General features: G+C 40.4%; 1 protein-coding gene across 1 annotated transcript; it reads left to right on the top strand.

Moving 5' to 3' along the window:
- The first annotated feature begins 13,295 nt into the window (after positions 1 to 13,295).
- On the top strand, positions 13,296 to 229,345 carry LOC132828374 (MAP kinase-activated protein kinase 2). Its single transcript, XM_060845421.1, has 10 exons — positions 13,296 to 13,781; positions 162,363 to 162,502; positions 198,214 to 198,278; positions 198,955 to 199,034; positions 201,207 to 201,333; positions 207,557 to 207,632; positions 215,755 to 215,879; positions 220,006 to 220,091; positions 220,837 to 220,917; positions 222,935 to 229,345. Exons 1-10 carry the CDS (start codon positions 13,536 to 13,538, stop codon positions 223,073 to 223,075), a joined length of 1,167 nt encoding a protein of 388 aa, XP_060701404.1. The 5' UTR covers positions 13,296 to 13,535; the 3' UTR covers positions 223,076 to 229,345.
- The last annotated feature ends 59,013 nt before the right edge of the window (positions 229,346 to 288,358 follow it).

Below are 288,358 nucleotides of genomic sequence, written 5' to 3' on the forward strand. Positions count from 1 at the left end.
ATCTGATTGTTTTGGAGAGAGTCAGTACACCTGCATGAAAGGGAATTCGTTCCTGACTAATTTATTTTCAGTTTTCTCATTAAGTCTCTACCAGAGTGGATAGAGGGGAACCAATAAGTGCACTGTATTTGAACTTTTCTAAGGTGTTTGACAAGCTACCTCCCACAGGTTAAGTCATAAGTGCTGGAGGTCGTATTTTGGCATGGATAGAGAATTGGCTCACAGGCAGGAAACTACAAATGGGAATAAAGGGCTCATTCTCAGGTTGGTGACCCGTGACAAGTGGGGTTCTACAGGGATCAGTGCTGGCACTGCATTTTCTTACAACATAGATTACTGATATGATGGAAGAAAATAAATGCACTGTAGCCACATCTGCAGACTATACAAAAATAATTGGAAAGGCAGGTTGTGAGAGGGATATCAACATTTTACTGAGAGATAGCGATAGGTTAAGGAAGTGAGCAAAAAGTAAGCAAATAGAGTAAAATGTGGGAAAATGTGAAACTGTTCATTTTGAAAGGGAGAACAGAACAGAGTATCGTTCAAATAGAAGAAAATTGCAGAAAGGTGCAACACAAAGCATTTGGGTGTTACTTGCACACAAAGTGCAGAAAGCTAACACACAGGTGCAGCAGGGATCAGGATGGCTAATGGAATGTTGGCCTTTATTTCAAGATGGTTGGAGCACAACAGTCGGGAAGTCTTATTGCAACTATACAAGATGCTAGTGAGACCACAGCTGGAGTACCATGACCAGTTCTGGTCTCTTATTTAAGGAAAGATAATTTTATTAGAGGTAGTTCAGAGAAGATTCACTAGGATGATGCCTAGTATGAGGTGACTGTCTTATGTTCAAATGCTAAACAGTAGAATGAGAGATGATCCCATTGAAAAGTATGGGATTCTTTTTTTTAGATATGTTTATTGAAAAAGATCTTTTATGGAATCATGGAGTCATACAAAATGTACAGCACGGAAACTGACCCTTCAGTCCAACTCATCCATGCAGATCAGATATCCCAACCCAATCTAGTCCCACCTGCCAGCACCAGGCCCATATCCCTCCAAACCCTTCATGTTCATATACCCAGATACTTTTTAAGTGTTGCAATTGTACTAGCCTCCATCACTTCTTCTGGCACCCATTCCACACACGTACCACCCTTTGCATGAAAAGCCCCTCAGGTCTCTTTTATATCTTTCCCTTCTCACTCTAAACCTATGCCCTCTAGTTCTGGACTCCCCCACCCCAGGGAAAAGACCTTGTCTATTTACCATATCCATGCCCCTCATGATTTTATAAACCTCTATAAGGTCACCCCTCAGCCTCCGACGCTCCAGGGAAAACAACCCCAGCCTATCCAGCCTCTCCCTATAGCTCAAATCCTCCAAGCCTGGCAACATCCTTCTAAATCTTTTCTGAACCCGTCCAAATTTCACAACATCCTTCCGATAAGAAGGAGACCAGAACGACAAGCAATATTCCAAAAGTAGTTGAACTAATGTCCAGTACAGCCGAAACATGACCTCCCAACTCCTGTACTCAATATTCTGAACAAAAAAGGAAAGCATATTAAACACCTCTTTCATATTCCTATCTATGCGATTCTACTTTCAAGGATCTATGAATCTGCACTCCAAGGTCTCTTTGTTCAGCAACACTCTCTAGGACCTTACCATTAAGTGTATAAGTCCTGATCTGATTTGCTTTCCCAAAATGCAGCACCTTGCATTTATCTAAATTAAACTCCATCTACCAGTTCTCAGCTGGGTAATCCAAGATGGAGGAGAGGACAAATTTCTGGCTGTAACAGGCTGCTCCTTTTTTGAGTTATTTTAGGTGTTGGAGGTGATTTCCTCGAATTCCAGTAGCAGCAATTACTGTTTTATATGCTGTTATAAAATTATAATAAACGAACAACATCATTCCTCAATAAAGAGGGAAAAAAATGGAACAATACAAGCAGAACAACACTTACACCTGTGCATATACATTTGAAACAACAAAATAAACAAACAAGTAGAAATAATAAATAAATAATTCCAACAGCTCAGCATAATAAAACAATAGCTCTCGACCTTCGAGAGCATTAAATATTACACACTGATTTATTTGAAATATTTCCTCTCAGGGTACCAGATTTGCGAAATCAAATTGTCATGGCGATATAAAAGCCCTAATTAGAGCCTGCATCCAGGTAATCAAAGAATGGCTGCCATGTCTTATAAAAATTTTCAGTTTTTTGGCGCACCATATTTGTGAGAAAATCTAGAGGGATATGCTCCATGACTTGCTTACACCAACCCGACAGACTCGGAGGGTTCTCAGACACCCAATACATTCAGAATGTTTTTCTTCGCACAGAAAGTAAGGATATTAAAAAGCTTTTTCCCATGTGCATTCAAAGAATGTAAATTGGACCTGCCCAGGAGAAGAGAGACCGGATCCATCTTAATTTTGGTCCCCAAGACCCTCTCTATTAGTCCTGCTGCAGCACTCCAGCATACATGAAGCCTGTGGCAGGACCACAAACCAAGAGGGAAAGTACCCATACTTATTTTACACTTGGGCTGAAACTGTGTTGCTGGAAAAGCGCAGCAGGTCAGGCAGCATCCAAGGAACAGGAAATTCGACGTTTCAGGCATAAGCCCTTCATCATGAATGAGGAAAGTGTGTCCAGCAGGCTAAGATAAAAGGTACGGAGGACGGACTTGGGGGAGGGGCGATGGAGATGTGATAGGTGGAAGGAGGTCAAGGTGAGGGTGATATGTCGGAATGGGGTGGGGCGGAGAGGTCAGGAAGAAGATTGCAGGTTAGGAGGGCGGTGCTGAGTTCGAGGGATTCGACTGAGACAAGGTGGGGGGAGGGGAAATGAGGAAACTGGAGAAATCTGAGTTCATCCCTTGTGGTTGGAGGGTTCCCAGGCGGAAGATGAGGCGCTCTTCCTCCAACCGTCGTGTTGTTATGGTCTGGCGATGGAGGAGTCCAAGGACCTGCATGTCCTTGGTGGAGTGGGAGGGGGAGTTAAAGTGTTGAGCCATGGGGTGGTTGGGTTGGTGGGTCCGGGTGTCCCAGAGGTATTCTCTGAAACGTTCCGCAAGTAGGCAGCCTGTCTCCCCAATATAGAGGAGGCCACATCCGGTGCACTTGGCTTATTTTACACTTGGCTCATGTTAAGGATACTCCAGCCTTAGATTTTGAGAGGCAATGTGGAACCATTCTTTAACGTCTTGACATGGCTCCTATTATAGATCGAAATCTCTCTCGCATTTTCACAAATGTCTTCCCATGTTTTAGAGGAGATCACAATCCCCAACTCTCTCTCTCAGACCTCATCCAAGGGGCCACTCCCCAACAAATGATAAAGAGGGCTAATGGAGAGAGTGCTTTTAAAATAAAGCACCCACTTTTCCATGTCGGATCTGTGTCAGTTAAACGTTTAGTTCCTTTTTGAATAAAACCCCTAATCTGAAAAAAACAGAAAAGGTCTCTATTAGGTAATCCACACTTACAAGTTATTTGATCAAAGGACATCATTATTTCCCCCTGAAGTAAGTCACCCAAACAAGAAACGCCCCTAGCTGCCCAGAATTTAAACCCAGCATCCATTACCTCTGGCTTAAAACCTGACATACCAGTATAGGGGTGGGAAAAGATGTTTTGGATAGATTGCCCTCACTCTGCACATTGTTCTCCTTACTTTTACAGTATTAATAATGATTGGATTATGACAATATTCCATAACTGTTCTCATTTTGTCGAAGAACAGCAAACTAATAAGGGGGCATTTTGACTGAGAAGCCTCAATATCTAACCACAATGATGCTGGGTCCTCACAGACTGAGCCACTCACCAAGGTAAAAGAGATCTTAGTCGTATCTTTTTATGTCCAGGCGGTCCACTCCCTCCGCAAGCTAGGAGGAGGTTGCAGTTTGGATAGCTTGATAAGGGGTTGGCTGTGATGCCAGATAAAAAAAGCTAAACCAGCCATTACTCTCCAGAATATTTGCCTTGGAAAAATCAAAGGAAGCATTTGCATAGAGTACAACAAACAAGGACACTCATTTTAATAAGGACTACTTGGCCTCACCAAGCTATTGGAAGTGCCTCCAATATCAGAAGGTAAATGGTCTGTTACAAAATCAGACTTGTATCCAACTCCAAGATTGGAGGACTGTATCGAGAAAATTGGACAAACCAGTTACATCACCAAGTTGGACTTACTGTGTGGTTACTGACAGGTACCTTTATCAGAGACGATGAAATAAATTTTTGCGGTTGTAACCCCAAATGATCTATATCAATTTAAAGTGATGCCCTTTGGAATGAAGAACACACCTGTCGCATTCCAAAAACTCAGGAACTATATTATGGCTGGGTTAAACAAACTGTGCAGTCTATCTGGACAACATGGTGATCTTTAGTAAGTCCTGGAAAGATCAAATGGTACAGGTGGCAGAGCTCTTTGAATGAACACGAGAGGCAAAACTGGTAATAAACTTGAAAAACATTGAATTCACAAAATCAGAGGTGATGTTCTTGGGACATAACATCGGTCATGGAAGGCTGACCCCACAAAACTTAAAGATGAAGGCCATTGAGGAATTTCCATGACCAACCTCAAAGAAAGAGGTACTTCAATTCGTAGGACTCAACGGATTCTAATGGAAGTTTGTTCCAAACTACAGCAGTGTTGTGGTATTGTTAACTGATTTGATGAAGAAGAACACAAAGTTTCAGTGGACAGAACCATGCCAGGAGGCATTCAACCATTTGAATGCAATATTAACCACCAAACCAGCTTTAGCTATACCAAACTTTTCAAAACTTTTTAAAGTTGCCATCGATGTTAGTGACATAAGGGTTGGAACTGTACTCCTACAAGAAAATGAGGATGGGATTGAACTGCCAGCTGGGTACTTTGTGAAGAAACTCAACATTCACCAAAGGAAATACTCCACAACTGAAAAAGAACTACCGAGTTTAATACTGGCCTTAAAGCATTTTAATGTGTATGTCATGAACAATGTGTCAGAGATTATTGTGTACACTGACCACAGTCCGATTACATTCTTAGGATGTTTTAAAAATAAGAATATGAGACCATTTCATTGGAGTCTTATGTTACAGACTTTTAATTTAAAAATTGTACATGTTGCGAGTTGTAAGAATGTAATCGCAGATGTGTTATCGTGGATTTAATGGATTGGTTTAGATGAGATTTTCATTTATTCAATGTTGTATCTATGGGAAGAAGTTAAGGTGAACTTACAGTAAAGATATCTGTATGTTATGGTAATGTGTTTAAAGAATAGAATTTTTAAAAAGCCATCTTTTATGATGTCTGTCTTTTTCTTAAGGGGGGAGGTATTGTAAAAGTGTAAGGGATACTTTACATTTAAGAGAGCTGAAAGCTAGGAAGGACTTAGAGAGGCACAGAGAGTCCGTAACAACATAATAATGTTATGCTTGGTCAGAACAACTGGCACTGGCTGGGTTACTATGAGACAAAAACAAATTAAAATTCGGCCAATCTGTTTCGATTATGCCCCAAGATAGCAAACTCCAATCAAGTTTAAATTTTGACAATAATAAAACCAATGAAATGATCCAATGTTCTGGTGTATAAAATCTGAAAAAAATTAAACAGTTGAGAAAGAACTGCCAGAAGACCAACATTTATAGGCTGCTCAAAGAACTCTCTGAGAGGTACCTGTCTGGAGGAGGAGTTTGCACAGAAGAAAAACATTGAGCAAACATACAGAGGAAATACCTCGATAAGATTCAACAGCTGGCTGGTTTTGAAATTTGAGTTTTTCTGTAAATTTTAATTGGTGGGTTTTATCTGAGCAGTATTGTAGGGGGAAGGCAAAAGATAGGTTTCGATAAATGAGTTGCAAATAGTTGTTTGTTAATTATTCTGTAAATTATTCTATAAATTTGTTAATTTTTACTTTAAGTATTAACTTTTGGGATAGGTCTTTTCCTCTTGAATTTTCACACATAACAGCATGGGGTAAATCTTTTCAGTGTTTCTGGTTTGAATTAGCAGGGGGGGGGGGGGGGTTATCCATGACATAACAACAAAAATATAAAAACGTTGTCCACATACAATGTGATCTTATATTAGTTTAATCCCACTTCTGGGGCAACTATGTTGGGATCCCTATGGATAGCCTCTGCCAGCAGCTCAATCACCAATGTAATTAGCAATAGTGAAAGGGGACAGCCTTGTCGACTGTCCCTACAAATATTCAAATGGATGGATCTCATACCATTGGTGAGAATCATAGTCAAAGGATTGCTATAAAGGACCCTTACCCATCTCATTAAAGTTTCACCTTGCCAAACCATTCCAGAGTATATAAAAAAAGCCACTCAACCTGATCAGATGCCTTCTTTGCACCTGGGGAGATCACTAAACCCTGCACAGATTGTTGCTGACACGCTTGGAACAGGCCCTTCAGCCCAACAAGTCCACACTGACTCTCCAAAGAGTAACCCACCCTGACCCATTTCCCTCTGACTAATGCACCTAACACTATGGGCAATTTAGCATGGCCAATTCACCTGACCTGCAAATCTTTGGACTTTGGGAGGAAACTGGAGAACCCAGAGGAAACCAATGCAGACATGAGGAGAATGTGCAAACTCCACACACAGTCACCCAAGGCTGGAATCAAACCTGGGTTCCCAGCGCTATGAGGCAGCAGTACTAACCACTGAGCCACCATGCCACCTGACATTGTTGGAGGATCTGCGGCCCTTTATAAAACCAGTCTGGTCTTCCGTAACCATGGAGTGCAAAACAGTTTCCAATCTTAGTGCCAGATTTTTGGACTAGATTTTAAAATCAGAATTTAAAAGTGAGATGGGCCTGTAGGAAGCACAATCTTCCCTTTCTTAAGGATAAGAGAGATTTTAGCCTCTCTTAAGGATGGCAGAAGGTGGTCATGACTGTAATTGTACATGGTAAGCATCGGTTCCAACAATATATTTCTAAATTCTTTGGAGAATTCACTAGGAAAACTATCAGAGCTGGCCACCTTTCCACTCTGAAGCTGCTTCACACCCTCCTGTACCTGGTGCACTGTTGAAGGAGCATTAAGGAAGGATGTATCACCTAGAAGATCCATACTCTTAAAAAAAACTCCATCTTTGCCCGCTCATCCTCACAACATTCAGACTGATATAATTCAGAGTAAACTCTCGGAAATGCAGCATTGATATTTTAAGAATTGTAGTTAAGAATCCCAGTTCCTTTCCTGATTGAGGTAATGGATTGGGGGTGTTTTTGTTCCTGGCAAAATATGCTAGATACCTGCCCGGCGTATCACTGTGCTCAAACAACCTTTGTTTCGCAAAAGCAAGTTCCTTCCTAGCTGTCTGTGCGAGCATGGTATTCAAGATAGGCTGAAGCGCAGTGACCCGCTGTAGATTAGCTACTGATGGTCGATCAAAATATACCTTCTCAGCTGCCTTCAGCCAGGCCTCTAGCAAGCATTGCTGCTCTCTCTTCTGTCGCTTCTGACCGGCAGAGTATGAAATAATTATCCCCCTAGCATAAGTTTTAGCAGTTTCCCAGCAAATAGATGTGTTACGGGCCGTATCTGAATTAATGTCTAAGAAAGCTTTAAATTAATTAGAGAAGTACTCAGTGAACTTACTGTCCTTAAGAATAAAGGGATCCATTTGCCAGTGCCGCAAACCTGTTATATTTACCCTTTATCTTAACCACTAAGTATACTGCTGCGTGATCAGAAATGGTAATATTTCCGATTTTGCAGGGTGTCACCGAATCCAAGAATGCCTCGAGGGTTAGGAAGAGATCAATCCAAGTATGACACTTGTGTGGATTAGAAAAGAACATAAAGTCCCTACCTGTGGGGTGAAGCTGCCTCCAGACATCAATCGCCCTAATTCCACACATACATCAACTAGTTGCTTAGATTGCAATGAAGGTATTGTAGGAGCTGTGGGCATTCTATCCACCGTGGGATCCATAAGACAGTTAAAATCTGCCCCATAATAGTGTGCTGCAATGCAAAGATACTCAGCTTGGAAAATGCATCTACCAGGAATTTAAGGTGGTGCTGGATTTAGGTTTGCCCGCTGAGCTGGAAGGTTCGTTATCATATCTTCAGTGGGCCTCTGGATGAAGCACTGGTGGTATAGTCCACTTTCTATTTATATGTTGGGTTTGCTTGGGTTGGTGATGTCATTTTCCGTGGTGATGCCATTTCCTATGGTGATGTCATTTTCTGTTCTTTTTTTCTCAGGGGGGCAGTAAATGGGATCCAAATCAATGTGCTTGTCGATAGAGTTCCGGTTGGAATGCCATGCTTCTAGGAATTCTTGTGCATGTCTCTGTTTGGCTTGTCCTAGGATAGATGTGTTGTCCCAGTTGAAGTGGTGTCCTTCCTCATCCGTATGTAAGGATACTAGTGAGAGTGGGTCATGTCTTTTTGTGGCTATTTGATGTTCATGTATCCTGGTAGCTAGTTTTCTGCCTGTTTGTCCAATGTAGTGTTTATTACAGTTCTTGCAAGGTATGAGCTTTGCTTGTTGTCTGTATGGGGTCTTTCAAGTTCATTAGCAGCTGTTTATGTGTGTTGGTGGGTTTGTGGGCTACCATGATGCCAAGGGGTCTGAGTAGTCTGGCAGTCATTTCTGGTGGTGTGCCGGGGGACAATAAATATTCAAAATACCATACTCTTTCCATGGCTTTAAGGATTACGAATCAGCTGAACTCATCTTGAATATAATCTAGTAGTTTAAATGGGGGGAGGGGGGAGGGGGTGTTCTTCCTAACAGATTTGGCCACTTCATTACTGCTAGTATTAAAAGACGTGAAATACACCCAATCAACCCCACCCTGTTGCAATTTCAAATGTTCCTTATCATTAAGGTGCGTCTCCTGTGATAGGGTCCACCCTCTCCGTTTTAAGGCTAGAAAGTACCTTTTTCCTCTTAATTGTCAAATGAATCCCCTTAAAGTTCCAGGTACACCATTTAACCACACCACGAGCCATAACCTTCTGCAACAACATTTGAACGCCTGAGAGGAAAAACTTGACTTACAAATCGCTGAGCATCAACAAAAATGGACTCATAGACTCTAAACAACTACAAAAGCTAAAACTACTACAACAAACAAATTTACAAAAGATTTAGGAACTATATACCCCCCCAAAAAACCAAAAGAAAACAAAACAAAATATAAAGTACCAAAGGCACTCAATGAGGGAATTTACCCCTTGCCCACTGGGCCCTTTACACATCCCACAACCACCTTCATAACCTCTTCCAGCTTGAGCCGCACCACAACTCAAGCCAAAAAAAAGCAACATTACCAAAGAAGTTAGAAGTAAGTATTCCACCCCTTCCCAACTATATATTAACGCTGATTAATATCAGAAAATATCCAACAACACTTCCTTTCAGACAAGGAATAAAAATATTATTGTCAATTCACATTAAACCATCCAGCCTAATTTAAAGCGTCCAGAAAGGTTTTCACTTTCTCTGAGGAGTCAAATGAGTGTGCAGACAAAAGCCTGGTAAGTAATTGGGTCCGACGAACTAACAGATGGGGTTGCGGGTGTACTCGATGTCTCCGGCTGGTGTCTGATGTGTTTGAACTTACTCAGACCTTTTCCATGTTTTGTCAATTGACAAAACGGGATTAGTAAAGGTTCGAACACTGTTTTAATGTCAAATTTTACTGAAATGGCTTAAGTGGGGAGGGTTGAAGTACCACTTTGCTTGAGTTGTGATGCAGAGCTCAGCAAAGCAGATCTTTCAGATCGCCACCATCTTGGATTGCCCTGAAACATACAGGATGCTGAGGGGATAGTTCCCCTTATGTGACAGTCTAGGACCAGAGGGCACAGTCTCAAAATAAAGGATCAGTAGGGGAATCAAAGAGTTTAGGGAAAGGCAGGAAAGGAAACATGAGGAGTGTCAGATCAGCCATGATTCTATTGAATGACAGAATACATTCAAGGGACTGAACAACCTACTTCTGTTCCAGTTCTTATGGTCCTGTGGTCCTTCAAGGAAGGAAATCAGTCATCCTTACCTCGCGTTGCATATGTGTAAGTCTGGGTCCATACGAATGTGATTGATTTTTAATTGCAATCCATTCAGTTTAAGAACAACAATATTGGCTTTGCCAGCAAATTCTATGTCAGATCAAAGAATAAACGAAAATAAAATGTTGCTATCAGTTTTAACTTTTCATTATACATACTGTGTCTTCCCAAACATTGTTAGTATCTGTGTCTGACTAGGCAATAAAACTGGAGAACAGTCTGATTGCTCTGGCATTGATTATGAATTTGGAGACACTCAAGTCCTGTCCTACCTCCAATCCATTGATTGACACAGAGGCATCAACAGAACTAAGACAACATGAAGCTTTATTGCTGATATTTGATCTCAAAATACCTTCAAAAGAACACATTGCAGATAATAACCATTGTACTGTCATGCGATTAGGAAGTTTTCTCTATTAGAAGCTATTCACTCTGATAAACAATAATTATTTAGTTCTTACGTACCTGCATTGAATTTTGAAAACAGTTCTGGGAATTTGTCTTCAAAGATTGCCAAAATGCGAGATTTGACCCAAAAAGCAACTGTGGAATATGTAATTTAAGGATTTGCACAGGATCTGATTAAAGCTCGAGTTGGGAAATGTGCCAGAAACAGCAGCATAGATTTTTCTTGCTGTTTTTCCCCTTCAGTGCATCTCAGGAAAACATGTCAATCTCATTATCACAAGCTTATGAAAAAAAATCGAATGGTGATACCTGCTGAGAATCGAGGTCCTCCTCAGAATTTCAGATTTTCATCTACAAATGTTTGTATCAGAGGCTCAGCAGCAAATGTTGTCTTCTGTCGAGATGCCACACAGCAAGCCTGGCACTGGACAGTCAGGTTTGCCAGGATTGGCGCAGAGTCAACCCCAGAACAAAATCAAACAAAAATGCTGTAATTGCTGAAGAAATAAATTCAGAAAATGATGGTGATACACCACAATTCTAACCATAATCTGAAAAGAGAATAGATAGGTTATCCTTTTGGATTGTGTTCTCTTGCACAGAACTCAGAACACATTTCCAAGGAATCTTTACAGCAAAAGAATAGGAGACAAAAATATGATTGTGACATCCTTGTTAGGCAGACTGTTATGAGACAAAAACGCAGGAAAGTGAAAATGAGAAGTGAATGAAAAAGAAAGCAGCAAGAGATAATGGCAGAATAATGATAAAGACGGTTAGCAAGAGAAAATGCTTATGCTTTATTGAACATATAATTCAAAAAGGAACCTCTTTTATTCATAGGGTGTGAGTGTCACTGGCTAGGTTGGCAATTCTTGTCCGTGCCGAGCTTCTTCTGAGAAGGTGGAGGTGACCCACCTTCTTGAAAAGTTCATGAGTGCACATCCTGTGTGTTTTCACAGTTGTGTTAAGTTCTGATATTGAGGAATGCAGAGCTCCATGCTCAGTCTTGCATGGAGCAACACATTTTGAAGCAACTTCCAACTAGCAACAACAAATGTAATTATTGGTGAGATTTATCCAGTCATTCAGGCGTGTTTAGTTAAAAGTTTCCATTAACTTTCACAATGTAGTTTTCTTCTGCGACTGACTGCATTGGATTAATTCCTGCTGGGTGAACTCACAACTTCCACATCATTTCTTAGCAGTGATGATAAAAAAAAAGGTCCAATTGGGTGAGACTCAGTCACAAGTCAGTGACTGAGGACTATAAGACAGTGGTAATAGTAGATTAGTAATAGCGCCAGTTTGCTTTTTATAATATACTCTTATAGAGTCATAGAGATCTACAGCACAAAGGCTCTTTGGCCCATCACAGCTGCACCAGTTAAAACAACCCCTTAACTATTCTAATCTAATTTCCAGCACTTGGCCCATCGGCTTATAAGCTTTGACATCACAAGTGCACATCTCAATACTTCTTAAATATAATGTGGGTTTCTGCCTCTACTACCCTGACAGGCAGTGTGTTCTAGATTCCCAGCATCCTCTGGATGAAAATATTCTCCCTCACATCTCTTCTAAACCTTCTGCCCTTTATCTGAAATCGAGTCCCCTTGTCATTGATTCCTCTATCAAGGAGAAATGTTAATTCTTGTCTGCCCTGTCTATGCGTCCAATAATTTTACACACATCAATCAAGCCACTTCTCAATCTCCTCAACTATAAGGAAAACAAGGTAAAAACAATGACTGCAGATGCTGGAAACCAGAGTCTAGATTAGAGTGGTGCTGGAAAAGCACAACAGTTCAGGCAGTATCCAAGGAGCAGGAAACTCGACGTTTCGGGCAAAAGCCCTTCATCAGGAATACAGGCAGAGTGCCTGAAGGGTAGAGAGATAAATGAGGAAAATAACCCTAGTCTGTCCAATTTCTCTTCATAAATGAAATTCTTCACCACAAAGGCTAAATCTTCTATGCACCCTCTTCACTGCTATCACATCTCTACTATAATTTGAATTCTTGAACTAACACAACACTCCAGCTATGGCTTAACTAATGTTTGATATAGTTCTAACTAACCCCCCTGCTCTTAAACTCTATGCCTCAGCTAATGGAGGCAAGAATCCTCTATGACTTCTGAACACTTTATCAACCTGCCCAACTACCTTAAAGGACGATGCTGTCTGTCTTCTACCTTATACAACTCCAAAGTCTCTTTGGTCCTATGCTTCCAGGGTCCTACTGTTCATCATATGTTTCCTCACGTTGTTTATCCTGTCCAAGTGAATCACCTCACATTTACCTGGATTGAATGCAATCTGTTTTGTTAAGGGAGTTTTTGTGGAGCATTACGAAAGTCCCTATTTCTGAGTCTGATAAAGCCTGGGTTCAAATTTGACCTGCTCCAGAGGTGTATCGTGACTTCTCGAAAGAGATTGTCTTTACAATTTCTATGCTATTGTTAAGACTGGGCAGCAGGCTGGTGGCTGGACTGGACTCATGAGTGAAAATCTGGGCCCAAGGGGCAAGTCCTCTTTTGTTGCCTCCTGTCTTTTGGTTTTATCTTGGGCGTAATGACATTTCTGAACCCAATAGCATTTCTGACAAGCACGATCAAAATGGCTGCGATTTCACGACAGAAATTCCGCCACAATCCTCCAGGAAGGGCGAAGTAGACATTGCCTTTAAGCGTCCTTTGTCCCGACCACCTTTAAGACAAGACCGTCATGACTCTCCCCGTCTGGTAGTGAGGCTTTGACGTCAGCACGTCTGTTTCCACTGAAACTCAATTGGAAGTGAAGTGCTGTGAAACTGACCAAGTGGGATCTTGAGCTCGGCTTTGATTAAGAGGGAAGAAAAAAGGAGATTTGGATTTTGATCGTTACTTCCTGACAAGGGTCCAGCGGCTTTGTTGGGAGTCTAGTTACTTCTGCTCGTCTCTGGTGGCAAGTCTGTAACTTTGTCTGATAGGAGCCGGGGGGGGGGTTTGCTCTGGGTTACAAAGTATCGAGCTCCGATGTAACAATGTTGTCGAACGTTGCGACAGCCCGGGATCCGCAACAAGGTAACCAGATCCCAGAGCCGCCGCCTCCGGCTTCCCTCTACCCTCCTCCACAAGCCCCTTTCCAGCTACAGAGAGCCGGCGCTCAGACCAAGAAAAACGCCATCACTGACGACTACAAGGTCACGGCGCAGGTTCTGGGACTGGGCATCAATGGCAAAGTTTTGGAATGTTTCAGCAAGAAAACCCAGGAGAAATTTGCCCTGAAGGTAAGTTCCAGCGTCCAAGTTTGACAGCGGCGAGACTCACGCTCGATCGACCTTCCGCGAATATAGTTTGAAGTAAACTCCCGAAAGATCCCGGGAAGTCAGGCAGACTACTAGAATGTAGAGTTTAGAATGTTTCCAAAGGATTTTGTTCAGTAGGAATGAATTTGTCTCCCACTGCAGCTTTCTCACGCGGGCGTGGAGCACCTTCTGAAGTATCTGAGAGAATTAAAGGGTTAGAAAGATTATCTCTCTCCGGGTTGGGCCTAAAAGGCTCCCTAAAACTGGGAAGAGACGCGAAATGGAGACATTTAGGTGGAGGTTGAGAACGTGTACGGCAGGTGGATTTCCTCCCGGACCCCTACTATGGAAATTGACTCGCTTTTACTTGTTTGTATTGCTTTGTCACAGTGAAACCTCTCCCATCTCCGATACAAACAAAAAGCGAGAGGGAGTGCATGCTTTGAGGACAATACAGATCCTCTCTCTCTCTGACACACCAGGATACGGAGAGTATTGGCTCTGTTTATCAGCAAGTGAAGTTGCCCATCTGCCATTCCCGGCTCTCCTGCCGTTTTGGAATCATCTTGGGCGGGGGAAATTGTTCAGTTTACAACGTTCACCTCGAGCATCGACAGACAGATGAGCTTTCTTTCGAGGCTTCCCTGTTTCGGGAGTGTAATAAGTTTTGTAATTTCAGTAACACGTATTGTTTGGTGTTGTTGCTGGAGTGGTGTGTGTAGAGATGGAGGTGAGGGCGGATAATGAGCATTTCTTCGGGGTCTTGGAATCGCCCCGCTTGGTAGAGAGATTTTCCCTCACAAAATCTCGTGGTTTATGTCCTATCATATGGCGGAGCTTGGGGAATAATTCGCCATCGCCGGAAGAAGAATATTCACCTCTCGATATCACTCAGTTATTGTGAAAAAGATTTAAAACACAACTTCTCAACCTGCTATTAGTACATATTTGAAGTTTACACGGATTTGACCAACTGTTAATGTTTCCTTCATGAGGTAAAACAGCATGTCTTTGGCCAAATTTCCGATGGAAAAGTGCTGTCATATCTGTGTATTATTTTGACTATTCAGGAGGCGAGTTGAACGCAGCTTCTAGCCAGGTTTTGGTGTGCCAGATAATCTTGCATAATGTCTTTAACGTGGATTTGTGATAGTTCTCCGATTAACCTCAAATATCCTGGACTGCTGGCACAGAACTAGAAAGGACCTTAGGGACATAACCTTGTTCATCTCTCCTGAGAGGCATAACTTACTCAGAGGAAACTTGAGCATTGCCAGCAGCACTGATGTTATTTTATGGAATTATTGTACATTGTATTGAGTTTAAGGTTATTTAGCTGAGTTTTGTGGGCCAGATATTATTCTTAGCTGCTTGTCTTTTAAGTGTGCTTAAGTTCAGTAATTGGCCTATATTTGTGTCTTTTAACTATGCTTATTGTTAATTAATATTGTTATCAATGTAATTTTGACACTCTGTCCAATTGACAAATGTGTTGATGCCCCTCCGTGTCTTAACTTTTCTTAATCGAACCACTTATAATATGTTTATATTTTAGACAAGGCAGTTCTGAAGCATTTTCTATGTATCTTCATATTCATATCTGAAAAATAAAACACAGCCTGTTTAAAATGTTCTGACAGGCTTGGCAGAATCCATCACTGGATTTCGACTGTCCAACCGAGAGAGCATTTTTGGACCATTTATAAAGTTCTTACAGTGAAACTTGGTGACAAAAATATTGTACTTGATTTGCCATCATCTGCTGCTTTAGAAGTGACTGACCAAGGTGAAAGGATAAGAATAATGGCACAGGATACCAGGCAGATTGAAAAGGATAAAGAACAGATTATGCTAGATACACTCAGTGGCTCAGGTGGCATTTATAGAGAGGGAAAAATTGAATAAATAAACACTTCAAGTTAATGATCTTTCAACGCCCACTGAGCTGGGAGAAGTTTGTAAAGCAGACACTGAGGTAAATGAAAAAGCAATGATTCAGTGACTTTAATCAGATGCTTGAAGATATTCAGAGGGGAATATCTTCTGAAGGGGATGGGGTTTGCAGATTGAATTCTTGGTGAAAAGTGAGTAAGACCAGAAGACAGTGCAATATTTCTGGATTTGTTTAGGAGAGGGGATCATAGTAACATGCTTGGGGCTTAGACTGAACAAGAGAGGCAATCTTAAAAATAAAATTTGCAGCTGTAGGAAAAGCCACAAAACATAACTACTTGTGTATAACTGGTACTCTGCTTTGACTTTCTGTAGCATGTTGCAAGCTGACTTAATTCATTAGCATTTTTGATCTTAAAGTGGTGTGAAGCAGTGTTAACAATTATTTTCTTTTAGAGTGTAGATTGCTTTCTATAGTGGAAGTTGTTTGTTGGATTAAATTGAAGGAATACATTAAATTTATTTTAACTTGAGTTTTATCCATGCAGAACTATTAATTCTCTTCCTCTATTTGTTATTGACATAGAAAGTGATTTGAGATTCAGCGTGGATCAATGCATTTGCATTTTTGTTCAGGCCCACATGCAGCATGGAAACAGACCCTTTGGTTCAACCATTCCATTCAACTATACAAAACGCTAGTGCGGCCGCAGTTGGAATATTGTGTACATTTCTGGTTGCCCCATTACAGGAAGGATGTGGAATCATTGGAAAAGGTGAAGAGGAGATTTACAGGATGTTGCCTGGTCTGGAGGGAAGGTCTTATGAGGAAAGGCTGAGAGACTTGGGTCTGTTCTCATTGGAAAGAAGAAGGCGAAGAGGGGATTTGATAGAGACGTACAAGCTGTTCAGAGGATTAGATAGACAGGGTAGACAGTGAAATTCTTTTCCCTAGGATGATGATGATGCCAGATTGTACGAGGGGACATAGCTTTAAGATGGATGTCAGAGGCAGGTTCTTTACTCAAAGTGGTAAGGGCATGGAATGCCCCACCTGCCAATGCAGTTAACTCAGCCACTTTAGGGAAATTTAAACAATCCTTGGATAAGCACATGGATGATGATGGGATAGTGTAGGGGGATGAGCTTAGATGAGTTCACAGGTCAGCGCAACATCGAGGGCCGAAGGGCCTGTTCTGCGTTGTTATGTTTTATGAACATAATCCCAAACTCAATTACTCCCACCTGCCTGCTCCTGGCCTATATTCCTCCAAACCTTTCCTATTCAGCTGTCTGTCCAAATGTCTTTTAAACATTTGTAATTGTATCCACATCCACCACTTTCTCAGGAAGTTCATTCCATATGTGATCCATCCTCTGTGTATAAACAAAATTGTCTCTTAGATTTTTAAGAAAGACATATCTCTTTACACCTTAAAAATATGCCCCCTAGTCCTGAAATCCCCACATCCTAGGGAAACGACAACTACTATCAACTCCATCTGTACCTATCTTACTTTGTGGACTTCTATCAGTTCGCATCTCAATCTCCTACAATCCAGTGACAAAAGTCCCAGCCGATCCAGCCTTTCTTGATAACTTAAACCTTCCATGGCAACATTCTGGTAAATCTCTGCTGAACTCTCTCCAGCTTGATAATATCCTTCCTATAACTGGGCAACCGGAACTGGACACAGTATTCTAGAAGAGGCCTCACCAATATCCTGTACAACCTCAACATGACATCCCAACTCCTATACTCAGAGGACAGAGCAATGAAGGCAAATGTGCCAAACATCTTTTCAACCATCCTGTCTATATGTGACGCAAACTTAAAATAATTAACTTGTACTATTAGTGTAAGAGTTGACACTTGCATTTTCATGAGCTATAGTTGCACCAGATCTGAATGAATTCTGCTTTCTGTTTAGATGTTCCAAAACACAACTCTTCCAATAAGTGACATTTTGAGTGTGTGTAGAACAAAGTGTAGTGTTTTAGAAAATATCAGAGAAATCAAGGATGCACCCACAAATTTTAATATGATATCTTTAATGTTATAGAGGACAGCGACTTCAACATAAAATGTCTTGTATTTTTATCCTTTTTAAGACAAAATTGTTATTCTACTAAAACGTGTGGAGCAGCAAAATGATGCAAATAACCCTGGTAGCAGTAATGCATTTCTAAAATCAAAATAGTGTGACTGCTGGAAATCTGAAATGAAAAAATGCTGAAAACACTCTTCAAGTTCAGCAGCATCCATGGAGAGAGAAAAACAATTTACATTTCAGATCAATAACTTTCAATTAGAACTCGCAGGTGAATGGGGCAGACTAGGTGCCATAGATTTATAGTAAGGGTCACCTCTTAAGACAGGACAAATACTGTAAGCATGGTTTCAGTTACCTGTGGTTTATCGTGGCCTGAACATATTACGTGAAACATGCCGGGACCAAGGGGCTGCCAGGGAGGCAAGTTTTCCATTTTAAATGAGTGGATTCACTACTATCTGCTGTTTTGGGCATTTGCAGTAGGCCTTGGAACATATCCCCCATGGGTACAGGGGGATTACTGTAGTTCATCAAGACTTTAGAATTAGCCCAGGATGGTACTGTGTAGGGAAGTACTGAAAATGCCAGAAATTTGAAATAAAAAAAACAGAAAATGCTGGAAATACTTAGATCAGTCAGTGTCTGTGGAGAGAAACAGCATTAACACTTTGTGTTGATTCTTCAGTTTTAATGAAGGGTCACTGATGTTAATCACCAATTTTGTTTTTCTCCAAATATACTTCTGAATATTTCTAGCATTTTTGTAATGACCAATGTATGTCTTCCTGTGCAGACTTGATGTTCAGTGTAGCTTTGTGTGTAATGTAACACATTTATTTAGCAAAGATTAGTTTATAATTCTGAACTTTAGAAACAGGCCAATAATCATCACGCAGATTTGCAGGCAATCAAGGATAAGTAACCCTGGTTTTATTTTTACCAAAAGGAAAGACATTCAAATCCCTTTCTTCTCAATTCCTTTAAGTGCAGCAGCCATAGAATGGCACAATCTCTTTTGAGGTTTGCTTGGAACTTAAGTGAAAAGACCTCCAAAAGAGAAAGTTTAGGCCAGTCAGGGAAAGCCGTGTCAGGGAGAGCAAAGCGAGGGGGAGAAATGACAAGAAATTATATTGATGGTGATGTGTGCAATAAAATAATTGAAGCCATACAGTATACTTTTGGATGATGCGAGCATCTTTTTCCTTTCAGTTATTCCATCTGTACTTCAAAGAATTCAGTGCATGAACATTAGCATCTGATTCAAAAGATTATTGCATTTTTATAGCATCAGTAAAACCCATGACAGATACTCGTGTTTGAAATAGTGATTTTTGTTTTATAGAAAGAAAATACACAACTGCAATTAGTTCTGAAACATAGCATCTTGACCTTTCCAGTTTTGTAAATCGTACTGTTGATTAGGTGAAGTGATTCACTTCTAGTTTGAAAATGTGTTAGTATTTTTTAAGAAACTTGAATTTTTCTTCCAGGCAATAGTGCAATATGTTATGACAAGGAGATAGCAAGCCAAACCAAATCAGTCTTTCTGTCTCTATATTCACAACGCAGTAAAACTAAAACCTTCAAAGACTCTCAAAATTAACCCCAATGGCTCCCAACCAGAATTTTGAACAGCCAATCTCAGACTCTGCAAGTAATCAATTCCAGACACTGGTCGTATCTTAAAGACTTAGCAATTTATTAACAATATAACAACTTTAGAGCAAAATGAAACAACTAAGTAACCTGTTATTGGTCTATGTTTATAAACCACAGAACCTTTATTTCAGCCCTAATGTCTACAAAAAGCAGACAAACTCAATTAAAGGGAAAGTAACAAACTTAGCCAGACCACTTGGATAGTTTTCAAGATGTGCTGTTTCGCAGGCATAGAAAGTTTCTTGTTTGGTTTTCTGAAGATGTTGATCAAGGTCACATTTGCAATTTGCTCTGAAAAAGCAGTAATACTTAAGCTTTCTATTCTGAGCTTCCACAAGCTGCTCACAGGAGGTTATCCAGGGAGCTTGCAAATCTTCAAGCCATAGCATCAACAGCTAGATTCATTTTGTTTTCCAGAAAACAGTCCAAAATGCGATTCAAACTCTGACCACTCCCTGGCAGACTGATCATCTCCTTTATGAGATCCCCTCAACCATTCAACATCTGCCAACTCCTTGAGCATAAAATCTTTCCCAAACTGACTGCAACTAATTCCCAACTACTGATCTTGTTAATAGCTGACTTCTGCTATCTAGTTAAACATAATGCTATTCTTGGTGATCAAAGTGTCTGCCGAATTTTGATCAGTAACCAACGTGCAATTATTTTCCAGGCCTGGCCTCACAAGTAAGCAAAAGGTTGGTCTGTTTTCATGTTACACTCACTCAAAGTCATCTGTCACTCTCCGTTCCCAACTCATAGTTCTGAACCAAAATTGATATAAAAATAATGAAAAATCGGCAAGAGCTCTAACAATTGGATGAGCAAAAACCAATCTTATCATGAGAAGAGTTTCTCTATTATATCTAAATGCATGGCAAACCGTGATATGTGAAAGTTGATTAAATTTGACAAAGTTCTGCTGTGATTCAATGTATTAGCTAAGTTCCCCAAACTCCTTTGAACAGCCTCAGTTGTAACAAAGCATCAGTTGGCATGATATATTGAAAAGGTTAAGATGGAACATATCAGGGTAGCAGAGCTGTGAAGATTTAATTGTCTCTTGGTGCCTGATGTTCAACTGGTTAGATTTACAAGCTTGACTTTGAAGAAGAAAGACATCTGGAATACTTGAGAATTGAATTAGAACCTGTAAGTGAATTTGTGGACTGATCATGAAATCATTTGTGTCACTTCTGAAGCTTTTTCAAAAAAAAAATCAGCCCCTGATAGTATACAATTATATTAGTATTTAAACACTTCTATCCAAAACCTGTGGGTGAGGTGACTCACTGGTCCAAGCACTGACAAATCTGCCTGCTGTGTTTTACCACAGCTGACTGATCGCTGCATCAAAAGATTTGCCCTTGACTGCACAATTAGTTTGCATTAAAGTTTAGGAGAGGTCAAAGGTGAATCACCTATAATTGTTTAGTGTTATTATGGCCTTGTTTATGCATCTTTTTAATATATAAAAAACTGCTAAAGAAGCAGTTACCTCACATTAAGTTTGCATTTATATTCATCTCCCTCCTGCCATCGTGTGCTCTCTCATATTTGGGTGTGTGTGCATGTGTATGCATTTGCCTGCTCATTTTATCACCCGGAAGTGACAAATTTAGTCAATGTGATACAAGTTTTCATAGATATTAAATTCCCAAAATCTGGTCTCATTGCTGAATATTTCCTTGTGACAAAAGGATCAATTTAGTTTCTTCTACAGTATCCAGATGAGTCATTCTGACTGTGTATGAACAGGCATCTGAAAGTGTGTGTGGTGTTCTTAAGTGAAAACATTTTGTCAAATCTAGTTGAACAATCTAATTTTTTTTTAAACATTTCAAAGTATCTTTCTCAATTGCACTACAAGTGACAGAATTAAAAATCTTAATATAGTCAGGGAGGTCCAGATGGCCTGGAGGGACAATTTGAATTCACCATGCTGATTTTGTTATATAGTAACTTAATCCGTTCCGGGACCCGGTTTGTAAACCGAAAAGTTCGTGAACTGAATCAATTTTCCCATTGTTCGGATAGTGTAAGAATGCTTGGACGGCTGTTCACAGCACACGCGCCAAAGACGAACTGAATAAGATCACATGGGACCTGAGAGCTTTTGCATTCAACAAGCGAGTAGCAAAGCAGAACAATGAAACACGTGGTCGCACACAGGCTTTTTGCGTTCATACCTTCGTTCGTACCTTGAATTTCGTATGTACATTGAAGCAAAATTTAACATTCAATCCTGTTCGTAAACCGATTTGTTCATGAACGGGGTCGTTCATATGTCGAGGCGCTACTGTATCTGTAATCTGAAGCTCTTAATTGCATTACTGCTGTGTAAATCCTTCCTGTTGGTTGTTTGCTGATCATCTGCTCACGTTCTCAATGGTATTGCCTCAAAGGTAATATTTGCGCCATAGTTCCCTCAGGACATTGTCTGAACTCCTCTTTAACCTGGAAAAATGTTCTCCAGCTTGTCCAACTTTGGATGTACATGAGGTTCTGGCAAAATTCTAGCATCTGAATTTTGCTACTGTTTGTATTTTTTCCAAGTTGTAATTCATGTTGTTAAGGTATTACTGACGTTAGCAAGGCTGTATTTATTGCTCTTGTCCAGTTACTCTAAGAATACACCTTCATTTATATATATTTTTTAAACAGCTTAAAAGGGCAATAAGATCAACATGTATTCTGAGCATGGAGTTATATGTAGGATTGGCAGGACATTAATGAACCAGTTGGAGTTTTATTATTGCTAAAGTCCCACTACCATACCTCAGACTTAAAGCATGACCTGAACAATGCAAGGGGTACTTTGCCATCTGATCTCAGTATCATAGGTTTTGTTCTCAAGTGTTTTGTACATCTTATGTATATGTCAGACCTTTCATGTATTCCCCACTATTTGCTATTTTACACACCATGTTTTAGTTTGCATTAAACAAAGGAAGACTTGTGTTTATATAGCACCTTGCGTGGCCACCTGCAGTGAAGCAGTTTGGAATCCAATGAAGTAATCATTATTATAATGTAGGAAATGAGTCAGCCAGTGTGCCCATTGCAAGCTTCCACAACAGCAATGTAATAATGACTAGATATTCTGTTTAGTGATGTTGATTGGGGAATACGTTTTGGTGGCCAGAACACCAGGATTAACACTTACGCTGTTTTTTTGAAATAATGTTGTGGGATCTTCAAACTTTGAGTGGGTGGACTTCAGTTTAAACTCTTATCAAGAAAACTCATTCAACAGTAGAGCGTTCTCTCAGTTCCATACTGAAATGCCAGTTTTGATTTTACCACTCAAGTTCTGAAGTAGGACTTTGAACTCACAGCCTTTCTTCTTAGAGTCAAGGTTGTTACCAAGTGAGTGACTGCTAACATTTGTGACTTTAGAAAAGATCTGAATCTGTACTTCATTTCTTCCTCTCCCTCCATCCCAAAGTTTTTTTTGGAATTTTCCTCTGTCTTCCTGATGTTATACAACAGAAAAATATTTTTACTGCCATTAAAATACATGGTTTGTTGAAAGTACACAGTTATAAACATTGTATGTTTGATGTAGTGATATCATAATATGTCAGTTGAGTTAGAATTATGAAAGCTACTCTATTTTTCAAAGTAGTTTGAGTTCTTAGTATTTAAGTAATGCTTCAAAAGGAACCTCAGTGTGCAGAAGGCTGGACATTTTTTATGACTTTCTCATTGGGGACTGACTAAAATAATGATTTTCATTTGGCATCTAGATAAAGCGTTCAAATTTGCTCAGATAGGTAAAGTTAAAACGGATGTGTTTACTGTACATCAAATAAGTGTAAGGCAGGTATAGCATGAGTTGAAAGTATTTTGCATTACCTCATTGTGTTTATAACCCTGGTCTTAATTGACCAATTCCAAAAACACACATGCAACAATTCTCCTTCAAAAACATGCTATCCATAATATTACTCACTGTGTTTTAGATTAGATTACCTACAGTGTGAAAACAGGCCCTTCAGCCCAACAAGTCCACACTGACCCTCCAAAGAGCAACCCAGCCAGACCCAGTCCCCTACACCTAACCCTATATGGGCAATTTAGCACGACCAGTTCACCTAACCTGCCCATTTTTGGTCTGTGGAAGGAAACTGGAGTACCCGGAGGAAACCCACGCGGACACTGGGAGAATGTGTAAACTCCACACAGACAATTCCCGAGGTGGGAATTGAACCCGGGTCTCTGGCGCTATGAGGCAGCATGTGAACCACATTGTTTGGCATCATGCAGAAGACTTGTATTGGAGCTATCTTTTCCTAGGTCTGTATTGATTTTGTCCCCAGTGCAGATGCACAAAAGTGTTGGAAAGCACTGTAGCACCTTCGTCCTTCCAGTGATGTAACTCCAATGAATTGTTTGTTTTTAATGGTTTTTGCCCAGACATCAACTGCTATGCTTGTGTCTTTTTAATTCCATAAAATAATGGTGCTGGTAGTTTTAATTCAATTGTTGCTGTGGGTTTTGTAGTTGTTAATATGAAGATGACTTGTATCCAAATAGTGGTAAACTGTGCGTAAAACATAAGAACAAATCTTGATGTAGTTTTTAAGGTGCACAGTATACATGGAGGAAAGCATATTGCAGTTTTTTCACTTGATGCAATGTTTTGACACTGATGTCATGTCATATCATGTCTTTATAAAATACCAATTGTCCTGGCTTCTCAAAACAAAAACATTTGGCAAAGAGGGCACCCCATTTAATAAAGTAAATTTCAGAGTAATAAGGAGGACTTCTCAGTAGAGTACAGAAAACTCATCCATGTGGATGAGATCACTTCATTTCCTTTAATTGGAGGTTTTCTCTTGTCTTTTTTGAATCTGTAAATCCAGTTGCTCACTTCGGGGAAAAATGTTATTACTGAACTAAATGCAGTATTTTTGTTGTGCCATTATTTTCAAAGTGATGTGAATAGCTATTGGAATTATTGGCACTTTGGGGAAAACTGTTCCATTGAAATCCATTTCCAGGGATATATGTAATCTGTTTAATACTGTTCTGATTTAATGTTCACCAATCAATTTGTTGAATGACATTAGCAGTGTATGTTATGGAGTATTGAGGTGCTAACTATTGACAGTGAAATTAGCTTGTGTGCTGATGGTATTCTGATGATTGGTAGGTTTGTTTGAAATTGTTCAAGTGAAAATGCAAATTTATCCATTTTAAGCAAGTTTGTATTTTGGTTTAGAATGATAGAAAACAATGTTTCAATGTCTTAAGCATTTGTACAAAATATGTGCAGCATAATTTGAAAACTACTAGGTCTTGTGAGAGTTATTAATTTTTTTTGTAATGGTCCCCCATATTTCATCCAATAGTGTGTATTAGGGGCTTTGGTTTTGGAGAGTTCAGTATCTATGGAGAGACTTGACTGTTGAGGAATCTATGATAGCTGAGATCATTGTGTGAAAATCTGCTCTGGATCTGACAAGGCTGAATTGAAATTAATGTAGAAATTGAATTGAAATTAATATTTAATTGTGGGGAAACGAATAAGTAGACAAATACTGAAAGCTGTAACTCTGATGCAAGAAGTAATTATAAAGACTTATGGAATTTTGGCTTTTCTTTCATAGAGGTTCAGTCCTTTCGAGCCTTAGATTCCCACTGGAAAACTGCTGTCCATTTTGGACATGCTACCTCATGAAATGGACACCCTCAATGCTCATTATCTGTTGATTTCCGACCTGGCGATCTGCATATTTGAAAAGTTAGCCCCAGTCCCCAGGTTTTTTTTTCCTGATTGCAAACTGATTGTGGTCCTTCTGGGACATAAGAAAGATACACGTGGGGCATATCCATGCTTATTTGTTCTACGTACCCCTACCGCTTGGAGGTAATGAGGACTGAATGTATCAACCTTGAAACCTGTACAGTATCAGTTTGCAATAATAATGTAACTCCTTAAAGAGTTGAAACATGAGGACAGTTTGCTCAAGCTTGGCCTATATTCCCTTGAACTTATGCACTTCAATTTGATCACCTCTCAGCCTAAGATATTTTGATATTACTGGAAAAAGATACATTTTGATGGAAGCATTTTGTCCTCACCAGGACAATTTGCAAGAAATGCTACTAAAGGAATAACTTATTTATATTGAATGAGAAGAGAGTACTGATTGACAGTAGTATTGCCATAGTTAGTTCATCAGTTAGATGATGAATGACAGTAAACGACCAAACTTTGTTTAATTTTTAAAAGTTGACTCATTTTAGTCAAAGCATTGTTCTGTGAAATAAGCCCAGCAAATGTCAGGCACTTACTGTGAGTTGAAAATGGTGCAGGGTGTGTATGTGATCTTTGTCTGCAAGGAACAAGGCTGTGTGAGTTAATATTAGTATCTTTCAGATCGTGCAATACATTACAGTGTGAGCCTGAATGCTAGCCATAAATTGCCAGTGTTATTCTTCGTCTGCTCGAGTTTATTTAGCAAATTTCATTCTGTCGCAGAATAGCATCTAATATTGTATTCTCTTTGATCTTTGCAAGCAAGGGCAGTTTGGGTACAGTCATTACCTTGTACAGTATATTGTGAACAGTCAATGGGATATGCTCCTTGTTCGTGTCTGGTCTTTGGGATATATTGCATGAACTTGATTCCTCATTTGTGAGAAAAGCCGAATATCTTTTTGCCTTAGCATCATCCTATTAATGGAGAATGCTGCTTGTGTTGCTACTGTAAATCTGATTGGGGAGTATTACCCCATAAGATGGGTTTTGTTGTACCCTGCTTCAGCATCAAGGTTTCATGGTGAACAAATGGTTCTCCTCCTATTTACGAGGTTGCCAATCTAAAAGCGCATGGAATTGCTCAAATCTCAATGCATATATTGACAATCGATGGTAGGCTTCCAATAAGTGGTTGAGAATCCCATGGACAGTGTCTCAACTAAGACATCAAGAAGAGAGAGCTCATTTCTCCATTTAACCAATGATTTTGGGAATAGAATAGAGCCTATTAAGAGGTGCAATGAAATCTCTACATGCACCTGCAGATTTAATTATAGCAAACCTGTCAACTGTGCAAATTGGAAATATGCAAGGGGTAGGAGGTTAGGTGTCCTAAATGTGCAAAGCATCAAGCTGTCAAACACTTTAAGATTATCAGCCAGCTGTATGCATCTTGTGCATGCTGAAAGTTGCATATATTAATAGACGGGGTACTATTCTTTGTGGACAAAAAGAACGTATATACATGCACTGTTTCAAGTCAACAAAATAGGTGCTGACCATTCATTGCTTCAATTCTTGGGTAATGCCATGACCAGTTGAAGTCAACATGCTTGGTTCAATATTTTAAAGTTTCAGTAGTTTGCTGTCCGTCATCATCTAACTGGTACGTTGTCTACAATGATGATTTTACCAATCAGAGTCCACTTGCCCACCAATCAGCACTTTGCTGTCATGAAATAGAAATTTTATTTGGTACATTTGGGATTTCTTGTGAAGTGTCCTGATTAGTATAAGGCAAAAAATGTCAGCAGTATTCAAGTTCAGTACCACTAAATGACGAGGTATGATATGGTAGATAGACAGGAAGTATTTCAGATCAAGGGGGATGAATATTTAAAATTTGAATTCGGGTGTGAAATCACAGATCACTTTTATTTGTGTGAAGGAAGTGAACATCTGGAGTTTACACTACTAAAAGATGCTGGGTCACATGAAATTTTCAGGGCTGTTGTTTGTTTGGTTTGTTATTGGTATCAAGAGATGTGAAAAAATAGTGAGTTGAGGCGCAAATCAGTTGTGATCTGATTGAATGGTTGAACAGGCTCAAAGAACCTGCATCGGCGCTTATCAATCCATCATATGACAGGCTGTTCTGGATAAAGACATGAGCCATGATGTATTTTAGAAAGTCTGGAATTCTTGCTGAAAGTGTCACCAAAAGCCAGATGTTTCCAAACTCTCTTCATTCCAGTTTTTATACATGAAATAGACACTTTCTACTTTCTCTCCTTTTCTCTGTGGCCGATCCCTCTACTGCTTCTGATCAATGCTCTTCCTTACCTTGGCACATCAGAACTCCAGGGCACCAACTTATCCCCAAGATCTAAAGTATTACCTTGGAGATGGAGCAACATTTAAGAGTTTTGTGTTATGGGTTGGCTGGTCAGAGAGAAGACTAGAAAAGATGTTACTTTACCTAATACTTTGTACAAGATTTCTGACCCTTCTGCACTAGACCTCTCCAGGAGAATACAAGAGGACATCCTGATGTTGGTCATTTAAGCACTGTATTTGATTTCCAATGGTGATATACCACCCACTCGGACAGAATCTCTTTAGTTTTGTATCTTGGAAAACAAAAATAAATTGATAAGTTTTGGAATAGAGTGAGTGTGTACATTTGTGTTTCAGTTTTTGCATTGTTTAAAGATTAAGGGGGAAATGCAAACTCCCTTTGCGTAAGGTGACACAGTTTCAAATTTCCAAAGGATGTGGTAGTGTTTTGCACAGAATTGATTACTTGGATTTCCGGGGCAACTGGGGAGGTCTGGCAGGCACGTTGACATAAAAAAAAGCCCCACAAAGACCAAAATAATCAATTGATGTGTGTGTAACTGGCACCATTGGTTGATGATGTTTATGATAGCAAGAGAACTCTCTGGTTGTCTTTAACACTGGTCCATTATCACAAGATACTTGACAATATTCGATGGGCCTTTTGGAATCAGAATTAAATTTGGATTTAATGGCCCCGAAATTGCTGTGGTGGTGCATTTGGGGATATCAACTCTAAATAGACTGCAATATTGACTGCATAATATCACCTCCGGGATTCTCTGGAATGTCAGTCTGATAAAGGCACAATTGCTTCAATGTCTCATTTGAGGATCTCAAATATGTGCCGTGACATTTTTCCTGAAGGAAAGAAAAGAAGGAAGCCACAAGCCACAAACAAAAACAAAGTAGAAGACAGAGAAGGAAATTTAATTACAATCAGTTGAAATGTTGGGACATATAAATAAAGAAAGGGTAATTTAAAGAAGGAGGGGGAAAAAAAGCAGAAAGCATTCTAATTTAGTTAGAAATTTATATTTAAATTTCAAAGGTTTATTCATAACTTGCTTCATGGGCCTTCAAGAAGGGAGAGGCTGAATAGGCCCTGGCTGTTTTCCCTGGAGCGTTGGAGGCTGAGGGGTGACCTTTATAGAGGTTTATAAAATCATGAGGGGCATAGATAGTATGAATAGACAAGATCTTTAGTTTTGGACTCTCCCACCCCAGGAAAGAGGGTATAGGTTTAGGGTGAGAGGGGAAAGATATAAAAACGGCCTAAGGGATAACTTTTTCATACAGAGGGTGGCGAGTGTATGGAATGAGCTGCCAGAGGAAGTGCTGGAGGTTGGTACAATTACAACATTTTTATAAGGCAACTGGATGGGTATATGAATAGGAAGGGTTTAGAGGGATACGGGCCCACTGATGGCAAATGGGATGGGATGAGGTTAGGATATCTGGTGGGCATGGACGAGTTGGACCAAAGCTGTACACCTCCATGGCTGTAAGTGGCCAAATCAATGTGTAAATTTTCCAAACGTTCTTGACCCATAGTTTGAGCCTTCGGCCCTAATAAACATCACAATCAGCAACAGTAGTTGCAACACGACACTGCGTTCATGTGATCGTAGGAATTGTTAGATCAATAAAGAGCAAGGTTTGTCTAATCCAGTGGCTTCCATCCAGGAAATCCCTTGCTATGTTTAGAATGAAACTTTTCATTAATCCTAGCATCAACCCCTCACCTGGCTTATAGCAGACTCAGCCTCAATCAGAACCCCAAAGGTGAACAGCATCATGAACTGTAGATTCAAATTTAGTTTTATTCCTCTTAACCTTAGCCCACACTTACCACATACCATGTTTCATAAAAAATGAAATACATTATGCAATAATTTTCTGAAAGGGTCTACCTTATTTGCATTTGAATGAGTGATGTCTAAATGTACTGCTTTGTGTCCAGAGAACTATTACCTTCTGATACCAATGGACATATGGATAATAATAGGGCTAATACAAGGGTACTGCCAGGATATTTAAAAAGGTTCAAAAGGCACCAGGAGCAATTTGTGACCTAGGGTTGTAAATTCTGTGGGTTTGTTTGTTCTTTTGAGCTTCCGAGGCTGAATGTTGGCTCATGGCCATCAATCATATCGTTAACAGCGAATGACCTTAATTACCACTCCTAAATGTCTGGTAAAACTAAATTGCAATTATGTCACAAATCCACCAGTTTCTGAATGATCAAGTGCAAAGGGGAGTCCATTGATTGGAAGTAACGTTTTGTTCAACTTTATTGAGGCTAACGGCAGAGAAATGGAAATTGCCAAGAAACTGAGCTTGTGGCATATTTACAAGTTAATAATGACCATGGCTAGTAGTGTGGCATTCTAGTGTTATAGCTGTTCACCAGCTCCTGGCCCATTATATCCACAATGGGAAACCATTAAACAGTGCATTACCCTCTGTTCTAATATGCTTAGTTCCTGGAGTGTATGACATGAATGAATAACTTGCTTCCTCTGTAACTGACCCCAGCTGACATGGAGGAGAAGTTTTAGTTTTTCCTTATGTAAAAACAAAACTGCACAACCATTTATGTGAAGAATAAACACCTTCTGTCTTCCTCCTCCTTCTCACAGGAAGTGTGGTGTTATCATTCATTTACCACTGTACAAATTTCTAGAATTCTAGGGACATTTTGCTGACCGTTTCGAAAAAAAGTGTCCCATTCACGTCATTCACAACTGTTTGGTATAGCCACCCACCCACATTGTAATATCCACGAGCCTTGAACTAGTTTTAATTAAAATCAGCTTCCCTTGCTAAATACACAGATACTGTGCACGACAGAAGCAAAATCTGTTTTGATTGACCTTGTGTGAGATATCTGGGAATCCTGTGATGAGATGTTACTTGGATCAGCTCCTCCTTGCTTATTCTGAGTACCAGCTCCAATTACTGGCTGCAATCTTTCCAGTAACTGATTTGTTCTCGCAGCTATACTCTGCATTTTATACGGCCGGCAGTTTAATTAGCGTGAGGAAAGGATTTAAACTTTCCAATAGTTTACCTGCATCCCAATTTCCTCCCTTTACTTCTGTCTGAACAGTTGGTGGGGCAGAATGTATGAGGAAGGGAGCTTGAAACTCAAAAAAAAATGAGCCAGTACAAAAATCTGGATAGGCTGCACTGATGTCATTGTTGCTATGTATGTGTTTATGGAGCAGTCTGATTATGCCATCATGCTGGTAGGGGCTCACAAATCTGGGAAAAATCAGAGCGTTTGTTCATTTTGATGCTCATGCTGAATGTGAAAACCAAACTTCCAATTTATGAAAGAAACTCCACATGGCTATTATGAACAAAGTGTTGAATTACAGGTAGAAGCACGATTGCAGGCAAACATTTCCTGGCAATATACTTTTTCCCATCTTTAAGTTGCAGAACCAGTGAAGTTTTGTTATTGTTGACTTGGGGGTGGGTTGGGGTGGAGGGGAGTAATTCGGCTGAGTAAAATGGCATTTACATCAAACCCCGCCACAAAACAATCGAAGATAAATTAAATGTGCAACTGTTTGTCGTAGAGAGCTGATACAAGGCCAGTGCGCTGAGGACATTGAAGCTGTGTCCAAGATAATTGGATACTTATTGGGCTCCATTTTATGGGAATGCTAGAGGGAGTCTTATCAAGCTTCAAGCAACTGAAGACTAACCGCTAAGATGCTTCTGTTTTAAAGAATCACAACATTATTACAGTACAGAAGGAGGACCTTCATCTGTTGAGCTACATAGGTTCTATTTCCTAGACCCAATCTCCTGCCTTTTTTCCCATATCCCTGCACACCATTTCTATACAGATAATTGTCCAATGTCATCTTGAATCCCTCAATCAAATTTGCCTCCACCACATTTCCAAGCAGAAAAGGGTTTTCTTTCTCACGTCACCCTTGCTTCATTCTCACATTACTTTAAATCTATATCACCTCTTAGAAGCGGGAACAGCTTCTCCCTATCTAGTCAATCCAGCCTGCACGTGATTTTGAAATCCTCTAACAATCTTCTCTTAACTGCCTGGTCTCCAGGGAGAACAGTCTCAAATTCTTCAAGTTTCCCTCATAAATAAATTTTTCAACACTGGTACCATTCCTGTAAATTGTTTCTGCACTCTTTACAATGCATTCCCATACTTCCTATAATATGCTGCTAATAACTGGTTTTACCTCAGCTGGAGTATTGTGTACAGTGTCTTATGTGTTTAACATCACCTCTCTGATCTTGTACCTTGTGCAACCATTAATAAAGCTGTGGGCACAATATGCTTTATTAACTGCTCACTCCACCTTTACTTTACCTTCATTCTCCTTGCATGCCTCTAGTTATAAAATATTGCTGATGGGAAAAGGCTGTTTCACTGACAATTGACCAGTGTTGAGATTTTTTTGATTTGAACGCAATTCCGCTCAATTTGTTCAGGCGTGTTGTGGCCACTCTGAGGCAGGTGGACTTGAACCTGGATCTTCTGACTCAGAAGCAGGGACTTTGCCACTGTGCCTGGAGACCCTAAGCGATGAGGGTGTTGGCTGTCCAAGTAAAATTGGAAAGATGATGCACCATAAAGCATAGAGCTGGAGCAATTGGAAGCAAGTGGTGCCATTGACACTTGTGGCTGGACTGTTTATAATTTCTAAAGTGTATCAGAACTGTTTTTCACAATTTCGATGTAACTGACAACCAAACATCATTGTAGTCCTAATCTTCAAGTTATAACATCACACCCCCAAAATCCCTCTACTGGTATACTGACTACATTTAAACCCTTTATGACTAACTTGTGAGGTCCACGCTCCTCACCAACCCACCGTCCCCTTCCAGCACTTTCCTCTACCACTGCAAGAATTGCAAAACCTGTGCCCACACCAACCCCATCACCTCCGTCCAAGGCTCCAAGGGAGCCTTCCACATCTGTCAGAGATTTACCTGCACTTCCACATGTCATTTACAGTATCTGTTGCTCCCGATGCAGTCACCTCTACATTTGGGAGACAGGACGCCTACTTGCAGAACACTCCAGAGAACATCTCTGGGACACCCACACCAACCAACCCCACGCCCCATGGCCGAACACTTCAACTCCCCCTCCCACTCCGCAGGTCTTGGGGCCTCCTCCATCACTACTCCCTAACCACCTGACACCTGGAGGAAGAATGCCTCATCTTCTGCCTTGGCTTCCTCCGACCACATGGGATAAATGTGGATTTCACCAGTTTCCTCATTTCCCCCCCCCCCCCCCCCACCACCACCACCACCACCACCCCAACATTATCCCAGATCCAATCTTCCAACTTGGCACTGGCCTCATGTCCTGTCCATCTTTCTTCCTACCTATGTGCTCCAACCTTCTCCAATCTATTAGCATTATCCTCACCTTGATCTACATATCTACTTATTGCACTCTCATCTACTCCCTCCCACCCACCCCTCCCATTTATCTGTCCATCCCCTTGGTTCACAAGCCTCATTCCTGATGAAGGGCTTTTGCCCTAAACTTCAATTCTCCTGCTCCTCGGATGCTGCCTGACTTGCTGTGCTTTTCCAGCACCCCACTCTCGACTACATTATTAAATTGGCAATGTCTAGTCATCTTAACAGCAAAGCGTATATTGTTTTGCTTCATGAAGCAAGCATTTTAGTGACTGAAGTAAAGATTAATTGTGGTTAGTGCTCAAATAGTAGTCTTTTGATATCTGTGGTGCAGACTTTCACTTTTTTGTGATAGTTTAAAACTAGCACCACATTTTGAGAATCACAAGAAATGCAGTGACTGTAATAATTACAGGCAGCCTATCACGTTGAAGCATTCCCACAGACAGCCAATCAATTGGAAGCACAAATCCTTTTACTTTTCATTTGACATTTCCAGTAACAAAATATGAGGTTTGGATCGTAAAAGAAACTGAAATCAACATCAACATTAAAACTTCCACTTTTAAAATATTTTTAAATAAAAATGAAGGTGTTTGATGTTCCACCATCTTAGTTTTCCTCAGTAATGAGCATGTTTAGCAGTAACTAAAAACTTACAAGGGGTAAGTGAGATTAATAAATTAAAAGTGGACATTCTTTTCGGTTGATTTCGCTTGATTATAGTTTGGGGGGAAAGTTCCAATATTCTGGAATCACTGACAGCGCTGTTTTGGATTTGTTACCCTGCCCGTGTGTGGTCTCCAGGAGGTTGTTGTCAGTTTCAGTGGAGAGCAATGATGGTGAACAACTGTCTTACTGCCTATGGATTAATGAGTGACTGGTGTAGGACATGAACATAAACCCATGGTTCACTCCTATTTAGCAGCAAATTAGCTGGTGTTTTGGCAAAGTCTGTACAGATGCTGTGGGTGGTGATGAGCCCTCTGGAGAAGAGGGGCTGTGGTGTACTGGAGTTTGGGCAGGGGAGGTCAGCTAACGTTTTGTAGAGTACTCTTGAAGGAATTATTATTGAGTTCAGAGTTGATTTTGATTTACTTTCTGGGGGAATGAAGCTTGCACACAATTATTAACCAGTGGTTGAGAGAGAAGAATTGAATTAGTCACTGTGGTAAACTGCACTGGCATTGTGGTTATAACTTTGGCGCCCATTTGCTTGTCTGAACATGCTCTGTCCTGCAGGTGATTGATCAAAAATGATACAAAGTCCTTGAAAGGAGCGCTGTGGCAAAAAAAACCCACTAGGGCCTGGACTGAGGCTGTGAAAAACATCTAAGTAGGTCATGTCAAAAAAACATAAGCAGGTTTAGCAGGTTTTGTTTTGAAGGCCAGTTAAACCAAACTGAGTAACCTCAGGGATTATCCTGCTCTGAAAACAGCATTGTGAGCATGATGCACTTTCATCTGATTTACCCAGTGTGCTAGTGAGTCTCTGACACAATGCTGCATTTGAAGGGAGCATCTGGTATTTTTCACTGCATTATGAACTGGAATCACTGAGTATCTCTGCAGTGACACCCAGCTCCTCCTCTTAGAAACACTTAGACAAGATTAAACTATGAGCAAATGCCAAAAATGCAGTGGGCTGTCGAAGGCTGAGGTCATTAATTATATTCAAGGCTAAGGGAGATTTTTAGTGAGTAAGGGAATTGAGGGTTATGGGGAAAAGGCAGCAAAGTGGAGTTGAGAATGATCAGATCAGCCATGATGTCTTTGAATAGCAGAGCAGATTAGATGGACAGAATGACCTACTTTTGCTGCTATGTCTTATGGTCTTGCCACGAAAGTTTTCAAGAATAGACTTTAGGCCTGCAAAGTTAAAGTTGATAGGGAACTAGCATTGCCCTAGTTTGGAAGTGGAAGAGAATAGCCTCCCACTCCCTGCAGAATGTGTCATACCTAAAGTATGACGTGGGGAAGTGCTCCTCAAAGAATGAACTGCAAGCCTTGGAGGCAAAGACGAGCCGCGCATTATTTTGCCTGTGGTGAGATCATATGTCAGCGAAGCCAAAATAAGTTGACTTGATTTGTGTCCTTGTATCCTCATGAGCCATGCCAGTTTAAATCTCTTGGGATCACTATGAACACAGAATAAAATTGAACAGGTCCCCTTGGAGTATTATGCTTTAACTTGGAACACAAATTTATGATGAAACTGTTGCTTTATCATTTGTACTTGTTTGAGGCTCTGTCTTGTTTGTTCTAAGTAAAAGTGAGGTCAGCAGATGCTGGAATTTAGAGTCGAGATTAGACAGCTGGTCAGGCAGCATCCGAGGAGCATGAAAATCGACCTTTTGGGCAAAAAGCACTTCATCAGGACTTGCTCTAATGTTGTTTGTTCTAACCCCATTTCTTATCCGAATCTGAGATTTTCTAGTCTTGTTTTTCATCAAATGGATTGTTCGTTACAGAATTTAAAGTAATGGTAACCTGGAGGAGAAACATTTTCACTTTGGGACTTGCTCTTAGTTGTCCTCGGCAAAGGAATTCTAAATCTAATACTTGCCTTCCATGCAGCAGGCTTACCTAATGACTCCAGAATAAAGATGGAACATTTTATGAAGTGGAGTCAGGGTGTGGGTTTGGTGGAGAGTTAACTTGAATCATTCCTTCATGTATGAGTGAGATCTTTATCTTCTTGTAGCTTGGTATTATTGAGCAGCAACAATATGCCTCCCATTGAAAGTTATATTTAGCAGGACAACACTGCAGAAAAAGTCCTACACTTTGAAAGTAGAGCTGTCTAATTAGCCCCACAGTGCCACAATCCTTTTCCTGTAAAATATAACAAGTACCCTTTTTACACAATAGTGTTGGGACTGTTTCCACACCTTCAAATTAAATGTATTCCAGATTGTCTTGATTTGGGGGTGGACTGGGGTGTACAAAATTAAAAGTCACACAACACCAGGTTATAGTTCAACAGGTTTATTTGGAAGCACTAGCTTTCGGAGCACACTTCAACCTGATGAAGGAGAAGTGCTCCAAAGCTAGTGTTTCCAAATAAATCTGTTAGACTATAACCTGGTGCTGTGTGATTTTTAACTTTTATTCCGTATTGTTGCATTAAAAAAAACTTTGATTCTCTGATTTATCTTCAGTCAGTGCCGTCTAGTGTCCAACAAATAATTTCCTGTTTATTAATATTTTCAAAATATTTAATAATGAACACCTCGGTTAAATTGTCCCTTGGCCTCTTTGTTCAAAGCAGAAGAATACTAGTTTTTTTACTTAGTTATATCGTAAGTTTCTCATCCCGCTAATAAATTTCTTTACACCCACTTGATGGCCTTAACATCCTTTCTAAAGTGAGGTGCCCAGAATTGGTCGCAATCTTCCAGCTGTGGCTCAAGCAGTGATTTATAAACATTGAGAATAATTTCCTGCTTTTGTGCTCTATACCGCTATTTATAATAGCTCAGGAAGCCATATGCTTTTCTAAAAGCCTCATGTGTTTGAAATGATTTCTGCTTTTGTCAAGACGTTTTAAACATGCAGGGTGAATCGAGAGTCACGACATGACCTGGTTCCCTGGAGCAAATAATTTCTTTCGGGCTTCAGTTTGGAAAAGCATAGTGTAAATCAAGTTTTGTGTCAAACAAGGTTTGTGAATTGTGGGAAAAAGATATCTGGATCTGCCAAGCATCTGAATTTATGTTTTGTGTGCAGTGATTTCCCTCCTGATTTGCTTAAATATTTTTAAAATGATAACTGTTGCCTATTTCAAACTAACTGGTTGTTAGGAATGCTATTGAACTAGTCAAGTAGGAGCCTGGCAATGTAAACAAGGCTGTACCTAGCTGGAAGCTGAACTACATTTACCTGTTTGAGAATGATAGCTCTGGTGAAAAGGGCATTCTCCGAGGCGAGGATGGAATGTTAATGTTGAAATGTTTGGATTTACACGTGCTGATTTTGAATGAATTGTTTACAATTCAAAGTCTTTGGTTCCTAAACTTAGCAATTTTGCACTGTCTTCCCTGGAATGTGTGTAGAATTTAATTTTGCATTGCCTGAAGGGAGTATGTGAACTCAAGACTAGGAGACATTTGCATTGGCTACAGAATTCAAAATGCAGATTTCCAGTAATTTAATAGGCATGCTTTTCTTTTCCTGTCACGCTCACATTCTTTCACAATTACTCTTAGGTTTTGATGAGTGAAATTGTTGTGTCTTGATATGGCTGCAGTTAGCTATATGGGACCTTGTTATTTCTGAGATTTTATTGACTTTTTAATACCAGCCCTTGAACCTGTCCTTTTGTAGATGACTTACTCTCAACCTGCACTCTTTCTGCTTCTTTTACTCTAATGTGCCCATCATGCCCTCAGTTATGAAAATCTTGCATAATTGAATTCTTCCTATAAACCATATGCTCCTCTATCTTCCACGTTCTCTCTTTAAGACCTTCTTTAATCTGTTCCTGCAGGTTTATGATCCAAATTTGCTTTCTTTACTCCTTTTCCTATCTTAAAGGTGAAATGTGTGTGCACATTTTGCTCGCTTTCCCCCTCCTATGTTTTGTTTTAGTTTCTTATTTTTAAGGGTCAAGCATAAAATATACAATATATCACATGGTATTTGCAAAAAAATGTTGGTACCTTACAAAGTACACTGGAGTAGCTGGTACATAGTGCATGGACAAAGAACCTTTTTACAAATGGTCTGCTGCCCAGCAGCAGACCAATGTCCCTGGGACTTAGGGGGTTCAGAAAGTATGAGCATGTGTAATGATGGAATGTTGGGTTGAATCTATTGGAAGGGACTATATGGAAGGGTTTTGAGGGATATGGGTCAGGTGCTGGCAGATTGGACTAGATTAGGTTGGGAAATCTGGTTGGCATGGACAAGTTGGACTGAAGGGCCTGTTTCTGTGCTGTACATCTCTGATTCTATACTTCCTCTCCACCTCTTCTTCCTCTCCCACTTGAAAGCCAAGGTCCCATTCACAGCATAGTGATCTCAACCACAATTAGGACCAGGAGGCATGTCCAGAATCCACCCCAACTGGAACAAATTGAAACCCTGTGCTGTTAGCACCAGTTTGATTTACTCTGAATCAAGTGTACTGAGCCAGCTGATGAACCAAGGAGTCTGAGTTTCTGTGGTAATTAATACATTTTACATCCACGTTGTAACCTGGAGCTCTGGATCACGATGGTTTTAATTCGTTTCATCAAATAGTTGACCAGGAATCTCTCCTGCCCTTGCTGAGAATATGTATAGGGTATAAGCAAGTAGGGAAAGATTAAGTTCTGAGTTTTATGAAACAAGAAGTTCAGCTGAGCATGACCCAGATCAGATAAGAACTTATAGTTAACAATGGGGTGCTGGAGGGAAGGGTAATGGGTTAACAAGATGGAAAAGCAGTCATTGTGTACAGCCATTTAACAATATTAGAAGCATTCAGTATGCAAGGTCCTTTATCTAAAAATAAAGTGTTTGGTCTCTGCTGTTGACACTTGTTGATTGTAACAGTGACCCAATTAATATGTATGTTGCCTTACCTGGATGCTCCTCCCATTAAAATGACTATATAGTTCATTGAGAAACTGTTGTTCCAGGACTTTGCCAGTTGCCAATGACATATGCCAGAAGGAATTGTGTTGTCATTCAGCTTGCCTAGTCATGTTATGATGGCGGCTTCCTTGACCATGAAATTGTGGAGTGGACTTGAACCCAAAGCCTCCTGCCGAGAGGCAAAGGTGCTATCCACTGTACCGCAAGACCTCCAGGAAGGGACTGCACTTGTGTTAGAAAGGAATCTGTTTTCCCAGAGATGACAGCCAGGGCTGATGGAAGACAGAACCTGGCAAATGAAAGGTTAAATCTGGCAACAACTCGATTGATAAAAAGAGTTCTATTGGCAAACTGTGATAGGGATAAGGATTAGCCAGAGACTTTGCCCCAGGGCAGGATTGACTGGTATGAGAAGTCATAGTTTAAAGATATAAAGTTAGTTTAAAGAGGAAGGTATAAAGGATACATCAGAGGTAGGTTCTTTACACAGAGAGTTGCGAATGCATGGAATGCACTGGCAGCGGTGGTGGTGGAAGCAGAGTCATTGGGGACATTTAAGCGACTGCTGGACAAGCACATGGATAGCAGTGAGTTGAGGGGTGCATAGGTTTTATTTTTATATATATATTTTTTTACTATATATTTTATATATTTTTTTACTATATTTTACATTAGGATTAAGTCTCGGCACAACATCGTGGGCAAAAGGCCTGTTCTGTGCTGTACTTTTCTATGTTCTAGGTTGAATAGATAAAGCTGTGGCAACTAAGTGAAGTGTGAGGCCATTTCCTTTGGATTTAAGGAAGATGAATTAAAATATTTTGTTAATGATGAGAGGTGAGACACTCTTGCAGGGGAAAAAAGTGACTTCAATGGTCAGTTACACAAATCATTAAACAGTATAAAAAGTAATCAAGATAGAACATGGAATGTTTGCTTTGATTTCTAAGGAGCTTGGAATATAAAGAAGACAGTGATAAGTACCTGTTAGATCTCATCAGGAGTACCATGCTTGTTTTTGGACATTGTACCCAGAAAGTAATTAGATTTATGAGGTCATGTTGCACAAGCTTGGTTTACAGTCAATTGAATTTAGAAGGTTAATGAATGATCTAATTTGAGGCGTTTTAAAGTGATGAATGAATTCAATGAAGTAGATTTACACAAGCTGCTTCCTCTGAGGCAGTCCACAAAAAGGTACAACCTTTAAAATTTGAGCCAAACTCTTCATGCAAAAAGTGGTGAGTGTGTGGACCAAGCTATCACAGGGGGTGGTTGCAGCAAATAGTATATCTGCCGTGAAGGGAACTAGCCAAGCATATGAGGGGAAAATGAAGTGGATGGTTAATGTGGTACATTTAGATGAGCAAAATTGAGAGGAAGTTCAAATGGAGCATAAATGATGTGGATTGTTGAGCTGAATGGTCAGTTTGTGTTGTGCATTCAGTGTGATCCTACTTGAACAGTGGTATTTTTCCCATAAAGAATTTTCAAAAAGTAAGAGCAATATTGTGGCATGGGTTAAACCTGCCAACCCCCCCCACCCTATATAAATTTAAACTAGCAACCCCGTGCAGTAATCTAGTAAAATTTGAGAGGTCAAGAACCATCCAAAATGCCACTATTTAAAGTAAAAATTAACAATTTTTTATTTTTTAAAGTCAATAGAGAATAATTAACTAACAACTATTTACAACTCCTTTCTCTAACCTATCTTTTACTTTCCCTCTACAATACTGGTCTGAGTTAAACCCCTGATTAAGAATTACAGAATTTCAAATTTCAAAACCAGCCAGCTATCAAATCTTCTCTTGGCATCTTCCTCTGTAAATTTGCTCTCTAGGTCGGTGTTGATTGTGTTTTTTTTTCTGTGCAAACCGTCCTCTGGACAGGTACCTTTCAGAGTTCTGACTTGCAGCCTACATCAGTTGGTCTTTTGGCAGTTCTCCCCCAACTGTTCAATTTTATTTCGGTCTTATACCCCAAAGCATCAGATCGTTTCATTGGTGTTAATATTGTCAAAATACTAAATTCAAACTTGGTTGGAGTTTGGTGTTTTGGGGCATAATTTAAATGGGCCAAATTATTTTTTTTGTCTCATAGCAACCCAGGTACTCCCAGTTGCTGGACCAAAAGTTGCATTCTAAAATCTTCAGTACTCTGTGTGCCTCTCTAAGTCCTTCAACTCTCTTAAAGGTACAGTGCCCCTTACACCTTTATAACAACAGTATTGAAGTCTGACGGGATGGACCCTGGAGATTGCTTCATGGCCAGGTATCTATACACACAGGCACAGTCCCCAAATAAAGAGTCAATCATTTGGGATTGACAGGAGGAGAAACTGGAATTCTCCACACAGTGTGGATGCTCCATTATTTGAATATATTTGAAGCTGACACCAATAGATTTTTGGTCTCTCAAGGAGTTGAGAAATATTGGGAGTGCAGCTCAAAGTGGAGTTGAATATAACATCAGCCATGATTATAGTGGATAATGGAGTCTGATCACATTTGGTTTACTCCCATTCCTTATTTGTATGTTGTGATGAGGATTGTGGACCGAACGTAGTAAATGGGGTTGAGATGCAGATCAGTCATCTAACTGGAGGGGGGAGCAGGGGGAGGTGGAGGGTGGAAATCGGCTTAATGGGCTGAATGGCCCATTCTTGGTACCTCAGATGAGTTTTTGCAAGAATTGTACATATAAAAATGGTTGTCAGTTGGCTACCTGTGGTGTAATTGATTTCGTCTTTATTTAAGTGCAGTTTGTGTCTTGCATTAGCTTTTTGACCTGGAATTCCCAAGTGAACCACTCTGTTGCATATTTTCCTTTGTGTATTTGTTCTCATATGATGAGTAGCTTTGGCAAGGCAACATTCATTGCTTCTCTTTAGTTTGCAAGGACAAAGTGTTGGCCGCTATCACCTGAGATCTCCAGCAGTCTGTTTGGTGATTATCCTCATGGTCGTGTGAGGTAAGAATTTCCAGCGCTTGGAACCAGTGTTTGGTTCTGTGAAAGTCCTGGACCAGGCAGAACTCTTCAACAATCAGTTGCAAATACTTTGAGGATTAGGTTACACTGAGCCGCGCAGGAGTTGATTCTTTTAAAGTGTCTGACTCATACTGCAAACCCTTTCACTTGTGTCTACAGACAAAATGTTTAATTTATTGTCAGTTGATTGAATAGAAAGTGGTGCATTTGGGAGCGCATCAAGCAGTAGCTGAATGTTTGATCTACAGTAAAATGCTTATCACTCTTCTTGGCAGAGATGTCAGCCTTCCTGTACTGGGAAATGTTTTTGTTGGCCCTCGTACAAGTTGCCATGGATAATGTGATGAGTTGGCCAGTTTTCCCAGTGAATGGGTGGATGTTCCCAGCCAATGAAGTACCAGTTCTGTTCTTGATCTGTGTCTTTGTCTACATCAGAATTGAGAAGGCAACGGCCTAGTGGTATTATTGCTAGACTGTTAATCCAGAAACCCCAGTAATGTTCTGGGGATCTGGATTTGAATCCCACCAGGGCAGATGGTGTAATTAGAACTCAGTAAAACTGGAATTGAGAGTCTACGACTGTGAATCCATTGTCAATTGTTGGAAAAGCCCATCTGGTTCACTAATGTCCTTTAACCTGGTCTGGCCTACATGTGATTACAGACGTATAGCAATGTGATTAACTCTTAACTGCCATCTGGGATGGGCAAGAAATGCTGGCCTATCCAGCGCTGCCGTCATCCCATGAATGAATTTAAAATTGTTAACCATCTGCGCTTACGTTATCAAATAGCGCATGGAATTTTTAATCTGATGTAATTTGATTGACCTCCAAGTGATGATAAATGTCTCCTTGTTTTAAAAAAAACAGTCTGGGCTAAGCCGGTTTGTCCATTTTATCTCTGCCTTACTTTCTTCTGCTTCACAGAAGTTCCCACCCTAGTATGGTTAGGTTGGTACGATCTTTTTAAGGGATGGGAGGGAAAGGCTTCTTAAAACATAGTAGTGGATTTTGTTCCTTTGAAGCAGTACCGTTCAGGAAGTATGTTTAACTCTAGGGGACTCCACCCCCACCCTTCTTCACAATTCCAGACCCAAATTGTGCCTTTTTCTTGGCCCAGAGCCATGAGACATACAGTTCAGATGTAGGATGTTGGCATTTTGACAAGGCAAAGATGGGAATTTGGTAACAGGAGAGTGTCCCCTGGGATGGGAACAGGGCTTGAATTTTGAGGTTTACTTTTCTGCTGATAATACATTGAAAAACCCAAATAACCAATACCTGCACATCACAATGTCTAAACTTAATTAAATGAAGAATTCTATGGCCATTGGATATCACAAGTAGCAGAATCCCCTCTGCATCCCATCCCCTACATTCCTGTGCATCCTTTCGATGCATTAAAACATTTAAAACTTGGTAAAAATGGATGAAGACGTTTGCCAAAAGAATGTTTAAACAAACTGCATCAGTAAATGAAATTTTACCACCATATACCATGCTTAAGTTAAGCTGCTTAATTTGTCACATGCACTTGCACTCATTTAGACAAAAATAGCTTTGTTTTAAAAACAATGGCTGCCAACTATGCATGGATCCCAAACACACTGCTTGTGTGTACAAGTATTGCTGATTAAATGTTTTTAGTTGTATAATCAAATATGGAAAAATGCAAATACAAGAATAACAAAATGTCTTTTTGCCCTTTTTATGTGCACAGTTTCTCCCAAATGTTGGGCAAATGGGAAGTAGTTGAGATTATCAAAGTCTGACAAAAATGCCATATTTGGCTATTACCTTGGGTATATTGAAACATTTGCTATCTGATTTGTGTCTTAGATATTTCCAATGTGCTGCCCAAGACTCTTGCTAACTCTCTGTTATGCATGCATTTATTCCACCTTGGCATAAGTTGTTTTCTTTGTTGCCATACTGTTAATTTATTTTGGCACCATTTATTGCAGTGAGGGGAAACCCATCCGCGTGCCATGTACAATTAAATCCAGTGCAGTACTTGTACCAGGAAGACACACAAGGAAACAAAGAAATGGCATTCGCACAGACCTGCTCTAGTTTACTCAACCTGCTGTTCCAGGCCTCCTGTTTGAAGTCTTGTAAATTTAGCATGGTGATGATGCTGGATGGTAATCAGGTTTCCTTGCCCATGTATGACCACTTCATGCGGTCTAACGCCAATGTTGAGAACTCCCAGAGCAATTCTGAGCTGTGCGTATACCACTCTGTCGCCACCTCTGCTGGGTCTGCCCTATTGGTGGAGCTGGATGTAGCCAGGGGTGCTGATGGTGGTGTCTCAGATGTCGTAAAGTATTACAATGTCACAATGCTACTTGATTAGTCCATGGGAGACTAAGTTTGTCCCCATCATAAAGGAGGACTTTACAGCGCCCAGAGTGCTGGGTTTGTTGTTGCTTCAGGCCTGGATCAATGTCAGGTGATTTGTCCAGTTTCATTCCCTTAAATAGTTTTAATACAATAGATTGCTAGCTCATTTCAGAGGGCAGTTACAAGTCAACTTTCCTAAATGACAGCAGTGAACCAGATGGATTTTTCTGACAATTGACAATCAGTTGCCATTTAGAACAGCACTGTTTGTTTTAAATCCAAATTTTAATTGAATCTGAATTTCACCATCTGCCATGATGGGATTAAAAGCAATGTCCCCAAAAGATTAATCTGGAGCTCAACATCACTGATCCAGTGCACCTCTTTCTGCATGAATTGCCTGCATCTATTTCTCGTGTACAAACATCAAATGTACATCTTGCACAGACACCGTTTCAATGAAAAAAAAACACTTCTAATGTTTTAGAGAGAATAAATATTGCAGAGGAAAAGTGTTCATAAAATGTATGTGTAAAATGATTTCTCCACTGGGCTGCAAAGCCAGTTTACCAACTGTGTGCAGTGACTTTTGAGCAGCAAGGCATGAAAGAAATATTACCAGTATCAATTATAAATGTGGGTTAGAAAACGCTCTGTCCTGGCTGAAACTACCCCCATCTATACTGCTTGTGTTTATGCAAAATCATTGAATTGTGTGTAGTTCTCCCAGTCGTATTTCATATTGTGGAGATTCTTGATCTTTTTTCATTCGTACCTCCAGTAAAGGAAATTGCAACAAACAAACAACAATCCACCAGCTGTGGGTTTTAAAAGATTGGTTGGGAATTGGTGGGACAGCCACCTCCTTCAAGTCAACTTCCATTGATGTGTCCGATCTCAAATGGATTAACTCCAGGAAAACTTGCTCTTTTACTCTTGAGGTCTCCACCATCTCAGACTGTGGTTCTATTTAAACTGAATGAAAACCAGCAAAACAAGACTTTGCTGCAACATGCAGCCAATGTAATTTTTAAGAAGGCTTGTTCTGTGCAAAGAGTAGAGAATAACATTGAGGTAATAACCACACAGACGTGTGATTGAATGGGCTTTTTTATTTTGCTTAATGACCCAGGCAAGTCTTCTGACTGTCATTTTCCAGCTACCAAGTCACTGAATTTGATTCGTTCCTGAAGAAGGACTTATGCCCGAAACGTCGATTCTCGTGCTCTTGGATGCTGTCTGACCTGCTGCGCTTTTCCAGCAACACATTTTTCAGCTCTGATCTCCAGCATCTGCAGTCCTCACTTTCTCCTAACTGAATTATTCCATCAGGCAGAAAAAAATCCTGTTTAAAATGGAGAAGTGTACTTTTTTGTACACAGATTGCTTAATAATGGAGGTGGGAAGGAGAAAAGTGGCAAACAATCCTGAGTTATTTTAGTTTCACTTCTTAATTAAAGTCAGATTAACAAATGTCTGGATGTGTTAGCAGACAGTTGTTTAATCAAATGTCTAGGTAACATTATGAAGATATGGCTTGATATTGAGCTATTAATATTGGGAGCAGACATGTCAATGCTTTCTTTGAAATTCATTTGTCCTCCGATAGATTCATACTTTAATTAAAATAAAGATCAGTTGATGGTTTGTTAATATGCCCACATTGCTAACCCCAGGGATTAATTAGAGCTAGAATTTTTTTATTATTTTACAGGATATGGGTGTCACAGGCTAGACTAGTAGTTATTGCCCATCCCATTCTGAAAAACCCATCACAAGGGAAATTGGCTCCCTACGTTTACACTTATTTCCTGATGAAGTTTATCAAAATGTCACTTTTATAATTAATTACAGAAGGACTGGTATGTTGCTGGTCAGTCTGCTCAGTGTTTCAGAGTTGTATTTGATGTTGAATTAGCTTCCATTTTCTTCATGGGGCTTCGTTTGATTTTGACTCTTTACAATCCTGTCAGTGTGGGTATTAAGAATTGAAATCCACTGGTACAAACAGGTTATCCACTTGGGACAATTAATCATGCTCATGATGTCACATGTGCACTTAACTGATTTTAGGAGATTTCATATGTAGAAATCGGTAAATCTGACAATGATCACTCCTCTGTGATTTGTAACTACAAATGTTTTCCCCTCATTATTTTTCCACTTAAGTTCTATTGGTCTAGAAAGCACCTTAATTCTGAAGGCCATTCCAACAATGAAATTGGCAAATTCAACTTTTAATGACAAATTATTGTCACCTTAATTACCTTTCTTGACAAAAGACAGATGCTGGTTTATGAGATGTTCAGTATAAAATTATATTGATGATCCCTGAGAAGTTTGCAGTGTTAAGACCAGACCCCTGGTGATTATGGTTCCAGATGGCTACTCCAAATGGTCCAGCTCCTGGCTGAGGTAGGATGCACTTACTGCTGTTCATCCACCAGCTCCGCTGGTCACAAGATTAATTCACAAAGGGTCACTTCCTTTTGAGGGTACCTTTCTCCAAGATCATGTGAATTTAAGATTTTAAAAAAGGATCTAATTGAGCTTGGCTTTTATTGCTGAATGTGAGAAATAATAATGACAGACACATTTTCACATGCTCTCTCAGAATGTTGCACGACAGATGGCTCAGACTCTATGGGTTGTCCATGAAGCACAGAGAGTGGGAAGTTGATAGTTTTGTAGTTGATGTTTCAGATTTTTTGCTTTGATTGAAATTCTTTTGTCTTGCTTTTTTTTGACTGACGAGATTTCTGGATAGTAGGCTTCAAGCACTCAGAGCGAGGGAGTCCTTTTTATCTGCTGTGTAGGTGTAATTAGTTGATGTTTCATTGGCTGTGATCTTCACTGCCCACTCGTGTTTGAAAGCTGGCTAATGCGCACACGTACCTGACCAGTGCACACAAAATCAGGGTTGGACTGGCTTTTAACCCTTTCCTTGTGTGATTGTCTATCCCAAGCAGTCTAAACAATAGACATGTTACCTTTTTCGTCCATCGTGTCATAGTCTAAGGTAACTTCCTTGATACCTTGTTGGATATGTCTCATGTGACAGTTACTGAATTATCTTGGCTGTGTCAGTTCTCTTTTGGGGGAAAAAAAATCATGCTGAAATTAAAGGTTGATACATTCAAAGTGACCCAGGGTTATGATTGTGCTCATGACAAAAGGGAAATATTTGAAAGATATTACTAGATTTGACATTCTGAATTACAAATTCTTTAATTATATTTTTATTCCTTAACATATTCCAATTTTAATTCCAACAAATTCATGCAAGGCCCAGGAATATCTAATATGAAAATTGAAAAGGTTCAAAAAAGATTAGCAAGGATGTTGCCATGGTTGAAGGGTTTGAGCTATAAGGACAGGCTGGGGCTGTTTTCCCTGGGACGTCTGAGGCTGAGGGGTGACCTTACAGGAGTTTATAAAATCATGAGGGGCATAGATAGGGTGAATAGCTAAGGTCTTTTTCTCATGGTAGTGGATGCCAAAACTAGAGGGCACAGGTTTCAGGTGAGTGGGGAAAGATTTAATAGGGATCTAAGGGCGGCACAGTGACTTACTGGTTAAGACTGCTGCATCACAGCGCTAAGGACCTGGGTTCAATTCCTGCCTTGGGCGACAGTCTATGTGGAGTTTGCACATTCTCCCTGTGCCTGCGTGGATTTCCTCTGGGTGCTCTCAATCCTCCCATAATCCAAAGATGTGCAGGTCAGCCATGCTAAATTGCCCATAGTGTTAAGTGCGTTAGTCAGGGGTAAATATAGGATATTACTCTTCAGAGGGTCGGTGTGGACTTGTTGGGCCGAATGGCCTGTTTCCACACTGTAGGAAATCAAAGGGACAATTTTTTCATGCAGAGGGTGGTGCGTTTGTGGAATGAGCTGCCAGAGAAAGTGTTGGAGGCTGGTGCAATTACAACATATACCTATCCAGATGTCTTGTAAATGAATAGGAAGGATTTAGAGGGATAAGGTCAACTGCTGGCAAATGGGACTAGATTAATTTAGGATATCTAGTCTGAATGGATGCATTGGTCCTAAGGGTATGTTTCCATGCTGTATAGTTCTATAACTCTGTGCTGCAAATGGAAAACATTTATTTAGTAAGTAAGTATGTTAATTAAAAGAATGATTCGAGAAAATGGTTGTTTCATGTTTTTTGCACACTTGGAAATATTTAGAATTGGACAGAAGATGATCTTTACAATGCATTCCTCTTTTAAGTAGTTGTTTGAGTTCCAATTGTGTATGTTTGGAAGTAATTACCTGAACTTATCAGGGGTTTGCAAAAATATTTTTAAGAAATGTTGACTGCTCTTAAACAAAATCCGAGACTTCTCTGGTGATCACTTGAACATGCCAGCACGTTGTGCAGAAACACTGTACCGTATTTTGAACAGAAGTGGTCCCTTAATTACTTTAAAACTGTAACTGTTGAGTTTATTTATGGACGGAAGTTGCTTTATGCCACGTGTCAAGGGTCAGGAGTAGGCTGTTCTGCTACATGAGTGCTCACCATCTCCTACTCTGAAGAACATTCTGTTGGTATAAACCAGAGTTTCCCATGATGCTAAAGCTGCTGAAAGATAATGTGATTAGTGGTGGAGAAATTTTCCCAAGCATTAACGTTATTTTTGTCTGATGGGATCAGAAACATGACACCAGATTAGATTAAAATGGACAGACTGATTTTAGAAAGGCCTTCAAGTAACAAAAGGAAAAACAATTCCTCTATCGAATTGGATAGTGCGTAATTTGTTTTTAAGTTTTGTTTGTATAGCTGCATTCTGGTAAATGTTTATCTAGGCTCCATTGCATCAATTTTGAAGTAATTTAAGTTTATTAAAGACATTGCATCGTGAATAGCGACTGGAAAAAAATTGATATTTTCTGATACTCTGAACACAGTCATGAGAAAAATGTCCTCAACATTACAGTCACTTGTACCTTCTTCTAGATGCAGCAATAAATTTTTGTTTGACCCAGGATATTTTCAAAAAAAATTGCAACTATAATGAATGTTTTCACCTTGCATTTTGATACCAAAAGGCTACAGAAGAATTGCATTGAAGCTGATGCACTGTAGTGATGTTTGATAATTGTTGATCGAGCCTGAAATTGGCACTTTAACAAAGGCTAGCAGTGATAAATATGTAATTATTGTAACTTTTGTTTAGCACAAAATAATCTCGTTGTGCTGCTTGGTGGTATTTACCACGTGACCACGCTAAATGGTGTTATATCTAGATGTACCTTTTCGGGCATTCAAATCACTGAGCGAGTTCTACTATACCAAAGGGTTGCGCTCTCTCTCTCATTATACAGGGACGACTCACCTATGCCTCAGGTGAGAGAGGAAGTTGAGAAGGAGCGTCCTTGGCTGAACACACATACTGTTGGCATCACTCTGCATTGATCAGGTGCTGAGCTGATCCCTTTTAATGCTTACTGGTTCTGATTATATTTTCCCACTCAATGTTTTCCTTCTGGAAGTGTATCCTGCCCTGAAGTGTGACTACAAAATCTGGCAATTCATGAGAAAGCAAAGGGATAGTTTTGAACTACAGCCCTCTCTCCACTAAGGCCCAATGACAGCAGTGAGTACCAGTCACAGTTTGCATTGCAGACACTCAGCTAGGTTCATTTTTGACCGCACCATCGAGACCCGTGATCGTTATCAAGTGAAAGGATCGGGGTCACAGATACAAGTTCCCCTCTGAATCCCGCACCAATCTGACTTGGAACTATATCGTTGTTCCTTTATTGTTGCTGGGTCAAAATCCTGAAACTTTCCTCTTATCAGCAACTTGGCTGTACTGACAGCATGTGGATTATGACCATTCAGGAGGGTGGCTCAAGTTGTCATCTTAATTGGCAGTTAGGAATGGGGGTCAAATAACTGCCCTAGCCAGCAATGCTCTCATGCCATGAACAAGATAGATCAAGTCTACAGCAAGTATTGAGAAATGGAAATCGGGTAGAAATAATTTTACTTTTGGTCATTTCCTTTCATGGTGATGATGGTCTTCTCCCTAGTTTAGAGAAACTGAGATGTTTGGGGTTCCAAGGTCTTTTGGCCATTACTTATAGATAGTTGGAGGCCTCTGAAGATAATATCTGATGCCATAGGCCTTCTTTGGCACAGTGGTAACCTTCTTGCTCTTCTCTAACATCAGTTTCATATTTACTCTCGACACCTACATAAACACGACCACAACTGCTGCATTGTCAGGTGCCATTTTCAAATGCAACGCTAAACTGCAGGCCCATTTGCCCTTTTGTTTGGATATAAAGGATGCCACTTGATACTGTTTTGAAGAAGGGCAAGGGAAGTTTCCTTGGTGTCGGGGCCAATGTTCCTCACTACACTACACTAATTTTGATAGAGGTTATTGCTGGCACCTTGCTGTGTGCAAATAACTGTCCTTTTTTTTTCCATCTCCTCATAGTAATGGCTGCTCCCACTCCTCCTCCTTCAGTGTGGACTTTGCAGAAAAACATCGGGCCTAGGAAGGCTGAAGCCTAAAAGAGGTGGAATTTACTTCCTATAACTTCAAGAATTGAGGGCAGGGAGGGTGCTTTTAAGAATACCAGAGGCCAGCATTGCCTTTGGAAGAATTGAGCTCAGTTTTATTTGTACAAGTGTGACTGGCAGTAAGAGAACTGCATGTTGCCATAGGTAACAATTTCTCCTGTATGTGGCAAGTAAAGACAGCAGTTCTTCACTTACAGTAATTACATCTTGGAGTCACTATCTATTCACTTCCTCTCCAGAGGTTCCTGTAGAGAGATTTTAGTTATTATTCACCAGTGCTTTAGAACAGACTGATTGATTATGACTCAGCTTATTGCACAGCCTATTACCCTATTACCTTTCCCTTGCTCTCAGAACTAACAGTTTGAATGCAAAATAATTCAATGACAGGCTTTTGTTAAAGATGCACGTTGTGGATTCTTTCTGGGACTGAATATTTTCACGTATTGAGCACATGTTACATTACCACGTACACTCCACACAGTCTTCCAGGAATTGACTTCCTCACTGGCTGTCTCCCCAAAGACCCCAGCTGGGCTCCTGAGGCTGCAGCTCCATGGTCTCAGCCAGCAGTCCCCAACTGGTAGGGGCGGCCGCTGCTTAATCAGAGCATGAGGCTGCCTCGGAGTGGTGACTCCTTTGAGCACTCCTTTTAGCCTCCAAGGTTAAAGAGGCCCAAAGCTGAGCAGGCCGTCAGAGTGGTGGGAAGCCCACCTGGAAGATCTGTTTAGACTGAGCCTTCCATACCCATGGTGCACTCCATTTGGGCCCGGATGCGCTCATGGCTACTTCTGGATCTGACAGCAGGCATCTTGATGGAGCTTGTGGGCATCACACTCAATTGGAGCCCATTCTAGTGCCAGGAAGAGCCTGTTGGGTCCTCATTGCCTGCCTCACTCAATTGACAGTGATCTGCTACCTGCTGTGGCTGGGCAGGTAGTTACTGTTGACGTTCAACCTCCCCTCCAAGAATGATGGGAGGTGCCAACACCGTGTATCATTGTCCCAACCTCTTTTTTTTTTCTCTATCCGACTGTACTCCCACCTCTGCTCACAATCTCCCTGCGATGACGCTGTGAAGATGCCTTTCTGTGAGCTTTATTTGAGGAAGGAATATGTTGATTTGTTGTCTTTTTAAATTTCTGTTTGAATGTGGCTTTCAACAGGAAATGCTCCAGGCCATTGGAGCTTAAGTGTAACAAGAGTTTTTCCTGGCATTCATTATTTTGCTAGTTTTGCTATTCTTCTGTTCATGACATCAGAACTGGGGATGTTCAGTACTGTTGGTAATTCCTCACCTACTGAATTAATCTGTGCCAATAAGCAACATATTGGACCTGGGTAACATTCGGACCTTGGCTGATAAGTTGCCACCAATAGTCATGCCACAAGTGTTAGGCAGTGATCATTTTTTAGCAAGAATATAACAATCTCCCCATGTTGTTCAGTGGTAGTTTCATTACTGAATGTTCTGGGGATTACTGTTAATCAGAAACTGAACTGGATGAGCCATATAAAAGTAGTATCTACAAGATCAGGTCAGAGGCAAAGAATTCTGCAGTAAGTAACTGCACCTCCTAACCCCCTCTCAAAGTCAGAATATTCCACTTGTGTGCCTCTGACTAGGGAGAATCAATTTCTTGAACCCGACATACCTCTCATTGCATTAGAGCCAGTTTGAATTCCAGAAACTTCGCTGTTCGTGTTACATTCCTCTGAGAATCCATCACCCCCTACATTTTCCGAAACAGCATAATTGTTTGGAATGGGGATAGCCACATAAGACTCCTACACTACTTGCCTACCTTTTCTTGTAGTTAACCCATCCACGCGACTGTATCTGCAGTTTGTCTCCCTTCCTATAACTGCCATCCATCACATCCCCTTGCTGATATAAATTCCTCATTGCCTTTAACTGTCTATCCAACTGATCCATTCAATCTGATAGGATTCACAACCAATGGCACTTATTGCTGATATAATCCTCAGTAACACGTAAACTCTCTCTAAACTTCCAGATCGGACAAGAAGAGCATTTTGCTCTACTAAGGGCCATTTTGCTGCTTCCAATCTGCAGACCCATAAAATAGCACTGTGTTATTCCTCTACAAAACACTGCTCCAGGCTAACTTAATACTTGTGGCTTATATGCTTAAGTTTAATCAAGAGACATATTTCAATAAAACATATAATCAAGAAGGAACCCACTCTACTCTCTACTGCAGATTTACAGCAAGGCCACACTTAAAGCCATTCAACTTAACTGTTTCTGTGCTGTGACCTCTCCCAAATAGGTTCCTCCAAGATGAGTTGTGAATTTCACGGTTTGTTAATTTTCCTAGATGCAGTTTTATGTCCTGTAGTGCATGAATTCAACAGCAAAGGCAGTAATTGCGCAGATTCACTGCAGGATTTTAACTTTCCAAACATAGACCGGGACTGCCATAATGTTAATGGTTTAGATGGAGAGGAATTTAAGTATGTACAAGACAATCTTCTGATTCAGTATGGGGATGTACCTACGAGAGAAGTTGCAAAACTTGACCTCCTCTTGGGAAATACGGCAGGGCAGGTGATTGAGGTGTCAGTAAGGGAACACTTTGGGGCCAGTGACCATAATTCTATTTGTTTTAAAATAGTGATGGAAAAGGATAGACCAGATCCAAAAGTTGAAGTCCTACATTGAAAAAAAGGCTAATTTTGATGGTATCAGGCAAGGACTCTCAAAAGCTAATTGGGAGCAGATGTTCACCAGGTAAATAGGTGGCTGGAAATGGAGAACTTCAGAAATGAGATAAGGAGAGTCCAGAGACATTATATTCCTGTTTGTGTAAAAAGAAAGGCTGGTAAGTGTAGGGAATGCTGGATGATTAAAGAAATTTGAGGGTTTGGTTAAGAAAAAGAAGGAAACATATGTCAGATATAACAGGACCGACAGAGTGAATCCTTAGAGGAGTATAAAGGCATTATAGAGTCATAGAGATGTACAGTATGGAAACGGACCCTTCGGTCCAACCCGTCCATGCCGACCAGATGTCCCAACCCAATCTAGTCCCACCTGCCGGCACCTGGCCCATTTCCCTCCAAACCCTTCCTATTCATATACCCAGATGGAAATCAGGAGGATAAAAAGGAGACATGTGATAGCTTTGGCAAATAGGGTTAAGGAGAATCCAAATGGCTTTTACAAATACATTAAGGACAAAAGGGTCATTAGGGAGAGAATAGGACCCCTCAAGATCAGCAAGGCAGCCTTTGTGTGGAGCCACAGGAGATGGTGGGAGATACTAAACTAGTATTTTGCATTAGTATTTGCTATGGAAAAGGACATGGAATATATAGAATGTGGGGAAATAGATGGTGACATCTTGAAAAAATGTCCATATTATTAGAGGAGGAAGTGCTGGATGTCTTGAAATGCATAAAGGTGGATAAATCCCCAGGCAACATGTGCTGGGCCGGCCAGTGACACCCACATCCTAAGAAAGAATTTTTTAAAAAGGGAATTGGATTAAGTAGATTATAAAGGCACGGTGGGCCAAATGGCTGCCTTGCATGTTGTTTGTATCTTCCATTTTTACTATTTTGTTGCTGTTTAGCATTGACTGACTGTGTAGGGGGTGTTGGTCACTTAGCGTAGAATTTGGGTATGGAGCTGTATTCATTAAAGCAGTCCATTTACATTGGTGATGGTGTGTGACATCCACGATGGAAACATTTACAAGAGGGTGTTAATCTTGCATGTCAATTATTTGGCACTGGATTTTATGGTTTTGTTGCTAGCTGCATGAATGTATATATAGGTCATGAACCTACCTCGGAAGCATTGAAGCCAACCAACTCAAGTGCAAAACCTAACCTCCAATAGCAATAAGGTCCGAACCTCCCAGTGTGTTTTAAAACCCTTAATGGTTGTGTTTAAATGGAAATCGGATAATTACGTGGAGAGAAAATTGTAGGGAAAAGGGGTAGTGTGGGAGGAGGGCAATATCTGGTTTACTCTTCAAAGGAACTGCATGACCTTCTTTCTGGCTACTATTCTAGAGTGTAGTTCTTAACATTTGTGTTCTTCTGTGTAGACTTGCATTGAAGTTTCTTCCCACTGTCAGTGATTTTGCTCCTGGTTTAGTCATTCATGCATTCAGTATGTGTCAATTAATATAAGTGAAACTCTTTAATGAGCTTAGGCTTCTATTATGTTCCTCTAGTTCCTTCTAATTGAAATTGTGGATGTTGGGGCTCTGTGTGGACATTTTGTGATCTCTGGATAATTCTGGAGAAAAAAAAATAAATTGATGTTTATGGATTAAAGTAGAATTTCATTATTATTTGTTCATATCAGTAATCTCATGATTTCCTGTAATTTACAAAGGACAATCACAAATAACTATCAAAAGCAGAGGTATTGCAACTTATTTGAGCTTACATACAGGAGATAAGGGTCATTTGGACAGAGATTGTATATTTGATTGCATTAGAGATGTTTGTTCTTTTAACATGGATGGGTTGCTTAGCACAACACACTCCAGCCCTGATGCTTGGCATAGGTCAATTAGAGATGTACTTTTCACTATCTTACCGAAGGGATCTGGTTAAAGCAGAGATTGAGCTCAGTTCCCCTGCATTCTGCATAACTCCTTTTGCTTTTACAGTTACGAGTTTCACCATCCGGTTGACGCATGTTAATTAAACATCCAGAAACCAAAGTGGAAAGTTTCTATTGTGGTAATTTTTGTGGGTTTACTCAAACATTTACTCTTTTGATTTGCTTTTAGCTTTGAGAAACTAAAGTGGAGTGAAAATTGGATGAAACCCAATTTCTGTGAAAGGATCTTGCCACTTTAAACAGATGGAAACCCCCAACTTAAACAGCTGCAGCACTAGCTGTAGAGCACATAAACATTTTTGTCTGCACAATTTATTTCTACAGGCAGTCCTTTGGAAAACGTGTAGGGCAACTTTTTTTTTTGAAAGCAATTTTATAGTTATCACCTTTTGCGTCTAGTGCAAACCCATTTCAAATCTCACTGGTAAATTAAAGATGTTCCATTTTTTAAAAAGTGGATAGTACCAGGAGATTTGTTAACTTTTATAGATCTGAAAGTGCCCCAATCCCATTCCAGCTCCCATCTCTTTCCAACCCCCACCCCACCACCCTTCATGTGCTTGATCAAATGTTTTATTTGTAGCTCACCTTTGTATGAAGTTGAACTCCAATCAGAAATGTTTCTAAAAGTGAGTGCAGCATATGTACATTGTCACTCTGATGGGACGGTTCCCTTTTTCTCTGTTCACAGTTTCTGTTCTGATTATTCTGAGAACTCTGCATTCCCCCAATTCTAACATCTGTGATATCCTTTGGATACCCTTTTACAGCTGTGCAGCTTTGTAAACCACCTAAAGCTCCTGATCCCTGTTTTGATTCAAAATGCTTTCTCCTCAGGCCTGCATGAAGCACTTTGCACCACTCTTCGATGTTAAAGGTACTGTATGCCACAATTTATCCTGTTCTGCAAATTAGATTGAATTTAGAATGGGTGGGGTGACCTGATAAATATACTTCACTGAAACTTTGTAGTATTGTGCAAGCAATGCTGTGTGGGAAAAGACCAGTAGATTAGTTAATATTCTACACTCCCTCAATTTCCTCTGCCCTCCCTCTTACCCCACCCCACCCCAACCCAACTGGCAATTGTTTTCTTTATTTTCATTCATTCCTATCGTTTGCTAGGCCAGCATTTATTGGCCATCTCTAATTGCCCAGAGGGCAGTTATGAGTTATCTGCTGTGTTTCTGCAGTCATACATGGGCTGGACCAGGTGAAGCCCGTACTTTCCCTTCCCTTTAGGACCTTAGCAAACTAGATTCTCGAGGGGGAGGAGATATTGTCCATGTATACAGGGTGCCCTCACTTAAAGTTGGAGTTGTGCTTCTGAAAATCATGACTTTATGATATCATTATTTTTGAGGGCTTGCTGTGTGCAAATTGCCTTTTTTTTGTTATAATGGTCACTTGAAAAAGCTAGTTTTAAATGTGGTGCGGCATTGTGCACTTATGCCACAAACAACCTGTAAAATAAAAAGAAGGAGCACTTCAGTGAATAAATCAGGCTTCTTGCTTGTAAAGAAATATTTTTTTAAAAAGTTGATAGTATATTACAGGTACAGTGCAAGTTCCTCAACTTCTGTACCTGGGCAGGTGAAGTACTGAAGGGTACAATACAGCAGAAAGTTAAAGAAAACACTATGTCCACGACAGTTCCGCACAGCACTTGTATAAACAGCTGGGAATTCTTTTTCAATTTAAGTCAACATATATTTCAATATCTGACCACAAAACTGTTTAAGGGGGAAACAATGATCCTTGCTAGCAGGATCAAGATACTGTGGCACCAAGACTATCAGCACATTTAGGCATCTTGCTAATGATGCATCTCCTCCTGTGATGATCTGAGAGGTAGAAAGGTGTGAAATGCAACAGGCAGTAAAGGATGTTAAAAGTGAGAATGGGAAAAGGAGGCATAAAATGAACAATAAGTATAAGAAAAGCTTTAAAAGGGGAGATGTAAAACAAGAACTCCAGCTGTTTAGGTCTTCAGTAATTCAGTGCAATATTAATTATTGAATTGTATATTTGGAGACATTAAACAGAAGGCTTGTCATAATGGTCACTGAGCTTGAACATGTTCTTAATTAAATGTAAAGCACTTTGGAAAGGCCTGAGAGAGTGCCTTTTTAAAAGCAAATCTTTTTTAAATTTGTAGCTTGATATATTCAACTTCATTTTTTTTAGATTACGTACAGTGTGGAAACAGGCCCTTCGGCCCAACAAGTCCACACCGACCCACCGAAGTGCAACCCACCCATACCCCTACATTTTACCCCTTACCTAACACTACGGGCAATTTAGCATGGCCAATTCACCTGATCCGCACATCTTTGGACTGTGGGAGGAAACCGGAGCACCCGGAGGAAACCCACGCAGACACGGGGAGAATGTGCAAACTCCACACAGTCAGTCGCCTGAGTCGGGAATTGAACCTGGGTCTCAGGCGCTGTGAGGCAGCAGTGCTAACCACTGTGCCACCGTGCCGCTCATATCAAATATGAGCACTGTTACAGTATAGATGTGGAGGAGCCAGTGTTGGACTGGGGTGGATAAAGTCAAATCACACAACACCAGGTTATAGTCCAACAGGTTTATTTGGAAGCACTAGCTTTACAAGTGCTGCTCCTTTATCAGGTAGCTTCATCAGACAGCTACCTGATGGAGTGGCACTGTGAAAACTAGGGCTTCCAAACAAAGGTGTTGGACGATAACCTGGTGTAGTCGGGTTGAGGCATTTGGTGCCCTGTGTCTGGACTGACCCTCCAAAGAAGTCGCTCCAGTGGGTGCCATTCCTCCACTTTCCTCCCTCCAGCCTTCATTTTATGCTTTTCAGACAATGATCCAATTCCTTTTCTAAAGCTACAATGGACCTGGCTTCCAAGCAGTTTATTGCAGATCTCAAAGAAAAGATTATTCTTATGCCACTATTGCTTTTTTTTTTGCAAATTGCCAATTCCCTTAAATTGACATCCTCTGATTCGTCCTCCTCCTGTCAATGGGACCAATTTATCCCTATCTACTCTGTATGAATCTTCCATGATTTTGAACACTTCTAACAAATTTTGTCTAACCTTCTCTATAAAGAAATAAAATATCAGGTTGCCTTGGCTATTCTGATGCCATGGACTTAGCTCTGGCTGCACTCCCCAGAAGAACCACCTTTCATCATTATTTGGAACCGAATACTGTCTGGAGACTCCTGTGTGACCTGCCTATTTATTTATTTGACTGCCTGGTGGTTTCCTATCCCTTTCGACAGCTTAAAGAGTACAGAAGGTGGAATGTATATATCAGTAACTGTGCTGTCCTTGCACTGCTGTGCTGCCAGCTGCCACTCATGCTCTGTAACCTAGAGCTTGAGCTTAGTAGCTGCTCGTGCTTCTGAATGTACAGCTAATACGGATGCAGGAAATCTCTTATGAGTTCCCACAGGGAACAGGATGCTTACACCAGGGGCTGGAGCTGACATGCCATTGCTCTCTAATAGATAACAAGACTTACACTTCAAATCAATCCCGAATTTGTTTTTAAATTATAACAGCGGCCCTTGCTTTGCAAGAGTAGGTGTCAGTGTATGATGAATGCGAATATTGATTGAATTATTAATGATCTGTCTGCAGCATAAGAAATTAATGACATGTATCGAGCCTGTATTCACAGACACTGAATAACCAGGACCTCTGAGCTATTCTCTGATGGTTTGGAAAGCAAATGGAATGCAAGACTTGCAGTTTCATTGATTTTAATACATGTAAATTAGTCCAAACTCTGAAGTTGTACAGCATTTTCTGTCAACATTAGGCCATGTTGCAAATTCAGGATGGGATAGTACTGTAAGAGGAGATCTAGTCTTAAAAGAAAATTAATACGCTTCATTAAACATACCTGTATACAAGGAATGGTAAGCTTCAAAGTTTGTGCGAAGATTTGTAGCTCGGGTGCTCGTTGTTGTGGTTCTGTTCGCCGAGCTGGGAATTTGTGTTGCAGACGTTTTGTCCCCTGTCTAGGTGACATCCTCCGTGCTCGGGAGCCTCCTGTGAAGCGCTTCTGTGTCGTTTCCTCTGGCATTTATAGTGGTTTGCCTCTGCCGCTGCCGGTTGTCAGTTCCAGCTGTCTGCTACAGTGGCCGGTATGTTGGGTCCAAGTCGATGTGTTTGTTGATCGAATCTGTGGATGAGTGGCATGCCTCTAGGAATTCCCTGGCTATTCTCTGTTTGGCTTGCGCTATAATAGTAGTGTTGTCCCAGTCGAACTCATGTTGCTTGTCATCTGCGTGTGTGGCTACTAAGGATAGCTGGTCGTGTTGTTTCGTGGCTAGTTGGTGGTCATGGATACGGATCGTTAGCTGTCTTCCTGTTTGTCCTGTGTAGTGTTTTGTGCAGTCCTTGCATGGGATTTTGTATAGTACGTTGGTTTTGCTCATGCTGGGTATCGGGTCCTTTGTCCTGGTGAGTTGTTGTCTGAGAGTGGCTGTTGGTTTGTGTGCTGTTATGAGTCCTAGTGGTCACAGTAGTCTGGCTGTCAGTTCAGAAATGTTCTTGATGGTAGTGTGGCCAGTCCTTTTGGATTGTGGCATGTCCTCATTCCGTTGTCTTTCCCTTAGGCATCTGTTGATGGAAATTGCGGGGGTATCCGTTTTTTGGTGAATACATTGTAGAGGTGTTCTTCTTTCTCTTTTTGCAGTTCTGGTGTACTGCAGTGTGTTGTGGTCCTTTTGAACAGTGTCTTGATGCAACTTCTTTTGTGTGTGTTGGGGTGGTTGCTTTCGTAGTTCAGAACTTGGTCTGTGTGTGAGGCTTTCCTGTACAACTTTTGTGGTGAATTCTCCGTTTGGTGTTCTCTGTACCATCACGTCTAGGAATGGGAGTTGGTTGTCCTTTTCTTCCTCTCGAGTGAATCTGATTCCTGTGAGTGTGGCATTGATGATCCGGTGTGTGTTCTCTATTTCTGTGCTTTTACTGATTACAAAGGTGTCATCTACATATCTGACCCAGAGTTTGGGGTGAATTTGCAGTAAGACTGTTTGTTCTAATCTTTGCATTACAGCTTCAGCTATGAGTCCAGAGATGGGTGAGCCCATGGGTGTGCCATTGATTTGTTCATATATTTGGTTGTTGAATGTGAAGTGTGTTGTGAGGCACAGGTCCAGTAGTTTGAGTATGCAGTCTTTGATGATAGGTTCACCGTCTTGTTGTCTAGTTCTGTACGTCCAGCAGGTTGGCTATTGTTTCTCTTGCTAGGTTTTGTCGATAGAGGTGAACAGTGCCATTACATCGAATGAGACCATAGTTTCTTCCTTGTCTATGTGTATATTTCTGATGATGTCCAAGAATTCCTGTGTTGACTGTATAGAGTGTCAACACAAAGACAGCTAACGATCCGTATCAATGAACACTAACTAGCCACGAAACGACACGATCAGCTATCCTTAGTAGCCACACACGCAGATGACAAGCAACATGAGTTCGACTGGGACAACACTACTATTATAGGACAAGCCAAACAGAGAATAGCCAGGGAATTCCTAGAGGTATGCCACTCATCCACAGATTCTATCAACAAACACATCGACCTGGACCCAATATACTGGCCACTGCAGCAGACAGCTGGAACTGACAACCGGAAGCGGCAGAGACAAACCACTATAAATGCCGGAGGAAAGATCACAGAAGCGCTTCACAGGAGGCTCTGAAGCACGGAGGAAGTCGCCTAGACAGGGTTTGAAACGTCTGCAACACAAATTCCCAGCTCTGCGAACAGAACCACAACAATGGTAAGCGTCTTGACACTTCCAGACTTGGGATCTAGTTCCATGTGATCAGGTGTCCCAATAGTACAGCTCCATAAGCAGGTGCTCCATTGCTATTCTTAAAAGGTATAATTAATTGTTTACTCCACAGATACTCCACAGTACAAATATCAATCAAGTTATGTTACTTGCACTAGTTATGCAACACTTGATTGAACCTAACGTTTGGATTGCTTTTGCTTCATTTCTGTTGTTAAATAAAAGTACATTTCCCTTCTGTGATGATGTTAGAATGATATTCAAGGGAGGATGTAGAGTCATCCTAAAAGATAGGTACAAGTTGCTATTTGGTCACAAAAGGCCACTTGTGAATAGGACTTACTGGTAATGATTGGTAACAGTAATGGTTTGGTCTGATCAGAGATTAACCACTTTCTCAAAGATTGACATTCTAATTGAGCTGTGTAAATTCTTTAAGGTTTAAAGAGGTGCCAGGACATCTCACTTCTCCCTAATTAATTCAGTCAGTGCAGACTCGATGGACTGAATGATCTCCAAATAAGGATTCTGTTCCATCTGATTTTATAAAGTTCCAGAATCATGTCCGTTTAAGTGAATGCTATGAGCAAAATGTTAGAACTATAGCACGATTCCAGCATAGTAATTTTACAGCCCATTATATCTACATTGTGCCTTTCCTGATCAATCTGTGCTTTTCTAAGCAATAATATTCACATGTCTCAATGTTGTTTCTTGTAATTTGCCTATCACCAATGTAAGAGTGGCTGGTCTGTAATTATTTGGCCTATCTGTTGCACTTTTTTGGAATAATGGTAAAATGCTTGTAGACCTCCAATCCCCTGCTACTTTACCTGTATCTGGTGAGGATTAGAAAATTATCCCCCAAGCATCCGCTATTTCCTTGCTGGCTTCTTTCTACATTTTAGGTTGCAATTCATCCGCCTCTGGTAATTGCTCCATCTTCAAAGAAGTCTGTCCCTCCAGTGCTTCCCTTCTCTAATTCATATTTTGTCTAATATTTTGCAGTCCCTCACTTTTAACTAGAACGTCTGCATCCTTTTTGTGAAGACAGAAACTAAGTACTCGTTAAGAGCCTGTCCATATCTCGTGCCTCCATGTGCAATTTATCATCTATATCTCTGATGGGCTAATATGCTTTCCTTAGATACCCACTGACTTAACATCCTGATAAAACATCTTTGGACTTTCCTTGATTTTATCAGCCAATACTTTTGCTAATATTCTGTTTTCCTAATTTGCTTTTTCACTTCATCCTTGTACATTCTACAATCTTGTAATCTTCCTAAAGTATTACTTTTCTGAGATTGTCATAAGCTCCATTTTTCTGCTTTGTCTTCTCCTGTATGCTTCTGTTTAACTAGAGGATTCTAGATTTGGCAGGGCCACCCACTTTCTTTGTAGAGCCATGTTTACACAGGACACACAGAATGTCACATTTGCATGCCTCCCATTGATGTTCCATCAAGTAGTTTTACACATTCCACTTTTGCTAGATCATCTACGTTGTAAAATTTGCCTTCCCCAAACTTAAGAATTTTCACTCTTGTTCCTTTGTATGATGATGTTAAATCTAACTATAATGATCACTATTTCCAAAATGGGCACCCATTACTATTTCATCCACCAGTCTGCCTTCTTTTCCTAAGACTAACTCTTGAATTACACCCTCTCTCATTGGGCTTGTTACAAACTGGATCTCTTTGAATGCAGTTCAAGAATTTTGAGCCTTGTGTGTCATTCACAATGTTTTTACTCTATGTGGTATTTGATATTTAAAGTGTGCAATAATATCTTGGTACTCCAAAGTTTGGTGACCTATTTGAGCTTGCATCTTTCTCACTCTGTTTGAGGATTTCTACTGCATGCTCTTTCGTGTGGCTGTTTCTGAGCTCAACCAATTTGGCCTCACTTGATGCCTCATTTAGTACATCCTCCTTGCTCGCAGTTGTAATGGATTGCTATGCTCCCTATTTGATCCCCTTCTTTATCCTTCTCATATCAAGGGACGTTGAGTGTCATCATTGCCACACTTGATCCAAAGTTTCTGTTGTAGTAATGATATGCTGGCATGTCTGTTCCCTCAGCTAACTGACTTCACCTGCATTTACATGTTTACCTTTTACAGCCAGAGAAAAATCAAAAGAAGAGCCCAATTGTTTCTGCTCTGGCTGAATAAAACCCACCCCTTCCCCCACACCACAATCCTAATCCTACTTTTCAACATAATTTTGAGATGCCGGTGTTGGTCGGGGGTGTACAAAGTTAAAAAGCACACAACACCAGGTTATAGTCCAACAGGTTTAATTGGAAGCACTAGCTTTCAGAGCTATCACCTGATGAAGGAGCGGTGCTTCGAAAGTTAACGCTTCCAATTAAACCTGTTGGACTAGAACCTGGTGTTGTATGATTTTTGCTTTTCAACATGTAGCCTTACAAAGTGCAATTATTCATGCATTGATTCATGTTCCTTCTGTCTCAAGCACCAAACCAGGCACCCACTATCTTCTGGGTGAAAAAAACTTCACCTCCTGTCCTTTTGCATCCTTCTACCTTAAACCTGTAACTCCTGATCATTGATTACGTTTTAGGGGAAATATGGGAAATGCAGATTCACAGATGTTTTCCCTGTCCATTCTATTCAAATCACCAAGTATTTTGTACTCAATTAAATCACCCTACCCCTCCCAGCCTTCTCTGTTCTAAGGAAAACAGCTCTAATCTGTCCAATATTTCCTCATAGTGCAAATTCCTGCCAAGTTTCTTGTAAATCTCCTCTCTATACTGTCTTGAGAGTACTTATGTCCTTCCTGGAATGTGGTAATTAGAACTGTCCAAAGAAGCTGCAGCTGTGGCCTAACCAGTGTCTTCTGTAATTCCCACATTCTAACCTGCTCCCTACTACCAAATTCCTGTGCTACAAACTTTTAAACCTCTGTTCTCTGTCTTTCACTTGCTAAATTTCTACATCTTGTTCCCTGCTCTTAATTTTCTCTCTGGTTCCCATTTCCATGCTAGTTTAGTTTAAATCACATCTCAGCAGCGCGCTCAAACTTCCCTGCAAGAATATTTATTCTAGTCCTGATTTGGAGATGCCGGTGTTGGATTGGAGTGTACAAAGTTTAAAAAATCTCAACACCAGGTTGTAGTCCAAAAGAGTTATTCGGAAGCACTAGCTTTTGGACTTATACTCCACAACCACCTGATGAAGGGGCAGCGCTCCAAAAGCTAGAGCTTCCAAATAAACCTGTTGGACTATAACCTGGTGTTGTGATTTTTAACTTTATTCTGGTCCTGTTCAGGTGTAGACTAGGTATGTTGTACAGGTCTCATCTGCCCCAGAAAAACAGAAAAATCTGCTGTCTGTTCTACACCAGATTTTCAGCCTCTTGTTCACTTGATCAAATCTCCTATTGTATGCTTTCAAGACATGGGATTGGGATAATATTTGAGCAAAAGCCAGGAAAGAATGGAAATAAAGGTTAATATGATGGTGTTAGCTGAAGTTGTGTGTGTGGAAACTCATGTAGAGCTTTCAAATGGCACCATTGCCAGCAGAACTGAATGGCCTGTTTCTATGTTTTGTGAAAGATTTAGTGTGTTTTGAATATCTCTTAAAGTATATGTGACCAATATTATTTCCTTGTTTTGATTTACTGGATTTGTGATCCATTTCAGGAGCTTTTGAGGTAGATTATGCATTTCCATGCGTCTTTTGAATTTTATATTTGGGAAAAATATTTAAAATTGAATAAGATTAATTTCAGTTTGCTGTTGACATTTACCAGCTTTTTCTGGTGTAGGTGCTCCTGAAAAGATGTCTTGGCAGGTCTTAAACCTCACCCATATCTCTGTGTGTTGATCACATGAAAAGGTTAACTTGGTCACTGTTGCTAACAGCAAGATTAAACAATTTTTAAAAAATCTGTTCCTAACATAGATGAGTCAGAAGTTTAATTTACAAAAGCTAATATTTGTAAGAAAATCCTGTTGGTGGAAAAGTAAAGTGAGTGGGTGCCTGAAGTAATCCTTTTGATTTGAAGGGGAGCAGGTGGATCCTTTGTCAAACAGAAGCTGTACTACTCACCCTGCGTGCTTTTGGAGAGTAGCTTTTGTTCCTGTTTTTAAAAACTGAACACAAGCACATCTGTTGCGCGCAGGACACAGAATATTGAAGATTTATCCAAACAGGAGGCAGATTCTTTGTTGGCTGAGACTTAATTGATATTCAAAGCAGTAAAAATGAAGTTACTTTGCTCCAGTTTAGTCAAAGAAAGCAGCAGGGGAACCCAGACTGCAGCTGGCCTGCTCCTTCCCATTTTGGAACTGGCCAAAGTACTGTAAGCAGCTTGCTCAGTGCACTGCTGAAGAATGACACGTTTTAATTCATGTTTTTCGATTCAAAATCAAGTACAAACATTTTATCTGTCACTATAAAGAGTTAAGTTGAAAATGATGTGTGCAAAATTCTAATCGATTACATAAACTTTTGTTTTATGTTCCTTTTTGAAGTGTTTTTCTTTTGCCACTTTCAAAGTAGAAACCATAATAGTGTAGGTTGTAATAATGGGAGAAGTGAATTGTAATTCAGCCATTGCAGAATTTCCTTTCTTTTCACCATGCATAGAGACAAGGAAAGGGAAGTAACTGGAAAGACAGAGTGCAGTTTTCTCTGGATCCTAAGTGAGATAAAATATTTCTCTGGAGAAAATTGTTGGGGTTTTGACACAAGTTATTTTATCCCAGGTTTGTAACAGAATGCACAACAGAATACACTGAATCCTTTGCAAACTTTGCATTCATCTGTCCTTAATTCAGTACCTGAAATTGAAAGCTCCGATTGATCAATTAAGTTTAAATTAAAAGTAATTTACTTAGCAGTTTCCCCACTGCATTTTCTTGGTTGTTTTTTATTCCTGTCACCACACCCCTCACCTTTGTTCTTCGATGCTTAGTTTAATTTTTCATCTACCTGAAGCTTAGTATTGGTGCCTGAAACATGCTTGACACTTAATTGTATAATTTTTGGATCTGAAATTGAAATAAAAACTGTCTTGTCAAGAGAAGTCTTAAAATTCTGTTGCCTTATTTGAAGTGTTCCAATAGGCACAGATTTCAAAAGCAAAAAAAGGTTAAATCCTTCAAAAGCTGGGGGTAAATCTTATTTTTTTTGATGTTGTAGCCATCGCTGGGCACCACTTTTGTGAATGATTGATTTAAGGCAGGGCGCAGAGGGGATTTATTAGACTGATGCCAAAGTGAAAGATTTGAACTTTGTGGAAAGTTTAGAAAAACTGAGTTGTCCAGCTTAGAATTTAATTAGCTTTATTGTCACATGAGTACAGTGAAAAGTTTAAACATTGCCACTTACAGTACCATCTTAGGTACCTATGTACAATCCTTAGTTACAGAATAGAGAAATGAAGAAAAAAAGTTACATTATAGTGATACACAGTATGACCATAGGCCAGAAGAACAAGAAGAAAAATTAAAAACACAAACATCATAGTGAAGAGAAAAGGGAGATTTGATTGAGGTACTCAAAATCCTAAAGGGCTTTTGCTGATTTATTTATTTACTGAGGTATGGCAAAAAGAACAGGCAGGGTGAAATAGAAAACTGAGTTTCATGCTATGATCAGGAACATGCACTGCCTGAACAGAAGGTGGAAGCCTCTCCAGGAATGAGAATTGGATAAGTAGATTTGAAACACAGAAACTTGTGCAGGGCAGTGGCAAAATGGCAATGGCATGGGACTAATTGAGCTGACGCTGGCAAAATAGGCTGCTTTTGTGCTGTTTCATGCTAAGTTTCTAAATCCCGATGAAATGACTTGCCAGCTGTCTTTCTTTGGACTTGGATCAACAAACTGCAGTGACAGATCATTTACTGGCATCCCAAGGGACTATATATTCCACAGACTAAATAGTTTTAGGTCCAGATGGCACATTGACTGTGTAGTTTGTCTATGATTAATTAGCTCACGAAAGCAATAAAATAACTTATGACCACCACACAAACTCAATAAATAGGTACATTGGGCAACTTTGTGATAAAGCAGTATGGAAATGGGTATAAAATTGCCCCCTTGCCATTATCCTCATTCTGCTGTTTTCCACAGTAATTTTCTGGAAATACAAGTCGATGATGAGTGGCAAAGGCAAAAGGGCATCGAGTGATGAAGCATCTCCTTAATGAGTGAGATTTGAGCATTAAACGAAAGAGACAGGAACTCAGCAGAAGTTAGAAGAGCAGCATGATGGCTCTGTGGTTACCACTGCTGCCTCACACACCAGGGATTTGTGTTTGATTCCAGCCTCCGGTGACTGTCCGTCTGCATGGAGTTTGCACATTCCCCCTGTGTCTGCGTGAGTTTCCTCCGGATGCTCCGATTTCCTCCCACAGGCCAAAGATGTGCCGGTAAGGTGAATTGACCAAGCTAAATTGCCCATAGTGTTCAGGGATGAGTAGGTTAGGTGCATTAATCAGTGATAAATGTAGAGGAATAGGGTAGGGGAATGTGTCTGGGTGGGTTACTCTTTGGAGGGTTAGTGTACACTGTTTCCACACGAGGGATTCTATGATAGATGACTTGGAGCCGAATCAGATAAAAAGAAACATGAGGAAATACAGATTGGATTGAGGGGGAGAGTGGAGAGAGAGAGAAATCATAAAAATAAGTATATTAAAATAGAATGTTATAATCGTCAAGAAGGATTGACAAAATGCAGAAATGAGAATGAGTAGTTTATATTGCTCATCTGTGTAAGAGGGTGATGAGCAGCTTTATATCGCTCCATACAATCCCTTCTGCTGTAGAATATTATAATTTGCATTTGTAGATATTTTGAATTATCTTGTTCAGTCATGTTATGCTGTGTTTCTAAAGCAACTGGGACTTGAACTCAGAATCCTGGCCCAGACGTAGGGACACTACCATGGTGCTACAAGAACCACAATACCAATGAGTAGATATTATCTAATCAGTCTGTTCAGAGAGGTTATTATACACCTCTGGAGCTGGTGAGTCTTGAACCCAGGCATCTTGGTTCAGAGGCATGGACACTCCCACTGCACAACAAGAGCCAAGAAACTAATGGTGTTGTTAAAATAATGCATGTGTCTTAATTTTCAGCCCTAATTTTCTGTGATGAGCAATTAATAGGCAATTAATGTGCAGATCCTGTAATCTCTCATTCATAATAGGCCAAGGGTGAGTTGCTCCTACTTATGGAAATTTGCAACCCAAATGAATCCTTCCATTTTCTGGCCAGTGTGAGCATTAATAAACCACCTTTTTTCCCTACAAGATCCGGCCTACTGCCTTCATTTTGATACGGTTCATAAGTTGAATACTTTTGTGTTTTTTTTTAAATGAGAGGTTAGAGTGATTGGAGCTACACTTGCAGTAATTGTCAAGTTCAGTGCAAAACAGTAAAAGCTTTCTCATGCGCAAGGAATAGGCAAGTTGCTAAGGGAATAAAATATTTTCATTGTGCTTAAATCTCACTGGAGGCGGTGTGATTAAACTGTGAGCATCTGGGGACTTTAAATGCAAGGCCTGGTGGTGTTGGCACAAGAAGCCTTGGGGGAAGGGGAGGCTAGTTTACCTTCTGTGCAGAAGGCATTCATGAATTTTGTAGTAACCAAGATAGTGGCTTGCCAATTTTGCAATGGGTTTTTAGCAAACATTAAACTTTGGAATTTCCAAAGAGTTTGCTCAGGAGCAGTAATATGAGCCTTTGGATTGGGCAACTGTTCTGTTCCTCTGCTGGCACATAATGCATGGATTACAGAAACCTTAACAGACAATTAAAGTGTATTTCAAAGGAGGAAGGTATAACTGGAATAGGGGAATTTTTGGTTGTGCCCATTTTGGTCATTCTGACATTGATAATCTGATATAGACATAACCTCCCTCACTTGGTCGTATCAGAAACTGCATTACAGCTGTAATCAATGTCTCATAAAAAAACAATTTATCTCCCCGCTCAAACTACTGAATCATAAAACAAGTTGATAAAATATCATATCAGTTCACCTTTAATCCACTGCAGCCTTTAATCCACTGAGATTTCCCTGAATACAAGTCCTGTTTAGAATAAATAGTTTTATCACTTGGTTAGTTTGCTGTTTAGCTTGTGTTTTTTTTATTGAAAGCATATTTAATATATATGGATCCTTAAAGCCAAGATCTGTTTTAATTTGTTGACCAGTTAAACATGATATGAGAAGTGCCTCAAGGGGAAGTGACTGTTTAAAAATATACTCATTCAATACCTAAGAATAAATGGAGAAATATCCTGGCAGCATACCGCTGAATCACTCAATATGAAACATCCCGTTGTTAGAATCTTTAAAGACGAATGATAATTATTGTAAGACTCAATGATCAAAGATAACAAGCAGATTCTGATAATGGGTCCATTTTAACAATGTAACATGTTGGTTGTTTGTACAGATACTGGCAGATCTGAATGTTTACAGCATTTTCTGGTTTTGTATTTCCAGCCTTGGATGCTTGTATTTTTAAAAAAATTATTTGGCATAAGATGCTCTTTCTATTTTCGACTGGCAACTTTCCTTAAACGCTGTCTTGATATGACCCCTCAATTGCTGCTTATTGTGCAAGTGTATGCAATTATCTTTTGTTCTGTCCACTTCATTGGTCTTCTCTTTGAACTCGCTCAATCCTTTGCAAAAACTCCCCTTGACTTTAATAGAAAGAATTGTAATCTGTTTAGATTTCACACTGCGGTAGTACGTACACACTCCAGGAGTCAAATCAAGTTTGTGCAGCCATCGTAAAATTGATTCAAACTGAAAGCTTTGGAGGGGCTTCTACTCTTGTCTTGGTATTTAAGTTTGGATGCTAATGATTCTATTTTGTAGCAACACAGCTGATGCATAGTGCTTAGGGGAACTTTGAGAAAGCTGAAATGCTTCACTAAGCTGCAGACTTTTAAATGAACCTACTTTAATGTTAATGTTGATCTCTCTGTACACTTTCTTGGCAGCTGTAACATTGTACCCTGCGCTCTGTTCTGTTACCCTAATGCACTTGTATAGTACGACTTGCCTGTAAAGCATGTAAGATGACACTTTTCCTGTACCTCAGTACACATGACGATAATAAATCAAGTCAGATCAAAGTTGAAATCAGTAATCCGTTTTGAGCCTTGTCACAGTTGGCTCATAAAATATAGAGAAAATATTTGACATCAGTATTGTCTCAGAAGCTGGGAGAAGTTGTGTAGTCAGTTAAAATAAATAACTGAGATTGGTCGTGTACAATGGTTCCATGTAAATTCTGGACCTTATACTGTGGCCGTCCGTAGTACATTAAGTTAATGTTGAACTCTGTTGAAACTGCATTCGAGCATCCCATTTACAATGCAGATTTAATGGAGAGCAAAGAGAAAGTTAAGTGAACCTTGGTCTCAAAACTTTTTATTGTTTGGTTGTCAGGACCCCTTGCAAGTGTTTGATTTTAGTTTTCCCTTGCAGTCTGTTATAATGTCATAGTCATATAGCGCAGAAGCAGACCGTTTGGTCCAATTCAACCGTGTCGACCAAGTTTCCCAAAATAAACTAGCCCCATTTGCTTGTGTTTGGCCCATATCCCTCATGTACATCTCCAAATGTCTTTCATATGTTGTAAATGTAACTGCATTCACCATCTCATCTGGTAGTTCATTCCACATACAAACCACTCTCTTTATGAAAATATTGCTCCTCAAGTCCCTTTTAAATGTGTCTGTCTCTTCCCTTAAAAATGTACGCCCTAGTTTTGAACTCCCCCACTTGAGGGAAGAGACCTTTACTATTCAGCTTAGTTATGCCACTCATGATTTTATAAACATCTATAAGGTTGCCCTTCAACCTCTTACACTCCAATGAAAAAGATCCCAGCCTCTCCCTATAACTCAAACCCTCCAGTCCTGGCAACATCCTGGTAAATCTTTTCTAAACCCCCTCCAATTTAATAACCGGGTGACCAGAACTGTACATAGTACTCCGAAAGTAGCCTCACTAATGTCCTGTACAAACTCAACATGATGTCCCAACACACACTCTCTCAATGGTCTGAGCAATGAAGGCAAGTTTGCTAAACGCTGCCTTAACCACCTTGTCTTTCTGTGATCTTTCTACAACAAAGGTAGCAACTCATCATCTCCAGTTGGGTACAAGAAACAATTTTGTTGTTTACATCTTGGGTGACTTTAATCATTGCTGAATAGCCTTGGCCATTTTGTTTTTGCCTCCATCCCAAACTGATCTTCTAAGTCTTTAATGTGATGTGAAGGAAGTGTGGCTCATAGCAGTGTATTGCCTGCCAAATTGGTAAATGCTAAAAATATCAGCATAATCCTTTTTTTTTGCCTTCTACTGATACAGGGTCCAGCACCTGTTTGAGACCTGCACTATAATTTTGTCTTGCCTTGGTGGGACCAAATCAAAGCTGACTGTAACTGAGTGAGTGGTTCTTCAGTTGACTACCCATTAGGCCACCACTACAAAGTACCTTTTGTTTTTAAAAAATACTTATGCACCTGATTATGGAAACAATCTGGCACTAAACTCCAGCTCCCACTCTGAGATGATCAGGGTTGCTATTAGTTTGATAATATTGCTGCTGTTTCCCCATCAATTTCCCCACTTCAGCCTCCTTGCTCCACTTGCAAACTGCTGTAAACTCAATAACATCGCATTCTTCATTCACTCGTCACTTCCAAATAGTGTTATTGCTCTTTGTGTTGCTTTTCCAGGAGAAGGCTGGTATTTTTGTTGCACTGAGATGATGCTGGTTCCCATCTTGCCGAAAGTGGGTGCATGAGCATTTCTCGTTCCTAGCTTCAAATTAGCAGAAAAGAAGGATCTCTCCAGCAGTTGCAATATTGAATGTAAACCATGCTAGAGGTTCTTGCAAGTATTTAAAATATTCAAAAGATTTTCTCTCTCCTTGCCCTTCAGAAGGGCGGCATGGTGGTTCAGTCGTTAGGACTGCTGCCTCACAGCACCAGGGACCTGGGTTCGATTTCAGCCTTGGGCGATTGTCTTTGTGTAGTCTATACATTTCTCCGTGGGTTTCCTCCAGGTGCACTGGTTTCCTTCCACAGTCCAAAGATGTGCAGGTTAGGTGCGTTGGCCATACTAAGTTGCCCTTAGTGTTCAGGGATGTGTAGGCTAGGTGCATTAGTCAGGGGAAATGTAGATAATTTGTAGGGGAATGAGTTGGGTGGGACACTTTCTTTGGAGGGTGTGTGTGGACCTGTTGGGCCAAATGGCCTGTTTCACACTGTAGGGATTCTATGAACGAACTTATGTGGTGTGTAATTCCAGCCATTTCATTCTGTCTGCCTTGCCTAATCAAAATATGGTATATTACCATACTACAAAACAATATATCATACATTCTGTGTAAAAGTCAAGCTCATGATTTTGAGTGTTAAAAAAAGTATGTTTTCACATTGGACCTTATTTTTCATGGGCGAATATCCAAAAATTTCAGAACAAAGTATAGTCCTGGTGTTGCAAGTTATTTGATTTATTTGTCGATGTATATAAATGAGAGTGAGTGTTATACATAAATAAATATTAATTAATTGGAATTCATATATATGTAACTTTTACGATAAAATAAATGCATAATTAATATGAAATGTTTAGTGTTGTTTTTACTTTATTCTATTGTGTGGATTTTTTAATTTCACTTGGGTCCTAATCAAGTTTGCTCATGAAATCCTCAAATAACAGTATCTGGGTAAGAATTGTCCCTTTTGGTCTAAAAGATTGGTTTAAAAAAATCAACTTTTTTGAGTGTAAATGTTAATTTGTCAATAAAATGAGATTTTAAAATTTCTGGGATTAGATTTAAGTAAGAGGCCTATTAACAACTCAAGTTCTCATCTTCAACGTTTAGACAACAGAGATTCCATCCCTAACTGGATTTTCTTTAACTGCCAAATTCTACTCAAATTCACTGAGATTGGACTTTGCAAGTACTTTCAAGAAAGTTTAACATATCAATTTGGGTGTAACGTCACTGATCCTCATGATTGAAGATTGGACTGTTGCATCCAAATCCCACTAACAGGACGATACACCCTGAAAGCTTGCAAAGTGCAAGTTATATATCTCATAATGGGCAGGAGCCAGTGTTGGACTAGTGTGGCCAGTCACAACACCAGGTTATGGTCTAACAGGTTTATTTGGAAGTACAAGCTTTCAGAGCTCTGCTCCTTCAGGTAACTAGCACTCTGAAAGCTAATATTTCCAAATAAACCTGTTGGACTATAACTTGGTGTTGTGAGATATTCTATAGCACTGTGTCAGATGTTAAACATCAGAAAATCAAGAAACTGCTTTTGACAGACGTGAATAGGAAACATTGTACATGGTTCACCTGCCTTTGTTTCACTGCAACTTTGATTTGCAATGGAATTGGTTCAGATGAGGGTGAGATGCAAGAGAATTTCTCCCTTGTCTTTCTCTCCCTTCTCATGAAGTGGAGTCTGTCATGATTCAGTTGCTTGATGATTTGAGAAAAAAATGTTTAAAATATTGCAGTTATTAAAAGTTTTTAATGTTTTGAGTTCAGTAAGACAATTTCACTCACAATAGTAATAGTAAAATTCAGGATATTTGTTAACATCTGTTTACAATTAGATGAGGTGTCATTGACATATAGAGGGCTGTTGTAGGCTGTAGTGGGACATTGACAGGATGCAGAGATGGGCTGAGAGGTGGCAGATGGAGTTCAACCTGGATAAATGCGAGGTGATGCATTTTGGAATGTCGAATTTGAAAGCTGAGTAAAGGATTAAGGATAGGATTCTTGGCAGTGTGGAGGAACAGAGGGATCTTGGTATGCAGGTACATAGATCCCTTAAAGTGAACTGGATTGTTAAGAAATCCTATTGTGTTTTGGCTTTCATTAACAGGGGGATTGAGTTTGAGTCATGAGATCTTGTTGCAGCTCTATAAAACTTTGGTTAGACCGCAATTGGAATATGCTTTGGAGAGGGTTCAGAGGAGGTTTACCAGGATGCTGCCTGGGCTGGAGGGCTCATCTTATGAAGAGAGGTTGACTGAGCTCGGACTTTTTTCATGGGAGAAAAGGAGGAGGAGAGGGGACCTAATTGAGGTATACGAGATAATGAGAGGCATAGATAGAGTCAATAGCCAGAGACTATTTCCCATGACAGAAATGGCTAACACGAGGGGTCATAGTTTTAAGCTGGTTGGAGGAAAGTATAGAGGGGATGTCAGAGGTGGGTTCTTTACACAGAGTTGAGAGAGCATGGAATGCGTTGCCAGCAGCAGTTGTGGAAGCAAGGTCATTGGGGACATTTAAGAGACTGCTGGACATGCATATGGTCACAGAAATTTGAGGGTGCATACATGAGGATCAATGGTTGGCACAACATCGTGGGCTGAAGGGCCTGTTTTGTGCTGTACTGTTCGATGTCTTACGAACATAGTACCTAAAATTAAATATTCTGTTGAATGCATGCCAGTCTTTCTTCTTAATAAAATGTTTGCGAGGTCTGTATGAATTGCTTCACTTCTACAGGTGTGGTTTTCTCTACGTAGCCAAAATTACCTTGGTCAAATTTTAATTTGACGTATGTTAAAGATCAAAACACGTCTGCATTTGCTAACTATTGCCATTGTCTCAAAAATAAATCAGTTGCGCCTGAAGATCGTGGGTTCAAACCAAACATTAGAGGTTTGAGTAAGTGTTTAAAATCTGATTGAAGATTTGTAGCTCGGGTATCCGTTGTTGTGGTTCTGCTCGCCGAGCTGGAAGTTTTTGCTGCAAACGTTTCGTTCCCTGGCTAGGGAACATCATCAGTGCTGTTGGAGCCTCGTGTGAAGCGCTGCTTTGATGTTTCTTCTGGTATTTATATTGGTTTGTTCTTGCCGCTTCCGGGTGTCAGTTTCAGCTGCAGTGAAACTATACTATATAGGACTATACTATATAGTGTCACTATATAGGACAAACAGGAAGACAGCTAACAATCCGCATCCATGAACATCAGCTAGCCACAAAACGACACGACCAGCTATCTCTAGTAGCCATACACTCAGACAACCAGCAACATGAATTTGACTGGGAAAACACCACTATCATAGGACAAGCCAGACAGAGAACAGCCAGAGAATTCCTAGAAGCATGGCATTCATCCACAAACTCCATTAACAGACACATTGACCTGGACACCATATACAAACCACTACAGCTGAAACTGACACCCGGAAGCGGCAAGAACAAACCAATATAAATACCGGAAGAAACATCAAAGCAGCGCTTCACACGAGGCTCCAACAGCACTGATGATGTTCCCTAGCCAGGGAACGAAACGTTTGCAGCAAAAACTTCCAGCTCGGCGAGCAGAACCACAACGTTTGAATAAGTGACTCAGGTTGATGATATAGTGCACCACTGTTGAAGGGGTTGTGTTTTGGTGAGATGATAACACCAGAAAGTAGAGGATCTGATTTTGACAGATTTGTCCAAGCATCATAGCATACAGGTTACATGCTGGTGTTGAACTCCAAACCCCCACCATTACCATCATCGTATCTGTCCTGCGCACAACCTTGTCTTTTTGGTTATGAATCTTCTTGGGGACCATGTTATGCCCAACTTGGCTGATGAGCTTCCCAATGTCAGCTGCTATCGTGCAATGGTCACAATATTGGAACATAGTGAGGTCATGGAAGTTGCTCTATAAAGCAAGTAATTTCCTTGAACCTGATGGAAAACTTAGTTATTGAGGATAGCTATGAGCAGCCTGTTTTGATATCCAAGAAACCACTCTTGGGAGTGTAGGCAATGAAATTTTGAATTCATGATTGCCATGAAATTTGATAAGCAGAAGTTATTTTGCTTAATAAAGCTGGAGTTTCATTCATTTGCAATTTTAGAGGTTTACACCAGTTGCCCTCCTTCATTGAAAGAATGTTGTAAAAGAAGTTGAGGTTGATTTTTTGAATAGGCTTGAATGGCTCCACACCTTGGGTTTTCTGAGAATACAGCTGCCTGGTTGGAGTACCTGCCTCAGTATACACTTAATGTGACTAGGATTATGGTGGAAATTGCTGAAGTACAAAGTTCCTCCTGAAAGATCATCTAGCATGGCTTGGAAGTAGCAAAGGGGAAAGCCATGTAAAAACTTTGCCTGTATCTGACATAGTTTAAAATCTGTTGTGCATGAGCTGGCTGCATTACCAGATTACCTTCAAAATCTCTGCTAATGCAGCACTCTGCAGTTTGGCAAGGAGAATATCACTGGGCTCGGGAAAAATTCTTCTGTCCTTTTTTTTGTTTTTTTGGAAGTTGTTGTCTAGATATCTCTCCCAAAAGCTGAACTAGCACATTTAAAACGACTCTAAAAGAATTGTTGGTTTGCATGTGCACAATCTTATCCAGAATACTTAATCCCCATCACAATTCACAGACTCTAAACTACTCTAACATTAACTTAAAGTAGCTGAAAATTATTCCAAGAAGAACATTCAATTGCCAGGAAACTGTCAAATATGTCACATTTCTGTTGCCGTAACTTGATTTTTTTTTTCCCCCATGCAGGAACATCTGGCAAACCAGATGAATGTGGTATGATAGTTGTAACAACTTTCTACTGGTACTCTCTTTAACCCTTGTGAAAGGGTTCTGGGGAGGTATTGTAACGATAAAACTCTTACAACATTTAAGAGAAATTAAATTTTGTTTTCAGTATTTTTCACTGCTGTTTCTCTGATCAGAATACTCCATAAATTTGCATGTGAACCACTTCCTGTTTTCTTAGTCATGCTATTGGGGGAAGTGTAAAAAGTGCATTTGTTCATATCACGAGAGAAACTAAACACAAACGTGGTGGTGGTGATTGTATTCTGACGTTAGGAAATGAAATTTTCTACGCTTACTCAGTGCAGAACCCATTCTGCATCATCCCATTCAGTAAAAGCTGGATGTGCTCTTAAGCCTGGTGTGATATTTCTTTCCCCCCACCCTCTCCAACCCTGCATTGCTCCTTGGTCCTCCCACAGACTACCATTCATAAAATTGAACTCATCCAGAAGTCTCCAAGTCATGTTCCTTTATTATCCTTATGTTTTCAAGTCTGGCAGCATCTCAGTTTTCAATGTCCCATTCTTGAGTAGTCCATGTTCAAATGTAACAAAATCTGCACGGTATCCAGCCTTGGGCTGACAAATGGCAAGTAATATTTGTACCTCACAAATGCCAGGCAATGACCATCTCCAACAAGAGGTATGCTTAACCACCTCTACCCCATGACATGCAAAGATATTACCATCACTGAATCCCCTGGGGCTACTACTAACCAGAAACTCAACTCGCCATATAAACAATGTGGCCTCAGGAATAGGTCAGAGCTGAGGAATAGGGTGGCAAGTAAGTCTGCATTACATCTACGAGGCTCAAGTCAGGAGTGTGGTGGAATATTGGGGTTTAGATTAGAGTGGTGCTGGAAAAGCACAGCAGGTCAGGCAACATCTGAGGAGCAGGAAAATTGACGTTTTGGGCAAAAGCCCTTCCTCAGGGATAGAGGCAGGGAGCCTCCAGGTGGAGAGATTCCGGTGGAGAATATTCCCCACTTGCCTGAAAGGGTGCACCTCCAACAACACAAGAAGCTTGATACCATCCAGGATTCTGAAGCCAATTTGACTAGCACCACATACACAAAAATTCATTTCCTCTACCACTGATGGTCCATAGTAGCAGCGTGTATTATCTACAAGATGTGCTGCAGAACTTCACCAAAGGTCCTTAGATAGTACCTTCCACCCTCCCATCCACTTCTATCTAGAAGGACGAGGACAACAGATACTTGGGAATGTCACCACCAGCAAGTTCCCCTCCAAGCGACTGACCATCTTGACTTGGAAATATATCAACATTCCTTCATTGTCGCTGGACCAATACCCTGGTATTCCCTCCCTAATGGCATTGTGAGTCAACCTGGAGCATGTGGACAGCAGCGGTTCAAGAAGGCAGCTTATCACCATTTTCTCATGGGCAACTAGAGATGGGCAATAAATGCTGTCCAGTCAGTGCCCACATCCCATGAGTGAATAACAAAACAAAAACCTTCCCGGACCTTAGTCCCTCTCCTATGACCTCTGCAATACTCCCAACCATCCAGTATCAATCACATTCCTGCACATTCGGATTTCCTTTCCTGGACCAAAGGGTTGTACCTTTTTTGGTTGTTCAGACCTTCTGCTGAAAATTCCCTTCCTAAGCCTCTCTGTCTCCCTTTTGTTCTGTAATACATGCCACAATTTTTGTCATCTGACCTAATTGTCTCTTGTATAATGCAGTGTCCAATTTTATTTGATGATGCTCCAGTGAAGTTCCTCAAGACATTTAGTGTTATGTAAACGCATAATGCTGTTCTTTCAATATGTAGCTGATGCGTCGAGGGTATTTTTTTCTCCTTCATAAAGGAGCATTGACATTACCATGGCAGAATGAAGTAATTTCCCCACAAATCAAAGTTGTAATCTTGATGTGAATGTCACGTTATTCAGTAGTGAGGCCTTGACTAAACATTAGTTCATCTAGTATTCCTATAGTTAGCTATCAAATTTTGTTTGATAACACTCTTCTGAAGTATTTGGAGCTATTTTTGTGGAATAAAGTTACTATATCAATGTGAGTTTCTGTAGTTAGATGCTAAAGGGTTACTCTTTGTTAATTGAGAGATAATGCAAAGGTCATCAACATTGGCGCAGAATGTTGGCCTAAAGCCTCTCTTATTCTATTTTCATAAAAATATACACAGAGAAAACCAAAGCAGTTTGGTTCTTGACAGTAGCATATGGAGAAACAAACCAACATTGGAGTTTGACTTTATCCAACAAAGAAGCCAAAGGCTTTTTAAAAAAACTTGTATAAGATTTTATTTACGTACATTTGAGATGTGCGGGGTGGGAGGAGGTGGGGGAAGGAAACTGAATGGACTCCCATTTAATTTTGGCAGAAAGACCTCCGGCACTCTTTTCCCCACTGCGTCTTGGCAGCTGCCCCAAGTTCTGCCGGGACCTCTGAATGTGCCAGTCTGCAACACTCTGTCAAGGTCAACTCCTTGCTCTGGAAAACCAACAAGATCAAATAGTGTCTTTCGTAAGTTGTTGGTCCTCTAGGTGCAGTTAATTGTCTCAGTGTGCGCTCCAGGGAACAGGCCGTAGGAGTCCTGCAACACGGAGCTGTACAGGATAACCCTTGACAAAAGCATCTCTCTCCAGATATTTTGCAAAGGCACATTCCAGAAGGAGGTGTGTGACGGTCTCTATCTGCCCCACAGCCACTTTGAGGGCAGCACACCTGATGACCAAGTTTATACCTGCAATGGAGAGGGAGCAGTGCTCCCAAATGCCCAGTTGCTGCCCCATCTTGACGATACGTTTCTCCCAAGTTTTGGCACAAGTGTCGACCCTCCGACCCAAAGAATGTGGTCTCGCTCTTGCGTCAATTTACCTTGGCTCCTGAGACCAGTTCCAACTGGATGCAGCAGATGCTCATTAGTCTGTGCCTTGGTACTTGTTGGAAAGCTCTGATGAGGCATTCTGCCAAATGACATTGACAGTCTGCTCTGGGAACCAGGGAACAGGATCCACCCTCTCCTTTTCCCACAGGGTCTAAAGTATGCTGTATACTGACCACTTCCTGATAGACATGGACATGGATGCTATCGCCATCTTCTGCTTGACTCTTGTCAGTGCACAGACTAATGAGCATCTGCTGCATCCAGTTGGAACTGGTCTCAGGAGCCAAGGTAAATTGACGCAAGAGCGAGGCCACATTCTTTGGGAAATGGGCTGCCTGAACCTTAATCTGTTCTGGCGGTGAAGAGGATAATCTAAAGTTGCTGGGAATATGGGTCGGAGGGACGACACTTGTGCCAAAACTTGGGAGGAACGTATTATCAAGATGGGGCAGCAAATGGGCATTTGGGAGCACTGCTCCCTCTCCATTGCAGGTATAAACTTGGTCATCAGGTGTGAGGCAATTTCTGTACATGGCGCAGGTCCTGCCCATTCCCAGAACTTGTGCCTTGCAGTCATCTGAACCATCTTCCACTTCATCTGGAGGTCTAAGATGGGCCATGTCCACATGGACACCATATGCAAATCTTTACATGGCAGGGTGGAAGAGCGTACCCAATGCCAGCCTTACCCGAAATATATACTGTGGCCCTCAGTATATATACACCAATTGTCTGTACATGCTGAGGTTCTACCTGTCCCTAGTGTTGTGAAGAATGAAACTGGCCTTGTTGACTTCCAAGTACTTGGACTGTTCTATGTCACCTGTGTTTCGTGGAGAAATTTGCAAAGAGAAACACCTTTGACCTAAAGGCTTTATATCTTTAAAAAAGACAGTGTGCTGGTTTAGGACACAATTTCAAGATTGCCATGGTTTCAAGCTTCAGTGCGATCTTTCATTTCAAACGAATGTTAATCATTTTTGTCTACATTTTTCTGAAGAGCTAACTGATTATTCCTGAAGATGGGAGCAATACGGAAGGGTAATGGTTGTCGGATGGAATTGATTACCATGGTCCTATGTCCTTGCTGTTCTCGTTTATTGTAAAGGGAGGAAATGTGTGGGCATTTTTTTACAAAACCTTAACGCTATTTCATTTAGACTGGGAATGGAGAATAGCATGCCTGACTTGAGCTGAGCCAAGAAGAGGTTTATCAGGAATTTTTGTCATAGAACATTACAGCACTTTGGTTCCACAGGTTGGTGCAACATCAAGGACCAATCTGGAATATATCTATCCTACACTATTCCATTTTCATCCATATGTTTATCCAATAATAATTTAAATGCCCTTTTAAAGTTGTCATTCTGACTTTCCAAGCAGGCAAAAAGTTGATATGAAACCTTTTTAAAGCTGCATAAGATATCAGAACAGAAACCGGCCATTCAGCCCATCAAGTCTTCTCTGCTGTTTGATTGTCCCTCACATGTTTCTTGACCCCATTTTCCTGCTTTCTCCCCATAATCTTTGATGATCTTACTAATCAAGAGTCTACGTATCACCTGTGTGTTATATACACTCAATGACTTGGCCTCCAAGTCTATGATAATGAATTCCAAAGATTCACTGCCTCTGGCAGAAGAAATTCCTTCTTATCTCTGTGCTAAAAGGCCGTGCCTTCACTTTGAAGGTGTGCCCTCAGTCCTAGTCTCCCTACAAGTGGAAATGTCATCTCCACTTCCACTCTATCCAAGTCTCTCAGTTTACTCCAAGTTTTCATCAGATCCCCCTTTTATCTTTCTGAACTCCTATCAAGTACTGACTGAATTCTCAATCAGCCGTAATGACAACCTTCACCCCCAGGATTATTCTTGTGAACCACTTCTGGACCACCTTAAAGGCCAGCACATCCTTGATTAGATATGGGGCTCAAAACCTTGCTCAGTATTCCAAATGTGGGTCCAGACCCACATGACCAGACCCTTAAACAGCCTCAGCAGAACATCCCTGCTCATGTTGTACAACCGCCTCGAAATGAATATTAACATTGCATTACCTCTTTGACTGCCAACTAAACCTACATGTTAACTTGGAGAGTCCTTTGAGCCTCAAATTTCTGAAGCCCTTCCCCATTTAGAAAACAGTTTAGGCCTCGATACTTCCTACCAAAGTGCATAAAATCTCACTGTCCGACATTGTATTCCATCTGCCATTTGTTCCTGGCCTGATCAAGTCCTTATGCAGCCTCTTTGCTTCTTCAGCACTATGTGCCCTCCACCTACCTTTTTGTGTCATCTGAAAACCCAGCAACAATGCCCTCAATTCCTTCATCTAGATTGTTATTGTATAACCTGAATAGTTCCTCAGAGGAACTCCACCGATCACTGGCTGCCACTCTGCAGTACCATGCCAGTGGTTATCTTTCCTCTTCAATGTCGTGTTCCTATGTTAAAAACACCGAAACATGTGGAACAAACAGACAAGGCTAAAATTTGAAATTATTTGTGTAGATTGCTAAGAAGACTTCCCACTGATTTAACAGACTACTACAATAGGATTTGTTATCCAGAGTGAATAGCTGTGCCTAATTTACACAGCTCTCCTGGCACTGTGCATAATTATAGTATTTCTTCCAAGGCACCATTCCTTTCAGGCAGGAGCAGTATTCTGGCAGAGAAGCCTGTCTGATTGCAAAATGTGAAGCTCAGGACAGTTTACTGCTTTACAAAGCTGAACCTCAACAGTCACAGACGTTGTTTACATTCACTCTCTCCATTCAAGGGAAATTCTAAAGCCATTAGGGCCTGTTCTGTACATGTACTGCAAGAAATTGCTACACAAGGTTAAAATATTCCTGCAATGGGCTTTAAGGATCGCTGTCGTGTTGACATTCTGTGGTGCATTAACGGTTTTTGTCTGACTTGTCATATTGTGGATAATTAGTAAATTGACAGAATACCCATTTGTAGACTAGGCCTTGACAAAGTAAATGCATAAAATTTATTGAGTCATAGTTGTATAGCACAAAAACAAACCCTTCGGTCCAACTCATCCATGCCTACCAGACACCCTAAATAAATCTAGTTCCATTTGCCAGAATTTGGTCCATATCCCTCTAAACTCTTCTTATTTGTGTATTCATCCAGATGCCTTTTTAAATGCTGTAAATGTACCAGCCTTCACTTCCTTGGGCAGCTCATTCCATACTTGCATCACCCTCTGTGAAAAGGTTGACCGTCTGGTTATTGTCTTCCCTTAAACCTATGTCCTCTGGACTCCCCACCCTGGGGAAAAAAAGACCGTGGCTATTCATCCTATCCGTGATTTTGTAAACCACTATAAGGTCATCCCTCAGTCTCCAATACTCCACAGAGAATAACCCTTATTCACCCTCTCCCTATAACTCAACATGTCAAATATTGGCAACATTCTAGGAAGTCTTTTCTGAACTCTTTTCAAGGTTAGTAACATCTTTCCTATAGCAGGGAAACCAGAATTGAATGCAATACAGGTGTATTCCAAAAGTGGCCTCACCAATGTCCTGTACGGCCACAATGTGACAGCCCAAAACCAATACTTTAACGCATTGACCAATAAAGGCAAGTGTACCAAACGCCACCTTCACTATCCTCTCTATCTACGACTCCACTTTCAAGGAACTACGAACTGTGCCCCAAGGCCACACTCGTGGGACCTTACCATTAAATGGATAAGTCTTGCCCTGATTTGCCTTATCAAAATGCAACATTTCATATCTACTATTATCTACTCCTCAGCCCACTACCCCATCTGATCAAGGTCCTATTGTATTCTGAGATAACCTTGTTCATTGTCCACTACACTACCAATTTTGGAGTCCCCTGCAAACTTACTTACTATTCCTGCTATGTTCATATACTAATCATTAATATAAATGACAAAAAAAAGTGAACCCAGCATCAATCTTTGCAGCACACAGCTAGTCACAGGCCTCCAGTCCAAAAAGCAACCCTCCACCACCCTCTGTCTCCTACCTTCAAGCCAATTTTACACTGAAATAGCTAGCTCTCCCTGGATTCTGTGATCTAACTTTGCTAACTGTCTACTATGTGGAACCTTGTCGAATGCCTTACTGAAGTTCATATGAATAACATCCATGCTCTGCCTTCATCAATCTTTGTCACTTCTTCATTGGTAAATGATTAGAATATATATCTAAAGCGTGTTTTGAAATAGAGGTGTTAAGCAATGATCGAGGGAAGTCTCAAGAATAGCATCATTAAAATCCATTAATAAATGCAGGTGGCAATGTTGCCATAAACTTTTGGTTTAGCTTTTCTCTCTGTTTCAGTTCTTCAGCTGGTTCCCATGACTTTTTTTCTGAACACCTTTCCCCCTTTCCTGACTGGTATCCATAGTCAGTCGATGTTAGAAGTTGTTCTTGGTGAGTCCACAAAAGATACACTAAACTGTGACAGGGAATTGTGACTTTGAAGAATTGCCTCCTTTTACCCAAGGCTTTTAATACAGTAGTTTAAAGGAACACAGTTTTGACTATGCCAGTAATGACTGGTATACAAATTTCCAATTTTACTGAACCCCATCTCTTCGAATGATGGGTATCCAAGATTATTTTTGAATCAATCCAGGGAATTCCATCATATGTTGAAGCACATTAATACTCCCCTTTCCCACCCAGTCATTTTCACCTCTGAACTACCCATCCTCCTAATAATAAAAGGGTCCAGCTATCTAAACATTGCTTTGGACTTTTGCTGACTAGAATTCAGCAATTTAAAATAACTCCAGTGGATGTCAAAAGCATCTCAGTAATTGACGTAGATAAAAACAAGCTTTTAATGATATGAGTACTTGTTGTTTGAGTTTGTCAAGAGACAACTAAACTGTTTTCTCTCCAGTTGAGCACAAATATCCATGTAATCTGATCATATCCAATTATGGAGCGGAAACGATTGTGGCATTTTGGGTGTTAACTACATACCTGTGACATGCCGAAAAGGGCTGAGAGCAGTATCCCTCGCTCTGGGTCAGGATGTCTGGGTTGAAGTTCCCTCCTGCTCCAGAGGTGAGTCACAACATGTTTGAAGAAATTAATTTAAAAATATCTGCAACACACCCAATTCTCCTACACCTTTTATGTTTGCCATTGCAACCCTTCCCTCTGGAATGTATCACCACTACAAAAGTGGATAATTCCAGACTCCTCAAAAAGCTCATCTTTGCTTAAAGAGTCAATCCTTGCTCTGATTTTCAGGAGGAGAAGTGAGGGGTGATCTGATTTGAGGTGTATGACATTGGGGAGAATAGAGAAGGTAGATAGGGGATAAACTACACACAGGGGGCACAGGTTTAGGGTAAAGAGCAGAATTTGGAAAAGTTTTGAGGAAGAAGAATTTTCTCCTAGAGGTTTGTGGGTATCCAGAACCCATTTCCAAAAAGAGTAGTAGAGGCACGAGCCCTCAAGGAGTATTTAGATGAACATTTGAAACACCATAGAATACAAGGCTATGGGCCAAGTTCTGGAAAATAGTGTTCTAATAGATGGATGCTTGCCTGGTGCAGACACAATAGGCTTACACAATAGGCTTTATCCATGTTGTAAAAGCTGAGTCTAAGTTCATTTTCCTGATGTATTGGTTGCAATATTTTTGGAGTCTTTTCTGAATAAGGTCCTCCAATGCATTTGAGTTTCTTTCTGCATAGTTTTATCATGCCGTGTCAGTTATCTGAAAAATTCAGACAAAAACTTCCTGACTGCAGGTTTCCAAATATAACTTTGGGTAGTAAAGGGCTAAAAGAGTTCACACTTATAATTTAACACCCTGGGTGGGATTTTTCACTCCCTTGGGCAGTAAGGGTCTTGGTGTTTGAGGTGGGGAAAATAAGGTGAAATGGAGAAGTTGGACTTTCAAGAGAGAACTTGAGGAAAAATCTTAAAAATTTTATCCACAAGATTTAAATACTGACCTCTGAATCTGGCTAATGAGTGGTAATGACCTAATTTCCATGTACTTGCACCTCATTGTTGGCTATGCTCACCTTGTTTCTATGCAGCTCCTGATTCTGTCCTCCTTTCCCAAGAAACTAGATGGTTCCAATTCCTAACATGGGAAGTCTGTAGTTATCTGAGAAGACGCGCTTGCCACTTGCTTCTCTGGACTAGCACGTGATTCCATCCTCACCACTTTCTCTCGAACACCATCCTCTTCCGCCCTTCGTCCATGGGCGTGAGCATAACCAAACCACCAGCCTCATTGCATCACCATTGCTGCAGCACCTGTGCCACTTCAGTCCTTCAGGAATTTACTTTGGGCTCGGGGCCAGCTGATATATGCCAGATTTCTTTGCACTGGGATATATCCATGTCCTTAGTGTCTGTGCATGATGCATCTTATGACACTTCTTAGTGCTCATTCACTTTGTGCTTACTTGGATGATGCCACTAGCCTCTATAGCTTGCATGGCTCTTTAGCGCAGAGGTTGAGGCAGGCAGCTCGTCACAGTTCCGAGCACTGTGCGGTCAACTGGAGGAGATGGATGGCCCTCAGTACTGACAGCCCATAAGCCTTGATGTGCGGCATGTGCAGTTTGAGTGAATGCTGGCCCTGAGGGATAGCAGAGATAAAATGGTGGTACTTCCCCTTGTGGAGTACAGAAGCTAATTCACCGTCTTCCTGGACTACTATGCTTGACTGAGGTCACAGTGCTGACCTGGGCACTATCTCATTCCCAGCTGGCTGACGTTGATGACTTGGCCTCGTCTGCCAGTCCACAGGAAAAAGGATGACCATCCTCTCCAGCACCCTGTCCACCAGCAGTTCGAGATCCCTGTCAATGGAGAAGGCTGCAAGTGCCCCATTCTGGGCTGTGTCTTCAGTGATGTCAGGTGCAACACCAGAGTGTGCAGGGCACCACTGGCTTACAGCATCTGAAGTGCTATGGAGCCCGTGGTTTAAACATGGCACTAATGGCGTTAATGTCACAAAGTCCTGCGGCAGTAAGCGCGCCCACCTCTTCTACCACACAATTCCATGAGGTGGGTACCAAAGAGGTCAGGTACATAACCACTGAGCCAAAGAGTCTACGGTTGCATTAGAAAAGTTGAGAGACGCCAATGCTGGACTGGCTCCCATAATATCACAAAAACTGGCAACCTTCCAATGGCTATACTTTCCTCTCTTTTTGGCTTGATAATGTTGGTGTGGGCTAGGTTATTTAAGGTGATTGGTGTACATTTTGGACAAAAACTAAATACTGTGGATATTGGAAGTGTGGAATAAAAATAAACAATGTTGTGCATAAACAGCAGGTCCGACCGCATATGTGGAGAACAAAATGTGAATAATATTTCGGATCTGTGACCTTTCACCAGTGCCAAGTTTGAGCTAATTCTAATGAGATTGCAAGAATGTTTAAGTGTAATTTGACGTTAGTAAAATGGGCATGAAATTGATGCTGGTTTCATATCTAATATCTAGGTTGCACATTAGGAGGAAACTTAAGACCAGCATCTTCATGACTGTTCATAGAGGTAGTACAAACCAATTGTTCTTGATTGTTACAATGGCTGTGCATAATGCCATAAGGTACCATACAGAAAAACAGAGGTGACTTCAACTGTTGATAGTTCAGAGTACTTAAATAAATTTGTTCACATTTTAGTTTGTTTGTTTGAGTACTTGCTTGGATCAGACCGATGTTCATTCAGTCTCTGTGTGTTAGTGAACATAACAATTTCCACAAGATGGTCCCATAACATCCAGGGTTGAATGGACCTCTGACCTGCAGAGTTATTTAAAGGTCCTTTTCCTTTATCTGATGGGGCTATTTATGGTGAGTGTGGAATATCCAGGATAGCTTCAGTGACAACTGGCCAAATTACATCATCTGAATGAAAGTCTTGCAATGAACCACATGCTGCTACAGTTTGGGCCAGTAACATGAGCCATTTGTAGGCTAAGGGCCAAGACACAGCTTATTCTATGCTAAATATTTCAAGCTACACAGGGTGCGTTTGTGGTAAAAGCTCCTATGTTCTCCAATTTGTCATGTTAACAGGAACACAGTGTGCACACGAAATCCACAGTTAACAGTTTTACATCTGCTTCAGCAATATCATCTTGGGATATGGCTAAAAGGCATGACCAATGCATTGGAGTCACTTTGTCAGAGGAATGGAAATTGCCAGTAATGAATTGACACCCCCATTAAATTGTCATTTTCCTCCAATTCAACAAGGATTGTTTGATATTCCTTGTATTATACAGTTTACTGACAAGATGTGTTTTCTTTTAATTGGGGTTCGGGAAGCACCACCTATTTTCAGAAGAATAAAGTTAAATCGATTTGCTTCAGTCCAGGATTTAGAGTAGGCCTGATTTTTGGTTTGAATCTGTATAGAAACTGAATTGTTTATTGTTAATTTGAATGCAATGGGAAAGTGAAGCACCGATTCTCTTTGTTTGATGTACACTTGGGAGTATCTTACTGGGGTTTGGGTCATGTTTACAATGAAATGCACCAAGTCCAATTGATGCAATTCCTTAAAGGGAACTACAACACCCAAGGCTCTCCATTCTGGCGAAACTGAAAGAAGTGGGAATCTGTGGTCATGCCCCTGGAATCCGGCTGTTCTCATTTTCTTGGTGGATTGGATTTGATTTATTCCTAGTACAGTGAAAAGTCTTATCTGATGTGCTTTACTAGCAAGTCATACTATATACAATTGCATCAGGGTAACAAAATAGAGTGCAGGATACAATGTTGCAGCTGCCAAGAAGGTGCAGAGAGAGATCAGTATATACATTAAAGGGTCCTTTTCGAAGTCTGAAAACTGCGAGGAAGAAGCTGTTGTTGAGTCTGTTTGGTGTATTCAATCTCTTATGTTTTCTGACTGACAGAAGAGAGTGGGAGACAGTATAACCGGAATTCCTGAATGCTTGGTTCCTAGAGGCAGCTGGCCACTTATATATAAAACCTTTCAGGATACAATTTATTTTTTTTGTGGCATATAGGTGTTAGATCCTTTTGTAAAAACTTTAAAAGGCAAGAAAGTCAGAGTCCTTTCTGTAACTGTCTATTAAAATTGTCTCAGCATGCTGACCGAGAGATCCTGATAGGCTCATTAAGTGCTGGCTTTGCTTTGTGCGATTTTTAATCTGTCATCGCCAGCAAGCACTGCTCATCCTTAATTGCTCTTGAGAAAGTGGTGGTGAGGTGCTTTCTTGAACCACTGAGTCGATGTGCACTTATTTGATGTTTCAGTGGTTTCATATGACTGGGTAGCTTCCTTTGCAGTTTTAAAGTGCAATTAAGAGTCTGGAGTTGCATGTAGAATAGACCATTTAAGGACAGCAGATATCATTTCCTGAAAGATGTTGATGAACGAGATGGGCTTCGAAGATCATCTGCTGGTTTCATGGTCACCAGAACGAGTTTTAGTAGTTAATTCCATTTATGTTTGCCTCTCTACTGTGGTGGGATTTTAACCTGCCTCTGGAGCATTAGTCTGGGCATCTGGAATACTAGAACATGAAACATTATCACAATGCAACTGCCCCCTCTGGTATCCAGGCCAGAAGACTATGCTTTCAAGGTCTGCTGCAGGACTTGAGCACATAATCTAAACTGCTACGTTTAGTGAGGTTGAGGGATTGTTGGAGATGTCTTTCAGCTGAGATGTTAAGCCCAGGGTCTGTCCACCTGTTCATGTGGATGCTCAAGATTCTGTGGCCTTTTGCCAAGAAGAGAGAGAGAGGAACTCTACTAATGTCTGACTAATGTTTATCCTTTGGTATCACCCAAATAGAATAATTGGCTATTTATCTGATTACTATTTGTGGGTCGATGATGAGAGAACTTTGTGGGATGTGTTTGCCTATTTTAACGCTAGGGTTGCACTTTAAAACACAGAATCCATCAACATACCTTCTGTATTGTGGGCGGCACGGTGGCACAGTGGTTAGCACTGCTGCCTCACAGCGCCTGTAGACCCGGGTTCAATTCCCGACTCAGGCGACTGACTGTGTGGAGTTTGCACGTTCTCCCCGTGTCTGCGTGGGTTTCCTCCGGGTGCTCCGGTTTCCTCCCACAGTCCAAAGATGTGCGGGTCAGGTGAATTGGCCATGCTAAATTGTTAGGTGGGGGGTAAATGTGGGGGTATGGGTGGGTTGCGCTTCGGCGGGTCAGTGTGGACTTGTTGGGCCGAAGGGCCTGTTTCCACACTGTAAGTCTAATCTAAAAAAAAATTCTGATATTATGCAATGTAAGTCCTTTCATCCATAATTTTGTTGCATACAATTTCTACTCCATTTTAATAATGATGCTTTTAAAGCACCCTTATTTATAATTGAAAGTGCACTCTTTGGGGTTACCACTGCAAATTTAAATTTTCTTGTACACTTTAGCATGTATTCCTTATTCTTACATGGAGTAGTGTGTTCTAAAAATTATTACTTTTACATTATTCACCACACCAAACTGTGAAATACATTAATGTTGTTAAAGAAGACACAGAATTGCATAGTCTGTGTTTTACGCATTTATTGCTTATATAATATTTAAAATTGGTGGTAGCCATGACGTGGAGGAGCCGGTGTTGGACTGGGGTGGACAAAGTTAACAATCACAACACCAGGTTATAGCCCAACAGGTTTATTTCATCAGGTGTAGGAGCAGTGCTCTGAAAGTTAGTGCTTCTAAATAAACCTGTTGTGTGATTTTTAACTTAAAATTGATTTTAGGGTTTGGAGAGGGTGTATGAGGAGTTACTTACCTTAGTCAGCTGGATGGCTGGTTTGCAATGCAGAGTGATCTCTACAGTGTGTGTTCAATTCCACATCAGCTGAGGTTATGAATCTCTTTCCCCCCCCGTCTGAGTCATGGTAACCTTCAGGTTTGGCTCTAATGAAGAGAGCAACCCTATGGTCCCGTGGATGACTTTACTTCATGCTTCAGTTGTCTAAGGAGGGAAAATTATGTACTTAATATGGAATAACATATCATGACAGTTACAAAGGTGCGTTCTTTAAATAAATGAAGTTTGAAAATTCTGGCTGTTTACTGATCACAAGAGGCTACACAACTTGAGACTGCCAATTCTGTGTTATGAAATTTAATGAAATATCAATTGTCACTTTGGTCTGTTGCCCTGATATCATCTTGCTCTTGAGCAGGAAATTCAATGATGTTATTCCTCCAGTATATTAATCTCTCATCGTGACATTATTGGGGCATATGTGAGATGATGCAATTTCATCAAGTTCCTGCTGTTTGACAGCTCTGTTCAGATCAACACCTGGTTCTAGCTAAATATTTGCTATAAAAGAAAAATACTGCAGATGCTGGCAATCTGGGGGGGGAGGAAATGGGTGGAACAAAAAGGAAAAGAAAATTCGTAAATTTCATGTTTGGGACCACTGACCACATTTGCTGGAATATTTATTCAATGAGCTTTAGTGGTATCGCAGATTTGGCAAGTGTTAACAGTTGATCCTTCAATCCTAATGACATTTACTCTGAAAGTAAAGTTAATTTTGCAGACTGGGGTTTGAAAGTTTAGCTGGGCTGAATGGTTTCGAGAACCACTTTCAATATCTTGATTAAAGGAAGTGAACTTGTATTTCAGTTGGTGGGAAGGGAAGTTCCAGATGGAACTAAACCAAGGTTTGAGTTTGTCTTGGATTACTTGTGCCCTGAACAGCAGTCAGTATTTTTGACTGGTGTGTTAATCTGAGCAAGATGCATTCTGGAATGGTGAATAATTAATGGAAAGCCTAATTTAAACTTGGAACAGCCACTTTAATTTCAGCTTTTGTTATTTTATCCCAGGAGACACGTTAGAGGCTTTTACAATACTGTACTCTGATTCATTTACTCTCATCTCTAAACAGTTAGCAATGAAATGCTTCAAATTTTTCATGTGCCCCAGTTTGTCATTCCCAGTATTAATGAGTTTCTCTCTTCCTGCCATCTCTGAGCTTCTCTTCATGACACCCACATCCTCCTTGTTTGACCTCATTCGCACTAAAATGCTGACCATCCTTCCCTGGTTCCAAAACCAGCTGAGACTAAATGGCTCCTCCCTTACAAAGCTGCTGCTCCACCCTCCCTCAAAACTTTTACTCTCATCCCTCTCTCCTTGAAAGTCATCACCTCATCTCAAGCTTCCCTTTCTTCTCCCAAGTCCATGTTTGAGTCCCTACTGTTGGGTATCTACTCCTGAAACAGATTTTAAGCAAAGAGTTAAAGAACAATGTGACCACACCGATTCATACCTCTCCCTGGCCTTTGAAACATTTTCCGTCAACATGATCTCGGTTTGCCATTTCAGCAACACTTACCCTTTCCTGTCACACTTAGAGCATCTTCCTTAATATCTTCTCTTCCCATCCTGCATAGTTACTTCTGCAATCCCCCAAGAATCTGCACTTGGCTTCTCTGCTCCCTCATAGAACAAAGAACATTACAGCGCAGTACAGGCCCTTCGACCCTCGATGTTGCACCAATCTGAAGCCTATCTATCCTACACTATTGCATTTACATCCATGTGTTTATCTAATGACCATATAAATGCCCTTAAACTTGTTGAGTCTACCACTGTTGCAGGCAATGTGTTCTATGCCCCTACTATTCTGAGTAAAGGAAACTACCTCTGACATCTGACCTATATCTATCACCCCTCAATTTAAAGCTGGGTCCCCTGGTGCTAGCCATCACCATCCAAGGAAAAAGATTGTCACTGTACACCCTATCTAACCCTCTGATTATCTATGTCTCAATTAAGTCACATCTCAACCTCCTTCTCTCTAATGAAAATAGCCTCAAGTCCCTCAGCCTTTCCTTCTAACACCTCCCCTCCATACCAGGCAACATCCTAGTAATTCACCTCTGAACCCTTTCCAAAGCTTCCACGTCCTTCCTGTAACGCAGTGACCAGAACTATATGCAATACTCCACATGTGGCAGCACCAGAGTTTTGTACAGCTGCAGCATGATCTTATGGCTCCGAAACTGAATCCATCTACCGATAAAAGCTACCACACCGTATGCCTCCTTTAACCTGTGTGGCAACTTTCAGGTATCTATGTATATGGACACAGACATCTCTCTGCTCATCTATTCTCTATTCCTATTGCTCCTTCCAAAGTGAATCACCTCATACTTTTCTACATTAAACTCCATTTACCACCTCTCAGCCCAGCTATGCATCTTATCTATGTCCGTACGTAACCTGCAACATCCTTCAGCACTATCCACAATTCTACCAACCGTAGTGTCATCCGCAAACTTACTAACCCATTCTTCTACACTCTCATCCAGGTCATTTATAAAAATGACAAACAGCAACAGATCCAATACATCACTAGTGACTGAACTCTGGGATGAATATTTCCCATCAACCACCACCCACTGTCTTCTTTCAGCTAGCCAACTTCTGATCCAGACCACTAAAACACCCTCAATTCCATGCCTTTGTATTTTGTGTAATTGCTTACTGTGGGGAAACTTATCAAATGCTTTAATGAAATCCATGTACACCACATCAACCACTTTACCCTCATCCACCTGTTTGGTCACCTTCTCAAATAACTCAATAAGGTTTGCGAGGCATGACCTTCCCTTGACCAAACTGTATTGATTATCCCTAATCAACTTATTCCCTTCTAGACGATGATAAATCCTATCTCTTATAACCCCTTCCAACACTTTACCCACAACCAAAGTAAGGCTTACTGGTCTATAATTACCAGGATTGTCTCTATTCCCCTTGTTGAACAAGGGGACAGTACTTGCTATCCTCCAGTCTTCTGACACTATTCCTGTGGACAGTGACAACCTAAGGATCAAAGCCAAAGGCTCTGCAATCTCCTCACTGACTTCCCAGAGAATCCAAGGATAAATCCTATCTGGCCCAGGGGACTTGTCCATTTTCACACTTACCAGAATCGCTAACCCATCCTCCTTGGTGATTTTATCAACGTGCTAAGTGGACATGTTGGTTCTCCCTCCCTGACACCATTGGAGATTACCTCTCCATGGGCTGCATCTGTCCAGGAAGGTGGCTCACAGACAACTTGAAGAATTTGTGATAGGCCACAAATGCTGGCTTTACTAGTCGTGTCCACATGCTATGATTGAATTCAAAGAAAATGCTTCATGGGGGATGAAACTGGTTTGATGCCAGCAGTAAAGAAACAGGCTGGGAGCACCCTGGCAGCCTCTTCTAGACTGGGACAGTTCTTATTTTCCATTGACTTAGAAAATATTGCCACAACATTCAATTTCCCACCCAGAAAAGCTGAGGAAGCGAGTTTCCAAGAAAAAGCTGAATAAACATTTTGTGAACGTCAGCAAAAGAAAGATCGGGCAAAGTGAAGAATCATCGGCTGATTCACAAGTTTGATTTCACAGGGTGGACAGCTTCATCCTGCAGTGTTCTCTACTCCTTTGCACTCCCCTCTCGTTTCTGTATCGGTGGTTTGCTTCGTTGTCATCATGTCATGTCATTTCCCCTCTATTTTTACAGCTTACCTGGATTTCTTCAAAATCACTTTCTAGATGGACTGGCACAGAACTGGCAAGGAGATGTCAGTGAAATGTTGCCAGACTTGTGTTTTAGTGTCCATACTATTGTAGTTTTTGTTAAGTATTATTGGATTACCTGTATGTTCATTCAGGGTACCTTTTTTGCTTTTGAGACCTCAGAGCAGCAGCATTAAATTATCTATTCATAGGCCTTAGGGAATGGAGTCTTATCCTGTTAGCAGGAAGTGTAGAACAGCAGGGTGTGTCTGATCCTGCTGCCTATTTTGAGTTAACAAAATCAATTGTCAATGAGACCAGTTAATTTCCAGTTTGATGCTGGTCATTGATGGTAAATGCACAACCTTTGAACTAGATTAACCTTTATTTTAAAAAGAGAAGAAAGCATACTGAGCACAAGTTTCTACTACCATTAGCGCATCTTATTTGAATTGAACGAGATAATCACGAGCAAGCTATTCAAATTTCCAGCCATTGATTTCAGACACGCTGGTTTTTGTTTTGTTTACAAGTGTAGCACCCTCTGCTGCTCAAGGACAGCATCATTATTCACAATCAAAATAGTTTGGACTGAGATTCATCCAGAGTAAACAAAGATGTGGAAAGCTTCTAGTGAAGAGCACTTCAAGGTGGTGGGAAATGGAGATGGGTTCATTTCAGACTTGGGGTGTTTGCAATTTGCTCATTTACTTTTGCTGCAGACAGTAATCCTAGATCTGCAATACTTTAAACCACAATAGCCCTCTACCTGTATCATACAGTTTGATGTGAATATGTGCCCGGTGGTATCCAATCACTGTCCATCGTGGTTGGCTGACAAGCAGAGGGGAAGGTATAAGTTGTCAGAATGAATTTCTGATTAGAAACAGCATCCTGATAAAAGTGTGAGTGTGCTCTTACAAAGACTTGTGTAGGTTGCAGTCCTGGTGAGCTGTGCTGAATACTTGTTGGCTGATTTTGTAAATTATTGATCAAATAAATTCAAGTAGCAATAGATGCTGGTTCCAAGTTTGTTGCAAACTGAGACTGATGTGGAGGATTAAAATGATTCTTATTGAACTGAAATGAGTACAGTGATAAATGCACTGATCCTGCTTTACTGATGTTCTGAGCTCTCACTGAAGTCTGTTTAGTTGCACCATATCATTGGTGTCCTGCCGTTCAGTTGCAGATTCACTTCGGAGAACCAATCTGTTGGGATTTACACATTGTGAAGATGTCATCCTGCACTTTCATGTCTGGAGACAATCTGCTATGCCAGTGAGCTTTCCCAAGTGTCAAGTCCTCAAAGCAGATAACTAGAGCTAAATATATTGCTGGCTTTGATACTCCATGCAGCTTGGATATTATTGGTGTGTGCAAAACACACGTGCCACTGCGTTGTTTGACTCACTTTCTGAAATAGTTGATGGAACTCGTGCTTATTCATCTGTGCCTCCCCAAGGATCTGTACTCTGCTGTTGGAAGTCTGCTGTCTGCTTGATTGATTCAGTCGGTGGCCTTTTGTTGACTTCACCCCGCCTAACTGAGCATAGGCAAACTGGGGACGAAACCTATTTATTTTTTTGCCAGCTGATTTTACTATGTTGTGAGAGCCTTATGTAATAAGGTATTGGCAAAGGTGAGGACTGCAGATGCTGGAAACCAGAGTTTAGATCAGAGTGGTGCTGGAAAAGCACAGCAGGTCAGGCAGCATCCAAGGAGCAGGAAAATCGACATTTCGGGCAAAAAACCTTTCATCAGGAATAAGGTATTGGTTAAGCCCAGCTTGGATTCACTCAGTCACAATGCCAAATCCTGGTGTATGTAGCCTCACATGGTGCTGCAGATTTCCCTTGACCCAGGCAAGGCCACAAATCTCTGCATTCCGTCCTGCCAATCCCAGTTTAACTTCATGTAGATCTGCCACTCTGCTCGCCACCCTTTTGCCTTTTTAGGCATAGCTTTTTGGATCTTCTGTGGGATGCTGCTTCAAGCAAGCATGGTGTTTAGTGACTGGCTGGCTGTAGAATCCGAGCCAGAGGCATGTATGCCCCAAGTCTCCTTTATCCAGGACATATAAACACATACACTGTACAACCGCTCCCCTATATAGACACACACTATTGATTAAGCTTCTCTCACTAAATAAACCTATACTGACCTTTTGTTGAACTGTTACATTATTTCTTCTGATCAATAAAACGATTGCCAGTGATGTATTTATGGATATTGGTGTTGAAATGTCTGCAGACAGACACAGTGGTCAGATAATTTATTTGCAAGCCAAGCTGGTCAAAATAAACTGAATATAAATGAACTCCAAGTGGCTTTTTCAAAGAATCTATTCAGATGAAACTTGGTTATAGGCTCATCAAGCAAACTAGGATTTAGGCTGGAGGACACTTTGGCAGTTTCCTGTGGGAATGCATTGATAGCCACAAAAAAAACTGTTACATGACAACGTTTAATGTATCCCAACCTGAAAATGCTGCAAAAAAAAAGGAGTTTTTTCTGATAAAAGAATACAAATTTTGAGTGCTATTAGGATTTTATTGACTTGTGCATTATCATTTCAATTATGAAGACATACAGTTAAAATTCAGAATCTTTTCAAGTAAGGTTGGACAATTGTTTATTTGTTTGTTTGTCTATTGGAGTTGGGGTGGTGGCAGCATTTTTGGTGCCAACTTATTGTTGGCCAACCTGCCTGTAATTTGAGGTACTGCAGACATCAATCCTCTGAAGCCTTGAAAAATCCCTGCAAAGGTGGGGGTTGACTTGCACACTGCACATCAAAGTTTAGTTGTGGGTGTTCTGCATTTTTAACATGCTGTTGCCATGCAAGGTCTGCTCTGCATGGTTGTGTCATAATTGCCCATGAACACCGACTGTACCATCTGATCCCTTGCCCCAATTTATGAGGTATCTGTTAGTGAAGCATCCAGTTCTGGAGTTCTACATTAAGGACGACTGTGAAAGTGGATATGGCATACTGTGTCTGAAAAACGGCAATTACTTTTTACTCAATTCTGTGATGTTTTGGGGCAGAAGAATGTAGCCATCTTATACTCCCAATTGACTTATACACTGATTTATGAGCATCATTAAAACCTCTTTTAATACATTAAAGCCTCAAGCACTGGAATTCCCAACCTTAAGGTTTATCCCTCAAGCTCTTTTTCCTTTTAAGAAACTCCTTCAAATCCACCATTTTGTCAAACCTTTTGACTACCTGCCCTACCATAGCTCTCTGTCAATTTGTTTTTGCCTGATTAACATTTTGAGGGATACTGAACAACATTAGAGGCACTACATGAATGCACATTGATGCTATTGGAAGGTCCTTCGTGCAAGTGATGAGATTCTTGCTGCCAGCTCTCTAGCCAGTGAAAGCCCTGTGTTGCCTACATTGGGAAGGCCAGCTACATTACCCGCTTCTGGGACCCTGCCTGGCAAATTCCTCTGCCCCATGACTGACTAAGTACCAGTGGGCAACTCATTCCTTCATCAGCAGTGGGGAACAGGAAAGTATTCAGAGAGTCTTGCTGTCACCATCCATTCCCCCCACAACCGACCACTGTGAAAGGGAGTAAACAATGAGTACATCTTTAAATATTGGTGCCTGTTTGGATTAGATGAAATTAGATTACTTACAGTGTGGAAACAGGCCCTTCGGCCCAACAAGTCCACAGCGACCCATCGTAGCACAACCCACCCAGACCCACTCCCCTGCATTTCCCCCATCACCTAACACTATGGGCAATTTAGCATGGCCAATTCACCTAACCTGCACAACGTTTAATGTATCCCAACCAGAAAATGCTGCAAAAAAAAAGGAGTTTTCTCTGATAAAACAATACAAATTTTGAGTGCTATTAGGATTTTATTGACTTGTGCATTATCATTTCAATTATGAAGACATACAGTTAAAATTCAGAATCTTTTCAAGTAAGGTTGGACAATGTTTATTTGTTTGTTTGTCTATTGGAGTTGGGGTGGTGGCAGCATTTTTGGTGCCAACTTATTGTTGGCCAACCTGCCTGTAATTTGAGGTACTGCAGACATCAATCCTCTGAAGCCTTGAAAAATCCCTGCAAAGGTGGGGGTTGACTTGCACACTGCACATCAAAGTTTAGTTGTGGGTGTTCTGCATTTTTAGCATGCACGTTTTTGGATTGTGGGAGGAAACCGGAGCACCCGGAGGAAACCCATGCAGACACGGGGAGAATGTGCAAACTCCACACAGTCAGTTGCCTGAGGCGGGAATTGAACCCGGGTCTCTGGCGCTGTGAGGCAGCAGTGCTAACCACTGTGCCACCGTGCTGCCCACATGGGTGGCATGGAGGCTCAGTTGGTTAGCTCTGTTGCCTTACAGCGCCAAGGACACAGGTTTGATTCCAGCTTCGCGCGACTGTCTGCGTGGAGTTTGCATGTTTTCCCTGTGTCTGCGTGGGTTTCCTCGGGTGCTCCAGTTTCCTCCCACAGTCCAAAGGTGTGCAGGTTGGGTGATTTGGACATGCTAACTTGCCCACAGTGTTCAGGGATGTGTAGGTTAGGTGTGTTAGTCAGGGGAAAATGTACAGTAATAGGGTTGGAGAATGGGACTGGGTGGGTAACTCATCGGAAGGTCAGTGTGTACTTGTTGGGCCAAATGGCATGTTTCCACACTGTAGGGATTCTGTGATTTTTTTAACATTGGCTCCTGGGTGACCCATGAATTGACTTCTGGCATTTATTCTATGATCCCACAAGGAAGGAGTTTGCTACTGTTTTAAGAAATGATATAAGCTGCCTCACAAATGCTCGCTTCCATGACCCTGAATTAAAATGAACTTTATTGTAAAATAAAAACTGAGCCACATACTGCCCATACATGTGAAAGTTTACCTGTGGAGCTTTAGTGCTAACATGCTGGAAATCTAACTTTGACTTTATTTCAGGTTTCCAGCTAACATAACTTATCATTTGACCTCTTCAATTACTCTACAGCGTATTCAGAGTATTTTGCTGAGGTTTCCTCTGTTCACCAGAAATATCTCAATGGTGCAGGTTTACTATTGTTTAGCAATATCTGGTGAAGCATCTTTCAGTGCAGAGTTCAACGTGAATGCTGTACAATATCTGTCCAGTGGAGCTGTGTGGTCTACCTTGTACAAAACATCTATTTAAATGAGTAACAGCTTGCATTTGTATAGCACCATACCACACAGTACAATGTCTCAAAATACTTCGCAGAAGCACAGAAATGGGTTTCAAGAACCAGTGCTGGAGATTTAAAAGGGTTAACTCAAACTTGGTAAAATGGAAGTAAATTTTGAGGGGTTTAGGAGGGGACAGAGGGGAGAGGCAGGAGTGCCTTATGAGGAAATTCTAACACAAGGCAGAGGGAGGGCAGGACAAAGGGACAGATTTGGGTGCAGAGTTCTGGGTGGTAGGGGATGTCGGGTTGAAGGAGTCAGTGAGGTATGAGGCTTTGAAACAATTTAAACATGTTGAAAATTTGAAATTGTGTGGGGACTTAGGGCAGTTTGTGATAGTGGACCTTTGATTTTGCTGATGCTAAAATATAGAAAATGACATGCTTTTGGAGCATTTTGGAAATCTGAGATGGTCAGAGGTAGGGTATTGTTATTGTAGGTGGAAGTATCTGAGCTTTATGACAGAGGATATGGACTCAGCTTGGCTAGCAATTGCATATGTGCCTCAGAATGTCACCACCTCTTGTTCAAACTGAGGTAGTTGGCTGGGATTCAGTGGTTGGGAGGATGGTATGACTGGTGTGGGTATGGACTTTATGATGGGGACCAGAGCTGTAATTATGTCTTCCTGCTATTTGATAATGGTACTCTGTGGCTCATCTAAATGCTCGCTCTGGCTATGACTTGCAGGCATCAATGATTGTGTGAAGATGGCATATAAAGTAATGATTCTGAGAAAAACTGAAGTTGGAGACTGTATTAAGCTCCATCCAAACTAATGACTCGAAGGATTTGGGTGGAGAAAGGCAGAACATCCTAGGATCTTGCAAGATGAACTACATCCACAGCTTTCCCAATGGTCTCACTAACAATATTTATCTGACTAAGGTACTTTTTTTTTGCATTATAGCAATCAGGTACAATTTACATCTTGTTTTAGATAACATCCTCTAATATTCTGACTTGTGATTTTCCTTTACGATTGTAAACCAAGTTAGGTCCTTAAACCCATCCCAGCAACAACAATGATGGCATCAAACTACTCCAGCCACAGGCTGGGATTGCTTGGTCTGAACACCTCACCCCATCTTTAAGCAGCCATTTTTTAAAAAAAAAGTACTTCCACCATCTCTCCTAATTTGTGCTTGATTTCTGGTTTTGTTTTTCTCTCTGTAAATGGCCTTGGAATATTTTTATGCATTAATGGTTTTATAGAAGTATAAATATAAGTTGCTGGTGGTGGAGGTGATAATAAATGTAGGCTTTGGCCTTGTATGAGTCCTGTGTTTTGTTTTTGCTCTTGCTGGGGAAGGAGTAAGGGAGGAAGCTGCTCAAGGGAAAAATTGCCTTCTGTCATTGGCATTCATCAAAATAATTGCTGTCTCTGCCATTCAAAATAATGAGTGCACTTCATCCTGCACCTGATTCTCATAGCTTGCTGACTTCACTATCACCAACTGTCATCCTTCATCTCCTCTAATGCGTCTCCCTATCTTCCTCCATGCTATGTTTTTGCTTTATTTGTGATTCTGCCATGAGGTTGCCTTTCCTGTTAGCACTTCACTGTCACAGAGAACGTTACTTGCTCAATAATGATGAAAGCTTTTTTTTTAAGAATGCTTTCCACTTTTTTTTTACAAGTTCTGGATGTGGGTGAACGTTAATATCTCTGCTTCCCCACCCAATCTGCCACAGAGTGGTGTTACAACTATTCTGTTCAGTGACTACAATAGAAGGTACAGACAGGGGAGTTGAGGAGAGCAGCGACAGTATTCATCACAGGCTGATTTAGCCATTTAACAAGTTAACCGCCCCTCGAAAATATATATTTTCTAAGGCACAGAATGGTGGTGAAACTAGGAGTGTTTACTGTCGCTACATTGTTAAACAGACAGCATCTTCAGGCATCTGCTCGTGTGCAAATGAATGCAGACTCTGGAGGTTGTTGTCTGTGGTTTTCCACAGGGTATACTGTAATGTTTAAGTCTTTGCAGGTCGAAATTACTTGACTTAGCATGGAACAAACAACTAAAGAATTGTAGACGCTGAAGAGCAAAAATAGAAATAGCTGGAAAACTTCAGCAGGTCTGGCACTATCTGCGGAGAGAAAGCAGAGTTACTATTTCAGGTCCACTGACCCTCTTTCAGAATGTAATCAGAGATGAAAATGTCGGTTAGTGAATTCCCCAGGCTTGCCACTCTCCGGCTGAAGAAATTTCTCCTCCACACTTCTGAAAGGTTTACCCCTTATCCTTCACCACCATCAGGAACATCCTTCCTGCATCTGTCTAGTTTTGTTAGAATTTTATCGGTTTCTGAGATTACCCCCTTATTCTTCTTAACTCCTGTGAGTGTGATCCAGACTTGACGCATGCTTTCATCCTTTTGAGGTATTTGTCTCACTGTACAACCAATTAAAGTTGTGGCTTATTCAACGAGGTGTAATTAGGATTTTAATGGCATGCTTGCAGACCAAGCTCGCCAGCCCTAAATAAACTAATTTTATGGCTGTACAGTGTCAAATTTCTCTCTCATCATAAATATTATAGGTTTTTAACATCAAAAATGTTATTTTGGTTTCTTTGTAAAGTTTTTGATATTTGAGCTTCCATGTGTACACCCAATTATTTTGCTGTCTGTAAAATTATTACAAAATATAGGGATAAATCAGTGCCTTTTAATTTGGTGTCTGTGAGAATTCCTAAGTCTTACTGCTTAATGTATACACATTTGTTGGATGCCAGAGATCCCTTGGAGCTGGCACTGGCATCAAACTAACCCTGGGAAGGGGAAATCCATACCACAGAGTTTGCTAGATTATTGTTGGCAGTGGTGGTGAGTGCTGTTGCTTCAGGCCAATGTCAATGAACCCAGTCTTGCATTTACTTTTGATGTTTTTTGACACTCCTCAGATTCCAAATATGAAAACAGTCCTTTTAAAATGCTAATGACTAATCTAACTTTGGAAGAAAGCACTGGGAGATAATGTGGATGAGGGTTTCAATAGTATATGAAGCAAGATGGCTAGAGGTATATGATTAACATAGAAGCAGGTAACCTTTGTAATGGAAGTGATCTAGATTCTGCAGCCTAGCTTGGGATGAACTATAAGTTTGCTAATAGTCTCCTTCACTCTAAGTCAGACAAGAATGGAGTCATTGACAAGGTTGAAGTATCAGTGGCAGGAACCCTATACAATTAATTAAAATTTGCCAATGTTTAGTGGAAGGAAACTTCCATAATGGTCAAAGAGTGTGATAGCACCGAAAGGTCAGGCGCATCACAAAGAAATTGCATTAAATGTTACCAGTGTTTATATGGAAGCCGAATCCAAGTGTTTGGATATAACTTGCAGTAGAAATTCTGAACTCCATTACTATCTCTTCATAATTTAGGAAAACGGTGACTGGAAAGAAAGAACTTGCTTTATTTATGCCTCATCCCATTTCTCTGAAATATGACATCACATGCAGTGAGTTGGAGTAAAGTTATTATGCCTGCAACGTTCATTTCAGGTCTTCAAATAAATTCTTTGCAGCTTAGGGTAGCTATTAGGTCAATTTGCATTTTTGGTTGATGACTGTGTTGTTGGATTAAATTTTATGAATTCTTTTGATGCAGTAGTTCCATCTTTGAAAAGCTCCTTCCAACTTCTTGTCTCATTAAAACTGTGGAACTGGAAAGATAATGATTTTGAGTTTTGTAACTCATGGAGAAAATGTGAAGATACCTAGTGCATTAATCATTTGTGTTTTGCCCTCGGAATACCATATAAGTGAAAGAGTGTTTGAGCTGTTGAAAGTAGTTTAGGCCAATGTACAGCCTGAAGCCCAATAGCAGCTAGCAGCTCTTGCTCAGTGCTATTGTTAATTCAACATTGTACCACCACAAATCTACTTCGATTAAAGCTGTGAGGTTCTGATGAAGAACGTTAGTCTGACTCAGCTGTAAAGTTTGAGGAGTCGTTTACCACCAGCCTGGAGTATCAAACTGTTGGGATGTAGAGAATAACAAAGACGGATGATCTCTCAAACCGCTCATTATTTTGAAACAGCCAAGAGGGCTGTGTTCACAGGAGGAATTACAATTAGTTTGTTAGTTATGTTATCACTGTTCCCTGAGAAGTTCAACTTCTGAATCATTGGTAATTGCAACAAAAGGATTGGATCTCTTTTGGGATTTAATATCCTTTGTTCTCTGAGTTTCGTTCCCTCTTTCTCTACCTCTATTTTGGTTTCATGTAATTTTAGTTTTTAAATTTACCCTTTTTACAAACAAAAAATTTATACTGTGGACTAGCAGAAATGCCTCCTGTAGCCTACCTTATTTAATTTCCCCTCGTAAATGCAGAAACATCACCACACTCCTTTGCTGAGGGCGTGTGAGACAGGGACATTGCACATCTTTTGGGTAATGGGAGACACTGGACTTTACAACGTGCCACTTTTTGGAAGCAGTCTAGTTTTGCAGCAATTGACTTCGATGCAGGAGTTGATTCCGATGACATGAGAGGAAGGAAGTGGTCCTCCTGACTGGAGTGCTATTTCTCCAACGGAAATTGGGAAATACAGTTCTGGTGGCCTAGACAAAATACCTAATGAGTGAAGGAATAGGAGATAAAGTGAGTATTACCTGAGAATTTACGTTATACTTTCTGGCATTTGTTTTTATCATGCAATAACTGAGAAAAATAGCAACTATGGATTATTGCTAATAATTGACGTTTGTATGAATTCTGTTTGCTACTTCATCAAATGAATATTTCAGGAGCTGAGTATATAGAAGTGAGAGCTCTTTTTGGTACGTCTCTAATACACTTCCACTTTGCTTTGCTCTAATTTAGGTGAATAATGAGCTATCCCTCTCCTTTTTAACTCAGCTTGAATCACTGATCACATATACTCCATCGTGACTTAAGTGTGACAGGGATGGTGTATGGCATTAAGACCTTCATCAAAGATGTATTAATGCTGTGCAGACATTTGAAATCTTGCACTCGACATAAAAAGGATTTGCTCACTTCAATTCATTAATGAAAAATATTTGAATCTATACACAACCCTTCATCATTTGTGTGACTAAAGCATGATTTCTAAACATTTATGTTGAAATTACATTGAAGATTACTTTAAAACTAAAGGAACAGTGATCAGGTATTGATCTTGATGCATGGCATTTCTGAGTAAGAGACATAGTCCCCTGTTAAGCTATAGTCATTAACGGCTGTGCCTGTCATTACATGGGTGAAGACCAGAATTGAATATTCCAGACCCAACTAGAGTACTAATTCTCTGGATTATTGTTTTGTCATCATTGAACCATTCAAATTGACACTATTTCGATTGAAAGTTGTCATTCTCTTAATTCTGCTCCCTATAATTGAAGCTATTTTCTTTAGATCAAGTCAGTGAGCATCATGAAAGTTTCAATTGTGCTTTAGTTTCCCACTGCACAATTAGCCTGAGACCGTTTGCTTTGTTGAAGACAATACCTGTCAACTTGAAGGTTCATCATCCAGTACAATCTTTGCAGAAAGAAACCCAGTGTTTAACTCTTTACATCATGCTGATTGATGTCTTGCCTGTCTCAAATTCTTGGTTTAACAGACTTAGGACATTAACGTCCTTCAGGTGAAGGATAAAACACCCAGAATGAAAGCTTGATGCAAAAGGAAAAAGTACTGTAGGTGTGAATGCCTTTATTTTTTGTTTGTTTTGTTTTGAGAAGTGTGGGAGTAGGCATATTTGGTGGTGATTGACACACCATATCCACTGGGAGAAAATCTGGCCAAATGCACATTAAGTGCTAACAGGCGGAGCATAGGCAACAGGCTTCAATGATGGTGTCTTGGGTTTCCATAAGCTGCCAGCTAATCGGAGGGTCATCTTTATCCCTCTGCTGGGAAAGCAGATAAATGGGGGTGGAGAATTGTTAATTGGTGATGGATTGAGAAGGGCATCCATAGACCTTTTGCCTAGACCTTGAGCAGTAGAATGGTGAGAAGAAATGTTACAACCACTGTGCCGCAAGAGCCTATCGTCTCGGCCAGGATGCCTGGTTCAAATCCCACCTGCACCAGAGGTGTGTCAAAGTGCGTCCAAACAGGTTGGTTAAAAATAAGAGTGGTGAGAATAGGGCATGTCATCCCTTCAAGTCAACTCCATATTTCTCATTCTCATCAGTTCTCTAACCACCTTGTGGAAAACTGTGCCATTGATCTGTCTAGGCTCACATTTTTTAGCACTTAGAATTTTCTTGCCCATTAACAAACCTACAGTGTGGAAACAGGCCATTTAGTCCAACAAATCCACATGATCCTTCAAAGAGTAACCCACCCAGACCCATTCCCCTCCTCTATTATGCTACATTTACACCTGACTAATGGACTTAACTTGTGCGTCCCTGAACACTGAGCAACTTAGCCAATTCACCTCAGCAGCACAGCTTTGGATTGTGGGAGAGAACTGGAGCACCCGGAGAAAATCCATGCAGACACAGGGAGAATGTGTAATCTCCACACAGACAGTCGCCCAAGGGTCCCTGGTGCTGCAAGGCAGCAGTGCTAACCACTGAGCCACCATGCCACCTTACATGATTTGATTAGATTAGATTCCTTATAGTGTGGAAACAGGCCCTTCGGCCCAACCAGTCCACACCGACCCTCCAAAGAGTAACCCACCCAGATCCATTTCCCTCTGACTAATGCACCTAACACTATGACCTAACACCTATGCACCTAACACTAAGCCAATTCACATGACCTGCACATCTTTGAACTGTGGGAGGAAACCAGAGTGCCTGAAGGAAAGTCACGCAGACACATGGAGAATGTGCAAAGTCCATACAGACACAGTCTCCTGAGGCTGGAATCGAACCTGGGATCCTGATGCTGTGATGCAGCAGTGCTGACCACTGAGCCACCGTGCTGCCCCATGAGATGTGTATGAAGGCAGATGGAATACTTGCCTTCAATAGCCAAAACTTTGAATACAGTAGCAAGGATATTATGAAGGAGCTGTATTTAAAATATTAACATTTTAGATTACAGCTGGAGTATTGTGTGCAGTTCTAGTTGCCATTGATAGGTAGGATGGGATTGCACTAGAAGGTTGCAGAAGTGATTCAATGGATGTTGCATAGTCTGGAGCAATTCACCTATGAATAGAGACTGCAGTTAATTTAAGTTTTGAGGGACAAAGGCAAGGTAGCTTGGGAGAAACCTTGCCCTTTAGCAGAGCAGGTTGATAATTGGGACATAATTTTAAGGTAGGTAGCAGGAAGTCTTGAGGGGAAGGGAAAATCACCTTGAGGTTTTTGGACATCTGGAACCCATTGCCTAACAGGGTAGAGGACTTTAAGAAGTATTTAAATACTATAGGAATAGGGTTATCAGTCAAGTGCTCGGGTGGCACAGTGGCCTCAATGGTTAGCACTGCTGCCTCGCAGTGCCAGGGAATGGGTTTAATTCTAGCTTGGTTATCTGTACAAACTCTACACAAACATTCTCCCCGTATCTGTGTGGGTTTCCTCCCACAGTTTCAGGGATGTGCAGGTTAGGTGAATTGGCCATGGGAATTGTAGGGGTGGATCTAAGTGAGATGATCTTCAGAAGGATTGAGCTGAATGGCCTCTTTCTGCCCTGCTGGGATTGTATTTTGGAAAATGAGATGAAATCGAGGGATGTTTGTTGACTGGCATGGACACAACAGGGCAGAACTTCTCTCTCTGTGCTATAAATCTCTGTGACTGTATGACATTGGGCCATGGTGAGGGCATTCAATGTTTTGAACTACCTGAATTTCAGTTTTGATCAGTCACTGGAGGGAGAGCTTCAGATTTTTGTTTTGTTACTGATATTTTTGTAATGCTTCTGATATTTGAAATGCAAATTTTTAGGTGAACAAAATTCTTCTGATTCATCTGAGCATAATGAGAGCTTTATTTCAAGTTTAGTCTCAAAAGATGAAATTGGTGATCATCATTTTTGAATTGTGTATGTATAAGCAGATTTTTGAATAGCCTCTAATCGGTTTGATTTTCAAATTTCATTTATATAATTTGCAAAAGCGATTGGGTGCCATCGGAAATGCTGTGAAATGATATTAGATGTTTTACAACATTTAAGATACTATACAAATGCATGCTTTTTGCTGCAGTAGCACCAATCTATAAATATTCTCCCTTTCCATGACTGTAGACATGAATCAAAGAAAAGATTGCAACATTGACTCATTCTCATTAGGTTCTGTTTGACATTAATTAGCTATTACACTAATCGCCAGTTTTAATGCGTTGGTGGTCTTGGAAAGGGAATTGCCTCATTTTGAGGGATTGTACAGAAACCAGCAATAATCATTCTGGTTTTAAGCAAAACTACTTTGTGACCCTATACCACCTTTAGACAGGATTTTTTTTGGAAACTACTCTTCAGGATATCCTCAGTAGATATTCTTAAACACCTTGTTAATTTGTATCTGAAGAAAAAAAATCTTTTTTTTAATGTTCATTTACGGGATGTGGATGTCACTAGATTCACTAATCATCTTCAATTCCCTTGAAGAAGAGCCATCTTTTGGAATTGGTGGATGTAGCACCTTCTGTTTGCCTTGGGATGTCCCAAAGCACTTGACACCAGTTCTTAAAAAATGCACAATTGCTGCTTCATTTCCTACGTCACAAGCAAACTCCTACATACAGCAATGTGATAATAACCAGGCAATCTAATTTTTAGTGATGTTGACAACTATTGGGTAGGGAACAGGAGAATGATGTGATGTATTTTACTTGCAACTGAGAGGTTAGGGAGTTTAGTGTCTGATCTGAAAGATGGCACCTTCAACAGTGCAGCTTTCCCTTGGAACTGCACTGGACGTCAATCTATTTTCTACTTCTCATTGAATAGGGACCTGAATGCGTAATGTTTGGGCTCGGAACAGTACCAATTATGCACCAGCTTGATACCTCAACTCCACAGATCTTGTAAAGCAAGTGCAAGGAGATCCATGATCAGACCTAATGCATGCTTTGGATACTGTTGGGGAGTGGGGTGGTGGGGAGAGAAGGATTGATCTCTCTGGGGAAGTAGCAACAGCCAAATTTGTGGCACCAGGGTTAGCTCTGCTGCACAGCAAGGGAGGAAAAAAAAACTGGGAAAGCTTTAGTGATGGGCAGTTCTGGGGCTGCAAATGAGACTCTCTATCGGTATATTACCTGCCTGGTGCCAGGGTTAGGGATGCCTCTGAGCAGCTGCAGAACATTCTAAAGAAGAACGTGAACAGCCAGCAGTCATGGTATGTGTCAGCACCAATGATGTGGATTAAAAATAAGAAATTATTGGAACAAATTCAGAGGAACAGGACAATCAGCACTTAGAAAGGAATTGATCAGGGATATTCAGCTTTGGTTTGTTTGACCAATTTAATTTTAGTTTTTTTGTTGAAAAGGTGACCAAATATACTGATGAGAGCGGGGCAGTTGATGTGGTGTACATGGACTTCAGTAAGGCTTTTGGCAAGGTCCCACTTAGAAGGTTGGTCCAAAAGGTTGGGATCCAAGGCAAGTTGGCAAACTGGATTCACAATTGGCTAACAAATAGGTAAAGGGTGATGGTAAAGGGATGTTTTAGTGATTGGAATCCTGTGACCAGCAGTGTACCACAAGGATTGGTGCTGGGACCCTTGCTGGCTGTTATGTACAATAATGTAAGTGTAGAAGATATAATGAGTAAATTTGTAGATGACATGGAAATTGATGGTGCTATAGTAAGGAAGATGGTCCCAGGTTGCAGCTTGACACTGATCAACTGGTAAGTTGGGCACAGCAATGACAGATGGAATTTAATCTTGATAAGTGTGAGGTGATACATTTTGGGAGGTTGAATAATGGAAGGATTTGCACAATGAATGGTAGGTCCCTAGAGAGCACTGAGGAGCAATGGGATCTTGATGTACAAGTCCATAAATCCTTGAAGATATTAGTGCAGGTAGACAGAGCATACAGACGCTTGCTTTCATTAGCCGGTAGTATGGAATATGGAGCAGGGGTGGTTTGTTGAAACTTTACAAAATGTCAGGACACAGATGGAATACTGTGTACAGTCTCAGCTGCCACAGTATGTGAATGATGTGATTGCACTGGAGAGTGCGCAGAGGAGCTTTGCTGGGATGTTGCCTGAAATGGAAAGTCTCTGCATGAGGAGAGACTGGGTTTGTTTTTCTTGGAGCAAAGGAGGCTGAGGGGGATCTGACTTGAGATATTCAAGGTTATGAGTGGCAAAGACAGAGTAGATGGTGAGAATCACTTCCCCATGGCAGATATGTCTGAGACCAGCTTAAGGTGTGTGTGTGGTTCAGAGGGATCTGACGAAAAATTCTTGTATCCAGAGGATGGGTAGAAATATAGAATGTGGTGCCTGAGAGAACTAAAAACAGAAATTGCTGAAAACTCAGCAGGTCTGGCAGCATCTGTGGAGAGAAAGCAGAGTTTGAAGAAGGGTCATTAAGCCTGAAACATTAATTCTGCCTTCTCTCTACAGTAACTGCCAGACCTGCTGAGTTTTCCAGTAATTTTCATTTGTTTCTTTCTTCCAGGATCTGCAGGTTTTTTTTCCTGCTTGAATAGATAGTGGAGGCAGGTACGCTTTCATCATTTTAAGAAGTATCTGAACGAGCTGCCAGGGCACAGTAGGCTATGGACCAAGTGCAGGTAAATAGGATTACTGTAGTTTGGTGTTTGTTGGTCAGCCTAGACATGGTGGGCCAAAGAGTAAAAAATGAGGTCTGCAGATGCTGGAGATCACAGCTGCAAATGTGTTGCTGGTCAAAGCACAGCAGGCCAGGCAGCATCTCAGGAATAGAGAATTTGACGTTTCGAGCATAGGCTTATGCTCGAAACGTCGAATTCTCTATTCCTGAGATGCTGCCTGGCCTGCTGTGCTTTGACCAGCAACACATTTGCATGGTGGGCCAAAGAACCTGTTTCTATATTGTATGACTGAGTAACAATGAAGACCATTTTCGAATGGTGCTGAAGATGGGTGATAAAAACAGCACTGCTACTGAACAAAATCCAGTTGGAATGCTTTTGACAGCCTGTTTTCTTTCAAGGTATGTTCATTCAGGCAAATTCTTTTGAACAAAAGAAATCTTAAATTTCAGCTACCATTAAAGGAAAGGAGCATGAGAATAATGTTCAAGATTAATAGCTTGTGCTGTTCATGGTTTGGACTCGTCATGATGGTGAAACAAGCACTTTAGTGAAGAGAATGTGCCCTGTAGATTACAGTACTATACAAGAATTTGTAATCCAGTTCTTCAACCCATTCCTAAACAGCTCTGTACATATAATGGAGCCCTAATGACATCAACTCTTAATATTTCTGTCAAGAGTTGCACACAATGATTCATGTATACCAATTATCTTAACACGAAAGTGGAGCTGTCTATAATTCATCATCCACCTCGAAATATAGTGCAGTATTAATGGAACTTGAGTAATGACGAACCTGTGTCTAATACTGATCAACATTGCTAATGAGTACTGTGAAAAACAAGTTCTAATCCTCTGGAAGAACTGGGCTATTATGCTCCGTCTCCAGATAGTCAGAGACAGGATGCAGTAACGCTGAGGAAGTTGAACTTCCAAGAAGCAAATCCCCTGCTCCCCAGGACCCTCTGCAAAATTCTGAATTGGAGTTCAAAGTGGAGATGTCAGACGGTTTCAAAAGTTTCCTTGGGTAGTTGTCCAAGGAATTCTTGACAGAAAAGTCCTAGTCCTACTCAGTAACTGACCTTCCTCGATCTGACCTGATTATCGCCCACCACTGACTCAGTGTCACTCAGAATCTTTTTTCTCCCCCAGCACCTGATGAGCCCTTGACCTGGACCCCCATCTACGTGACCTAACTGGAACCCACCACCTGGCTCCCACCAGCTACCACCCCAACCATCCCCCAAATTACCTGACAATCTCACCTGACTATCCATCTCACTATATTGCCAATCACTGCTGCTGCCTTACCCACATATCTTATCCTCATACACACCGACAAATGCACTAATGCATGAAGAAGCAGTTTAAGTGTCCCAAGGCTTTTTACTACTGACTGGAATACATCGGCTCATTACTGTAAAAGAGAGTATGGTTATCTTCCCTGCCCGACAATCCACCTTTACAAGGAAGGACTCCAATTACAGGTAAGCAGCCCATATCTGAAGAGGTAGAAGTTAGGATTGGACAACCTGGCCAGAAATATGAAGCTCGGTTGCAGTGGGAAAGGGGAAGAGCAGAGTCCCAATCTGATTGTGATTGCTGCTGTCCAGAAGATGCAGAGCAAATGTGTTGCAATAATTAATAATTTCTGATATTCTAGAGTTTCATTTGCAGTAAAATAGAATGACAAAAACTTTTTTTTCTCAAGCAACGCCCATTGCAGCAGATGGTATCCAAGCAATGGGCCTCCCCACTTCCTATTCTCATTTCAAGTTCTTACATGCATCAACATTTGGGTCAAATCTTGACTTGGCACAACAAAGCATAAATTGGTCAATAGCTAAACATGTCAATACCCAATCACCCAACCTGCGATGTCGCACAGTCTATGGGCAAGATGTTGTAGTTAAAATAGCAAGAAATTATCAGTGTCCACTATTAGTTAATGAGTAAATGCGACAACACTTTCTCATAACATCAGTACAATTAGACATGAAAATTAGGAATTTTCTAGAAACTCTCTTTTCCCGGTATCTTGCTGGGATACCTGGTATTGAATCACGTAGAAATGAGTGAAATTGTTCCAGTTAGCAATAGAGGCCCACTAAACACTCCAGAGAATGTTAGGTCTTATATGTTTGAATGGAATTCAATTTTTCCTTGATGCAACAAGTCTCAAGTTTCACCAAACAACCTCTCTAGCTCTAACAATGAGTCTTTTACAAGTATTCTTTCAGATTTTATTATTATTGGAGATGTGTAAAATTGTAAAAGTTTAAATATTACTTTATCTTTCAGTCTCTGACCATCTACTGAAGATTTATTAAGTTGTCGCTCATTCTATGCGATGATGAATTCTGGATGATTACCCATTTGTAACAAGGAAGGGATGGTGTAGTTGGCCTCCTTATCTTCAGCTGTTCTGTTGTTAATACAAAATTTGTAAATTGCTTTCCCCACGTAGGACCAATCTTGCCTTGTATAGCTTGGTGTCAGTCATTGCTTCATAATCTTTCTGGGAAACACATTGAGACATTGTTACATTAAATGCGTTATAGAAGTGCAAGTTCTTGTTGTCTGGCATCATGGCTTCACCATACGCCAATCCTGAAGCTGTACTGTAAATGTAGTGTGACTCCAATTAAGTAATGACTCGAACAGAGAAACATAATCAATTTTACATGAGAAGCGGATTTCATTTTGTTTCAGGGTTAGTTAGGGCCTATTCTGTCTTGACTGATACGACTGTTGGTTGATTAGTCCTCAGATTAGGATAGAGGGTTTGGGACACAATGATGTAGCATGCACTGCTGAACATCTGCTCCCTTGGACGTCTCTTTCTGTTCTTCATGTGCTGTATCTAGGTGCCTCCCTTACCAAGAAGGGACTCTTGGGAGATCCAACAAACCTCTTTTTTAATTAGCACCATATAATAATTTCAATTTCTATAATATAGTTCTCTACTGTGCATCTTCTATAACCCTTAGCCAGCAAGTTGCTGCTGATGTTAGTGTTAATTTATTTTAATAAAACAAAAAAACTATGGATGCTGGAATTCTGGAATAGAGAATAAAAAAGCTGGAGAAACTCAATAGGTCTGGCAAGAACCGTGGAGAAAAAGCAGAGTTAACATTTCATAGAATTCCTACAGTTTGGAAGCAGGCCATTCGAATTCTTGCTGACCTTCCGAAGAGCATCCCACCCAGACCCGATCCCTGCATTTTTGATGGCTAATCCAACTCGCCTGCACATCCCAGTACATTATGACAATTTAGCAGAGCCAATTCACCTAACTTGCACATCTTTATGGAGGAAACTGGAGCACCCTGAAGGAACCCACACAGTCACTGGGAGAACGTGCAAACTCCACACAGACAGTTGCCGAAGGGTGAAATCGTGCCTGGTCTCTGGTGCTGCCAGGCAGCAGTGCTAACCACTGAGCCACCGTGCCATTTTTGAATCTGTTTTGAAGAAAGGGTTTTGGACCTAAAACATTAACTCTGATTTCTCTCCATGGATGCTGCCAGATTGGCACGGTGGCTCAGTGGCTAACACTGCTGCCTCACAGCACAGGGTCCCAGGTTTGATTCCACCCTCGGGCAACTGTCTGTGATAGAGCTTGCACACTCTCCCTGTATCTGCATGGGTTTCCTCTGGGTGCTCCAGTTTCTTCCCACAGTCCAAAGATGTGCAGGTCAGGTGAATTGGCCATGCTAAATTGCCTGTAGTGTTAGGTGCATTAGTCAGAGGGAAATGTGTCTGGGTGGATTACTCTTCAGAGGGTCAGTGTAGACTTGTTGGGCCAAAGGGCATGTTTTCACACTGTAAGGAATCTAATCTAACCTAATCTGCTGAGTTTCTCCAGCAATTTCTGTTTTCATTATATTCTTTTACTTTTGTCTTGAACATGTGCATTCTCATTGTAGTGCACTTTTTGTTTAAATTATACTCCCAAATAGTTTTGGTTGTTGTCTTCCTAATCTTTTGTGAATACACTATCAAAACAGCGACGCTTTTTAGAAATTTTTCTATTTTGTGAGCAGAGGTTCAAGATCAGTTGCTCATATTTACTCAGTAGTAAGGGTATGGAATGCTTTGCCTGCAACGGTAGTAGATTCACCAAGTTTAAGTCCATTTAAGTCGTCATTGGACAGACAAATGGACGTACATGGAATAGTGTAGGTGGGATGGGCTTCAGATTAGTATGACAGGGCGGCGCAACATCAAGGGCTGAAGGGCCTGTACTGCGCTGTACTGTTCTAAAAGCTGAACATTTTAAGGAAATGTTTAATGCTGACAGTTCCTTTGGGTTAATGGAATCAACTTGTATTCATCAGTTGCAGCCTTAATTAGGGCAACTGCCTTCTGCTGTTTGGAATACAATAGGCTTCTAGTGGGAGCTGTGAAAGCTGTCACTTTGTACTAGGATGTGCCTGTTAATTAAACAGCAAGAGGTCTGGCTGTCTCACGGATGGTGAATTCCAGGCAATTCTGCTGTCTGGATTGGAACCCGAAAGAAATGCATTGTTTCTGTTCTAGGTTTGACGTTTGAACAGACTGTTTCCTGATTGTTTAAAGCGTTGGGGCTCCACAACATGAATTCCCATCCTTGAATGAGGATGACTTTTAAAACTTTCTTCTTGCTGATATCGAGTAAAAAATGAGGTCTGCAGATGCTGGAGATCACAGCAGCAAATGTGTTGCTGGTCAAAGCACAGCAGGTTAGGCAGCATCTCAGGAATAGAGAATTCGACGTTTCGAGCATAAGCCCTTCATCAGGAATAAGAGAGAGAGAGCCAAGCAGGCTGAGATAAAAGGTAGGGAGGAGGGACTAGGGGGAGGGGCGATGGAGGTGGGATAGGTGGAAGGAGGTCAAGGTGAGGGTGATAGGCCGGAGTGGGGTGGGGGCGGAGAGGTCAGGAAGAGGATTGCAGGTTAGGAGGGCGGTGCTGAGTTGAGGGAACCGACTGAGACAAGGTGGGGGGAGGGGAAATGAGGAAGCTGGAGAAATCTGAATTCATACCTTGTGGTTGGAGGGTTCCCAGGCGGAAGATGAGGCGCTCCTCCTCCAGCCGTCGTGTAGTTGTGTTCTGCCGGTGGAGGAGTCCAAGGACTTGCATGTCCTCGGTGGAGTGGGAGGGGGAGTTAAAGTGTTGAGCCACGGGGTGATTGGGTTGGTTGGTTTGGGCGGCCCAGAGGTGTTCTCTGAAGCGTTCTGCAAGTAAGCGGCCTGTCTCCCCAATATAGAGGAGGCCACATCGGGTGCAGCGGATGCAATAGATGATGTGTGTGGAGGTACAGGTGAACTTGTGGCGGATATGGAAGGATCCCTTGGGGCCTTGGAGGGAAGTGAGTGTGGAGGTGTGGGTGCAAGTTTTACATTTCCTGCGGTTGCAGGGGAAGGTGCCGGGGGTGGAGGTTGGGTTGGTGGGGGGTGTGGATCTGACAAGGGAGTCACGAAGGGAGTGGTCCTTGCGGAACGCTGATAGGGGAGGGGAGGGAAATATATCCTTGGTGGTGGGGTCCGTTTGGAGGTGGCGGAAATGGCGGCGGATGATACGTTGTATGTGCAGGTTGGTGGGGTGGTAGGTGAGAACCAGTGGGGTTCTGTCTTGGTGGCGGTTGGAGGAGCGGGGCTCAAGGGCAGAGGAGCGGGAAGTGGAGGAGATGCGGTGGAGGGCATCGTCGATCACGTCTGGGGGGAATCTGCGGTCCTTGAAGAAGGAGGCCATCTAACGCCATCCCATATTCCCAATTCCTTCGTCTCCGCCGCATCTGCTCCCAGGAGGACCAATTCCAACACCGCACAGCCCAGATGGCCTCCTTCTTCAAGGACCGCAGATTCCCCCCAGACGTGATCGACGATGCCCTCCACCACATCTCCTCCACTTCCCGCTCCTCCGCCCTTGAGCCCCGCTCCTCCAACCGCCACCAAGACAGAACCCCACTGGTTCTCACCTACCACCCCACCAACCTGCACATACAACGTATCATCCGCCGCCATTTCCGCCACCTCCAAACGGACCCCACCACCAAGGATATATTTCCCTCCCCTCCCCTATCAGCGTTCCGCAAGGACCACTCCCTTCGTGACTCCCTTGTCAGATCAACACCCCCCACCAACCCAACCTCCACCCCCGGCACCTTCCCCTGCAACCGCAGGAAATGTAAAACTTGCACCCACACCTCCACACTCACTTCCCTCCAAGGCCCCAAGGGATTCTTCCATATCCGCCACAGGTTCACCTGTACCTCCACACACATCATCTATTGCATCCGCTGCACCCGATGTGGCCTCCTCTATATTGGGGAGACAGGCCGCTTACTTGCGGAACGCTTCAGAGAACACCTCTGGGCCGCCCGAACCAACCAACCCAATCACCCCGTGGCTCAACACTTTAACTCCCCCTCCCACTCCACCGAGGACATGCAAGTCCTTGGACTCCTCCACCGGCAGAACACAACTACACGACGGCTGGAGGAGGAGCGCCTCATCTTCCGCCTGGGAACCCTCCAACCACAAGGTATGAATTCAGATTTCTCCAGCTTCCTCATTTCCCCTCCCCCCACCTTGTCTCAGTCGGTTCCCTCAACTCAGCACCGCCCTCCTAACCTGCAATCCTCTTCCTGACCTCTCCGCCCCCACCCCACTCCGGCCTATCACCCTCACCTTGACCTCCTTCCACCTATCCCACCTCCATCGCCCCTCCCCCTAGTCCCTCCTCCCTACCTTTTATCTCAGCCTGCTTGGCTCTCTCTCTCTTATTCTTGCTGATATCTGCTACAAGAATAATTTATTTTTTCCCCTGTTGCTGACAGAATAATGCTGACTGTAAGGAAGTTCTGGGATTTACATATGAAAGAACTGAAACCAACATGTCCATTCTAAAAAGATAAGTTGGAGACGCCAGTGTTGGACTGGGGTGTACAAAGTTAAAAATCTCACAGCACCAAGTTATAGTACAACAGGCTTATTTGGAAGCACTAGCTTTCGGACCCCTGCTCCTTCATCAGGTGGTTGTGGAGGCCACAATTGTAAGACACAGAATTTAAAGCAAATTTATAGCAATTTTAACTCTAAAAGATGAGAGACCTAACAAACCATCCAGGTCATTTTCAATATATAATTTCAGTTACATCACACTGTAAACTTTTGCTATGAATTCTGTGTCCTACGATCTTATACTCCACAACTACCTGATGAAGGAGCAATGCTCTGAAAGCCAAAGCTTCCAAATAAACCTGTTGGACTTTAACCTGGTGTTGTGTGATGTTGAAACTTTGTAGACACTAGTCCAACATCAGCACCTCCATATCATGGCTGACGGGAATGAACAACAGGTGCACAGATCCTCTGTAAACTGTGGACGGACTCTCTAATTTCAAGGAGGAAGACTGGACTTGTACAGTTAGGGTTTTGACAGATGTTTTGTCAGCCATGACTTTCTTGGCAGCATGCTGCCATTTAGAGGCAGAAGGCTGTAGGTTCAGTTTCTAGCCCATCTGCACTGTCAGGTGGATGCATGGAATCTCAGGGGACTATTTTGAAGGTAATTTCTCTCTTTGTACAAGGTGACTCCATTGGGAACTGAAAGGAATGGGGCTTACATTTTTGCACAATCCCTGCTGATGGTGCTGAGTTGTTATAAAAAGGGGGCAAGGGATGAATTAACCCTGGGAGACGTCTACTCCATCAGCTTCTTTGTTCCCAGCTTGGTATTGATTGCAACCACAAAAGCAGCATTTATAAAATGTCTTTTAACTTGGTACAAAATCCCAAAGTGTTTCCCAGGTGCGGTATCAAACAATTTATCAAAGTCCCAGACAGATACTCAAGTGGGTGAGCAAAAGTGTGGTAAGAGGTAGGTTTTAAAGGGGTCCAAGATGGAGGGGGTGTGAAGGAGAGGTTTTGATACTGTACCAGAACAGTGCAATCTTCCCCTTTTTTTTTTTGCTGGGATTTCTATAACATTGAGAGTTTTTTTTTGTTTTGTGTTTAGTTTTTTTTCTGATTTATGAATTGATGCTAATCGTGTCAGTATGCTCGTGTGAGGAAGTGTCATGGGTAAAAGCAACTGTGCAATTAATGCTCATGTCAGGTGCAAATTCAGAGAATTCCTACAGTGTGGAAGCAGGCCATTCAGTCCATAGATTCCAAATCAATCCTCTGAAGAGCATCCCACCCCTCCCCCTTTTCCCAGAAGAATGGCTAATCCACCCAATCTGCACACCCCTGTGCATTATGGGCAATTTAGCATGGTCAATCCACCTGACCGACACATTTTTGGACTGTGGGAGGAAACCGGAGCGTACAAAGGAAACCCCGGCAGTCACTAGGAGAATGTGCAACTCCCAAGGGTGGAATCAAACCTAGGTCCCTGGGGCTGTGAGGCAGCAGTGCTAGCTACTGTGGACAATCACCCCAGATATTGCGACCTAGGGGTAAGAATGCTTTCTAGTACAGTTAACGATGTTTTGGTGAGTGTAGCTGATTAGGCTTTGCACACACTTGTGGATGCCCTTGTTTTGGACAGGTACTTGTGAAGCAGTATTTACCGTCCATGTAACTTAGTTGCATTGTGGGGTCTGATGACCAGGTTTTATTTTGCTAAATAGGTCATTGGCATGCTCTGCTCACATTGTCCTAGTGAGGGCCTTTTCTAGGAATACTAGATGGACAGAAATTCTGCAGTCTTCTCCATCTGGAAGCCCTCTGTTGGTCCTCAATTTCCAAATAAGTGAAATGTCTATTGGGAAACCTGGAGTCACGAGAGAGTGAGTAGTGTTATGTTAAAGCTTTAAGAGATGAATATGCTAAGGACTGCAACCTTGTGACCAGCACAATTCTGGATGATGGATGCCCACATAAGTTGCTTTCCAATTGCAAGTCATCAGTTTGTTAAGTAAACCTCTTTTTTCAGATTTTCAAGTAAATTGAATTTATGCTACTTACTAATTAAGTATACGAATAGTCATTCTGTGTTAAGGAACTCAACACAAGATTATAGCAGGGAGCAACAAAGAAAATTTCACAAAGTGGTATTGTGGCTATTGAGAAACTACATGCCAATTTTAGTTTAGATTAAATTCCCTACAGTGTGGAAATAGGCCCATCGCCCAACAAGTCCACACCAACCCACTGAAGAGTAACCCGCCCAGACCCATTTCCCGCTGAATAATGCACTGAATGCTGTGGGCATTTTAGCATGGCCAATTCACCTGACCTGCACATCTTTGGATTGTGGGAGGAAACTCACGCAGACCTGGAGAGAATGTCTGTGTGGAGTTTGCACAGTCACCAGAGGCTAGATTCAAACCCAGGTCCTTGGTGCTATGAGGCAGCAGTGCTAACCATTGAGCCACCGTGCTGCCCTTATTTAACTGATGAAATAAAAAGAAACTGTTCTTTAAGTACTGTATGAAACTTATGACCTTTCAACTTTCATGTACTGGTGATCTCACTGAACAGTAATAGGTGCACATTACGAAAACATTTTGAGACAACCTATTTGGATGCACATCTGAGGCAGGTCAGAGTTGGACCTGGATCTTTTGGCCCAGAGATAGTCGCTACTCCTGCATCACACCACCTGGATTCCTATTTTATATAACAAGGATCGATATTGTATATAAACGAGGTAAAAACAATGACTGCAGATGCTGGAAACCAGATTCTGGATTAGTGGTGCTGGAAGAGCACAGCAGTTCAGACAGCATCCAAGGAGCAGCGAAATAGACATTTCGGGCAAAAGCCCTTCATTAGGAATAAAGGCAGTGAGCCTGAGGCATGGAGAGATAAGCTAGAGGAGGGTGGGGGTGGGGAGAAAGTAGCATAGAGTACAATGGGTGAGTGGGGGAGGGGATGAAGGTGATAGGTCAGGGAGGAGAGGGTGGAGTGCATAGGTGGAAAAGGAGATAGGCAGGTAGGACAAGTCCGGACAAGTCATGGGGACAATGCTGAGCTGGAAATGCTGAAGAGGCGTTCTTCCTCCAGGCGTCTGGTGGTGAGGGAGCAGCAGTTTTACCTGCACATCCACTAATATCATTTATTGTATCCGTTGCTCCCGATGCGGTCTCCTCTACATTGGGGAGACTGGGCGCCTCCTAGCAGAGCACTTTAGGGAACATCTCCGGGACACCCGCACCAATCAACCACACCGCCCCGTGGCCCAACATTTCAACTCCCCCTCCCACTCTGCTGAGGACATGGAGGTCCTGGGCCTCCTTCACCGCTGCTCCCTCACCACCAGATGCGTGGAGGAAGAATGCCTCATCTTCCACCTCGGAACACTTCAACCCCAGGGCATCAATGTGCACCAGTTTCCTCATTTCCCCTTCCCCCACTTCACCCTAGTTCCAAACTTCCAGCTCAGCAATGTCCCCATGACTTGTCCAGACTTGTCCTACTTGCCTCTCTCACCTGAATTGTGAAGAGGAGCCAAAATAGGAACAGAAGGCTATTCAGCCTGTCAATCCTGCCCTACCATTCAATACAGTTATGAATGACCAAATGCTTCAATATCTTTTACATACCCCAAAATCTTGTACGCCTCTGGTAATCAATCAAAAATTTATCAATCAATCTCTACTTTATACATACTGAAGGACTGAGCTTCCACAGCGCTGTGCTAGAACATCCCAAATATTTCCAACTCCTCTCGAAGTAAAATGATTTCTCTTCATGGATCTAAGTGGCATCACCTTTACATGTTTCATTACCAATTGTCAGAGAAGCCACATAATCTACCTTTCTGGATTTTTTTTTTGAAGTAACGGTTTTACTGAGCTGAGGGACACATGTTCCTCTCAGGGCCTCTTGGTGACTTGGCCTGTATGACATCATGCTGGAAAAACGCAGCAGGTCAGGCAGCATCCAAGGAATGTTTCCTGAAGAAGAGCTTATGCCCGAAACGTCGAATCTCCTGTTCCTTGGATGCTGCCTGACCTGCTGCGCTTTTCCAGCAACACATTTTCAGCTCTGATCTCCAGCATCTGCAGTCCTCACTTTCTCCTCCTGTATGACATCATGGGCTTCTGAGTACAGTCGAAGTGTGATGTTGGAAAAGCACAGCAGGTCAGGCAGAATCCAAGAAGCTGGAGAGTGGACTCTAACTCTCCAGCATCTGCAGTCCTCACTTTCTCCTAGTGTCAGAGTACAGTGGCTTTAGAAGTGATTTGCTGCAGCAGGTCCATTTGCCTACCTACATTCTGGATTTCAATGATCTGATAACAGCGAGGCCCACTTTGGAGATCAACAGACAAAGATGTGTTTAGTGAATCACTGAGTGATGGACCTGATAACACTCTGAAGCTATTACCCCAAAATGCAAACAGGGCATTTTCAGTTTGGAAGGTACTCCCGCAGTTTGCCTCGTCAGATATGGCTGACACAATTTTCACTTATTGAATAAAGCAAGTTACTTTGATTTAGACTTCTAGAGAGTAAACCTTGAGTAGTAGGATGTGTGTGTGTGTGTGTGTGTGTGTGTGTGTGTGTGTGTGTGTGTGTGTGTGTGTACATGTCTGAGAGTGGGTGGGGGCGGTGTGTGGTGAAGGGGTGCAGGGTAACTCATGGTGTGAGTTGGGGATGTACAGCAGTGGAGCAGTTTTAAAATAGCACATATCTTAGGAATGTGACCTGCCTGGACTCCACTCAGCAGGCAGTTCACTATGAAGGTTACTTGCAATGGAGAAAGAATATCCTTCACACTGTGTGGATGGGATTGCATTCTTTCCTAGAGCAGTCATGCATTTTTCTTTCAGGCTGTTGCCTAGCCTTTCTTGGGAAGGGCCAATGTTAGTCTTTTTTTGAACTGAGCTGTGAAATGTTGAATGCAGACCCAGAGATGAAATATTTGAGGGGCAATGCAGTGAAGGACACTTGTCTCCTTTTTAAACCCTGGGATTAATGCAGAGGGACTCAACAAATACATGACCAAGGGCACTAGTTGCTCATGCATTAGCCTTTAATATTTCTGCATCTATGGTAACATTCCAGACCTGTTGGGACAGATACCCTATTCCTCCGATGTCTGTGAGGGGTCACAAATGGGGAAGGAGTTAGGCAGCAATGGCCTTTAATTATCTCTTATAAATTGAACTTCTATCATGTCCTTCACATCCTCTGAGTCTATCAAAACTCTTCACTGCTGAAAAATGAGAAAACATGGGCAATTTGTACACAGGTTACAGTTAGACAGCAGGGGGATGAATGACCTTTTAAAGCTTATGTAGTTAGTACAGGCTGTTGTGAATGGTGTTCTGTTTTTCAAAAAAAACCCAAACCTAATCTTAGGACAAAGTTTTTAAAAAAAAAATCACAATACCAGGTTGTAGTCATGGAGTCATGGAGATGTACAGCACAGAAATAGACTCTTCACTCCAACTCACCCATGCTGACCAGATACCCTAACCTACTCTAGTCCCATTTGCCAGCACTTGGCCCATATCCCTCTAAATCCTTCCTATTCATATTCCCATCCAGATGCCTTTTAAATGCTGCAATTATGCCAACCTCCTCCACTTCCTCTGGCAGCACATTCCATATATGTACCATCCTATGTGTGAAAAAGTTGCCCCTTGGGTCCCTTTTATATCTTACCCCTCTCGCCCTAAACCTACGCCCTCTAGTTCTGGACTCCCCCACTCCAGGGAAAAGATTTTGTCTATTTGCCCTATTCATGTCCCACAGATTCATTTGAAATAACAAGCTTGCAGCGCTCTGAAAGCTTTTATTTTCAATAAACCTGTTGGACTATAATCTGATGTTGTGATTTTTAACCTTGTCCACCCCACTCCAACACCAGCACCTCCACATCATAATCATAGGATAGCATCTTTGATAATGTAGCACTCCCTTTTCATTCCACTGATGATTTCATCATGATGTGGCTGAGTCTTTGGAGTGAGTTTGAAAGTTCTGCCACTGAGCCAGAAGTGACACATGGTTGAGGAATGCAGTCAAGGACCAACTGATCTCATCTCACACTGGCTGTTTTATTGTAGGTATGTTCCTTCGCAAAATTTCTTCTACAGCGATGACCTAATCCTAATTATATTGGCAAATGTCCCAGCTGAGAAAGGCATTGTCTTGTTTGAGAAACTTCCAATAAAAGGTACAGTTAGTAAGTTTGCAGATGACACCAAAATTGGAGGTGTAGTGGACAGCGAAGAGGGTTACCTCAGATTACAACAGGATCTGGACCAGATGGGCCAATGGGCTGAGTGGCAGATGGAGTTGAATTCAGATAAATGCGAGGTGCTGCATTTTGGGAAAGCAAATCTTAGCAGGACTTATACACTTAATGGTAAGGTCCAAGGGAGTGTTGCTGAACAAAGAGATCTTGGAGTGCAGGTTCATAGCTCCTTGAAAGTGGAGTCGCGGGTAGATAGGACAGTGAAGAAGGCGTTTGGTATGCTTTCCTTTATTGGTCAGAGTATTGAGTATAGGAGTTGGGAGGTCATGTTATGGCTGTACAGGACATTGGTTAGATCACTGTTGGAATATTGCATGCAATTCTGGTCTCCTTCCTATCGGAAAGATGTTGTAAAACTTGAAAGGGTTCAGAAAAGATTTTACAAGGATTTTGCCAGGGATGCTGAACAGGCTGGGGCTGTTTTCCCTGGAGCATCGGAGGCTGAGGCGTGACCTTATAGAGGTTTACAAAATTGAGGGGCGTGGATAGGATAAATCGGCAAAGTCTTTTCCCAGGGGTCGGGGAGTCCAGAACGAGAGGGCATAGGTTTAGGGTAAGCGGGGAAAGATATAAAAGAGACCCAAAAGGCAACTTTTTCACACAGAGGGTGGTACGTGTATGGAAGGGGCTGCCAGAGGATGTGGTGGAAGCTGGTACAATTGCAACATTTCAGAGGCATTTGGATGGGTATATGAATAGGAAAGGTTTGGAGGGATATGGGCTGGGTGCTGGCAGGTGGGACTAGATTGGGTTGGGATATCTGGTCGGCATGGACGGGTTGGACTGAAGGGTCTGTTTCCATGCTGTACATCTCTATGACTCTAAATAGAGAAATTGTCTCCTTCAGGTTGAATTTGTGCTTGAACAACACACTTTCTGTGCCCCCACTTTTGCTGTAAACCCCTACTGAGTAATTATATAGAACACAGAACATAGAACGTTACAGTGCAGTACAGGCCCTTCGGCCCTCAATGCTGTGCCGATCTGTGGATCCAATCTGAAGCCCATCTAACCTATACTATTCCATTCTCGTCCATATGCTTATCCAATAACCATTTAAATGCCTTTAAAGTCGGCGAGTCTGCCACACTGTTGCAGGCAGGACATTCCATGCCCCTACTACTGAGTAAAGAAACTACCTCTGACATCTGTCGTATATCTATGACCCCTCAATTTAAAGCTATGTCCTTCATGCTAGCCACTGTCATCTGAGGAAGAAGACTCTCACTGTCCAAACTAACCCTCTGATTATCTTATGTCTCAATTAAGTCACCTCTCAATGTTCTCTATAACAAAAATAGCCTGAAGTCCCTCAGCCTTTCCTCATAAGACCTTCCCTCCTTACCAGGGAATCTGGTAAGGTAAATCTCTTTTCCAAAGTTTCATTTCAGGGATTTATGTATCTGGACACCGGGATCTCTCTGCTCATCTACGCCCAGTGCTCTGCATTTCTGTCACTTCTTCCTTTGTTTATAGACCAATAAGCTCAGGATCCCCTGTCAGAACAATGTGGGGGCTGATAGCCGCCACTGTTCTTTTGGTGTAAATCTCACAGAAACCTTAGACAAAGCTGGTGCATGATGTAAAACAGAAGTTTGGAAGTTTCTACCTCATTCGTGCTGCGCCTCCATTAATCTGAACAAAGTGGTATCTCAATGTCTGTCTCCATATTCAAATGCTTTGAACGCAGTAAAATCCCTGTAATTGTCATGGTAATTACGAGCTACAGTTATCACATAGTTACAATTTATCCACTTCAATCTAATTATCATGTTTAATAGAGTGTTATCTTTTCAGAACATAGGAACAGGAGTAGGTCCATTAAGCCTGTTCCACAGTTCAATACAAGCTTGCCTGATCAATCACTTCAATGCCTTTTATCTCCATATTTTCCCTGAATGCCACTAGCAGTCAATAATCTACCAATCTCTACCTTTTTAAATGTACTCAAGACTGAACTTCTACAACCCTCTGTGACACAGAATGCGAAAAGTTCTCAATCCTCTGAGTAAAAATCCTCATTTGGGTCCCAAATCGCACACTCCTCATTTTTAAATTGTACTTCCTGGTTCTAGGACACCCGCACCAATTAACCACGCTGCCCTGTGGCCCAACATTTCAACTCCCCCTCCCATTCAGTCGAGGATATGGAGGTCTTCCATCTTGGAATACTTCAACCCCAGGGCATCAATGTGGACTTCACCAGTTTCCTCATTTCCCCTTCCCCCACCTCATCCCAGTTCCAAACTTCCAGCTCAGCATTGTCCCCATGACATGTCCTACCTCCCTATCTTCCTTTCCACCAATCCACTCTGCCCTCCTCTCTGACCTATCACCTTCATCCCCACCCCCACTCACCTATTGTACGCCATGCTACTTTCTCCCCACCCCCACCCTCCTCTAGCTTATCTCTCCACACTTCAGAGACACTGCCTGTATTCCTGATGAAGGGCTTTTGCCCGAAACATTGATTTTCCTGCTCCTCAGATGCTGCCTGAATTGCTTTTCCAGCATCACTCTAATCTAGAATCTAGGCTCTCCACCCTGGAGAAACGTCTGACCTGTATCTAGCCTGTCTATCCTTTTACGAACTCTCTAGATCTCAAAGATATCACCCCTCACCTTCGAGACTGAACAGGCCCAATTTGTGCAATCTCTCTTCATAGGACAGTCCTGCCATTCCAGGATTTATCTTAAATTATCAAGCGATTTCTCTGACCAAGATTAACAGTTACAGGCATGATATCTCATCCCCTCAGAGTTTTAATTATTGTTTTTGAGCATTTTTAAAATGGAATTTTTAAAGGGAAAGAAAACTTGTACTCTCCATTTTCCCCCCCCCCCCCCCCCCCGTCAATTTTCTTTCTGTACCTGAATTGACATTCCATTCAATATTCCTTCCCACCTGTTCCACTCCATTCTCTTCTCTGACCTATCACCATCCCCCACCTGCCTCCCCAGCTACCTTACCCCCAGTCCCACTCCCATCCTGCTATTTATCTCTCAGCTCCCTCCTTCCCCAACATTCCTGATAAATGGTCATCCTAGAAATATTGACTGTCCTGCCTCTCGAATGCTGCCTGACCTGCTGTGCTTTTCAAGCGCCACACTTTTCAAGCGCCACACTTTTCAATTCCATTCATTATCCCAACTTGCATTTTCAGATTCCAATGCTGTTTTGCACCTTTAGTGGTCATTCTGTTAAAGGCATGACCTTGCTTAAATCTCTACAAAGGTGACAGAAGGGGTTCTTGTGGTGCAGTGGTAATGTCCCTGCCTCTGGGTTAGAAGGCCTAGGTTCGAAGTCCCACCAGTTCCAGAGTTAGGTTATAATATGTCTGGATAGGCTGATTAAAAATATGTACAGAGACGGCCAGTAGAGGGCACACATTTCCATCTCCCATTTGCTGCAATCTGCAGTGCAAATCCACTTGAATTGGATAGGGACAGGCTCACCTGAAAGTGTGTGTGTGTCAATACTGGTGAGAGTAAATTCACACCTATTACCTGTTGTGTTTTATTTCTTTCTTCATGCAGAGTTTTTAATAATACCTGCTATCATTTTTGCTCAGGAACAAATACAATGTCCCTCTCCACTCCACCCCACCCCACTGATATCTCTAATGCTATTTGTTTTACTGTACAATCAGCAGATCATAAACAAAATATTGAGGACCCCTACTCTTAACTTGTTATATTTCATATCTTCCATTGTTCTTGGCATACAATTTTTAAGTTTAAAACAATTGCAGCATAACTGGAAACTGCAGGAGTTATTTGCTAGAACATAACTCTAATGTTGTTAAAAATCACAACACCAGGTTATAGTTCAATAGGTTTAATTGGAAGCACACTAACTTTTGGAGCGATGCTCCTTCATCAGGTGGTAGTGGAGGGCTCAATCCTAACAGAATTTATAGCAAAAATTTATGGTGTGATGTAAGTGAAATTATACATTGAAAAATTGATTGTCTGTTAAGCCTTTCATCTGTTAGAATACAGTGACAGTTTCACTTCTTCTTTCATGTGTAAATCACAAAACCTTTTTTTTAAGAAGGTTGCATTCTCGGGTTAGCTGTTAACAATGGTGATAGCTAGACAATATGTTGAAGGAGTTGGTCCCCTGTGTTCTCGGTCTATGCCATGATGTTTAGATTGATTCTAATCTAAAAAGTGAGATAACTGAGTTTTACATAAATTCATGCAGTTTTTGAGCAAAATACAATGTAACCCTGCAAGTACAAATTCACCCCACTTTGTACACCTCAGTCCAACACCGGCATCTCCAAATCATGACTAATGATGAACAGATTACGATAACTGGGAATGTAACATCCAATCCGCATCCAGCACTGCTGTTCCACCAACTCCTTTTTGTTTCAGGAGTTAACCTGTGATTTTTGCACAGATTCAGAAACCCAGCGCTTTGTACTTACAGCATTCATTTTAATAGAAGAATTTTGATTAAAACTATGTTCCTTGTAATCTTCACAGTCACGTATTTCTTGCGGCAGAGTTACAAAGTCTACTGAGACAGATGTATAGACTGTTGCAGCACTATACATGGTGCACAGTTACACTTCCTAATAAAAATCCTGTCTGCAACATCCATTTTTATGCCAACTTTTCTTTTGGCTAGCCTTTAAATGAATAAAGCCTCTGGTTTATAACACCTGCAAGTCACTGATACTGAACTCTGAGGAATGTAAACTATTATTCCTGATCTATCCTGTATGTGCTACTTTAGCACAGATATTTGTCAGGCATTGTGCACAGGAATGTCCAACAAAGGCATCAGTGGTTCGTTTCTGTAGTTTGTCAGTTGGTATTCCTATCTTCTGGTGCGATCATTAGAAAGCACCATCGTTTGTGAGATAATTCGGATATGTGCACTTATAGGATGGTTACGGATCAAAATGAGAAGGTGGGTAAGATCACCTGCACAGGACTATCTCCACCACGTGGACAAATAAGGGCTGATCTTTATCTCACTCCCTTTTGATCGATACCCATCAAAGCCCTTAGCCAACAAACTCTAAAATTGAAACTTTCAATTGAACCTGCATCTACAGCTTTCAAAGGAGTGAACTCCAGTTTCCACTACTCTTTAGCGTGGACCTTTACAACAGTAAGGAATGAACACGCTGCAAGAAAAGGGGAGTAAAGCATGTTAAATTGAGTTCCTCCACAGCTATCTTGATAAATATGTGGTCAGTTTTGGGCAGGTTTTTAATTATTTTGGGTAAACTTTCCATACTGAAAGGAATTGAGAAGTATCTACTCGGTTTTCTTCTCTATATTGACAAACTAATTGTTTTCTTCAGTCTTGTACTTTTCACATTCTTGCAAGTCCATCCTCTAGCTGTGATCGTGTGTGGCAGTGGCTTTTACTTGATTTAGAATCTCTCCCTTTTAAAGGTGAATTTTCAGAAAATCTAAGAGCACAGTGGAGAGTTACTGGAGTTCCAAAAGAATTTCTCTACTTTTTATTGTCTCCGAAGTCTATGAAACACTATACTATCAGATTGAACAGGTGTAGGGTTATTGTGAAAAAACTATTTTGCGCATGTGCAAGAATATCTGTCTTTACTGTATTAGAATTATTTTATTAATGTCCCTAGACCTTCAGGCACCAGGGTTGAATGGAGTGTCATCCAAATGTAATGGAAAACAGAATCCAGAGTGAGACTTTCATTAGGTAAAATCTCAATGGTTTGCAAACATTCATTCCTCTGAGGAACTAAGTAATCTTGGAGATTATGTTTAAGGGGAAAGAACATTTGTAAACTTTCCCCAAAGTAGCCTCTGGTTTCACATGTTCAGATTTCTCTTTTGAGGATTTGCTGATCAACAGATATAGCCCATCACCACTCCCCTACAGCCTCTAACTGATGAATTTGACTGCTGTCAAACACACACACAGCTGGATCTTGTATCTCTCGCCATTCCTGTTGTATGGCAGCGTTCTTTTTTTTTATTTGAGAAGAGCTTACACCTCCCCTCAAAGTTCTTAACTACCCAGAATTCATTTAAAACGGTGATCCGTGTCTAGAGGAGTTGTAGTGAGACAGTGCCTGTAAAAGGAAAAGAGGCTAGAGTGTACATCAAAAGAAAGTACAAACTTTCCTCGCCATTCCTTTTGCCTGTTCTCAAGATTCTCAAGCTGGAGACTATAGGCTTTAATTTCCTTCAGTATTGTGGTGGTAGTAGTAGGAGGGGGCGGCCATTTGGTCATTTTAGTTTGTTCCCTTCATAATAAACATCATGGCTGACCTGCACCTCCCACTATTCCCTAACTCCTCCTGTATCCAAACATCTATCAGCCATAATCTTAAATATGCTCCACAACTGTTTTCTGTGATTGAGAGTTTCAAAACCTTTTACATACCCTTTTGAAAGAAGGAATTTCTCCTCGTCTCAGTCCTAAGTGGCTGACATCTTATTTTAAGAGCATGAATCTGTGTTCTTCTATTCCCCAGCCTGGAGGAATATTTTCTCAGCATTGACCCGTTTAAACCGTTTAATGTTCAGTGTCTCACACAGTGCATGTTTTAATTTTTTAAAGTTTCTGGTAGTGTTATTTGTTCAGTTCCCCTCCATAAGACCATAGCCTTTTGTGGGTAGGCAGGTCCATGACATTGCTACAATCACCTTTATTAAAAGAGAACAAAAATGCATGTCCCCTTCCAATTGTGACTTCATCAGTGTCTGTTATCATTGAGGTAACATTTCTTTACTTTAATACTCAGGTTCTCTATAACCAAAACTGATGCCTTTCCCCTAATGGTTTGTTATACCTGTGTTCTAACTTTCGGAATTGTTCCCTTACTCAAATACCAGTCACGTGTTCAAAACCACTAACAGAGTTATTAAATCTGTTTTAACTCTGTAATAATACTATAATTTTCTAAGCACCTTTCTCCTGCTCCTAATATTAAACTAATTGACCCTATCTTTTTACTGTCTTCCTTTATTAAATAATGGAATTATGTTTGCTGCCTTTTCAGTTTTTGAGAATTAGATACAATGGTTTAGCTGTGCAAAACCGTTTGGTGCTTCATTTGATAATCCATAGATTTTGAACAGGTTACTGAGTTGTGTTGAAGCGTTTGAGTTTTTAATTGAAATAATTGGGCCAGAATTTGTTGTTAATTTTAAAAAAAACAATAAAAAACAACTAACTGAGCTTAGAGAGCTCACCATGGGAACATTGTCCACCAAAGGCAAACCCATGAATTGAGTGGCGATTTGCTATACAATTTATGTTTCATCTTCCACTGGTTTCATGAAAATGGCAGCTCATGGTCAATTGCTACACAATTTAAGAATGGTTGCATTTACGCTTTTATTTTCAGCGAAACGCACAGCAGAAATGGAGGTCTGAAACTTAACAGTGCAAGTACCTCGTACCAGGATCTATCTTTGAACAGTACTAGTCATCATTTCGTTGAGAAAGCCATGATGTGGAGGAGCCGGTGTTGGACTGGGATGGACAAAATTAAAAATCACAACACCAGGTTATACTCCAACAGGTTTATTTGGAAGTACAAGCTTTCAGAGCGCTGCTCCTTTGCCAGGTAGCTAGTGGGGCAGGATCATAGGACACAGAAGTTATAGCAAAAGATCATTGTGGCAGACAATTGAAGTGATGTATTGAACAAACCTAGATCACTTGGAGAAAGTGAGGATTGCAGATGCTGGAGATCAGTCAAAAAGTACGGCACTGGAAAAATACAGCCAGTCAGGCAGCATCCGAGGAGCAGGAGAGTCAACGTTTTGAGCATAAGCTCATCGTCAGGAAGTAGGATGTGGCCCAAGGTGGCTGGGAAAAATATTAGGGGGGGAGGGGGGCCTTGGGGAAGGTAGCTGGGAATGCGATAGGTGGATGAAGAGGAGGTGATGGTGACAGGTCAGAGTAGAGGGTGGAGCAGATAGATGGGAAGGAAGTTGGAAGGGTAGGACAGTGCCGAATTGGAGGATTGGATCTGGGATAAGATGGGGGGGGAGGAAACTGGTGAAATCGTCGTTGATTCCGTGTAGTTGGAGGGACCCAAGGTAGAAGATGCGGCGTTCTTCCTCCAGTCATCGGGTGGTTAAGATTTGACAATGGAGGAGTGCCCCAGGACTGGCACATCCTTGGCAGAGTGGGAGGGGCAGTTGAAGTGTTCGGCCATAGGACGATGGGGTTGTTAACTGCGTGTGTTCCAGAGATGTTCTCAGAAACGTTGCACAAGTTGGTGTCCTGTCTCCACAATGTAGAGGAGATCACATCGAAAGCAACAGACACAGTAGATTGTGTTTGGATGTGCAGGAAAATCTCTGCTGGATGTGGAAGGATCCTTTGTGACCTTGGATGGAGGGGATGAGGTGTGGACGCAGGTTTTACACCTCTTGCGGTGGCAAGGGAAGATGCTAGGAGTAGAGGCTGGGTTGGACCTAACGAGGGAATCGTGGAGGTAATGACCTCTGTGAAATGCTGATAGGGGTGTTGTGGGAAATTTATCTCTAGTAGTGGGTCTGGATGTAGGTGGCAGAAATCTTGGAGGTTGGTGGGGTGGAAGGTGAGGACTGGTCGGTTTTGTCCTTATTACGGTTGGAGGGGTGAGGTTCAAGGGTGGAGGTGCGGAAAGTGGAGGAGATGCACTGGAGGGCATTGTTGACCACATGGGTGGGGAAATTATGGTCCTTCAAGTAGGAGGCCATCTGGGATGTTCTGGAGTGGAATTGGGAATAAGGGATAGCATTTTTATAGGAGGCAGGGTGGGAGGAGGTGTAATCCAGGTAGCTGTGGGAATTGGTGGGTTTGAAGTAGATGTCAGTGTAGAGTCAGTCACCAGAAATGGAGATGGAGAGGCCCGGGAGGTGGCGGGGGGGCGGTGTCTGCAATGGTCCAGGTGAATTTAAGGTCAGGGTGGAAGGTATTAGTGAAATTGAAGAAGTGTTCAACCTCCTCATGGGAGCACAAGGTGGTACTGATACAGTCACCAATGTAGCTGAGGAAAAGGTAGGGAATGGTGCCGGTGTAACTATGGGAGATGGACTGTTCCACATACCCAATGAAGGGGCAGGCATAGCTGGAGCCCATGTACTACCCCTTTTGGTCTGAAGGAAGTGGGAGGATTGAAGGAGATATTGTTGAAGGTAGGGACCAGTCCAGCCAATCAAAAGTGTATCGCTCGAAAGTTGGTGGGAGGGGAAGGAACAGATCGATTGGAGGCCTTCGTCATAGTGGATGGACATGTACAGGGACTGAATATCCATCGTGAACAGGAGTCTTTGGGGGCTGGGAAACCGAAAGTCATGGAGTTGATGGAGTGCATGGGTGGTGTCCTGAATGTATGTGGGGAGATGCTGAGCCAAGGAGGACAGGATGGTGTCAAAGTATGTGAAGATAGATTTGGTGGGGCAGGAGCAAGCAGAGATGATGGGTCGATTGGGGAGTCAGTTTGTGGATTTTGGGTAAGTGTCATAGATTGACTGACTACATATTCACCCCATTGACCTAAAAAGTGTGTGCGCGCGCGCGCATGCAGTCTCTCACACTATCAAGCACTCACACTGACTCTGTCCCTCACATGCACGCACTCACTTATAGGGCTATGGGGTGAATATGTAGGCAGAGACGTGTGTGTGTGTGTGTGTGTGTGTGTGTGTGTGTGTGTGTGTGTGTGTGTGTGTGTGTGCGCGCGCGCGCGTGAGAGAGAGAGAGAGTGTGTTTGCTTTTGTGTGCACATGACTCCATGCATGCACGCACGCACGCACTCTCTCTTTCTCTCCCCCTCTCTCATACATGTGCTGTCGGTTGGTCGCCTGCTCGCGTTCTCTCGCTCTGTCACTCTTCCTCACATGTATGCCCATACACATACAGGTCTATGTGGTGAATGAGTTTGCTGGTATGTTCTATTTTGTTCAAAAAGCACACGCTCTGCACGCAGTCAATCCATGTGACATTTTATAAATTTCTACTTTGGATGTAGAACCAGTCTGACTCAAGACTGGAATACAGACAGACTCTAACCTCACACCTTTAATGCATTGTCTGAGCCGAGATGTCACTTTTTAAATAAAACCTTAAAATTATCCTGGGAATGTGACTTGAAAGAATTCTGCGACTTACATATTAATGAACCAAAACCTGCAACCCATTCTAAAAGGTGAAAACCAAACAAAAATCTCGGTTTGTTCAATATGTTCGAGGAGAAAGTGAGGTCTGCAGATGCTGGAGATCAGAGCTGAAAATGTGTTGCTGGGAAAGCGCAGCAGGTCAGGCAGCATCCAAGGAGCAGGAGATTTGATGTTTCGGGCATAAGCCCTTGTTCAATATGTTGCATCAGTTGTTGACAGTATGACCTTGTGCTTTCAATTCTGTGTCCTATGATTCTGCTCCACCAACTACCTGACAGAAGAGCAGTGCTCCAAAAGCTAGTGTTTCCATATAAACCTGTTGGACTATAACCTGGTTTTGTGTGATTTTTAATTTTATTGAGAAAGCAAAGAATTCAAACTGGAATATCTCCTTTGTGTATATAACAAATTGATAAAAAGTAAAAATGATATTTTTTAAAATCCCTCAATCTAATGTTTCTGTATCTCATCATTCCTTTTGTTTTGCACATGGTTTGACTCTTTCATAATAGTTCTTTCATAATCTGCAATTTCTCTATTTTCTCAATCCTTACATCAAGCAACTATTGGCTCCTTCATTCACTCAGATACCCCTTTGCCCTCAGAGTGTAGCTCCCGGCTTGTACCTCTGGCTAAGCAAAATATGTGAATCTGAAGGGCGAGGGAATGAGCCTCAACAAAGGAGTTAGTGAGATAGCCTATTGCAGCGAAATCTGAGCTGGAGGTGCTCAGAGGTTTAGAACTCTTGTAATGAAGTAACTTACTGCCGTTTGGGCTGTGCGGAAACAATGTTAATCTGATCTTGTCTCTGCTGTTGATTATTCCTTTTGCTCCAGTTCAATGTTAACATTACCCATCTTCCTCCCCCAACCCCAACAGCCACCTTTCCATTTCCTGACTGAATTCCTGCTAAAGAGCACTGCATGCTGTTGCCCTGTCTCCATTTTATTTTCAATGTGAAAATCTTAATGAAGCTGGGATTGATCTAGACCTGAAGATTTATTTAAAGGAAGTTGATGTGTTTTCTAAGCTTTCCCCCCATAAAGTACACTTGGTTTTGGAAGCCCAGTAGTTTCCAAATCTGGAACCGGCAGAAACGCAAAGACTACTTCCCAACCGGAACTATTCATTAGATGCACAAATTGCGAATTGAACTTGTGCTTGGCAGGACCTATGTTTGTGTGAAACTTTCAAAGATTTCCCCTGTGCTCCTCCATCACTTTGGCCAAGTCAATGGGCATGTGAGTAGTTTGCACATCTTTGTCAGCCTCATTATCAATGACTGCAAGGTAGCTGTATAGCGCTCTCAAAGCCACTAGGGGAGCTGACGTATTGCCTGGTTGGACTGTAGTGCACCGCATGCAAGTACTATTGTTTAACTGTAATCAAAATTTGTATTTCCAGTATTAAGCCACAAGGGGACAGCATTGTGCAGCATAACACTGATTGCACCCTTAGCCTTTGTCTGAAACTGCGACCTAAGGGTATTGCAGTATGTAACATCAGGCAGTGTCTATACTGAGTTGTGATACTGCACTAAGTTCTAATTATGTCGAGGTTATCTCTGTCTGTCCAGGTCATTACGGTATGTTTAATCTTACAAGAGAGCAGCACTGTTAACGTTGTCAACCCTCCAGGATTGCCTTGGACTTTCTAAGAATTAAAGACTAATCTCCCAGACGCTGTTTTTCCTGGCTTACTTACATTAATGGTTATTCAATAAAAATCTGCACTTTTATAATTATAAAAGTATTCAACGAACAAAGAACTAAAGATGGGTTAGAAAAGAATTAAAGTTGAAAACAGACAAGCAGGTGATTAAATTTCCAGGAATATGCCCAAATGGAGTTGGCAACCCAATGATATGTCAGTGCCAGTTAAGTAACATGACCACCTCTGCAAAGTACTGACTTTGGTTGGATACATTTGGAGGAGAACTGAACCCTTGTGGAGAAGGCAGTCAGTGGGTGGATCTTTGAAGAAGTGCTCAGACCATTGACCATCTTTCAAGTGATGACATGGTTGCAGTACAGGACTGGTTTGGTTAAGTTGTGGAACTTTGACAGCCGTTAACAGGGCTCTCGCTTGTTCTTTTTCTCGTGTTCTGTCAAAACTGAAGACCTTTAACCCAGTTAAATGCTTTGAATAATGCAGGTTTATGCTTTTTTTTTTAAAACTCCCATCCCTCAAAGTGGTCCAGGTGTTCAATGGAATCCCTTTTGATTGAATAGGTGCATTCTGTGCTATTGAGGGGCACAGATCCAGAAACCTTGATTAAAGATGTGACTCTATTTGCACAGCCAATCTCTACGTTGAGGCAAAAAAAAATCAGTCTCGAATCCACAAGCTCAGACTAGAGGGGCTAAACAAATCCGTCTGCTGAGTGGTGCCCAGTAATCGATGGAAAAGATTGTTCTAGGTCAGTGCTACAAAGACAGGTTGGAGCTCACGTCAAATGCTCCTGTACTTGCTTGGCTCTATACACCATGAGCTAGGAGTGCGCCAAACATGGGATGATACCATCCACCAAGGCCTGCACTTTGGAATAAAATTGCAAAGGAGGAAGAAGTCTGACCTTAAATTCGCAGTCAGGCAAGTGTAGTGTGGTGAAACTGGGAGGCAACCATGTTTCAGGATGTTGGGAATTCCTTTTAGAATGGGAAGGTCCAACAGACTCAGATTCGATTCCTTCCTGCTCCGGATGTGTCTGATGACATCACTGAACAGGTTGATTTAGAAATCATGTCTAAAACAAACTACATTGTTCTGCTTGCACATCCACTAGATGGCAGCAAGTTAACACATGCATCAGAAGTATCAGCATCTGGTCTTAATGTACATCCCTAAAATAAATCAGTTCATTGGTTTTCTCTCTTTGTTTAATTCAGTGCGGGCTCAAATTTTGCTTTGTAGAAAGAATCATTTTTTGTGCTGGCACGAAGACCTTTCTGCTCTTATCACAACTTGCTAAGGATTAGAGTTTCCTCTGTTCCTCCTCCAAATATGTATTCCATCCTCTCCCCGCTTTCCCCCCCGAAAAAAAATGGCCAGTGTTTGTGTGCAGTTTATTCAGTGTATCTGTGCAGTGTCAGTGCAGTGAGTAATAAAACTCAGTTTTCCTTCTAGCTTTCCACCTGGTTGTATTGTTTCAGGGACTGAGCACATCGTGGACCTCAGGAAGACTTTGTTGGTCTTTACTCTGCACTTCCAGTAATCACCTCTATTAGAGCAGTGCCACTTTATCTGTCTGCCCAGGTTTCCCCTCGATTCTGGAAACGGCCTTGTGTAATACTGACCCAGAAGTGGCTGTCAAGTGAATTTGAAGGCACTCATTGTTAGCATTATCTTATTATAGTTTGTGGGAGCTAGTTCTGCATTAGTTGGCACCTGCTCCCATGATTTACAACAGTTGCATAACCGTAGGGTTTAGGACAGTGCAAGGTGCTAAACTCTCTGCTAGCTTGAGGAGGAGAGCCTTAAATTGCTGGAATGTTTGTACCACTCTGTAGGAAACCCATCTGGAAATGGAAAGTGGTGAAGTTATTGCTTTTACATATCTGTTGCCAATTCATTGATTCAGAGAAAGTTGGAGCTGGGACTGAACGGTGTAAGTCCTTCTTTTCGGGACGAGATTTATGTCCCTGCAGCCTCGGCTAGTCGAGAAAGAGAGCAATGAAGCATTGTGAACTCCAGCAACTGTGATCAGTCGTGTTGCTGTAGCTGAGAATTTTAAAAACCGAATGCTGTATACACTGTGTACAGTACAGCTCCACATTGTGGCTAGCACCTTAAAGGTGTCGATGTCTCACTGCTGTAACTGGCATCTCAACCAAACTGGCGATCCAGGTAAAAAGTTGCACCCGAGCACACTCTAAGGGAATTTTTTTTTGTCCGATATTCCTAGTCCAACTGGTAATATCAGTCAAAACTGGACTGAATGAGGCTTCCAGCATGTAATGTATTGACCGAGGAGTTCTTAGAATTTCTGAAATAGTAAAGCATAAGTTGAACTAAGTATACTTTGTTCTTGAAAGATGTTTTTACTAGAAAGTTCATTTGCCATTTTTAATGTAACTGCTTCTCCCCATTCATTAGACTGAACCATCCTATACACCTATTGTGATGCTGTCACCCCAGTAGCCCAGTTTGGAAGCACATGTCACTGAGTCAGAGGTTGTGGGTTCAGGGTTGCTGGGGTGACTTTGGAACATAAGCCAAGCTGGCACTTGGGTGTAAAAGGACTGCCTGAAGTGCAGTCATTTGGATAAGATAATAAGTCAAAGCCTTGTCGTGCTCTCAATCGCTTGTATATTCTCTCTCCTGCATTCTCACTCTATCAATCTTTCACCCAGGTAAATGTTTCAACAATTTGAGATTTGTCAAAAGTAGATTATTGATCATTTCATCAAGGGATAAATATTTGTGCAATATTAAAATTATTAAATGAACATTATTAAAACAGATTATTGATCATTTCATCTTGCTGCTGTTTGTGGCGTCTTAGGAATGTTCCGAACATGACAGCAGTGATTAACCACATAAAAGCATTTTGGGACATCCTGAGCTGCTGAGAAATGCTATTTAAATGGAAGTTCATCCTTTTTAAACAGACATTTTTCAGGACAGTGTAGAACACGTTCATTTAAAACTAATGGCTGTTTTGTGGGTGAGGTGGCAGTGGGGAAAATCATAAAACTATCTGCACGTTCTCGAATGTTAAGGTGTTGTTATACTGATAAGTTTCGAAACTTGTCTGATGCACCACTGAGACCAACATTTCATTCAAGAATATTTAAGGTCATGATTTAGAGTGAATACTTGTTGATTCATCATACGGTCACTATTGGAAGTTGGGTTTGCTAGTTTGATGACTGACCGACGTACCACAGGAGCGTGAAAATAACAATATTTTTTGCGGCTAGTACACCTTGCTGTTGCTTTCTCTGCAATTTGACCTTTCTGTGCACAAATTGCACAAGTATCTGCACTGGTCATTGACCTACATTTTTGGCGAGGAGGACACCTCTTCGACAGCGGAAGTAAAAAGTAGAAATTACTTTTGGTTTTTTGAAGACCTTTTGTAGGACTTGCAAATTGAGAAATGCTTTTCATTCTGCGCAAGTTAATGGCAGCAGGGTGCAGCTTGAAATAATACTGTAGTTCCTGCTTGCTCAACATGTTAAAGCCTGCACTTTATATCTGCTTCCCTGTTTGTCAAGGTAGAACGAACAATATTTCACCAGTCAAGGCTCCTGCAGTATGCAAGATGTCCCCAGTAACGTCATGTTTTTGATTGTGGATAGTTTCTGGGAAGTATTACAACACTGTCCTTTTTCTTTTTTTTTAAAAAAAGGATTGATTTACATATTGGGTAAGAATATTGGGAACTCAGGTAATTTATGCAGTGAAAGGTGTTGCATACTTTAAACATGTTTTTTTTGCTGTAAGATCTTCTGCTCAATCGTACTGAAATTATTTCAGTTCCAAGAAAGAAAGGGTTCATTAGCATTGTGACTCAATAAGTGGACTTGGAACTTTTGTGGCATAGTTTGAAGATGATCATGGAGTTGCCCTAACATCTTTAGATGTGGCTGGAGAAACTCAGCAGGTCTGTTAGCATCTGGGGCGAGAGAAGCAGAGTTAATGTTTTGAGTCTAGAGATCCTTCTGCAAGCTGTTCTGAAGAAGGGTCTCTGGACTCAAAATATTGACTGTTGGATTTATTTCTCTCCACAGATGTTGCCAGGCCTGTGAGTTTCTCCAGCAACTTCTGCTTTTGTGTCAGATTAAGCATCCATAGTTCTTGATTTTATTTTATCCTAACGTCTTGTTCCTCATTCCTTCCTTTTCCAAGAGTTCTGAAAACAAATCGTTTGCTCATTAATACATCATGGTGGAATCAAGCTGTACACAAAATGGCTGCTGTGTTATAGAGTCATAGAAACGAACAGATCCTTCAGTCCAACCTGTCCATGTCAACCAGATATCCTAGGTTACTCTAGTCCTATTTGCCAGCATTTGGCCCATATCCCTCCAAACTCTTCCTATTCATGTACTCATACAGATACCTTTTAAATGTTGTAATTGTACCAGCCTCTACCACTTCCTCTGGCAGCTTGTTCCATACATGCACCACTCTGCGAGAAAAAGCCGCCTCTTAGGTCCCTTTTAAATCTTTCCCCAACTTCTTTTAATACAACTAACTGGCAAGGAAATGCTTTGAAACATGTGAGGAAGGTGGAATTGTGCAGTAATGAGTAACCAGACAGAAGATGGACTAACTATAATCACAAGTTATTGGTGTAGTATTATATTCTGTATGGACATAAAACATACAATTAAGATTAGACCATTCAGTTCTTTCAGTCTGCTCTACCACTCAACAAGATCATGGCTGGTTTGATCTTCCTCATCTCAGCCTTAAAAGTGGCAGACTCTTGATTTTTCAATAGTGTTCCTAGTTCCATTTTGTCTCACAAGGAGAAAACATTCTTTCAGCTTCCACAGTCAAGTCCCCTCCAAACCCTTGTATATCTCAAAAGATCGCCACCACTTACTCTATTAAACTCCAATAGAAAAAGGCTCAGCCTCTCTGCACAAGATATTCTCAAAGGTATTAGTTGAGTGAACCTTCTCTGATGCCTTTAATGAATTTCTCATTTCTAAAATGAATCCAATTCCAATCCCCGTGCAATAAATGAGAGCATTATATTTGCCTTCATAATCACTTGCTGTACATGCAAACAGATCTTGTGATACATGCATCGGGACACCCAGATCCCACCTTATCTTAGAGATCCACAAACACTCTCCAATTAACTGTTGTTGCTTTTCTATTCATACTGCCAAAGTAGACAAGTTTGTGTTGATCAATATTATCCCCCATCTTCCAAATTTTTGTTCACAGCGCATGTTCCTTTGAAGACTCTTACATTTTCTTCATAATTTATTTTCCAGCTATCTTTGTATCAACAGAGGTCACAACCTTATTAGTTCTTCAATCCAGTCATTGATAAAAATTGGAGATAATTAAGGCTCTGCTAATCTTGTTTCCCCTTAGCCAATCAGACCACTACCTATGCTGACATGTTAGCCCATACACCATGACATGTTTCAGGTGGTAACCTTTAACTTAGCATCTTGAAAATGCCTTCTGAAAATCTAAGAGGAGTTTATCTACCGGTTCTCCTTTATGATGTTTGCTATTTCCTGAAATGACTTTGATAAATTGGTCACATGTAATTTTCTTTATTGTAAACCATGTTGACTCTCCTGATTGCATTAAAGGTTTAAGTGTTCGGTTATAACCTCAATGGATTATAGGATTTCCTGCTGCAGATGTGCAGCTAACTGACTTGTAGTTTACGGCTTTTTGTCACTGAGTAGAGGAATCACTGTCCCCTAACCTGATGGGATCTGATTGTCAAACTGCCACTATGATATCCGGTCTTTGTCGCACAGACCGTATCTTTTGAAAAAGGTATCCCGATGGTGATTAACAGCACTATTTGGAGTGTTACAAGATAATTTAGTTCTATGTTTATTGATGTTACAGCTGCATCACTCCACATGACATGCTATATGTTGCACTGTTACTACTAAAAATGAGCTGAGGATTTTAAAAATGTTGGAATATTGCAAGCCCTGATTTAAGGTGCACTGTGTTTTAGGGATCTTTGCAATAATTGCAATATCCTCCCCTGACCTGTTACTTGGACTTCTACATACAAGGACTTTTGGATATTTGTTGAATATCCAGTAAATGTGTCAATGGCTGTTGCAGTAATGCTCTTTGCTTAGTTGCATAAAAGGAAATTTGATGAAGTTGTCAACAGAACATAATTTATCTTTGGACATGGAAAATATTAGTTGTAATCTTGTATCGTGACTCAAGAAATTGAGTGGAATGAGAGGTTCTTATAATTAAAGTTGATGGAGTTAGTATGTTGCGCACAACTTGATCAGTGGATTGATGTTGGGCCAGCCAGTAGATTCATAGGAGTCTCAGTTTTCTGTGTCCACATGATTGAAATACAAGTGCTCTGACAAGCAACACTTACTGGATGATGGATCATAATGTGTTCGTGATCTTCCCGTATACGGTGTCATGTTTGTGGAGAAGAACTCTTAAAAGGAGAGACTTTGCACGCTTTAGAATATATGTGGCTAAAAATTTGAATAAAGTGAGACATCTTTGTCTCGTGAAAGCATTTTCTGCATGCCTTCTATTCTGGTCAGATTGGGTCTAACCACATTTGGTCAGTGCATTGATCAAAAAGATACTATCCTAAGTTGAGGGAGATTTGCACCATGCTTTATGTTTAGAATTGAAGCCTGCAATGTTATCTGCAAAATGAATACTAACCTCATGACTAAGGATCACTAGATATGAAAATGTAAACTCTTGTCTCCAGAGATGCTGCCTGAGTTTTTCCAGCAGTTTCTACTTTTGTTACAACCAGGTTGTATTTTTATAAATATTTTTCATTAAAGACCTTTTTAAAATCTTTAAAAAAAACCATATACAAAAAATACCCAGAAGGTAGAGGCAGTAGAAATTCATAATGTAAACTAAACTAACAGTATCATTTAAGTAGATATGTTTGATAGAATAGTAGGTAGTGTATTACTACAAATTAAATATTAAAACAAATTCAGATAAATTATATCTCACTACTTTTTATTGTAAATTTATTTCATTCATATCTCCACTGAGGCTCCCAACCCTGGGAGCACCAATATACCTGTATTCTTTAGGTCGTATCTTCATGACATGATCCACATTCTGTTTGACTGTAATAAAAAGCAAAGTACCGTGGTTGCTGGATATCTGAATCCAAAACCTGCTGGAGAAACTCCACAGGTCTGACAGTACCTGAGAGGAGAGCACAAGCTATTATTTTGAGAATGAGGATTCTTTGTTCATAATTCTTGCATATTCCTTTCCTTCTAAATAACGGTGGAAAGTTTTACTATCTGTTTTTATATCTAGTGCCAGTTTTAAGGGCAGAGGCTATGTTTATATAATTTGTCTTTAATTATCCATAGAAGAAGAGGATAAACACAAGTTAACGCATAACCATTAAGGCTGTTTGAAACACTTCTGGGTAATTTCTCTTAAATTGTGTCCAACCTGGAACCAAATTAATCTCAAATCACAGTCATATTTCCCACTCTCCGTCCCGGCTGAAATGCAAACCAAAACTCATTTCCAGTCACAACTGACTTTACTGGGGAAAAAAAGTGTATGACTTTTGGAGCTTAAGTTGCTGTGGTAGTGTCCCTTCTTCTTGAGCCATTCCTGTTAGAATTAATGAACTTTAACAGCATGATCGACGTGCACAAGCTAATACAGTGTAAAATGTGCTTGCCCACTAATCAGGATTAGAATGGTGTTGGAAAAGCACAGCAGTTCAGGCAGCATCAGAGGAGCAGGAATAGCAGCTTTATTGGAGAACTGAAATAGACTATCGGTTTGACAGAAGTCTCCCATGGCCACCATTTCCCTCTAATTTACAAACTTGAAACCCGTTTCACATTGCCACAGTAAAGTTTTCTGTACGATGTTTGAAAAAGTTGCCTGGAGAATTTTGGGTGCTAAATACTACTGTTGGTCTGCAGTTACCTTAAGATTCCAGGAAGGAGCAATGGAGCATGTCTGGTGAATGGAAATCTTCCCCAGTTCACTCGGGAATGCGGTCTGTTTAAACATGTTGCCGATGAGTAATATGTGGTGTTGTAAATTGGGAAACCTTTCCTTTATGCATACCTGGTCTTAATTTTCAATCTTATCAGGAAGTATCTGATAAGACTTCTATAATCGTGCTTCTGTAAAGGGGATTCTCCAATAAACTTCTGGAAATTCTGAGCTGGAATATGATTACTCAATGTCTTACTCAAATTATATGGTAAGTTATGTATGACAAGATTTCACGTGCTGCATTACACATGATGAATTTCAGCTCAAATGTCTCTAATGATCATTTCGTGAGTATGAATGGCATTTCCTAATCTGCTCTGATTATTTATATTTCACTGATCCAGGACAGACCAGTGTATAAGAATTGGCTACTCCAGTAGAGTGATTGCTCTTTGTCAACATGTTGGATTTTGGAGTTGATTTACTTGGGTTGGCATTCATTTGATTAGAGTAAAAAGTGAGGTCTGCAGATGCTGGAGATCAGAGCTGAAAATGTGTTGCTGGTTAAAGCACAGCAGGTTAGGCAGCATCCAAGGAACAGGAAATTTGACATTTCAGGCCAGAGCCCTTCATCATTTGATTCCACTAATTTGCTAAAAAAAAAACACTAAATGATAGTGCCATTAGTGCAGTGGAGCTAAATTTCCCAACATTGACTTCTTGAGCTCAGTACTTCAAGAAACAGTGAACAGAGACAGGTGCCTCATTGCAAAGTCAAGTATAGAGCTTTCACTGAATTGCTTTCATATGCGCCTTGGTAGTTGGTCTTGATGACCAGAGGATCATCTGCAAGAAACTTATTCCAAGAGGACACTTATGGCTTGCTTACATTTCTATATTTTCATCCATGTCCATATTTGCAGCAGTAATGTGGTCTTACCTTGACTAGATTTACACCAGGTAAAATTCCTGCTGCAATACTGAATTCTAAATCAACAATGACTGCCAAAAATGAAATGCTTATCAAATTTACAACTATTTCATTCAAAATATCCATCCTACAATTGTGGTGTAGTGATTATAATAGATTCCATTCAAAGTATTCTTTAACAAGCTAAGCTATCAAAGTGTCCTGATTAAAATGTTCATCCTTTGGCTCAGTGAGTGAATATATTGCCCACTGTGGTATGGATGCAGATAACTTAAGTTATTAGAAGGATACACTGAGCAATGATCAAGTCACTGGACTAGTAATTGAGGCACCCAGGCCAATACTCTGGCATCATGATTTCAGAGGTGGTAGAGGCTGATGCAATTACAACATTTAAAAAGGCATGTGAATGGGTACATGAATATGAAGGGTTTAAGAGGGATATGGCAAATGGGACTTAATCTAGGATATCTGGTCAGCATGGAGCAGTTGCTGTACATCTATGACTAAGTGATCTGACTCTTAGATGTACAGCACAGAAACAGATCCTTTAGTCCAACCAGTCCATGCTGACCAGATATCCCAACCAATCTAGTCACACCTGCCCCATATCCCTGCAAACCCTTCCTATTCATTTACCTATCCAGGTGCCTTTTAAATGTTGCAATTGTACTAGCCTCCACCACTTCCTCTGGCAGCTCATTCCATACACACACCACCCTCTGCATTAAAAAGTTGCCGCTTAGGTCTTTTTTTTTTAAAAAACTCTTTCCTCTCCCCACCACACACCTCACCCTAAACCTATGCCCTCTAGTTCTTGACTCCCTGACACCAGGGAAAAGACTGTCTATTTACCCTATCCATGCCCCTCATGATTTTATAAACTTCTATAAAAAGGTCACTCCTCAGCCTCTGACGCTCCATAGAAAACAGCCCTAGCCTTTTCAACCTCTATTAGCTCAACTTCTCCAACCTTGGCAACATCCTTGTAAATCTTTTCTGAACCCTTTCAAGTTTCAGAACATCTTTCCAATAGGAAGGAGACCAGAATTGCACGCAATATTCCAGTGGCCTAACCAATGTCCTGTACAGCCACAACAGGACCTCCCAACTCCTGTACTCAATACTAACTGCCATTGAAATGGCCTAAGACACTCCAGTCCAAGTCACTGAGATGGGCAAATTGCCAGCAATGCCCACATTCCAAGAAAGAATGAAAAAAGACATTTTAAAAAGGTGCCCAGATATGCTCTGACTTACAGGTCCATGGACGATCCAATATAGGTGGCTCATTCTTCAGCTATTGCAGACACTGAACAATTTTCCATCTCATTAACTTTCTCTGATTCTGTTCGCCCTAAAAACCCAGATCATAATTTCCTGTTTCGTTTGAGCCAGTTAATGTGGAAGTTAGTTGACCTCAACACTTTTGACAAACTAGGTCAGAGGCACATTAACTAGAGCTTCTGTTTCAGATCATTCTTTGCTGACCTGTATTGAAAAACATCTTTGTATTGTAATGTCAAGCAAAGACAAGTCTAGAGTTGACTATGATGTTCTTGGGGTCAAATGGTGGGATGATGCAGTATAGAAAAAGGCCATTCTTCTGTTGTCTGTATTGGTTGTTATCCAGTTAATTCCATTCTCCCACCTCAGCTCTAATTTTTCTAAACTATCCACGTATGCATGCAATTCCCTTTTGAACATTACAATTGAGTTATCTTGCACCAGCTTCTCAGATGATGCATTCCAAAAATCACAACACATTGCTGTGCTGAAATTAAATTTACCTCTTGTCACCTCTGGTTCTTTTGCCAGAGAGTCCAATAACTTGTCTTAATGGGTTTGTACTTAAATGAGAAACTAAAGAGTTGGGTGCTGGGATGCTCCAGCTCCCAATATGAATTGGTGCATTTGACAGATAAAAGTGACAAAGGAGAGAAAGTTGTGAAAAAAAATTCAGTAATTTGTGACTCATTCACCAAACATGTCTGACAAAAGGTTTTTTTTAAATTGGAAACCTAGTATGAATTAATGTTTTCCACTTAAGGATGAATGTCTGTCTCCAGTACACCACACAGACTGATAACATTAAAAAAGTCCCTATTGAAGCCTATGGCCTGAAAGCCAATGAATGAGATTTCACATTAACATTTCTCCTCGAATAAAACAACTGAAATCAGTATACTTCACATCAGCAAGCACTTGTTATTCTTGCACAAATATGGGATCATGTGTTCAGTTTCCAACGCAGCATCTGTTTTGTAGGATCTCTCCCATCCTTTTAAATCAGTTTGACCCTTTAATTGCACTTACCAGCAGCCATATTTCATCTGAAGTCCTTGGACACAGTTAACCCTGACAACATGCACACTGACAAACCCTGTCCCACTCCAATCATGACAGTCGTGTTGGCACAGAAGCCCCAGAGTCATTTCTCAGACCCCTTTAACCTATCTGGTGAACTCTGGCAGTGGTTGTAATTCTTGTCCAACCTACAACCTCTTGGACATTTTATCTTAAGCTTGCTGCTCTTTCCAAACAGCTCCAGAAAATTTGGTCTTCAAGGGCAGCACAAAAGAAAATGCAAGCTTTACACATTGGGGGTTACCACAAAAGCAATATTAAAGAATGGATACACAGAAACCATTGTTATTGATGTTGCAACATTGAGTGATAAGAGCTGTCCTTCACCTGCATTTCAGGCTGTAGTTACTTTTCATTGCACCAACACCATTCTCATTCTGTAACCTGCCACAAGGAGTGAAGATTAATTGCATGTCTGTCCTTGTAGAGAGTTAAGGAAAAAATCACAACCTGATTATAGTCCAACAGGTGTATTTGGAAGCACCAGCTTTTGGAGTGCTGCTCCTTCACCACCTGAAGGAGTAGTGCTCCTAAATAAACCAGTTGGAATATAACCTGGTGGTGAGAGATTTTTAAACTTTGCACACCCCAGTCCAACATCAGCATCTCCAAATCATGGCTTGTAGACAGAGGGAGGCCATCCACACTACTTTAAGCATATGCCAACCCTGACCATTCCCTTGTCTACAGGAACAATCTTACTCAGAACTGGGTTGTAATTTTAAGTGTGCCTCAAGTAACTGAAGAACATAAAAAATATCCCTAAGAGTAGGCCATTCAGACGCTTGTGGTTGCTCTGCCACTCAGTAAGATCATAGCTGATCTTCTACCTCAACTCCACTTTCCTGTCCTACCCCCATATCTCCGGATTTCATCAGTATTCAGCAGTTTATTGATCTCGCTCTTGTTCAGTGACTGAGCATTCACAGCACTGAGGTAGAATTCTGAAGATCTAAACAGCAATTGGTAGAGCCAGTGTATCAATCTGACAGCTCCCTGGTAGACTGCACACAATGATGGCTAATTATGCAGCACAGAGGACAGTGATAAGAGTTGGTATGGTCCAAAGTTTCCACTCTGAAGTTGGAGCAACAAAAGCAGAAGTGAAGCTTCTTTTCCTCTGAAAAAGGGTACTAAAATTTAATGCAGTGGTCAAGTGTAACAAGAAATCCATGAAATTTGCATAACATGAAAAATACTGTTGTTCAGGGTGCTGTATTTTAAATTTGTGAATTTTGAAGACCAAATGTTCTTTGACCAGAGCCATGTTCCACATTAGCCTTTGCACTTACACCCAAGTGGTTAACAGGTTTGCAAACTTTGTACATCCCACACAGATCATAGTAGGTAAAAGCAGTGGTGGTTGCTATATCTTGTATGGCATACAGGCCACAATGTGAATTTCCTCTCAAAATAGGGCTGGGTCTGGACCATCTGTTCAGATGTGATGTTTTATCAGAAGCGAGTCAAGTCCACCCTTTCATGTTGGTTCAGTAGACGGCTGACTTGTTTCCTGGATATACTGCTGATGCATTCCAATCTCATCTCTGATCTAGAGATACCTTGCTTTATAAAGATATCATTGTCTTTAATCAAATAGGTGACCAATCAGAACCCTTTTGCCAGGATCAAGTATAAGTCTTAAGTTGGCTTTTGATAAGCTTAGATAACTAGCTGATGAGTTGGACATTGCAGCCCTAATAAATGCACATCCTACAAGAGAGGATTCCAGAATACTAAAGTCCTGGACAAGCACATACAGGAAGTGTCAATTTTGAGTAGCCAAATTGCTCCTCGGATGCTGCCTGACCTGCTGTGTTTTTCCAGCCCATCATTTTTTTTTAAAACTCTGGTCTCCAATATCTACAGTCCTGACTTTCATCAAATTGTTGCGAGCTATAGAAACAATAAAAGGTACTAATGGAAGGGGATTCCAACAGCCAAATACCAATTGGCTTAAAATAATCAAAGGTAGAGAGAGAGCACAGCATTGAACTGTTATTTTTCCAGAATGTAGCAAGTACAATAGAAGGGGAAATTCTGGGTTTGGTATTCAGACTTGAAATTGGTAGTTAGTTCAACAATTGCTGTAAGTTGTGACTTATAATGAATAAGTCAAGAGATCTTTTGCCCATGAACCAGCTACCATGTGCCTCTTGCTAACAATTTGATAAATTCAAAGAAAGATGACTGAGAAACAGTATAATGACCAAGAGAGTAATCAGAAGAATCAACTCAGCAGATTGGATTAATAATGATGATTAAACTGCTTCTAATGCATGTGTGTGTGTGTGTAAGTAAAGATGGCTTTATTAGATGATTTAAAGTTAAAATCTAGGTTATGTGCTAACTATTCACCTGCAGCAGGAGTCCAATTAATTGTCATAAATAGTAATTTGTTGTGTACAGAAAACTGGTCTGTATTTTCTATTAATCTCAGTCAGAAGACTGATTTTTGGGAATTTCACATTTAAAAAGTTTAACATGACAATTCCATGAATAGAAGGGCTCAATTTCCAGTACGCTGTCCCAGTGAGACAGATTAAAAAAAAAGAAAATGACAATGACCAAGAGGTTGACAGTGAGAAGAGAGCTGTCAATGATAGGAAGATAAGTGTACTGATCAGGCAGGCAAGAGAGTGGCAAATGAAATTCAATTTGAAGAAGTCTGAAGGAATGCTTTGGCGTTGGACAAACGAAGCCAAAGAAATATGTAAAAAAATGGTAAAAACTTAAGTATAGAATAATCTTGGAACATGTGCCTACAGATTGTTGAAAGTCACAGGATAGGTAGATATGGTAGTTAAGGTGGCATGCAGCTACTCTCCTTTAGTAGCTGAATGATCCAGAGTCATGGAATAGAAGAAATTTATACTAGGACTATAAAGAGTACTGCGTACTAGGAAGGATGCAATTATAATAAAGATAGTATATGGGAGATTTGAGGACGTCTCCAAGAAATGTACTATTTTCTGTGCAGAAAATGGATTTAATTGAGGTGTAGTGAATTGAGGGGGTCTAGATGCAATGGATGGTATGAATCTATTTCCAGTAGCAGAGCAGTGACAAAAATAAATTCTGGAAAAGTTCTGGCAGCATCTATGGAGAGAAATCAATTAACATTTTGGGTCATGTGACCCTTCCTCAGCAGAGCAGTGGCATCACAAAATTTGGATGTACCTTTGATGCGCCTTAGGGCTGAAGAGAAAGAACTGGAAAGTAGGACTCTACTGTACAGCTCCTTTTGGCTATCACCAGGACTGACTGGCATCCTTCACAGCTGTAAATTAGATATGCTTCTATTTATTTGGTAACAACAGCAATCAAGTGTTAGTATGAAGAGTCCTTGAAAATTACAACTCATACAGCCTGATGCCCAATGCATTCTATCTAAAAGCCATGTGTAATTTTCCATTTAGCTGCACTTTTTTTAAAAAAAGTGTTTGCTTTAGTCAGCATTATCAATTCTGGAACTGTCATTTACAATATTACTTCAAATGGGTGTAGCACCCTGGGTGGTGGTGTTCTCTCATTACTGAGAAAGTCAGTTCCTGGAACACTCAAACCTCCCACCATGTTTGGATGCATTGGGAAATGCAAAACATTGAGACTTTGTTCCAAGATTAGCTGGGGCACTTTGAATGAGAGACAACCTCTTGTACTGTTAACAGTTGATTAAAACAAACAGTCTTATAAATAAACAAAGAAAAATAAACATTCATGCTTCGTGTGTCATAATAGAATGTGTATGATTCTCCATATTTCAATTGGGTGAATACAAAGACAAGAGTTGGGGAAACTTTACTCTGGAACATGCGTCCTCAACATTACTCTTTTTAGATCCACTCAAACATATTTGACTAAATTTTTGATCATAAGTTCTAATATGTTCTCACATAGCTGTGAGAAATGTAATGCTCCTCTGCAGTACCTTGGGAGATAATTTGCCCCTTTTATGGTCTCAAACAAAAATTGTATAAATAACCAGTTGAGGGAGGAATCAGTCAAGATAACAGGGAAGCTATATGATGGAGTGTTGAATGCTCTCCTGAGCAAGTACATAGGACCCCATATTCCTTATACAGCAATTTGGAGGGTAAAGCTGCTGAGGAATTCTTTAAGATTTATGCACAAAACATAATACATTCAAATAAGTAGTCTGTTCACATTAAAAAAAATATATTTTTTTTAAAAAAGAGACCAGATAAGAGCTTATTTGAAGAAAACATTTCTTGATAATGCAAGGTTTCTTTAGTGTTGCACTGAATCATAACTATGGGCTCCAAAATAGGGAGTGTTTAAAGAAAAAAATGAAACTTAAGTTTTTAAAAATCTGCATAAACTTGTGCCATAACTACTTGAATACATATTGTACTCAACAAAAACAAAATGCTGGAGAAATTCAGGTCTGGCAGCAGCTGTGGGAAGAGAGCAAAGTTAACATTTCTATTCCAGTGACGACTTCAGAAGAGTCTACTGAAGTTTGAGAGAGAATCACAACTTGAAACATTCACTTTGGGAAGAAAGCAAAGATGCTGCCAGACCAGCTGAGTTTCTCCAGCAATTTGTTTGTGTTTCAGATTTCTAGCATCCACAGTTATTGTACCCAGTTTGGCCTGACTTCAACTGACGCAACTAAGATTTTGATCCAAAAGAAATATAGAGAAGCTTGATAAGCACTCCCCTTTCACCACACTGTTCAAGTCAAGTGTTGAAGTACCTGTGATGTGACCTAACCCACAATCTGACTGAGTCAAGACTACTCCCAACTGGGCTGCAGCTTGTGTAGGACAAAATGTATGCATAAACACACAAATGAAATAATTCACTACTGTTACAGATTACATTCTCCAATGTTGGTCTGTCAGCTTGGACTGTGGATAGTTGGAGTCATGGCTATACTAACTCACCTCCTTCCTGACCTCTCCACCCTCTCCCCAGCCTATCACCCTCACCTTAACCTCCTTCCACCTATCGCATTTCCAACACCCCTCCCCCCTACCTTTTACCTTAGCCTGCTTGGCACACATTCCTGAAGGGCTCATGCCCGAAACATTGATTCTCCTGCTCCTTGGATGCTGCCTGACCTGCTGCGCTTTTCCAGCAACACATTTTCAGCCGTCACTAAATTTTAATGTCTTGATATCATGGGGCCCTTTGAGGATTGTTGTTGTCACTGTTGGATAACGTAGAATATTAAAAGTTCACAGACATGGTGGTGGCAGCAGCAGGATAGGGGGCTGATGAAATTCAATGTTGAGACGTGAGAGAGATGATGCATTTTGGTGGGATGAATACAGGTAGTATAAGTGAATGGAGCGCATGAACAGAAAGATGTTTACATGCATAAGTCACTAAATGTAGCAGGATGGGTTGGATTTTATTCATAGGGGCGTAGAGTACAACAGCCAGGAAGTTAAGTACATGTACAAGATAGTAATAGTATTCCAAAAATGCTAAATGATCAGGGGCTAAGGAGGAAAAAGTACAATAACTATCGCTCAATAAAAGAACTGGTAAAATATAGGGCTAAGTAAAAGGGACCACCATGGTTTGAGATATTCATAAATGATTTGGAGGAAGGTATAAGTTGCCTCATTAATAAGTTTGCAGGTGACGCTACGATTGGTGGAGTAGCAGATAGTGAAGGGGACAGTCAAGAATACAGCAGAATATAGGTAGATTGGAGAGTTGGGCAGAGAAATGGCAGATGGAGTTCAATCCAGTCAAATGCAAAGTGGTGCATTTTGCAAGATGCAATTCAAGAGTGAACTATACAGTAAATGGAAAAGTCCTGGGGAAAATTGATGTACAGAGAGATCTGGGTGTTCAGGTCCATTGTTCCCTGAAGGTGGCAACAGTTCAGTTGAGTGGTCAAGGCAGCATATGGCATGCTTACCTTCATTAGGCAGGGTATTGAATACAAGAGCTGGCAAGTCATGTTACAGTTGGGTAAGACTTTGGTTCAGTCACATTTGGAATATATGTACAGTTCTGGTCACATTACAAAAGGACGTGGATACTTTGGAGAGGGTGTAGAGGAGGTTCACCAGGATGTTGCCTGGTATGGAGGGTGCTAGCTATGAAAAGAGGTTGAGTAGATCAGGATTATTTTCATTGGAAAGGAGGAAATTGAGGGGGGGACCTGATTGAGGCCTACAAAATCATGAGGGGTGTAGACAGGGTGGCTAGGAAGAAACTTTTTTCCCCAGAATGGAGGACTGTTACTAGTGGTCGTGAGTTCAAAAAGAGGGGTAACATTTAGGGGATATAGAAGTGTAAAGTTCTTCACGCAGAGGGTGGTGGGTATTTGGAATGCCATGAAGAGGTGGTGGTAGGGGCAGGAACGATAGCATCATTTAAGATGTATCTAGACAGATGCATGGATGGGCAGGGAGCAGAGGGATACAGACCCTTAGAAAATAGGCGACAGATTTAGATAGAGAATCTGGATTGGTGCAGGTTTGGAAGGCTGAAGGGCCTGTTCCTGTGCTGCAAGGTCCTTTGTTCTTCATTTGTCCTAAAGGTGATAGATCCCCGGAACTGCTAAGTTGCATCTTAGGATATTTAAAAGAACAGCCAGAGATAAGTGTGCTATTAATAATCTTCCTCTAATCCATCAATTCTGGGAAACTCCCAGAGAACTGGAACACTGCCAATGTAACACCCTCATTCTGAAAGTGGAAGAGACAAATACAGGTTGCTATAGGCTATTCAATTTAGGGTGTAGGTTTGCTCGCTGAGCTGTAGGTTTGATAGCCAGACTCTTCATTACCTGGCTAGGTAACATCATCAGTGGCGACCTCCAAGTGAAGCGAAGCTGTTGTCTCCTGCTTTCTATTTATACCTTTTCTCCTGGATGGGGTTCCTGGGGTTTGTGGTGATATTGGAGACATTTTGGCAGTACCTGTTTTCTTAAACATTCATGCAGGAAGTACAGTTGTTCACGGGTGAAACTCTCTCGATAGCATTCCTTTCCCAATAGAAAGCAAGAGATAACAGCTTCGCTTCACTTGGAGGTCACCACTGATGTTACCTAGTCAAATAATGAAACGTCCAGATATCAAACCTACACCCTAAACCTTAACTTGAGCTACAAACCTTGTAGGCTATTTAATGTAACATCTGTCATTTGGAAAGCATTATCCTCTATTATAAAGGATGTAAAGCAGAGCATTTAGAAATGCATAAGTAGAATTAGCATGGCTTCATGAAGATAACATCTTTCCTATTAGAGTTATTAGAACAGGGTAGATGCTGTTGTTTCCCCTGATGGAAGAGTCTGCAACTAAAAGGACATCATCTCAGGTTAAAAGGGGTCACCCACTTAAAAACCAAGATGAGGAATTTTGTCAGAGGGTATATTTATTTTTACTGTAGAAGTTGGATTGTTCATTATATTTAAGACAGATTTTTAAGTCAGTAAGGGAACTGAAATAACTGCACAGAGGCTAGTACCTGTCACCAAGACCCCCTTTATGTACATGTGCACAGTTAAAGGGCCCAAACAGCTCAGAGCCAGTCCCTAGAATGAGAATGCTCTCTGAATCTCCTATTTGTTATATTAAACAGGACAGTTTATAAACAATTAGCTTTAACAGCCTTATTACAGAGAAACAGCAATTTGCTCAGGAGAAAAGCAACAAAGCCAGGCCCCAAACCCCACCGTTCAACCATTTTTCAGGGAATGGAGGACGAACCTCAAATCCCACTTCCAGTCATCACAAAATAAGCAGTAACGAATATATACACAATACAGTCCAATTGGATTTTAAAAGGTGCATAGAATACAGATCCCCTCCAGGAACCCAGCAAGTGGTCTCACCTTCTGACCACTAAGGCAGTCCACCCTCATGCCCCTTCTGGCCACCTCTGGAACAGCCTGTCCCATTTCCCCAACCATCCCAGGATGATAACGATCAGGACAGCCTACCCACCTTCAGGCTCCTCTAACAGCCCTTCGCACCTTCCAGCTACCTCAAGGACAGCCCGCCCTGGGTGACAGCACCGAGGATGGCCTACCCACCTTCTGGTTCTCTGTCTGCCCTTACATACCACCTGGCTCTCGTCCACCCCAAGGCACCATCCGGCCTGCCCTGACACCTTCTGGCTATCTCTAGGACAGCCCGTACCCTTCAAATGGGACAATGGTGTGCAGGGCAGCCCACAAGCCTTCCAGATCTTACCCTGCCCCTACACACCTGGCTGTTGGCCACACTGACTTTCTGACCACCTCTAGGAAAGCCCGTCCCAATTATCCCTTCTCATAATGGCCTACCCACATTTCTGCTCTCAGGGCAACTGGCATCGGGGTGGCCTACCCACCTTCAAGTTCACAGGTCAGCTTCCCCACCTTCCAGCTCTCAGGGTCAGTTTTTGGGATACCCATGAGCCTCCCAGCTCACAGTAAAGCTCTCCAGACTCAGGGACACAAGAGTGCAGGTGATAAACAAGTAACAAGACAGAAACCAAACACACCGCAAAATGTCGAGTCCACTCCTGTATATAAAGTGCCTTGTCAGAAATAGAGTATTCTAAACTGCACAGTCCATTGCCAAAAATACAATCCACAGCTGAGCGCAGAGGGTAGCAATTGCACACTCCACAACAGAGGCCTGGCACATCCATACGAACCAGGCTCACTCTCAGAAACAGTATGTTTTAAAAGGTGCAGTTAACTCACTAGTTGGTCCACTCCAGGATGCAGTAGTTGCTCGCCTCCCAGGACACGCACAGGTGTTCAGTCTTTAGAGGCCTAGTCACCCACAAAAGGGCCAGACCTTCCCCTACAGGACCAACTTATCTGGAAAGATATTTTCTCACAGGATCTCAGTCCAAACACCAAAATAAAGTGAAAACACATTCCAAATAAAAACCAGAATGTAAGGGCTAAGCCCTGCCACAAAAAGACAAAAGTTCTCTCTCAAATTGAGAAAAGGACAGTAACAGACTATAACCAGCCAGTGAAACAACAGTTCCCTAATGAGAACTGAATTACACCTGAAACACTGGGCAAAACAGGCAATGTCAGTTTAGAAATCAGTCCTCAATTAAAAGGAATACCAGTTAAACTGGCTATATAATCCAGCTAATTCAGGAATCTGTTTTCCCCCAAAAAGTAGAAACCAACAGCAGTATTAACATACTGACTGGGTCCAGCCAGTACAGAGTTATTTCCCAAGACTGAGGAGATTCTAAATCTCCTGTTTTTTAGAATTTGACAGCGAAGAGGGTTACTTCAGATTACAACAGGATCTGGACCACATGGGCCAATGGATTGAGGAGTGGCAGATGGCGTTTAATTCAGATAAATGCGAGGTGCTGCATTTTGGGAAAGCAAATCTTAGCAGGATTTATACACTTAATGGTAATGTCCTAGGGAGTGTTGCTGAACAAAGAGACCTTGGAGTACAGGTTCATAGCTCATTGAAAGTAGAGTTGCAGTGAAGGCGACATTTGGTATGCTTTCCTTTACTGGTCAGAGTGTTGAGTACAGGAGTTGGGAGGTCATTTTGTGGCTGTACAGGATATTGGTTAGGCCACACTTGGAATATTGCGTGCAATTCTGGTCTCCTTCCTGTCAAAGATGTTGTGAAACTTGAAAGGGTTCAGAAAAGATTTACAAGGATGTTGCCAGGGTTGGAGGATCTGAGCTACAGGGAGAGGCTGAACAGGCTGCTGTTTTCCCTGGAGTGTTGGAGGCTGAGGGGTGACCTTATAGAGGTTTACAAAACTATGAGGTGCATGGATAGGATAAATAGGCAAAGTCTTTTCCCTGGGGTCAGGAGTCCAGAACTAGAGGGCATGGTTTAGGGAGAGGGGAAAGATATAAAAGAGACCTAAGGGGCAACTTTTTCACGCAGAGGGTGGTACGTGTATGGAATGAGCTGCCAGAGGATGTGGTGGAGGCTGGTACAATTGTAACATTTAAGCAGCATTTGGATAGGTATATGAATAGGAAGGGTTTGGAGGGATATGGGGCAGGTGCTGGCAGGTGGGGCTAGATTGGGATATCAGGTCGGCATGGACAAGTTGGACTGTAGGGGTCTGTTTCCATGCTGTACATCTGACTATGACTAATACAGTTGAGAAAAATTAACATTAACAGCTGTATACAAGTAAACAGCAATTTTACAAGGGAAAGGAACCCCAAAGCCAGACCCCAAATCCTACCCTTCAACCAGTTTACAGGGAAATGAGGACAAACCTCAAATCCCACTTCGTCACCACAAAACAATAACAGTAACAAATAAGATAGTCCAATTAGATTTTTAAAAAGGCATTGAATACAGACCCTCTTCTCTTGAGTTTCTCTTCAAAATGCACAGTCCACTCCGGTATGCAGAGTTCACTCCTGAAGGCAGCAAATACACATCCCACAGCGCACACAGGTGTTCAGTCTCCATAGAGGCCGAGGTTATCCACAGAACCGGGCCCACAGTACATTGTGAAGGCACAATTAGCAAACCCGTGACTGTTCCACTCCAGAATTCTAGGACACTTAGATGCTCACCTCCCAGCACACACAGATGTTCAGTTTTTACTGAGGCCTACCCATAGGAACCACTCACCTGGAAAGATGTATTTTCCTCACAGGGGGTCACGCCAAATGCCAAAGTGAAAACATGTGCAAAAAACAAAAAGAAAACCAGAATGTAAGGGCTAAGCCCTGCCCCACACAAAAAAAATTCTCCTTACTTTGAGCAAAAGGACAAAAAAGTAACAGGCTGTAACCAGCCAGTGAAACAAGTTTCCTAATGAGAACTGAAACACTGACTGGATAGATTAGGCAGTTTAGAAATCAGTTTTCAATAATAAAAAAATACCAGTTAATGAAACTGGCTTTGTAAACCAGTTTAGGAATCTGGTTCTCCCAAAAAAAATCCAAGACTGACGGTAACGCTGACTGTGGCCCAGGGTCAGTTTCCTAAACAGAGGAGAACCTCTCTTCTGGTTATTTTTCCTGTTTATATTCTATTAAATAAAATTTGCAAAAGTTAGCATTAACAGCTGTATACAGAAAAGCAGCAATTTACAAGGGAGAGGAGCAAAGCCAGGCCCCAAACACTACCATTCAACCAGTTTTCAGGGAAATGAGGACAAACCTCAAATTCCACTTCCATTCATCAAATGTAAAACAGTAACAGTCACAGGCAATATAGTGCAATCAAATCAGAAAGTGCATAGAACACAGATCCAATATAGCTATTTTAAAAAAAAAAGCACCTGAAACCTGTCCACACCATATACTGATCAGACTGTCCTTGGCTAGCTTTCCTATAGGACAGTCAAGGCCCTCTGGTCTCTGGTCACCCTGCATACTGACTGACCCTCCCCAGGCCTACTTTCCTTCAGGCTGGCTGCCGACCGCCCAGCTCCCAGTTGCCCTGCGTAATGGCCAGATTACCCCAGGCCACTTTCCTACAAGCTGGTTGTTGGCCTTCTGGAGGAAAGTGGATTGGGGAGGGTCAGTCAGAATGCAGAGTGGCCAGAGACCAGAACAGATATTAGCCACCAGCTCCTGGTCACTCCGCGTACTAACCAAATCAGGGCAGACCTGCTTTCCTACAGTCGGGCTGTCGGCCATCCAGCATCTAGCCACCACACATACTGACTGACACTTTCCACTGGCCAGCTTTCTGACGGACCAGCCAGCAGCTGTCTGACTCCCAGCCTCCCTGCCTGGTCCTCCCCTGGTTGGCCTTCCTACAGGCTGTCAGCCACCTGTGTACTGACCAGCCTGCCCTACGAGGATGCTATCATTTGCCTGGCACCACCCAACCCACTTTCCTCCAGGCCAGTCATTAATCCTCCAGCTCCCCACCAGCTTGCATGCTGTCTACCCATCCCCTGAACAGCTTTCCTTTGAGAAAGCCATCAGCTGCCTAATCCCCAGCCAGCCTGTGTACTAACAACTCCTCCCTCCAGCCTGCTTTCCCCCAGGATCCTCTAGCTCCCAACCACCCTATGCATTGACTAGCCCACACAATCACAATTAATTACAAAACCAACATACAGTAAAAGAATTCACAAAATCCTTAATACAATTTCTAGTACAAAGACAGAATCCACACCCAAATTTCAGCATGTAGCAAATACTCACCTCCCAGCACGCACACGTGTTCAATCTCCAAAAAGAGGCCTGGCCCTTTCAGGGAGAAGGGGTCCCACTCTCAGGAACACAGTACATTGTGAAGCTGCAGCTAGCTCACAGGGTTTTGGTCCAGTCCTGAAGGTAGAGTCCACATCACACACACAGGTGTTCAGTCTTCAGAGGCCTGGTCCACTCATAGTCACACAGGTAATTGTAAAGGTGCAGTTAACTCACAGGGGTTTGTTCCACTCCAGAATGCAGCAATTGCTTACCTCCCAGCACACATACACACAGGTGTTCAGTCTTTACAGAGGCCTAGTCACCCACAAAGAGCCAGGCCTACCCATACAAGACCACTTCATCTGGTAAGATATATTTTCTCATAAGGATTCAGTCCAAACATCAAAAACAGTGAAGACATGTCCAAAAGACAAAGAAAACTAGAGTGTAAGGGCTAAGCCCTGCTACAAAATCAATATTGTCCTTTTCTCAATGTGAAAAGAGAAAAAAAAACACAAACCATAACCAGCCAATGAAACAACAGTTCCCTAATGAGAACTGAATTACACCTGAAATGCATTGACTCTGTGGCCCAGGCTATTTAGAACTCAGTCCGCAATAAAAAAGGAATACCAGGTAACAAGCTGGTTAAATAATTCAACCAGTTTAGGAATCAGGTTTTCCCTTCTCCCACCCCCCAATATTTCATAAATGCCATTGAGAAATGATGACTTATAGGATCTGTTTTAACGTTCAGGACAAGCAGGTCATGGCGAACATGAACTATTTCCTTTTGATAGTCAAGTTTATGAAAAGCAACAAACACCTGGGGACTAATTTGTACACAATTGGATAATAAGGATCTACTCTTGTTGAGAGTGGGTGAGATGAGATTGTGCATGTGTTGTCATTTCTGTTGCTTGAGAACTCTGTTGGGTTAAGGAATAAAGTGAATGACCTGTTATCAAGATCTGGCTTTGTTCCATTCTCACAGAATCAACAATTCAAATGCCTACGTGGTTTGGGTGTTAAACCCAGACCACTACCTGACTTGCTTCCTAAGTATGGTAAAAAAAATTTGTAGTTACAAGATAACTCAGCAGAAATGCTGTGTATTGTTACTAAGTATTGATGCTTTCTTTTTTTAAAAAAAAGAACATATATGAAATGACGTTGGGAAAGACACTTTTAATTTGAGCTAATGCATACATAGGGTGATAGGCACTTGGAAATTAATGTTTGCCATTTTTTCATGGCAAGTTCCCTTAACTGCAAATATGTATTTCACACTTATGTTTAAAATATTATTTTTCTTGAAAAGGGAACTAATTCCTTTCTAATAAGAAGTATGTTAAATAAGCAGCATTAGTTAGTTTAGCAAACAAAGATACTAGTTATAATGTAGATTCAACAGTGCTAATGTGAGCCGTCTGTTTCTCGATGCTTTGGTGGTATTGTCTTATGATGTGAATAAGACAATTATATAAGTACTGAGGATAATAAGTGATAAAGGATTTCAATGTTTCATCAAGTCTCAACATGTGCGTCCACCCCATCTCTCTCTCTCACCCACACACACACACACACACACACACACACACACACACACACACACACACATTACTAAGGTTATGCACATGCAAACACATACTCTTTCATGTACACTCAGTCACCTGCACACTCACATGATCTCTCTCTCTGTCATGCATGCATACAAGTCCATGGGGTGAATTTGCAGGTGACATCTCAGCTCAAACAATGCATTAAAAGTGTGGGATCAGAGCCTCTCTCTATCCAATCTTGAATGTTCCTTCTCATAATTTCTCTCACTCTCCATTTGGCCTTCCTATTGAGAAAGGTGCTTCACTTGCAGTTATATGTAAAAGGTTGGCAAATATAAGGATTCATATTAGAAATGGAAGTACCTATATTTGCAGATACATTCTATTTTGCTCAAAAAATGCACAATCTGCAGACAGTCAATGCAAACCATGTAATATTTTGTAAATTCCACTTTGGAAATAGAACAGTCTGACTCAAGATTGGATACAGACAGGCTCTGACCCCATGCCTTTAATGCATTGTCTGAGCTGAGTTGTCATCTTTTTTTATAAAACCTTAAGTTATCTTGAGAATGTGTCAGTGTACAACCAAGTTCACTTTGAGTCTGAGAGTGAGAGAGAACCTTTGTGTATGAATGTGAGAGAGTGCCTGTGTGTGTATATGTGTGTCTAACTGCATGTGTGACTTCGAGGTGAAAGGGTGAACAGATGGTAACTCTCTTCAAAATTACAATGATATAAATGCCAGAGGAGATGTGAAAAACAAATCAGAAAAGCAGAAAGAAAGAATAGTAAAGGGGGCAAATGAGGATTGACAAAGGTATTTGTGCTTGGGGGCAGGACATGGCTGAGCTATGAGATTAATACTTTGGGTCTGTTTCTCCCAAAGAAGAAGATGGTGTGTAAACCCGTGGTGGAAGGGATAATTCAGATAATTGAAGGATTTTAAATTGATAAGGACAACATTTTGGATTAGTTGTCTGTCCTCAAAGATGGTGAAGCATCAGCACAACATGACGCACATCCAAGGTTACTAAAAGAAGCTAGAGTGGAAATTGTAGAGACTTTGGCCATGATTTCCTGCTTTTCCTTTGACTCTGTGGTGATGCCAGAGGGCTGGTGAATTGCAGATGTTACATCCTTATTCAAGAAAGGATGTACGGTTGTGTCAGTAACTAAAGGCCAGTTTGTTTAGTCTCCACGGGAGGAAATTTCTTTTTATTTTAGAAATTAGAATTTAAAGCCAGCATGAATTTATTGAGAACAAATCATGTTTAACTGACTTATTGGTTTTTTTTCTGATGAAGCAACAGAGAACGTTGATGAAGGTAATGTTGCTGTGGCAACCACAGACTTTCGAAAGGCATTTGATAAAGTGTCGTGTGACAGATTGGTGAATAAAATTGGACCTGGTGGAATAAAAGAGCCAGGAACAATATGGAAATAAAATTGTGTGAGTGGCAGAGAACTGTTAATGCTTAATGATTTGTTTTTTGTTGATTGTAGTGGAGTTCATTGGGATTTGACATTGGAACTTGGATACTTTCTAATGTACCTTTTTAATGACCTAAACCTTGGTGTACAAAGTCACAATTTCAACATTTTTGGTTGATCCAAAACTTGGAACTAATGTGGACCATGAGGGTAATAGTGTAGAATTTGAAAAAGAACTGGGCACATTTTTGGGATGAATGGATAAATGACATTTAGTGCAGAGGTGTGTACAATGGATCATTTTGGGAGGAAGAACACACAGTGGTAAAATATAAAATAAAAGGTACAATTTTCAAGATGCTGCAGGACCAGAGTGACAATATGTGCTTAAATCATTAGAGTTTTTCTGAGGATGCATTTAATATATTACACAAAATCTTGGGCTTAATAGACAGGATAGTGAATACAAAAGCAAGGGTGTTATGTCAAATCTGTACAAAACACTGAGTCAGCTTCAACTGGAATATTGAATTCTGTTTACCTGACTTCAGGATGATGGGAAGGCATCAGAGGAGGGTGCAGAAAAAGTTCACAATAATGTTTCCAGAGATGATGAACTTCGGTTATGTAGAAAGATTAGACAAGTTGACACTGTTTTCCTTAGTGTACTGAAATTTGAGATGAGACTTGAAAGAGGTGTTCAAATGGACAGAGTACATGTGATAGAGCGTTTTCCATTGTTGGAAGAATTGAGAACCAGAGCTACAGATTTAGGATAATTGGTGAAAGAAGCTATGGTGACAGTTAGAAAAGCTATTTTGATGCCACAAATGTTTAGGATCTGACAAGTGTTACCTGAGAGTGTGTTGAAGGCAGGTTCAAACAAACATTCGAAAGGGAATTAGATTATTATCTGAAAAAGAAGAATGTGCAGTATTACAGACAGAAGCCAGAAAAGTAGCTCTTGATGAACTGCTGCTTCAGAGATCCAGCGTAGACCTGTAAGGCCAAATGGCCTCCTCCTGTGCTTTAACCATTCTATTCACACTTCCAACAATGAGCTGCGAGTAATAATCAGGAGTGACTGACCTCTGCTGCCATTCCAGCTGAAATAGGACAGTTGTGAATGTGTTTGTGAGCCACTTGCTATTAGCTGCTCAGCAAGTCACAAGGGAAGGTACCAGGTGATTTTGTTCAAGGTGAAACATCTCAATTAGTGTGAGTCTCTCTATCAAATTTGCAACAGATTAATTGATTTTAGTACCCTTTTTAACTGTAAAATTCTCTTTTTGCTTACTGTTACTTTCTCCCCTTGTTAGATGTTGCAGGACTGTCCGAAAGCCCGACGAGAAGTCGACCTACACTGGCGAGCATCTGGTTGTACTCATATTGTCCGAATTGTAGATGTCTACGAGAATCTGTATCAGGGAAGGAAGTGCCTACTGATAGTGATGGAATGGTAAGTTCTCCTACAGCAAGGTACAGAAATATTTATGAATTCAGTTAAAGAAAATTCAGTTCGGGAGTGAATGAATTCCTGTTGAGACACCAGGTTAAAGAAGAAACAAAGATGCAGAGGGCTGAAGTTATAAAGCAAAATCTCAAAAAGGCTCTCAATTGTATTCAAGAAAATGAATTTTGAAGCAGGTTCTATTCCTGTAACCTCCTGTGTGTGTGTTGTAGAGGGTTTTTTTTGGTTACTAGCACTTGTCTATGAAAAGGCATTTGTGAAAATTAACTAAGCTGACTTCTGCTAACTTTGCTGTGTCAAAACTCAGATCCGTGCGATTAAGTGAATATTCGAGCCTTTATTCACGTTCAAGCTATTAGTTTACAGACACCAAGATTACATACCATGCACCTACAAGGAAAACAAAGCTGCCTCTTTCAGTATACATCTATATATGGGCAGTGGTGAATTCCCAATTTAATTTTATGTTGCTTCCCTTTTCCTCTGTATTAAAGACCTCACTAAGCATCATTCCTATGCATAGATCATTGTCATTATTGAAGATGTTAAACAAAATTCTATAACTACAAATTAAATACAATCAAACCTGATTGGTTGACAGATTCAAATATTCACACGATGGTAAGCTACAAATGAAGTGCTCCAAACTAGAAAGCCATATTTCACAATTGATATGTTTATTAGTCCCTGATATTGGGATTTGTACATGGTATGTTGGAGTCTTACTCAATTTTGGGAAGGCTGAAGTCCTTGGGCTAGATTATGAGTCACCAATTGAGAAATGGTGACCTCAAAGCAAACTTTTCACCAAGATTTAGTGATCTGTCTGGTCTGGACCTCCCTTTGCCCAGTGCTGTGTAAATCTGGTACCAAGTCTCCATAGTGCCGGCAGTAGTTAGGTCAGCAAACAAGTCAGTAACGAACCACACTGAGGTATCACCCACAGCGAACCAGCACTTAATAGCTTTCACTCTTAACTTACATTTTCAGATAACAGACTAAATGGTTCTGATTAGATGAAGATAGAGGCTGAGGAAGATAAACATTTAAAAATGTCAGGTCAGTGAACATGTTTATTAGTATTTAGGAAGTTAGTACAATGTTAAGAACCAACTTGCACCTCATCCAACCGGTGTATTGATTTCTCAAGGATTTGCAGTGAATATAACTGCATTAGAGTGGTAACTTTCATCAGTTCATAGATTCTCCATTGCTTGTAATCTGTGTAGCCCCAAAAGCATACTCGCTGAAGAAGTGTGGACTTAGTTGATAACAGCTTCTGAGCATTTTGCCATATTTCATACACATGTGGACTCAAGAGATTGCTCCCAGCTTCAGTGGTGTAATGATGATGAACATTGGCAGCATTGTTGCCATTACTCCTCAGCTTTTAAATGTGCTATAAACCTCTTTCCCTGCCTCACTGTATCAGACAGAATGAGGCTGTTTGCAACTCCTGTGTTCTATTTGATCCACCTCTTGCAGTGGTTGAGAGATAAGTATGGAACCAGGAACCCAGAGAGAACTCCACACTCTTCTTTGAAAAAATGCTGTGGGAACATTTACATCCGGTGGTGAAGGCAGACCTCCTCTTGATCTAACATCTCATCTGAAATATGGCACCTTCAGTAATGCAGCACTCCCTCAGTACAGCATTAGAGTGTTAACATAGATATTTGTGCTCGAGGCCTGAGGTGGAATTCAGCACATAGCATTATTGCTTCTAAAGATGACTATAGCTGACATAAGTATGATTTGCAGTGTACAGAAGTGGCTATACTTTAGAACTTTCTGAGGGTTTAAAAACTGCAATGCATTGAATGCAATTTCTTCACTCACTAGTTTAGTCTACAACCGATCAATATATCTTTACAAATAACCAGACTGCACAAGCTAAATGGATTCTTGCATCATGGAATAATACAAGTCGAATAGCGTTAGTGGTTTTTCATTTCAAGAACACTATCAATGTGGACTAATTACTAGAAAAATATTCAGGTTCTACCTGTTTCATATTGCTTTCTATGGCTTGGTGGGGAGCTTGAGTCATATCTTTATCTCCTGAAATCGACCAGAATGATGATATAGGATGAGAATTCAAGAATACAAATGGTTATCTTTTGGCTACACTGAAAAATGAATCAGACTTTTACAAATCATGCTGAAGAAATATTTGCATTAAAGAAGAAAAGAGAAGGAACTTGCATTTAAATGGCAACTTTTGCAACTCCAAACTAATGCAAAGAATTTCGGTGCCAATTAATCGCTTTGTGAAGTGTTGTCTCTGTTGTAATGTAAGAAACATAGCAGGCAATTTGTGCAAACCGAGATTTCAGAAACTGCAATGAGATAGTGACCAGCTAATGTGTCTTATTGATGTTATTTAAGGGTTAAACCAACTGGTATAGTAATATCTTGTGTGTTAGCCTCTAAAGAGAAGACTGGTTCTCCAGTGATAGGCTCAGACAAATGACGACATCTTTGCACGTACAGGATTTCCTTAGCATGTTGCAATGTTGAAATCCAAAGAAGTTGTCAACTACGACAGTAGCTGTTACGAATAGCAATCTGACGTTGACCAAACTACGATTGAATCACATTATTTTTCTGGTGAACAATTACATGACTAGCTCCCTGCTACATTTTGTCCCACAGTGGGAAGATCTAGTGGCAATAACTAGTTATGCAACAATATAATGTAATGAAATTTAAATAATATCCACATTTGTATTCCTGCGGCAAAAATAAATTACACTTTTAGATGTATTTGGAGTGTACGTCAAGAAATATTGGCCCCATTTGCTGCTGTTTTTATCATTACAATATTTCAGAATACCTGTTTTCTCTCTCTATATGTTCATTGATAATTTAATGCATAGCTTTAACCCAGCCGTTGCTGTACTGAACAATAGATGGAGTGTTTAAATTAATTGTATGTTTAGAAAACAGATTTTGTGATTAATGCTTGAAAGGTTCATCTTCCAACCTCCCTCAGCTCTGAAGTCAGAGAATTGCTGGATTGCAAATGTTACACCCTTGCTTACAAAGGATAAACTGGGCATTACAAGTTTAACATTGCCAATGAGGAAACTCCTTAATAGACAATAAATTGGGAGAAAATTAAATACTGCTTGAACAAATTTGGACTAATAAGCAGGAGCCAGCAGTGATTTGTTAACAGGAAAGCCATGTTTACTGACTAGTTTGAGTTTTTGAGGAAATAATAGGTAGTGAATGGAAGTTATGCAATTGATGTTGTGTATGTCAACTTGCTGAAGGTGTTTGACAATATGCGACATATTCAGCTTGTTAGAAAAATTTAAGCCTGCATAGTAGAAGGTCATTAAAAGCATGGATGTAAATATTGGCTAAAGGATAGAAAAGAAACTCTTTGTGGTGAATCAAATATATTGCAGGTTTCTAAACTTTTCAATCCTCGCTGTGGATTTAAGCGCACAGGACATGATCCTGAAATCAGTAGATGAACAAGAAGCTCGGCAAATATAGAAAAGAGGGAAGACGACTTCAGATTTCAAGAGGATGCCAGTGCAATGGGTGAACACATGGCAGGCGAAATGCAACATGGAGAAAAGTGAGGAGATACTTTGTGATTAAAAATGAGAACCACTCCATCATAAATGCTGCAATTTTAAAGGCAGTGCAAGAAGAGAAAAAGGAAGGAAACTAGCTTTGTTTCTGTGCAAATCTTTTAAAATGGCAGTTTAACACGGCAGCTAATAATGCTTGTGGGTTCCTTGCTTTATGATATTACAAATACTTACTAAAATTGGGAAATAAAACTCTTTGGACCTTACTGACTTGAAGAAAAATTTATCATGTGATTTCTTCGAAAAAGTTAAGAGTTGATGAAAATTCAGGTTTTCTTTCTGCTGGGCACTGGAAAAGCAAATAGGTTTGGAAAGCAAGACCATGAAAAGCATTTTTAAAGAGATGAGATTACTTCAAGAATCTTAATGGCTTGACAGAGTCATGAAAAAAAAATTTAGTATGTGCACTTCCATTTTATAGCAGCAACACCTCTGGATATTTGGTTTCTATTTTGGTAGTGTTGGCAGTTGAAAGAACATTGATGGGAGGGCAATCTCTCTCTCGCTCTGTCTTTCGCACTCGTGCGCTCTCTCTCTCATTACTCCCCCCCCCCCTCATTATTTCCCCTTGTGTTACCCTCCAATTAATGTAACAAGTAAGTTTGTTTTAAATAAATGAAATATTTTGAGTTTATTGAGGCATTTTCTGAAATTTATTTTGGTTCTACACTGCAGTGTAAATTGACACAAACTGATAATCTTTGTAATTGCATCAGATTACTCTCACATCTTATTGACTATTTGGATTTGATTTTCAACAGCTTTTTCCCATCAGAGTCATAATAATAAAGAGGCTATGGTGCTAGAGAAGAGAGGTTGTATTACACTGATACATTACACACCTGCTGTGGTAATGTTTCTACTCTGGATGTTACATTTTAGCAAGGACATGAAAGCATGGATGAGAGTATAGAAACAATTTTCTGAGAATGCTTTCAAGCATGAGAGATTCCAGTTACTTAGATAGAAGTGCAAAGCTGAGGCTGCTCTCCTTTATGGCAGAGAAGGCTACGAGGGCATTAATTACAAACAACCATACTCAATGAAGGGTCAGATAGAGTCAATTAAGGAAAAATGTTTCCAATGGATGAAATGTTAAATAGAAAGCCACATTTTAAGGTTATTGATAGAAGAACCAGAGAAAACACAAGGAAGAATCTTTTAAGGCAACAAACATTTAAATGCACTACCGGGATAGATGTAGATTCAGTATATCAGAGGATTAACAGCACTGAGAAAGAGCATATAATGCAAACTGCCCATACCAACATTGATTCTTCACTTGAACCTCCTTCTCTCTTTCCTCATCTAAATCTATCATTGTTATCTTCCATTTCCTTCTCTCTTAAGCTCTCTTAGTTTCCTTTTAAATGTATTAATATTATTTGCTTCAAGCCCTTTCTATAGGAGCTTTACATTCTCATGACTATTTGGATGTGGAAACTCCATCGGAATTTCCTGGATGTCCTGTGATTGTCTTACATTGATGGCTTCTAGTTATGTTCTTCCCACGAGTTAGATCCTTTATATTTGTATCTACTGTCTTAAAGAGCCCTGTTACCTCACCCCTTAAGCCCTTTTTCCGACTGAAAAGAGAGCCAGCCTGTCCATGATGTGTGTACATATTTCTGCTATAATCATTATGAATCTTCTCTGTATCCTGTCCAGTGCCCCTCTGTATGCTTGATAATGTGGCAATCAGAAGTGGATGCAGTATTCTGTGGTTTAATCAATGGTTGGTGGAGGTGTACCAATGACTTGGGGAAAGGAGGGGGGTGGGGGGAGAGGAAAGGCCAGGGATGTCAGAGGAAAAAATGAGAGCGGTCTATAGTTTATTAATGGGATTTGAATATCACTGGCAAGGCCAGTGTGGATCGCTCATCTCCAACCTTCTTCAGAAGGTGGTGGTGAGCTGTCTCTTTAAACCCCTATAATTTTTCAGGTGTCAGTAAATTCCCAGTGCTGTTGGATTTTGACCTGGTGACAGTGAGGCAACAGGGACAAAGTTCCAAGTCAGTTGTGGATTGGAGTGGACCATTCAGGAGGTGAAACTTAAAGTGCTGTGAAAAGAGCCCTTGTCAGTTATTGCAGTGCATTTTGTAGAAGGTACACATTGGTGCCACTGAGTCACACTGTTGGTGGTAGAGAGAATGATTATTTGAGGTGGAGAATGGGGCACCAATCAAGTAGACTGCTTTATCATGGATGGTATAAAGCTGCTTGAGTGTTTCTTGAGTTGCACATATTCAGTTTGAGCACCCAACGTAAATATTCAGCACTGTCTGAGAACAGATACAAACAATGGGTGCAGAGTTAGCTTTCTCTGCTCTACCTCAAAGTGCCAATGTGATATTTTCCATCCTTTGAACTCTTTGTAAATTATGAAATGAATGCAGAATTGTTTCCTTAAAGTCATGCCGTTTCTTGAATGTTACCATCAGTTTACGTTAGCACTGCATTTCCCAGCATCAACCATGAGCTCATGCATGTGGCACATTCAGTGAATCACACCTTTAGTTGAGATGCATCTGGTGCAGGAACCATTAACCTCAAAGCTGGTACAACTTTAGATGCTATTGCTTAATCAATCGAACATTGTGATTGTTGGCACTTTCCTGGATAAAAAGCCCAGGAAAGATCAATATATCATGGAGAATTCTAAATTGACAATTTCAGCACCATCCTTTGAAAATGTCAGTCCAAAATGCCAAGAGGATATTCCTGATTGCCAAACCTTCCTAGGAAACTGGAGGAAACCTGCAGAAATATAAAATCAGTGGAATGTCCGTCAAGAACATAACAGTTCTTTTCAATTCTACAGCCAGAGACACAAATTAGTATAAACTAAATGTAGCCACAATTACATACAAGGATATTGAGACAGAGTTCAACAGTTGACTTTTAATATGCTTTAAATATTCAAAGTGCAGCTTGCATGCTGATTCCTCATACACACCATCTTGTGCATCTTTCATTTTGGTCTTCAATTCTATATTAGACAAACAAGAGGCTGGAGGAACACAGCAAGCCAAGCAAGCACCAGGAGGTAGGGAAGTCAGAAGAAGGGTTAGACCTGAAATGTCGACTTCTCCACCTCCTGGTGCTGCTTGGCTTGCTGTGTTCCTCCAGCCTCCTGGAATTGAAGACCAAGATGAAAGATGCACAAGATGGTGAATATGAGGAATCAGTATGCAAGCTGCACTTTGAATATTCAAAGCATATTAAAAGTCAACTGTTGAACTCTGTCTCAATATCCTTGTATGTAATTGTGACTACATTTAGTTTATGCTAATTTGTGTCTCTGGCTGTAGAATTGAAAAGAATGTCTTCTGTTATGTGTTTGATGGGTATTCCACTGATTTTATATTTCTGTAGTTTCTCCCAGTTTCCTCGGAAGGTTTGGGAGGCAATCAGGAAAATTCTCTTGGCATTTTGGACTGATATTTTCAAAGAATGATGCTGAAATTGTCAATTTAGAATTTTCAGGGTATGTTGATCTTTCCTGGGCTGCTTTTTCAGGAAAGCACTGACTGATGGGCCATCTGTTTAGGATCTCCTAAGATCATGAGAGCTCTCAATAGGCTTGGTTTATGAGATGTTGTCAGTTGTGAGGCGGACCAAAATGGAGAGCCATAACTAGAAGATGGCCGCAAATAAATCCAGTGGCGAATTCAGGAGAAACTTGTTCACTGAGGAAATGATTAGACCATGAACATGCTTCCTCGGAGAATTTGAAGGAAGAGGCATGGATGTATTTGCTAGTAAACTAGGTAACTACATGACAGGGAATGGAATAGAAGTTCATGCCTGATGAGTTTGGTCATATCAGGTGGGAGGAGACTTGTCTAAGCTTCAGACATGGAGATGGACCAGTTGGACTAAATGGCCTGTTTCTACATTCTGCAGGTGACATAATTCTACTTGACTTTTGATTATATTTGTCTGGGTAGTTTCTTTGGTTTGTGAACTTTGGAAGGATTTATTGCATTTGCTTTGTTTGTAAAGCTCTCATTTTCAGATTGTGCAGAGTTTATTGATGTAACAGGAATCTTGATAAGATGGGTATTCTCTCGTGTTGAGCTAAGTTCTTATTATGACCCAAAGTAGGATTTAGTTGAAATAGAGCAGTAAGTATGTGAGCTATTTGCTGATGCCATTTCAGTAAAGACTATGAGACCATAATGGTCTTTGTACACCTTTGCAAACCAAGCAAATACTTACAAACTGTCAGCATTCATATGATGAGAAGGAATGAGTAATCTGCCCTTATCGAGAGTATTCTCTTTTGTGGCTTTTCAGCAGAAAGATTAGTGCAAGATGGAGCACCTGTACCTGCCACTATACATGAAATGATGCAGTTAAGTACTGAAGCTTCTGTTTGACGCAATCTCCTCTTGTTTACTTATCACCTTTTTACTAGCTTTTGGTAAGCTGAGTCAAAGCTGTCTGCTAGATAGTGAAGTTTAATCAAAAATGTACTTGTGTTTGTACCATATTATCTCTTTTCATGATACGAAAGCAGTGTCCGACACAACAAATGTTAAGTAAAAGAACGAAATAAAGATTTTTAGATAAACAATCATTTAATTCATTAATTAGTATAAAGGATATGTGTAAATAAATTTGAATTATTTTCAGCCAATCTGTTATTTTTCCTACATTTCCTTCTTTGTTTGTTTGTCCTTATTTATTTCTTTCTCACTCGCTTTCCTAACCTTTCCAGAAACTTCCTTGGAAATTTTTATGCTCCCAACTGTCCACTTTTGATGCTGACCAGTTTTGATCCGTTTTTTTTTCGGACTGCAACTGGTCTCTTTGCTCCTCCTTGCATTCTGCTTTCATGCATTTTTTGTTGTTGTGGAAAATAGATTTCTCCACAGAGACTGCTTATATTGTTCACCAACTAAACCATTTCCTAATGCATCACCTCCTCCAATAATAGGCAGCTCTGTGTTCAAGAAGCTCTGATCCGAGAAAATCTTTCTGTTGGGTTGTTTAGCAGCTGCTAGGTCAAATCAGAGGTGGAAGGTGGAAAACTGGCTTTTCCTTATGATTCAAATTTGGTCATAATTTGATTTTATACTTCTGAAGACTAAATCTCCACATTCTAAGTTTGGCCTTTATTTTTGTGACATTAAAATGAATTGTTGAATGAGGACTTTTTGATCCATTAGCTTTGCATGGGAGTACTTTATTTCATTCTACTCCCTCGTCTCCTTTCCTTAATCCTGCACTCTTATCTTTACAGATGATAATCCAAATCCCTCTTGCATACCTCGGTTGAAGCTGTGTCAAACTATTTTCTCAGGGAGTATATTCAAGATCGTAACCACTTGCTTCATGAGCAGTTTTCCTTGCGCTGTTAATGATCCTTTTGCCAGTTACTTTAAATAAGTCTGCCCCTGCTTGTCTCAGTGATACAAAGAACAGTACAGCACAAAAATGGCCTTTCGGCCCACCAAGATTGCGGTGACACACAGTGTCTTTCTAAACTAAAAACCTTTTACCCCTCTCAGTCCATATCCCTCTATTTACAACCTATTCATATATCTGCCAAAATGCTCAGAGTACTGAAGCATGAAAACAGAACCTTCGGTCCAACCAGTCCATACCGACCATAATCCCAAACTAAATCTTTCTCTTCTCGCCTTAAGACATCTGCCCCCTAGTCTTGAAATCCCCCATCCCAACTAATTAAAAACCTTCCATTCACTTTATCTATATCCCTCATGATTTTATGCACCTCTACAAGGTCAATACCTCAACCTCGTAAGCTTCACTGAAAAAAGTCCCAGCCTAGGCAGCCTCTTCTTGTATCTGAAACCCTCCAGTCCTGGCAACATCCTCGTAAATCTTTTCTGAACCCTCCCTAGCTTAATAATATCTTTCCTATACAGGGTGACCAGACCTGGACACAGTATTCCAGAAGAGTCCTCACCAACATCCTGGACAACCTCGACATGATGTCCCAACTCCTCAACTCCAAAGGCCTGTGCAATGAAGGCAAGCGTGCTAAATGCTGCCTTAACTCCCCTATCTATGTGCGATTTCAAAGAATTGTGTGCTTGAACTCCTAGGTCTCTCTCTGTTCTACAACACTACTCCAGGCCCTCCTTTAAATTGTATAAGTCCTGCCCATGTTTATTTTACCAAAATGCATACCTTAAATTTATCCAAACAAAATTCCATCTTCCACTCTTCAGCCCATTGACCCCATTCATCAAGATCTTAGATAACCTTCTTCACTGTCCACTCTACCACCAATTTTGGCGTCATTTGCAAACTTAATAAACATGCCTTCTATAATCTCATTCAAATTAGTTATATAAATGACAAATGAAAGTGGACCCAGCATTGATCCCCATGGAACACTGCTGGTCACAGGCCTCCACCACCACTCTGTCTTCTGCCGTTAAACCAATTTTGTATCCAATTGGCAAGCTCCCACTGAATCCCATGTGATCTAACTTTACTAATTAGTCTACAGTGCAGAACTTGGTCAAAGATTTTACTAAAGTCTAAGTAAACAATGTCTACCACTCTGCTCTCATCAATCTTTTGGTTACTTCTTCAAAAAAACTCAATCAAATTAGTGAGGCACGATTTCCCTCACCATGCTGACTATCCGTCATCATTCATTGCCTTTTCAAATGCATATAAATCCTGTCTTTCAGAATCACTTCTGACAACTTACCCACACTGAAGTCAGACTCACAGATCTACAGTTTCCAGGCTTCTCCTTACATCCCATTTTTAACAAAGGCACAACATTAGCCACTTTCCAGTCATCTAGCACCTCATCTGTTGTTACAGATGATGCAAATATTTCTGTAAGATGCCCTGTAATCTCTTCCCTAATTTCCCACAGCATCCTGGGGAACATTCGTTCAGGTTCTGGAGATTTATCCACCGTTATATTTTCTAAGATCTCCAGTGCTTCCTCTTCTGCATTTTGAAATGTTTTCTCAATGATACAAAGAACAGTATTGTTTATTTCCCTGAGTTCTCTAGCCTCCAATTCTTCCTACTCTCTCTCTCTAGTTGCTCTCTAGCTGTTAATATACTTGTAGAATCTCTTTAGATTATTCTTAGCATTATTTGCCAGTTATTTCAGTGTTTCTTTGTCTTCCTGCTCTCCCGCTTGTGAATGTCCCTAGACTCTTTATATTGTTCAAGAGATTCATTTGAACTCACTTGTCTATATCTAATATCCCAATTTTTTTTATTCTTGATTAGAATCTCAATCTTTATTCATCTATTGGTCTCGAATCTTACCAGCTTTAACTTTCACTGTAGCAGGAACATAATGACCCTGAAACATTCATAAACATTATTATTGTATTTGCCTCTGCCACCATCTCTGGCAGAGCATTCCAGGCACTCAGCAGCCTCTGAGTAAAGACAAAGCTTGCCTTTCACATCTCCTTTAAACGTATCCCCTTTTTATTTTAAGCCTATGCCCCCTGGTAATTGGCATTTCTACCCTGGGAAAAAGGCTCTGACCACCCATTCTAATCCATGCCTCACAGAATTTTGTAAACTTCTATCAGGCAACCTCTCCTACTATAACGTTCCAGTGAAAGAAGCCAAGCTTGTCCAATTTCTCCTCGTAGCTAATACCCACCAGGCAACATTCTTGTAAACCTTTTCTGTACCCTCACGAAAGCCTCCCATTCTTGCATTGTGGTGGTCAGGACTGTACACAATATTCCAGATGTGGAGAAAGTGAGGACTGCAGATGCTGGAGATCAGAGTCGAAAAGAGTGGCCTCATTCCTGATGAAGGGCTCATGCCTGAAACGTTGATTCTTCTGCTCCTCGGATGCTGCTTGACCGGCTGTGATTATTTAGCGCCACATATTCCAGATGTGACCTAACTAAAGCTCTATGCAGCTGCTACATAACTTGCCAATCTAGGCAACCATGCTATATGCCTTTTTGACCACCAAATCCACTTGTGCTGCTACTTGCAGGGAACTGTGGACCTTCTGGAATGATCCCAGGGCAGAGGAACTTTCATCAGGAGGATGGATTGGAAAGTTGGGATTGCTTTCCTTATGATTCAGGAGAGTCAATTTGTTGTATTCAGAATTCTGAACAAATGAAGAGAAACTTGTCAGTGGAAGCAAGGTCACTAACTAGACATAAATTTAACAGGAGGACAAAGTCAGAAGTCACATGACAGAGCGCTGCTCCTTCATCATCCGTCACCTGGTAAAGGAGCAGCGCTCCGAAAGCTTGTGATCTCAAATAAACCTGTCAGACCATGACCCTGGGATCATGTGATTTCTACTTTGCCCAGCCCAGTACAATGCTGGCATTCCCACATCATGGCTACCATTAATTGGAAGATACATTGATTAGTATAAATGGGAGGTAGATTGTTAACGTTGCAACAAAAGGAACAGTTTTTTTTTGTTTAAAACTTGATAACTCATTATGTACTTCTGTATTCTCAGCTAAAAACTGGTACATAGCGTCCTAGATTTGAGTGTTTTGTTACAACCTGTTTTGCAATATCATGTAGTTTTTTTTGTTGTGTGCAGTTTCTTGAGTGTTATGGCATGCAATTTACACCATCCCAATCCATCAAACAATTCCTTCAGCACTGTTTTCAAGGAAGCAATAGAATGTATGTATTTTTAATATTGTTCAAGCTGGAATGAATTGTATTTTTTTACCCCTGTCCTGGTTAATTGAACAATAAAGCATTTTAGTCCCTTTTTGGTCCACTTTAATCACAGAATAAAAGTACAAATCATGTTTACATTGACTATATTGACGGATTTGTAATGTTGACAATACTTTTGCAAATATAGTAAAATAAAATTAGCATTCTTTAGATTATTGAATTGGTTATAATGGTTCATAACTATTTAAAATGTTTAACCCAATGACCATAATCTGATAAAGGCAAAAAAGTCAAAGAAAGTAGAGCACATATGAGATTGTGGTATTGTTTACAAGAACTGTTGGTACAAAAAGTGCAGAGAGCACTTACAAGAAAGTCATTCTCTCATTTAGATTTTAATTGGTGTTACTTCATTCTATGTAGTTAGCCAGCGTTGGAAAGGTTATTGTAATGCCAAGAGACCAAGCTAGAATTGAACCATACTTTATTTGAGGTTGGCCACAATACTTAAAATGCTTAAGTGCTTTCTTATATTACTGAGCAGCCCCAAAGTTAGTGAAATGTCCGTAATATTACGGGAAGTGGTCTACCACTTGTATAATTTAATTTGTTAACCCCATTGACAGAACCAAAAATGGAACTGATTCAGTAGATGTTGCATACATGCAATAAGAGTGGTGAGAAAATTTAAGCTCACGTCATGGTTAAGGAGCAAATGTGTTTTGGGGCAAATGGTTTTATCCTATCTTATAAAATTATGTCATTGAAATAATTGTGGAGGAAAGAATACCTTAGAGTCAATAATTAAATCTGGCTTATTTTAATGTCTATGTATACGTAGGAGGTCTGAACAGTCATGGGAGTTTCTGGACGATGAAAGCATCCAACCTACATGTTTTACATTTGACCACATTAGTTTGCTAAGTCTAGTGGGTGGAGTCCTGTAAACCAAAGCAATTGGGGGTAGTATGTACGATTATTCTCCCCTCCTCCCTCACTCTTCATAAGTTAGTAAGAGATATCGGGAGGTGGGGAGGTAGGGGTGGGGGCGGGGGTGGCGTTGGATGCAGGGAGATGAGAGGAAAGCAACAGAAGTGATATATTTTATCCATTTTCGTAATGAGACACTTCAGAAAGTCCAATACAATTACGGTCATTGGTAAAATGGTTTTTAAAAAAATGTAGTTGTCGGGGTATGTGGCTTTATTATATTAATATAATACAAAAGACGCACAATTTCTCACCATCCATCATTTATGGTGTTTTTTCTTCAGTTTCCTATTGGCCCACATTTATCAGAGATATGATTCTACTTGTTTTGGTCAATTGAATTACTGGTAATAAATTGAATGGAACAAGTTTGTTCAAGATGCTGGAGTAGAATAGAATGCTGTGGTCCTGTTGAATATTTGTTATAACCGTTGGTTCGAAAGTATTAAGCAGCCAATTTTTCTGCCTTGGGAAACACATGCTAATAACCTGGAAATCATTGTTGATTTCAGTGAACATTTCACAATAAAGCTGCTTTCTTTTACCTTTGCTTGCAAATGCTAACGCTGATCATGAGGTCACTCTCGTCAAAGTTGGCCAACTGCCTAAATGTGGCTTGTCTAGTTGGGTGTTGCCTTTGACTCTCATGAAGCAAGCAAAACCATCTGCTGTTGAGTAAGTCTTGTAACATGCTTCCTGGCTTTCCACTTTCCACTCATCTGCTCTGCTCTTTTTTGTTAGTTGCAGATTATTGGACTTCTACTTGGGTGCTCACTGCAAGTTAAACTGTTGGGGCTCAATATACCTAATGAAAGACACAAAGCTATTATGGTGCCTTACGCTCCTCCCAGAAGCATGCTGCCAATTCAAGTTATTTGTTCCATCCACCAACGTTTAGCTCTCTTTGAATCTTGACATTTCTTGACAACTTGAATCTGATAAGTCTCAATTATCGCGGACCCAATGGTAAGCAAATAATGGTTCATGGCCTGTCCAGTTTTGCTTTTTGTAGAAATCACTGTAGACCTGAACTGAGATGCTTTGGTTAAAGGAATATGCGGCAGCAGAAATCTGATGTGAAAGGATAACAAACGTGTCCTTCTATAGAACACTCTATAGAATTTAGAACACAGCATTATGGAGTAGGTGCATGCAAGTTAGAAAATAAAAGATCAGAACTAACCCTTTACATTCACAGTTCTGGAAATTAAACTAAATTGTTATCTTCAACTTTTGCATAAGAGAATTTGTGACTGATATGTCAATGTCTATAGTCAGTACAGGTTCAATTGGAAATGGGACAACCACACATGGGATTAAATAGATCTATTTTTGTCTGACAAGTTGGCAAATCTTGGAAAACCTTCTCAGTGTTGGCATTAATTAGGAGATGCAAGTGCATACTTTGGCTGAATAATTTAGCTATTTGTATTTAAAAATGAATAGGACTGTATTCCATTTAAACAGTTTTGCAAACTTTGCCATTGGAGTCATAGAGGTTTACAGCCTTCCAGCCCAACCTGCCCATACCATCCAGTTCTCACAATTAATCTAGTCCCATTCGCCTAATAAGCCTCATATCTATCCCATCCATGTACCTGTCCAAATGTTTCTTAAATAACAAAATTGTACTCACCTTCACCACTATTTCTGGCAGCCTGTTCCAGACACTTTCAACCTGCTGTGTGAAAAGATTGCCCCTCTGGATGCTTTTGCGATTCTCCCCTCTCACCACTCTTCCCAAGGACAATTTTACTCATGATGTCTCCCAAATGCCCTCAAATAGATTAGGATAACATGGATGCCAAATTCATCATGCCAATAATTTGAAATTTAGCAAGTAATTAGCAAAAATAAATGATTTGGAAATTAAGTGTGGACCCTGATTTCAATCCCAATGTCTCATTGTGATAGAGGTAGGTTACGGGAATTATCCAGTTGCCGGACAGAGCATGTCCACAGTCCAGTTGAATGTGTTGGGCAGGATCTCAAAGCTTGTGGACCAACAGTAGGCTCTCCAGCAAGGAAGGAGCTGCGGCCTGATGTGGTAGGCAATGAAGAAAGAGGGTGCCCCCATATAAAATAGCCATTTGAAATTTAAAACAAAAATGGCCTCTGCTGCAAGGTTACCACTGTGTAGATGATACCCTTTCTTGTGGCAAGCTGTGACTGAAGCTGTAGGCGTTTAGGCAAGGCAGTGAGGCAAGGCTTCAAAGGCTGCTGGAAAGCTGAGCCCTGGCATGCCCCTCGAAGGCCCCTCCAAATAGCATCGGTATGTCTGCAGCACCCCTAAACTTAATCATGAGGCAGTAAGACAATTCCAATTGGCCTCTGATAATTGCTGTTTAAATGATTTTGCTGCATTTAGCAGTTTAGTAGCAGTTCTTCCTCCAGAAAAATAGATTACAGCAAGATGGTGCTGATAAATGAGCAAGTCAGAGGGTACCTGGAATCGAGGACCTAGTGGTCTCCATTCCCACCCCTAATTTGGGATGAAAAATCCACAGCAGTTTTTCAGTAAGATTATAAATTCTTATCACTTTACAAGCAAGAACTCCCAGCTTTCCAGCAGAGTTTAATGATTGAGAAATATATTGCTACATAATTTATTGGCTATCACCTTTATAATTACACTAAAATTAATTAAATGACCTGAATCATTTAGTGTGGAGCTGAAAATGTGTTGCTGGTTAAAGCACAGCAGGTTAGGCAGCATCCAAGGAACAGGATGTTCCTTGGATGCTGCCTAACCTGCTGTGCTTTAACCAGCAACACATTTTCAGCTCTGATCTCCAGCATCTGCAGACCTCACTTTTTGAATTTCCTGTTCCTTGGATGCTGCCTAACCTGCTGTGCTTTAACCAGCAACACATTTTCAGCTCTGATCTCCAGCATCTGCAGACCTCACTTTTTACTCATTTAGTATGGAGCAAACACTGCCCATATTTACTATCATCCGCAAAGAGGTGAGAAAGCATGTGGCCCAAATTATCATTGGAGTGAATTTACCTGTGTTCTGTGGTAGTTTTGAATGTGAATCTGAGGCACCTAATGTTCTTTGTGAACCTCAAACAGTGATACTTGAACCACATTTATGAATGAACTCCATTTTCTTGTCTGTGTGTCTGACTGATACTTCTGTTTTGTCTCTGTCTCATCTGGCAATCTTTTCATGTTGCATTTGTAGAAAGATGAAAGAGTTTATTGTTATGTTTCTGCTCAATTGGTTTTGGGCGGAGTTATGAGAATTTACATTAAAGCAGATTGTGAATATGGACGGCTTGGGTTGTTTCGTCGTTTACCCCGTAAATGGGGCATCCTGTCTGACCACCCATTTTGGAACTGAAGAGAAGTGTTTTTTTCCTTCCTGAGACTAAACCTGAAACTCCTGAAAAATATGATTCTAATCTCTTCATAGAATTTGTGTTGTCATTCTGTGTATTGTAGAATGATGCAATTTTGCACTTTTCACCTTTTCAATTACTAATGACATTTTGAATTTTCAGAATAACGTAGGCAGAAGTTCCTTCGTAAAGATGTCCTGGAAATATAGGGCTGGATATTACACTCCCCAACTGTATATTTCTGGGTGAGCGGGGAGTGGGAGCACAGCCTGCTATCTCCCCCCTACCCTTCATATAAAGGGTGGGTTGGCAATGGAATTGAGAGCTCACCAACTATATGTAAGAAGGTTCATTGGACACTTGCCTTTATCAGTTGAGTATATATAAATAATTAAGGGTTAGTCTAGCTTGTTCTAAGTGCTAATGATCTTGATGTATATGTCTGCTCAAACCAGAATATACAGCCAGTGTGGAAGGACTTTTTTAGTGCATTAGTAGTTTCTCTATCTCTGAGCCAGGAGGCTCTGTTCAATTCCCACTACCTTCTGAGGTGTGTCATAACAAATCTGAATGGGTTGATGAAGTTGATGTAATGATTTGGAGATACTGGTGTTGAACTGGGGTATACAAAGTTAAAAATCACACAACACCAGGTTTTAGTCCAACAGGTTTATTTGGAAGCATTATCTTTCAGAGCACTGCTCCTTCATCAGGTGATTGTGGAGAATAAGATTGTAAGACGCAAAATTTATAGCAGAAGTTTACAGTGTGATGTAACTGAAATTAAATATCGAAAAAGACCCGGATTGTTTATGAAGTCTCTCATCTTTTAGAATGACCATGTTGGTTTCAGTTCTTTCATGTGTAAATCGCAAAACCATTTTTAAAAGTTACATTCTCACGTGCACTTTAACAATTGGTGTCATGTCAGCCCAGATAAGGTATTAAAGATGTTAGCTCCCTGTGAGGCTGTCTGTGCCACAATGGTCAGACTGATTCTAATCTCAAAGCAGATTTACAGAAGCTTGCATAGATTCATGCAGTTTTTCAGCAAAGTAAAATGTAATTCTGCAAGTACAAATTCACCCCACAAACTTGTATGCGTATGTATGTGTGTGTGTGTGTGTCTGTCTGTCTGTATAGTGCAATGGGGTCACCTGTAGTGTGACATGACCCAAGGTTCCAGTTCCTGTAACCTAACACCACCTTTCTCACTGTCAGCGACCCAACCAATCGCCACATCATTCACAGAATTACTAATTATAGACCCCCAACATATGAATAATATAGATACGTCACTAACAATGCTGGACCTAATGCAAGATCCCTGTGGTTTGATACTGGCTTTCAGTCACTAAACCAATTTTGGTTCCAAATTGCCTAATTACCTTGAATCCCATGTGCTTTTACCTTCTTTATAATTTATCATGTGGCCCCCCTGTCAAAGGCCTTTCTGAAATCCATATAAAAAACATCAACTGCACAACACTCATGCATACTTTGTCACCTCTTTGAAAAATTAAATCAGATTTTTTCGGCAGACCTCACTGTGACAAAGCCATGTTGATTATTCTGGGTCAAACCTTGCTTCTCCAAATGAAGGTTAATTCCCTCCTTCCAAATTTTCTCCAGCAGTTTCCCTACCACTGATGTGACACTCACTGATCTATAATTCCATGGTTTATCTCTACTGCAGCTAATATGATTCTGTGGCTTCTGAGAGCAGTATCTCCTCCTGAATAAGATGCAGAATTAGCTTGATTTGGCTGAGTCTGCCAGCAGCATTTTATGTTTCATGGCTACATTTCTAAATCTAGCCATTGAATGCAAGTGGAATTCTGTTTATTCTATTGAGTGCAGGGTGAATAATGAGGATAACAAAGAGAGCAGATGTACAAACTCTGCTTTAACAATTGTCTCTTTAAAAAGTGGCTTTCATTTTTATCATCCGTTTGCTGCTTTCATCTTGTAGCCCTTCAGAAACCGAACGAGTTAATCCCTTACTGAATGAAGGCAGCTTGAGGAAGCTAGAAGGCTATCCCACTCTTCATTGCTCATTCTTTTCTCCAGTTAAACACTGGAAAGACCAAAATGATTAACGTGCCTCCAACCTTATCATGAATGAGTCCATCTAGACTCTGCACTACAGTTTTAGAGCAAACAAGCCTGTTCTCAATATTGGTGTCCTTTTTCAACTCAGGTGTGCTTTCATCTACAGAACATCTTAATTTCTAAAGTTGCACATTTCCACTTCTAAAACATTTCTGCCCTCACTTGTACTATTTGCCACTGAGATCTGCATTAACTTTTTAAAATTTGCCTATACTAAAGGTGTGCCAGCCAGCATCCATCCTGATTCTTATTCTATAGCTTCAAACTCGCAGCTTTCAAGCAGAGTTAAATGAATGAGAAATATTCTGATGTGATATTTAATTGGATATCACCTTTATAATAATGCTAAAATAATCTTTAATTTTAGTCCAATGATTAATTAAATGCCCCGAATTGTTTACTGTGGAACTAACACACTATATGCATGCTTGCATCTGTATGGAGGTGAGAGTGTGCATGGCCCAAAATATCATCAGAGTGAGATTACTTGTCTTCTGGGGAAGGATTTGAATGTGAACTGGAGCTAATTGGTGTTCTTTATGGATCTTAATACTTGTACATGTTTATGAAGGAAACTCCATTTTCTTGTCTGACTGATACCTCTGTTTTGTCTCTGACCCCTCTGACAATCTTTTCATGTTACATTTGTGGAGAGATGAAAGGCGTTGTTATTACGTTTTTGCTCAATCGGATTTTGGGCAGAGTTACGCAGATTTACATTTGAGCAGATTGTGAATATGGACGCCTTGGATCGTTTCATTAAGTACCCCCTAAATGGAGCATCCTGTCTGACCACCCATTTTGGAACGAATACTTTTTTAAATTGCAACTGTAAAGAAATGTCTGCTCTTTCTGAGAGTAAACCTGAAGCTTCTTTAAAAAATAATTCTAACCTTTTCATGGAATTTGTGTAATCATTCTTTTGTGTTGTGGGGAATGTGTAATACCTTGCACGTCATCTTTTTAATGATGAAAGACATATTTGAATTTTCAGAATAATGTAGGCAGAATTTCCTTGATAACAACATCATAGAAATATCTAGAGTAACAACATAGGACTGCTTATTACGTTTCCCCACTCTGTGTGTATTTCTGTGGGGGGACTGCAAAATAGAGTGGGAAGCCAGCCTGCCACCTTCCCATCTATCTTTACTAGAATTGGGAGTCCACTGACTATATAAATGGTCAGTTTAACTTGTTGCAAGTTCATTGTAACAAGACACTGTTCATAATAGAATACAGCTGTTGGACAGTAAGAGAGTAGTGGTTAGACTGTTGTTTAAATACATATATGAGCAAAGGCAGGAAGGAAGGCAGGCTTCTTGTCTTTTTGGGTGCACTGCATACATCTGGAGCGTCTCCCCAATACAAATGATCAGTATTCTTCAATTGTGTAGCAAGAATGGTGGCTCAGTGGTTAGCACTGCTGCCTGTCAGCACCAGGACCCGGGTTCAATTCCAGCCTCGGACAACTGTCTATGTAGAGTTTGCACATTCTCCCCGTGTCTGCATGGATTTCCTTCGGGTGCTCTGGTTTCCTCCCACAGTCCAAAGATGTGCAGGTTGAGTGGACTGGCCATACAAAATTGTTCATGGTGTCCAGGGAGGTGCAAGCTAGGTGGATTAGCCATAGGAAATGCACGGCTACAGGGATAGGGTGGGGTCTGGGTGGGATGCTGTCTGGAGGGTCAGTGTGTACTTCATGGGCCGACTGGCCTGCTTCCACATTGTAGGGATTCTATGATTCAGCTGTCTCAACCTGTTACAGGAAACAAATGCACTGTGAATTAGTCCAGAACAGACAAATGCCAGCAATTTGAGAAGATAGCTCAACACCACCTCAGGGGTATTTTGAGAAGGATAATAAAAGGATTAACACCTTCCAAGAATGAGAATTTTCTTTTTTTTAAAAAAAGTTGAGAAAAAGAGTATTTTTATTAGTTATCTACCAATTGTCACGGAGTCAAGATATTTAATCAGAGAACTCTGTTTTAGTAAAGGTTATCTAGCAAAACATATTTGGAATTAAATGTGTTTTTTTCATTGTATGAAAAACATTGAATATGTTCAAAGTTATGTTGTTACATTTACAAGGATTTGCACTTTGTTCCAGTTTAGTATTAGGTCCGGTCATCTTAATGAACAGCAAATGCAAAAGGCACAATATCAGCAAATGTGATTGTGTTTTGTCTTGCGAAAATGGATCAGCAATCCTGCAATCTACGAATCTGAAATTCGTAGAAAGCATCATGACTTTTGAGCCATATTATACCAGAAATGTTAGGTTTTTTTTGCCCATAGTAGATTTGACCAGGACGGTGGTTATTTAGCTTTGTCATACTTTTGTTCCTTTTGATCTTCCTATTCACAGAAGTTACACCCACATTACAACCACAGAGTAATTATTAAGGCACTGCAATTGGTCTTTCTTTTAGCAAAGAACCATTATCACTAAGGGGATCTTTTCAGGATTTCAAAGAAATCATACTTCCTTTTAATGTGTCAAGGCCTAGAAAGTAAAATGAGCATGCACTATAGCATTTTATCTTGATTCTGAAGTGAATTCTACCCTGATCTTTTAGAATTGCTTTCTTGTTCATGATGTGACAAGGTGGGGAGATGATAACTTGTTACTGGCCTTAAGATTTTATTACACAAGGCATATAATGTAAATCTACTCCCTCCTCATCTCTAGAAAATATTTCAACTTGACATAACCTTGTCACAGGCAAGTTGCGAATGTTAATAAATACTAGCCAGACCCACATCTGAACAAATACAAAATCTTCATTTGAGGTCAAAATTAAACCTCTTCAATTTCAATATCACCGCTGACGAGAGCTGGGAATCTGCCAGTAAGCATGCCATCTTCCTACCTTTCCATTGTGACAGATTTAAATGTGCAACATCCAGAGCACAATGATACGTAAGTGATACTGGAGTTTTTTTTTAGATTAGATTAGATTACTTACAGTGTGGAAACAGGCCCTTCGGCCCAACAAGTCCACACCGACCCGCCGAAGCGTAACCCACCCATACCCCTACATTTACCCCTTACCTAACACTACGGGAAATTTAGCATGTCCAATTCACCTGACCTGCACATCTTTGGACTGTGGGAGGAAACCGGAGCACCCGGAGGAAACCCACGCAGACACGGGGAGAACGTGCAAACTCCACACAGTCAGTCGCCTGAGTCTGGAATTGAACCCGGGTCTCTGGCGCTGTGAGGCAGCAGTGCTAACCACTGTGCCACCGTGCCGCCCTTTGTTTGTGTTTAAGAAAAAAACTTTTTAAATTTGCTAAATTTTCTCTCCAAAGGGATTATTTTCTAAAGTCAGCAATAGTTGTTTGTTAGCAATTTTCCAGCTTAATGTAGGAGATATTATCAGTAAGTTCACAGATGACATGAAAATTGGTGTTGTGAGGGCCTTAGACTGCAGGACAGATAGATAAGGTGGATAAGAAAGCATATGGGATAATTGCCTTTATTAGTCAAGACATTGAAAATAACTGCAAATTGATTCAGAGGGACATTTATCTAACGTTTTAGTTAGAAAACAGCTGGAATACCATGTGCATTCAAGGCATCACATTATAGGAAGAGTGTGATTGCACACACAGGATGCAGAAGAGATTCACCAGCATGTTGTTTGACTGCAGTGATTCACCTATGAAGAGTGTTTGGAAGTCTGGCTTGTTTTCCTACAGTCACACAAGGCTGAGGGAGTATCTGATTGAGGCAAAGTTATGAGACATAGACAGGGTAGAGAGGGAAAATATTTTCCATCAATAGAGGAGTCAATAGTTAGGGGGCACTGCTTTAAGGGATGTTGAAGAAGCTTTAGAGGGGAATTACAGAAATATTTTTGCACTCGTAGGATGGTGGGTATCTGGAATGGGTGGCAGAGGTGGGAACCATCAAGATATTTGAGAACTATCCAGATGTTCACTTGAAATGCCATGGCATACAAGATACAGGCTAAGTACTGGAAAATAGGATTCAGATCAGTGGATGTTTGATGACCGGTGCGGACACAAGAGACTGAAGGTCTTCTTTCCATGCTGTAAAAGCTCTGACTCTGTGACTCTTGTGGCTTCAATTTACTTTTGATTCCCATGTTCCCATCATCTTAGCGACTGTAGTGTCAGCAAGAAAAAAATGAAAATTAGGAAAAGTGTTTGTAAATTCTCAATCAATTTCATGTATAACATTCAAACAGTGAGCTCCTCCAGTTCTCTGCTACAGTGTGACGACCTGGGACACCCAGACTGTGGCACCACCACTGACAGGAACATGTAATTGCAGTGTCACAAACGATCTTTTTGTAGGGTGAGGCTGATAGCAGGCACAGTGGAGTGTAGGTGCTCGGGGTCTCGAAACCTGGACCCTATTCCTGATGTGCGAAAGCACTGGTGAAGCCTCCAATTTGGCAAGCTGGAAGTGAGCGTTCACTTTGAACCAGATGTGGACCAACTGCCATTATATTTAATAATCCTCATTGCGAAATGACCTGTCCTGTTGTGTGGATGCTTGTGTTTTCATAGCCCCCATACCGCCCTTCCCACCCCTGTCATTGCCCTTCGCAGTCAAAGTATTTAAAACATCCAGAATTTGTGTCAAGTCAGTGAATTATACTTGTTAACTTCTATTTTTTCTTAAGATAATTCATTTTTGCATTTATAATTGATCAGTTTATCTTCTCCCAAATGACCATTCCAACTTTTCTGCTTTTCCAATTAAAAGTCTGATACCAATTTCCTACCTTAGTCTTTCATTTTCAAATGTTTTAGCTTAATTTCCCAAGCAGTTATGCTTACCCCTACCAGCTCTTTGTTAGCTGTATGCTGTTCTTCACTGATATAATTGGAACAGCTGTATACTGTTCTTCATTGATATAATGTATGCTACTAATGTTTCCTCTGTTTGTCTACTTTACCATTGCCTCTCTTGACTTCTCCACCACCTCTGATTTATTACAACCAGTACTGAATGAGCTGAAGTTGGCTCCAGTTGAATATTGAGATGCTTGAAGCAATTACACTCTAAACTGCAAACTCTGAAATGAAAACAAAAATTGCCGGAGAAACTCAGTGGACCTGGCAGCATCCGTGGAGAGAAAGCATAGTTAACATTTTGAGTTCAGTGATCCTTCTTCAGAACTGAGTTTGAAACATTGAGTCTGCTACCAGATGCTGCCAGTCCTGCTGAGTTTCTCCAGCAATTTCTGTTTTCATTTTAGGTTTTCAGCATCCACATTTTTGTTTTGCATGACAGACTTTGCTCCCCAGTCACTGTCTGGAGTGGAATCAGACAGCTCACATCATTGGCATCCTCTCTGATCCTATACTTGGTGTCACTAAGACTGCCTACTTCTAAATCCATAACTTAGTCCATCCTGACTCTTGTATCAGACCATGGCTGCTGAAACCTTCATCCATGCCTTTGCTAAGTTGTGGTTCAGCTATTCAAATGCTGTTTTGACTGGTCTTCCATTTTGCCACCTCTGTAAACTTTCCCAGCGCATGCTGTCTGTATTCAGATTTGCACAAAGTTTTGTTGACTATTCACCCCTGTGCTTGTAGACTGATATTGACACCCAGTCTGGCAGTGACATGCATTTAAAATTTTCACCAGTGTTATCCTATTTGACCATGGCCACACTCTTCCTTAATTTACTTCAGCCCTACACCCTCCAAGATTTATGTGGTCCTCCAATTCCAGCCTCTGATGCCCCATCACTTTCTTGTATCGATGATTTTCAGCTATGCCTTTAGCTGCCTAAACTTCTTCCGCAAGGTTGTAGCTCTCTCTGCTGGCTCTAGCTACACCAGCACAGGTCAGTGAACCCCCACTCCCAGGCTCTCGCAATATGTAGAAATAACTGAACTGTTTATACAGTGTTTCTAATTGGGTGGACATGTTGCATAATTACTGATGGCTAGGCAGTTTGGATGTATAAGACTGATTTCTTGCATTGATATTATGATTGTTCTTTTTTAAACAGATAATACCTTCAGTTTGGTGACCTGAGAGCTCTGCAACTATACAAATTTCACAAAAATGTCAGCAAAATGAAACTAATCTCTCTTTCCACTGGAGCTAGCAGTTTAAAATCTAGATAATAAGTTCATTGCTGTGACATTCTTCCAAATGCATAGCACTCAAATAATTTGAAAAATTGTATATAATATTTGCTTGGAAAGCAATTTTTACAAAAGCCCCAGATAAGGTGTAGGAAAGCAGATGCTGCATCTTTTGATGAGGGATGTTCTCATATCAGCCATTCAAAGTAGTGTTAACTGGCTCAGAAAAGCAGTGCTATGACATGAATACAGATACCACGTGTGGTTTCGTTTTGATTAATCGATGTCAAACCTACATCTGGAAACCATCTGCACTGTCACGGAATTACGTAGTTATGCCAGCAATATTGCCTTATTGGCTGTCTCTGATGCACTAAGCACCCTTTCTCTGAGCCGCTTAATGGCCAAATTAATGTCACAAACAGTCTGAACAGGGGAAACACAGTTGTAACCACTTTTTGTGACAGGTCCAGCTTATGAATTTATGTAGTCCCGATTAGATTCTTGTCAACTTTAAAGATGAAGTTTTACTCCGTCGCAATCTACATTGCTGTCACTGTTTCGGTTTTAATTTTAGTTGGCATACCACATAAATGCCAAAGAATTAACTTTCTTCACTAACTGGCTGAGATGCCACAGTGTTAAAAATTAGGATTATCCTCTTGCTCATTTACTTCTCCTTCAGGATTAATGATGTTTCTGGACACAGTAACATTACAGCTGTTACAAATCAAAGTGAAATATGTAATGGCGGATTTTGAGAGGATTTGTAGCTCAGGTTGAGGTTCTGGCAGAAAACTAAACACCTGGATACATGAACATCAACCAGCCACAAAAAGACTTGACCACTCTCACAAGAATACATGGGGAGAGGGCAGGAAAATAGAGCTGATGTGCAAGGTCAGCCATGATCTTAAAGAATGGAGGAGCAAGCTCAAAAGCCAGGTCATCCTTCTCCTACTATTTATTTTGCTCTGTAAAAAAGATATACGGAAATCAAGAGATGCCAAGCTTGTGCAATGCCTGAGGAAGGGAACGTTGAGAGATGTAAAGAGAGAAACAATTTTATTGTCCAGAAAGTGAAAGAGTAAGATTTGGCAGTGGTACAATGAGTCTTCATTTTGTTCCATTGATAATAGTGAGAAATTAATGCTCCACTTCTCCAATATATGGCAAATGAGCAAACAGTTCCATATTTTGCTCCTGATAAATCTTTCTGAGCATTTGTTCTTTCTTCCTCCAATCATTCTAGTTATTTGATCCATCATGCTACAGACATTGTTCACCAGATTGATAGAACATTGCCAAACTGCCAGATTTAGTCCAATAGTCCAAGAGCTTTTCACCTCATGCCTTCAAAATACTCACTGAATAAAGAATGTCCAGTTACTTATCGACACATTTTGCATAACACTAAAATTTAATAGCAGTGGGAATGCAACAGCTGTAGTGAAATTGTTTGCTCCATTCCAAACAAAGGTTTTCGGTGACAGATCTTAATTTCCTTTTTACAGCTTAAATATTGAATTGGCAAACTAAACTTGCAGACTATATATTTCAGGATGTAGGTCTGCTCACTGAGCTGGAATGTTCATTTTCAGACATTTCGTCACCATACTAGTTAACATCATCAACTGCAACCTCTAGAGTAGAGAATTACTAAGATTTACACCCTTTTTGAAAATTTAAGATAGAGGAACATGGGGTTCATCTGAGCAGGTCAGTCATGAGCTTGTGGTACTGAGTAACCTAATTTTACTTTGTATTTACTCATGGGATGTGGGCATCTCTGTGAAGGCCAGCATTTATTACCCATTCCTAATTACCCAATGTCAACCAAATTGCTGTGGGTCTGGAGTCACATGCAGGCCAGGTCAGGTCAGATATGCTTCCTTTACTAGCATTGGTGAACCAGATTTTATTTTTGACAGATGACAGTCTTTACATGGATGCCATTAGGCAATCTTTTGATTTCAGTTTTTCTATTAAATTTTACCAAGGTATTTGAACATATGTCTGTGAAAGTATTAGCCTGAGGGTCTGAATTAAAGTCTTGTGGTTTTCCCACTACCTCCCCTCTTATATTTCCTATGTCCCTCTGACTGAATACATTTTTGTCCATCTCAGTCATATATATCAGCCCTAAGCCTGAGTCAATTAACTCCTAATCCTAGACTCTCCAACCACTCTGCCAAGCTCTTGTAGAAATGTCACATACCTCTCATTTTACAAAGTACAGGAATGGTGGCCCAGTTGGTAACACTGTTGTCTCTGAAACACAATATTGTTCGTTCCAATTCCACTCTAGCATGAGTACCAAAATCTAGGCTGATACTCAGGTGCAGTACTGAGGGAAATAAAAGATTTCCATTTGTACAGCGGACTTCATGACTACTAGATATCCCAAAATATTTTGCAGTTTTCATTTGTGAAGTCTGGCTAGTTTGCCACAGTGATTTTTTTTTGATTAGACTTACAGTGTGGAAACAGGCCCTTTGGCCCAACAAGTCCACACCGACCCGCCGAAGCGCAACCCACCCATACCCCTACATATACCCCTTACCTAACACTACAGGCAATTTAGCATGGCCAATTCACCTGACCCGCACATCTTTGGACTGTGGGAGGAAACCGGAGCACCCGGAGGAAACCCACGCAGACACAGGGAGAATGTGCAAACTCCACACAGTCAGTCGCCTGAGGCGGGAATTGAACCCAGGTCCCTGGCGCTGTGAGGCAGCAGTGCTAACCACTGTGCCACCGTGCTGCTACCACATACAACCACATACAACTGATCTCCCACATACAACTTGCAAATGATCAGAGAAACACTTATTTCTGATGTTGATGGAAGGGTCAGTGGTAAGTGCTGTGCTCTTTCCATTAGTGCCCATTGATCCGTTAAATCCACTGAGAGAACAGGCTGGGCCTTGGTGTAATTCAAAGGACTGTGCCTCTGACAGTGCAGCACTTTCTCAGTCCTGTGCCATCACATTATTATTTGTGAGTTCCCATGTTTCCTTCACTACAATGGTGAGAATGCTTCTAAAAATAGCTTGATTGGCTATAAGGCTCTTTGATAAGACTGATGGTTGTAAAACATACCGTATAAATGCAAGTCTTTTTTGTTGTTTGATTAGGAATTTTCAGCAATACTGACAATATAACAACTTAATATCTACTATTACCATTCAAGTGAAAGTTCATTTGTCGTGTTAATGAGGTGGTGAAAGGTAGCTGCAGTTGTGGGAAAAGTACAGTACCATTATAGTGCCTAAGACACAACTAACTACAAATGTTCTGCATGTGCTTTCATTTATTATTTAGGCATTTGCATCAGTGTTTTGAAATAGTTGCTGCCAGCCATTACACATGTCATGGTTGAATCTACATGCTGTGCAGATGAATCATAGTAAGTCACAACTTACTCCATAACTGACAAGAGTCATGTTACCCAATGTTTTTGTTTTCATCATCATGCTATGGTATTCCACTGTTTGTCAATAAACGTGACTCTTACTTGGCCAGGCAGTGCCACGTGCAGAGTGAGTGGAGGTAGGAAAAATAAAGTTGCCAATCAGATGATAAATGACTCCACTGAAATGTACAGCACGGAAAACCACATTGCCCGCACACACACTTGCTGCAATGCTGGAGGTGTGAAAGAAGATGCTTGCTCGCTAGAATAGCAATGCAACAACTGTGCTTTCTATGTAACATTTCAGATTGATATCCTGCAAAGTAGCCATCATAAACATGATTTTAACCCTTTGACTTCTGCAGTGTTCAAAGGGTTCCCAGCTCATGATAATTGGCTGAGTTTGGATTGTTTGCTTTTTGCTTTTTGCTTTCTACCACACATCACATTGCTAGTTTTAGTGTGGTTTTCTGCTGACATGCTGCAGATCAAACCAGTCAGTCTGTTAGAGTTCAGTGTGTGACAGTGACAGTTCCAATTGCAATATATGGCAAATGATCTCTCATCCACTGCCTCCAACCTCATAGTCCCACAACCCTGCACCGCCTGTTTCTACCTCTTGCCCAAAATCCACAAACCTGACTGCCCCGGCTGACCCATTGTCTCAGCCTGCTCCTGCCCCACCAAACTCATCTCAGCCTACCTCGACACGGTCCTGTCCCCCTTAGTCCAAGAACTCCTCACCTACATTCGGGACACCACCCACGCCCTCCACCTCCTCCATGATTTTCACTTTCCTGGCCCCCAACGCCTTATCTTCACCATGGACATCCAGTCCCTATACACCTCCATCCCCCATCACAAAGACCTCAAAGTCCTCCACTTCTTCCTTTCCCGCCAACCGAAGCAGGACCCTTCCACTGACACCCGCCTTTGACTGACTGAACTGGTTCTCACTCTGAACAACTTCTCTTTCCAATCCTCTCACTTCCTCTAAACCAAAGGAGTAGCAATGGGCACCCACATGGGCCCCAGCTATGCCTGCCTCTTCGTCGGATATGTGGAACAGTCCATCTTCCGCAGCTACACTGGCACCACCCCCCACCTTTTCCTCCGCTACATTGATGACTGTATCGGTGCTGCCTCGTGCTCCCACGAGGAGGTTGAACAGTTCATCCACTTCACTAACACCTTCCACCCGACCTCAAATTTATCTGGACCATCTCAGACTCCTCCATCCCCTTCCTAGACCTCTCCATTTCTATCTCGGGCGGCCGACTCAACACGGACATTTACTGTAAACCGACCAACTCCCACAAGCTACCTAGATTACACCTCCTCCCACCTTGCCGCCAGTAAAAACACCATCCCATATTCCCAATTCCTTCACCTCCGCCGCATCTGCTCCCAGGAGAATCAATTCCAATACGGAACAACCCAGATGGCCTCCTTCTTCAAAGACCGCAATTTCCCCCCAGACGTGGTTGACGATGCTCTCCACTGCATCTCCTCCACTTCCCGCTCCTCCGTCCTTGAGCCCCGCCCTTTCAAAAACCACCAGGACAGAACCCCACTGGTCCTCACCTACCACCCCACGAACCTCCAGATATATCGTATCATCCTTCGTCATTTCTGCCACCTCCAAACAGACCTCACCACCAGGGATATATTTCCCTCCCCTCCCCTATCAGCATTCCAGAAAGACCACTCCCTCCGTGACTCCCTCGTCAGGTCCACAACTCCCACCAACCCAACCTCCACTCCCGGCACCTTCCCCTGCAACCGCAAGAAATGCAAAACTTGCGCCCACACCTCCCCCCTCACTTCCCTCCAAGGCCCCAAGGGATCCTTCCATATCCGCCACAAATTCACCTGCACCTCCACACACATCATTTACTGCATCCGCTGCACCCGATGTGGCCTCCTCTATATTGGGGAGACAGGCCGCCTACTTGCGGAATGTTTCAGAGAACACCTCTGGGACACCCGCACCAAGCAATCCAACCGCCCCGTGGTGGAACACTTTAACTCCCCCTCCCACTCCACCAAGGACATGCAGGTCCTTGGCCTCCTCCATCGCCAGACCCTGGCCCCATGACGCCTGGAGGAAGAGCGCCTCATCTTCCGCCTAGGAACCCTCCAACCACAAGGGATGAATGCAGATTTCTTCTGCTTCCTCATTTCCCCTCCCCACACCTTATCTCAGTCACAGCCCTCGGACTCAGCACTGCCTTCTTGACCTGCAATCTTCTTCCCGACCCCTCCGCCCCCACCCCTTCTCCAACCTATCACCCTCACCTTACCCTCCTTCCACCTATCGCATTCCCAATGCCCCGCTCCCCCAAGTCCCTCCTCCCTACCTTTTATCTTAGCCTGCTTGGCACACCTTCCTCGTTCCTGAAGAAGGGTTTATGCCCGAAACGTCGATTCTCCTGCTCCTTGGATGCTGCCTGACCTGCTGCGCTTTTCCAGCAACACGTTTTTCAGCTCTGATCTCCAGCATCTGTAGTCCTCACTTTCTCACAGTTCTATTTGCAGTCTCAATCACCTGTCCTGGTATAAAATATTACTGAGAAGTAACACAGTACCTCAAAGATGTAACGTATTTTAATTGAAGAAACATTTTCAATATCAGAATATACTCAAATATTTTGAAGCCATAGCGTCATGCTGGCGCAGTCTCCTATACTATACCAATAGGAAATAGGAATCCACGTTGGAGTCCTTGAGCTTCCTCAGATCTACAATACTGTTTTGGATTTATGGTGAGAGATATTCTGTGGGTTTGATAATGTCCCACAAGTATAACCTGCAATCTTTAGCATGTTTAACAAATTAAGATGTCCCAAGGTGCTTCACAGGAAAACTCTAAAATAAAATTTGTCTCTCAGCCTTATAAGGTAATATTAGAGTCATAGAGCATGAAAACAGACCCTTCGTCAAACCTATCCATGCCGACCAGATGTCCCAACCCAGTCTAGTCGCACCTACCAGCACCTGGCCCATTTCCCTCCAAACCCTTCCTATTTATATACCCATCCAAATATGCCTTTTAAATGTTGCAATTGTACCAGCCTCCACCACTTCCCTGGCAGCTCATTCCGTATACGTACCACCCTCTGCATGAAAAAGTTGCCCCTTAGGTCTATCTTATATTTTTCCCCTCTCACTCTAAACCTCTGCCCTCTCATTCTGGACTCCCCCAACCCAGGGAAAAGACTTTGTCTATTTATCCTATCCATGCCCCTCATAATTTTGTAAACCTCTATAAGGTCACCCCTCAGCCTCCGACGCTCCAGGGAAAACAGCCCCAGCCTGTTCAGCCTCTCTCTTTATAGCTCAAATCCTCCAACCCTGGCAACATCCTTGTAAATCTTTTCTGAACCCTTTCAAGTTTCACAACATCTTTCCGATAGGAAGGTACCAGAATTGCACGTAATATTCCGACAGTGGCCTAACCAATGTCCTGTACAGCCGCAACATGACCTCCCAACTCCTGTACTCAATACTCTGACCAATAAAGGAAAGCATACCAAATGCCTTCTTCACTATCCTATCTAACTGTGACTCCACTTTCAAGGAGCAATGAACCTGCACTCCAAAGTTTCTTTGTTCAGCAACACTCTGTAGGCCCTTAGGGTAGACAGGCTGAAAGCTTAGACAAAGAGGTAGCTTTAAGGAGTGCTTTAATGGAGGAAAGAGGAGGCAGAGATATTTAGAGATGGAATTCCAGAATTTGGGGCTGAGGCACTGAAAGAATAGCTATAGGAGGGCCGGGGTGGGCAAGAGCTTAGATCTCAAAACTTAGTAGAATTCAAGCCAGTTGCAGAGATTGGGGGAACAGGGTCATGATGGAATTTGAAAACCAGGATGAGAATTGTAAAATCTGGAAGATGTTGAAGAAGAGGAAGTAAGTATTCAATCACTCTGTCTCACCTAACACAAGGCCAACTTTAGCTTTTCAGTAGAAAATAGCAGAGGGGCAGTTGTGATGTTGCACTTGTAAGGATGTGGGCTTGCCCTGGTACACAAATGTGCTTTACATCGTGATCATTTCTCTCAAATGATTATAAGAGTTCCACTGATATAAAATTTGAATAGTCGCATTAGGCAATTACAAAAAGAGCACTCGATCAGCTGCTTTGTCTTTAGTCAGACCTTTCCATCTAAATATCTATCTGTTCCCATGACTGTCTTTTTAAATTATATTATTCAATATTCTTTGACTCTTCACCCTGGCCTTTTCACTTCTTGATTAGACCTGTTACATGGCTCATTGTCTCATAGTTAAGCTTTTCTCAATGTTTTACGCCAATTCTCCTACGATCCCCATTCATCAGTCTTCCCTGTAGTGCTGTACATAGAAGCCTGGCCTCCTGATAGACTTTCTAGATTACAGGAGGTACCATTTGAGCTCCTTATTATTTTATGTAGCTGACTGGGTCTCTTGTGACCCACAATCAATCTGGTTAGATATTGAGACCTCCCAAGCAAAATGTCCCCTCATCATCTATTATTTATGGATAAGATGAGAGTTATTATGGACTATTGTAAAAACCCTATTGTACTAAATACAATTAAAGCCTGGAGGACAATGCAACAAGATGAGGGTAACCTGCAAAAGACCTCTCCTTATACATCTACAGAGGGAGCATCAGGATTCCAACCAGGGCTGACAGATGCTACATTAAAAACTTGGAATTCCAGAGGTATCTCCTGTTTAGGAGACCTGTTCGATGGGGAGGTTATGATGTCCTTTGAGCAGCTACACCAGAAGTTTGGACTGCCTAACAAGGACCTTTTTTGGTATTTTCAAATACAAGACTTTATACAAAAGAAGACCACGCTGATAGTCAATCGTAAAATATTGGATAGGGAAAGGAGAGTGCTATGGCCAATGGGGCCACCCTCTGTCAGTACTCTTTATCATTCACTATACACTAAGGTCTCGAAGAACATGGAACGATTATATAAAATCTGGAATCAAGAATTAGGGTTGGAAATCTCTTTAGAAATGTGGGAGGACATTTGGGAAAATGCCAGAAAGATCTCTATCTTAACAGAACTCAGGCTACTCTATTAAAGATACTTCGCAGGGTTCATATGGCACCTGAACGACTCGCAAAATTCAAGGCAGGAGCATCCCCAATGTGTCCTAAATGTAAAATAGCAGTTGGTATTCTCACACATTGTCTATGGACATGCCATAAGATCTGTAGGTTTTGGATAAAGTAGCGAATGCCTTGACAGAGATCTTGGGTATGGAGATTAGATTGGATCCAGTATCTAATGTCCCTATTTTTGGGTTCTTCAGATTTTCCCTCCCTGGATGTATACAGGAGGAAATTATTTACTATCCTCTCCTTTTGTCCAAGGAAAAATATTTTGGTGAATTGGGTAGCTGAAGGACCCCCAGGACTTTCAAACTGGCACAGGATAGTCATGGAATATATCCCCCTTGACTCTCTCACAAGTATGGTGCACTGAAAAACGGAATTGTTTCATAAAACATGGCAGCCCTTTTTGAACTATATCGACACACATATTTCGGCCATATTGTCCAGGGCTTTTGTTTAGCCATGGTAATGGTTCTGGCTGGTTCGGGGGCTCCCGGGAGGTGGAATCTCATATAAATACAGGTTCTATTATGACTTAATGGAAATCTATTTTGAGCATGTATCTAGTTATTTAATTACTTTGTTGCTTACTGTTAGTAATGTATGATATTCTATTTTATGTTTTGGTTGTTTGTAGAATAGATTAATAGTTGGGTTTTTTCTTTTTTTTATTTTTTATTTGATTTTATATTGGTGCTGTTATCATATTGTAAAGTGGAAAACACTTGTTTGTATTATTTTCATAATTTTGTAAATAAAACTTTAAAATTTTCTTTTTTCAATAAAAATACCTATAAAACAACTGGTGAATAAGATATACATAAGGTTTAACATGTCTTGTATACTTCAAAATGGAGGTCCAGTACATTTGGGACTTCAGTTTCCAAGGATTACTTTTTAAAACTTGTTTCTTTCCTCTGGGAATCTAAACATAGTCTGCATCTGTTTATACAGATTGATGCAGTGGGTAGTATCCCTGCTTCTCAGCAAGAACTTTTAGGTTTGAGTGCTATCCAAGAGATACCATTCATAACACAGCCAACTAGTTTGATTATCAATCTGCAATGGAAAGTGGCAAGGTTGGGAGAGATTTCTGGTCTGTCATGTGGTGGTAATTTTTATAATTTTTAATGGAAAAAAAAATCAATAGCTCCAAACTGCAACCCACATGTTCCTGTAGCACTCAGCCTCACTGAGAACCATCACACACCAGCTCCATTTATAAGGACCCAAGCGATTCACTGTTAATGTGCATCACCTTCATTGATTACATATAATTAACATACAATTTACAAGCTACACAGGAAAGAAACATCCTTTTACCTTGCCTTGCATTTTGTACAATTCTAAAACTTAGTTTAACAGGTATATGTAGTCATATTGGAACTCATAATTTTAATTCTAGTCTTTGAGTCAGAATCAAGAGCCACTGTAATCATGCTCAACATCCCTGGGCTTGAGAGAGTTATAATAGGATTGGCTAGTTACTGATTTCTAAAGTTGGTTCCCTACAGGAAAATAATCATTGAGGGATATCAAGAGCAGGGTAGATTGATGTTGACTGTTGTGTCTGGACAATAGAATAACCTACCAATTGTTAATGCTTAAGTTCAGAAAAAGTTAATAATATCAAGCTGTGGATTTTTCCAGTCACCTTAGAGTCTTCAAATCTTGCCAGCATCCTATTGAAATCTCAATATACACTGCTTATTGAACAGATATACTTGTCAATTTCCTTTCTAATTAACTTTTTAAAAGTCTGTATAGGTTAATACATTTGTTAGTGGAAAGATTCAATTTGATTTATTGTCACGTGTACCAAAATACAGTGAAAAATGTTGTTTTTACATAATATCCAGGCAAATCATACCTTACATAATTAGAACAGGGTAATAGAACAGAATGCAGAATATAATGTCACAGCTACAGAGAAGGTGCAGAGAAAGATCAATTTTCATAAGGGAGGTCCATTCAGAAGTCTGATAGCATGGGGAAGAAGCTATTCTTGAATCTGGTACATGTCTTCAAACTTTTATATCTTTTGCCCGATGGAAGAGGGTGGATGAGAATATTAATAGGTTCGGAGGGATCTTTAATTATGTTGGCTGCTTACTGAGGCAATGGGAAGTATTAAGGGAGTCAATGGAAGGGAGATAGCTTGTGTGATGGACAGATCTGCATTCACAGCTCTCTAATTTATTGCATTCTTGGGCAGAGCAGTTGCCATATCAAGATGTGATGCAATGGATAGGATGTTTTCTATGGTGCATCTATATTGCAAGGAGATGTGCCAACATAATCACTACTAGCATTGGTCTACTAGGTCTATTTTGACTGTTGGATTAAATTTCCATAGTCATTGTTGATCTTGCAAAATGCTTCTTCTTTGCAGTATGGAAGGAGGGGAGCTGTTCAGCAGAATCCAGGACAGAGGGGATCAAGCATTCACAGAGAGAGGTAAGTGCAAATTCTCTATCCAATTTTGTAACAGTATCAGTAAGTGCATCTTGCTGATCATTCCTGATGGCAGCGCTACTTAATATCATAGTCGTATATGGGCCAGAGAGCAGTTAATCAGCTCATAGAGTTCTTGCTGACTCTCCAGTAGGGTACAATCAGTCTCAACCTCTGTAATGAGGCAGAGCTGACCCTGGACTCTTGTCATTCTTTACTTTTACAACTAGTGATATTTGCTGCTTTTATTTTGCCTTCTATAGCCAGTGATTTCCATGTGCTCAGTTTTTTTCCTTTATACAGATTCAAACTAGAAGAATTGTAATGTTTCTGCACACTGCAAAAAAATTGATATATGGGATGTGACTAGCAAGGCCAATATTGATTTCTCATCTCTAATTGTCCTTAAGAAGTGGTAGTGAGCTCCCTTCTTGAAGCATTGAGGACCAGGATAAAGGTGCACCACAGTATTGTTAGATTGGGAGCTCCAGGAATTTTGGCCAAGTGACATTGAAGGAATGGCAATGTATTTCCAAGTCAGAATGGTGTGTCCAAAATGACAAATGTGTACCTACTCCTTGCAGGTTCCCAAAGTCCCGCTCTGTTTCCTATCCTGTTAGTAAACAATTATGGCCAGATTTATAAAAAGTAGAAACACAATATATTACATCTTCTACAGAGGCTTCCGAAATCATGAAAAGTATTGGAGAAGCAGTACAGCACCTACATTCAGTGAACATTGCACATCGAGATGTGAAGGTAAGCTGCAGCTTATATTCCATTAAATTCAAGTGTGCGGGTGAAGAGTAGTCTGAGCAACCACTTGAATATGGTGAACCATTTATCTCTCAGCCAGCAAACCACAAACTTGACCATTTCCTATTGTATTTGCAGAATCGGAAACACATATCACCTGTATGTGGATATTGACTGCTTGCATATTTGTGAAATAATCTGCTTTTTGTCATCTTATAGATGTATAACGAATCTAGACTCATCATAGCAAGTGTTTTGTCTAATTGCATTCTCCATTAAATCCAGAAAAAAAGTTTGTTTCAAACTCTGTCAATTGTAAGTTTATGCTTTTCTGTTCTTTGCACAGTTGCAAGTTTAGTGTTCTGAACAGATATAAATTCAATGGCGATGCCAGTCAACTGGTGTTCCCCTTAGAAAGAAAATTGGGTGGTTTCATGCTTTCACTGTTTAACTAATTTTATAGTGTTGAACAATATTGAAAACCTATTGGGATGAAGAAATCTTGTTCTTTTAGTTTCTGTGTCCAATTTCAAGTACTGTACAAATTGTCCTTATTTCTGAGTAAATTTGCAGGAAGTCAAGAATTGTGAAACGCTAATTTCTATTATTATCCACTTTCAGTATGAGTAATTCTTCAATATCAATATTTGCCTGCAATCCTCATGGTAATAAAAGCATTTATTAATATTAATTCAATTTAGGAAGTTCATATGTGAATGTACTCCATTGTTGGAAGTAGACTGCCTACTTGATGCAGTTGCTGTAATTCAGTGAGCAGAGGAGTTCCCTGATAAATTGGATCTTCAGGAAATGGAACATGTTCCTTTGGGGATAACATATCCATCGGCATCCCTCCAGTTTTGTTTTTTTACATTTGAGGTGTTAGTATTATTATTGACTAGTTGTTGCGTAGTTCCTCTGGTTTAGCAGCTATCAATTTTAATTTGACATTAAGGCATCCATTCCCTATCAAATAACTGAGGAGGGATAAACTGCATATTTTGAATTATTTTGATTAAAAGAGTGATATCAGTCCCAGTAGTTAAGCAGTCTTTCATACTCCCTGACTGTGTTAATGTTTGATTATATAAAGTTGCACGGAGGAATGCATTCATTTTGCAATAGGCTGATACCGTGGCTGGCTGGTATAATAAGAGAATCATCTTACAAAGAGCTCCAGGATGGCTGAAGGGCTAAATGAAGCTTTTTGTATTGGTCACTTGGAGTTTCAAATTCAGATCTTTTTAGTTGACATGATTGAAACAAAATTCTGTTTAAGGAAAAGCCCCAGATAGTGGAGTCAGTAAGACATTGTATTCACCTCTTAAAGTCTTGATTTTTTTTAACTCCAATGATTTCAGTCTGACATGAGATCCAGTGCCATTGGGCGTAGTATATGTATATGAAACAAGACTGATATGAACTCCGATGGGCCAAGAGATGGCGGGCATGGGAACTGAAACAGTATTATTGTCGGCCAGTTTTCTGAGGTAGAGTAGATGGTGCTTTTCTATGTCTCTGATTGTGCTGTACTTTGTCTTAGGAGAGTTTGATATTGACACTGAATACTCAAAGTAGGAAGAACGAGCCCATTTTCTTAAACAAGCATCTCTGTTGGAGTAACTTTTTTTTTTAAAAGTTATTTTTCTTTATTAAGCTTCCGATTTCTTCAGTTGGGCTGCACACAATTAGGATATTTTCTTTCTAGGCCATTAAAATCAGGTTGCTGGAAATAAAACATATCTTCTGTGGTTATTAGCTCCTGTAGCTGCTCTGTTTCATTCATTTCATGTTGATGCAGTTGTTTTGAATGTTTTTGAAAGTCATTGCCAAGTATCTCTGGGGGTGGGGGCATATTTTGAGAGCTTTGCTGACTTCCCTGGGCATTCACCTTGCACAAGTGAAAGCGTTTACTTTGCTGGTACCCAAATACTATCATTTTCATATTACACAATATTTATCTCTTCCAAGTTTATGAATAAACACAATAGTTTATATAAAATTCTTTATATGTGAACTGTAACCAGCTTTATTAAATGTTCAGTTAACTGCAGTCACTAGTTGAGTGGAGTGTTTTTTTTCCTGAATTTAAAGATTAACAGGTTGATTTTTTTTGTTTGCAATATGTCTAATAACAGTAAAAAAAAATTAAGTGCTCTTGCATTTCTTCTGCAGCCAGAAAATCTGTTGTATACCACCAAAAGACCCAATGCTATTCTGAAACTAACAGATTTTGGTTTTGCCAAAGAAACCACCAGCTTCAATTCATTAGCTACCCCTTGCTACACACCGTATTATGTTGGTAAGTTACTATAATTGACAGTACGAAGCATAATCTTATGGTCATTTGCAGTGAAACACCCTTGCAACATAACCCCTTTTTAGAATGGAGTTTCGAGAGTTTTTCTGCAGTTAGTCATTCAGTTCTCTTTCGATCGGGTGGAACACATCATTGAATTGTGATGTGGCAAATTATGTTTTTTTTTAATGAAAGTGCTAATGGTTCACACAAATAACAAGGTTAATGTATTTTTTTAAAACGTGCACCAGCTTATGCTTTTTAATCTTGCTAAAATCCAACAAATAGTATTGGGCAAAAGTTTAACATGCTAGAATGCAGAATACAATGTCTGTGTATTTGGGCTCTGTTTGAATTGATGATTTAACATGGTGGAGGGGTGATAAGGTTCAGAGCAGCATTCTCATTACTTGTGCCGGTTTATGGGGAGGTAGTGGCCTAATGGTATTATCATTGGACTGTTAACCTAGAGATTCAGATAATGTTCTGGGGACCCAGGTTTGAATCCTGCCACAGCAGATTGTTGAATTTGAATTGAATTTTAAAAAATCTGGAATTAAGAGTGACTGTGAATCCATTGTCAATTTGTCAGGAAAAAACCATCTTGTTTACTTAGTTTCCTTCCCAAGAGGACATAACATCCTTATCTGGACTGGCCTACACATGACACCAGATCCACAGCAATGTGGTTGACTCTTAACTGCCCTCTGGGCACTTAGGGATGGGCAATAAATGCTGGCCCAGCCAGTAACGTCCTCATCCTGTGAATCAATTAAAAAAAAAAGTTGAAGCTGCTGTTTTGAACATTTTAGGGTTGACATTATTCCGAGGATACTGGCAATAAGTAAGAGCTAAACATCAGGCCCTTTCCCTCTGTACAGCTAATCACAACATTAATAAATGTGCTTCCTGTGTGGTCTGATGCATTGCAAGTAATATACAATGGTGGAAAGTGATAAGAAGTTTAAGCAAAGAAGGCGCAGGGATGGGAAAATGAGACCAGCCAAGTAAAGCTACTGAGGAAGGGAGTGTGAAATGAGGATTATTAAAATGCCAGGAAAATGCATGTTTTGCACACATAGACCATTAGAAATGAAGTAGGAGAAGTGGAAGCAATGATTTTATAGGAAGCATTAACAGAAAACTGGAAAAAGACTGGCAAATGAAGAAATTATGACACAAGCTATCTCGGGGATGTTAGAGGAGGTAAGAATGAAAGCAAAGCAGTGATATTTCTAAGAGTGGGCATGATTTAGAATGTTAATGTAGAACAGGAAGGACAGTTAGAGGTGAAACTCAAAAGATTTGTTGCATTAATAGAAGTGAATTAGAGTCGTCCAAATGTGTGAATGAAACATTTAACCAGATTAGGAAAATAAATAGGAATAACAAAATTCTTCTGAGTGGCTTTACATGTCCATTGACCAATCAGGAGTGAGAGGTACTGAATTGAGAAGAGAGAAAGTGTTCGCAGTGAAATAAAGCAGATTGATAACAGCCAGAAACTTAGTGCTCACAAAATAGTAAAACTTAAAACTTAACTGGAAACAGAAAAACATCAGTACAAAAATTAATGGATCTGGTTTGAATTTTGGCAGAATTTAGAAAGATTGGTGAGGTAGAAAGAACTTGAGTACACTGCAGCAACACCAGGAAATATAAAAGATGGAGCAAAACTACAAATTGAATACATTCTACTTTTAATTAAGGGAGTAAACTATTGATTCTATTGAAGAATTAAAAAGTTAGGAATTTAAATTTAAATTAGTGAAGATAACTGGATGAGTAATCATAATATTTGAGAAAATAAGTTTGGTCAGAGTGCGCAGTGATGAAGGCTAAAAAATATTGAGGAGAATGTCAGCAATCATTAATAACAAAGTATTTCCTATCAGTGACAAATGATTGCTGCAATTGAGGTGGGAGAATTCTCAAAATATAAATGATTGGCAATAACTAATGTAGATGTTTGTATTATGCACTGATCTTTACTAAAGAGAAGACATCAGAGAGGAGGTGACTCTTCAAGTGGTTAAGAGGAAGGTAAATACTGTTATGATAGAGAAAAGGAAATTTTAAATAACAGTTAAACAGAACAATGATGAAATTCCAGGGCATGACCGGATGCAACCAATTCTGAGGAAATTGAGGACAGATGTTTGCAAAGGGCCTGTGACTCAAAAATTTAAAGTACTACCTGCAATACTGTCAGAATACATGCGCAATAATAAAAAGGCATTTAGTTATTAAACTGCTAATTTGCACTCAATGAAAGTTTGTTCAACTGAAACTAATACCCAGTGCTGGTAGACTTGCTGTCTGTGCATGAATTGGATCCAGTGCTCTGGGTAATTGTACCATTTTTCACTTTAAAGGGGTCATTTCTTGAGCTGTCTTGAAACTTACCTATATCACAACTCGTTTTATAAAATGAAACTGAGGATCTAATCTCCAGCTGTGCCAATACCCAATATGGCCATCTCCGATTAGGGTTGGGTAGTGCAAACTTTGGCACATTTTACCCTTCAGCAAGAGGCTGACTGTAGATTAATGTTGGAAGTCCAAATGTTCAGATATGCATATGTAAGAATATGCATGCTTAAAAGCAATCAGTGCTCCAGTATTTTTGTAAAAAGAAACCTTTGTAAGACACAACAGATTTTTGGCAGGTTGCTCATTAGAAAGGAGCTGAGTGTTTGCTCTCCAGTCGAGAGGCAAATCTGTCCTACCATACAAGTACAAAGATAGGAAATATTAAACCTAATATAGCCTTTAAATGCTTGGAAGAGCATTAAACCATAGAAAAAAGCCTGTCTTATGTATTCACTATATGAGACTCCTCCTATGCCTCGTCTCAGTCTTTCAGAGTATGTTCTATTCTCAAAGTTTAAAAGCATCCAAGCTACTTCCATATGGAGCGAGATCCACATTTGATATACTCTGAGTGAAGACCTTTCTTCTCACTTCCCAATTAGATTTATTCATATCTTACTTTATATTTCTGGCCCTAGTTTTGAATTTTCTCTCAAGTGGAAACAGTGGGCCAGACTGCCTTCATCTCGTGGGGATCAATATTTGCTCTCAAAATTCAAATACATTTTTCTCTGTCTTCCTAATCAAAGCATTTTAATGGTACTCCTGTGGTTGCAAAACATACTCACAGATCAGACATCTCTATTGTGAGGGCCACAGGAAAATTGCATTTCTCATGCATCACAGTGTTCATGTGCTGGTGTAGGTTTTGCAAGCTCTTAAAAAGCAAACCTCATTAGAGAGTTTGTGGCTCCTGGTGATAGCCTGCTAAGGAGTCTAAAACAATGCAAATGTTACTGTTAGTTAGTGCACTGCGGTGTAGATGGACCTTTAATGCAGTGATTCATCAAGGTCTCTGTCCTGAAAAGGTAACTTGTCCCTAACGTTAGCAGACATCGATGAATTTTGTCATTGAAGAAAATGCTATAATGCATTCGCAATTAATGTTGGCAAACTCTTCTGTTTTATGTTTGTTGCTTGAATATAAAAATTCAACCAACTCTTGCTAAGAAACAAAAATGCCTGCTTATGGAAGTTGAAAACACAATCTAAATGCCTCATTCACTAACTGGTAATCCACTGTATTCTTACACTTTGGGGCTCTTTGCAGCTTCAAGCATTTATCTTGGAAGCTTTGACCATTATGAGTGCTCGGTCGACGACCAAATCTGTATTCTGTTGAATTGCTACACGTTCAGAGGAAGTATGGATGGGTGAGGTGGCATAGCGGATATGTTAGGAGTGAAGTTTAGCGGGCCTGTATATGATGTTGAAAGCTGAGCTGTTGTCTTCAAGAGCTGAAGTGATTCATCTTACCTATCTACCTCTGCTTGCAGTCTTTCCACACTGCTTCATGGCTGATAAAATTGCACTATACACCTAACCTTATGTAAGTAATCCAAAAGATCCTCAACAGATATAGTCATGAATTGAGGCTGTGATTCAAAAGCTGCAACTATAACCAACTCACATCTTCCTGACCCTCCATGGAAGTTCAGACTATTGTCGACACATTTATTTTTTTCTATTTCATTCAGAAATTTACAGCCCTTTGTTAGATTTCCTCTGAGCCTAGGGTCTTTAAAGTTGAATGGCCAAACCTGTTCAGTCCTTTCCAAGTGCTGAGAGTTCTCGATTCTTCTAAAGTCTGAATTTGTTGTTTATGCTTTTTGCAGTGCTTTTTAAAAACAAATATTTGCTGTCCTAAGATCAGAACTCTTTGGCTAAAAGGAAGGAAAAATGAGGAAGACATATACTTACATAGTGCTTCTCGGAAGTGACCATTCATTGCCAAATTACCTACATTGCAGCCAATCAAGCAAATGCCTACAAATAGAAATGTGCTAATGTGCAGATAACAACCAGTTTTTCGTGATCTTGTTTGCAGGTTAAATATTGGCCAGGACCCTGGGATTAACTCACTTGTTTAAAATGTGCCCTGGGAGTTTTCTGCCCACCTGTGAGGGCAAACCACTTTCGCTCAATGTTCCCTCCAAAACAAAAAAGCAGTTTGATCGTGGTCTTATTTAAGTTTGACATTATTTTACGACTTTACTGTTCTATATCCCTTGGTCTTCTAAAGGGTTCCATAAAACCTGATGACCGATACAAAATTTGATTGACTTAATCTCTCACACTGTTTGAGACACACTCAAAGCCGAAAGAAATGTCTTGAAAAGTTCAGTGTAGTAGAACCGTTGTGGCCATCAGACAATTAGTCTTTTAATGTATCCTGTTTGGGTATTAGTACCTGCCTTGGGCAACTGTCTGTGTGGAGTTTGCTCACTCTTCCGGTGTCTGCGTGAGTTTCCTCTGGTTTCCTCTCACAGTCCAAAAATGTGCAGGTCAGGTGAATTGGCCGTGCTAAATTGCCTGTAGTGTCAGGTGCATTAGTCAGGGGTAAATGTAGGGGAATGGGTCTGGGTGGGTTGCTCTTCGGAGGGTCGGTGTGGACTTGTTGAGCCGAAGAGCCTGTTTCCACACTGTAGGGAATCTAATCTAATCTAAATCTAAATGAATATATTGATAATGTGTATTCTGTAGCCTCTGATATGGGATGCAATCAATAATTTCCCCTCTATTGGAGAAATAACAATAATACACACTATATTAAATGGCTTACTGTTTGGAAAAGAAACCTTGGGGGGAATAATCTCATGACAATTCCTTTGTATTTCCACATTTCACTTTGTCAGCCTTTTTTTGCAATAGCACAATTTTTTTTTCCTCATATCTTGACCTATCTGCCCAACTATTTGATCCAAGGATCAAGATCGTTTGGTCAATGAGAAGAGTCTCAAGTGAGTCAATAGCACAGTTGAGAAAATGATACTTTGGTAGTTTCTCTTGACTGCTTTTGGGTCACACAGCATATTTTTGGAAATTATCTTGTTATGCAATTCCTACAAAAATAATTTGTCTGGGGGAAATCAGCTCTTTCAGTCTGTCTAGCTTCAGAGAAATGAGGGTGGGTCAGGTATGGGTTTATTTGCTTCAAACTTTTAATAGCTAATAACTAATCATCTGCCTGCCTACTCAGTTGTCCTCTGATGTTTAACTGAGGGATTTGCTGGGGAAATTTGTAGTCAAATGTTTTAGTTTTGCCTTATTGTTGATCCTTGGTGGCATATTCAGTTCCAACTGTCCCATTTGGAGGGAGTGGTTAATCCTTTGTTTTTCCCATTCTGCTGTGATAGTGCATTGAGTCCATTATAGACAGGGAATTCTAAGGAAATCTGGGTCTCTTTAAACTTTATGCTTTTAGATCAGCCCCTTGTAGAATTCAGTTGCTTCCCTATTGGTTATGTATGAAATGTCCATACACTGTGTAACATTAATGCTACATTCAGTAAATTAAGTGTGCATTGAAGTTTATGATACTTTGGTCTAAAGCTAATGTAATAAACTAAACAGTATAATTATGCCAATATTTGAGATTGAGTGGATGGAGTATGGAAAAGTGACCAGAATGTCATGGGAACTGGGTGGTTAAAAGTGATTAAAACTATTTGCATGTGTGTGGAGTAAATGTGAACTTGAACTGGATTGACCAAATGCCCTGTTTCCACATTGCAATTTGTATGTGTTATGCTTTGAAATCTTCCATAGTTTTGCATCCAATAAATTGACTACATTATTTTAATTTTTTTTTCCAATTAATTTAACTGCTGTGTTTTTTTTCTTCATTTTACAGCTCCTGAGGTTCTTGGGCCTGAAAAGTATGACAAATCCTGTGATATGTGGTCCTTGGGTGTAATAATGTACATACTGTAAGTTTTACTTCTGCAGTCTCTGTACATGTTTTCTCTTTTTCTTCAGGTACTGCACCTTGAAAGGGTCTCGCTGTTGGTCCATGGTTATGCTAGGCAAGGGTACTGCAGTTATTTGCTGTTACCTTCTGAGGATCGCTGACCAGCAATCTGTCCAGTTACACTATGTAATCGTCCTGTATTGGAAACATTTAGAAATTGATGAATGAAAAAAGGCGAGCAAGAGCAAAATTCCCAATGGAAAATGCTTTAAACAGCGAATGACTGGACATTGCCTTTTATGGTATTAGTTCATGATGGCTTAATGAATTCTGATCAATTATAGAATCCCTACAGTGTGGAAGGAGGCCATTCAGCCAATCAATCTCCCACCCAGACCCAACAGCATCCTATCCTATCCTCATAACCCCACATTTATCATGGTTAATCCACCTAGCCTACTTATTCCTGGACACTGCGGACAATTTAGCCATGCCAGTCCATCTGACTTGAGAAACTGGAGCACCCAGTGGAAACCCATTAGACACAAGGAGAATGTGCAGACTCTAGAAAGGCAAACACCCAAGGTTGGAATCAAACCCAGGTTTCTGGCTATGAGGCAGTAGTGCTAACCACTGAGCCACCATGCCACCCCATTTGCTCTTTTATGGAAGATGCTAAACTTTCCTCCTGTTTCAGGGTCAACAGCATGAAGGGAACAGCAATTTGAGCAATGAGTTTACTACTGTGCTGCCCTTGTTAAATCAGCACAGTTTGCTCCAACAATAAAAAAAAGAAAAATGAAACAAGAACTGTGAATGCTGGGAATCTGAAACGAAAAGAAAAATTGCTGGTGAAATTCAGCAAGTCTGGCAGCATCTGTGGGAAGAAGACAGAGTTAATGATCGAGTCTGGTGACTTTTCATCAGAATGAAAACAAGAAATTGCCTTTGTACAGTGTTGCTAATGTAATGAAGCACCCATGACTCTACACAGGAGCATTATCACAAGTGAATAAAAAACGGTTATTAAGAAAATTTGACATTGAGTCATACCATGAGGTTAGATCAGATGACCAAAAGTTTGCTGCTGAAGGTAGTTTTAAGGAATATTGTTTTTTTCCTTTTACAATGTCGAGAAGAGAGGCCAAAGTTTGCAGCTTAGACAGCTGAAGATGCAATCACCAATGATGGTGCAGTTAAAATTAGGAATGTGGAGGGAGCTGAATTAGAGCAATGAAGATATCTTAAGAAGGTTGTGTGGCTGAAGGAGATTGCAGAGATACTGAGAGGTCATGCCTTGGAGGTGTTTGAAAGTAAAGGTCAGCATTTTAAAATGGTGATATTGTCTGGGAACCATTGAGGGCCAGTGAACACAGCAGTCTTAGGAGAATGAACTCGCTGCAAGTTGAAACACCATTTGCGAGTTATGAATGAGTTTGATTTTCAGGAGGGATTCCAACTGTGAGAGCATAAAAATAACTGTCAGGAAGTAGCAAAGTTTTCCACTGAAGTTGGCTGAAGTTATGCTGAAAGAAATGTCTTAGTGAAGGTCAAGCAGCATCTGAGGAGCAGGAGAATGGACATTTCGGGCATAAGCCCTTCATCAGGAAAGAGGCTTGTGGGCCAGGGGGCTGAGAGATAAATAGGAGAAGGGTGTGGCTGGAGGGAAGGTACATGGAAATATGATAGGGAAATGAAGGTGTGGGTGGAAGTGGTAGATCGGAGGGGTGAGTGGAGCAGATGGGTGGGAAAGAAGGAAGATGGACAGGTAGGACTGGTCAAAGGGGTGGTACCAAGTTGGAGGCTTGGGATTGGGATAAGGTGGGGGAGTGGAAATGAGGAAACTGGTGAAATTCATATTGATCCCAAGGCAAAAGATGCGTTCTTCCTCTAGACATTGGTTGGTAAGGGTTTGGCGATGGAGGAGGCCCAGGACCTGCATGTCCTTGGTGGAGTGAGTGGGGGAGTTAGTGTTCAACCACGGGACGGTGGGGTTGGTTGGTGCAGGTGTTTCAGAGATGTTCTCTGAAATGATCCGCAAGTTGGCTTACTGACTCCCCAATGTAGAGGAGACCACATCAGGTGCAACAGATACAGTAGATAATGTGCATGGAAGTACAGGTAAACTGAAACATCAACTCCCCTGCTCCTTGTATGCTGCCTGACCTGCTGTGCTTTTTCAGCACCACACTCTTGACTTTAATCTCCAGTATCTGCAGTCATCACTTTTTCCTAGTCTTAGTGAAGGCACAAATATGAATTTGGGAGCTTATCTTTGGGTCAAGTATGACAACATGGTTGTAAACAGACTGGCATCATCTCAGTTGCCAGGGAGGGGAATAGAGTCAGTAGCTAGGAAATAGAATTTGGAGATCATACTCTTTCTCCTCCTATCTCCCCTTCACATGGATACCTCAAAGTCAGTCCCCACAAATGTTATCCTTCCCTCCTCTCCATTCTATGATTTTTCTCATCCCTCACTGCTCTATCTTTGCCTATTATCAAGTTTTGTGACCCCTCTCTCCTACAGAGACGTGGGTTGAGTGGGATCCAGTGATGGGTATCACATGAGTTACTGGCAGTATATTTGTGTATGTTGTGTCTGAAAGAAGCTTTGTTCAGCAGATGTCAGCAATAAGCTCTTGTGAAAGTCTGAGCCACCTGATGGGCAGACTTGTGGAGAGAGCTGATCCAACTCTTGGATTCTGTATTGGGGTCCTCACCCCAACAATCCAGCTGTCCATCTCCTCTGCTCAATACAAGGGTGTGTGGCTGAGGAGAGGGCATAGCAGGTGCTGGATTTGTTAGCTGCACTGTGGTTTCTGCTCTCACCCCCTCCTCAGAAGTACAAGGTGGAGCTGAATAAGCTGATTGAGCTATATTGCAAGCCGGCTGTATGGGAAAGCAGCTGAAGAGGGAGCAAGGTGGTAGATTGGTGAAGAACCTTCCAAGAACTTGGCCAATCACCTGACCAGCAATGATAGCACTGTCATAAGGAATGCTGTGAGCAGTAGCCTGACACAGGGCCATGGCTGGAATGCTTCAATGTATCTGATTAAAGTCTTCTCAGCTTTGTTTTACTGCAGAAGCACTCCAGGTTCTGCATTCAGCTGGTGATACTGTTGAGTGTTCTATAAAGCCATGATTCTGAAAGGGTTAATATTTGTGTTGCATTAGCTCCACTCATTCCACTGATGTCACACACAGTCTGTGGATGGACACATTCTTTTCTTGCTTTCAGAGAGCACAAATTTAGTGTAACTGCTCCATTAAGTCCCAAGAATTGTACCTGACCAAATGTAGATGTACTTACTGCTATCATGCAATCAATCTCCTTGATATCTAAGTACAGTACCTGATGACAGTGTACCTTCTGTCACTAAACAGCAGCTAGGTCCAAGACAAGGGTAGATCAGTGGTAATGAACTACCTCAAAGGATCCTAACTCAGTACCACATTCTGATAGAGTTGGCAAATATCACAAGGTGTCAGTGGTGGTTATCTAGGGGAAAAAAACACCACAAAGAGTTGTGAGTTGGCCAGGAAGTGGGTATCCTAGGGAGTTAAATTGTTTTTTTTTTCTTTAACGTCATAATTATTTATCTGATGTATCTAAGGAGCTTCCTCATTCATCTTTAATCCTATCTTGGTGAGAGACTGCCAATTTCTGAAATTGTCATCCATGCCCTCACCAAAACCCTTTGCCAAGTTTGCAGTCTCTTTTTGCTGTAATGTTGGAGTTCAGCAGGGAGTTTCTTGATGGTAATTCTTGGATTATTGTCAAATGTCTTCACAGTGAAAGTGGGAAATTTGCACTTTTACTTCTTTGTTGCACTCCAGTCAGATGCCTCAGAATCATTATCCTGTTTTGAGTTGGATGCTGCTCATATGATTGTCAGAGGGAGCAGTTCACTGTCATCAGTTGAGTCGTTTCTCGTGAGGAGGGAAAACTTCCAAAAAAAAATTTGTTCAGTTCTAGATCCCTGCTGCATTACTTCTGTTTGCATTTTTGGCCACATAATCCCTTATTAAGTACATTTATTTTTCCATTCGAGAATTCCAATGTTGTTTACTTTGCTTCTGGAAGAGCTTTTCTGGTTTTGCTGAACTACAGTTAACTTGATCTCATGAACCTCCCTTTAAAAAGCTTTGTGATTATTCTGAAAGTTACTGACCTTTGTTTCAGATTTTTTACATAATACTGTTGTGTGACAAATCAGTTAACATATTAATGCTCAGTAATGCCATTCAATTGGAGTCTTACGTGAGTTGAGGAATGTGCCATTGCAAGATGGCCAGAAGTTAGGAAGATCGTAAGACCAAGCACAGGTAGGCCATTCACCCTGTCGAATTTGCTCTGCCATTCAATAAGATTGTAGAGATAGAAGTTTGATTAGTCTGGATCACGTTGACATAAGTAGGGAAGATGTGTTGGGTAGGCTAGAGGTCATTAAGGTGGACAAATCCCCAGGACCGGATGGGATCTAGCCCGGGTTGCTGAGGGAGGTGAGAGGGGAGAAAGCTGGGGCCCTGACAGATATCTTTGTGGCATCCTTAAATACAGGTGAGGTGTCGGAGGACTGGAGGACTGCTCATGTTGTCCCCCTGTACAAGAAGGGTAATAGGGATTTTCCAGGTAACTACAGACCAGTGAGCCTGATGTCAGTGGTGGAAAAGTTGCTGGAGGAGGTACTGAGGGATAGGATCTATTTATATTTAGAAAAGAATGGGCTTATCAGTGATAGGCAACATGGTTTTGTGCGGGGGAGATCGTGCCTTGCCAACTTAATAGAGATCTTTGAGGAAGTGACCAAGTTGATAGATGAAGGAAAGGCTGTAGATGTCATATACATGGTCAGGCGTTTAGTAAGGCGTTTGATAAGGTTCCCCATGGTAGACTAATGGAGAAAGTGAAGTCATATGGTGTGCAGGGTGTTCGAGCTAGATGGATAAAGAACTGGTTGAGCAACAGGAGACAGAGAGTAGTAGTTGAAGGGAGTTTTTTGAAATGGAGAAAGGTGACCAGTGGTGTTCTACAGGGGTCAGTGTTGGGCCCACTATTGTTTGTAAAATACATAAATGATCTGGAAGAGGGCACTGTTGGTATGATCAGCAAGTTTGCAGATGACATGAAGATTGGTGGAGTAGCAGAAAGCATAAGGGACTGTCAGAGAATACAGGAGGATATAGATAGACTGGCGAGTTAGGCAGAGAAATGGCAGATGGAGTTCAATCCAGACAAATGTGAGGTAATGCATTTCGGCAAGACTAATTATAGAGCGAATTATAGAATGAACGGAAGAGCCTTGGGAAAAGTTGATAGGCAGAGAGATCTGGGAGTGTAGGTCCATTGTATCCTGAAGGTTGCTGCACAAGTGGATAGAATGGTCAAGAAGGCATATAGTATGCTTATCTTCATTGGATGGGGTATTGAGTATAAGAGCTGGCAAGTCACGTTAACATTGTACAAGATATTGGTTCGGCCGCATTTAGAATACTGTGTATAGTTCTAGTCACCACATTACCAAAAGGATATGGGCACTTTGGAGAGGGTGCAGAGAAGGTTTATGAAGATGTTGCCTGGTATAGAAGGTGCTAGCTATGAAGAAAGATTGAGTAGGTTAGGTTTATTTTCATTAGAAAATAGGAGATTGAGGGGGGACCTGATTGAGGTTTACAAAATCATGAAGGGTATAGACAGGGTAGATAGAGACAAGCTTTTTCCCAGGGTAAAGGATTCAATAACAAGAGGTCATTCTTTCAAGGTGAGAGGTGGAAAGTTTAAGGGGGATACACGCGGTAAGTACTTCACACAGAGTCTGGTGGTGGGCATTTGGAACACATTGCCAGCAGAGGTGGTAGAGGCATACACAGTAGATTCATTTCAGATGCGTCTGGATAAATGCATGAGTAGGTGGGGAGCTTAGGGATACAGATGCTTAGGAATTGACCGACAGGTTTAGAGAGTACATTTGGATCAGCTCAGGCTTGGAGTGCAGAAGGGCCTGTTTCTGGGCTGTAAATTTTCTTTGTTCTGACATGATAATCCTCAACTTTCCTGTCTTTTCGCTGTAACCCTTGTAACCATTGCTTTTTTCACATTTGTCTACCTTTGCCTTGAATATACTTAAATGACCCAACCACTGCAGCCCTCCTGTGGTAAAGAATTTCACAGATTCACTATCCTCTGAGAATTCTTCATCTCTCTCTCTCAAATGGGGGACCCCTAGTCTAAGATGATGCCCTCAGATTCAAGACTCTCCCAAAAGGGGCAATAATCTCTCTTTATTTTCCTGTCAAGGCCTTTGAGAATCTTATATGTTTCAATAAGATCTCTTTTCATTCTTCTAAACTGTATAGTCCCAAACTCCTCAACCTGCCCTCTTGCATTTATAATCTCAGGAATTTGCAAGTTGATTTGTATCGCAAAATTATACTTTTAACATTCTTTGCGTTAATATTCTGTCTGGTTCAGGGCGCTTTTTCCACCTCTGGCTGACTAATTTGAGGTTTTTGATTTTGCACTTTAGGGTGGTAAATTCACAGTTGTATTAGAACTTGACAGATTAGGTGCACAGTAAAGATGGCAACCACATTGCTAATACCATCGAAACTAGATTACAGGTTTTGCTACCTGCGTAGTCCTGAAATAATGATCTCTCTGTATAATGCTGCTGGTTAGTCTACTTTTCATGCAGCTAGGCTTGTGAAATTCTCATGCTCAATTTATCCAATCGCCAAAGTGCAATCTGTTGTTTGTTTGCATTGGTTGAAACAGAAAGCTGTTGAGAAGGTTTGTTATTTCAATGAAGTAACAACACCTTTGTCATTTCCCATCATCTGAACCAAACCATCAACACAATTTTATTTCATGTTTTGAAACTGTATAATGCACTGTTCCAATTTTTAATGTGACTGTAAAAAAAAAAATAACGTGCACTTGATCTTGATTTGTCCTTGTTTCCTCCTCTGGTGCAATTATTAGGAATGTTTAGAAAAATAACCCTGCATTATATTGCACCTTTCATAATTTGCCTGAACTTAGTTTAAAATCAATGAGGTCCTTTTCAATGTTGGGAGCATGCCAGTCAGAAAGTGCATAGCAAGGCTCCTTGACCAGCAACATGATAATGAGGATATAAACTATTGTATTGATGTTAAGTGAAAAAGAAATTTCGGCCAGAATTTCCCTCCTGTTATTTGAAATAGTGCTTTGCGATATTTTACATTTATGGTAGTTTAACGTCTCCCCCAAAAGGCAATAGTTTTGACAGTGTAGCACTACCTGAAGACTGCACTGTCATGGCAGACTAGATCCTGTGCTAGGGTCTCAGGAGTGATCATAAATATCTGACCCAACTTTATGCTGTAATCCTACAAAGTGCAAAGATTTGAGACAAATAATCCTTTATTGGAAGGTAATTGAAGTTATTTGAGATTTGATATAATTGACAGTCATGCTTGATCATCTACCAGCAAAGGATTTGTCAAAACTTGCAGTATTCCTCTCCTTCATTGGAAAATTCAGATGGAAAAAGTACTGCTTGAACCAAAAAATAGTTTATCAAAAGTGATCATATCTAAAACTATTGATTTTCAACAGTTTTAGATGTTTGACTTGTTATACAAAGAAAATCTTGGTTCTGCTGTGGTCTGATCTGTTACGTGTAGGTTGGTCAGGTGCTGTAGATGGATTTAGGTTTGCTCGCTAACATCATCCGTGAGCCTCCGGATGAAGCACTGGTGGCAAGGCCCGCTTTCTATTTGTATTTCCTTGGGTTGGTGATGTCATTTTATGACATCATTTCCCATGGTGATGTCATTTTCTGTTCTTTTCCTCAGGGAGTGGTAAATGGGATCCAAGTCAATATGTTTGTTGAAAGGGTTCTGGTTGGAATGCCATGCTTTTAGGAATTCTCGTACATGTCTCTGTTTGCCTTGTCCTAGGATGGATGTGTTGTCCCAGTCAAAGTGGTGTCCTTCCTCATCTGTATGTAAAGATACTTATGAGAGTGGTCATGTCTTTTTGTGGCGAGTTGATGTTCATGTATCCTGGTGGCTAGATTTCTGTCTGTTTGTCCAATGTAGTGTTTGTTAGAGTTGTTTCTTTAAGCCAACTTTTCTTCTTTTATCAACTACAGCTTGTGTGGATATCCCCCATTCTACTCTAACCATGGACTGGCCATCTCACCTGGAATGAAGAAGCGAATCCGAATGGGACAATATGAATTCCCAAATCCAGAATGGTCAGAAGTATCCGAGGAAGGTAAACTGATATGAAATAAATAAATGTAATATTCTTTCACTCTTAACTTTGCAATGACCAATCCTAAATCCTGCAAAAATATTTTGAAATTCTTATTATGCAATTTTCCAAAAATAAGAGTTGGGAGTGTTAATCCTACTTAAAGAGTAATCAAATTGTAACTCTGCCTGCCTTAAGAAATATCACAGGTTAAAGATAAATTCTGTACTTTGAAGCATTTACAGCTTGTGATATCAGCAGTTTAATCAAAAAACTATGGATGCTGAAAATCTGAAACAAACACACACAATTGTGGAAAAACTCAACAGGTCTGATTGTGTCTATAGAACTTCCCGCTCTGAAATTGTTATATTGGACTCAGAACGTTAACTCTGTTTCCCTGTCCTTAGATGCTGCTAGATCCGCATTCTGTGTTTTGTACCAGTAGTATACTGTCTTGCCTATTGTTAAAATTCACACAACACCAGGTTATAGTCCAACAGGTTTAATTGGAAGCACACTAGCTTTCGGAGCGACGCTCCTTCATCAGGTGGTAGTCACTACCACCTTATGAAGAGCAACTCTCCGAAAGCTAATGTGCTTCCAATTAAACCTGTTGGACTATAACCTGGTGTTGTGTGAATTCTAACTTTATACACCCCAGTCCAACACCGGCATCTCCAAGTCTTGCCTATTGTACACAATGAGACTAACTTCAAGATTGTAAAATGTTTTATTGTACTGTAAAATTTTCTTTAAAAACCTTATCGAATGCATTACAGTCAGTGTGCAGTTATTGCCATTTAGATAATCTACTAAAACATGAGAATCATTCTTTGATGAATGCAGCATTTTCACACATGCAGTTTATTTATAATGAATTGCATTGTAGAAAAGACATAAGCCTGATCCACGGCAAATACATTTTATAATGCTATCTGCTGAAAACATGGTAATATTTTAATGGCAAGACACTGTAAATGCTATAGGGGATATTGCTTCAATTCAGCAATCCAAATTCTATTTTTTCATATAATTGAAAAATAACCCCTTTAACTAATTGACTATTAAAACACTATCACTGTTAACTCTGAGGATTTAGAATTTTCAGACAATCATCTTTTCTTACCAGATGGTACATTGTTAATTAGGTTGTAATTTGTTATTGCTAAAAAATTCTACTGTACTGTAAAATCATCTAATAATTTCATTGATTTTCAATGATTTCAAAATCATTACACACCCACTAGCATTGCCATTCAAACTGAGCAAGAGTGAGACTGATTGTTTCTACAAAGAGCTAGGATAGGGTCAGTGGGCCAAATAGCCACCTCCTATGTTATAAGATTAGATTAGACTACTTACAGTGTGGAAACACTGACCCGCCGAGGCGCAGCCCACCCATACCCCTACATTTAGCCCTTATCTAACACTACGGGCAATTTAGCATGGCCAATTCACCTGACCCGCACATCTTTAGACTGTGGGAGGAAACCGGAGCACCCAGAGGAAACCCACGCAGACATGGGGAGAACATGCAAACTCCACACAGTCAGTCGCCTGAGGCGGGAATTGAACCCGGGTCTCTGGCGCTGTGAGGCAGCAGTGCTAACCACTGTGCCACCGTGCCGCCCATGATACTCTGCTTCCAAATGGTTTATCCCAATTTCAAGTTCACTTGTGTTTTAGCATTTTCAGTATGGGAGAGATGAGTACAGCTACACAGCCTAGCTCCCAACATACAGGCTAAAAGTGGAAGTATGGTACAATTGTTCCTAAAAGCTTTAAAGATGGGAAGATCTTTGTACAGTGCTGATATGTTTTGGATCCTGTTCTACTGGAGGAATGCACTGTTGCTATAATGTCAGGTCGTGACATGAAGTAATACATTTTCCAGTTACCAGGATGACCAACGAAACACCTTGACTCTATCAGTTACTTAAACAAAAAGATCCATTAACTTTTTAAAATAATAAATACAATTATACATTTATTATCAAAACAATGTTTAACCAAATATTGCATCTTTATTGATCAAGATACACAGAGGGAGACAGTGTCCTAGTGGAATTATCACTAGACTATTAATCCAGAGACCCAGATGATGTTCTGGCAAATTGGATTTGAAACTCACAATGACAGGTGATGGAAATTGAATTCAATAGAAATGCAGAATTAAGAGTCTAATGATTGTGATACCATGATTGATCATTGGGAAAATCTCATTGGATTCACTAAAGTCATTTAGAGAAGGAAAATGCCTTCCTTACATGTTCTGGCCAACATGTAACCCCACCTATAGCAACATAGTAGCCTCTTAACCACCAGTGTTGGGTAATAAATGTTAGCCTAGCCAACAACACCCACATCCTGTGAATTAATTTTAAAAAAAGGCTGATCCCTCTAAATATCGTCAAATTATACATGCAAAAGCACAAACTCGTCAGCTGCAAAGGGGGAAGAAAAGATTGCAGCTTTTTGAAAAGCCTTTGACCTCTGTGTGTTACTGTTCGAGGTGAAAGGATAAAATGGCAAGTGTTCTGGAATCTGATGCTCTAATGTCCTGACACGTGTGGTCATCATTCATCATGTGTAGTTCTTTCTGAGGTCTTGTAGGCACAGGTTGCTTAGGAGTACAATCTTGAGAATTTCTTTCAGTAATGCTTTTGAATGAACAAATTGGTTTCACCAGAAACTGATGATTTTTTTTTTCTTTTCAGAAATGGGAAAAATTAACTGAGCAGCTTGTTCAAAGCCAGCTTCTCTGCAAGTCAGTTGGTTCTTAGTAGGCTAATCTCCAACTCAGCAATTAATGCAATGCTTTCCATGCCAGTCACTATTCAAAACAACCCCAGCAAATCTAGCAGTTATCAACAGTCACGTAATTTACTCGTGCACAGTGAACTTTCAATAACTCAATTTAGAGAAATCAATCATGGTATGTCCACAAAATTTGAAATAGATTAACTTTTCCATAATCTTTCAAAACATGAGCCATAGGGTCATAGAGATGTACAGAGTAAAGAGTGTGGTGCTGGAAAAACACACCAAATCAGGCAGCATCCGAGGAGCAGGAGAATCGACATACCTTATGCCTGAAATGTCGATTCTCCTGCTTCTCGGATGCTGCCTGACCTATTATGCTTTTCCAGCAGCACATACTCGACTCTGATCTGCAGCATCTGCTAGTCCTCACTTTCTCCCCATGTCTGCGTGGCTTTTCTCCGGGTGTTCCGGTTTCCTCCCACAATCCAAAAATGTGCAGGTTAGGTGAATTGGCCATGCTAAATTGCCCGTAGTGTTAAGTGAAGGGGTAAATGTAGGGGAATGGATCTGGGTGGGTTGCACTTCGGGGGGTTGGTGTGGACTTGTTGGGCCGAAGGACCTGTTTCCACACTGTAAATTATCTAATCTAATCATGTATAGCATGAAGACAGACCCTTCAGTCCAACCCGTCCATGCCAACCAGATATCCTAACCTAATCTAGTCCCATTTGCCAGCACTTGGCCTCTCTCCCTCTAAGCCCTTCCTATTCATAGACCCATCCAAATGTCTTTAGATGTTTCACCACTTTATCTGGCAGCTCATTCCACACACACACCACCTTCTGCTTGAAAATGTTGCCCCATAGATCCTTTTTAAAATTTTCCCTGATCAATAAAGAAAAGCATACCAAATGCCTTCCTCAGTATCATATCTAACTGTGACTCCACTTTCAAGTCCTGCATGCAATATTAAATACCAAGCATTTTTGAAATATAGGCAAAGAATCTAAACATAACCAGACTGATGTGTGACTAGGCCAAGCATTCCAGACTGAGTAACATAGAAATTCTTTTGAATTTGATCAAGATGTGAACACCAAGCAGTTTAACATCCCTTTTGATGTTTAACTTCAATGGTGCTGATTTTTACCTTGCAGAAAAGCTTGTTCAGTGACATTGTAGATTACCCAGAAACCGGTGAAATGGAGTGAAGAGCAGTTTCGTTTTCTTGCTCTTTTACTGATCGTACTTGACTGAACTGCATTTTTCATTATGTTTGATTTCTTTCCTATTTGTTTTATCTCCGTGCACGCTGTTTCAGAAATAAAATTAATACAATTATAGTAAAACACATTACATCTATTCATGTTGAATTTTTCAGCCAAACAACTAATCCGAGAACTCCTAAAGACTGAGCCAACACAACGCATGACCATCTTGGAATTTATGAACCATCCTTGGATTAATGTATGTATTTCATTGTGGAGTGGGGCATACAGATTTTTGTCATTCCTATTGATATATTTGCTTTTATCTTTGTAGAATTCTTTGGCTGTTTTAGTTCTCACACACACACACACACACACACACACACACACACACACACACACACACACACACACACACACACACACACACACAACACCGAATACACCCGCACCCCACTGGTTTCTTGATAGTCATGGTAACATCCTGGCCAAAGGCTTAACATTGTCTGAAGTTATCTCCTGTTATTTTAATAGGTTTAAAGTTTTTAAATTAGCAAGTGAAATTTTTTACTAAAGCATTAATAGCAAATTGTATTTTTCTAATATGTAGCTATATGTTCCAATGAGTTCTTGAACTTCAGGGCGATAAAAAGCTGTTTATTCTGCAATTTTCAGCCAAAGCATTTGTCAAACTTTTCTTCTCCCCACCCTACTCAATCATACCTTTGCCAATCAAATGTTGTTAGTTTACAGTAAAAGGTTTGCAATAACATCTTTCAGATGGATAGTGCAAATGCAAGGGAAATTTGCATTTTCACTGACCGATGCTGCATCCTGCCTCATTACATTGAAGGAGAGCATAGCAGTTTAGTTTCCATTTGGAATCAACTAAACTGAAATGCTGAGAAAATGCCTCCATAGCTAGCAGTTCCATGCCGTGTTCATTTTGGTGTTGATTCGATGTTCTGAATTTGATTTGAGTTTTTTTTCTTTGTTTACTTTAGCAATCAATGCAGGTACCGCAGACACCTCTTCATACCAGCAGAGTTCTGAAAGAAGAGAAGGATTTATGGGAAGATGTAAAGGTAAAAGTGCACCTTAGTTCATTCCTGTAATACATCAGAAAATATTCACTATGTCTAAGGCCAATTTGTGGAAGCATAGTGTAATAACAGTTGGATAATGGAACTGTTTTATGTGCTTGTGTTTTATTACATATATAGGTAAGATCAGATGTTTAATTTTTCCCTCCCATTTTTCAACATCCTGACAGTCATTGGCTGTTTATCATTGCAGGATTTTGTATTTGGGTTTTCTGATTTATCTTTAAGCTCTTTCAAATGAACTAAATATTGATGTGGGTAGTTTCTTGTGACTTTTCCTTTCCGAAGGCCCTGCTTTGTCATGTTTAATTCTTGGACTGTTTATCAGTTGGCATCTTACTTGTTACTTGGAACACCTGAGTGTTTGAAACATTATGTCACCTGTATGGTTGTCATTTTCCCTTCCTGTGTAAGATGTGCCTGTTTGTCCTGAAGGCATGGACGCAATTATAGACTCGTTGCATAGATTATCCAGAAGCAGACCCAGGTCATGCTATGCCATAACACTCTCCCAAATTATGCCCACCACACTCTGCCTGAAGGTGAATGACTTTATGAAGTCATTTTTTTCCCCCATAAAATCAGAGTATGGCATCTTACAGCCAAAGTTGCAAACCATTGAAGTGCAAGCCTTTCCTTTCTGAATAAATATGATTTTCCCAATTCAGGAACTAGTAATTGGATAGATTTTTGAGGCAGAAGCATTAGTGCAAGTTTATTTGTACAATGAAGAACATCTGAGCTAACCTAGAGGGGAAAAAAACCCAGCATGCAGAGTAGATTGCCCCTGTCCATTAGTTGATACAGATGGCAACAGAATGGCTGTGAGGGGTGTTGGTAGAAATGATTGATAAAGCAGTATTCCATTCTGCTCACATCTCACCAACATCATTTGGGTGCAGCGCTGAAAAATATACAATAACTTAACCTACTTAGTTGCCATATTCGAAATTTCACCCAAATATGAAATAGAAAAATAATTTGTATTTGAAACAGAGTACAAGGAGACAAGTTCGAATCACATACTTCAGAGTTATTAAAAAGATTGCATGCATCAAATTCATTCCCAGTTATTTACTGGTCTCTATCTTAACATAACGTTTAAAAGATTTACAAACATTGAGAAGAAATCCTTTGATTTTTGCCATCCCAGTACCACAGCTGTACTGTCTTTACACACTGACTCTCCGTAGTAGTCATGCTCAATCAATATATTTATTCCCAATTCTTAACTGGAATGAAGGGTCTTCTTGGAGCCCTAAGGTGTTGCTTCACAAGTGTCTACTTGCAGCAGCCCCATTCCTGGCCACAAATCTGAATTATATTGATTTTGGAGTTGAGACAATGCTCTTCCAATGTAGAAGAAAAGAACTAATGAAATAGGGAGCAAGGAATAAACCATTTCAAACCCACAAGCTGTCTCCAAAAGTGAATAAGCTCATTGCTGATCTGATGTAACATTAAGTCCACTTTATTGCCTATCTACCCTGACTCCCTTTCCTGTGAAAATTTGGACAAATTCCTCCTAGAATATTTTTGATGTCCTGGCCTCCACTGCTTATATGGGGGAGAGAATTCCAAACAGTTAATAACTCTGACAGAAGAAGCAACCCTTACCTCGTCTGGTATGGAATATCTTTATTCTGCTCCACCCTCGAAGGGAAAATACATTCTCAAAATCTACCCTGTAATGCCCCTTGGACTCCATAAGATTGCATCTCAACCTTTAAACTCAAAAGAATACTGGCGCAAAGTACTCCACCTTTCCTCATAACCCAATGCTTTTTTTGACGATTGATTATTAAAGGTTGCTCTGGTGTGTGTCTCTGAAGAGCTAATTTGCAAACATCCTGGAGAGAGGATCGAGAGCAAGACCTTGGTCAAATCCTTTCACAGGGACAATTGTGAACACGGTCCCTGTGAAAGGGGATGAGTAGAAACAGTGCAATCACTTCCATTGTGCCATCCATCATTCTAATTCAGCTTTCTCCCATGACAGGAGGAAATGACTAGTGCCTTGGCAACCATGAGGGTTGACTACGAACAAATCAAAATCAAAAAGATAGAAGAGTCTTGCAATCCCTTGCTGATAAAAAGGAGAAAGAAGGCCTTAACTGCCCCAACTCCAGCCAACCACTGAAAAACAACATGGGAAGTGTGCCAAATTATTTTTAGAAAGTTCTTTTTAAATGTCGCATGAAGTTCAGAAATGTTTGATCGGTTGGCTTTTTGGATTATTTTTAAAGATTTACTTTACTTCTGCCTCTTGGTCTGAGGTGAACACTCTGTCATGATACTACTAGCACAACATGCGACCAGGTCTTTAAACTGATGTCAAAGGATGGGGAGGGGCAGGGGAACGTGATGGCATTGGATAAAGGTCACCTTGTGAGTTTTGTGAAAGGTTGACTCGATGTTTCAACTTGATATTCCTTTCTGATTGTGTCATTCTGTGTCAAGCTTATTTCCGAGAAATTTCATTCATGCCACCTTTCAGTTTGTCTCATTTTGGAGCTCTATTTGATTACTTTAAAGCCATCTTAGTTTCATGGGATTAAAATGTGATTTTAAAAGATCAAGTTATTCATTATAGTTGAACTTTTTTATGCTAAAAGCTGTATTGTTAAAAACTTGCATTAGTTTTTTTTCATGGATATTTGAACAAATCCACAAAATCAGTGGAACACCCCATGAATGAAGCAGGTTTTACAGTATTCACAATTCAAATGTAGGCTTGCTACATAAATTTTATATGACAATTTCAGATGTTCAGACATGATGGTTTGAATGGCCTCCTGTACTGTAAAATTCTATCTTTCTATATAGTGTATGCTGAGTTTTGGAGTTCAATTATTTGATCATATCTTGACTGAATCAATACAATCGTACTTTATTTTAATCAGCCTGTTTGGACATGCTATGATACACATCCAAGACAGATATGGTTTGAACCCAGACCTTCTGTGTCAGAGACAGGGACATTACCACTGTGCCACAAGAGCCATGGTAGTAAATTATAAAATGTGTGTAATGCCGCTACTTAGTTCCACATGATTAGATTCTTTCCTTTGCTTTGCCAAAATGATCCTTAAGATTAATTTGGATACTGTTGAAGTTTGAACAATTACTGTGATTAATGTCTGAGTGCATCCCAGCAGCTACCTAATTCTCATTATATCTGCACATTAGGCAATGCTAGTAACATATTATCACTGGCAGGCATAAGTTAAGACTGGGGATCTAATCTTTACAAGATCTTTACTCTACCTGCCATGTCCTGGGTAATTGTTACTGACGAGTCCCTGCTTATCCTCTGGGATAAGTAATATTCCATGCTCAGTGGCATGAGTCAAAGATGCAGGCAAAAGCCTTCAGAACAGCTTCCCCTGCCACTATCAGAATGATGTACTTACCCAGATGCATCATTGTGAGATTGTATAATCGGCTAAAATCTCTTGCATCTAGAATTTGAAATAATCTATGCTTCGCAGCATGTACCCAGTTAAAATTCCCAAACAGAGGCAGCTGCAAGACATTCAAAGAAAGTAAATGCACAATTCTTTCAAAAAAAAGTGCTAAATTCTGATCGAGCTGATTCATGGAATCCAAAGGTCTTTGTCCACCTGTTCATATTTCTGATGAATATTTGTTTAAGTCATTTATATTTTGGCAGTTAGCCTTTGTGGTGGATTACAGGTTCAAATGTTTGAAGTCAATTGTACAGACTTGTTGGCAAATTGTTCTATAGTAAATTGTATTTTAGAAGTAAAGAGACAATGTTCTTTTCAGTCTTTGTGAGAAACTTATTTTTTTTTGTATGGGCAGAGTCAAGTGTTGAATTTTCTGCAGCATTATCTGTCATCTTAGGCCAATGTTATGACAAATTTCTGTTCATGTATCCTTTCATGGTGTAGGGTACTGGTCTGAAAATGCTGCTCTGATGATTTGATTAAATGAGGAATAATATTTCGTAATTTCCTTAATGTAAAGAGCAAGTATATTATGACCATTTCTACCATAATACTTTAGAAACACTGTCCAATTTTGATCAAATGATAAACTTCTAATATTGTATTTTTCTTAAGATGCTTGTTAAAGAAATTCACATCCAATTCTGGATAGCACGTTTGGCCAAATGAAGAGCTTGAAATTCTAGTTTGGATGTTATGGTATTATAAAAGCACAATGACATCAATGCAAAGCACCATGGCAACACACATCATGTTTATCCAATCTGCCACTGTGTTAACAAGTCATGTGGTACCTTCATATCAATTGGAATACAGTTCATTTTTGACCACTCATTTGAACCTTTCGAAAATTTGCTCAATGGAAGCAACCATTACCACCAAAGGAAGGGTTACTCCATCATCCTTTTCCCTCAGACCTTTCAAATTAGGTTAATAAATATTATTGTAAATATTTCCACTTATAATAAATGCATTTTTTAAACAAAAAGAACGTGGGTGGATACAATTTCATGAACTTCTTAACTGCCCTTCATTATTGAAAGGTGGAGAGAGATTGAGCATTGTGGCTCGCTGCCTTAGGAATGCCATTTGCTGCACCTATCCCCAATTGCCACAACATACTAGAAAGAGTGAAGTGGTGAATGGAAGCTATCAAGATGTGCATTCATAAATTTGCTTTAAAAAGAGGAGCTGTAACCTCTTAAAACTCAAGTTTTAGCATTTGTTTTTAAAAAAGAGACTGCGCCAAATAATATAAAGCTATAGTAGATAACTTTATGTTTGGCTAATCTGATTGACATGCAGCCATACATGGCCTCACCTTATCACAGTTTCATCTGTATTTAAGCCACATTTGGCAACTTTTTTTAAACAACTTAAAAATATGCAAACAATATTTTCCAAGGCAAGGCTGTTCTTTTCAGCTGAGGCGACCTATGTATTCGATTATAGCCCATCAACTTCATTTTTGCCTTTAAAGCAAATAGCCACCTCCATGTGATCAATTTAGTTTAGCATTGGGAGGTCCAGAAGTAATGCCTGGTATTACAGGATCCTTATTAAGACTAAAGGTGTTCTATGTATTCTGGAATTTCTGGAAATTTCCACATCTTGTGTGGACTTAGTTGGAGAACTGTTCACATCTCTTAGAATAAAGGAACAAAACCAGAAGCCATAATCAGATATTAAATGATTCCAAGAACTGGAAATCCACATATCTGAAGTAATAGCTAGAACTATGGAAAGGAATAAAATAATTGAGCGTTGCAATTTTTAGGAAAATTGGAATTTATGTAGTAAAACACCCACCAACTATAAGACTAACTTTTTGAAGGGTTGAAGTATAGCCAATACTTACTAACTAAATACTTCACTCACCACAAAATATGTTCACCTATCAGAAACATATCCCATGCAAACCTGATAGTTCACAGCCAAGACAAGACAGATTCCAATCTCAATGGGAATGAATTAGTGTTGAGGAACTATTTCTGCCATCTGCGGCAGTAAGCATGTGTTATCTGTTTTCTACATGCATCCTTGGACTGGTGCCAGAAAAGCAATGGACAGGATGGTCATTCACAAATGTATTGCAGGACCTGTCAGCTGGTGGGGCTGGTATGAACTAGCAGCAAAGGATTCACAAGAAAATTTTAAGTCTGCTGTCTAGTTATGTTCTGTTACAGATATACGTTCAGTTTTATCCTTACAATTACATACCAAAGATTTGCTGATTGCTTAAAGTATTCATTTAAACTTTGTTTGCCAAATTGCAAACACAAATAGCACCAAGTTACAGTATCTTCCAAGACATTCTTTCAGATCTAATCTTCAGCTCTGATCTTTCAGTAGATTTTAAAGCCTGACCACTAAATTTTATAAATAGAAACCAAGCTAAAGTAGTTAGTAATTTTAGAAAAGGCAGTGCCTGTTTTCTGTGGGGAAAACAAACCATTTGGAGTTCTCCAAAACCTTCAAAGAAGATTCAGCCCCCTCTCTTAAACCTAATCTTCCCTATTCCTATGCTGCACAGTGCAAAATGAGAGGATAACATCAAAATCACGGAGAGTGCATCAAATATTATGGTGTTCAATTGATGCATACACATAAATGTGGTTTGGGTGCAAAGGTGAAGGGGGAATGGGTAGAATGGGATTTTTGGTTTACTTTATACCAAGAAGTTTGCTGCACTCCAGAATGGGTAAGAAGACCACTGGGTCACCAAGTACTGAGAGAATTGTCAAGAGAAGTCAACTTCAAAGAAGCTGTGAATCAGGGTCATTTAATGAGCCCAGACTCTGAGGAAGCCTTGTTAGAATCTGAATTTGTCAGAAAACTCCACATTGCAGCAGTTTTCTTCTAAAGCATTCTGAATGTGTTATTGCCACACAAAAAAACTAACTCCATCTATTGATAAAATTAAAAAGACTTTTTTTTGACCACACCTTGCTGTCCAGCTAAAAGCTGCACTAGGCAATTTCACACCGTCGGGCTCCTGAAGCACTGCTGCGCTTCAAATTAATTAGCCAAATGAGGCCCACTCTATAACCATCAACCCAGCATACAGCACTCTAAATGTGAGGGGCAACAAAGTGTAAATGTCCCCAAGGGCATGTTTAGGAACTATGTTGGAAACTTATTATATCCGCACGTTGTGTGTGAAAGAAACCTCAAAACAACACGAGATGACTGGAACAACCGAGCAGTAGTTCAGATGTTTAAAAGAAAACAAGTTGTGAATATTTCTGGGAAATAACCCCCATGTGACAAGTCCACTTAGCATTTATGACTCACCAATCCTTGCTCTTTAGCGACTTTTCCAATTCCTCTTGCTTTATGGGATACCCTGCGGTCCATCAAAGTGGGCTGCCCACTGCCTCATTGGCCTGGGGGGTTGGCAGATTTTGGGGAGCATCTCTTGCAATGCCCAAATAAATTCAACTTGCGCTTTCATGTGAGCCTGAGCCAGTGAGGTTGGTACAGTAATCATGTAGTTTTCATTTTGGGGCTGCAATATCAGCTCCATGTTACCAAATTATCTTGTCTGCAGGGGCTGGGGGTGTAGGGATTGTAATCAGGTCACCTTCTTTGCACTTGCTTATGTGTGGGTCTCTTACAGTTGGAAATTGCTCCTGTCAGATACTTGTGCAAAGTGAAAATGACTCTTCCAATCACAGTGTTAAACATATCGGTATCAATATGGGCAGCACGGTGGCACAGTGGTTAGCACTGCTGCCTCACAGCACCAGAGACCTGGGTTTAATTCCCGCCTCAGGCGACTCTCTGTCTGGAGTTTGCACATTCTCCCCATGTCTGCGTGGGTTTCCTCCCACAATCCAAAAATGTGCAGGTTAGGTGAATTGGCCATGCTAAATTGCCCGTAGTGTTCGGTGAAGGGGTAAATGTAGGAGTATGAGTCTGGGTGGTATACGCTTCGGCGGGTCGGTGTGGACTTGTTGGGCCGAAAGGCCTGTTTCCACACTGTAAGTAATCTAATCTAATCTAATCACATTCTGAGCCAATACTTTGCGCATTTTTTTCCTCATTCTTGCTTGCTTTAATTTTCTCACATATGTGCATAAGCCCTAAGTGCTGATCTATATAATAGTTTAGTTTTATAAACAGAGCTTGTATATAGCATGAAAATGCCACAAAGGCTACACACAAAATAAAACTTTGGAAAGCACAGAGGTTTCACTTGGGAAGGCCTACATTCACTGAGTTTAGGACCAGCTTGACCATCATGAGTTGGACCACGTGTGTCTCTGATAGGGACCTGCAATCATGATTTACACTAAATTCACTCATTCTTATTGTACTGTCTCCAGTTTACATTTTCAGATTTGTTACACAGATCCAAGCTTTGCCAGAAAGTCAAACCAAGATTATGGCAAACAAAAACTGCTGTGAGAAAGTGTAGGCTCTTTTCACCAAAATGTCTCGAGCCTCCATTGTAAAACTGGCCCACTTGATGTGGATCAGCCTGTTTTGTCTCAAATCCTCATTCACACTTACCCTTTGGCTGGGTACTTGTCCTCACCCCTCCTTGCTCCCTCTTTGGGTTTGGTTGGTTAAATCTGGGGTTCTCGTGTTGGCCTGAGAGTGGTCCTGATCAGTGTTTGTTCCTCTAAGCTATTGTTTCCAAATCTGATAAGTCAGGTATCCATGTTTTGGGCATGCTGTATATTGATCTGTGCTCATTTCGTATAACAAATCCTGAAATTTGATTGCATTGTCCAGTTTTATTCTTTCAATGTAAAATGTGTGTGTGGTATTTTTCACTACATCTATCAAATCACGTGGAGGGGTGGGGATAATTTTTCCTTTGTCTTATTTACTATTTTAGACAGATTTGGCATGTCATGTGTTACATTCATTGATTGTATCCCATTGTATTCAAAACCACCACCTTCAGCAATTAAAAGTTTATATTTATTCAATCCTGTTGCCTTTTTGTTCTTGCCTGTCTCTATTTCTATTGCAATGTTCAAATTAATGAGCAGTTATGCAGTGTTTTTATTTATTTAAGTTACTTCTTTGGGTAAATTACTCACATCTGTTGCAAATCTCAAATCATGGTTTATTGGACTAATACATATGGCTTCTTCTGTGGAACAGATGCTGAATTTGAGTCCTAAATACTGACTTGTGAGTTACTTTGGATGTGGACATTGGATGTGGACATCTTCAGCTAGGCCAGCATTTATTGCCCATCTCTAGTTACCCTTGAGAAGGTGGTAATGAGATGCCACCTTGAACTGCCACAGTCCTTGAGTAATAATGTGGTATAGCATCAGACAGCTACCTTCCTGACACATGATTTGGAGATGCTGGTGTTGGACTGGGGTATACAAAGTTAAAAATCACACAACCCCAGGTTATAGTCCAACAGGTTTAATTGGAAGCACTAGATTTCAGAGCACCACTCTGAAAGCTAGTGCTCCCAATTAAACCTGTTGGACTATAACCTAGTTTTGTGTGATTTTTAACTTGCTGACACAGTTAGCAATGTTATTGGCGAGTGTTTAAAAAAGGCATTATTTCGGACAATAAGCCCCGGAACAGTTGCAAATCTCACAGCTTTCTTTTCAATGAAGCCACTTTATCATTAGCACTGTGATGAAATAATTAGTGGCAAAATGGGTTCATTATTTATCAAATGAGAGGACTGGTGGTTGTGGGGGATAGCTCTGTGATAACAAGTTATTGAAATGAGTTAAAGAGCATGGATATGTGATGGCTAGACTCAATGGCTGCAGCCTTTAACCCTGCTATATCTGCTGTGTTACTTCTAATCCTCTGCTTCCTCACGGCAGGGAAGTTTCAATGCTGACCTCAGTCCTTCCAAAGTATTGGTTAAAAGAACATCAGATATTTGATAAGTTAAAATATGTTAAAGAACGAGTAAAATGCTTTAAGTCTTCTGAGGATGTAGACAAACTTTACAAAAGATTTTCGAGAAAAAGTGCTGTTTAAAGGCAGAAATTTAAAAATAAAATCACTGAACTTACCTCTGATTGCTGTGTGGGTCTTGGCTGTGGGACATTGTAGCCCTACCACAAACTGGCCCTTACCAAATTTGGTATTTCTGAAATTTCATAACTTTCTGCTTTCAATTGTTCTACTCGTCACCTTTCTTATTTCAAACCTCCACGATGTTAATAAAGTGAAGGAGCAAAAGTATTTAGAGAAAAATTGAAAATAGCTAAGAATATTAACATTAATTTATTAGTTTAATTGGAAGGATATCCTTTACAGAATTTCTTTATTATTCCTGCTTCCATCCCTTGGGATACATAGAGGCTTCATGTTGATGGTTTCTGAAATGGATGATTTGTCCAATGTGTGATCTGCAGACACAGTCGTGTGTGCAGTTGTGGGTGCTTGATGGGTTAGTTAGGTGAATTATTTGGAGCTTTTGCACTCAATCTAGCCCTTCATGCTCCTGTTGAAGACTCTTCATGTACCTATTGCCTTTCTTAAAAAGATCTCCAGATTTTGGTTGCTCGTGAGCCAGGGACCTCCATGATGCAGTGAGGTGGGTTTGACTGCTTCAGGAACATTTTGAGGACATGCTTAAAGCATTCCCACTCTCTTCCTGGAAACCTTCTGCCACAAACAGTTTCTGAGTACACCCATTGCTTGGGGTTTGCGTTTTTGGGCTCCATGTACATTTTATAATAGTCGCCTGACCTTCTTGTATTGGCTTGTTAATAAAATCATGGAAAGGCTGCAGCACAAAAGAAGACCACTTTGGTCTATTGGGCACACACTAGCGCTCTGCAAGAAGGAATTCACCTCATCCTATTCTTCCATTTTGTTCCTTTGACAATTTCTATTTCACATAATTCCTTTTTGACAGCCTCAGTTGAAAACTGGTCAGTCAGACAACCTCAGTGAAATAATTAGAAGCCCTTTCCCAACTTCAAGATTTCCAAGCTGAATACACTTTCTAAAGATTTTGTCCCATGACTCCCTGCTTCAAGTCACCTTGCTTCTGCCATTGGTTTTCCAATGCTTCCCATCAACGTTATGCGCTGTACACCCACTGCAATGGGAGAGGTTCCAGATCAATAGTTTTTGATTCCATTAAGCATTCTTCATTTTAACATCATTGCCAATATTTTATAAATAATAAATAGAAGCATTGACGATACTGAGAAAAGAATATGGTTCTTAATGCCCTGCAATTTCTACAGGATTTCTTGTAGCAGTCTTCTGGAGACTACTCCCGAGAGATCCAGCACACTAGCTATCTTATGGTCTTGTATCACTATTTGCAGAATCAAGCTGCACAAAATGAATGTTCTAGTGTTTGTATATATACAGTATATTTAAAAATCTGATTGAAAAACTATTAAAACTTTATGCAGAACTGCACCAAAATTGAAAGTGATTTCAAAAACTCAGTGTTATGAAATGGGTCTGCAAAGTTTAAAAGCAGAAGGTTAATCTCGCACAGAATCATTCTTTAAGACAAAAAGAGAATATTGGCATGAGTTCTCCCTCAAACCTCCTTTGTTCAATTGACTATGTATGAGCGTGATGCTCCAAAATTATGAAGCATTTCAAAACCCTATCTCTACACCTTACCTACACTTAACCTTTGCCAACAATCTGACAATATTTCTGTCCGCCTTCTCTCATTCAATCTCACCCTTCTGAAAACTTTTTTCATCCATAGTGACAGCTACCTTGGCATGGCTGATGTTTTAAATCCCAATGCCTTAAACAATTAATTGTAATGCTTATTATGAAACAAACTTAATCAGGTTGAGCTAGTAAGTTTGAAATACATTATTTAATGGTTGCAATACAAATTGAGTTCTTTCTCTTTTAAAAATATTGAGCAAGGTGGGGGGGCTGGGGTGTGACTTATTTTATTTCATAATGAACTCCCAGATCGTACATTGGAACAGGTTGCGGTTTATAGGACCTGAATTTAACATCACAATTCTAATGAAAATAGACAGAATGCTCAGCATAAGTGGGGCATAAACAGGAGATAATGGATGGATTGGGATATGCATCATAACCAAGCCACTGTGACCTATTTTAAACCTCCTGCCAAAGCTGTAACTTCAGTTCAATAACTCAGACTCCTGCAGTATGCTAATTCTGCCAGCTCAAACACATTGTTAAGCCAATAACAGCTGTGCTGCTTGACCTTGTTAATCTGATGGAAGGTACCCCTATATCCATATTCTTACTCCATACAGTGAATTGTCTATTGAACCATAAACTCTGTAGTACACCTGCTACAATAACTCAGAGGTCCTAGAGTATGCTAATTCTGTCAGCCCATGCTCATGGTTAAAAGTGAGTATGATATACTTCACAGAGGGCAGGAACTTAGAAGCAGAGTCATTGCAGGAGGTCTTTTTGAATTGCACTAGGGTGTATACACAGGTATCTTGGTTTGGCAGCCTTCCAACTCATAAACCAATGGCTTGCACCATGCTGGTCAGCTCTGTGTTAAACATCGCCTGGTGTGGAGCGCTGCTCTAAAATGGCTACAGTTTCTGCAGAGGAGGGCAATGATTTGAGAAAGAGTACAAGTCACTGCCTTTTGTTTGCTTTGGCATTATCATGGTCAGCCGAGCATTCTATTTCTGGTTGTCTCTTCTGATTCCCCCTCCAGTCAACTTCAAAGAGTGATGACCAACAGTGACTGTCTCCCAGTTGTCACTATCAGTGCCTGCAATCTTCATTGCTTGCTTGGGAGGTTTCTTGTAGCAAGTCTACCAAAGAGCTTATGGTTCAATAGGCAATTCACTGTCTGGAGTAAGAATATGGATATAGGGATACCTTCCATTGAATCAATGTGGTCAAAAAGCACAGACTTTATTGATTTAACAATGAGTATGAGCTGACAGAATTAGCATACTGCAGGACCTGTGGGATGCAGACTTGCTAGACTCACTGTTTGATGTTTACAGTCAGGTTGCTGTCCTACACTCTGTGGAAAATATTTTCTGGTGATAATTTGATAAACTGTTGTCTGTGGGAGCTTCTTGTATCTAAAGCCATAAAGTAGGTATATTTATACGCCTTTTTTCACAATGACCCGAGGAGGAAGTAGTACCTGCTTAAGTTCCAATAGAAGCTTAAAGTTCAATGATCAGAATTCACTGTTGTTAGACCTCTGTTTGTGTTGAACATGACTGAATTGCATTGTATGCAACAGGCTCAGCCTAATACTTGGTACTGGTTTCCCCGAGCTTGGTGGTTTGGTTAAATATTTTCCTGTGCAAACAACAGAGATTTAGATTTGTGCTTTACTGAAACTGGATGATTTTTGACTTTTGTGCGATTTGCCCCTTCCGCCCCCTTTTTCTCTCGATATATGTCTTGCCTGATCACTCATTTCTTACAATTTTGTAGGCACGTGTCGGTATGTGTCAGCATTCCTGCAATGACTCTGCTTCTATGTTTCTGCCTTCTGTGAGGCACATCCAGATCTCCTGCTCCAGGGTGAATGAGCTTCCTAGGGTATGGGTATGAGGTCTGTACCCCTAACTCTGTGTAGCCTCATATTGATGTTGTGCCAGAACACAGCCAGATTTTTGTGAACCATTCAAATTCCAAACGTGTTTTAATAGTCTTTTCCCAGAAATCTGATACGATACATAGAAAGTAGAAAGCCATCAGTATTAAAGGAGCTGTTTGCATGTGGAGACCCATAACGTTACAGGGTCCCATTGGGACTTGCTGCAGGTCCGAAAGCTTCACCATCCACTTTAAGGAATGAAAATGCCTGAGGGGAGTTTCTTATTATTGACCCTAGCTCTTTTCTCTTACTTCTGTTTTTTTTTCTCTAACATGGTTCTGACTGGGTAGAGAAAAGGCAAAAGTGTTGCATGATGATGCTGGGGCAATGTGCCTCAAGATGATGAACAAACTGATCTTTTCCTGCCCATTAACTTCATTCATTCTTTCTGTGACTATTATTTCCAGAATGATGCTAAGGGCAAATATTTATGAATGATAGTGGCTGATCACAGCAATAGTGAAATGTTGGTGAATTTACCATTCAATGAGTTCTACCCAGCTGATAATGTATGACACTCATGCGTATTCTGCAAGACACATCACTCTCAAACCATCATACAATGGTTGTTCAGATGGTCACCTTTATCTTCAAATCGCTGGGTTTAAAATGTATCCAGTTCCTGCCTCAGATCATGCCCACATTCCTAGATGTCGTTCGAGTCTGTGATGTCATACTTGAGAGGGAGGTTCAAGGTACATCAAAATTATCATGAATCACTCATGTATGAAAATTTAACTTTTAAAAATATTCATGCTTATGAGGGTTTACTTGGATTTGAGGAACAACTTTGTAAGTGTTAGAGATTTTAGAACCAAAGAATGGAATCTTGTATTATAAATAAAGTAACAATAAAATGACTTTCAGTGATAACACTGGTACCTTGTGAAATATATGATCATTAAATACAAGAAAATGCAAGGCCTATGTCATTCAGTAAAGATGTGGAGATGGGTGAGGTGTTATTTAGTAAATTTAGTTTCCACAATGAGGAGACTATCCTTAGCATTCTGAGCAGATAAGATTAAATGAGCCAAATCAACTTTTGATCTTTCACAAAACTCCACAGAACTAAACATAACCAATTCGGGAATTACTGTACAATTATTCCACTATTGTAGGAAGGCCAAGTTTGATGGTATTAGGCAAGAACTTTCAAAAGTTGATTGGGGGTGGATGTTCGCAGGTAAAGAGACAGGTGGAAAATGGGAAGCCTTCAAAAAATGTGATAACAAGAGTCCCGAGACAGTACATTCATGTTAGGGTGTAAGGCAAGGCTGGTAGGTGTAGGGAATGCTGGATGACGAGAGAAATTGAGGTTCTTGTCAAGAAAACAAAGGAAGCATATGTCAGGTATAGACAGCAGAGATCGAGTGAATCCTTAAAAGAGTATAAAGGCAATAGGAGTGCACTTAGGAGGGAAACCCGGAGGGCAAAAAGGGGACATGAGATACCTTTGGCAAATAGGGTTAAGGGGAATCTTAAGGGATTTTATAAATACATTAAGAACAAAAAGGTAGCTAAGGAGAGAATAGGGCCCCTCAAAGATCAAAAGGCAGCCTACATGTGGAATTGTAGGAGATAAGAGAGATATTAAATGAGTGTTTTGCGTCAGGGTTTACTGTGGAGAAGCTCATGGAATATATAGAATGTGGGGAAATAGATGGTGGTATCTTAAATAATGTCCATTTTGCAGAGGGGGAGGTGCTCAATGTCATAAAACGCATTAAGATGGATAAATCTCCAGAACCTGATCAGCTGCACCCTAGAACTCTGTGGGAAGCTAGGGAAATGATTGCTGGGCCCCTTGCTGAGATATTTGTATCATCGATAGTCACAGGTGAGCTGCCGGAAGATTGGAGTTTGTCTAACGTGGTGCCACTATTTAAGAAAGGTGGCAATGAAAAGCCAGGGGAATATAAGCCAGTGAGCCTGACATCAGTGGTGGGGAAATTGTTGAAGGGAATCGTGAGGGACAGGATTTATATGTATTTGGAAAGTCAAGGACTGATTTGGGCTCATCAACATGGCTTTGTGAGTGGGAAATCATATTTCACTTATTTGACTGAGTTGTGAGAAGAAGTAACAAAGAGGATTGATGAGAGCAATGTGGCGGTCGTGATCTATATAAACTTCAGTGAGGCGTTTGACAAAATTGCTCATGGTAGACTGGTTAGCAAGGTTAGATCTCATGGAATACAAGGAGAACTAGCCATTTGGATACAGAATTGGCTCAAAGGTAAAAGACAGGGTGGTGGTGGAGAAATCCTTTTCAGACTGGAGGCCTGTGACCAGTGGTGTGTCACAAAGATTGATGCTGGGTCCACTGCTTTTTGTCATTTATGTCAATGGTTTGGATGTGAACATAAGAGGCACAGTTCACAAGTTTGCAGATGACATCAAAATTGGAGGTGTAGTGGACAGCAAACAAGGTTGTCTCAGAGCACAACTGGATCTTGATCAGATGGGCCAATCAGCTGAGGAGTGGCAGATGGAGTTTAATTTAGATAAATGTGAGGTGCTGCATTTTGGAAAGGCAAATCGAGGCAGGACTTAATGGTAAGGTCCTGGGGCGTGTTGCTGAGCAGAGACTTTGACGTGCAGGTTCACAGTTTGTTGCATGTGCAGTCACAGGTAGATAGAATAGTGAAGAAGGCATTTGATATGCTTTCCTTTATTGGTCAAAAGCATTGAGTATAGGAGTTGAGAGGTCATGTTGCGGCTGTACAGGACATTGGTTAGGCTACTCTTGGAATATTGTGTGCAATTCTGGTCTCCCTCCTATCGGAAGGATGTTGTAAAAATTGGAAGGGTTCAGAAAAGATTTACAAGAATGTTGCCAGGGTTGGAGGGTTTGAGCTGTAGGGAGAGGCTGAATAGGTTAAGGCTATTTTCCCTGGACATTGGAGGCTGAGGGGTGACCATACAGAGGTTTATGAAATCACGAGGGGCATGAATAGGGTAAATAGACAAAGTCTTTCCACTAGGGTGGGGGATCCAGAACTAGAGGACATAGGTTTAGGGTGCGAGAGGAAAAATATAAAAGCGACCTAAGGGCAACGTTTTCACACAGAGGGTGGCACATGTATGGAATGAGCTACCAGAAGAAGTGGTGGAGGCTAGTACAATTGCAACATTTAAAAGGCATCTGGATGGGTATATGAATAGGAAGAAGAGTTTAGAAGGATATGGGCCAACCGTTGGCAAATGGGACTAAGTTAATTTAGGTTAGCATGGGCAAGTTGGACCGAAGGGTCTGTTTCCATGCTGCACAGCTCTATGACTCTATGATAGCATCCAAATGAAGAGAATGATAACAATTTGATCTAGATATAATGGCAACCATATATTGAATATCTTCTTTTTGGTTGTGACAATTTTGCTGAATTTCATGAAAAGCTTCTCTGGAAGTGTAGTAAGTTTTCTTGCTGTATTTTGCCAAACTTGCCTCAATAATTACCTACCCATCCCATGCCACACATCTTGTACCACTCTAGTCCTATGCTACCATTTGGTGTACCCAGAACGACTTGCCACTCACTGGATATTCTGGAAGGGACTAGCATCCTCTGCGTAGACGCCATCTTTAAAAAGCTGTCATGCACCTGGACAAGCACAGTCAGTCCAATTGTGCCCTGTGCAGTTCTTGAGATTTGTTGTTGATGTGACAGACAAGGGAAACATGGAGCTCTGCTTTGTGGGCAGGGACTCAGAGCTCCTACTGGATGGTGTGGTACACATTCAGGACATCCTCAGGAACACCAATGGAGGCCAAGTCAGCAGCCCATGCCAGCGCGATCTGAAGCTGCCACTCAGGTCATTGCAGTCTCAGCTATCCTGAGAAATGTCCACAAATGTAGGAAGAAAATCAATGACCTTCACCACTCTGCCAGCATAAGTGCCATCATCTTCTCTCTGATATCTTACACTCACTCCATCTCTGCTACTGTATCCGCCTTCCACCAATGATCATGCTCTACCACTCTCATTTTTGCCCACAACACCTTACCCCAGTCACTGTTACCCACCTGAATCTCCCAACAGCCTATGTACACTCTGCATTCTCTGCTCAATCCCTCATGGCTAAATGTGTATCAGACATGTTCCACCTATTTTCATTCGCCTTTGTACCTGCCTCACTTTCATTACAGAAGGAAAAACAGCCCAAAAAGGCAGAGAGAGTCAAGTCAGGGTTGTGGTTTGCCCGACATTCAGCTACTCATCCCTTATGAGAGGTGCATCTGATCCTGATCACTCTGTGGCTGATTGACTGTGCACCTGGACTGGTATCGGAAACTGTCCTTGACTTACTGTGACCCAAACCCTCTGTCCTAAGACCATCACCTTTGACTTGACTGAAGACTGCTGACAGCTATGACAAAGCTTTCTGATTTTTATGACTACACTAAATGTAGTAAGGCAAGATAGCAATACCATGAGCCTGGTATTTCTGATTGAGAGACAAGGGTCAAAACGACAAGGCAGGGATGCTGTGAGCATGCAGGTAAGTTTAAAGTGAGCAAGCGCTAAGAGAGCAAGCCTAGAGATGCAGCCTTGTTCTTAGAAATCTATCCAGGGAGGGTGATAAATATCCAGTCCATGAGCTGGGTGTGTGTCCCTGAGCACACAGCGTCTTTACTGCATTGTTATAATTATATAAGCCATTTCACTCCAAGGTGCAGCATTGATGTGCAGAAGTTACCCCAGGTGGAGCAGAGATGTGCTGTGAGGGTTCTTGGAATTTGGCACATGTCAAATGCCTTTTTATGGGGACATCAGGTGAATGTGGCCAGTGCCTATGGAGCGTGCTCTGAGATGTTGATGCCTGGTGTCCAACATGGAGTACTTTTGCAGCAAGAGATGCTCAGGAATCGCTCTCAGTTCCATGTTGAGCGTCTAGCTCATAGTGGATATCACTATAGGAAGCTGCAAGTTAATGAAGCAAGATGTATATTGAATATAGTCATTTCAAAAGCAATCATTTCCTCCCCCCTCCTTTAACAGGTAACTCATCACTGCCTAGGAACAAACTTGCCTCAATGCCTGGGACCTGGTTAAAAAATTGAGTAAATTGTTCCTAATATTGAGATAGATCTCTATCTGACTTCTTGCTCAATTTTGCAAAATAGTTTATGTCATTTAGGCCTCTATAAAATTTTCATTTGACAACTGTTAATCTTGATAAAATGCAGTTGTTTTCACATGGATAGACCTTGTGCTGTGAGTGTTAATTAACTTGAAGCTGAACAAGTTTCTATTGTGAACAATTGCGCTGTTGGCTATTGGTGGGATTTTGGGTAAGAAGGAAAACTTGTATTCGTATACCTATAGTGCCTTATTTGACTCCAGGAAATCCCACAGCATTTAACACTCAATAAAGTATCTTTAAAATTTCGTCACTGTTATAGCAAACACAACAACAGCATTGCATACACATCATTATGATAATGATCAGATGATTTGTTTTGTGATATCAGTTGATGGATAAATTTCGACCAGAATACCAAGGACAAAAATAATCTCATGGATTTTTTTGTATTTTCCTGAGTTGGCTGATGTCTCTTCTGAAAGACAGGATCTCTGATAGTTTAGAACTCTATCAGTGTCCCTAACTTTCTAATGTATGTTACCATTGCTGTGATCGCCTGGCATTTCCTTGGATTAATTTTGAGGAAAAATTGATTTATCTGACTTTACTCCTTCTATGTACGGGCAGAGTTTTCTTTCTCTATTTAATGTTTTCCAGGACATAAAAAGTCTATTAAAATGGTAAGATGCACAGGGATTCACATTGTTGAATGGTACCACAATTGGGACAGACTTGATGGACTAGTCTGTCTTCTCTCTAACTTTTCATATGCTTTGAATTCCTAACGTCTATAGTTTGGGGCAGGTAGAAACACTACAGAGGGAATCAACTAATTCCATTGCATAATGAAATTCTCATTCACAAAAGCTTTGGAGGATAGAAATGTCTGATTTAACTATATTATTAAAAATGGCATACTCTGTTGGGAACATTTGCATATTTGTGGATTATGAGAATTGCAAGATTTGGACAATTTCTGGATTGTGACCTTTTGGAACTCAAAGGTCAAAAGAATTGGGGATTGTCTGCTCTTTGCAAATTCTAAGTAGTTTTGGGAAAACTGCTTGTAACAGACAGATGAGAGAATACTTGATGGCTTATCATTACTTGCTGAGCAGACTGAATGTTAAAAGGGGCCTAATGCTTTATAATAGGCTCTGAACTTTTGGTTTCTGTTTTTCCACGGACGTGAGAGTGGAATGACTTGCAAAAAATGAATACTATCTCTCTCTCTCTCTCTTTCTCGCTCTTACTCACTCGGTGACTCAAATATAATCTTAAAGAAAATCAATTGAAGAGATACTTAAGTGAAGTATTTGATGGTACTTGAGGAAATTCCAGAAATTGTTATGTCTGATTTCATAGACTCTGATTAATGAACTGTTAACTCAATCCAAGGACCTGGATTTAACTTATCTTCCATCGAATTGAGGGTCTTTCACAGCTCTGCAACTGACAGCAATCAGATCCAATCAAAAGGAAGTCGAAGGAACAGTAAGAAGTTAATCAATTTTACTTTCTGCATTTGAACCCTTAAACCAAGAGGGACATTGTTACTTTTTTTCCTATTCTTTCCCATCCGCTATAATCCTAAAGCTGTGCCAACTTGTTCTGCGTGTATGAATGTACATGTGTGTTAGCATTAAGGGGGAACTAGTTTAAATCTGCACTGTATCTCAGCCACTTGTTTAAAGAATAAGTTTGGCCTTAATAGAGTTGTAGAGGTGTACAGCATGGAAACAGACCCTTCAGTCCAACTTGTCTATTCCTACCAGATATCCTAAATTGATCTGGTCCCAATTGCTAGCACTTGTCCCATATAACTCTAAACCATTCCTATTCAGATGTCTTTTAAATGTTGCAATTGTACCAGCCTCCACCACGTCCTCTAACAGCTCTTTCCATACACACACCGCCCTCTGCTTGAAAAAGTTGCCCTTCAGGTCCCTTATAAATCTTTCTCTTCTCAATGTAAACCTATGGCCTCTTGTTCTGGACTCCCCTACTCTGGGAAAAAGACTTGTCGCTATTCATCCTAACAATGTCCCTCATGATTTATAAACCTCCATAGGGTCACCCCTATGCCTCCAACACTCCTGGGAAAACATTCCGAGCCAATCCAGCCTCTCCTGATAACTAAAACACTCCAATCCAAGCAACATCCTTGTAAATCTTTTCTGAACTTTTCTAAATCTTTCAAGTTGCACAACATCTTTCCCATAGCAAGGAGACCAGAATTGAACATAGTATTCTAAAAGTGGCCTAACCAATATCGTGTACAATCGCAAAATGACATCACAACTTCTGTACTCAATGTAATGACCACTGAAGGTAAGCATACCAAATGCCCCTTCACCGACCTGTCTACCTGTGACTCCATTTTCAAGTACCTGCATCCCTAGGTCTCTTTGTTCAACAACTCTCCCTGGAACACTACCATTAACTGCATAAGTCCTGCCCTGGTTTGCCTTACCAAAATGCAACATATCACATTTAGATAAATTAAACTCCATCTACTATTCATTGGCCCATCTGATCAAGGTCTTGTTGTACTCTGTGATAAACTTCATTGTCCACTACGCTACCAATTTTGGTGTCATCTGCAAACTTACCAACCATATCACATATTCACATCCAAATAATTTGTGAAAATGATGAAAATCAGTGGACCCAGCACCAGTTCTTGCAGCACACGGCAGGTCAGTCTTTTTCTAGTCTGAAAAACAACCCTCTTCCATAACCCTCCCTCTGCTACCTTCAAGCCAATTTTGTGTCAATTTGGCTAGCTTCCCCTGGATTCCATGTGATCTAACTTTACTAACCATGCGGAACCTTATTGAATGCTTTGCTGAAGTCCATATAGACAATGTCTACCGCTCTGCTTTCATCAATATTCTTTGTCACCTCTTCAAAAAAATTAAATGAAATTAGTGAGACACCATTTTCCCAAGCGCAAAGCCATATCTACGTTTAATGTGTTTTAAGACTTCCAGCACTACCTCTTCTGTAATGTGAGCATTTTTCAAGATATCGCTACTTATTTCTCCAAAACAAGGCATTTTTTGAGTTTGTTGAAGAAACCAGGTAAAAGTCTCTTTTGTTGTGGTGACAGCAGTCAAGGGATTTGCTGATGAATGCAACTGATTGAATGGTGGGACTTAATTTTTCACACATTCTTGAGGTTATGAATCCTTACAAATTACACAAATAAACGCAAAAGTCTGCAGATGATGGAAATCTGAAATAAAAACAGGAAGTGCTAGAGAAGCTCAGCAGACCTGGCAACATCTGAGGACAGCAAAATAGAATTAATGTTTCAAGTCCAGTGACTCTTCATCTGGAACCCTTATAAATTACAGGCTGGTTGATAATGCAGGAAGAAAGTGCAATATACTTGATACAGTTGAACAAAAGCTTAATGAAATATATTGTATGAAGATAAACCCAAGTACACTGTTTGCCTGCAGAACTTACAAGCCATGTTATGTGTTTGGAGCTGGCAGGAAGTGACACCTAGTTCAGATACATGTGGGACATTTCAAACCCAAGCTCTGAACAGGTAAGATGTTTACTGTTTAGCTGATCTGCTAAACCTCGCCTACACGGTGACAGCAAATAAAGAAACCTATTCTGACATAGTTGATGTTAAGGTTTGAACCACAGTGTGTTTTCTCATAACTAATATGACGATTATTGCACTTTATGAAATTGATTGTTGATGTTCAGAATGAGACTGGGATTTCACCCTTAGAAGTTAGGGCCATGCTTATATATCCTGGGTATAAGCAAATACCAATTTTTGTTCCCTTTGAGCCAATGAAATTATGGTTAGACTGTTGGGATAACATGCAATTTCAATCTAAAGAACTCTAAAGAGACATTCTTGCCTTTGGTTCCTGTATTGTACTATCTGGCAGCTGTCATTTGAAGTAAGCTTCTAGAAAAAGGCTGCTGTGTTGTTTGCTTCATGTAAACGATTGGAAAGGCATGGTGGTTTCTGAGTTAATGGAAGATCTACACAAGATCTTTTATCGTTGTATCTGCATTGGGACTTGCCTTTATTTTTGAAGATTCATTGTTGCATAAGGTTGCTCTGATCACTAACCACATCCTTCAGGAAAATTACCTGAATGGACAAGTCATGTCCCAGTCACTTATAAGGCACAGCCCTGTTCAGTAGTTCTGATGAAAACTCATTTAATGATAACATTAGTTTATACCTGACCAAGAACAGAACTGTCTGAGGTTTCTTTGAGAGGTTGATGAGCAATTTTGCTATATCAGCTCTCTCCTGTCATTCATAACGGTGCATAACACACAATCGCAGATAAACACATAAGCACTCAGGAACCTCAGAACAAAACTTATTGCAGTGTCATTCCTGATGTATGAAAAGTTTTCTTTTAAAATCTGAAGTTACTAAATACTTGAACTTTTAACATTGTAATAAGGTGTGTTAGCATTTCAAACATCTAAGTTTAACCTTGTGCTTTGACCTCTTTCTCTTTTTTGCACAGTTACCCCTGCTGTGCAGTCTGCTGCTTTTGTTGTAAGTTGGCTTACCGTTGCAATTTTCCACGGTACTGCATTTTTTGACAAGAAGCTTCAATTCAGGTTAGTTTCTTTGGTTGTGTTCTTTACCTTCGTTGTGCCCTGTCGTTCCTTTGTGCAAGATTGAGGTCAGACTGATATTTAGAAAAAAAAATTGAGCTTAATTTCTATCCCTAATCCCTCAATTTAATCTTACACTCAGCACCCATTTGGGGAAGCTACCTATAGAGTGCTCCTGTTTTCCTGTTGTATCATTGGAAATCCTTGGGAAATAACATAAATGGTCATACTGTGATCTTAGAGTGGCATAGTGGTTATGTTAGTGGACTGGTAAGCTAGAAGTCTATACAAAACATCCAGCATCATGGGTTCAAATCACATTTTAGCATCTGGAGAAATTGTTGTAATTAAATATATCTGGAATGAAATGTTAATGTCAAAATGAGGACCATGTAATGAATGAAAATCCATTTTATTACATGCATAGCCTTAAGGGAAAGAAATTACTGTGCTTAACCAGTCTTTTATTTTACAGCTACATATTTGCTTACCCAATCTTGGATGCCAAAACCAGAAGAATTTGGTTGACTCTTAGTTGCCTCCAAAATGCCCCAACAAGCTCTGCAGTTGTATTTAAGAAAATTGTTCTCAAGAACAATGAACCATAAGCAATAAATGCTGGCTTTGTCAATCACACTTTATGAATAAGTAAATAAAGTCTAAAAAGCCACAGCAGAATTACAGGCAAAGCAATTATCCCAATGTGCAACCATTAGAATTGAGGTGAATAACTATCTTTTCCCTTTAGAGACTATAAATATACAACCCCTTCCAGAAAACTGACTTGTGCCCCATTAAATAAAAATGTACTAGAACTGAATATCAAACATCCGAAAAATGAATACTGATTGTTTCATTGAGTCAGGGAGACACATCCATTTTGGCTAAAAAAAAGGTGAGTAATTTTGGTCTCCCTGCCTTGCTTGAGGTTTTTATTTGCACTAGATTTGTTCTATGTCATTCTCTAGGATGTACATCAAAAGCATTAGAATGCATTAATTAACCATTCTGAAAAGATGCTGTATTAATTAGCAGAGATTGTTTTGTCTAGAAGTGTTTCCTAGAGTTGATTACTTGTTGGCTGTCTAATAATCTTTCCCTTTGATTTGGTAGACATTTAATGTGCCACCTTACCCCAAGTTTCTTTATGCACTCAGTAGGCAGTCTGACACCACCACCCCAAGTTTCAGATCAACTAGTAATTATGAAACAATGAATTCCAGATAAGGAAAGTTTCAGGTAAAAAGCAAGTTGTTATTGTGTCTTGTGGAAAATCTCACCCACTTGTTCTATAGAAGTTTAGTCTTTAGGTTACTGCATGGTCATGCATCTCAGGTACAGTTTGCCATCACGTAGTGCTGGGATAGTTTAAAACTCAGCCTGATATTTTGTGTCTCCTCGATAACTAAAGTTTATTAGATTTCAGCAGCAGTAACTGAGAGCTCATTTGCTTGGCTTGTGATTAATGATTACTTTACAAAAACACTCAAGATTGTATGAAAGACCTATCAAGTAACCTAAAGCTAGTGTCAGTACAAGGATAGAACATCTGTTCCAGATGGAACAGGGGATCGGCAGAGGCAGGAAAATTAATAAGCATTTTCTTGACATCCTAACAAGCTCTGATCTCCTTCGGGTTTTCCCAGTTGCTTCAAGAAGGCAGCTCCTACTGACCAGCTTGATAATGAAAGAATGGTCATCCATTACCAAATTAAGATGATGATGTGTAACTTGGAGGAAAACTTCTGTAATGGACTAAGTCAGACCACTCAAAACATTCTTAAGCAGGCAGCTCAGACCATCACTTTGCACTTTGTTTCAGTAAGTGTACAGTGAAAATTACCCAGATTAAATTAGCCAAGTTGACTACTAGACTTTTAAGCAGACAAAAGTTTATTCATAAAATTACACAATGAAACACAAAGAACAGAATCAAGAACCCTCACAGAACTCAGCCAGTTCAACTAGACTTAATTATGCTGTTCTGAATACACACAACAGTTCCAATAAGCAAGCTCCCTTTAAAAACCAGTATAAATGGAACACATGCTTACAGGTTGAAGTTGAAGGGCAGAAAAGAGAGAGAGCGTTCCATACAACTCCCTGTTGAACTTCCAACCAGTTCAAGACTGAACTACAACTGCTCAGCTCAGGTAGGGAGCTGACCACTCCTCTTTCTTTATACAAGTCACTTCTAAAGCATGACCACTTTGGCCTGAAGTCTTATCTGTTTACATGTAAACAGGCCTCTCAAAATCCTTTTCATCTCTGTACCAAACCAGACTGATCAGAGCTCTGCCCCTCTGAAAACAAAAACAAGGACAGAGTCTCCTTGAGCCAAGGAACAGCACCTATAAAGAAAAGGGACTAGCTTTGTGACACATTCCCCCCCCCCAAAAAAACATCAATACCAAAGATGGTTTCATTTTTAACCCTTCAAAACTTGGTTAGTAGTCTAAGCACACATATACACTGTACTAACTATAAACATGCAAACATGCACAATCACAAGCAAATCCAGGCTGCGGTACACCCACCACCGAATGCATCCATATCTCATTCGAGTCTCGATAATACATCTGCAATCATGTTTTCACAACCTGCCGTATGCACAATTGTCAAATTGAATGGCTTCAACAACAAGCTCCATCTAAACAGTCTGGCAATTTTGTCCTTAAGTTTTTCCACAAATGTCAATGGGTTGTGATCTGTCTCAGATGCAAGGCTGGTAATATAAATACTGAAATGTTATAATGCCAACGCCAAGCATAAAGTCTCTTTCTCCACCGTTGACTATTTCTGTTGATGAACATTCACCGTCCTGGAAAATACCCGATGGGCCTTTCTATCCCTTTGTCATCCTCCTGCAGGAGCACTGCACTGACACACACAACACTGGCATCAATAGCCACTTTGAAAGGTTTCGTGTAATCTGGTGTGGCCAAAACTGGGGCAGTGGTTAACACGTTTTTTTGGCTGTCAAATGCCTTTTGACAGTCCTCTGTCCACTGAAACTCTTTGCCCTTTTTTAACAATTCGATGAGTGGAGCTGCCATACTGCTAAAGTTCGGCACAAACCTTTGGTAAAATCCACTCAACCCCAGCAACTGTAGTACAGCTTTTTTTGTCAACGGTGTGGGAAGTTCCCCAACTGGTTTCATTTTCGCATCCTGTGGGTCTAATAACATGGCCCAGAAAGGTGACTTGGGCTTTGGCAAATTCACTTCTAGCTAGGTTTACCACCAAGCCTGCCTTCCGAAGTCAATTGAACAAGTCCGATAAATGCTGTAACCGTTCCTTGCATGAATGACTAAAAATCACCAGGTCATCAATATACACCACACAATTGGGTAATCGGGCAATGACCTTATTAGTCAGTCTCTGAAATGTGGCTGGAATGTTTTCATACCAAATGATATGACTTTGAACTGATATAGTCCATTTGGTGTTACGAAAGCCGAAATTGCCTTTGTTCTTTCTGACAGAGGTATTTGCCAGTAGACTCTTAGCAAGTCCAAATTAGAAATGTAAGTTGCTTGTCCCACTTTTTCAACCTAGTCTCCCAACCATGGAATTGGATAGGCACCAGTCTTTGTAATGGCGTTGACTTTGCGATAGATTACACATAACCATTGGGTGCCATCTGCCTTTGGTACCATGACTATGGGTGAGTTCCAGTCACTGGAACTCACTCACTTCAATTATGCCATCTTGGAGCATATGCTCTAACTCCTTCGGAACATGTGCCAACTTTAGAGGGTTATGCCTTTAAGGATGTTGCTTAATTGGAGCAGCATCTCCTTTATCTACATCATGCACAATTAGGTTAGTACTTCCCAGTTTATTTCCACATCTCTCCTCATGTGATAGTAATAACTCTTACAGGTCATTTCAATTTTCTTGTGGAAGGTAACTCAATAATTTATCCCAATTTTTGACAATTTCCTCATTGTCCAATTTGATTTGAGAATGTCCAATTCAGAATCCTCTGAACCTGGTTCTTCCTTCTGTACTGTAATCATTAACACCTTCTCTTCTTGCTTTCCTTCCCTATCAAAATACCTTTTCAACATATACACATGACACACTCCGTGAGACTTCTTCCTGTCTGGAGTCCTTATCAAGTTAACCTTACTCAATTTACATAGAACATAGAACAATACAGCGCAGTACAGACCCTTCGGCCCTCGATGTTGAGCCGACCTGTCATACCAATCTGAAACCCATCTAACCTACACTATTCCATGTACGTCCATATGCTTGTCCAATGACGACTTAAAGTTGGTGAATCTACTACTGTTGCAGGCAAAGCATTCCATACCCTTACTACTCTCTGAGTAAAGAAACTACCTCTGACATCTGTCCTATATCTATCACCCCTTAATTTAAAGCTATGCCCCCTCATGCTCACCATCACCATACTTGGAAAAAGGCTCTCCCTGTCCACCTTATCTAACCCTCTGATTATCTTACATGTCTCCATTAAGTCACCTCTCAACCTTCTTGTCTCTAACGAAAACAGCCTCAAGTCCCTCAGCCTTTCCTCCTAAGACAACATCCTAGTAAATCTCCCCTGCACCCTTCCCAAAGCTTCCACATCCTTCTTATAATGCGGTGACCAGAACTGTACACAATACTCTGCGGCCGCACCAGAGTTTTGTACAGCTGCAGCATAACCTCATGGTTCTGGGACTCGATCCCTCAATTAATAAAAGCTAAAACACTGTATGCCTTCATAACAACCCTGTCAACCTGGGTGGCAACTTTCAAGGATCTGTGTACATGGACACCGAGATCTCTCTGCTCATTTACACTACAAAGAATCTTACCATTAGCCCAGTACTTTGCATTTCGGTTACTCCGACCAAAGTGAATCACCTCACACTTGTCCACATTAAACTCCATTTGCCACCTCTCAGCCCAGCTCTGCAGCTTATCAATGTCTCTCTGTAACCTGCAACATCCTTCGTCACTATCCACAACTCCACCAACCTTAGTGTCATCTGCAAATTTACTAACCCACCCTTCTATGCCCTCATCCAGGTCGTTTATAAAAATGACGAACATTAGTGGAACCAACACCGACCCTTGCGGTACACCACTGGTAACTGGACTCCAGGATGAACATTTCCCATCAACCACCACCCTCTCTCTTCTTTCAGCAAGCCAATCACTGATCCAAACTGCTATATCTCCCACAATACCATTCCTCCGCATTTTGTACAATAGCCTACTGTGGGGAACCTTATCGATGGCTTACTGAAATCCATATACACCATATCAACTGGTTTACTCTCATCTACCTGTTTGGTCACCTTCTCAAAGAACTCAATAAGGTTTGTGAGGCACGACCTATCCTTCTCAATTTGGTAGGGTCCTCTAAACCTTGCTTTTAAAGGCGCACCTGTTACTGAAAATAATACCAATATTTTATCCCCAATTGTAAAATTGTGAATTGGTGATTTCTTATCTGCTTCCTGTTTCATTGTATGCTGTGATACTTTTAAATGCTGTCCAGCTAACTCTCCAGCTCTATTTAATCGTTCTCTAAAATTTGACACATTGTCCAAATGGGTGGTCTCTGAATTCTGACTTATTAATTTCTCCTTAATCAATTTTACTTCATGCCCAAGACTTTATTCAAATGGACTGAACTTGGTCAATTCACTCAGTGCATCTCTGACCGCAAAAAGTACAAACGGTACTCCCTTATCACAATCATCTGGATAATCCTGACCATAAGCCTCAACATGGTCTTTAGTGTTTGATGCTGCCTCTCTACTGCTCCCTGTGATTCCAGGTGGTACGCAGTAGATTTGAATTGCGTTATTCCCAAGTTAACCATAACCTCCATGAATAATTTGGATGTGAAGTTTGATCCTTGATCTGATGAGATCTCTATTGGTAGTCCATATCTAGTAAAAAAAATTAAGTAATTCTTCTACTACCCTTTTAGCTGTGATGTAGCGTAATCGGATTGTCTCCGGAAATCTAGTCGGCACATCCATTATTGTTAATAAATACTTATTCCCACTTTTTATGAGTTAAGGGACTGATGCAATCAATCAAGACTCTTGTGGAAGGTTCCTCAAATGCTGGAATAGGTATTAAGGGTGCGGGTTTTATTACTGCCTATGGTTTTCTGATTAGCTGACACGTGTGACATGTCTGGCAAAATTCAACTATATCTTTTTGTGTAGTCCAGGCCAGTAAAAATGTCCTTGTATTTTAGCCTGGGTTTTCCTCACCACTAACTTACCTCCAAATGGTAGCTCATGTGCCACTCACAGCCACTCCTTTCTATACCCTACTGGCAAAACAAATTGATGAAGCTCTGTCCATTTCTCATCTGCTTGATTGTGTTATGGTCTCCATTTCCTCATCAAGGCATCATTTGTTAAGAAATAACACACAAGAATGCATTCACTTTCTGTCTCTCTGAATGCCTTTTGATATAACTGTTTTAACTCCTCATCTTTCTGCTGTAATTCAATAAGCTTAGTAGAGCTAAAAATGCTTGTATGTTTACCTATTCTCTTTTCCACATATCTGATCAAAATAAGTTTCAGATAACACTACATCAGCTTCCTTATCCGTGTCTTTTGACCTCACTTGCAGCAACTTGTGCCTCTGTGATCTTGTGATCACACAATCAAGGAAAATTCCTGGATAAACATTCTCCATGTCTTTAGTTGCTTGCATCTCCACTGGCTTTTCACCTAGGGTAGGCAGCACGCCTACCGGTGAATCAGCTATATCATTTGCAAAGGCAAATTGTATTCCTGGAGCTGAGAATTTGTCCAGTACTCCTGCCACAAATTCTCCACTATTCTCTGGACTCTCTAGCCTCAGATAACATAATTGAACACTTTTTCTCTCACCATGAATTCTGTTACCGTTACCTACTCTGGCAATAGTCCCTCAGGAGTGCATATCTCCTCATCCTTCAGCATTACAGACTGAGAGGATCCTGTGTCCCTTAATATTGCAACCTTCTTACTCACTACTCCTGGCCTATGTGAAAAAACTTAACCCTTGCATGTATATTTTTTAAGCAGATCTGGCACTTCCTCCTTAATCAACCTCTGATCATCTTCTACAGTCTGAGGCAGTTGTCTAACTTCCCTTGTGCTTTTTGTTACTAGTGCAACAAAACTTCCAGACTTGTCTGGTTTTCCTACATCTGGCTTTCTCCTAGCTGTGATTTTGTGTGGCCCACTTTATTACAATGAAAACTCCAGAGCTTTTTAACTTCTTTGTCCCCTTCAAGGGTTTCTTTTTTAACCTGTGGTAAGTTATCCTTGTGATTTTCACTGAGATCTGCCTTTCCCTTTCCGCGTGAGGATTTCTCTTTGCCCCAATCTCTACCCTTCATGGACTGAAATTGACTTTGGAAGCCAAACCATGTTTTGTGGACCAGCTCATAATTACCACCCACTTCAGCTGCTAACCTCGCTGTTTTAACTCTCTGCTCTTCCACATGAGTTTGCATTACTTCAGGCAGTGAATTTTTGAATTCCTCCAAAATAATTATCTCTGTTAGGGCATCATAGATTTGCTCAATCTTTAAAGCTCTTATCCATCTATTTAAATTACTCTGTTGATCCTTTCAAACACAATATAGGTTTGACCTGGGTCCCTCCTTAGATTCCTGAAATGTTGTCTATAGGCTTGTGGGACAAGCTCATACACACTTAAAATGGCTTCTTTCACCTTCTCATACTCCCAAATACCTCCTCTCATAGTGATGCAAATACCTCACTAGCCCTACCTGCAACGTTTGTTCGCATCAACAAAACCCACATTGCCACTAGCCACTGCATTTGTTTAGCCAACTTTTCAAATGAGATGAAAAAGGTGGCTAAACAAACGCTTAGCTAAACATCCTTCTCATCAAATTTAGGCAATGCTTGAACATACTTAAACAGTTTCTCACTCGGCTTCTGACTCCCGGGGGCTTGCTCCTCCTCACTCTCTTCCTCACTAAGCCTACCCTCAGCCTGTAACTCCTGCCTTTGAAGCTGACTTTCCTTTTTAAGTGTCAGTTTTTGAAATGCAAACACACTCTTTTTTTTTTCACTGCTCTCTCCTTTTCACTCTCTTCTGCTGCTCTCGCTTTTTCCCTCTCCTCTGCTTTTAATCGTAACTCAAACTGTTTCATTTCTGCTGCCCTTTCCTCATCTCTCGCCTCTAACTCAAGCCGCTTCATTGCAGTTGAATTCTTGCCATCTTTATAGCTTCTGTTGGTTTCTCCAGCAAGTGTACATGCTGATCTGCTGCTGTAATGATCTCTCCTTTCCTCACAGAAGCAGACAGTTCCAATTCTAGCTTCTCTGTTAATTCTTGCAACTTGGTCTTATTCACCTTTTGCAAACTTTCCAAAGTCACTGCATTCGTATCCAGAAAAGGTTTGGTGACTGAAAGAGCCCTTACTATCCCGAGCTTTGTCCATCCAACCAAACCAACACCTGAAATAAAGAAACTAACACCTACCACTCACTTTAGCAGAGAGTTTAAAATCCACAAAGAGCTCCCAATTAGTTATGGACTAAGCCAAACCACTCAAAACATTCTTAAGCAGGCAGCTCAGAACGTAACTTTTCAATTTGTTTTGGTAAGTGTACAGTGAAAGTTACCCAGATTAAGTTAGTTAGGTTGACTACTGGATCTTAGAACAGACAAATATTTATTGACAAAATTACACAATGAAACACGAAGAACAGAATAAAGAGCTGCTACAGAACTCAACCTATCAAACTAGACTTAATTATGCTGTTCTGAATATACACAACAGTCCTAATTAGCAAACCCCATTTAAAAATCAATAGAAATGGAACACATGCTTACAGGTTGAAGTTGAAGGGCAAAAAACAGAAAGAGTTTCCACACAGCTCCCTGTTGAACTTATAACCAGTTCAAGACTGAACTAAAACTGCTCAGTTCAGCTAGAGAGCTGACTACTCCCCTTTCTTTATATAGGTCACTTTTAAAATGTGACCACTTTGACTTGAAGTCTCATCTGTTTGCATGTAAATAAGAGGCCTCTCAACATCCTTTTCATCTCTGTACCAAACCAGACTGATCAGAGCCCTGTCCGATTTATTACCCCTCTGAAAAAAAATCAAGGATAGAGTCTCCTTGAGCCAAGGAACAGATTTTAGCAAAAAAAGGGACTAGCTTTACGACACTTGTAAGTAGTGATTTCCCCTTCTTCTATTGCCCTTGGCTACAGATTTGGAAAAGACAATTGAAGAAGCATTAATGCTTTGCCTCTTGTACGACACAATAATCCAGAGGAGGTTACAGGTTCACCAGACTAATTGCTGGGATGACAGTGTTGTTTTATAAGGAGAGATTGAGAAAACTGAGCCTATATTCTCAAGAATTTTGAAAAATGATATGTGATCTTGTTGAAGCTTAAAAATGGCCCAAAAGGTGTGACAGAGTGGATAGAGAAAGGACTTTTTTTTTTCTCTCCATCTGCTGACATTAGAATCAGGCGACTTCATCTCAGAGTAAGGAGTTGGCCATCTAAGACTGAGTTGAGGAAGAATTTCCTCACTCAGAGGATTGTGAGATTTTGGAATTTTCAACCCATGAAGTCTATGCAAACTCAACCATTGAGCTTTGTCAAAAATAAAACCAATAAATTTTTGGAAACTAATGACATCGAAGAATAGGGAGATTTCATGCAAAAATGGAGTTGAGGTAAGTGTTTCCTTTTGACAAAATTGAATAGCAAAGCAGGCTAAATAGGCAAAATGATGACTCCTGTTCCTACATTAATATTCCAACATTCTTTCCATACTGATCAGCCTTGTAGGCCCATCTACAACCCATGAACAATACTGTTTTAAGAAGGTGGCTCAAATTTCTCTCAAGTGAAAATAGGCATGTGCAATAATGCTACACTTAACAGATATGCTTATATCCCAGAAATATAAAACTTCCCTCGACTCTTCTATCTGTTTTAGACACAATATGCTGGACTTCTGATTTGAGAAACTCGAATCAGGAGGTTAAACGACCCAGTCAGAATTAATTTTCTCTCCAAGGAGGCAAGGACAAAATTGATTTGGGACCTCTCAAGTGTGAACAATCCTCAGTGGTCAGGGGGTGAATGAGTGTCCATGCAGGCTGTTCTCTGGAACTTTGTTCCTGTTGGTTTAGAAGCGAATAGGCTTTCTAGCCCTCAATTCTTAAATAGCTCCCCATTTCCCATTCTCCTTCACCTTCCCTTACCATTTTCATGTCAATTCATTCCCCTGGCGTATATCCATAAGACCATAAGACATAGGAGTGGAAGTAAGGCCATTCAGCCCATCGAGTCCACTCCGCCATTCAATCATGGCTGATGGGCATTTCAATTCCACTTACTAGCATTCTCCCCATAGCCCTTAATTCCTTGTGACATCCCCTGGCATCACTATAGACACTAAGCCAACGTCCATCATGATTAGGCCTCAGAAGTCATGTGGAGATGAAAAATAAATAACAATCTTACAGTCCCATTCATATATACTTGATATTGATTAAGACTCCCATTCATAAACATCATGCGGTATTTTAAATATCTTTAAATGATTAATATCGTGAATAAAGAAGACAAATTTTAATCAGATCCTAGATCAAATATAATTTAATTCTTTAAAAGCCTCTTTAAGCTATCAATCAAACTGTGAACTCAGCACACCCTGGTGTGTTGATTGTATCTTTTGAAATTCAGCCAAGACTTCATAGGGATATAGTAATATCACTTGGGAAAATGTCAACAAAAAACCTAAAATTGCATGATCATAGAATTCCTACAGTGCAGATAGACCTGCTTGACTATTGAGTCTGCACTGACTCACCAAAGTGCCATCTGACCCAGATCCATCCCCCACCCTATCCCTGTATCACTCCATTTACCATAGCTAATCCACCTAAACTACATATCATTGGACACTATAGGGCAATTTAGCCTGGTCAATCTACCTAACCTACACAACTGTGGACTATGACAGGAAACCAGAGCACCTGGAGGAAACCCACACAGGCACAGGGAGAATATGCAAACTCCACACAGATAGTTATCCAAGGTTGGAATTGAACTAACATCCCTGGCACTGTAAGGCAGCGATGCTAATCATGTGATTTTTTAAAAATGTTACACTAGATGGCCTGTCAATCAAAGCAACACTGTAGAGTTTTTTTAACTTTATCTTTTTATGCTTTAAGAAATTTCTGATCGTGATACTTAAACAGACCATATATTGTAATGAAGATGTGGGTGTACCTTTAAGAGAGTTAAAAGCAGCAGAACTACTGGACACAGCACCAAGTGTTCTCACTAAGGCAATAATGTAACACTGGGTTGAGCAACTCGATTAGTTTGTTGCATGGAGTCAAAAACAAATTCAAATTCGGCCAATCGGTTTAAATTGTACCTCGAAAAATAGGCCAATTTCCAATCAAATTTGAACTGAGTATATTGACAATCTTAAAAGCCAATGACACAATCTGATGCTCTGGGGGTTTAATACAGGGGGAAGTTGAACAGTTGAAAGGAGAACTGCCAAGTCCTAGCATGTAACAGACTGCTTGAAAAAATATCTCTCTTAAAAATACCTTTTCCATCAGTAACCTGTGTCTCCTTGTTAGGAATTTCTGCATCACAGGTGACTGTCAAGGTGACATCCTAACTTCTCTACTCAATTCACTGATCAATAAAGGCAAGCATGCCAAATGTTGTCTTCACCACCCTGTCTACCTGTGACTCCACTTTGAAAGAACTTTGCATCTGCAGCCCTAAATCTTTTTGTTCAGCAACACTCTCCAAGGCCCTACCATTAACTGTATAAGTTCTAGGAGAAAGTGAGAACTGCAGATGCTGGAGACCAGAGTTGAAAAATGTGGTGCTGGAAAAATACAGCGGGCCAGGCAGCATCCGAGGAGCAGGTGAATCGATGCTTTGGGCATAAGCCCTTCTTCAGGAATCCTGTTCTGCCCTGATCTGCCTTTCCAAAATGCAATATTTCACATTTATTTAAATTAAATTCCATCTGCCAGTCCTCAGCCCGTTGATCCATCTGATCAAGTTCCTATTGTATTCTGAGATAACCTTCTTTACTATCCACTGCACCACCAATTTTGGTGTCATCTGCAAACTTACTGAAAATATCTCCTATATTCACATCCAAATCATTTATATAAATGACAAAAAGCAGTGGACACAGCACCAATCCTTGTGGCACTCCATTGATTTCAGGCCTCCGGTCCTAAAAACAATCCTCCATCACAACCCTCTCTTTCCTACCTTCAAGCCAATTTGAGACAATTTGGATAGCTTTCCCTGGATTCCATGTGAGCTAACTTTGCTAACGAATCTACCATGCAGAACCTTGTTGCATGTCTTACTGAAGCCCATATAGACAACATCTACTGCTCTGCCTTCATTAGTCTTCTTTGCCATTCCACTAGTTACAGTTTACCAAACTGATAAAGATCCATTTGTCTTAACTGTCAGCTTTCTGTTGGCTAACCAATCCTTTATCCACGCTAACATGTTAACGCCTACAGCTTAAGCTCTTTTATTGTGTACTAAATTTGTTGTTATGGAAGGACTTTAGAATCTTGGAGTAACCTTACAATGATGTCACGGAAATACTTCTTGTGCATAAATAACACAATATGGGTGGAGTTACAAAGAGGTGAATTCTGAGGAAGGGTCACTTGAACTGAAATGTTAACTCTGATTTCTCTTCACAGATGCTGCCAGACCTGCTAAACCTTTCCAGCAGCCACTGTTTTTGTTTCTGATTTACAGCGTCCACACTTCTTTCAGTTCTTTACCTTGTCATCTCATCAATCAATCAGTCTGTCTTGAACCAAAAATCTTGGTGTGGGCATAAAACCATACAACAAAAGAGATGTGTCATCTTATTAAATGTCTTTTTGAAATCCATGTGCACCACATCTACCAGTTCATCTTTATTCACTGTGAATGTTACTTGACCAAATATTGTGAGCAGAATAATTAAGTATAATTTCCCTTTCGTGAAGGTATGTTGGCTCTGCCTGCTCACATGGTGATTTTCTAAGTGCCCTGTATTAACCTCCTTAGTAAAGGACTCAAAGGTGCCTGCAACAGCTGGATTACAGTCTGACTGGACTTACTGCAAAGTTGGTACGAGACTGGTAAGTTTAGGTTTCCTTCCTGGGTGAATCGTGCCCCTCCTGCAAAAGCTGGATCTGTCAAAAATGGGGTCTTCCAACTCCACAAACATTCAACCCTTCCATTCCAAGGAGAATATGGCCTCATTAATCCTCTCAGTGGTTAGATTTGCTAAATTGAATCCCTTTATAATCCTCTCTGTATTTTAGCACACGCATTTAATTAATTGCATTTTTGAATCTTTGCTTCTGTTTCATGTTTTCTTTCTTTTTTCTTGTCCTTCATTGTCACTTTTTGTTTCATTTTCTCTGCTATTTTTTGCCATCTTTGTATTTTCTATTTAAGTACATGATGGTTTACCATGATTTTAATCACCATGAATTCAGGCTGAGGTAAATCGATAGGTTTTCGTTTGTTCAGAATAACAGGATCTGGATTGAAGCAACAAATTGGGATGGCACGGTGGCTCAGTGGTTAGCCTTACTGCCTCACAGCACCAGGGACCCGGATTCGATTCCAGCCGCGGGCGACTGTCAGTGTGGAGTTGCATGTTCTCCCTGTGTCTGCAGGGTTTTCCTCTGGGTGTTCTGGTTTCCTCCCACAATCCAAAGATGTGTAGGTTAGATACATTAGTCAGGGATAAATATAGGGGAATGGGCCTCGGTGGGTTACTCTTTAGAGGGTCGGTGTGGACTTCTTGGGCTGAATGGCCTGTTTCCACAATGTAGGGATTCTAATTCTAATTCTAAAAGTGAAGCCAGGGTGCAGACCCACGAGCTATTTGAATGGTGGAGGAGGTTTCAGAGACTGAACTGAATTGGCAATTCATATTCCAAATGGTACTCTGAATTCATTGGTGAAAATCCAGCAGGACAATAAAGTATGAAATCCAGGAAGTCAAATGAGTAAGATGTACATTCCTGAAGAATGGCTTATGCCCGAAACGTCGATTCTCCTGCTCCTCGTATGTGCCTGGCCTGCTGTGTTTTTCCAGCACCATATTTTTCAACTCTGCTCTCCAGCATCTGCAGTCCTCTCTTTCTCCTGAGTAAGATGTACAGCCAAGCTTATATGGAGCTGAGATGAGAATGGTTCATTTATTATAAATAACAGAGATATGGATGTAAGCCACAATGATATTAATAAATGCTGAAATCCTGTCACCAATCTGCAACTAACCCACATTCAGAAGAATCACATTTTTATAACCATATCTTTAGTTTTCTCACTGCATGTAACATATGTTGTGACAAAGAGTCTTGAAGGTTTTCATGTCAACCCAATGATAGCTGGTACAGGGTGTTGGGAAACTATGAACTTTACAATGATATAACACCGCTAACTTAAGACTGCAATCTGGTCTTTCACAGGATTGAAGGGTAATCCTATTGGAGAAAAGAACAAAAAAAACTTGCATTTACAGGTCTTTTCACAGCCACCAATCACCTTAAAGTGCGTTACAACCAAAGGAGTACGTCTGCTGTTTAATCAAAATTACAATACAAGACATATGATCGCCAATTTGCACACACAAGCAGAAATGTGATAATGATCAATTAATCTGTTTTGTCATGTTAATTGGAAGGTAAATGTTGAATACATCTCAACTTCCCTGCTATTTCATTATTGGCTTTCATACATACATTTTAGCAGGCAGTCAATGTCTCAGTTTAATGGCTCATCCTAAAGCCAGCACCTTCAATGATATAACATTTCCCCAGCATTATACCATAGTGTCAGTTTTTGTGCTCCAGCTCTGGATTTAAGACCCACCTCAAAACCTTGGGATTCAGAGACTAGAATTCCACCAATTGAGCCAAGTTGACACATGATCAGAAGGACTGAATGGTTTATTATAATCACTGGCTTGGAAAGCTGGAATGCAGTTAAGTGCTGAACATCTTCAAGTCACATCTGAAGCATTTAAAATGGTCCAAACAAATTTGCAACAATTGAGCTATTTGCTGAGTTAGAACACTGAGCAGCTACTTCATCCTGTTAAAATTGTTTGTGAGTTGGACATTTTGCTCATGTGGCTAATTGAGTGATGTTCAGAAGGAATGGATCAAGATTAGTGTAATGAAGTTGGCAAACAACTGACTGGAAAAGCTGAAGTTTTAATTGGGTCTACCTGTAATATCTGTAAATGTGGTCAGGACTTTCCCCAGGCCTATCAGTCTAACTTTCTTCCAGTGTCAGTTGTTTTTTATACCTAAAAATAATGCAATGTCTTATCGTGAAAACATAACCCTGCTCTATTCATTTTCCAAGTTATCACTAATTTTATGAAAAGCTTAATGTTTCCATTGATCTGGCATTGGCAATATTGTTTTCACAAATCTCTGAGTAGATCAATAATAGGGACTCTGATCTTTATGCCAATATTTGATAGTTAAATAGATGCAATTTAAACACTATTGTTCATTATGGATTTGCTGTGCTCATCCAATCCTGTTACTGTCATGCTGATCATTATGTGATAGTATTAGTTCTGTATCTATCCTTGACAGTGTCAGTAAGTGTGAAGAAATTGAGGACTGCTGAAAATGTGTTGCTGGTCAAAGCACAGCAGGCCAGGCAGCATCTCAGGAATAGGGAATTCGACGTTTCGAGCATAAGCCCTTCATCAGGAATGCCGAAACGTCGAATTCCCTATTCCTGAGATGCTGCCTGGCCTGCTGTGCTTTGACCAGCAACACATTTTCAGCTGTGATCTCCAGCATCTGCAGACCTCATTTTTTACTCGAAGAAATTGAGGACTGCAGATGCTGGAGATCAGAGTCGAAAAGTGTGGTGCTGGAAAAGCACAGCCAGTCAGGCAGCATCCGAGGAGCAGGAGAGTCGATGTTTCGAGTTTCCTGATGAAAAGCTCATGTTCAAAATGTCGACTCTCCTGCTCCTCGGATGCTGCCTGACCGGCTGTGCTTTTCCAGCACCACACTTTGCAGTAATGATCTCCAGCATCTGCAGTCCTCACTTTCTCCCAGCTGATTATAACTTTATTGCAAAACCTCTTCCAGGAATGCCTACATTGAAGAATTTCTCCTCCTCCCTCTACAAGGATCCCAGTGAGTTTCTTTCTCACTGCACCCACTAGGTCGTCTCCTCTGCCCTGAAGCTCTTCAGCCATGTCCTGAAGCAGACTCACTACCACAGCCACATCTCCTTCCACAGTACCTGCCTATGGAATGGACTGATCCCACTGATCTCTGGACTAGTATCAGTAAGTGTGACCGCTGCACAGTTACTGACATTGAGCGTAGCTCATGTTGTCAGACGCTAGCACTGTGCTAAATGGGATAGACTTCAAATAAACATACCAATTCAAAGCTGGGCATCCATGAGGCACTGTGGATCATCAGCAGAGCAGCAGAACTCTATTCAACCCCAATGTGTCACATCATGATATCCCCCACACGACCACTTCCATAATGTCGAGTGGATAATCCATCTTGCCGTTCTCTTAAGGTCTGCAGCATCATAGATGTCAGTCTTCAATCAGTTTGATTCAGTGCGAATGATTTCAAGAATATCTAAAGACATCGGATACTCAAAGACTGTGGTCCCTGGCAACATTCTGGCAATGGTACTGAAGACTTGTTTTCCAAAACCTGCTCTGTCCCAAATTGTTCCAATACAGCTTCCACATGGCCCTTAGCTAAACAATGTGGGTAATTGCCCAGGTATGTCCTGAATACAAGAAGCCGGACAAATCCAACCTGGCCAATTACCCCCCTGACTAGCAGTTTCCTCTTGGTCATTGACTAACAGAAACAAAATGTAGTAATCTCTGGATTACTACCAGTGCCACATGAAAGCAAATACAGAAAGAGCAGGGAAGTGAATGCATACCTGGAAAGATGATCCAGAAAGGAGGCTTTAGATTCCTGGGACACTAGCACAGGCTCTGGGGTGCTAGGAACCTATACAAGCTGGATGACTTGCACCTAAACGAATTGGGATTGAGGTCTTTTTGTGCTGTTTTGCCAGTGCCATTAGGAAAGATTTAATTTGACAGGGGAGTGAGCATCGAGACAGAATATTAGAGGTGAATGACAGGGCTCATAAAATACTTAAGGATATATCTGGCACTAGCATTGAAAATAGTCAGATAATAGGTAAAATTGGAATCAGGGAGAAAGCAAGTCCAAAACATAGTGAACGTGCATGTATCCTAATACATGGAGTATAACGAATAAGGTTGCTGAGTTACAGACACAGATTGCAATGTGGGATTATGATGTTGTAGCAGTGTTGGAGAGCTAGATCAAGGAAGAGCAAGACTGGATGCTAAGTATTTCTGGGTATATGTTTTTCAGGAAAGCTAGAAAATCCAGGAACTGAGGAGAAGCAACAGCATTGGGTAAGGAAGGCGTTGCAGAGTTGGAGAAGGAGGATGTGTCAGAGGGTTCAAAGATAGAGTCAATTTGGATAGAGTTAAAAAGGCTCCGTTACATTGCTTGGTGTGGACTGCAGACCACTGATTAGTGGAAAGGATGTAGTAGAACAAATCCGCAGGGAAGTTATGAAGAAATCCATCATTATAGTGCAGTTGCAATAGGGGACTTCAATTATCTAAATATAGTCTGCGATCCTGGTAGTGTGAGGGGCAAGAAGGTAAGTATGGCACAGTGGTTAGCACTGCTGCCTCACAGCGCCTGTAGACCCGGGTTCAATCCCCGACTCAGGCGACTGACTGTGTGGAGTTTGCACATTCTCCCCGTGTCTGCGTGGGTTTCCTCCGGGTGCTCCGGTTTCCTCCCACAGTCCAAAGATGTGCGGGTCAGGTGAATTGGCCAAGCTAAAATTGCCCGTAGTGTTAGGTAAGGGGTAAATGTAGGGGTATGGGTGGGTTGCGCTTCGGCGGGTCGGTGTGGACTTGTTGGGCCGAAGGGCCTGTTTCCACATTGTAAGTCTAATCTAATCTATTACTACATTGTATTGGGGAGAGTTTCCTACAGAAGTATGTGTCCAATCCAACAATGAAGGATGCACTTTTGGACCTGATCCTTGGAAATGAGTTGGGCTATATCAGTCAATGGGGAACATTTAGGAGACAGTGATCATTGTATCACAGGTTCGGGAAGATGGTAGAGAATGACGTGCAATAATCCAGAGCAAGAAAAATCAATTGGTGGAGAATTGACTTCAGTGGGGCTAGAACAGTGTTTAGCAGGATTGATTAGAATAAGAGATTGGTGGATAGATTATAATTAAACAATTGGTCACCTTCAAGGAGCAGAAGATTTGAATGTAATTGAGGTATATTGCCTCTAATGCAAACAAAACCAGAGTTCCCTCAATTGCAAAGGAGGTGGAAATTGCAAAGAAAAGATGTGTTTATGACATGTATAAAGCAGAAAGTACAATTGAGAATCAACAAGAATATTAAAGCTTTAATGGGGAGTTGAAAGAGCAAGTAAGAAAAACAAAGAGAAACAATGAGAAAAGACGCGCAGCAAACATAAAGGGAAATCCCAAAGTCTTATATAGACATACAAACAATAAGAAGTGGTTAAAGGAGGAGTAGGACAGATCAAAGACCAAAAAGGGGATTTACACACGGAGGAAGGGAGTATGGCTGAGATAAATACTTTGCATCTGCCTCTTAATAAATGGATGATTCTGGCCAGGCCATGATGACAAAGGAAAAAAACCCTGTCACTAGGATGGATATTAATTAAGAAGGCAGAATAGATAGATTGATGGCATTTAACTTTAGTAAGGCACTAGGACCAGATGAAATGCATCCAAGGACTTTGAGGGAAGTGAGAGTAGAAGTTGCAGAGGCATGAGAAATGCTATTTCAGTCTTCCTGAAACTGTGGGGAGCTCTCAGGTGTCTGGAGAATTGCCAAGATCATGGCCTTATTCAAAAAGGCTAATCCTGGCAATGACAGACCGGTTAGTTTAACTCCAATGGTGAGGAAATGTTTGGAAGCAAATATTCGGGATAGAATCAGTTGTCACGTGGAAAAAGACAGATGGTTTAGGAATAGTCAGCATGGTTTTCTAAAACGAGTTGGTTGGTATTTTTGAAGAAGTAGCTAAAGTGTTTGATGAGGTTAATGTTTACGGCATGGATTTCCAGAAGGCATTTGATACATTGCCTCAAAACACGCATGTGAGGAATGTTGTAGATTATGTTATAAAATGGATAGTGAAAACATGGATACCAAATTGGTTGAGTGATAGAAAATAAAGTAATGGTCAAAGGATATTTTTTGGCCTGGAGGAACATTTGTAGTGGAGATCCCCAAGGGTCAGTATTATGGCCCTTGCTTTATACATTAATATGCAGGTCTTAGGTCCAAGCTAGCAGATGCTCAAAATTTAGAAGAACTGTAAGCTGTGAGGAGGATAGTGTGCAACACCAAAAAGACAAGTTGGTGGAGTGGGTGGATAGGAAGGCAAGAACTGTGAGGTGATGCACTTTGGTCAGAAGAGCATTGAATGACAGTATAAAATACAGGGTATAATTCTGAAAGGGTGCAGGAGCAATGGGAGCTGGGCATATATGTGCACAAATCATTGAAGGCAGCAGAATAGGTGCAGAGCATAGTAAATAAAACAGTGTTCTCAGCTTTATTGACAGAAGCATAGATTACAAGAACCATACGAAGGATGGAAATCAGAATTTAAAAAAAGAAATTGCTGGAAAAACTCAGTAGGTCCAGCAGCATCTGTGGAGAGAAATCAGAGTTGCTGTTTTGGGTCTACTGACCCTCCCTCAGAATGGTTCTTTGTTCCTTAAAACCAGTGAATGGAGTCCTGCTTAATTCACATCTGTGTGACAACTGGCACATATTGGACTGCACACACTGCAAATGTTTAGCCTGGGAGGACAATGGTGCCCACTTGACAATATACGATGAACCATATTTCAGTAGCTGCATTAGACCAGCAGAACAGAGAAAGAAAAAAACTTGTAGTAAAGAGGACTGGATGACTCTTCTCCTTTCTATTTTTCTCAACTTCTGAAGATTATGCTCAGTGAGAGTTGGCCATTCACCAACACCTCAAGAATATTTACAAACTTTGGTATACCTAAGGATCCCAGTTACATTTTAAATAATTGTGGTCTCAGGTTTTAAAAAATCTGCCACTTGAAGGACCCTTAAGACAGTTAAACCTTAATCTTGATTCTTCCTGTGTATCTGTACTTCTTCGTGTGGTTGATTAACATCCTGAGGAATACTGTTCCCCGGAAACTGAACTGGACTTGCCACAAAATAATACAAAATACTTTCCTCCCTAACCTTTATGTGGATGTATCTATAGCAAATGGACTGCAGTGGTTCAAGAAGGTAACTGCACTTATTCTCAGAAATATCTAGGGATGGGCAATAAATGCTAGCACAGTGAGAATACCTACATTCCCTGAATGAATTTTTAAAAAAATGATGTTTTATTATTTCTTTTCTCAGTCTTAATACTTAATAAAATGCCTTGTTCTCTACTCAAGAAAACCTTGTAATTTTCTTCATTTTGACTGTATCCATGTTGTGTTACCTGAATGCGAAGAAAGTAAGTAAATATATTTATTGCAATCAATCAAGATGGTGGTTGGAAAGAGGGGAGACAAATCAGACTTCCTCACCTGGCCAGGACACTTGTTGTAATCTATTCGAGAAATTTGCAGCATGATTAATTTTCTTCTTCTCTCATGGAATACGGGAGTCAATGGAAAGGTCAGCATTTTTGCCCAATGTTAATTGACCCTTGGATGGACTGTCTTGCCAAGGCATATCAGAGGGCTGCAATATTGTCATGGGTCTGGAGTCAGCTAAAAGAGCATTAGTGAACCAAATGAGAATTTACATCAATCAATAATAGTTTCATGATCATCATTACTAAACAGCTTCATATCCCAGATTTTATTAATGTAAACCCATATCCCCAGAACATTAGTCTGTGTCTCTGGGATACTAGTCCAGTGATATTATCACTGTGTCACCATCTCCTATCTTCTACTTACTTAATTAGGTGGATTTATACCCTGACATAACAATTATTAGGTTTGGTGAACAGCTTTTAATATTTTTATGATATATGCAACCTCCTAATCCTCCGTCACTTCTATAATTCATTAATTAAGAGTTATAGATTTTAGTGTAGTGTCTGAAAAAAGCCAGGAAATTTAAAACATTAGTGCTGCTTTAATTTTGTTGTAAATCTAGAGGGCAAGAGGATGTAAAGAATTAATATGACATATGTAGGAAAATATACTCCATGAGGCGCAAGTCAGGAATAGGATGGAATACTCCCCATTTGCCTGGATGAGTGTAATTCAACAACACTCAAGAAGCTTGACACCATCAAGGACAAAATAGCCCACTTGATTGGCATCACATCCACAAGCATCCACTCCCTCCATCACTGACACCCAGTAACAACAGTATGTACTATCTTTGAGATGCTCTGCTGAAATTCATCAAAGATCCTTAGATAGCACCTTTCAAACCCACGACCACTTTCATCTCGAAGGACAACGGCAGCAGAATAATGGGAATAACACCATCCACAAGTTCCCTTCCATGCCAATCACCATCTTTATTTGGAAATATATCGCTATTCCTACAGGATCAAAATCCTGGAATTCCCTCCCTCAGGGCATTGTGGGCCAACTTGCAGCACATGGACTGTCCAGTTCAAGAAGCTGACGATGGCCCACTCAAGGGCAACTAGGCAAGGGTGATAAATGCTGGCCTGCCAGTGATACCTATGTCCCATGAATGATAATAAAAAAATAAATTATAACTATCACCTTTATAGGTAAGAGTGAACTTTCAATGTTTGACTTCATACTAGATTTCCCCAAACAGGATAAATGCACTAGTATATTTTGTTTACACACTCATGATTAACTTGAATATTTCTTTGTCACACATGAATGATGACGTTGTTCTCATTTAAAGGGTGAAGAGGGAATTCCACAGTTCCTGATTGTGCATTCCTGTTTCCTGTGAGTATTCTACATCTGATAGAATGACAACAAGAAAGTTCCTTTCATCTTGAACAAAGGAAGCAACTGTGACTTGGTGCAGTTACATGAATACAATAGCTTTCTAAAAGATTTAAGAAAACCCTAATACTGCAAAAACAAGCTGATTTAATGTCATAAATTAAGCTTGCAGCATTATGTAAATAGCATAAATTTTATGAACATTAACTCACCAGACATTTCCTCACTTGTGTTGGCGTAGGTGTGGTGAGTCAGAAAGGACAAATTTAGTGGTTAGTTATATAACTTTGTCTGAGTCTTTGGAGTTAATGATTTGAATAGTTTAAATGATTATCCACTTTGGTGTATGATCACACTTCGATAATGGAAAATGTCTCAAAATAACCTGTAGAGAAAAATCCCTGAACATATTTTTTAATGTGTCAAAATTGCTTATAGTCAAATTAGAAAATGCATACGAAATTTCTGGTTTCTAAAAGTTATGAAAAGTTAGGTATACCGTGATAGTAACAGACGGGGACAGGCCAGAATAGTCTCTATTTCAGCTACCAGAAAATATAGCAGGTGATAATGCAGCCTTGTTTAAAATATTATGATATTGTGCATTTGCTGCTTTAACAAAAAGAAAGAAAATGCATTTATAAAGCGCCTGACACAGTGTCAGAATGATCTACAAGCCTCTGTCCAAGAATCAGCTAGCAAAGCCATATTCTGGTGTACTCTGGAAGAAGAGAAATAAAACCAAAGCTCTGACTCCCTGACTGACTTTGCATGATTTCTTGCATGCTTGGTCAGCGGGTACTAGAGCCAGTTTTGCTCATGAATCTTCTCAATGTGGGGTGCAAAAGCAAAGAGAATACAACAAAAATGCAAATTGTAAAATTATATATTGTGCAGACAGTTGTTAAAAATGAAACAATGAAAAGTCACTAAAGTGCTAGTTGTTTCATTCCATGCTGATATTTCTAAGATTACAGACAGATATACAGGGTGTGACCTCTTTAATTCAGATCAAAAGAGAGAGCTTTGACTCAGAGGCAGCATTCCTGTCAAAGTCCAGAAAGCCCTGTGAGTGGAGACATGGGGTGGAGTTTAATGCCCTTCCTTGTGGAACTTGATTATGAAGGGCCATTTAAGCACATGGATAGCGGGGTGATGGATAGGTATATACATGCATGGTATTTGTTTATTGATTTTGGATGCATGTGTGAATAATACACAGATTATTTTAAAGCTGCAGACTGCCATTATTTCCCTGTTGTTTCAGAATGACCTTCATACTTCATATCCTTGACTGAAAACACTCCCTCATAAGGAAATAAAAGTTCTTCATATTAAGAAATTGGGTCACGAATTACATTGAGGACCAAACACTCAGGAAATTCAACCGTACGTTGTTGAATGGAGTAGGAAATTCAACTGTCTTGTTCTCAGCTAATGTCACACTTAGTGTTGCCTAATGTTTTCTAAGGAGTTTGGCAATCATGTGCAATACCTCAAGAGCTTTTGCATTGCAAAAGTGTTTAGAAGACCATTTGATATGTCTGAAAATTGTGTTCAATTGTTCTAGTAGAGTAAACTAATTAAGAAGACAACAATTATGCTCAGCCATTTATTGTCACTGTGGATAACATATAGGTTAGGTATGAAATTTACTCTCTTAAGCAATCTTCTCTAAAATGTTGATATTGCCATATGCTGAATCACATGAATCGGCTACAGACAGTTGGGAAATCGATGTGGTTCATTTATAGAGTCTGACAATATTGGATATGAGTGTGAGTGTCACTCATAGTACTGCTGAACCCTAGGCCAGCCTTAGGCCAGCAGTCCAGTAGACCTGAACATCTTCTCAAGGACTTTAGTTATGTAGGCAATGCTTGTTGAAGAGCTTGTTTTTATTTAGCTAGTAGTTTTTTTTTGCAAAACAGCTAAGTAAGGGACAATAAAGCATTAAAAAAATTCACTTCAACAAACCTGGAGTTGTAAGAACTGACCTGGTCACTGGTTTCAAAAAGAACAGGCTTTAAATTTCATTGCAAATAAGGCTATTTCAGCTAGCAATTGTCAATGGATGAAGATATAACGTTTGAAATGGTTGAAGTTTTCAGGGTTTCTCAAATCTCCCATTGTAACTTTGCTAAAACTTCTGGGAACATTGCAGAGAAGTAAAACTTTATACAACATCACCAAGGTTTTAGTTAAGGTTTACAGTGAGAAGTTGCCAGGTAAAGAAGAATCAACAAAATTTTCTTAATATTAGAAACATGAAATATTTTGCCTTTGGCCTTTAGTTTGTTCATTCTTTCCGTGGCGTTTCTAACAAAACAAAATACACAAGTTAAAAAATTCCACAAATACAAAAAAAAGTACCTTTTCACCACAGTCTGAAAGCCTGCATTTGGTTCTGCTACATAAACAAGAGCTGGTAATAGCATTGACTTTTGTTGAATAAAATAGTGAGAAATAAGAAGAAAAATTATCAGTGTAATCTTTGCTTTGAATTATTCACTTATCTATTAGCTAGAATGTAGAAATGAATGAAATTGCATAAGCTTTTCACCCCAACAATATTCCATCCAAATTGTTAGAATCAGTGAGCCAACGAGGAACTAAAATGTTTGATATTAAAATATTTGATACAAAAATTGATATGCATCTTAGGCAGCCACAAATATCAGTGTCACTCCCCATAGACATGTGGCAGCAGTAGCTGCACAGTGCACAATACAGTTCTTTCTCAGGCAGGGTAGATTGGGAATCTTATCAGACAGCAGCTTTCTATCACCTCACAATTTGACAAGATCAATTATCATCAGTAAGCCATATTTCACTTACCCACCGTTTGAATTATTAGGAGAAGTTGGGACTATCTTCCCTTGCAGTGTAGATGGTTGAGGGGTGACCTTATAGAGGTTTATAAAATCATGAGAGGTATGGATAAGGTGAATGGCCAAGGTCTTTTCGCTTAGGGTAGTGGAGTCCAAAATGAGAGGGCATAGGTTTAAGGTGAGATGGGAAAGATTTAAAAGGGACCTGAGGACCATTTCTTTCATACAGAGGGTGATTCCTGTGTGGAATGAACTGCCAGAGGAAGTGGTAAAGGCAGGTTCAATTATAACATTTAAAATGCATTTGTACAGACACATGAATAGGGAAGGTTTAGCAGCATATGGACCTAAAGCAGATAAATGGGACTAGTTTAGTTTGGGAAACCTAAACGAGTTGGAACAAAGAGCCTGTTTCCATGCTGTATGACTATATAGCTCAGGTCACAACAGTCCTGATAGTGTACCTTTCCAGAGCTCCTTTTCAACTAACCAGCCAATAACACTCCAGATTATAGTATTACAGTTAATGGGAAACTTCCAACCATTTAGTCTCTCCAAGGCATTCAGACAGCTTTCCAGCTTTTAGACATTTTTTGCCAGCTCACACAGTGCCTCAAGAAAATCCTATCTTCCTTGTAGCAGCAGCTGCTTTATGTTTCTTATCCATGTCTAGCCAGACAGCTTTTATATCCTATCTTTCTTCGTGGTGGTACTGCCTCCAAATCAAGGACTGCATGAAGAAGTCATGTGAACCAATGCTTCAAGTTCAAAGCAAGATCCTTTTACAATTGATGCAAACTCTTTAAATCTCATTTTCAAACATGCTTAACAACAATGAAAGATTAGGTAAAAACAATGACTGCAGATGCTGGAAACCAGATTCTGGATTAGTGGTGCTGGAAGAGCACAGCAGTTCAGGCAGCATCCGAGGAGCAGCGAAATCGACGTTTCGGGCAAAAGCCCTTCATCAGGAATACAGGCAGAGAGCCTTAAGGGTGGAGAGATAAGTGAGAGGAGGGTGGGGGTGGGTAGAAAGTTGCATTGAGTACAATAAGTGAGTGGGGGAGGGGATGAAGTATTAGGTCAGGGGTGGGGGAGGGTGGAGTGGATAGGTGGAAACGAAGATAGGCAGGTAGAACAAGTCATGGGGACAGTGCTGAGCTGCAATTAAAGATTACTGAGATATTTTACAGAAATTATAAATTTCTTACCTTACTAGCACAGGGACAAAAGGTCATCATAGAAAGACTGAGTGTATAATAGACAGCTGAAGCCATGAAAACAGGGTAACAAATGCTCAGACATAATGCAAAGAAAGAAGTTAGAATTGAACAGATTAGCACTGGAAAGTCAAAGTGCGTAATTCCACTGTAGTATTTCAGAGATCACACACAAGCTAGAAGTGCCATGAAAATGGACAATTATCCCACACTGTTGATGGATATATTCAACTTTTAAATATAAAGCGTTGTTTTAGAAACAAGACTGACATGCCAAAAGGTGGCTGAGGATATAAATGTGGCTGCATACTGTCTCGTGGCTATTCCTACAAGAAACATATACACCAAAACCTTGATGGTGGAATTGACCCAATTCTTCATCCAGTATGTTCTGCCCACTGAGTATCAATCAGATCATGGCTCAAATTTCTTGCACAAGAGATTTCAGGAACTTGTATGTAACCTGAGCATGACCCAGCTGAACCTATCACCCACATGACAGGATGTGCTAGAATAGAACCTGCAGACCCTAAAATCAAATGCTCATTGCACACTGCCACGGGTGTCCCTATGACTGGGATCCAGCGCCAGCTTTCCTTTGTCTGCCACGTAATAAGGTTACATTGATTGAATTATTTTGCAGGCACCAAGTATGATGGACTTGAAATTGATCATGAAGAGGTTTTCAGAACTGAAGGAGGAAATCGCCATGTGAGACTGTATAGTTTTGAGAGTGACTCCCCAAGAGCCTGTGATGTGGCCCTGGAGTACTTGAAAATCTCCCAGCAGTCATGAAAATATATCATGTCTGCCGTCTGGGATACTAGCTGCAGGACACCAAACTCCAGTTTCTTTTTAAATAGCATCTTTTTCCCTTTGAAGTGTTTCTGTCTGAAATTCCTTTGATATTGTTCACGTGTGTGACATTTCATGATTCCTCTCGGGTCTCAGTGTAATCCACATTTAAAAATTCAATGTACTTCTAAATAGTCCAGTGTTATGATATGTTTGCGTGAGACTTCACATGTTAAATGAAATTAATTCTCAATTAATGACAAAAGGAGGAAAATGGCTAAATATAAATAACAGGTAACAAGAATGTCGGAGTGTCAGAGGCTGAGGGTGATGTTATAGAGGTTTATAAAATCATGAGGGGCATGGATAGGATAAATAGACAAAGTCTTTTCCTAGGGTGGAGGAGTCCAGAAATAGAGGGCATAGGTTTAGGGTGAGAGGTGAAAGATTTAAAAGGGACATAAGGGGCAACTTTTTGATCCGGAGTGTGGTACCTGTATGGAATGAGCTGCCAGAGGAAGTGATTGAGGTTGGTGCAATTGCAACATTTAAAAGGCATCTGGACGGGTATATGAAGGGTTTAGAGGGTTCTGGGCCAAGTGCTGGCAAATGGGACAAGATTTGTGGATGGCACGGTGGCACAGTGGTTAGCACTGCTGCCTCACAGCGCCAGGGACCTGGGTTCAATTCCCGCCTCAGGCGACTGACTGTGTGGAGTTTGCACGTTCTCCCGTGTCTGCGTGAGTTTCCTCCGGGTGCTCCGGTTTCCTCCCACAGTCCAAAGATGTGCGGGTCAGGTGAATTGGCCATGCTAAATTGCCCGTAGTGTTAGGTAAGGGGTATATGTAGGGGTATGGGTAGGTTGCGCTTCGGCGGGTCAGTGTGGACTTGTTGGGCCGAAGGGCCTGTTTCCACACTGTAAGTAATCTAATCTAATTAATTTAGGATATCTGGTTGGCATGGATGGGTTGGACTGAAGAGTCTGTTTTTGTGTTCTACATCTCTATGACTTAATCACTCTAAGAGCTACAAGATAGCTAGTTAACAGGGCCGAGTGGAGTATAAGTCCTGCAGTCTGTGGGAAATTATGGACATATCAAGTGTCCCAGACAAGCACATCTGCAGGAAGTGTTGTCAGCTGCACAGGCTTGAACTCTGGATTTGGGAATTTGAGCAGCGGCTGGAATCACTGTTGCGTAACTGTGGAGCCTAAGATTATGTAGATAACACATAAAGAGGAGTTCAGGTATAAAGGTAATTGTGACTATCAGACATGGAATGTAGCACCTATCATGCTTGCCAATCAGTACACCATTTGGAAAACTTGGGAAAGAACAAAATAGTTCCTCAGGGACTGGAAGCTAGCAAAGGACGTTGCACTCTAAGAAAGGAGCTAGGGAACAACTGGAAACTACAGATGTGTCAGCCTTACATCAGTGGGATGGATCATGGTAAATGCATCATAAGAGATAGATAAATCGATACATTGACAAAAATGAATTGATTGTGTGTGGTCAACATTAATGTACAAATGGAAAATCAGGTTTGATAAACTTAATAGAATTTTTGAAGATGTTACTAACAAAATTTAGAGGATAACAAGGAGTTGATGGATGTAGTATAGTTAGATTTTCAGAAAGCTTTTGATAAAGTCTCCCACAGAAGGTTGTTCAGCAAAATGAAAGCACATAGGATATGAAGTAATTTATTGGCATGGATTAAAATTTGGCTAACAGACAGAAAACAGAGAATAGGAATAAATAGGTCATTCTCATATTGACAGGCTGTATCTAATGGGGTACTATAGGATCAGTACCAAGACCTCTGCAGTTTTAACATATATCAATGATTGGACAGAGGAACCAAATGCCACATTTCCAAATTTACACATGATATAAAGCAAAGCTGGAATGTTTGTTTGAGGATGATGTAAAATATTTCCAAAAGAATTTAGACAGCCTTTGAGATTGGGCAAGAATATGTCAGATGGAATATAATTTGAAAAATATGACATTATCCACTCTTGTAAGAAGGTAATTTTGGTAAGGTGAGGTGATGGCCAAATAGTATTATCACTAGACTATTAATCCCAAGACCTGGGTAATGTTGTGTGGATTTGGGCTTGGATCTTGCCATGGCAGATAGTGGAATTTAAATTCAATGAGTTGGACCAAAGGGACTGGCTCCATGCCATATGACTCTATTTGGAATTAGGAGGCTAATGGTAACCATGAAACCGTTGTTAATTGTTGGAAAAACATATCTGTTTCATTTATGTTCTTTAGATAAGAAAACTGCCTACATGTGATTCAAACTCACAGCAATGTGGTTGATAGTTAATTGCCCTCTGGGAAGTTAGGGATGGGTAGTAAATGCTAGCCTGGCCAGTGAGGTCTACACCTGTGAATGAATATAAGGAAAAATGTAGATGTGCAGAGTATTTCTTGAAGTTAAGAGATTGGAAAGTCTAGATGTAAAAAAAGGACTTGGGTATCCTTGTCAATATGCCAGAGAAGACTGACATGTGAGTGCAGCAAGCTATTTGGAAGGGTATTGGAATGATAGCCCTTATTTGAAGATGTTTTGAGTACAAGCATGGTGAAGTCTTGCTTCAATTGTATAGAAGTTTAGTTAGACCACAGCTGGAGTACTGTGTGAACTTTTAGTCTCGTTATCTCAGGAAAGATATTATTGCCAGAGAGATAGTACAACAAAGGTTTACCAGACTTATTCCTAGGATGGTGTGGCTGTCCTCCAAAGAGAGATTGGGCAAACTGGACTTCTAGGGACTTGAAGATTGAAAGGTGCTCTCATTGAAATTTTCAAAATGCTTAAAAAGTAGACAAGATAGATGCAGGTAAGATGTTTCCCCTAGTTGTGAAGTCTAGAAGAGACTTTTTTTTATGAATTAGAACAAGGGAGAGGGTTGAGAAAATAAGGAAAGCCATTTTGTTTTACTTCACGAGCGAATGTATTCGTTTTGGGATATCTGGCCCTAAGCCATATCAAAGTGAAGACCCTTGCCTAGGGACAGTAATAAGAGAAAGAAGCAATTTTCTGGAAGGTTACTTGAATATATTGAGTTTCTACATGTTGACATAGTCATACCTATTAGGAATGGCAATATCAGTAATGCTGAAACCCCCAGATTCTGGGAAAAAAACTATTCGTCTTCTCTGGTTGCTTTAATCCCTTTTGGTATAATTTAGTCAATTCCATGTAAATGCAACAACATGGTTATCAACCTTCTTGCTCCCATACTCTCAACGTGGGATTTTTTTTCTTCTGATGTGTCCAGCATTGGTCATTACCACACAAGCAATCCGTATTTGTGAAACCTGCTGTATGTCCACAATGTGAGATTGTACTTGCTGCAAATTGTGTAAATCTTTGAAGATAGAAGAATAATGTTTATTTTTCAGAATTATTGACTTTAATATTATAACACAGGAACATGCCATTTGTTCCATAAGAGTGTTTATAATCACACAAACCTTCCTCCCACTTCATCTCACCCTGTCAATATTGCCTTCCCCTCTTAATCAAATGATGCTTTTCTGTCTCAGACAATATATTGATTTCTGCTTCAATAAATATACAGATTCTTAATCTTTGACTATGATTTAATGGTTAAAAAAAGACTGTTATAAAGATCCCTTTTGCTTTTGCTTGATGCAACTGTGGTAAGGTGCATGAGTACAAGGGTAGAACAAAGTGACCACAACTGAGCCTCCTCCATCGTTTACTTTAAGCACACTATTGTGAATTAGCTTTTATTTCAAAGAAGAACTTTTAGTTTGGGGGAAAGGAGTTTCGATCTATAGCACTTAAAACTCACTTTATTGGTTTCAAGAGTAACTGTTTTGTTCAAGTCGTGATACATGACATCATGAGTATCAGTCACTCACCACTGCATTTGTATATTTCCTTGATGTAATTTGAGGTGCAGTTTGCCTTTTGCTTCAGTGTTGGTTTCAAATATAAATGAACCATTAGTGGGTAAAAGGCAGCTGGTGTGAATAAGATGCATTATACGCTGGGAAAATATTTTCTTTGGGTATAAGTGACTGCATTAAAGACACAAATGACCGCAAAGGGGAAAGTGACTGATTACAATTTAAGAAGCACATGACGGCTTTTGAAAAGAACATTAATTTTAAATGATGTAGTGTCTCTTTATTGAACCACATTTATGCGCGATGGAAATGAATAGATCTGAAGTGGAGCACCAATGTATTAATTACTGTGTTAGGTCCTGGTCGCATCATTGCAGTCTCACATATATCATGACTTGATAATATACTGTGACACAGCTAAAAGTCAAGTTGATACTTATTTTACATATCTCTCAGTTTTCACCTTCAGTACAGTCAATGGAAGTAATGTTAAAAGTAAAATGGAATGGTAATATTTTAAGTACTTAAAGAAGTGAAAATTGTAGAGTAATAGGGATTGAGTAGGAAAATGGGCCAAATTAGATTGCTTTTCAAAACAGCCTGTACAGATCTGAGGGCCTGAATGCACTTTTGTGTTACACTATTCTACAATTCCTTGATTCATTGTCTGTTTTACACCATTCCCAAACTCATGTTTGTTTCCAGATAGTTTTTGATCTTAACTTTTGAGTTTCAAAGGAGAGTTGAATTGAACTCAAACCAGTAGCTCTGTTTCTCTCTCAGCAGATGCTGTCAGACCTGCTGAATTTCTGCAACATACTCTATTTTATTTCAGAATATTAGTATCCACACCATTTTTCATTTCTGATAATGTCTGTGCTGCAGAATTGTATTCACGGTAGATATTAATAGCAAGCAGATTAATACATTCACACGATTTCTCATTTTCTTTAATTAAAACAATAAACTGATAAATAAGATTATCAGGACTTTCACTAAAGTAGCAGACAGTGGAACTGCTTGTCACCCTCCAGATTTCCAGTTATAGTAAACTAGTTTGCTATATTCTCTTCTGATCAGTTCAGGAGTATCACTATTAGGGAAACAGAAAACACACATTCTAAAGTTTAAGTCAGCATTATAGGTTTCTATTTGTTAAATTATTCATTTCTGTTGCTCCTTTTCTTTTCCGCAGACTTTAACATGTTGCTAAATTGCAGTCCCATGTTTGCTCTTTGCTTCGTAACCTTTCTTTTAGCCATCCAGAGTTCATGTGATGGCATAGACTGGAGTATATTGAGATTGCAAATGTTAGTGATTTGGTGATGTATTGTGCTGGGCTTAGGTTTACTCGATGAGAACAGCGAAAGGTTTACAAGTCGCCACTTGTGGCACCCTCTTAGATATGAATGTACAAAAGAAAAATAAAGAAAACAAGGTGAAGAAGTTAAACATTACAGTCTTTCTGACTAAAATGGTTATCTAGAAGGGTAAGGGAAAGTAAGGGTTCATAGGAAAATTGAGGTGAGGAGTGTCAGATCAGCCATGATTCTATTGAATGGTGGAGCAGGCTTGAGGGGCTGAATGGCCTACTCCTATTCCTATCTCTGATACTTTCACAAGCTTTTGGAGTGCTGCCCCTTCATCAGATAAAGTCATCTGATGAAACAGCAGCCCTCAGAACACTTGTGATTTCAAATAAACCTGTTGGACATAAACTGGTGTTGTGTAACTTCCAGCCTTGTCCACTCCAGTCCGACACCAGCAGCTTCACATCTTATCTCTGACAGAGTTATGGCCTTATTATGTAAGATTGACATCAGCATTGTCAGTGTTGGCAATGCAGGTCCCTTAATGGGCAACCAGAGTATTTCCATGGTTGATTGAGAGCAGGTAGTGATCATTGGAGTTTTGGAAGAGGTGTATTAGGGCTCTTGTGGTGCAATGATAGTATCCTTACCTCTGAGCCAGAAGGTTTAGGTTCAAGTCTCACCTGCTCTGGAGATTTCTAATGAGATCACTTAAACAAGACTTCTCCATATATGGTATCAGTTGAATGATCACTCTCTGACTGCCTCCAATGCCAGAATATCTTTATTCAGGTAAAGAGCTTAAAACTGTTCATTGTGATCAAACTGTGGTCTAACAGTTATTTTATATAGTTTTATCAAAACTCTCCTTTCATCCCTTGATTATTTAGTATTTTGGAATGCTATTAGTACCTTCTACAATGATGCAAAGAAGTATGTATTGAACTCCTCTGTGTTACGATATGGGGTAAACTCTCCTGCTCAATTTAAACCAGCAACACAGAGAAAAGATTTATCCTGTGCAGTAATCTGTGAAAATTTGAGAGGCCAAGAACTATTTAAAGTAAAAATTAACTACTTTATTTCTTAAAGTATAACAGAGAAGAATTAACTAACGACAATTTATAGCTCCTTCCTCTAACCTATTTTTACTTTCCCCTCTACAATACTGGTCCAAAGAAAATTCCCGATTAAGATTTACAAAACAAAACTTCTTATCTCAAAACCAGGCAGCTTTTGGTTTTTCTCTGTATTCCTGTCTTCCTTTCTTCTTGGGAATTCTGCTTCACAGGTTACTGATTGATAAAGGTACATTTAAGAGAGCTTTTTTTGGGCGGTCTCTACATGCTGGTGGAATGGCAGTTCTCCTCCCAACTGTTCAATTTTCCCTGGTCTTATACCCCAAAGCACTGGATTGTGTCATTGGTTTTTAAGATTGTCAATATACTAAATTCAAACTTGATTTGAATTTGGTATTTTTTGGGGTATAATTTAAAATGATTGGCCTAACTCAAATCTATTTTGTCTACAAGCAATTAGCTACCTGAGCTTTTGACCTAGTGTTACATTGTTACCTTATTCAGAATACTTGGTGTTGTCAGCTAGCTTCTAACTCTCTTAAAGGTATAGTGCACCCACATCTTTACAACACCTTCCCTTTTAAGAAAAAAATAACCATCATAATGAAAAGATGACTTCTCTTTTTTTTTCTATTTTTAAACACATTACCCTAATATACATATAACTTTAATATCAGTTCACCCTAACTTCTTCCTATATACCTGTGTGTATAAATATTTATATAAAGAAATATAAATCTCATCTAAACTTTATCTGTTAAATCCCTGAAACACATCTATGATTACATTCTTACAACCTACAACATGCATGATAGTTAAATTAAAAGTCTGTAACGTAAGACTCCAATGAAATAGTCTCATATTCTTGGTCTTTAAAGTGCTCTAAGAATGTAAGCGGATTGTGATCTGTGTACACAACCACCTCTGACCCATTTTTCATGATATAAGCATTAAAATGTCATAAAGCCAGTACCACATTCAATAGTTCTTTTTAAATCGAGGAGTATTTCCTCCTGTGAATGTTGCATTTCTTCAAAAAGTTTCTTCAAAATGGCAGTTCAATCCCATCCTCACCTTCCTATAGGAGTACAGCTCCAACTACTATGTCACTAGCACCGATGGTGACTTTAAAAGGTTTGAAAAGGTTGGTGTAGCTAAAACTGGTTTGGTGGTTAATATTGATTTCAACTGGTCGAATGCTTCCTGGCATTGTTCAGTCCACCAAAATTTTGTGTTCTTCTTCAGCAAATCAGTTAATGATGCCACTATACTGCTGAAGTTTGGAACAAACTTCCATTAGAATCCGCTGAATCCTAAGAATTGAAGCACTTCTTTCTTCAAGGCTGGTCATGGAAATTCCTTGATGGCTTTCATCTTTGTGTTCCATGGGGTGAATCTTCCATGACCAATGTTATGTCCCAAGAATGTCACCTCTGCTTTCACGAAGTCAGTTTTATTAAAGTTTATCCTTAGTTTTGCTTCTCGTAGTTGTTCAAAGAGCTCTGCCAACTGTACCATGTGATCTTTCCAGGACTTACTAAAGATCACTACATCGTCCAGATAGACTGCACAGTTTGTTAACCCAGCTACAACTCTGTTCATGCATCTTTGGAATGTGGTGAGTGCGTTCTTCATTTCAAAGGGCATCACTTTATACTGATATAGCCCATTTGGGGTTACAAACACAGAATTTTCTTTCAATGTCTCTGATAAAGGTGTAACCACGCATTACATCCAACTTGTTGATGTAACTGGCTTGTCTGACTTTCTCAATACAGTCCTCCAAACTTGGAATTGGATAGGAGTTTGATTTTGTCACAAAGTTGACCTTCGATAATCCACACTGAATCATTGTGTCCCATCTGTTTGGGAACTAAGATGACTAGTGAATTTGGCTTGGTTTGATGATGTCTCATCAAGCATGGCCCCCATCTCCATCTGGACCTGTCTGACTTTGAAAGGCTGATAGGGGTATTGTTTTATCGAAGCAGTATTCCCTAAGTCTCTATCATAATATAGTTTCAACATGTTCACATGATATACCCGATACCTTTTTTCTATCTAGCATCTTTACTAAATAGTTCACCTGAATCAACTTTCTCTCAATTTGTTAGGGACCACTAAACCTGAATCTCCTATCACTGGTAACAGTACTAACATGTCATCCCCTTGGGAAAATGTCCGAGTCTCAGATCATTTATCTGCCTCCTGCTGCATTCTATACTGTGCCCTCTTTAGGTGCTGTTTAGCTAACTCACCTACTCTATTCAATCTCTTCCTCACCTCCAATACATAATCTAAGTGTGAGATCTCTGACTTTGGTCCTGTCAATTTTTCTTTAATTCATTTCAAAGGGCCTTTCACTTCATGCCCGAAATTAACTCGAAGAGACTAAACTGAGTAGAATCATTTGGGTCATCTCTAATGGCAAACAATATGAATGGGATACCTTTATCCTAATCATTCCAGTAATGCTGACAGTATCCTCTCAACATGGTCTTCAAGGGCTGATGCCAGTTTTCTAAAGCTCCCTGGGATTCAGGATGATGCGCATTGGACTTAAAGTGCTGTATACCTTAGCTTGTCATAATCTCCATAAATAGCCTAGCAGTAAAATTTGACCCTTGGTCTGACTGAATCTCTCTGGGTAGCCCATATCATGTAAAGAAAACTACTAACTCCTCTACCATCATTTTTGCCTTGATACTCCGTAATGGAATTGCCCCCAGAAATCTGGTAGACACATCCATTATGGTTTAACAAGGACTGGCTCCCACTTTCAGTTCTTGGGAGGGTCCTACACAATCAATTAGACCCATGTGAAAGATTTTTCAAATGTGGTAATTGGCAACATATATGCTGGTTTTATTATTGCCTGTGGCTTACCTACCATTTGGCATGTTTGACAGTACAGCAAAGGTTAACCACATCCTTGTGTGTTCTGTCCAATAAAAATGTTTTTGTATGTTAGCCTGAGTCTTTCATACCCCTAGGTAACCTCCGACATGTAGTTCATTTGTTACCTGAAGCCTTCCTGTCTGTATGCTACTGGTGCACTTTGGCCCATTTCTCCTCTGCACTAACCCGCCGTGGTCCCCGTTTCTGCCTTAGGATTCTATCTTTCAGATAACAACCCTCCGGAATAATCTCAGCCTCCTTTTCAAAATACGCATCCACATATATATCTTTTATCATCTTGTCTTGCTGTTGCAAATCCCTTAATCTTTCAGGACTAAACACTTCTGTCTGATCCTTTGCCTGTTCAGGTTTCTCCTGCACCATTACATCAAACAGGCTGTCCACTAACTGAACCTCAACACCTTCATCTTTCTTTTACTTGTCACTTTGTGCTGTGACTTATGATAGTGGGATCTGGTTACCACACAGGCTGGGAAAATACCAGGATATTTCTGTTTTAACTCCTCAGTGTCTTGGTTGTCCTTGTGCTTCTCCACCTTGGATCCTGCCAAATCATTCCCAAGAACAACCTGAATTCCTTGAACTGACACTCTGTCAATCACTCCCATTGTAACGTCCCCTGTCTTGAGTTGGCACTCCAACCTGATCTTATATAGGGGAATGCTAAATTTCTGTCCATCTATCCCACAAATTGCCACAATCTCAGGTAACAGATCAGAAAGAGTTCATATTCTCTTATTATCAGCGACTGGTTAGATCCTGTATCTCTCAAAATTATAACTTCTTGTCCTTCTCCCCCTATTCTTTCTGACTAAACTTTACCCACACAGGCAAATTCTTTGTAGAGATCAGGTACTAAATTATTACCCATGCCCCTCCTAGACTGTGCACTCTTCTGCAGCTCCTCGGGTCTTTTTGAGGTCTCCTTTACTACCTTCAGTAATGCTACAGGTTTACCTTCTTTTACCACATCTTTTCCCACAATGCCTTTCTTTAATGACCAGCACTGTGCCTTTTCATGTCCCACCTTCTGGCTGTAAAAACACTTTTGCCCAGTGCCCTTCTGAAACCACCGGCACTGTAATTTCCTGTGTCTGAATTCATTTCATTGAAAGCACCTGAGGCTTTTCACCTCCTTTTCACCCTCTTGGGCTTGTTTAACATGTGGTAAATTCTTGCCAGTGTTCTATACTCTTGGTTTTGTAGTGTGGGATCTCCTTTTCTCCCAACTTGCAGCCCTCACAAGATGAAATTCTGGCTGAAAGCTTGTCTTATGCACCAACATATATTCATCTGCTAATTCTGCTGCCCTTCTCACTTCCTGAACTTTCTGTTCCTCCATGTGAATTCTTACCATCTCTGGAAGTGAGTTTGTAAACTCCTCCAGCAGAATAATCTATCGTTGAGCCTCAAAGGTCCTATCTATTTTCAAAGCACACACCCATCAATCAAAATGACTATGTTTAATTCTTTCGAACTCAACATAATTCTGACCTGGTTCCTTCTTTGTGTTTCTGAACCACTGTCTATATGCTTCTGGTACCAATTCATAAGCACTTAAAATAGCCTGTTTAACCTCTTCATAATCTCATCTGACAGTACGGCAAATACATCACTAGCTCTGCCTACCAATTTAGTCTGAACTAGAATTCCCCATAAATCTTTAGACCACTTCATCTGCCTAGCCAATTTTTCAAATGAGATAAAGAAGGCTTTCACATCTTTTTCATCAAAAGGTGTCAGACTTTTGATATATTTGTATATATTCTCTTTCAATTTCCATCCTGTTAACTTGACTTTGCTGACTAATTCGCAACTTCTCGAGTTCAAATTCTCTCTCTTTTTGTCTCTCCCTTTCTTCTCTCTCTTTGCTCAGCCAAGAGCCTTCACTCTTTCTATTTCCACTCTCTCTTTTCTCTCTTTCTTTCTCTTTCCCTTTGTTTATCTTCTAACTCCATTTTCTTCAATTGTAATTTAAGTTTTTCTACCTCTATTGCTCATGTCTGTTTCTCTGATACACTTAAGTATTTAAGTAAGTAACTCCCTTACAATTTCAGCATTACTTTTGTCCTTGGTTAAACCCAAATCCAACATATTGGCTAATTCTAAAAGTATGGGCTTTTTTCTTTCCTTCTAAACTTTCTTGGCAAATTTGAGAATCATCTTCAAACCCTAGAACCTCTTTAGAATTTGAAGAGATGTTTCTCTCACTTTTAATTTAATCAACCACAAGTCACCAAATTAAACAAATTGTCTCACCTACATTTTATTTACAGATCTAGGACATTAACCTGCAAGTGTTTAAATTTGCTAGGATTTTTTTGTACTCACAAATCCATTCAAATCTGTCTGAACCAGTTCAAATCCCAATGACAAGCCCCCAAACTATTATGATACGGGATAAACCCTCCTGCTTAATTTAAACCAGCTACATAGAAAAGATTTATCCTGTGCAGTAACCTGTGAAAATTTGAGAGGCTAAGAACTATTTAAAGTAAAAATTAACAACTTTATTTCTTAAAGTATAACAGAGAATAATTAATTAACAACTATTTACAACTTCTTCTTCTAACCTATCTTTTACTTTCCCCTTTACAATACTGGTCTGATAAAAATTCCCGATTAAGATTTACAAAACAAAACTTCTTATCTCAAAACCAGGCAGCTTTCGATTCTTCTCCATATTCCTATCTTCTTTTCATCTTCTCGGGGGTTTTGGTTCACAGGTTACTGATTGATAAAGGTACCTTTAAGAGATCTATTTTTACGGCAGTCTCTACATGCAGGTGGAGTGGCAGTTCTCCTCCCAATTGTTCAATTTTCCTTGGTCTTATACCCCGCCCAAAGCATCGGATTGTGTCATTGGTTTTTAAAATTGTCAATATATTAAATTCAAACTTGATTGGAATTTGATAATTTTTGGGGGTATAATTTAAACTGATTGGCCTAATTTGAATCTGTTTTGTCTCCAGGCAAACAGTTACCCTAGCTTTCAACCAAATGTTACACTGTTACCTTGTGCAGAACACTTGGTGCTGTCAGCTAGTTTGCTAGCTTTTAACCCTCTTAAAGGTAGAGTGCTCCCACATCTTCATAATATCTGCCACTTCCTACTTCTTTATTATTTCCCTTGTTCTCTCAGGGACCTATGTTCACTTTGACTTCTCTGTTACTTTTTTGATACATAGCTTTTGCTCACCATCTTGATATTGCTTGCAACTTTACCCCAAAGTATATTTTGTCCCTTTTTTGGCCACCTTTTGTTGGCTTTATTTAAAACTTTCTCAATTCTCTGGAACACTATTAATCTTTGCCACATTATAGGTTTCTTTGTTTTGCTATTCTTGACTTCTCTGATCAGCCATAGTTGGCTTATCCTCTTCCTAGATTGTTCTGCCTCTCTGGAACTCTGAGAAGAGAGGATGGAATAACCAGTACTAGAAAACTATATTACAATGATCAGAATTATGTATAATAGTATGCAAATAAAACAGTTGTTTGGAAGCTCCTAAAAGTAAGATAAATGTCACTGTTAAGTAAAGCAGAGTCCTAGATGCAACACAGAGTGGAGACAGACTATTCTAAGGCAGAAATCTCTCTACAGTGAAAGCTGGAACCCAAGTCTGAAACCACACCAGCCGATTTCATGAGGACTGATCAACTGAGGCTTGCATCAGTAAAGGCAGAACAAATGCTAGGCAATAAAAGATTGCAGGTCCTCAATAATCAAGAAGGTGATGGCTGACTCGCCTTCAGACCTCCACTCCATTCATGTCAATATTCTGCAAAGGTTGAAGTAGTGGAATCTTTTGTCAATGACCTCCCTTTGGCCTGAGATGAGGGATGGAACATATGGCCAATTATAGTACCCACTTCCATAACCCAACTAGCCAAACTAACTTAATCACCGAGAGTGGACTCTGTAGCCTGTGGGGTTTAACATTCTAGTGTGTTTTCTAGGTTTTTTTTTGCTGACCCTTTGAAAAACTGCTATAGATTTCTGATCCAAGTTTTGACAAGAATTCTAATTTATAAATTTTTAAATGATAGTATAATTTCCCCCTGATTTAGTGGCATATTCATTCTTTGAGAGAATGAACTGAAACTCATGATTTTGTTTGATGCCTTTATCGTTTCTTTCCAGATTATTCTCGGTACTTGTCCACCTCTTTTCACATGTAATTTATATTCAGCCATGAAGGGTATCCAGTGAAGAGCTTATGGGCTAGTGCATTATATTTGAGACTATTACTGTTTTCACAGGATTATCTTTTGCATTCCTCATATAGAAAGCTGCAATCATTATGAACTGTTGCAACTACCTTGGTATCTTCCAAATGAGAAGAATACTCCTTTTCTTGTATTGTTGATTATTCTTCCTGGGGATGTGGGAAGGCCGAGGCAAGGCTATATTTATTGCTCCCTAATTGCCTTGCATACAGTGGTGTTAAGTTACTTTTTGAAGTACAAACATAAAAACCGAAGAAGGGTCACTAGACCTGAAATGTTAACTCTGATCTCTCTTCTCAGATGCTGCCAGGCCTGCTGAGCTTTTTCAGCAATTTCTGTTTTTGTTCTTGAAGTACAGCATTTCTTGCATTTTAAACACACAAGCTGCTGTTGAGTAGGGAGTTAAAATGATTGTTTTCTTATCACTCTTTTCCATTATCAAGCTGGTTTTCATGCAAGTGATATATAAAGGGAGAAGAAAGGCTAGTAGAGTGCTGTGGAACTAAAGAGTACTTTTCAATTTTAGTCACTTATGTAGGAAATGTGGCTCTGATTTGTGTACAACAAGCTCCCACACACAGCAATGCAATAATAACCAGATACTCTGTTTTTGTAATGTGGTTTGAAGGTTAAATATTGGCCTGGACATCAGGGATAACCTGTCTTCTCTTCTTTGAAAAAGAAACACCACGAGATCTTTCACACCCATCTCAGAGAGAAGACTGGCCACAGTTCTAAGCCTTGCCCAAAAATAAAGGCATCTCCATCAATGCACCATTCCTTTAATATTGCGCTAGAACCCATAGACTTGTGACTCAAAGATGAAAGAGTTACCAACTAAATCTCAGTGGAAGCAGCTCAATGAAGTTCTTCTACTTATTAATATGACTGTAATTTTCCTGGAGTATTCATGTGAGTGTTTTGGACTGATACTGCATTTGAAAGTTATAATTTGCATACATATACATTTGATTGGAATAAGATCAAAGAAGACATAGATAATTCGTCATCTGGTGCCTTAATATTTTAAAAAGCCTCTATTAAAATAACTTTGAATAGCATTTATATCAGCATCCAGTCCATGGCTTGAAGTACATCATCTCTGCTGACAATTTAATTATGATATGGAAGATTTGTTGGCATTGCTATCTTTTGGATGAGATGCTGACCTAAGCTTCCCCCTGCTTGTTTAGATGGATGTAAAAATTTCACTGCATTATTTGGGGTAGGTCTATAAGCTAACATCTGGTTCTTAAGTAACACAAACTTGCCAATTATTTCACTGCCTTTGTGTTGGACCTTACTTTATTGATAGTTTGATTACCCTACACCATTGGCTGAGAGTTCTTCGTGATATACTGAGGATGGAGCAGGACTATGAAACAGCAAGCTATTTATTTTAAACTTTGGTGCAATATCTATAATGATATTTTGTCATCATTTAGCTTATCGTAGATATTCTGCAATGTATTACTTCTGTTGCTTTGCATTGTATATTACATCAAGGTAAAAGCAAATAAACAAAGAGACATGAAATGTAAAAAAGCATTAAATGGTGTTTATTCAAGTAGAACAAACAAGTACATTTCAATTCATATGATACATAACGAGGTAAATAGAGTGCATCAGTATATTTGATAAGCTGGAATGATCAATGTTTAAACCCTTTGAACATTATGGGAGCATTTCTCTAAACTATGTGAAGTATTTTTAATTTGATATAGAAAATACCAGAATAATGTTTCGCATCTTACATTTTTCTCAAATTCAGTTTTCACAACATTCATCAGTTGAAATATTTCAGAAACAACTTGTTCGGAAAATTTTCGAAGAAAGTGAATAACTCAAAGGGTCAACAGAAATGCTACATTTTACTGTAAAACATAGAATGCTGAGATTATTTTTTTAATTCATGAACTCCAAAGTCACTGTCTCAGCTCACAATAATCTTGAGGTAGGCTTGTTAACAATGCACATACAAATTGTACCAACATTTACAGAGATTGTATTCCTGACAACTGATTTCTGTACCTTTTTCAATATCACTGGAATAAATCAAATGAAAGCAATCAATGACTTAGTTTAGGTAGAAAATGATTTTTTTCCTACTCTTCCCTCTTCTACTGAAGTTTCTTCTATCATACAACTGTATAAAAGTATGACAGTGATGTCAGACCTAGTGTGCAGTTTCATTCCTGATGCTGTTATGAACCAAAAACATGTTTTGCACCAAACAAAATATCCTGGGAGAGAAACTTATCTCAGGCGGTGGATCAAAACTGACCTTATTGTGTTGGCCATGGAATGTGTCCTGCAATGGAACTGACCATCACGTGCAAGTATCACAATATGGTCTGTTCCATGCTGATACGTGAGATGAATTTTTGCTTCATCTCTTCGAATTGTTAATATGCCACAAGATAAGGTATTAACTCATTCCAAACTCATCTACTTGCATGGAGGAGATGAGTGGGAAAGAGATGAGGTAAAATAATATCCATTTCTGTTCAAGAGGGAGGTTTTACCTATGCTGACAACATCCTGGGGGATAAAGCTGTCAGGCTTTAAGTATGTGGTACACACAAGAGGTTTATATTTTAAACTAGCCCAAAGGATAGCTTCTAATACTGCAATCAGTTACTGGAGACAATATAGCATAACTTAAATAAAGTACACACAAGTGCACATTCATTTGAACACTATTAGTATTCATACAATGTCAATAAATAGTTGAATTAAATTTGGCTGTGTCTAATGCTGCAAACTTCTTTGAACTGGATGTTATATAATTACTGATACAGTAATAGATGGATTTATGAAGATAACTTGAAATTAAAGTAATTAAAGCTCCATATTACATTCTCATAAATAGTACATATCTATTCTATTTAAAATATTTAAGCTATGTATCAAACTGTAGGAAAAGAACACCTCGTAAATTATATACACTAACAGAAATAGTTGGTTTAAGATCTATCTGTCACTCCTGAAAATCTTGTTAAAAATAAAATCACTAATTACATCAAAATAACTCTCTCTATAAATATAGAGAAAATATTGTTTGTAGTTTTTTTTAGTCATTGAATTAAAAAAATAATTGAATGAAATTCATTCATATAAAATTTACATTTAGAATGGGCAGTCTCAGGATGAATTTTAATAATATGCAGTGAAAGGAAATATTTTTAGACGCTGCTAAGAATCTGTTGGATTATTGTGGACTTTCAGCAACAGAGTTCTTTTTAAATTAATCACTGATAAATCAATTAAGAGTCAACTGAGCATAGAACTAAATTGTTTGCAAGAAAAAAAGGACAAATTGGTAGGCACACGATGAAAATTCACTTCTATGAAATTCTAGCAGCTGGTTACAGAGTGGCATAGCCAACCCACTGTCTCAAATAGACTAAATGCTGGGAGAACTATAAGACCATTATTTTCACTTTAAGAAGTGACAGCAAATGTTGGGAGCATAGAAGATGACAATTTCTCAACGATTTACTGAATTAAAAGAAATTCTGAAACCGCCAAGTCTAAATATAAGTATCTCTTTAAATACTAGTGACTTTGTTAATTCAGGAAGTGTTGGTTCATCCAAGTCAGTTCTGCTGCTTTTCAGTTCATTTTCATTGTTATGTATTTCTGAAGCCAGTCAAAAAAGATGTTGAGTTCTCCTATGGCTTTGTACAGACCTTTATCCTGCAACTGGTAAGCACAATAAACAGCATTAGACAATGAAAATTAGTTAAAACCAGCTTTTCCATGATTTTAGTACATAAAGTTTTCCTACCGTCTCATATAGTTTATAGATTTTCTCAATGTATGGGCTAGGTCTGCAGTTGCACAGGTCACAGTTGAAGAACTTATGCTGTAAGTCAACAATACATAAGTTTATTCAATGACTGATTGTACCATAGTGGGATAGTATATACAGTCCAATATAAAATATAAGCAAAAAATGCCAATGAACTGTGGATGCTGGAAATCCATTTCAAATCTGAACTAATGTTATATAATATGAAGAATATAAGCGGTGAGAATATTAACTGGATATGGTTAGTTTGAAAACCTACAAAGGACATCACACAGAAAATGATCCAATTATAACAGTTGTAGGCATTGATAAAAACAATTCAATTAGAGGGTATTTTATTCATGTTTCAGGACATGACAACGTGCGTTACACAGTACAGGAAGCTTCTGCATTCCTGGTCAGGTTTACATTAACAAAATTAAATATATAAGATAGGCTTCATTTACATAACAATTCTTGTTGTTGTCAATCAGTTTCACTTTACATGTG

The sequence above is a fragment of the Hemiscyllium ocellatum genome, chromosome 26 (assembly GCF_020745735.1).
Source record: "Hemiscyllium ocellatum isolate sHemOce1 chromosome 26, sHemOce1.pat.X.cur, whole genome shotgun sequence".
NCBI lineage: Eukaryota > Metazoa > Chordata > Chondrichthyes > Orectolobiformes > Hemiscylliidae > Hemiscyllium > Hemiscyllium ocellatum.

Coding starts and splice junctions, on each gene's coding strand:
- LOC132828374 (XM_060845421.1), top strand. CDS start 13,536: ATGTTGTCGAACGTTGCGACAGCCCGGGATCCGCAACAAGGTAACCAG. Junction 207,633..215,754: donor GGTGTAATAATGTACATACT/GTAAGTTTTACT, acceptor TATCAACTACAG/CTTGTGTGGATATCCCCCAT. Junction 215,880..220,005: donor GTCAGAAGTATCCGAGGAAG/GTAAACTGATAT, acceptor TGAATTTTTCAG/CCAAACAACTAATCCGAGAA.